At 40.7% G+C, this 288,358-nt stretch overlaps 4 protein-coding genes across 7 annotated transcripts; 2 read left to right on the top strand and 2 right to left on the bottom strand.

The window, feature by feature from the left end:
• Positions 1-24,541: 24,541 nt before the first annotated feature.
• On the bottom strand, positions 24,542-106,024 carry ATG5 (autophagy related 5). The gene is made up of 8 exons (XM_086461332.1): positions 105,987-106,024; positions 104,971-105,139; positions 99,958-100,085; positions 91,854-91,932; positions 85,771-85,933; positions 71,987-72,081; positions 50,655-50,772; positions 24,542-25,457 (listed from the first exon to the last, which is right to left on the bottom strand). The coding sequence occupies exons 2-8, from the start codon at positions 105,076-105,078 to the stop codon at positions 25,321-25,323; spliced, it is 828 nt and encodes a 275-aa protein (XP_086317458.1). The 5' UTR covers positions 105,079-105,139; positions 105,987-106,024; the 3' UTR covers positions 24,542-25,320.
• A 17,261-nt stretch (positions 106,025-123,285) lies between these two features.
• Positions 123,286-224,425, top strand: CRYBG1 (crystallin beta-gamma domain containing 1). The gene is made up of 23 exons (XM_086461330.1): positions 123,286-123,665; positions 157,058-157,187; positions 179,778-181,267; positions 186,952-188,413; positions 188,498-188,674; positions 191,234-191,281; positions 191,385-191,503; positions 192,832-192,994; positions 193,972-194,111; positions 199,426-199,552; positions 199,874-199,909; positions 200,296-200,438; positions 200,700-200,826; positions 200,917-201,062; positions 207,824-207,950; positions 208,140-208,172; positions 209,926-210,035; positions 210,291-210,420; positions 214,146-214,285; positions 216,166-216,289; positions 218,013-218,171; positions 221,299-221,461; positions 224,337-224,425. The coding sequence occupies exons 1-23, from the start codon at positions 123,286-123,288 to the stop codon at positions 224,423-224,425; spliced, it is 5,763 nt and encodes a 1,920-aa protein (XP_086317456.1).
• Positions 224,426-227,229: 2,804 nt separating this feature from the next.
• On the bottom strand, positions 227,230-254,889 carry RTN4IP1 (reticulon 4 interacting protein 1). 2 transcript variants are annotated; one of them, XM_086461328.1, is made up of 9 exons: positions 254,634-254,889; positions 252,876-253,027; positions 252,007-252,075; positions 251,640-251,764; positions 243,301-243,349; positions 241,669-241,805; positions 239,312-239,495; positions 237,836-237,928; positions 227,230-227,362 (listed from the first exon to the last, which is right to left on the bottom strand). In XM_086461328.1, exons 1-9 carry the CDS (start codon positions 254,887-254,889, stop codon positions 227,246-227,248), a joined length of 1,182 nt encoding a protein of 393 aa, XP_086317454.1. In that variant the 3' UTR covers positions 227,230-227,245. The 2 variants fall into 2 exon arrangements, with proteins under 2 accessions (XP_086317454.1, XP_086317455.1); XM_086461329.1 differs by lacking the exon at positions 237,836-237,928 and having other exon boundaries at positions 254,634-254,810.
• Positions 254,890-255,163: 274 nt separating this feature from the next.
• On the top strand, positions 255,164-269,261 carry QRSL1 (glutaminyl-tRNA amidotransferase subunit QRSL1). 3 transcript variants are annotated; one of them, XM_086482446.1, is made up of 11 exons: positions 255,164-255,202; positions 255,496-255,655; positions 256,840-256,938; positions 258,241-258,337; positions 260,127-260,303; positions 262,560-262,735; positions 262,854-262,966; positions 264,468-264,660; positions 265,055-265,172; positions 268,114-268,319; positions 268,806-269,261. In XM_086482446.1, the coding sequence occupies exons 1-11, from the start codon at positions 255,179-255,181 to the stop codon at positions 269,015-269,017; spliced, it is 1,575 nt and encodes a 524-aa protein (XP_086338572.1). In that variant the 5' UTR covers positions 255,164-255,178; the 3' UTR covers positions 269,018-269,261. The 3 variants fall into 3 exon arrangements, with proteins under 3 accessions (XP_086338572.1, XP_086338571.1, XP_086338570.1); XM_086482445.1 differs by lacking the exon at positions 260,127-260,303 and having other exon boundaries at positions 255,173-255,202; XM_086482444.1 differs by lacking the exon at positions 255,164-255,202 and having other exon boundaries at positions 255,613-256,227.
• Positions 269,262-288,358: the final 19,097 nt, after the last annotated feature.

Raw genomic sequence — 288,358 nt, 5'->3', positions numbered from 1 at the left:
TTACAAGTTAGTTGGGTGTTTAGGAGGGAACATGCACTGGTGCTCACAGTCATTCAGAGAAGACTTTTTTTTGTGCATGTGTGTGTGTTTTTAATGAGACCAGAGGGTGCAGAATGGGGCTCCTTTTCTAACCTATATCGCAGCAATTTGTGCATGTCTGTAGCTGTGGGTGTTATGTGCTTTCTACTCTGAGTGGTAAGTTTCAGTTTGATTCTGCTCTCGAGAGCTGTGGGGACAGTTTGCACTCGCCTTATCAACGCAGAATCCAAAGAGCTTCATGGTGCGCCCGGCCCCCTGACACTGCAAACTGAGAAAACACGCTTTAAGCACAGAGAAGCGAGCGAGGTGATGACCAGAAGGCTTTTTCTCACCAGAGCATCCCAATCTGCCAAAACCCTCACACCCTGATCAGCGGCGCAATAAGCCACCTCGATAGCCGCAACCTTGGCACCGCCCTGAGAGGCCCCAGCTGGGACCCCAGCGAGCAGAGCCGGGACCCCAGGGCTTCTTTGCCACATCCCCGCTGCCCTAAAACCCTGCACCACCTCCTCTGGCCCCTTGCACCGATGCCCTAGCACCAGGGACCTGGCCTGGCCGCTGCACGCTGGGCAGCTGTAGGAGGCGCTTGTCCATCCCCATTCCTCCCTGGGCTGGCCCGGAGCAAGCCTGGCCACAAGCCATGGGGCAAAACTGTGCCCATGATCAGAGACAGCAAGAAGGGAAAGGAAGGGCAGGTACTTCCATGGCCCTTGGGAAGCGGCTCTAGTTTGGCTTCAAAGACTTACGGGCGCAACAGTAATCCCTGTGCCCAGCCATGCAGCTGATTGCCAAACAAGCGTGGCTACCTGTACATCTGTTTGCTAAAAATGCCCGTCTTTTAGACTACACACCAATGTCCGTGCTGCCTGTCCCGCTCTCCTCGGATGGGCTGTGACCAAGAGGTGCCTCACGTCCTCCATCCCTGGGCCTCCCGCCTGGGGGTCCTTTGTGGCCTCCAGCCCCATGGCAGCAGCCCCAGTGTTCCACCACCCTCGAGAAAAGCCTGTTCCCTGCAGAGAGACATCCCCCACAGCAGCCTCAGCAGTTGCTGCCAAAACCTGCAGAAAAACGCCCCCTCGAATCTGGAGGCATTCGGGAGGAGTTCAGCACAGTCCCCCGGGGACGCCCGGGTTCCTCTTGCCCTCCTTGGGCACCATGCGCTGCAGTTCACTGGGAGCCTTGTGAGTAAAATAGCAGAGTGTTTCTCAAATGAAGTTACGACCTACATAGCAGCTAAGAGTGATGTGCAGATTTCCTCCCTCCCTCAGATTTGCTTGGGGTTTGTAATTCCGCCCCCCCCCCCCCCCCGCCCGCCAGATATGACATTCAGGAATGACTGTGTTGTTTGCTGCACAGTCACTTGTCTTGCTTGAGCTCAGAAAGGAGCCCAGGAGACGAGGTGGAACCGTGGCTGCAGGTACAACTCCCTCTGCCCCGCCACGCAGAAGTGGTCCGGGCTCCTCCGAGGCAGGGGCAGTGCGGCACGGGCCCTTCTGCTGCCTAGGGCAGGATTATCCTTACTCTGCCAGGGAGCACCCAGCAGCTGAGGAGCGAAGGGTGCAGACCATACTGGACACACAGTGCTCTCTGATTTCCTTCAAAATCTCAGCTACTTGTCCAAATTAAGGATTCCAGAAAACAAGGGCCCTACCTGGCTGTCAAACCAATTCTCCTGAAGCAGCACGCACCTCAGCCTTGTTAGACATGAACATCCTAAACCTCAGTCCTTTGCTGCTGGCCTCCTGCCCACCAACTCCCTCTGTATCCGTTAGCCATGAGGGAACACCTCAACACCATGTGAGTTCAACCGAAAATACATTCAGGGATGGACCCAGCCCCAAAGTTCAGCTACAGGTTCCCATTTCACCAGATTTGGGGTATTTGTGTCTGGGAATGCCTGTGGATGCCATCCCTAATGCTTTTTTTTTTTTTTTAATTAATTCTTAATATAATTGTTTAGGTTGAGCTAAACCTTTAAGGCAGTGATGCGCAGCTGCACAGGGGAATGTATCCAAGTTTAAACTTATCTAACAATGGAGATTTAAAGACGGACTTTTTTTTTTTTTTAATCTAGAAATTTCAGTACTTCAAGGCCAGAGCTAAGTTTTGCAGCAAGGACAGGGACCCGGGAGCCAAGATGGCTGGGTTCTGGTTTTGGTACCTCCACTGACTAGTAGCAAGGTCTGGAACAAGTCAGTTGACCTTCCCATACAACGCCCGACTCATTTGTAGAATAGGTACAAGACTTGTGCAAGTTGTGGTGTAAGACTAATATTTGTACCTTGTTTTGAGGTCCTCTGGTATATAACAGCATGTATTTTTGTTGTTCGTAGAGAGAACAAGTTGCTTATAGTAATATCTGCAATATCATAATATTTAGAAGTCCTCACTTACGGGCTACGACTACCCTGAACGCAACCAAAACTCTCTCTGCCCCAAGGAGCTTACAAATGAAGCACTATTAAAAACCCAGAAAACCACAGTGGCTAGGTGCAGAGCTTAAATTTCCATTTTCTCTCAGCATTTTCCCACGAGGGGATTGCATGTGAGAGCACACAACAGAGAGTCAGATCATGCCCGGTTCGGTTGCTCTGGCATGCCATTTGGCAATACAAGAATGACATAAATTAAAGTGAAACCTCTTCACCTCAGCCTAAGTGAAAATGTGAAGAGTGAGGGGGGTGAGGAGGAAGGGGGGATATTGATCCGTATCTACTCAACAGTCAGACCAGTGGTGTGGTGGCAACAAAAGACATGCCTTTGCTTTTTCAGTAACTAATAATCTATAGAGAACCATTTCCTTTTCTGCTGTTAAGATAACACATTTGCCACCTCAGCTGCATGCAAATAATTCGTGCCTCTGCTTAACTAATTTACCTCTCTGGTGCAGACAGAAGGGCAGAAACCTCCCACCACTGTCGACCGATGTGCACACTGAAAAAAGGAGCCAGCTCACCCAGAACTTTCTGAAATGTTTAGATCGTTAGAGGACAACTACACCAAACGCTCTGCAGGAGAGACATGGCTTTGTGAGATTAAATGGGTTATTTTTGCTGGTCTTTGGTCCTGCCTCTGACCCACATGTGGGTTGCAGGCTGGAACTCACATTATCCAAAGAAAAGCATTTGATATCTCTGCACATAGACCACAGCTGGTCAACAACTCATCCCAGATTTAAACACAAGATATTAGCTCTCATCTGTTGCCAGAAATATTACACACTATTAAAAGCCCGGGCCCTCAGAAGTGCGCTGAAACTGAGTGGGCCTTCTCTTCATATCGCTTGGAAACAAACAGGTATTATGTCAGATGTGTCTGTATCTGATGGAAACCTTGTTCTAATCAAAACGCTGATGCTACTTTCACTCGCTCGCATATGCACACCTCTCTCCCTGCATTAATGCAATGCAAGCGAGGTTGTGATGTCAAGCACCAAAAAGTTATGAAATGCCAGACCTAATTAAGCTTGTCCGCACATAAGCTTCAAGAGCAGCTCTGGCTTCTTCTGGACCACACACTAGATTTCCCACAGGACTTCTACCTCGCTCAGCACGCAGAGCAAGAGAAGCTCACCCTGTGTGGGATGGGGCAGGGATGCCCTTCCTCTCCTCCCATCTCCATCGCTGGCCACGTGGCTCTGGCCTTTGTGCTCCCGCCCTGCTCTCCAGCTGGGGCCAGTTGTTCCTCGGTGCTTTCAGTGGGCCCATTGGGAGGATGGCAGAAGGCTTCACCTGTGTCACTCAACGTCTGCGTGGGAGAGGAAGGTGCTATCCCTATGTGTGACAGAAAAAAAAAAAAAAATACAAGAGTTGCAAGTCATAGGTTACCCAGAGTTTCCAGGGCAGTTTATTCCAACTGAAGTGTTAGTTGACGGTAGCACAGCTTGTTCTAACTTCAGGGGTCACTGGGAATCCTCAACATCTTCAAACCAAGCACCTAAAATCAGAGAGTACTATACTTCACAGCCTGTGAAAACTCAGGTTCAGTGACTTGCTCTGTGCTATGCACAACTCCTTGGGTAACAGCTGGTGAAAAAAGTGTTTCCTCCAGGCAGCACCCAACTCCCTGGCCAAGACGGCCCCTCCATCTGCCCCATCCTTTCAACAGAGATCACCACTGAGGTGTGGGCATTACCATTTACAGCCTCTTTTGGTTCCCAGTGCCAAAGGTCATGGGGAAAGGTAACACACATCCTGTAAAGACCACGCCATTACGCACATCAGCCTGACTCAGCCTTAATTCTGGCTTTTCTCAGCCTCTGAGTGCCTGAGCTTTCCGCCTTAGTGCTGTTCTCACTGGCTGCCTGGGCAAGCTCCCAGGTTTTGGAAAGCACGTGCGCTGATGAGATTTGCCCTGCTCCATGGCTGGACTGCGGTGTGTCAGTACAACGCATCAGGATTGGCATTTTTCATGAATCAAGCTGCCATCCCTGCTGGCCATGGCGCTGCTGCCAGGAGCAGCCTGTCACCCCTTACGTAGGCTGGCACAGGCGAATGGTGAGCCCCACGCTCCTTCTCTCCGTCCCTGTTGCCTTTCTCGTCGTCCCCTTCCCTGCACCCAGCCCTGTCCTCTTGTCTCCTCAGTGAGTGTCCCTGGGGCTCCCGGCTCCCTGTTAGAGCTGCCAGCCCTGCCAGCAAGCCGGCCACAAGGGAAGGTGGCCACAGGCTTCTTCAGTCTTCCCAGAGGGATACTTCCTGGTGGAAGGGAGCAGGGAAACGCTGCCTTTTCTTTGGAAAGCCCGGTGCCTCCTAAGCAAGGAGACCCACACAACTAAAGGCAAGGGTGAGGTGAAACACTAAGAGGAAAAAAAAAAAGGAAGAACATCTTTTCACAGTCCGTAGATGCAAAGTGAAACTATTTTGATAGATTCAGCTCTCCCACGTTGAAAGGCCCAGAGTTTCTCATCTCTGACTTTACTCTGAGGCATGAAATTTCACCCATGACTTGACAAACTATAACATCCACAATGCTTTGTGGCTCCTCAGAAGCCTGCTTCCACCCTGCCAAAGCTCACCTTCAGTGTTTTGCTGGGTTGATATTGCCAAATTACTCCATTTTTTAGGGTTTTCCTTATTTGGACACATCTTACTTTGCCAATATTTCTCCCTGGAGCTGAAAATCCAGTGATGTGGAGCTCATGCTCTTATTAGCACATTGACACTTCCATGGCTGGATACAGGCAGCCAGGGAAGAAAATAACTGGGTCCACAGTAGCAAAGTGCCCCCTTTACTGGCAAGTGATTGCCACCAACTTTCCCAGGGATGCTGAGAAAATTGCTAAGCTATTAATGTATATGAGAGCCATTTGCCTTCAGCCTCCTCACAGGGACTCACCTAGCTCAGCAGAGGGCAGATCAGCTTGGCAGCTTGATTTTGGAGAGTCTTCATCTACAACCCACGTAGTGGGCATTTAAACCAAGACTGGATTATGCAGAAGCATTTTAAATGAAGAGAACTGTGTGTAAGCCTGATCTTAGGAAAGCTCAGCCATGTGCTTGGCTTACTGAAGTTAGCTTAAAGAGATAATGATTCTACATAGTGCCTTTGAAAAGACGCAGTGGTTTTGCTCTAGTCTGTTTTAGTAGAAGAAAATCTAGCCACAGAGATGAAGGAATCAGTAACTTCAGTCTGGACCGAGCACCTTTGAAAAAGAAATGATCTACTCAATGAAGTTGCACAGGGATTCAAAAGACTGGATGACACTCAGTAGTTTGTATCATACAAGGAAACAATCAAGGATTAAAAATCTATTATTCTGGGATTACCGTATGAATTTTCCTCCTAGCATTATGAAGGGTTTCTGTTTCCCTGTCAACAGATCATCTTCTATAATGTTGTCTAAATACCTCATCCACTCACTGTCACCATTGTCAGACCTTTTGATTCAGATGAGATAAGAAGATAGGTCAAAAAAGAGGTAGCAGGTGATTGTACCACCTGTGAAATATTCATGCCTAATATGATGTTTGCTAGAGTCAATGCTCAGATACTTAACGATATGCTTCCTGCTTACTTCTCCTTTTCCCTCAAGACAATTTTTCTTTATCGTTTCTGTACCGTCTTGGTCAATTTTGGCATTGACATGTGTAGGAAACCATATGTGCTCTGCCCTGCTTGAGGGATAACGAAGGTACCTCTCTAGAAGAATTTTAAAAAGCCAGGAATGGGGAAGAACAAAAATAAAAGACAAATTCAATGCTTTGGAGACCTTTTGTCCTGGTACACATGGGAATTAAATTGCGTTTGTCTCCTCACCCCGCTCTAAAAAGACAGAGGTGGCATAAACAATGCAAAACCCATCTCTCTTCAAGCTCTCTTGCAGCTTTTAAAACACAGAGAGCAAATGGCAAAGTTACCCTTCATCTTCTTGTGAAACTTAAGTAAGGCCTTATTGGTAACAAGTGAAATTAAACTGTTTGTTGCTGTGCTATTTCCTCACATGAATTAGTCATGATCAACTCTACTTGGCAGTTGTCCTTACAAAAAACAGAACTGAGAGAAGGGTTAAGCACTCCCATACAATTTACCCAACAAATTTGTCATGCCCCTTATATAGAGTTGTCCCTCCAGTTCTGCCTGTTCCCTAACATATCTGGCAGTTTGAACAATGTTGGCAATATTTGAGCAATTAGGCATTCCAAGTGGAAAGGTTAATATATCTTACCCTCAAATGCAGGGTGTGTTTTATCTTGTGCCTTCAACCATCCTTGATGAGCATCGATTGCACAACAGCCATGAAGTAGGAAGGTCTTCTTTCAATTTCAGTATGGCCTAGATTGTTTTGGTTTGGCAAAAGGCCAGTAGTCCAATGGCTAGGATGGGACAAATGCACCTTAAATTGAGTGCTACTGAGGCAGATCACAAAGAGGGAACTTCATTGCTGTCACCACTTTCCAAGTATTAAATTATTTGGTCACACCGGCACTGGTGCGAAACCAGGTAAAAGATAACCCATAAAAGAAACGCCTCTGATGGAGCTTGGAGCAGGACTGGTCAAGGAGATGTGAGATTTGTGGTGTATTTTCCCCTTTTTTGGTTGAGCAGCTTTGGGATCTTGGTTTCTTCTTTGGCCAGTTCTTGGAGGCAGCCCTTGCTTTGTGGTCCAAGCCTGGGCAGGAGTGAGCAGGGCTGGAGAAGTCCTGCAACCTTGTGCCGTGTGGGACCTGCAAGACCACAGTCCACAAAGACGGGGACGAAACCACCTCCCAAGCCAGCCAGCCCAGGAGATGACATCCTCAGCCCAAACCATTGCTGAGGTTGGAGAGCAAGTGCAAATTGCAAATGACAGCCCCGCAGTGCCCCAGGTCACCAGGAGGCCAGCAGCTGCCGGACTGGCTGCCACAGCCCTCCTCGGCCGGCAGCAGGGCACACCCAGCGGCCAGCCTGCCCGCCCTGCCTGGCAGGGATCCTTGGCTGTGTAGTCAGGACGTGGCTTAAGTAAGAAGAAACCAAACCTAAGCAGCAGAGAAGGGAGTTTTGCAGGTCGCAGCCACCACCAGTGCTGCCCATCCACACTGAGTCTCTACAGGAGGTCCAGAGCGCTGGTGGGTGAAAAAGGTCAGGTCTGAGATGACTGGCTGCCCCCTCCCACAAGATCTGAATGGGTCTGAAGGACCTAGCCTGTGCTTGGGTGCTCCTGCAAGGCCCCACACACCTCACCAGGGTCTCTCATGCAGCAGCCCTGTCCTGGTAAAAACTGCTGAGAATTGGGCACTCGGCCTCTCTGCTTGTGGCTGGTGGTATTGCCTGGCTGGGGTGATGTTGCTGTTCATAATGAAGCTTTGGCAGAGAAAGAGAGACATGTTGTAACCATTAGCAGACTTTGCATTTAGAATTTTTCTCAGAAAAGGACGAAGGATAATTCAGCTCGATGGGGTTTTTGTGCAAGTTCGGGTCTACACTTTCCATTGTAATACCAGTCCTGGTCTTCACCTTTGTCTTCCTCTGACCCAGAAAAACTTCATCATGAAAATAATGTTAGTTAGAAAATAATGGAACTGATAAGTCATTGCAGGCACATGTGTGTCTCATTATACATCAGTTCGGTTTCACTATATATTTTACACTATGTAACATAAATTTCACTATGCACCACAAGTATTTCAATATGTGATAGTCGGAAAGTGGCAGTTTACACTAAAAGTTTCAGTATGTGGTAGGATATTTCAAATACTATAAATTCTCCTTTTAAATGAAATGCATTGTGTAGATTAGTGAGAAATGTAGTTGTTGTAGTTTACCCAATGTGGTTTTCTTTCAGAGCAGTATTTAGTACTGTGCTGTTCAATTGCCATGTTTATTTTTATTGTAAGTATTAATGGATGATTAAGTGAAAATTCATTAAACATACACCACACAGGACACAGGCAACCTGAGTTCCATTTCTTAGATCTTTTATCTGAAGTCGACTTACACCATATTAACAAACACACCATATTTACGAAGATTATACTAATAAACAAAATAAGCTTCCTCTGTGAAGGTTGTTATTGGCCTGGTATTTTTTAAACGAATTCTCTTTGAGCAGGTAAAATTTGAGGGACCTGAAATCCCCTGTAAGGGTGAATTGTTAAAGCAACGAGCAGGTGTATCAAGGATCTGCACCGAATCGCCATTTATTGCAGCTGATCACCGTTTCGGTCACAACCAGCAGCAGAGGAATCCGCACTGCCAGCACTGCGCTGCTAATCATGGCTTTGGATCTGTTGATGAGCTGACCATACAGGTATTGTGTTAATCAGGGCTTTGGCTAGCAAACCCTGTCCCAGTTGCTGAAAATGGGTATTCACTGTGATACTACTACACCAAAAATCTCTGTCATATATTAGAGTCACCAGGTCATCATATTTTCATATGAGACACCCTTCAGCACCAGAGGGTACAGATTACCTTTGAAAGAGACTTGCCATGAACCAAGAGCATATCAAAACCAATCACGTGGCTAAGTAAAGCCAAGGCACATCTGCAGCAAGGACCATCTCCTGCAGCCTTGGTCAAAGCTATAGTAATGCTTCCAGACTGGTGCAGCAAAGCAATTTCCCCACATCCAGTACCTACCATCAGAAATGCAGAAAGAAGAAAAATCATTAGGCTAAATGTTGGTTATGAGTTCTTCCTCATTCTTGTCTCCTCTAAACACAAGCTACACCAAGAACAGCTCCATGCAAAGTTCTATTTTATTCAAAAAATGGGCTCAGCAGAGAGCATGGGGCAATGCTGAACTCCAGCCCAAGAAAGAAACATCAGCCAGTTACCTCTGCTTTGGCTTTTTCCCCTCAAGATACAACCACACAGATAATTTTCTAGGAATTTTCAATGGATGATTTAAAGATGCTATCTATCTGTACTGAAGTTCAGGGTTCAGAAGAAGAAGGCCCCATCTACCCTGTCTTGCACTCAGAAGACAAGGGTGACCCTGCATCAGCATGACTCTGGGCAAGCCACTTACAGAGTTACAAAGGCCCTGGATTAATTAGAAACTGGGCCTTTTAACGTAACTCCTTGCCCCATCACAGGCCTAGCAGACCTCCTTGGCTCCCTGCCAAATAGTTCAAGCACCTATTAATCAAGGAAAAGGTAAAGAGCTTGGGTTGTAATGTGCTGGATTTCAGCCCAGAGGTTTCAAATCTTCTAACCCGCAAGAGCAGCTTATCTATGTTTGGAGGTCAAAGACCTCAACAAAGCCCTGGTAACAGGTGCGCGCTAGCACCAACTCAAACGTCGGGCTCTTCAGATGACAGTGACTCCTTGGTTTCTTACAAGTGGGGCAAAAAGGGCCACAAAAGCAGCCAGTGACACACTCAGGGCTGGCCTGAGTCGGCTTATGCTAATTTATTTGTCAAAACGTGTCACCAGGAGTGCTTCCTTAACTCACAGGAGCCTGAACGGAATGCATCCAGTATACAGCTCGGCTACCCAACTCTTCCAAAATTTAAAACCAAGAGCCACAGTACTCCTTGTTCATAGTCTCTACGTACCATAAGTAACAAATTCTGCCCCAGACACACCACAAAGCAACGCTCATGAGCTGCATCAGACATTTCCCAGGGACAGGGAAGGAAACGGGAATGCTTGTGTCAGACGTGAGGACAGCACAGAGCGTGGTGATCACTGCTTTCAACCCAGACAGGGGCTGGGTGCAATAGGAGCTGCCTTCCCATGCGCAGCCTGAAACTTTGAACCATGAGTTTCACCATGTGCCTCCTCTGAGGCAGCTTAAGAGCAACCCTGCTGTCTGCCAGAGCATCCCTGCATTAGACCGGATAAAACGTGGGCTCATCTCTCCATTCAATAGGATATTTGGGCTGAAATAAAGGTAATGTTTTTAAGCACACGTCTGCTTCCCAGCCTGACCAAACCTGAGCTGTTCCTATTCCTGTTTAAGAAAAGAAGAGACAACAGTGCAACCTTTCCCATATTCACTTACTCCCGCGTTAGATCTGTGCTGAGATACATACAAAGCGATGTATTCATGCCCTAGATTCCACTGCCGATACTGCCAACAAAAGCTATATTACAGTGATTTTCCTGTAGTCAGGTTGCTAGTCCAACAAGTTTTGGAAGGAGGGAAATACATTACACACATCCTCCAAGTCTCCTCCTGAGCACTGTCAGGCTATAATTTTAGCTCACTCTTATTACTGATCATGTATAATTGATGTTGAGCCATCCTTTAGCCATCATGAAAGTTACATTATCTATCTAAGCTGTTGCAGTACTTTCACTAACTCAACTTGTCCAAAGTTTTTAGTATTTCTTGACTGAAAAGGCAGAACAGCAGCAGAAGTCCACAAAATATATACCAACTCATTTATCAAATCCAAACCTTTTCATTTGACCCAATTAAGTTTCACTCGTAGGCGAAAACACATGATTTCAGGAAAAGAAATTGCAGCGTAGCTTGCAGTACTCGCTGTTGTGATTTCAGAAGCAGTTGACATTGGCTTGAAGACTGCAGTTTCGTGTACTAATAACATTTAACAAAGGACTTTTCCATCTTTGCTGACTGAAGAAGCAGGACCATTTGTAGCGTATAATTAAGCTGTTGAGTTTCCGTTGTTTTGAATGTGACCTACGTTTTTTCCTCTTTACTCAGCTATGGCTGAAGTTTGTATCTGTTCATCAAAATCCTTCTGTTTTGAATCAACATACCTCCACCTATGCAAATCTGAGAGGGGAAATGCTCACAACGCAGTTCATATTCCTTATAGCTGAAAGATTCCCGTGGAACATCTCTGCCACATTCACGATTTACAGACATCTCTCTGTTTGAAGTCAACTTCTACAGGTTTTCACACAGAAAATTTTCATCAGCCACATTTCCTCCAGCTTTAGCAGCAAAATATTATCAATCAGCGTGCCATAGGCAAGAACCTTGCAAAGTGACACCTTAAAGGAAAAAAACTAGATAAAAAGGTTGTCTTAGCATGGTGTGAAAATTTTCCACATCAGCATTCTTTTCTGTTGATTTTCTTCAAATCAGCCTTTCTTTCTGTTCTAAAAAAGAACAAGTATTGGTGCTTCTTTTAGCTCTTATTCATAACAACTGAAGTTTTCAACAACATACCACAGCAAAGAGTATTCTGCTGATCATATGGAAAGAAAAGGACCAGTTAGACCGAACCTTTTCATTCATTGCTGCAAGTCCCTGGCTCTAACTGATGTTCTCTTCAAGACAGGGGGAGCAGCTTTGCTTTGCTGGTAAGATAGCTTGAGAGTTTTGATGGGAAAAAGGCCTTTCCTCAATGTTTGTACTGTGGCTTTTACGCTGCAAGACATAAAACAACTGCAAAATTCAGCACCTGTTGAATTCTGCCTGTGTGGACAGGAGGGATTTCCCTGTTCTGGCACCGGCATTTGCAATCTTGTTTACAAGGATGGCAAAACCCCCAGCTTTCATTTGCAAAATGTTCCACAAATACAGACAAAAGCCACGAAGGAGACTCAGTAGTCAGTTTTCTATCTTAAGCAAGATGGCCAAATGAAAAGAAACAGCTTGTTGATTTAAAGGAGTGCTGTGAGAACTCCTCTGCAGTAGCACAATGCATTTTACCTTCTGGACAACTGCAGAAAATGAACAAATCAGTTGTTTAAGGCTGGATTTCTATACCTAGGTATCTGCTGGTTCCCATCTCCGGTAGCCATAGGATAACACTGAGGATAACACCAATTTCATTCTGCCATAGTAACAGAAAACAGCAGTCAAAAAGAGGGCAGCACAGGAAGGTGTACTGTAATCAGCACTTGTCTTCTGAAGTTGGCCTATCTAATCATTTCACCATGTTTCATTTTTTAAATTTTACCATCCCATTATTTTCACAGAGCTGGCAGATCCAAGGAGTTGGAGAAGAACAGACCACATCCAAATACAACTTCTTACATGCTGAAGCATCAGAGGATGCTGCGATCCCAGACTGTGTTCAAGAAACTTAAGAGCTGAGGAAGGTTTCTGCTACATGGGGGTTGTGCCTGGGATTAGGCACAGTCTTGGGAAAGGACATTGCTCAAAAGGCACAAACCAATGCTGGTGTAAAGGAACCTCACTGGTCTGGACAAACCTCGAATCGTCGCAGCCCATGCAAAAACCAAGCATTAAGAGTACCCTGAATTCATTCTCAACAAGTGCCATCACAGATCAGATTCACACCTTCCCTGGAAGTTGACATTTGGAATTTACATTTATCCCCTAACTGATTCTGTGGAAATAATGAAAAACACCAAAACTCAGGAATCAACCCAGATCCTCTTCGTGTTCCAATTAGGCATATCCTAAACCCTACACACACACACAACCTAAAAACCTGAAAATCGTTCTGCTAGTAGAAATCTAACACACCAGTGAGTAACCAGAAGCAACCTACTGCTTTCTTTCGTGAATGGTCACAATGTTCTGGAGATGTCACAAGTGCACTTCACTGTTCTGCTATGCCTGGCAGGGTGGATGTTTAGCACTGGTCTCCAGATTGAGTGGTGTATCAAGCAGCAGGTGGCAGAGAACGGAAGTACATGAAATGCTGACCCACTGCAGAAAGTTCTCTTTCCTTTCGGTCTGCATTTGAAAAGTATTACACTAGTCAATTTTTCCCCTTCTTTTGAGGAACAGCTGTAATGACCCAAATAACTACTTGCAGAAAGATAACTGCTTTGAGATTAGGAAGTTCTTCGTGCAAACAGCCATCGTTTGTAATAAAAAGTAATTTCAGGATAGATGTGTAGGACTTCAGCAGGTACAAACATCAATTTAAATAGTGCAGTTGCTGTAGTTCAGCCCATAAAATCCCCAGATATTTAGCTGGTCACTGATACCGAGATTATGGACCGCTATCAACAAAAGCAGAGATGTCACTCCATCAGTGCACCAGCACTGTCCCCCATTCCTATACATCTGACTTTTAAGCTGCTGCATCCACATGTCTGCACCATCCACCCCTGCTTCCAACAGGAGCACAGTGCTGGGTGCGGAGGAGAAGGGAAAGGGAAACTAGCTGTAAGCATCATTTCTGTAGCCATTTAAGACCTAACTATTTGGTAAACAATGACATGCTCCATCTCTTTATGATCAACTTGTGCAAAACTCTTGGGGAAAAAAGCAAAGTGTTATTATCTGAAGGCACAGCTTACCCTTTGAACAGTGTAACAACTTTCTTCTTTTCCATAAATACAGGACTACATAGACCCATCTCTGTCTTCTGGTGAATAGCTGTGAATGTTCTTTCCTGATCAAAACGACACAGACAAATAAGCAGATCCCCAACCATTATAAACTATTGAGAAGTAAGCATGCTAAAGAGAGAAATGGATGACCTTTCTTCAAGTGACACGGATCGAATTTGGTACCTGGCTCCCTATAGCCAGGCATAGATCCTGTGGATGCACCCAATTTGTCAGTCACCCAAGCTCCATGGTGTGACCAGCCAATCCTCAGTAGTTAAGACTCAGTCCCATGCACAGAAGACAAGCTCAGATTGAGCTACCCGGCAAAGATCGAGCTGCTGGTTTAGCAGGAGTAGCAGAATTTTAAATAAAAGATGACATCACACACTTTTTTAAAGAGAAAAGTCTCAGTAGCAAATGCATAAAGCAAAGCTCTCATATTTTCTAAGATATTTTAACTGATGAAAAATCTGCAGTTACTAAACTTGGCGCAGCATTCCCCATGAATTTCCCAATAACTGAGAAGTGGACTGGCTAGAAGCAGACAGGCTAGGCAGCCACTCTCCCATTGTTAAAATAATTGGGATGTCTCAAGATTCTCAATTAAGATAACAAACTAACTCTCGTGGTTTGATCTTGTTGAAATATTTTTGATATTCTCTGTTTCTGACAGTCCAAGGAATTCTATTATTTTTTTTGACAAAAGAGGCAAAACCAGTAGATCTGCATGATGAATCCCCGCATAATCACCCTTTGAGTCAGTTCAAAGAGGAGCTCTGTCTCAAACTGCAATATTCATCCCCCACTTCTTATTTATTGGGAGCTGCATTTGCCAGACACAGTATTTTCCAGAAGGGAAAGTAAAATCCAGGATCTAAACTAGGAATGCTGCCTCCCCCTAACCATACATATTAGCCTCAGCCTTATCATAGCAGTCAAGAAAATCTGAGGGTGCTGCATCGCGTTGGTTCAAATTAAAGCAGCCAAGCAAAAGATTTTTTAGATTTTATTTATGAGATGTGAAAAAGCTGCCTTCTACTCTCCAAACCATAGTGCTAAATACCAAAGACACTGTGAAAGGGCCGCCTCTATTATTCAAAAAATATTTGTGTGCTTTTGGTAGATTAATTGCATTTAACATTTTGGTTAAACACACAAACAAGCACAGCTTTTTGTTGTTGCTTCAAATGAAGCCAGAAAGAGAACAAAAGACATTCAACTGAACCAATTTAGGTTTATAAACATATTAATTTTAAGAGCGCTATGTGTACACTTAAAATGAATTTAAAGCAGTCAACCTTTACAGTACGATGCCCAGTTTCACTGTATCCAAATAATCCATAAATCCAGATGCAAGTTGTCACAGACACTTCTTTGGAGAGCTTGTGAAGTTAAAAGTCAATGTTTCCTATTAATTAATAATTGTTTTCAGCTGTTTTGGCAAGTGATTAAAACAAAGTGTCTGCCTTTAATGTTACAATATAAAAGTTTTCTTCTTTAGAGGCCTAAGTGCCAAGCAGGAATTACTTCATTTGCAGGAAGGTGTCATATGTGATTGCTTGGAATATTTGTAAGTAAATAAGATGAACAGATATTGTACCTGCCAGTGCAATGATTTCCATACTGCATCCATTAAAATTACCCACTGAGCAGTTTCAGAGGAACATCAGCTGAGATAATTAAAACAATACTTCTCATGTTAATGGAGTACCATGCTATGAAAGGGTCATCCCATAAGGAAACTGTATGGGCTGTGCATCATTTACCAAATTGTGCCATCTTGTGAACTCAACATCACTTGCCCTTTAAACTTTGCACTGCAAAGCATGATAGCACCTGTCCCTTCTGAGCTCCAAACCATCACCGAGACATTACTGACAGGCTTGTTTGATGTATCAGTGGGTGGTTCAACATAACTGCAGTTCTGACCAGCGCCTGCTCCACAGCAGGATTAAACTCGGCTTGGAGAAGTACCTTCTGTCATAAGTAGCCTGCTAAACACCGTCTTTTATTCCCAAACTTCTACCAAATCATTCCTCCAGTAAAACTGAAATATCGGTTCTCCTGGAAACTGATTTTCCACATCCCTGCAGAGGAAGGACAGCAGATTTCACAGCACAGGCTGAGAAACTCTGCTTGCAAAGTGGAAGGTACTGGCATTAACATAAGCAGCAGTAAGATCCCTAGTTACCTTCTCTATCTGAACACTGGACAACTCGTTGAGAAACCTTTCTCTTCTGCTGTATCAAGAAGCTTGTTGAGGTAGGATTTTTTTTTTTTAGACTAAATAGCATGCTTTATCTCTGCAAGGCAATGAATCCTGATAAAGCTGCAGACTGTGCTGAGCAAGCAACAACGTGTCTGTGCTCAGGGAGTGTATCAGTGACCGAATTCGGAAGAACCAGACTGAGGTTTAGGTCAGCCCTTATTTTGGGGAAGGAGATTTTTTTGCCAGTGCAACACCTTTACTACACGATCTGGATGGCAGAGGGATACTTCAGCATTCCAGGCAAACAGTGACCCAGCAGAACATTCAGCAGAAAGACAGCATGAGCAGGAGCATTCTCTTGCTCCTGTGATCCTATTTGCCAGCGCAAAATAAACTCAAATAATTCTCAGGAAATTTTCAGCCACACCATTCACACTCAATCGTATCTCATTGCACAGTGAAATTAAATAAAAATCCTAGCCACTGATTTGCTTCAAATAATTAGCACCAACACTGGTCAACGAAATGATCTGTCCTAAGGTTACTTCAAATCCCTGAAAACCCTGTTTGATATAAATAACAAAATCACTCAGAAGAAGTCCAGCAGGTAAAGATGAACGCTCAGATTCATTACTATCGGGTCAAGATGCACGTGTGGTTACAGGGCATCCGGCAAATCCACAGAAATTATTCATGCTCATGTTCTCCCTCCCTGGCCAATGCCAGAGAAAGCACCCTGCTGCTCCCAAAGACACGAGCAACCTGTTTACCCTGGGAGAACAGGAGGTAAAAGTTCCCTATCTCGGGGCAGCTCTGAAAAGCTCACGCCCTTGTTTATTATGTGGCAACTGCAGCGCATGCCCATACGTTAAGATAGAATCATAGAATCATTTTGGTTGGAAAAGATGTTAAGGATCTTCTCCTTTATTGATGGTATCCTCACTCATTTCAGCATAGCGCCTCACAAAACACTAGGATCAAAGCAGAACACCTAAATATGTTACAGTTCGTTTCAAGCATATATTATATTAAAAATGAAGAATGCATTTTTATCCCATCCAGACAATACCTTGCAGCAAAGATCTACTTGCTGATGCTGCACACTCGATGCCTTTGATTAGTTCAGCATCTTCTAATGATGAAGAATAAACTCTCTTTAAAAAAAAAAAAAGAACAACAACAACAAAAAGAACATAATGTTTTCTTGAACTCTCAAGCCCCCTGATACCATCAAATGGCATTTTGGAATAGGAGCCACGTGTGATTTTGGAGCACTGTTAATTGCCTACAGTGACACAAGCAAGGATTGACTTGGGTGCGGGCAGGGGGAAGGGAGTTGTGCAATAGGCCTCTTCCACACCACCTCAATTAGCGCTGCTTTTTGAAAGTATACAGAACGCTGATTACACAGACACAGCAAAACAAGGGTGAACAAGGGCAGATATCAACCTTTGTGGATACTCCCATTTACTGGAGTGACAATTTTTAAAGAGAATTTAATTTAGACCTGGAAGCTTGCGCAGTTACCCAAGACCAAGTCTCTGTTAGAAGTGTGGCTCAAACACTTGAAAGACCTAAATTTCAGAGCCCCCTGAAATGATAGCTAAAGAACTAATGGTTATGCCCAGTAGCTGTAGTTTCACCTGCTTCAAAGCAGGCAACAAAAAAAGGAAGGGCTGCATTATGGAAAATAGTGGCATTTAAGTTTTGGGAAAGAGGGAGGGAAGAGTGCAAGTAGGTAGGCTTCAGAAAACTGAAGTATTTTCCCCCATGCCCCCAAAAGATACTGAACCCAACATGATTTATGGAGGCCAGAGGGGACAAAACTCCTGCTGCACCTCCTCGAGGAAGCCAATCACAGCAGAACCCTTGAATGCATGCAAGTTTCAGTAAGAGATAAAACAAAGACCAAATAGTTCCTCTTATTGGCATATTAATTAAAACCACATGATATATTTCAAGGAAATTGTAAGCTGACCCATTAGGATTGTGTCTTCTTACCACTGAAATAACTAAATGCACAACCAGAAGTAGGACATCACTAATTTCACTAAAAACTGACATTATGATTTCTTAGTGCAGGACATTCGAGCAATAAATTAAGCTGATTTTTTTAAATTGTCATTATGGCTATTGTTCCAGTGATTTTCTCAACAGCTGTCAAGTATAAATTTGTAGACAATAAAACAAAACTGGACGGTTTCCATAAGGGAGCAGATCCCCCAAACTGGCAGAGAAACTGCCTGGGTGGTTCAGCAAAAAACACGCCTCAGCAGAAAGTTAGAAGTCCTTGTGTGTCTTCCTATGAAAGGTGTCAAGGATGTAATGTGCAGGAACACTGATGATTAAAAATGACACATCCTCTTTCTACTGCCTCTACAGCCTAATTATGAATACTGACATATTTTCTGCAACTAAACCCAATATAATGGAATCTTATTCTGACTGTAAAATGAAACAGAAAAGGCTTGTGACCAAAACTGGGTTTGGTATTTATTACATGCGTGAAAATGTATTCTGCTGTTCTGTACGAAACATTCGTAACAGCACAAAGTAAAACTTCAGAACCATGAAACAGTAGTTTTCATGACACAAAGGTCCTCGAGTGACTCCATCATCCATGCCCTGAGTAAAAAAGCAATGCTGACGGTTCAGTTTTCCACAACACATCTCATTAAAACAGTAACAAGAAGTGCCTGTGCAAACCATGTCACCATCTTGTGCAGGACCTCCTGGTTCCTCCCAGTTGAAGGAGGCCCAGCCCTAGGATCTGCTGCAGAGGAAGAAGCTCTGAAATAATTTTTGTAAATAAAGGCCTTCTCGCGCAACGGGCTAAACCAACGAAGTTAAATACACCCTCTCAAGCGTAGCGCTTGCTCCCAGGACAAGGCAGCTATGGCAGATGGTGACACCAGAGACGCCAGACATTTCGCTTTGCAGGTGAAAGCCAGTATGCCACCACGTTCATGGAAAGGATGGAAAGGAAAGCACATGGTGGGAGCTGTAAGATGATGAGTGAATGAGAAACCTGGGTGAGATCAAGAATCCAGCTCTGTCATTTCACTCCCCACGAAGTATTTTTCTCTCGAGCCCCACCTTCACTGTTTTTTAGCTCTTCTCGTTTCCCTCTCCCCTCCTCCGCACCTTTCTCTTGCTGTTTTCCTACAGGGCCACCAGTTTGTGGTAACAGCCAGCAGAAACCAACTCACGCCTCAGATGTCGAAGGAGAAGCTGTGCGAGGAGGGTCACAGAGTGCTCCAGCGATCGGGGTTTTAGTCACAGTTACTGATAGCCAGCCTGCGAGGGAGGGACGGGCACTGGAGAGCAACGGGCAGGTTCAACCTCGTCCCTATTCAGCTGAGGTCAAGGATTAGCTAAAAAAAAAAAAAAGAGAAGCTGCAAATTAAAGAAGAATTTGCAAGTAAGGGACAGAACTTGTATGATAAAATTGTCGCAGTGGAAATAGTGAACAAGCCGTATAACTTCCTGGGTCACGCCGGCACTTCAGGGCTCAAGGGCCACTCCCACGGCCTGATGTCTGACTCCCGTTTGCCTTGTACAGACTCGGATAGACTTGAAAATGAAGGAGGACCAGCTTATTTCACTGATTTTGAACTGTGGAAAAAAATCCAGTGAGGGCGTGTGTACATATCGCTGATGAAAATTAAACCTCTGAAGTGCAGATTATTTTAATTATAGCTAGAAGAGCATGTGAGGTGCAAGTTTCAGCCAGACAGTTTCCATTCTGATCTTTAGTTCTGTAGTGATGAAAACACTCGTGAGTGCCTCTGTCTAGCTCAGAGTTATAAACTGTCTTTTTTATGTCAGCTGGGACACTAGACCCTAAGCAACAACATCTCAACGCACACAAGAAGAAAAGATACCCATATCTGTATGAAATAAGACATCGCTGGCTTTTGCACGTGCACTCCCTCCGCATGCCTTTCACTGCAAGGCACCCACTGAAGGGAGAGGTTTAACAAGCGCTATTTTCATTTTCCCCCCACCACAGCCTGGTTCTCCTTGAAAGAGGACCTAACTTTCTAGTAGCTTTAAGACATGCATGTGAACTTGGAAAATGCATTTGACAAAGTCTAGCAAGCGATCCTCCAAATTCTGGCAGATGCAAACTATATCACCTTTCGGCTCCACCCTTTTACACTGTACAATACCCACAATTACCGTGAACACCAAGACGAGAACATAACACGTATTCGTAACCAGATTGCGCATTTGTTCCCACAACACATTCATTTTATTGTATCTGTTGACCTGTATTGGTGAAATGATGCAAGGATTAAGGCTTTAAACATCTTCAGCGGAAAGTGCTATTTTAAAATCTGACGCATTTTGGCAGTTTCAAGTGCAGTAAAACCAAGCTCATCTAACCTTCAACCCTAACATAGTGTTTGACTGCCTCTCTTTCTATCCTGTTTTTTTTATCCATATAAATACTACGAAAACCACATGGAAAACCATACCTTTAAAATTCATATAATTGCTAGTTATTTTATACATATAGAAACCTGAACTACACAAAACTCCTCTTCATGTACCTGTTTGCAGAGCTGTATTTGTAAGAAGTTTTGTGTACTCTTTTGTGATCTTTAATCTATTGTTTAGAGAAACTGGTGTTTCATCTCACAGTTAAAAGAACTTAATTACTTGAATCACAGAGACATGAAAGGCAAGGGAAGGAAAGAAAACACGTCTCTCTTCCACAAGCTAATTTGATAGTGTAACTTGAAAGTACAGAAATCTGAAATCTACTTCTGAGCATTTGAAACCTCACATCTTTTTACCTCTCTGTCTCAAGATATTACTCAGATTTAGTGTGACATTTTGAAATGTCACCATCCCCGTCTCAAAAACAGAAGTTTTAATGCAGAATAGACACCCATCTGCTTTAATTCAGAAATCCATTCTATATGAGATGTGATATTCTAAGAACCTCTGTACACACCCTTATTATACTGATACATCCACAAATTTTGAATGAAAAATATTTTTTCAGGGTGGGGGGAGCGGGGATATCTTTTCCCCCGAAATACACTGTTGTTATGTCAAGAAAATAACAAGATTTTCTCTGTAAAGACAGAGTAGTTTTGGTTTTGCTGGAAGGCTGAAGTTGGAAAAAGTGGTAGTACTTCCCAGAGATCCAATCTCCACCTGCCATCCATTGCAGCACCATAACAACAGCACCCACGGGAGCCCTCACGATCACTAACGTTGTTCTATTTCTGGCATAATTTGATAATCATCAATATTAATATCAGAATTATACAAGTATGTAATCAGTTTTACCATCTATATATAGTAGCATATGAATAAATATATTCTGTAAGCTAGTGCTAAATTTGCAAGCAAACTAACATCTAGGTTCTCTGGAGAGTTTAAAACCGTTACATATAAAAATGTTCAATTTGGAAAGTACCTATGAAAGGCACTAATCTATCCTTTTCTTGTCCAGTCCTTTGATTTCGTAAATTATCACTAACAGGCTCTGAAATTTGCTTAAAACATTCTCTAAAGTGAATAGTCATTTTTTAACCCTAGAAGTCTTCCAAGAGCGTGCTAATACAGTTGCACAGCCAAGATGCAGATTTTCCTAAATACTGAAACTGAAAAAAAACCCAGCTATCATCAGTGCCATAGACAAGGAGTTGTCACTCAGATATCCGACATATAAGGAAGTACAAAAAAAGAGGCCATAATTATTATGCAGGATATAAATAATACTGGAAGTGATGATCAAGAGTCTTCATCAGCTGATAGGTATCTGGCTGTCAGAGCAAAACACGCAGGAACATAGAACTGAAAGGACTTTCCCAGCCACTGAGCCCAATGACTGCTATCGCAGGCAACCAGTTCTTAGCCTTTTTGTAACTCAACCTTCATATTGGCTTGCTCCACAGCTCCCACAACTCTTAGCGGAGAAGTAACTGGGTCTGAAGTAGCTCCATAGTTTTCCTTTCCGTAAGTTTACAAATGGCTAGTTCATACCACATGTTCCTGTGCCTGACCCATCCTTGAGATTCTTCACATTCCTGCAAGATTTCCTGATCACACTGACACATATACCCAGCAGTACCTGCATTCCTGTCACCAAGGCAGCACAGGCCCTATTTCAGCCCAAATCCCACCATTCTGCACAGGGATATCCAGACACCCCTCCACCCGCCCCTAAATATTCCATGTGAGAACCGCTGCCCCTGCAGGCAAACAATTCCCTCCCTTTCCCGAATTTTCTGTACTTAATGGGAACCCTGGATTACACGTGCTTTAGCAGCGTAACATACCATTGTACCAGCTCTATTCATTTCCCAGCAGAAACCCTTCTCCTTAGTCCCTGTGCCCACTCTGTATATTCAGTTCAACATCTTTTCCCATTTGCCGTTTCCCAGGGTTACCAGGCCTTCAGATGTCAAGTTCATGTTCTTCCCAGCAGTAGCAATGCCATCTGACTTTCTACCAGCACAAATTTAGTTTATTTAGGAATTTAGGATGCTCCTTTTTTTTTTTTTTTTTTTTTTTTGGCCAAAGAACTAATGGAAATTAATTTAAAACTAAAATAACCAATTTCTAGCACTTATTGAAAAGGCAGCGCCTTGTGTGCTGACAGTGGGCTGAGAGACAGCCAGTGGTATCAAAGAAATAATTGTAAAATCCACTCTTTCTTCACTGAACATTCAAAAATGGAGGTAGCCATTGTCAAACAACATGAAACACAGTGAAGACAGCAACAAGCTGTATTTTGCTCTTTTTTTGAACTACGACTTAACCTGCTCACCAGATACACTTAAATTCTAAATGTAGAGTGTGTACGCATCTATTTGGCACTTCTCCTTATTGCTGAAATTAATTTAGTGAGCACTATGTTAGATTCCGACCAACTTAGATCAAACCTGTTTTTTTCCAGAAGTTACAGCATTTCAAAGTGAAGAAAAGTATTTAATTAAGCCACAGCACAATTTCTTTTGCTGTTGTTATTCACATACTAAGTAAAAGAAACTACAAAAATGTGATTTAAATCAGGTAAAGCAAAGCCGTCACTTCGTTTTGGTGGTGATGTGCTTTTGTTTAGATACATCACCCAACCAGCTCTTTAAGAAGCTGCTGCTTATTAAGTATTAATTAAATGGCTTTGTCACTCCATGACAAAGATCCTTATTTAGCTGGAAATAAAGACAGACTCAAACTTTGCTTTATTTTTTAATAAAATTTAAATAGTTAAAATAAAAGGAGGGATTATGCTTTAAAGCCAAGCTATTTATTTGTTCCATGCTAGGCCTTAAAAGTTGGCTTTACTAGCAAATTTGGGCTATGAGAAGAGAGCTGTATACTTAAAATGCTGGTGTAGAATATATTAAAATAGCCAGTGACTTACTCCAGCTTACCTTAAAACAAAGGAAACACAGTCTTTACAGTTTTTTAAATGTACTGCCTCTTATCCCGAATAATGGAAAAATTATTCCTATAAAAGACTTTTTTTTTTAAAATACGATGACTCTACAAAATATTTGCTTTATCCATCGGCAGGACTTTGAAATTCTCCAGCATATTTAGATGTGTCTGCCTAAGAAAGTTTATAAATGCCAATCCAACACTGTAACAAAAACGCCATGCGGAACTGGAAGTTAGAGTAACTCAACCAAATCATCCCACTATAAGAATATTATATTTCAATTCTGCATAAACACAGATCAGCATGGTTTGTTTTGCTTTAAAAATTCTTCATGACCGCAGAATACAGCATAGATTTATTTCCTTATAACCATTTCCCTTCCCTTTCCTTAATGCTATTTCCTCATTTACATTTAAAACACTAACTTGTCTACTGACTTTTCCTGCCCTTAGGGCTTTTTTAAGCCTCAATTCTGTCCTCGCCCAAGGAGATCCTTCCCCTCTTGCTTCTTAAAGAGGTTTTTTGGTTGTTTGATTGATTTTCATTTTCTTCTCTTTCAGATACAGGTTAAGTATCCTACCACAAAGGCAGCCTGGAAACGAATGGGAACAGCACTGGGAGTTACCGGGACATTTGCAAGCCAAGAGTTGGAGCAGGAACTTCAACAGCTACTATTTTTGAAAGAAAAATGTCATGCTTTCTTTATATTTGATAATATTTGACGTATTTGATAATAAGTCTACTATAAACATAGTCTTATGCCACAAACAGCCACAAACTGCAGACAGAGCAATACAGCACACAGTTTGATGAATTCAGTGTAACACAAAAAAAATGGTAGAGTCCTAGTAGCAGCTGCAATGGTAACAAACATTTAGAAACCAAAGCAATCCAATAACCTAAAAATACATCTGCTAAACTAAGGAAAAATCTGTGCAATGAGATTAAGAAGCTTCCAAATATCAGACCGATTGCTCAGGGACCACAGTAGAAAACTAAACTCAGATGTAAGGAAGTATTAGCTTGGAAGAGCTTCAGCCTTCCAAAATTCAAAATTATTAAAAAGCAATACATGTGTTCATCATTCCACGATTTAACTGTTTTATAGTCTATGGGAATAAACAGCAGGATACAATCGTTTGCAACATCCGTTTACTTTTTTTTTTTTTAAACTTTTTAAACTAAATTAAGAAAATATACTTACAGAAAAAAAAAAATTTAGATGAGCACAAAGAAATGCCATGACAAATCCTGAGACAAATTATCCTACATCATTGCTAGTCTATGAAAACTGGTTTGAATAATAAACATACTGGAGTATTCAGTGACAGCATACAAATCAAAAGTATTTGTAAATTATTAAATTGTGCATGTTTTTAAATGACAAAACATGCTCACGGGTTTACTTTAAAATCTCTCACTGCTTGTTATCAAAGTTAAAAGATCATTTGCATACCAATACACATACTGTAAACATGAACTTCTCATTAAGGAAAGATGGGTTTACAGTAATTTGATCTTTTACAAAAAGCTATTGGTAACTGAATCTCTCAGTGTCTAACTTTCTAGAAAATTAAACCAATGTTTCCACTCTCAAAGTTGAAACACTACCGCTTTAGGAAACAGCCCTGTTTATTTGTTAACCAGAAAGACAATCAAGTGGCATCTTTCCATTTGCTCCTCGGCTGACAGTTTCAGCTTCATTATATTTTACAAGAAAACAGCAGACTTGCAGAGGTCCTGTAAATTCTTTCATATCGCAACTGATTTAATTACAGCGGTGAAGAAAAGCAGCGGTGATGCAAAATAAGATCAGCCCAATTGCCCTTATCTGATGATAGGATCTCTCTTCCTGTTTGGCTCACAGCAGTGAGGACTTCTTGTTTTGTTTCGGTTTTTTGTTGGGTTTTTTTTTCTGGTCAGGCTGCCTCTCTCAAGACTGACAGAAGCAAGAAGTTGACATGCCCTTAGAATTCCAGCTTGAGAATGATCCTCATACCAATACAGCTGAGTTTCAATCAGTAGGTCGGGGAATGATACTAATGTGGAGAAAATTATCTGGATAGCTCATATGTTCGCTTAGCCATTGTATGGGTGTTTCCAGCATTGGCTCAATTCCATGAATCATCACTTGAGTCTTCTGCTCTCCATCTAATTCAAAAGAAAAGAGAAACCACTAGTATACCATTCAAAGTTCACAGAAAGAGTAAACATTTACTTACACTTAATTTACGGTATATTTAATTGGTGTTACAGAGTTTAACATTTAACAGAACAAAAAGCAGGAGATACTGGTATGGAGAAAGCTGAGATTTCTATCATCTAAAACAGAAACTTTGAGTTAAAATTAATTCCAAGAAAAAAAATTGCGTTAAAATGAAACTTAACGAAAGTGCCACCCTCCTTTATTAGTTTCAAGTTTGTTTTTTTTTTCCTAAAGTGATCACAGCTTGGTGTCAACACAGTTAAGGCATATCCATCTAGCCTGGCTATAAGCCATGTGAATTTTACACCGATCATGCTTAAGATTTTGAACTTCCTAAAACGTACTAATAAAGTTGTATTCTTAATACTGTGATCTTCTGAAAGAGCTGGACTATGTCTCACACATGCAATACATGCAATATTCCTGAAGTAATTTTGTTTTGCTAAGAATAATATACTTAATTCTCCAGCAATATTTCAGAATTACTCAGAAGGCTGAGTTGGCACCAGCTTTTTCTCACTTAGTTTCATCTCTTGGAAAAGCTAAGCTAGCAAATGATTCCCAGTATGACAAGAATATTTTCTAAGAATATTTCAATTCTTTTTATTTATACTTGTCCCGGAGGATGCAAGTACTTTGATCCTTTGATTCAAATGATGGGAACCAGCTAAAGCAACCAACATAACTGTCATGAAATGAACTAAAAAAAAACAAAAAATGAAAATTTATTTCAGAGCCTTGAGATGAGAAGAGCATCTGAAATATGCTCCAAATAATACTTAGGGGAAACAAAAGTAGGCAGTGACCTTTTACTGTTTTTATACTATACTCTGGCATTCTCACATGGACCTACCACAGTGAAATCCACATTCAGTACTCAAAAATATCACTGCCTTCTCTAATTGGCATTTTATGCCTCTCTCGACTGTCTGTATTGCAGAACAAACCAGCGTGCTTCCTAAGAGTTGCAAGGAAGAGAGCAGAATCTAGAGGTGAAGGTACCATTACTGGCTTTTTCACTCAGCTACCCCAGTTGTAGCATAATTCCTACTTTATAACATAGATAAAATCTTATTTGTTTGGTAACCAAAATGATTTGACAGCTGCCTGAAGAAGTTTGTATTATAGCTGGGTATCTCTGCCAGCACAGGCTAAATTAGACTAGGAACAATCATCCTTGAATACGCTGTCGACTTTGTGCTAGTAATAATTCTTCCTGCAGAAGCAGACAGTTATGTTTGCCTACAGTAAAGCTTTATACTTAGTTACATGTTACCTACATACGGCATCATATTCTGTACAAATTCTTGATTAAATATATAAAGTCTGATTCTCTAAATGGCATAGTATACACAGTATCACATTAAATTAACCATAAACAACTGCTGGTTTCTGGTTTTATTGTACACAGGTCAGAAGAACGCAGCACATCATTTAAAAATAAAACTTCTGGTATTTCCAACCAAAGCAGGTATTTATTGGGCTGACACATTACTAGTCAGATTGTCAAGAGTATAAACTTCAAAAGAAAATATCTCAGAAACCAAGTTTTTACATTGAGAAGTTCAGGAACATCTAAATATTTTTAATACTAAAGTAACTCCCAAAAACACGTATTTAACACTTTAAAATTAAAATCTATCTGTGGTTTTCCATAAATTTGCCACAGAGTTCGTGACTTTTTTTAAAAAAAATTTCATAGTATCATTTCGTTTTCAGAAACAACTAATTTCCATACAGCTGTTTCTGCATCAGTACTGTGCTAGCCACCTATATACAGATGACTCTTCTTAGCAAAAACTTGCATGAAAAATAGATTAAAAGCTTTAGAACCTCAGTATCATTTTCTTGTCTTTGGAGGAAAGCCTTATAAGTGATAAACACTTTATTTGGCTCTTCTTTTACTGTGTGACAGAACATTTCTGGATGTGTGTGCATGCACATACTAACTTGATGCCTCTTGCTTAAAAATGAAATGCGGTTAACCTGGCTGTCCCCATTCCCTGCTCCCTACCCAACTTTGTCCCTTTCTCATACAAATCTTGTATTCTGTTCCTCAGCAAACTGAGAAAGTCTCAGAGGTCAATGAAGAATTTACAGTTTAATTAAAGTCTAAATCTCTGCATTAGCATTGTTTGTGCTTTAGTATTATCTCTGACAAAGCATCACTTCTCCTTAATTCCTTTTCCCCTCGAGGCTTGACTAAAGAGATCTTATCTACCAATTCTGTGTTTACTGTAGCCCTCTTTCACAAAATCCATTGTTTTTACTCCAGCATTCTTCCCTGCTTTTGTTACTAGGGACCATAAACTCTCACTTAAGTTTACCCAAACTTTCCTCAACTTTCATGTTTTCAGTAACTTCCCCATTTTGGATCACATAGAAAGTCTCTCTCCTATAGATGGCTCCTCCACTTTATGCAGCGAGAAGTTGTCAACAGCAAATACACTTAAAAATTACTGGAAAATAGTCTTGTTTTCTCCACAGCTGTCTAATTCATATCCACTGTTACCACTGTGATCTGGGTTCTGGATTATTTGCTAGCTATCATGAAAGCTTCATTCACCTGATTCATAGATATAATAAATTTACATCATATTTTTCCTTCCATCACTGTTCACAGTCTTAAGAGTTGTAGCCTATTTTTTATGCATCTTGACACACCAAGTGCTGTCCTCTTCTTCCCCACCCCATATCCTATGATAACAAAAAGTCTTTTTTAGACTTCACAAGAGTGTACAAGTTGCTAAACCCAACATACATTTAAATGAGTGGTGTAAGATTTAAATGACTTAATTACAAAGAAGATTAATGCCATTCTATGTCACTGGACTAGGCCTATAAAAATTAGGGCAAATAACTCCGCTCATCTGTAGTGCACAGGGTCCAGACCTGATATCATCATCACTGTCCATATCCATTTTACAACATTCAATAATGTAGTTAAAAATTCTGGATTTCCTCAAAACCAAGAAGTTCAAATTTTCCAGTTACCTCACTGACTTTTTTTTCCTTACAAAATCATGATAGAATGGAGTTACAGGTTAACTATCACATGACCTAAAGATGGTTTCTTTTACTTTGTTGCAAATTAATCTCACGAAGAAGATCAAGTGGAAATATCAGAAAAACAAAAGCATAACAATGCATGTTTTGTAAGAAGTTTTTATAATGTGTGTACATAGTAACTATTTACTTAAAATCGGAGTATTTTTATACTACCGAACTGATGCACAAACAATAAATACTGGCTTACAAAAAAAAAAAGCCTCAAAACAAATTATGTCATCTGCTATCAGAGTCATTGTCCCAGGACTAAATGATTTTTCTTTGCTTTCCCTGTGGAAATCCATGAATACAAAAGACTCTTTAGCTCCTGCAAGTCACTAATGGCAAGTGATAATATAAAGCTTTTTGGTAAAACTTAACAATATTCTGTCTCCAGAAAGCAGGTAATTATGCTTACATGTTGGGTACTAAGACATTTTTGAGACATTTCAGATCACTTAATTTAGACACTAACTCAAAGGCTGCCACACTTAAAGTAGGTACCTGACCCAGGCTAATAAACCACACCACGTCAAGTCAGAAGAGTTTTCCAACTCTGTACGGAAAATGGAGAGAAACAAGCAGCTCTGAAGGGAAGGGTTTATGAAGAGGTCTGCTTCTCTATCATCTATAATGTACCTCAGTGTTCCTGATCAGGAAACCACCTTGATCCAGCCAAAGAAAGTATTGGCAAAGGATTCTCTTGCAGATAGGCATCTGCTGGAAGGAAGCACCAGATAGTGGCTGTTGCATCTCAACAGAGTCCCTATGGCAGTGGCTCAAAGCGGCCCTCAGCCTTAGGCAGCTCGAGTCCACTGTCCCTTCTTTGAGAATGCCCTAACTACTACAATATTTGCTGCTGCTAATCCCAAGCTTCCTCTAAAACCCCTCGATATTCAAGAATCGGTGAGACACACACAAAGAACAAAGAAGAGAAAACCTGTAGTCTTCAGAGAAGGTAGGAAGATGTGCAATGTCATGGTATCACATGGTAAATTTTTCTATTTCCTTCAGCTATGTAAGTCATTGCTTGCATAACTCAATAACTCTCTCAGTATAAGGAAACAAAATAATTTAATTAGCTTATTCAGCATCAATTCAGATTGTTATACACACCCTGATGCAATCTAAATACATTTTTCTACTGAATTACCCTTTTATTGAGCAAGGAAGAATTAAAGATGGAGGGAAAAGTAAAGATCACTTTTGAGAAAGTCAAGTGCCTAAGAGCAGAATAGTGAGAAGGGACTACTTCTGGCAAAGGTACATATTTCAGCCATTTTTCCCTCAGATTTGCACCACAGTGCTCACCAATGCTGCAGCTACACACTCCCTTTCACCTACACAAGATCAGCTTCTCTAGCCAGACTACATCTGTGATGCACCACTTAAAATTCTTCAGTGGGATGAAATACCTCCCTTCTGATTTGTGGCCTCTAGCAACTACCTGTCAGGGCAATTTAGCTGGCTTGCATTCTTTTACTGATAGACAATACAAGATATTCAGGATTTAGCAAAAGTGTCCCTGAAGTACTTCAATTAGAATCCTCTGTATGCAAGTCCTCCACATGCAAGTCCTCCGCATAGCAAGTCCCGGAACCTGCCCGTAGTCATCAAAATGGACAACACAGAAACCACAGCTTCATCCTCTGGGCAGCTTCACTTATAAATTGGCGTTAAAACCCTAAAAAGGGAAACACAACCCTGTGCTCCAAACAAGGAGCAAACAACGCACTTCTTGCATGATACAAGGCCACAGGACTACATTGGACAAGGATACTAAAAAGTCTAAGGAGTAAATATAACCAAGGAAAGTGTCATGCAGTAGCAACCTTATGAACAATGCAACAGAACTAGTTTCCAGCTTTTTCAGCTGGGCCATAAACATTTGCTTGCTTATCTTCAGAATACACCATGTGTTCTGGATTAGATGATACTAAAGGTATTCCTGACAACAGGTTATACCACACTGTAGGAAAACTCACCTTGGGTCAGCGCAGTTCTCCTTTTGTGGCCGTGATGCGGCTGCTTTCCTTTCCACCTCTCCTGCTCCTCAGGTTACCAGGCAGGAGAACAGGGATTTAGGTTCATGTATCCTGAAGCAGCTAGAGCACTCCTCGACAGTGTGTGCTCAGCAGCTGGTGCCTCGGACATCTCTGAATCTGAAGCCACACACCAACATCTTCACTGGGAAGAGATTTTCATCTACCTCTTTAAGATCTCTTAGCAAATTACTTACAGATACATAGCTTTCAGTAATGTGCTTCACATGTAGATGCAACCACTGAGTTCGTTACTGACAGATATCGCTGACTCAATTTTCAAAGCCTAAAGCCAAAGCTGGGTGGGGCTAAGTCCTTGGCAAGCAAAGGTGAAAATTTCCTTCTTGAAAGCTAAACTTCTGGTCTAGCACAGAGGATCACATATGAAACTACATGCAATTACTTACAAAAGACTATATTTTAGCAAGCAAATTCGAAGACTGCTCTAACCTGTAACCACAGGCAGTAAGAAAGAACTGGGCAGTGGTTGAAGTTATCCTTCCCCTCTCTAGGCACCTCAGGTTGGATATTCTAGGACATACAGAGAAGAAAGCCCCAGACAAGCCTCACAGTCTAAAGAAGTAGTACCCCAGTGACTTCTGCACCAGTAGTAGAATACAAATAAACAAGCAGCTGACGAACATACTTCACTTTTTGCACTTTTAAGTAGGTAACATCTCTAAAAAACCCAAACCCTCAACACTGTCAGTAATGGTTCAATGTGATACGAGGGATTTTTCAACTGCTAGCGCTGAAACTGTTGAATAGCACCTAGCTCTTCAACAGCATCCTGGCCAAAACTGAAAACAGCTCCAATGTCTGATATTAAAATTGACAATGTCTGGATACCATTTACAACAAAAAGGCGTCACAAATATTTTCACTGTGTATGCTACAAAAATCACAAGCTCATAAACTATCCATAAACTCAACAAAAAATTAAGCTAAGGGGTATTTATGAACATTTTCACATCACTTTTTTAATATTTACTTCAGCCAGATACCATATCTTTTTTTAATTTATGGCAAAATATTTCTTTGCTCAGTGAGCAAGCTTAGCTACAGAATGAGTTCAATGCCATCTATAAATCAAATATTCACACTTTGCTTTTCTGAAGTGTCTTAAAAAAATATATATATTAGAAGTTAAAACATATTATTTCAGGCTTTTCCATTCATAAACTCAAATTTAACTGGAACATTCCTGCAATCAGTTTCTGGCATGTGTATGTGTAATAGCGACCAAAGTACAGAAATACGGTGAGATGTTCAGATTCCAGAGTAATGATGACCTCAATATAAAGATCTCAAATAGAAAAACAAACATGGTTTTTAAACAAATCTTACTACTCAGCTGAGTACTCAATACATACAGAGTTTTATGGGAAGTGTATACAAAAAAAGTTGAGTTTGGTCAAATGTCTTGGCCAAATGATCATTTGCTCTTTGAATGAACTCAGCACAAGTAGTTCTGACAGCGAACACAAGTTCTCTTTACTGATACAAAATATTTTACATTTAAGAAATGACAGCTTCAGAATCAAGGGTTGCTACACATTCTATTGAGCAGGGCTTTTTTTTAGTTAAAATTTTTAAAATAGGAATAAAATCTTAGTATGAGTTTTCAGAAGCTTCACACTTGCCTATTTCAGCCATCATATGCCAGGCTTTCCTTACTTTTCTGTGAATTCCACCCTATGTCAAAAAGGACCCTGCTCGTCACAGCAGAAGGCTCCATTGCTGGATGTGACGCAATGGCCACAGCAATCTCAGCATACATTTAGCTTTACTTTAATCGCGCATAAACGAGTGAAATCCTTATTCCCTTCCTTTCCCCTAATTTGGAATAATTAGCAGTTTAAACAAAACCACAGGTGATACACTGGATCACAATCAGCAAGATATGCTGTTCAGTATCCTCTGACCGAGAGCAAGAACACAGAAAAAATTCTGCAAAGCCAACGCTAAAATAGCCTAGCCACAACAAATGGTTCCTTTGACCTCAAAAATGTAGAGGCTGATGCGTGACACGAAAGCACGGGACTGACTTTTCCTTCCTGCCTACATATTCCACCAGCCCTGGGGAAAGCCACCGATGCTGATTTCAGGTGAAGAACTTGCACACAGAAATACACGGCCAATGCATCATTCAGAACAAGTCTTGCTCCTCAAAATGATTTTGTATCTGGAACAAGCATTGTTCCAAACACAAGATGTGGTTTGGAGAGTAAGAACTTCAGTTCCTGGATAAAATCCAACTGCCAATATGAACATAAACAATCAGGTAGAACTGCCTAACTGGCAGCAACACGAGATTATCTCTCATTTTAACCACTGCTAGTAATAGGAGTTCAATTGCTCAAACTAAAGGTCACAGTTTTCCTAAATATATGTTCTCAGCTCTAGATATTCTTAATATCTACACAGATATCCCAGAAAGCTTTTAACTATGGCAAGTTCCTGGCCTCAAAGACAACTAATGGCAAATAAAATCAACAACTTTGTATTTTGCTTAAAAAACTCTTTTAAAAGAAATGTTGATTTTTAATAGGTTTACTGAATGACTCCTTACAGATAACAGAACAAGAGTGCTTAACCTATCTTTTCTAATTCATTATTTTGATTTTTTAAATTCTTCTCCAAAATAAACAGTTAAAAACATCAGCCTCTCTCCATCCTGGTGTGTTTTGTCATTAAGTGTCTCAGTTTCACTCTTATAGCACCTTAACATCATCTTACCAGAGCCCCTCATAAAAACTACTGCTTCTTAGTCCAAAATGCTGTGACAGAACTAGACCTGTGTCAACCTCAGTGAACTCTGTTCTTTCAGAGTACTTGACTACAAAAGCCTAACTCCAGGTAAGATATCTCAAGTACTCCTCTACTCCTCTGTTGCGACACTGTCATGAAGTCCATACTCACTGATTTAGTGCTGTGTTTCTTCACATGGTTTTGACACAGGCCATTTGGCTGATCTCTACATGATCTTCTTGTGGCATAAACATCTCCTGCTTGAGTTTAGACATTTGTGACTTAAAGAAGAGGAAAAAAGTTTCTTTGTCACAGTTCTTAGTATAATTAGGTTCCCTGGATTATATTCCAGCACAGTCCTAGCTTTCTCTATCCTCAGAATGAAAACAGATGAATATGCAACATTATCATCTACATTAAAGATCATTAAATACTGAGATCAAATACTTGGCATCACCCTTATTCATCATTTTCTTCTCCATATAATTTTCCCTCTCTCATTATTTCCTGTCATATTCTACGTCAAGTCTATCCTCAGGTCTGATAGCCACATTTCTGAAACATAACAAAAAATGTGGATTAAACTAATCACCACAAGCAAAAGTTTATTACAATTTGGAGCAGTTTATGAGAACTTGGGTCACACTTCTAATCTCATAGCAGCCAGAATGCCTGCAAACAAACTAGAAAACTTTTTTCTATTCCATTGAACAAGTCTTTAGAGAAAGTGAAATTGGCCTCAAACACCACCAAGTCCAGGCAATCTGAGCAGGCTATTTTTATCAGTTCTCCACGCAGTCCAAAACAGTTAACACTGACAGTAATGCCATCGAAGACAACTAAGGGTACTTTTCATTCTGTAAAAGAGCTCATGCAGCTCAGTGGAAAAGCAGATAGAGGATGGAAATGAAAGCTCTACTTAACTGAACTTTGTTGGTTATTTAAAAATTTTTATTCTTGTATATTTAATAGAAGCTTTTTAATGGGGTTGGTGCAGTAAGTTCCAAACTAATTTATAACAGAATCCTAAAATACTTTTCTTAAACATCTAACATTTTAAGTGGTTAAAGGGTTTTAGACGACCTTACAATGACTGAGCCTGAGATGCTTCCCATCAAACATCTAGCTTCAGATAGAAAAAAAAAAAAAAAAAATTATAAGATGAACTCCCAGGAAGTTCTCTTACATTCCTTCTTCCTTAGCATCAGTGCCTTAGCCTCAGCCCTGAAACAGAAATAAACCTGTGCTAGTTCCTAAAAGACTGGGGTTAGCCATTGAAGCTTGTAAAACAATTTTCTGCAATATGTTTAAGTCTGGCTACCCGCACGTGAACATAGAGACAGCGCTCAATGCAAATCATGCTGCTGTGCTGTGTAACAAGCAAGCACACAACCCATTTATATATACAAGGAACAGGGAAGGTGTGCATTAAAAGATAAGCACTTGAACGCATGACAAATTGAGCCCAACTCATCCATGTTATTTTTTCCATTGTTGAGGGGGAGCTAAACCACTTTTAGTGGTGTGGCTTTTTTTAAACAGCAGGCATCTTGACTTACAGTAAGTTAACCCTTTCATGCACCGTGCCCTTAATTAGATTTGAGGTTTCCCTTCCCTCTAAACTGTGCACAACTAACCTTCTGAAATTAAGGCTATCCCTGCATACAGCTAGAGAGCTAAACGTGATCAATACGGTTCTTGAAAAAAATGAAATCTTTGATAAAGATTTTTCTCTATAAAGATTGGTATAAAGCAGATCAATTTGCTGCAAAAGACCTTTTGTTGCTAATAGTTTGTAAGAACTTTTATAATGCCATTGTTCTGAAAATACTGTTATGCCAAACAATTAAATAGCAAATTCTCTACACAATCATATTATACATTCCCTATGCATATGCACATTCATACACTTTTAAAGGTTTTTAATGGCATTCTCGAACTTTCAACCTCTATTTTACTTCATTTTCAAGTTACTGTAATTCACATCATGCCTGCAAATATCCTTCAATTCTAATGGCCGTCAATCTTTTATAATGAATTTTTCAGCTAATCAAATGATGAACTACTCCTAGCAAGGCAAAGCAAAGAAGGATTACTGTTGCTGCAAAATCATTGTCAATGCAGAAAAGACCAGCACGTTTACTTGTTTTCATCAAATCATAATGCTAATTGGTAGTTTACCATCCCAGTTTAATAAATCAAATTCAAAAGTGGACATTCGGACATAATTACAGTTTTAAAACATTTGCCTGAAAAGTGATAAGCAATATATACAGATCAAAGTGATTGCCATTTCATGTTTTGTACTTTCCTCCACTTAACTGGAGAAAAATAAACTGGTTTTACCTTTTTTAAAATGCTACTTCCAGCAATATTAATATTATATTTAACAAAGTAAACAACATCACAAGCAAACTATACATGAAAATGGAGATGACTTATTCAATTAACCCCAAAGTATGGACAGTCTTGTTCCATGTCTGACAAATTCTTCAACCTCTGCTAAGCTGATCAGTAAAAACTCAGCTAATTGAATCCATCGATGTGAAAAACCACAGGCTCAAGTCTGTACTGCATACATCAAGCTGAAGGGTTTCTGCTTCAGCCATGGCGGTAATAGTCAGTGGGGTCAGGTCAAAGAGGGTTAAAGCGAGTCAGGATATAGCCAAAGGAATACATCAAACACTGATTTTAAAAGGGCAATTAATCTTAGACAGAAATGCTTCCTGGGGAATGAGATCTCAATCTTAAGAGCACACTACATGATGTAGCAGTAAAAATGTACATATACAAGCTTAGAGAGCTTTCATCCTGTGATCACAAACAGAAGGGGAGTGCTGTTTATCAGAGAAATACAAACCCTTGCTAAAATACTTACATTAGCTTCTTCCGGGCCCTTACTCCTTGAAAAATAAATTCTTTAATGAGCAGGCAATAGAGTCTGCACACATGAAATATCTTTTTCTGTACACGTACTGTAAGTTCTTTTGAACAGCTAGTAGATTAAAGTATTTGGAGATCTCTACCACAGTAAAATTAAAGAATTTAGTCTTGAAAAATTCAGGAAAGAGTGGTTAAAGGAGTGATGGAATACCTGAAGGGCCCTTTACACTGAACAGTAACTTAAAAAAACAACACACAAAAAACCAAACTGAAACCCGAAAAACCAAAACTCAAAAGCTACCTGTTCGGAGTAAAGATTGGAAGTGAATTTTCATCAAAAGTTCATTTTAATTTTTCCATTCCAAAAGATCAAGAGAGTTAGCTTCAAAGCTGACAGATTATTATATAATCATTATTTTAAAAGACAGCTTTTTTTTTTTTTATTTTAGAGCTCAGAAAGTATTTTTCTTTACTTTACAGCAGAAAAGTAGATCCATAAAACTTACAACACATACATACAGCATTTGTAAATAGAATTTGCCAAGTCAGTATCATTAATTAGTTAGCAATACTACTAGGAATCATTAGTTACATGGACAAAACACTGCAGGTACATACCTATGAAATGAGTTACAGCTAATTTTGCTGCGTTAGTTTGCAACCACCTTTTCATCTGAGAATACTGGTCCCCAACATCACAAGTGGCAGAATGGCATCTAGTCGTGTACCTGGTCCATACTCTGGCTTCTTTGCTTAAATTCCCAGCGAGTAACAGTTTGCATTAAGACACTGGACCTAGTGAAGTTTCCCAAACTGTAGACACCCGCTGCATTTTGCCATTCTAAGTGTGGTGATGATACCATCAGGAAAAAGGGCAAGAGGCACGAGGCATTCAAACCTTCAATGACTATAAGGTGCTATGCCACACGCTGTGCACATGCCAACCCACTGCATAAGACTTCGGCTTTGACATAAGGAAAACTTTACCTCTATTTTCTTACAATATTCTCCAAATAGCTACAGGTGCCACATAAGACAGAAAGTGCAATTTATCCACTGAATGTGAAGTTATCGAAACCTCTGATTAAAATGAGGTACTCAAGAAGGGGAAAACTACTATTAACAAGTGCTGCTGAATCCTTAGAGAATAGAGTAGGACATGGTAAATAGTGTTTATTAGTGGATTGCTCTGCTTTGCATTATTGGTAAGGTTGCTATTTTCCTCCTAATTATTTTTTGTAGGTCCTTTAGTTTGCAGGTTCTCTTCTTTTTAGCCCTGTAAGTGTTTATCTCCTGGGAAAATCAGGTTATACCTACAAGCATCAAGCAGACTAGAACAAGATTGCAAGAGAGAAAAGCAAGGAAGACAGGAATGATTTTACTTAGCCTGCCCCCCTCAAGATACAGTACATATACCTAATTTGAAGGTACAGATGTAGCTCATAAAATGGACTAGAATCCACTCTCCAGACCTCAGGGCAAGTGCCAGAGAACAGCTAATGCCTATTCTGCTAAACCATCTCCCCCTCCATATTGCTTACTGAGAATAGTACCCAGGCTGCTCCATGAACAGTGCTCAAATTTTCTGGGACAGTATTAATTGGCCCAGACCAAAATTATGCCAGAGAACTGCTAATAGTCATACAGCACAAACAACACATGTTCTAGCCCTGTTTTGTTTACTGGTATAAATAAAAACACTGACACCACAATGTCTAAATCCAGTTGTGCGCTGCAGTGTCTTGGTTGAGAACTTCATGTTGCAAGTCTTCACAGAGGTTTACTGCTGTCTCCTGAAAGCTTTGGTAGACCCACTAAGGTCTCCAGTTACACTTGCACCAGTTACAGCATTAAAGGCAGCAGTGATTATACAGCATGCGAACGTTAACAGGATGATGACCCCTACTGAAAAAAAGAATTTTGGAGCATTCTCACATTTTCCATGAAACTAACCATAAAAAAAAATATCCTGTAAGTTAATATACTTTGTGTACTTTAGCTGTTGCTGGCAGGCTTGTTTCTATGAGCAAGGATATACGAGAAACCAGAAAAAAGGTTTGTTTTGTTTTTTTTCTGTGAAGTTTTCGATAGCTTAGTCATACTGAGTGACTTCTATGATCTCCTTGGGGTGAGACAGACTGATTTAGATCAGGATTCAAAAGAAAATCCAGTTCTGAACTCTGCTACTAACCTCAGTGTGACCAGGTGCAAGCCACATCACCCCTCTGTGCCTCTAATTTCTCTTTCCTTTTTGTCTCTCTTCACTCATCTTTTGTCTAAGTGATAAATTCTGTGGGAATACACTGCAATTCCTGGACAGTGCATAAAGAACCTGAGGTCTCCGCCTAAAACACAAAAAGTATTCCTTTTAAAACCGAAAATTCACCACAACTGAAAAATTTTGTCAAGATGTTTTGATTCCAACGGTTTTCCTAAAACTCATATGCATGGCAGATTACTGACAGAAAACTTGTCCAATTTCTAGTAATTTTCCACAACCTTTCCTTCACTGCCTAGATTTTCAGATCCATAGCATTCCATCAGGGATTTGGGGGTAGGATGCTGATGCTCCCAGGAAGTGCAGCTCTACTGCAGCCCACGAAGCAGGCTGCTCTAGGATGAAAAATACCACCACTCTTCAGCAGAGAATTTTTGACTATGATTGCTTGTGATTTCCAAACAGATTAAGCTAAATTTTGGAAAAGTTATTTTGCTCTGTGGAAGATTTTACTTTCTCCATTTCATGCTACTACTGTCAATAATAGACCTAAAAAACTTTGTTGTGCCTGAATAAAGTCATTGGCCTTCTGACAAATTTAAAGAGAATAGTCTGGAGTCTGATACTAATAAAACTTATTGGGTGGCCGACAGAACAAATTTAGCTGAAGCTGAACAAATTTCCAAAGGCTTGTCCGAGAAATAGGATTATTTCCCTATTTGCTGTACCTCTTCCTACATTCAGCCTTTTTGAATGTGCATGCATGTGCATGCCCAGAAACCACTTCTAAGTCACAAAGAAAAAGCACATTACTCTTGTGATATTAGGCAAGTGGCTGGATGGAAGAGGAAAGACTAGACTAGAATAGACTGTTTCAGCTGGAAGGGACCTACAATGATCATCTGCTCCAACTGCCTGAGCAATTCAGGGCTGACCAAAAGTTAAAGCATGTTGTTAGGGGCATTGTCCAAATGCCTCTTAAACACTGTTGGGCTTGAAGCATCAACCACCTCTCTAGGAAGCCTGTTCCAGTGTTTGACCACCTTCTTGGTGAAGAAATGCTTCCTAACCTCCAGTCTAAACCTCCCCTGACACAGCTTTGAGTCATTCTCAAGCGTCCTATCACTGGATACCAGGGAGAAGAGCTCAGCACCTCCCTCTCCATTCTTCCTCCTCAGGAATCTCCAGAGAGCAAGGAGGTCACCCCTCAGCCTCCTTTTCCCCAAAGCAGACAAACCCAAAGTCCTCAGCCGCTCCTCACAGGACATGCTTTCCAGCCTTCTCACCAGCTTTGTTGCCCTACTCCAGATACGTTCAAGGACCTTCACATCCTTCTTAAATTGCAGGCCCAGCACTGCACAGTGTTCAGGGTGAGGCCGCACCAACGCTGAATACAGCGGGACAATCACCTCTTTTGACCGGCTGGTTACGCTGTGTTTGATGTACCCCAGGATGCAGTTTGCCCTCTTGGCTGCCAGGGCACACTGCTGGCTCATATTGAGCCTGCTCCCAACCAGCACCCCCAGATCCCTTTCTGCAGGGCCTGCTCTCCAGCCACTCCTCACAGACTTTATACTTGTGCCCAGTGTTACTCCACCCTAGGTGCAGAATCGAGCATTTCAACCTGTTAAATTTCATCCCATTTGCCACTAGGAAAGCGGCAGAGGGCTCACAAGCTACCAAGCTGACAGAGGTAAAGTTGGAGCAATCCTTAAAACCAATTTATGCTTGCTGTCTCCTGAAAAATTCTATGCCGAAACCAGTCCCAGACCGCCACCACGGTTTTTTCTTTTCTTTTGGGAACAAGCAAGCCAGAACATTCTGCATATACAGAAGCCCTCTCTGATTATGAAAGTGTTTGTTTAGAAATGAAGGCTAACAAGAAGCCACATAAACAGCACAGCTGCCACACTACTAACTCCCAAATTATTTGCACCTTTCTGTGTAGTCATGACAAATTAATTCTATATTCATTAATTCTGTAGTCATGACTATTAATTCTACGATCTCAAGCAAACCTCTGGACCTCCACCCCTTTTGATCAAAAAGAACTACTAAATCTAAAGGCACGCAATTTTAACAGAGGAAAAAAAAAATCTTTCCACTTCAACTTAAAAAAAAAAGCAACTGGGGCAGGTAGGTGTGTGTGAGTGTTAAAAAAAAATATCAAAAAGTCAGAAGTCAGATAGATGAAAGGCAGATGCAGAAGGATAATCCAAGCAGATGGCCTGGTTAGGAAAAGATAGCAGGCACAAATAATGACTCACACCAGAAAGGAGATGTACATGCTGACCTCCTCTAACACGGAGAGCACCATTCAGTCAAGGACACAAGGAGGGTGGAACAGCTTAACTAGCAGTCCGAAGTTCAGTTCTGACCTACGAGATGACTCTCACAGTAGGAGACAGTGGACTAGAATTCATATCACTCGTGAGCTTTTAATTATCTTTTAGTATGCCTGCACACTACAAGAATTCTAACCCTTCACAATATTGTCATATCCATGTGGGATGAAAGTGTGGCTAATAAACTGCCTAAAACCAACCAGGGCTAGTTGTATTTCTATATTTAGGTGGTCTGGGAAAGTATTTCAACACTGTACCTGCACAGCACTGAAAAGCAGAGACCAGCCTGCAGAGAGCACAAGCACTCAGACTTACTAGCTAGACATTGGGAGCAAAACCTTCCAAAGTTTGCTCACCACCAGAGCAGCAAGGACTGGGATGGTGCTGTGCTGCTCCTCTCCTTGCTGTGCAGCTCCCATGGTAAACCCCAGGTCCAGCTAATTCTAACCTCAGACAGGGCAAGCCCAGTTATATTTCATGTCAATGCAAAGACATTCACACTCCATACATTTACCTCCTATTGCACTATTTGTCACTCACATCAAAACTAGGGGCCTACAAGGCAAATCTAATAGAAATTCAAATTTCTCTGACTAATTTGCTGGAAGTCAATGCTTAGAAAACTGAGGGAGAACAAAAAAATTAATATGTAGTCTCTCACACAATATACATTAAAAAAAGCTAAGAGTTAATTGAAAACAGTTGATCCCTAATTTTACAAAATCATTCAGTACAGCAAGTCTTAAGAGAAAAATCCTGGAAGTCTTTTTGATCCTTGTTTTATTTCTGAAAGAACTAATGACACTGCTGTAGAAAGAGGTCAGTTCACACAGCTTTTCTGAATGAACAACAATGCTGTGAAAACTGGGATTGATTGATAGCCTACTGTTTGCGTCATTATGTCCAAATGTTTACCATTTGAGTCTTCAAGGAAGCATGAGACAAAAATCAAAACAAGTTTTATGAAGACTTCAACAACACTGGCAAATTACAATTGTATCCAGAATTGTTTAGACATGATAGTTGTGGAAGAAAACTGTTTCCTTCTGCATTAAACAACTTTTATCTTCGCATTATGCACTATGTCTTAAATTTCTGGTGTGGAAGAGGAAAGCAGCTTTTCCCTCTCGCAGAACAACTCTGTTTTCTATAATTTTAACCCTTTGCCTCGTCAAAGCATTCCGTTGAACTCAACGCTGTTTCCTCTTGCAGTTGTTTCTCTGCAGCTATGTAAGATCATACTGTGCTCATTCCCTTCTAGTAAGATGAGTCACCATTTCTAAACTAACTGTTTACAATATTAGGATGTTCTTTTACAGGAACCTCACAAATGTCTACTAAAAAAAAAATTATTTTTTTAATTGCTGTGGATTATTCACTTTTTTCCAAATTTGATAAACTCTGAATATCAGAACTGATATCACTGCTTCTGGAAATAAAGGCTCCTTAATTGGCCACAGGAACATGCATCAAATGCATAAAACCACAGTGAAACGCAGCATGGCCCCTCCAGCAGCCACAGACAGACAACAATTTTATTTCTGTCATTAGTGACATTGTTACTGTAAGCAGGTAGCCTAATCTACCTAATTTCAGTAAGACAGAGGTTATTAGACAGTAGGGGAAAATAGCCATGGTGCTATTTCCTTCATGCACAGATAATTAACTTTGTTATTCAGCAGTTTTGGGAAAAATACGCAAAAGTAATGTGTTCCACCACACCAACTATGTGAGCTTATGCTATATTTGCACGCAACAACTTGGCCTTAACATCTTCTCTTCCTTACCTGGGTAGAAACTATAACTATGTGGTCTAAGAGACCACAGGCAATGTCAAGCTTCATCTTCACATACTCCCCCATAATACACTAAAACTTCTCACAAACAGTAGTAACTCTGAAGTTATTTAAATGACTGCTTGATTTTCAGGAACTGGAACTACTCCTGACAATTCTACTTTACCACACAAGAGCTGTCCAATTAAAAGATCAACTTTTGTCTGTGCAAGTGGCATCCACAAGCATAGGAAAAAAGATCAGGCAACAAGTTTACAAGCTGTAGCATGAATAATCAGAATAATCTGATTCAAACCCTGGAGTCTTCATGAATGGATGGTTCATATTAAAATAAAAAAGACATCTGTCATGAGCTTAGATTCAAAACTACATGACACACAGCCTATGAGAAGTAAAACTAGGACTTTGGACTCTTGGCTGGAAAGGATCTTTGTACAATTTCAGAAGCGTAGAATGGTGAACGAAAAGGGGAACATTGGACAATTTTATTCTGGACTTCCCAGAGTAACCAGGACATTAGTCATCTTGAAGGGCATCTGAAACCCGAGAGATCTAAACTGGGAAATGGAAGAATGTTGATAGACACGGTATCTAAATATCTTAATTTTCATATCCAATGGTACAAAAAATTGTTGGAAAACTCAAGGAAACTGATATAGAAGTATAGGTAATAGAACATCACAGGACAAAAGGATGGAAAGCAAGAAGAAAGAACTAAAGCGGAAGTGACAATGACTAACTGCTTCCCTGAAGATCTACTTCTATTAGGAAATCAGCCAAGGCTTGAAAAACTACAAAAATAGTTATACCTGTTATGGTGAGCTTAGTCAAAGAAGAGAGTCAATTTTAAAGGATGCAAAAGCAGATACTAAAAGAATAACAAAGGACAGCAACAGTCATGTATAAATGTATAACTAGAATAGAAGTATTAAAGGAACATGATGCAGGATAAAAAGGAAAAAGCTGTAGAGCCACTGTCAAGAAAGAAAATACGATGGGTCAACACAAGTTGAAAAAAGAACTGAAAAATAAGTGCCACTCTTCCATGATGCTGAGATCAAGATCAGAAATAATTAAACATTGCCCAAACCCTAAATCACCAGCTTGCCTCGGTTTTAAGTATGAATAACTAGGGAGAAACAAATGTAAAATCAAAACCAAGCACCACCCCCCCCCCCCCAACAGGATACGATCAGAACTGAGAACTAAACACAGTTTAATATGATCAAGCTGCAGAACTTGCAAAGTTTTACTTTAAAAGACTGAAAACCAAAATAAAATTACACAACATCTAGTAAGGATTCCCAATAACTCTAGGAGGTCAGGAAGAGTAGTCCATGAATAGCAAGCTAAGTGCTATCTATACAACCACAGAACTCCCAAGTCCAATTTCAATTGCATGCAGCCTTTAGACAAATTTAAGTAAACAGTAATTATGGATATACAGTAAATAAGAAAATGTACTAGTACACAGCATCAGTTTACCCATACTAAAATTTCAGACTGAGGTGTCTCTTTCATTTATGAAGTGCTGTGTAACTGATAAATTACAATTTATTACTGCAATAACTAAAACCCAAATAATAACATGTCCTAAAGAGAGAGATTACAGTAGGCTGGAAAACAGTAAGCGATTACTGGATTAGTTTGGTTTTGAGAATATTGATATTTATTAAACATGACAAGTAGGACTTCACTGCTTCCCAAACTTCATGTCAACACAGGAGGATCAGAACAACAAAGAAAAAATGGGAACAGATTAAATGCATCAATATTAAATACAAGTTAATGCATTTTCTGTGATGACTTGATCTTGCTATTTATTATGTTGCCACATAACCCCAACTGCTGCCTGTGAAGCAGCTGAATAGGCACCAATGAAAAAGAACAACTGCTTGGCTAGTGAGAAAATATCTGATTTAACACATTGGCTGTCTAAATACTCGTTTGAGAGAGGGTTATGTCAGATCTGTTCTAACCTAGTCTTGCGGAAGAAAGTACTATACAGTATTGCAGTAGGAGTACTGTAAGGTGAAAAAAAAGCATCTTCTCTGAAGGTTCTCTCAACACTGTATCATTCTTAAAGATGTTTGCTACTAGTAAGCGTAGCCATTCTCATTGCTCCAGAGGGACAGGGTATCCTTTACAGTCAAGATAACTAATGTAATTGCCAAAAGTTTTAAGAACTACACTGGCTTCTTAGTGCTTGTTCTAATTCAAAGTATTGCATTTCTTCACACTTTCTAATCATTATACTAGTAATGTATAAATTGCCTGATATGCGTTTTGACAAATGAGTTCTAAACTGCTACACTCTCTGTGACAACTCCACTGTGGTGATTAAGGACAAAAAAAAAAAAAAATCAAGCTAACACTCCTTGTAGTCTGAAGAGTTAAAGGATAGACTCTAAGTAGAAGTCACTCTTTCCTTTGGTCTAACAATGCCCATGACAAAAGCCTTCAACTTTTATCCATCAGTTTTCCTCTAATCAACAGTTTAAGGAGATGAAACTATTCAGCAATCCAGAAAGGAGCACTGTAGAGCATTCACTACGCAGGATAATATACACATAACTGAATAAAAGGCCAGTTTGAGGAGACAGGGAAGTATGGGTTGGGATAATAACTGCTCAAGTTTTTATTTTTTGGAGCACTTCAATAAACAATAAAGGCCTTGAATAAATAGTTTCATAAGCTAATTTAAATAGAACGCAGTATCTAAACAGTTACCCACAGACTGTGAACAGTCCAAAGTAATATTGACACAGTATTTTTACAAAGACCATTTTCACTATCGCTGTTTTAATGTCACTATTCAACCTGTTCTACTTCTGACAACCTTCTTTACAACATGTAATCAACATACATATTCAGCCTATGTATATAAAAATAAATTTTTTCATTGAAATATTTTTTCTCAGCACAGTTAAAAGAGAGACTTAATTATATCCATGTTTCCTAAAGCAAAGGCATATAGACACTGTGGGTGGTTCTCGAAACCCTTCCCTCTCTCTTCTTGTGGTGGTCCCTAAGTATCTGGCAACAGGAACAGCTCACATATATGGCTACAAATGTTGAGTCTGAAAATCATATATTCTCTGTGTTCCCACGGCACAAAGCTCAGTTGCGGATGTCACCATAGACAAGCTATCACCACAATTACCATGAAGCTTCCAGTTGAACGAAAAGTCATTGGAAAAGACTGGAAAACATAGAGGAAAAAGGAAAAAAACCACAGTTGAACAGATGGAGAAAAACAGAAAGAAAGAGAAGCTTATATTGATTGTGTTGCACTGACAAAAAGATGCAGCTAATGTCACTACTGCATTAATTCACTAATGAGGAGGGTTAAAAAAAAGTGTATTGGAAAAATATCTAAACTATTTTTTGAAAACAAGAGTGAAAAAAGTTGAAAGCAACTCGTTTCACCAATACCCATTATGTCTTTAATCACATTATGTCTTTAAGATGATTCTCCTCCTCTAGTCTGCTCTGGTGAGACCCTACCTGCAGTACTGCGTCCAGCTCTGGGGGCCCCAGAAGAAGAAAGACACAGACCTGCTCAAGTAAGTCCAGAGGAGGGCCATGAAGATGCTCAGGGGGCTGGAGCACCTCCCCCATGAGGACAGGCTGAGAAAGTTGGGCTTGTTCAGCCTGAAAAAGAGAAGGCTCCAGGGAGACCTTATAGCAGCCTTCCAGTACCTGAAGGGGGCCCACAAGAAGGCTGGGGAGGGACTTTTTACAAGGGCCTACAGTGACAGGACGAGGGGTAATGGTTGGAAGCTGGGAGAGGGCAGGTTTAGACTAGATACAAGGAAGAAAGTCTTCACCCTGAGGGTGGTGAGACACTGGAGCAGGTTGCCTAAGGGAGCTGTGGATGCTCCATCCCTGGAAGTGTTCAAGACCAGGTTGGATGGAGCCTTGAGCAACCTGGTCTAGTGGGAGGTGTCCCTGCCCATGGCAGGGGGGTTGGAACTAGGTGATCTCTGAGTTCCCTTCCAACCCAAACCATTCTATGATTCTATGATTATTTTAATGCCTTGACCAGAATAAATGTAAATTGTAGATTAAAACAAAACCATGTACGTTCACAAGAACAACAATTAGAAGATACCAAAAACAGGTTCAAAGAGGACAATTTTTAAATCACAAAATTCAAAGTCTTGACCACAAGCTAGTTTTCCTTCAGAAACTGTTTCATCAAGATTTTCCTGTGGAAAGAGACTATTGTCATCATTTTATCGATCACATACTGAAGTCAAAGAGACATTATGGCCAGAATAAAAGTAATGAGAGGCCTCGAACTTCAGAGAGTGCTTGGTGTGCGCACAGTAAAAGCCCCTGAGTTCTCACCAATTCCAAGCACAAGCAAGCAAGCTGTTCAGCAGAACACTCACATTGATCACTGGATTTTTCTGGTGCTCATCTCTATAAAATAGTGGTTTTGTGACACTCAGCTTGCCTAGTGCCACATATGAATGAACTCCCTAGGGGTTGAAGAATTGAATTCAATTCCCAAAGGCAGTATTCAGCTGCCTAACTTATAATACTTCCTGAAGTATTCATTCCCCATCCATCATTTCAACAATCAGGACAATGATTTTTCACTGCACAGCCCTGACACTAAAACATGCCCAGCCTGTGCAGGAATACAAAAGTCCCACAGAAAACAAAGGGAGATGAGAGGCGGAGAGTGATTACAAGCTGTGTAATGATCAGTGTGCACGTGTATGGAAATTAAGATTGTACAGGATGTCTACAACTCTGACACCTCCTAAACTTCAAGTATTCAACTTCAAATGGATACAACTACTTTTAGAAGAAAAACATTTATTCACAGTTTCCCAGGTTTCCAGAAAATGCTTACAAATTAAATTCTCATATGCCCATAAAATGGATAGAAACACTCAGCTCGACAACCTCCTCTGCATTTTGAGCTGATGGAGCATCTGTTGACAGAGGAAGCTCATTAAACTCTCAGTGAACCACCATCAGAGAGAAAATGAGTTGACTTGAATGGGTTTCATGGAGACTCCAGAAGCACAAACATGCTGAGGTTCTGTAGTTTCAGAAGTCTAGTCCACTTGCTGGAAAAGGAAGAAGTATGTCCTCATTATGGCTGCTACCATTTCTATAGACAAAACTCAGAAGTGGCACTATGCAGTCTGGTGAGTTAGTGGGTTTTTTTAATAGCTCAAAGCTGTATTAGAGCATAAACACTTAATATGGTGCATATTACATTTGAATAGCGAATGAGATAAGTGGATTAAGCTAAGCAAGAGAATAATCAAAGTTCACCTTTTGGCTAAGTTGAATCATCAGTGAACAGAGTATGATGATCTGAAGCATCATGTCAAGCCTAAGCCAGTGCTGCCCTTCACACCTCTTAAGTGAACTGACCTTACCTGTGCATGTTCCTCAGCAGTAAGAATCACTGCTGTTATGTGCATCCATCTTTTCAGGTAATTTTCCGTGAGTCTGATCCTTTATCTGCTTCTTCCTAATCTATCTCCTAGGTCTTTTTTTTTCTTTCCATGTTGCCGTGCTTGATTTTCCACTTTGTATTCCTTCTGGGGTGCAGTCTACTTGTACAGCAAGCCCTGAACAATTTTTCCCCAGTCCCTTATCTGACTACCTCCAGCTTAACCTGACCACCTATCCACCTGCATCTTCTTGTTCTGCCAGTGCAAACTGTCCTTCTTTTCAACTTTTGATTCAATTTGTTTCTCCAAACAGGTCTCCAGACCATCCAAATCACCTCGCCAGCAGGACTACCACTCCCAGTCTTTCACGGATGCCTTGCACAATATCAGTGTATGATCCACATGCAATACCCTTCTTCTTCTCCCTCATATTTTTATTTTCTCCTATCCCACTTACTCTGTTCAGGTGTTCACAGATACTATGTTAGTTTTTGGCTTGTGCTCCTATCTCTTTCATCCTGCCATATTGTTTATAGTCGCTCTCCCCATCAGATTTAATGATTCCCAGATCTGTCATTTTCTTCCAAATTACTTGTTCAATCAGTCTGCCTCCCCCTCCACTCATCCTATGTATCAGTCTTCCCCTGTATTTCCTCAGGAGTTCACATTATTTTCTGCATTAGCTCAGACAGCTTTCCTTCTGTTACCTACCAGAAGAGGAGGACAACATTCGGAATAAAAGAGGATCAACTGAACAATGCAATAATAGAAATCTGCGTTAACAGGAGAAATTCTGCTGAAACCTAGCTCACACCCATGTAAGGGATCAAATTTATTAAACTCTAAGTTTGCAAGTTGCTCAGTAGAATTTTAAGGATCAAAACTAGGCCAAATTTAAGCAGATTTGTACAGGAACAGACAAGTATATCCCAATACGAGAAAACCTTTCTGCCAAATTTTGTATCACTCGTCCTAAGTGTAAGGATAGCACCTATTTTAGTTTCTTTTTTTTTTCCCCAAGTAATCACCATTTTTTGCCCGCATTGAGTAAACAGTATAGGGTTTTTTTTAGCCTTTAACAAAAAATGAAGCAAACAATTAGCATAGCACATCTCTATTCTGCTATTAAAGTTTGGCGCATTTGTCAACATCTGAAAAGAAGACCTACTAATGGGAAGCATTAAGTCAGTGGTACTCAGATAAAATTACATTACATTCACACTTTTAATAAAGGCAGTAACTAGCACATTCCTCAGCTGCAGCTTTAGCAAATCCACATAAAAATTATAATCCATTATATCGTGCAATAACTTACACATAAACGCTTTTTGAGTTTCTTTCACTTAATTTGTGCTCTTGACTGCCTTCCAAGTCAAAATGCATCATCCTTCTCACTCTTTTTAAAATTCACTTTGTACTTTTTCACTAAGTGTCTGTAGGATCCTCACACTGAAGTATTTAAAGATGGTTAAACTTGCTTGTGCTAACATTCAAGCAGCTATTTGTATCTTGCTTTAGCTTTTGGACAGTTAGCTGAAAGCACTACCTGAAATTATGCCCTAAAATTTGTAGCAGCTTTAGGAAAAATGGACACATGGCTAGCAACATTCCATATTTTCCTTACCTTTTGTTATTTTTGGAAATTGTTTCCATGTGTTAAGAAGTATTAAACAGGGGTAACAAAACCACTTTGAGATTTCGGTCAGTTTCTAAGATGACCATACTTAAAGAAATCCATGACAACTGTTTGATTTTGAATTACACAACTTCTGTGTACAACAACACCATAAAGGTTTTTACAGTGATTTCAAATTTAGTGCTTTACTGTCAAAAGGTGCTGATACTACACCAGTAAATTCTGTGCCAAGATCTTCTCTAGAATATCAGACATTTCTCAAAACAAATTGACATTTCATGCTAAATAATTTTGATCTTAATTTGCAGACAACCGAACTTTTACATTCATCCCACCTAAAAAGTGTATCAGAGTTCCAATAGTCATAATACTTGAGGCTAAAATAACATCCAGAAATGCTTATTTTTCTGAATAAGTGCTGATCAACCAATGCCGTTGTATGAAATGATACAATGCTAGATGATGAATTGGTGTCTTGTCACACAATACAACTTAGTAATTATACATAAACTATTACATACTTCTAACAATCTCTTTTCTGGTACATTTTTAAAGGTTGGGCTTCAAAAGGGAAATAAAACTCTGAAAACATCTTCAATTTCTATAAATTTGAGAGTTTTACATATGGAAAGCTTAATGCAATATAAAATTAAAGGTAACATAAAATAAAGCTTCTGTTGATGTTGCTTTAATTTTTACCATGCAGAAAATAACGTGATTGTTTTTACTAAGAACAGTATGACGGCAAAGGAGTATATGAATTTTAAAATAAAACTTCCAGAGATTAATTTTTCAGGAGTGCCTAAGGACTCAATCTTACCCTTTCCAAACACTGCAGGGGATGTATAATGGGCACACTAAAGGCCCAGGAAGGAGTGAAATCTGAAACTCCGGTACTGAGACATAGTTCTACCTCCAAAATCCCCATATTAAAAAAAATCTCAAGCAATAAATCAAGAGACAAAATTATTTTATCAAACAAAAGTTATTTCTACAGTACCTTCAGGGGCAATAGCACTAGGACACACATCTTTTAGCAGATCTCCCAAAGTATGCAATTGTCCTCCTGAAGCAATTGGTCGAAATAGCTTCTGTATAAAAGGTCTCTCTGTTGTTGCCTGTTTTAATAACAAAATTAGCAAAAACAACTATTTAAGGACCATGCAAATATGCAGTATTACTACTTGAGACAGGCAGAAGATAGGACAGAACAAGAGGTTGCAGCAGAAGAAATATGTCTGGCATTTCCATTTCCTTTTTTTTTTTTTCCCCCTTACATTCCATTCATATCATGAAGTGCAGGGGAGTTTTTGTTTGTTAACAATTGAAAGTAAGTTGACACTCCAGAGAACTGTGAAGATAATTTATAAACAATGTCATGGATACAAAAGTGATAAATTCTTTTTTTTTTTTTTCTAATTTTAAAAAACCCAACCTCTTCTGTTATGGGAATAGGATCTGCTTGGACAAAACATTTCAATACATTCTTAAATTAAGTAAAATGAATATTGAGCACAAACTTAGGAGCTCAACATACACCTATACATTTTGCCAAGTCAAAGCAATACTGTAAGAAATATCCAATACCTTCTGCAATAGTCTCTTATTCCTTTTAGAAACACATTAAGCACTTTCAATGGCAAACAAGTACCCTGATAGCTCAAGCCAGGTGAATCTTTTTCCATCAGATTTTATATAGAAAAATTCAAATTATTTCAGCCACAAGAAACAGAGTACAATTTAAAAAAGAAAAAAAAAGAAAAAAGAAAAAAAGCAAAAAGAAAAAAGAAAAAAAGCGTTGTGCTTTGACAGACAATGTAGAGTCTTCTGTCTACTTAAGGAATTAGTCAGATGTAAAGAACACATATGCCCCACTTCTGCTGCAGATATGCACAGGAATTCAGAATGATTTCAACTATGGGTCCTGTTAGATCTTGCATATCATCGCATTTTCTTTTGGAGACAAAAAAAGGAAATCGACTAGCAGTAACTACTGCCAGTCACTGTCCAAAACATATGCAATAAAACTTCCAACGCTGCAGAAGAAGCAAAGTAGCTTATGGGATCTACAGATGCACTTATTTAAGAACTGTGGTTATGTTAAGATAATCCCCTTCTTTGAGCATCTGTATAGGCAACCCCAGGGTCAGCAAGCATCTGATACTGAAAGAACAGGAAAAGGTTTTTTCCTGACAACCCGACCTCTCCTCCCTAATTGGGCACCTGAGCCAGTAAACATTAGTTAAAAACCTCATATTCAACCAACCCAAAAATTTTAATCAAGCTCTAAATTGTTGCTGACAAATTTCTGTTAGCAGCTAACTCCAGAAAGCAGCTGATGTGGCCTGCATTACGGGTGACTGGGATCCAGTAAATTACACTTTCAACACATACTATCTTAATTGGAAAAAGCAATACTAGCCTCTGCTCCTTCTGAATTTAGTCTTCTACCACTCAGAAAGTGGTTCCTGTCCTACTAGGGTAATTAAAAATGAGAAATAAAACAACTCAACTCAACATCAAGAAGGATTTTATGTCCTGGTGGAGGTTTTGGGGAAAAAAAACCCACAAAAACAACCAAACAAAAAACTCCAACAAACCAAACAGAGCAAAAAATTTGAAAGTTAAAAATTAATTTTGAAAGGAAGTTATGATGTGGTCTCTGTCACCTATCTTCATGAAAAGCCACAAGCAGAAGATTAACCATGACAATTTAATTGTCATTCACCTCTGAAACAGCAGGGCAAGAAGCCTTTTTGTAAGAGGGGTACACTACCTCAAAGTAATTCCACGGCAGTACAGGGCAGAACTGTTGACACACAGCTACTTGTTACTTCTTGCCAACAGCCTCCAAAAATGGAAAAATAGTCTTTTTCTAGTTTTTCTTATGACGAGTGATCAGGAGTTGACTAGCTGCTATAGTCAATTCTCCATGTCCTCAGGGTAGCAAAATGTGGAAACAAACAGCACCAATGAAATGTCTGAACATGTGAAAAATATGGGAGGCACACAGCCAGCAGGATCCACCTCAGACAGATCCACACTTGAGAAGTGAACTCTGGCCCATTATAATGAAGAAATGTACTTCCAAAACATTAAAAAAAAGAAAGACAAAACCCCTAAAACACTGTTACAGACAAAACAATTTTTTATCGAGTTTACGTTTAAAAAACAATCAATTATTCACAGAAGTCTAATCACAGCTCCCAAGTGGTTACCATCTGAAGAAGCAGAAGTGGAAATAAACACCAGAAGAAGGATAAAGGCAAAGGTGATTATTATCAATAGACTTTTAAGATAAGAATTTCCCAAGTGCATACAACAGTTTCTCATTATTTATTAATAAATTACAATTAATTTTTTCCCTAGTTATCATAACTTAATGCCAAGAGGGAAAAGCCAAAGATGTATATTCTCAAAACTCCCACATAGTTGCTGACTGCTGCAAAGCAATATCCTCAGCTGCTATCAGGAAACCTTCTAGAAAATGAATTCAATTTTATATTTTAAGTAATGAGCAATACAGATGTGGTAATGTAAAAAAAAATCACTGGTCTCCATTAATGTTAAAATGATAAAAGTAACTGCACGTTACTTATACAAAGATTGTCATTCACAAATGAATCCTACAGGCAGAGTATTACCCCAATGTGCTTACACTTCTTCCCTCCCATGCAGCAGATCCTTTTTGCATTAAAAGAGTCAAAAGAAAAGTCCCATCCTACAATTCAGAATGTTTACAGTATAACTTTTCAAAGTATCTTAGTCATATAGGAGCATAAATCATTTTAGAAAACTCTTATCATCACCCCTTTTGAAGTGTGGTAGCTAGTAATATGAGCCCAACTTGACTAAAGCTTTCTACTCTAGTATTTACTACAACAACATATGAAGGAATAGCCAGCATAAGTAATTGCTTACATAATGTTGTGTTTTGTACAATATTTGCTTAACCAACCATGCAAAACAGTACTATCTGTAATCTAACCCACAAAGACGTCACTGCATAGCTGTTAACTGACTATGATTTTAAATAATCTACATCAGGCCTAAAGCATGTATTTGTACAGTATCCATTGTTTTTTTCCTACTAAGATTATCGTAGCTTCAATAGAATATAGAGCTTTCAAAATGATTTTATTTTACAGTCTAGCCCCGATGTAGCTGTGAGCTGTTCAAAAGATGCTGGATGCACAAGCAGGACACAACAGGTGAGAGAGTCAATCAGTAACTGCTGGTGACAGATCTACAAAGGAAATGCCTTAGAGTATAAGAGCATACGAAGACAATCACCTGGCCTAAAACGTGCACTGCATTTTACATGGATCATGTCTACAATTTAGTATCAAATCATCACATTTTTATGAAAGCAAATACTCAACTCTAAGATAATATTTTCTAGAAAGTTGGACTTATTTATTCCAACTGAAATTTCTCATTCTTCTATACTACCTACATAGCACCACGAATCTCGTGATTTGCAGAATAAATGAAGACTTTACTCCTTTCAAAGAAAGTTTAAACAATAACAGTGATAGGAAAGTAACAGTGAAAACAAAATTACACTAAAGTGAGAAAAAACAGATTAAAATTACCTATTCAGGTATACTGACACTGAGAAGAGTTATAGGTGAGGGACAGTTTTAAGAGGCCCTTTAAGGCAGCACAAAGCCTCACAGGATCAGAGACAAGCTATACAGTTATGTATTGTGCTAGCTATTACAACTCTCTCTTCCCTATGATCCTGCCAAAAAAAAAAAAAAAGAGTAGTCAGCTTGCCTGGTCCTTTTCAGAATCCACAGAACATCAAATACTGCATGAAACCCACAATTTAATTAGATATATTTTATACAGAATGCATCTTAAAATGAAAAATATAACTCATGAACTGCTGGGTTTTAATCTGGAAAAAAATCACAGAATTACCAGTGTTTCCATCTAGAGGAAGGGATTTGGATTTTCTGCCTAAACACTCTGCTGCTACTCTAACAGTATTCAAACAAATGTAAGTTACAATACACGTTGAACGCACAAAGTAAAAAAAAATTCCTTAGAATTTCCACATGTGCATAAGCTGGCAGCCTAAACTGTAAAACTTGAGACTTCCCTACATACTCCATTATATTTTCAGTAACTTGTCAAGTTCACAGTCTGTGCTGTTTTGTAATGAACCACTTTACACTAAAAAAAAAAATCTCATAATTTACATTTATAACTTTGTTTAAACTGATTTAAACTTAACCAAAAAGCTTTGAAAATAATAATAGGCTTATAAGCTTATAAGTTAAATGCTGCGAAATATTTCTGTATAAATAACTGGCCAATATCTATAGCAGTCCTTTTTTGCGCTTTCCTGCATATTTGTTGTTCATACAACCAATTTAATATTTTGAAGTATTAATTTATGTTCCACCTATCAAGACATATTAAGCTTATGCGAGGACAACAGAAGAATCTAGTATGATACTTACAGCCTAAATAACTCCATGACAGAGTAAAGGTGATCATGTAGCTAAAAATATAAATTGTGCTTAACTGATGCTTGTGATTCCTATTTCACTATTCAATTAATAAAAGCTTATAAAAAAAGAGCTAGGTGAGCATGTATTGAAGGAAATACCACTCTAGGCACAAGCTCGTGATGTTAAACTTCAAATTCTCCCTTTCACTTTCATTTGCAATCTCAAGCTAACAAACACAGGAGACATTGCATTACTTACTAAACTGATTTGTTCTCCTATGGTCCGAGCTAATTTTTAACTTGTGGTTTTAATCTTAAAATATTTCCTGTTCACAACTGCTGCTATTTCCCCAGCATACTTACAGTTTATGCTTCTAAACAAATAGATTCTGAGAGATTTGTATGTCAGCTAGAGTCTTGGTATTTTACTTCAAAAAATTATTACATTCTTACTTCTTCATTGACTATTTTATAAGGAATCGCTTTGTGCTTCAGTCAAGATAACCTTGAAAGAGTATTTTCAGTGTGCTAAGAAATAATACACTTACACACTCTAAGGCTAGAGAGTAAAGTTACAGCATAACAAAATCCATTATTTAAATGCCAAATCACAACATCAAGGTAACTTCATTTTCGCTACTGAATTGTAGTATAGCACACCTATGCACAAACACCACATCCCATTAAGTGTGCTGCAAACCTACAGATTAAAAAAAAAAATTATGTAAAATAATCCATGTTTGTTACTCGTAAATAAACTTAAATTGTGTTCACTTTCCAAAGAATTCCATCAAAGGTCATTTATTCACCACAAACGAAGGAAGCTTTTTCTTAACAAGCTGCCATCACTTAAAGAGCAGTTTGAGAAGCAAAAGGAAAAAACCAGATAGGTATCTCTGATACAAGACATATTTAAAGCAAAAAACTGTTTGATTCTTACATCTTCATTAGATGTTTGGGAAAAAAAATAAACAAGGAAGTGATATGTTTCTTTTCACTTCACAACTTGTATGATAGCAAACAAGATTCAAAAACGGATATTATGTCAGACAGAACTATAATACTTATGTAAAGGCAACACTTTTTGACTTTGGCTTTTCAAAATCTCAATGTAAGATACAGAAATCTTACACCCCAAAATACATCTATTAAAGCAACTCAAAGCAAGTTACTTGCTAGAAGCAAAACGCAAGATCATGTAAATGAAAATTCTGATACAAATGGATCACTAAAACAGAGGGAGACTTCCCATGGACTCTGAAATTGTTATCACAAAGTTTTCCAAAGGATGAAAATCGTTTTTGTCACCATGTATCTTTGTTAAATTATGCAGTTTAACATTGTATCTTACCAAGATGAATGTGATAGACAAACATGAAACAAATTCCTTACTGTGTCCTCAGACAACTGGAATTACAATGCAAGAGAGAAAATACAATATTAATATAAGGACCAATTGAAAAAAAAAAAAAGATAAATCTAATGTGAGGATGCTAGTTTAATAAATGCCTCTAAAATATCCCTGGATAACTTTTTTTTATTAGTCCAGTATTTTTTTCTGTGCTGCAAGGAATTTTGATCACTGTCCTTAAAATCACTGTATTATTCATCACTGACTTGCTCCAAGCTGGAGTTATAAAATTCAATTTATAGGTGTTGTGGTAACAGCAAAGCTGTCTTCTGGAAAAACAGAAATTTAAGTAAGTTGCTCAGAATATTCATATTGCTTCATTAACTCTTAAGTAGTTATCTAAATTTCTACATTAAAAAGTATTAATTACCCGCCTCTATTTCCTTAAGTGAAAACAAACTACATTAAAGTAACAAACAAATGAAAGTTACAACTCTCTTCCTCTGCATTGCAAGCATCCCGACCCCAAATCAAATCCCATAACAAGCAGTCAGTAACTATATTAAGGAAAACTGGCTAAAGTTAAACTCAATAATACATATACACACTGAAAGAAGCTTCAAAGAACTCATTGCTCCTCAATCATCTTTTAAAAACCTATAAGCTTCATCTCTTTCATAAGGCAGCAAGTTCAGCGTTGATTTCCACCTCAACAAGCTAAAATACACACATACACACAAACAAAAAAGGAAGTGATCTCGTTTTACCCACCCAAAATTTCATCCTGCCGGGGGATTTCAATCACCCCAACATCTATTGGAAAAGTGGCACAGCAAGCTGTAGGCAATCCAGGAGACTCCTGGAATGCCTAGATGACAATTTCTTAAGGCAAGAGATAGACAGCTCTACCCAAGGGAATGTGATATTGGACCAGGTGGACACAAATGCAAGTGAACTCATTGGTGATGTCAAGACTGGAGGCAGTCTGGGCTGCAGTGATCATGCACTGGTGCATTTCACTGTCCTTAAGGGGTACAAGGCAGATGAAAAGCGTAGTCAGGACCTTAAATTTTAGGAAAGCAAACTCGCAGCTCTTCAAGGAGTTAGTCAATAGGACCCCCTGGGAAATGGCCCTCAGGGACAAGGGAGCAGAGCAGAGCTGGCACATATTTAGTGATGCTTCCCATAGAGAGCAAGAGCTCTCAATCACCAGGTGTAAGAAATCAGGCAAGGAGGACAAGAGACCAGCACAGCTGAGTTGAGACCTGCTGGTCAAACTAAAAGGCATGATGGAACAGCACAGGCAGCGGAGGCAGGTACAGGTATCCTGGGAAGGGTACAGGGACTTTGCCTGGTTGTGTAGGGACAAGGTCAGGAAGGCCAAGGCGCAGCTGGAGCTGAACTTGGCAAGGGATGTAAAGAAAAACAAGAAGGGCTTCTACAAGTATGTAAACCAGAAAAGGTCAAAGAAAGTGTACCATCCCCCTGATGGGCAACAATGGTGAACTAGTAACAACAGACAAGGAGAAGGCTGAGGTTCTCAACAACTTTTTTACCTCAGTTTTCACTGGCAACCTCTCTTCTCACAGCTCTCAAGTTAATGAGCCACAAGACGGGGACCAGACAAAGTCCCTCCCACTGTAAGTGAAGACAAGGTTTGTGACCATCTGAGGAACCTGAACATACACAAGTCCATGGGACCTAATGAGATGCATCCCCAAGTCCTGAGGGAATTAGCTGATGCATTGCCAAGCCACTCTCCATGATATTTGAAAAGTCACGGCAGTCAGGTGAAGTCCCTGGTGACTGGAAGAAAGGAAACATTATGCCCATTTTTAGCAAGGAGGACCCTGGGAACTACCTACTTGTCAACATCACCTCTGTGCCTGGGAAGATCATGGAACAGATCCTCCCAGAAGATATGTTAAGGCACATGGAGGACAGAGAGGTGATTCAAGACAGTCAGCATGGCTTTGCTAGGGGCAAGTCCTGCCTGACCAACCTAGTGGCTTTCTACGGTGCAGTGACTGCATCAGTGGACAAGGGAAGAGCTATGGATGTCATCTATCTGGACTTCTGCAAGGCCTTTGACACGGTCCCCCACAACATCCTTCTAAGTTGCAGATGGGTTCGATGGGTGGGCTGTTCAGTGGATAAGGAATTGGCTGGATGGTTGCATCCAGAGGGTAGTGGTCAATGGCTCGATGTCCAGATGGAAAACGGTAACAAGTGGTGTCCCTCAGGGGTCCGTACTGGGACCAGTGTTATTTAATATCTTCATTAATGATACTGACAGTGGCATTGAGTGCCCCCTCAGCAAGTTTGCTGAGGACACCAAGCTGGGTGGTGCAGTCGATATGTCAGAGGGATGGGATGCCATCCAGAGGGACCTGGACAGGCTGGAGAGGTGGGCCCAGGTGAGCATCATGAAGTTCAACAAGGCCAAGTGCAGGGTCCTGCACCTAGGCCAGGGCAACTGCCAGTATCAATGCAGGCTGGGAGAAGACATGCTAGAGAGCAGACCTGGGGAGAAGGACTTGGGCGTACATGTGGATGAGAAGCTGGACATGAACCACCAATGAACAATTGCAGCCTAGAAGGCCAATCACACCCTGGGCTGCATCAAAAGAAGTGGGGCCAGCAGGTTGAGAGAAACGATTCTGCCCCTTTACTCTACTCTGGTGAGGCCTCACCTACAGTACTGCATCCAGCTCTGGAGCCCCCAACACATTAAGGACATGGACTGGTTGGAGAGTGTCCAGAGGAGGGCCACAAAAATGATCAGAGGGCTGGAGCACCTCTCCTGCGAAGACAGGCTGAGAGAGTTGGGGTTGTTCAGCCTGGAGAAGAGAAGGCTTCAAGGGGACCTTTTAGCAACCTTCCAATACCTGAAGGGGGGCCTGTAAGAAGGCAGGGGAAGAATTGTTCACAAGGGTGTGTAGCAATAGGACAAGGGGTAAAGGTTTAAAGCTAGAAAAGGGTAGATTTAGGTTGGACATTAGGAAAAAGGTCTTTAATATGAGGGTGGAGGATCACTGGAGCAGGTTGCCCAGAGAGGTAGCGGAAGCCCCAATCCCTGGAGACATTCAAGGTCAGGCTTGATGGGGCTCTGAGCAACTTGACCTAGTTAGAGATGTCCCTGCTTATTGCAGGGGGGTTGGACTAGATGACCTTCAGAGGTCCCTTCCAACCCAATACATTCTATGATTCTACAATCTGCCTTTATCCTGTAATCACTGCTCCTCTCCCCTCCTTCAAATCGTCCAAGCTATAGAGGGCTTCTCCCAAACACGCCATTGCTTTACCATTCACCTTTGATGATTTTTCTATTTCACTTACTCTCCAAGTTGTTAGGACTGGAACAATACTCCAAGAAAATGAAAAGATTATTTCTAGTATTTCTTTAATTACCTCTGCAAACTCCATCTAATAGATGCTCTAGTTATGATTTTATGTGCTTTGAAAAAAGCTGGCACTGCTTTTGTTAGTATTCAGAATTTTGAACTGCTTACCTGCAATGTCACATCACTGTTCAGAGGATAAGGCATGTCACATTACAAAATCAAACTAATTAAAATGTTTTTAATAAAAGAAGTAAAGGTTTTGTATGTCCAATATGTAACTAAAATCCATAAGACAAAAAGAAGGAGTATAAACATGCTCAACACACCTATCTAGAATTACTAGAAAAATTGACTCACTGACAGGATGTGATATGGGTTACAGGACTAGCTGTAAAGTCAACATATAGAATAAATCAAATTACTTGTTTTTCCAACAATACACTTTAAACTGCACTAATAAATTACATATAATTTCACCATAATTACAACCTATAGAAAAAAAATGCATCCTTTCACTTTTTATTGAGCTTGTATTAGGGTTTCTGCAGTTATGGGGTGAGAAGGAAGCTTTTGTTTCCTCATGAAGTCAAAAGTCTTTATGGTGACGAAAAGGAATAGTCTCTAATATTTTTTAAGAGGCGTGCAACAACAACAACAAAAGATAAAACAAACAGGCTACATTTTATACGTTTAATTCACAGTAACCACAGTCACATAAATTAGTAGTGCAGAAGTATATCATGAGATTGAAGCTTAAGATAATTCTATGAATATCTGTACATACACTTTAATATGGTCAAGAAAAATGTGTATTTGGATACATCTTTAAAACTTCTTACTCCTAAGATTTGAAGTAATATGAAAGATAGAAAAATAACATGTACTGCTAAAAGAATATTACATAATATGAAGAACACACAAACTTTCTTGTGGATCATTTTTCTCCTACAGAAGTGTGTATCCAAATTACCTTAAACTTGATCTTCTTATATTTGCATACTTTACATGATCAAGAAAATATAAACGTGCAGTGAAAATTATAACCTGTACACATATCAAGTAAAATGAAAACATTGTTATCTAGAAAACACTCTTGATGGTATTACACAAACTGGAAATCCTTTAGTTTTTGAACGTTAACGATCACTGACGTTCTTTAGAAGCAAGAACAATTATGTGATGTGCTCCCCTGGTGGAAGCTTTAACTTGTTATGGTCTGTTATGTGGCAAATGTTATGTCAAGAATTGATGCAAGTAATACCTAATGCCAGAATTAACTAGTATCTTAGTCGAGACTATAGTAAAATTAAAGCCTCAACTAGAATTATAAACACATCTGGAATAACGTTAAAATTTTATGTAGTAGGGCTTATTATAGTTATGTCTGGACAATAATATTGAACAATTTTTGGTCATGAATGGTTAAGGATTATTCTCCTGATGTGTGGGACAACTCACATCTTCCTGGAAGCCTTTCATTGAACAGAGCACACTGTACGAAGCAACTGTGGTTCTATCCTAACTTCCTACAAAATTAACAATTATTTAGCATTATTAGAAACCTACAGAGAAATACGGCAACTATTTCAGTTAATTCTCCCACACATGTTGAGGGCCATTACTTGCTCATCTTCAAAAAGATTAAAGGTTTTAAATGCCACCCTTTTCCATACTATTTAAACTGGCAATGTACTTTCCTACAATCTTTTAGAAAAAGCTTTATGTAATAGCAATAAAACGAGTTACTACAACCATGTAAAACATTTGAAAGTTACAAGTCCTAGCACATGTTCTACTAATCTGAAAAAGATATACCTAGGTAGGACACATCCTTTACCAAACTCAAGTGATTAAAAATTTAATGGGTTGGCTTAATTGTAACACTTCAGAATAGAAGACATTGCTTCAGTTTCTATAACTGTTTTTAAAGATGCATCATGCTGTCCACATTGATTTTGCGTCCATGTCAAACATACTCATATCACATTGCATAAGGGCATGAAGGAGAAAAAATGCACAAATTTCTCTCGGATCCTTGTAGGAATCCTAGATTTTAGCTTTGTAGCATCAACTACGAGTCTGTCACGGAATTCCTAAGAACAATGGTTCCTAAGGAACAACTTAAGCTTCTGTGGCTTGAGAGAACATCTTTGCGGTTTTCCAAATGGCTTTTAAGCATGCTAGCATGTTGATTCTGAATCACAGAATCCCATAATGGTTGAGGCTGGAAGGAACCTCTGGAGGACATCTGGTCCAAATCCCATACTCAAGCAGGGCCACCTATAGACAGATACTCATGTCCAAGCAGCCTTTGACTATCCCCAAGGATGGGGACTCCACAACATTTCTGGACAACCTGCACCAGTGCTTGGTGAACCTCACAGGAACAAAGTGTTTCCTGATGTCCAGCTGGAGCCTTCTGTGTTTCAACTTGTACCCACTGCCTCTCGTCCTGTCACTGAGCACCACTGGAAAGTGCCTGGCTCCTCCTTCTGTGCACTCTTCCTTCAGATATTTATACACATTGATGAGATTGCCCCTCACTGAGCGTTTTCTTCTCTAGGCTGAACAGTCCCAGCTCTCTCAGCCTTTTTTCCCCTCCTATTAGATGCACCAGCCCCTTAATCATCCTAGCAGCCCTTTGCTGGACTCTCTCCAGTAGCTTCATGTCTCTTCTGTACAAGGGAGCCCAGAACTGGACACAGTAGTCCAGGTGTGGCCTTACCAGTGCCAAGCAGTGGGGACAATCACCTCCTTTGACCTGCTGGCAACACTCCTCCTAAAGTAGCCCAGGACACCATTTAGCAAGTCTGCAACTAGTTGATGAATTCAACTGCTGTTGGGAAATATGGATTATTTAATAGTAACTCCTCTTCTTTGAAATGTGTTTTCTGTCCACAGAAAATCTTCTGCAAGCTGCCAAATCATCTATAGAAGGGCTGAGTTTACTTTTTCTTCAGTTCTCAACCAAGAATTTAATATTTCTTCAAGGTTTCTGTGAGAAAACAGTTGGACAAATGATGGGTTGAGAACGTACATCTGTTCTTCAAGATAGGTTAAAGACCAACCTTAAAACGCTCATTATGCTGCCAGTGACTCCAAGCAGTATTCGTTACAGAGCATATTCACTTGGAGAACGGTCCTAAGCTCACTTGTTAAATGAAGGCTGAAGCACCCCCAAAGCCACGTTATTTTGGTTTCCATAACATGACAAAAATTAACAAATGTGTGAAGAATCTCCTTAAGTCTGCAAGATGGCCAAAGGAGACTCAGCCCTAATAGATACTTGCTTGTATCCTGACCAACTTGGACAAGATTCTTAACTGAGTATGCGGTTAAAAAAGCTGTGCTGAAGTGGCTAGTGCTTTGGGGTTTTGCCTAACAGATGAAGAACTCTCCTAAATGACTCTCCCCAGTCAATGTCAGTCTGGGGTGCATGCAGCTATGGACAAGACTCTGGCAACAGAGCATCTTGAATATTGACCTGGGGAAACCTCAAGTATTTAGGATTGTCCAAAACACAGTATTCTTATAAGTAGTAACATAAGAAGGACCATCTACAAGAGCTTTTATAGTCCGGCCAGTTTGGTTTAAAAAAAATCGCTTGGAGCTTTAATAGATAATAGTAACATAAGACATTAAGAACAGACTAATTCATTCAACAGATTCCCATAGAGGAAAAAGATCTCTCACAAAAGAGGAAGGAGAGAGAAATTAAGGTCTCTAAGCAGCATATCAGTAACTAAGTAAACTAAAAACCCTGAAAAACTCTTCATCTCCAGACACAGAGCAGGTACATCCAACTAAGTGACCTTTGCCAGAAAGCACTAAAACCCTCTAGAAGTAAAGGGGTACATGCCATAACCCAAAACACAGTGCAGATACCTTACCTAGAGGCAGCAATTTTGCTTCAGAACAATCTAAAAACCTCAAACTGCTTCTCTAAACAGGCATTTTATAGGGTGCCATCTCCACTACAACATTTTTGACAGGGAAAGAGTACATCTGTAGTACTATGAAAGCTACCTAGTGTCTGTGCTGCAAGAAAAAGGGAGCAAAGTTTTGAAAGGTGGTGATGATCCAGCTGCTTTACAAGAAAGGTTTGAGAAAAACAGAGTTCTGGACATTGAAATCAAGAGGCAGAATGTACCAAAAATCAAAGGTTTTTAGGACAACCTGGAACAAATGTTATCCAATGCAAATGTCCTGTTACACCCTGTGGGTCATTTTTATTGTATATATTTGCTAGAAGTTCCGCACCAAAAGTTGCAGAAGTACCACTCACAACCACTTTCATGTCAAAATGCCTAACAAGCACGGCTGAACCATCTTCTGACTGTAGCCTGATCTTTCAAATGATCTGTTAAATTTGCTTGTGCAGGGTAAGTATCCCTATATTCTCTGAACAACTGAATTTGCATTATTTAACCTCAGGTGAATTGTACAGATCCTAGAAGCAGAAGGAAGTCAACACTCAAGAGAGTGATAACACACAGAACAGACTGCAAGCAACAGTCATAAGGCCAGAAATAACAGACTAAATAGAAGAAATACTATCAAGACACAGTTTTGTTGAGCACTGAGAAGACAAAGACATCTTCAATATAAGAAAGGCCTTGAAGTATTAAATTTCCTTCCCAGAAAAGGATTCGTATTTCCAAATGGTAAAATATCAAGGTACCCGAAGAGTCAGTGAGAACAAATCAATAGTGCTTTTCACAGCTGCAGTGTCATATGGGCATATGCAGACCTAAGCCTCACATAAAAAGTAAGCAATTGAGTACAGACTACCTATTACATCCACAAAAGCAAACATTACAATGTTTGCTTAAGAGCAATGACTAGTATAATACTTCATGCAACACTTTCAATCTACTTAAAAGCATTAAAACCAACAATTCTCCTTGTTTTTTTTACAATAATGATTAACTAGAAGCAACTCCTATGGTCAAGGATAGCAAAATTTCAGAAATTTATCTTTGTTAATTCATAATGTATTCTTAGAGTATGGTGTCACATCTCATTTCCTCATAGGTTTGTTCCATTCCACACTTACCTGTGTACAATTTGCTTTCAGTCTTCTGGGAAGTGCAAATAGAAGTCTTGGTACTTTCAAAAATACTGAATACTTCCTGTATTTTCTAATCCTCATTTTTGTGCAAAAGTTAACCTGCTTTATTTACCTATTTTACTTAAAAATAAGTAAAGGACAAATAAGATGACATACAGATATTGACAAATCAAAACAGGTACTGCTGTGACTTTCATCTATGCAAAGCTAACTTTTTGCATCATCATCATAGGCTAGGCTTTGTTCTAGTTTAATTCCTAAACAATAGGCACTGCATATGCTGCACAGCCACAGAAATAACCCTTGAAGATGACATTCTTCATCCTTCTGAAGAAAAAATTCCAAATCTGCTTTTCCCCCTTTTTCTGAATGCAAAGCAGTTCACCAAGTGGGGATTTTTTTTGCTACTACAGAGTCCGAGAGCTAGTCTCGGAGGAATAAAGCTCTGGATTGCAAGTTTCGAGTAACAAAAATCCCTCTTGCTACAAAATAAGAACCTGACCACATAAACAAGTATGTGGTGAAAGTGGCAAATCAGTTTGCATTGACTAAACCAAGTGAAACAGAGAAGTAAAATGATCAGCTTTAATGATCAAAAGGCAGGCACCACTATACTAAAGAGCACTGCATTTAAATTACAAGATCTAACAGCAACTCTACATAGACCTAATTCAACTGAATTACTGCTTCATTGCAGCCTCTCAACATATTCATATTCTCAAGAATTAACACTCAAGGTTGAAGTGAAAAGTGCAATTATTTTTTAATTGCATGTATATATTAACTTTCATAGCATTCAGGATGATATATAAATACACAAGAGTATTATCTTAATGAAACAGTTCAGGGAAACAGAGCCACAAGAATTCAAGCCTCATGGCTTAAATTCAAATTTGTAGCATGAACATTTACATAAACTTATTCATATCCAAGTTCATTATCATAAGACAATTCAGAGAAAAGATGACAGAATTTTATATAAAAATAACTCGCTAAAAAAAGTAACAACCAATTTGTGGATAGGGAGCGCATAAAACATTTGGTAAGATTAACCCACTTTCAAATTAGGAATAGACAAAATTCTTTTCCACCAAAAGTGTTCATTATTTCACTGTAACTCAAAATGTATTTTGACTTATCTTTTGCTAACAACCCCCCCCAACTATGTAACTGTTTACACAAAGTTAATTTATTAACTACAGTTTTTTGATACACCTAGATTCTTCTAGGAATTATTCTAGAATTCATCTAGCAGTATCTTATAAAAAAGGATTTAAAACAAAATACTACTCAGTTTTCCCCACTATGCAGAACCCGGTATATCCCTAAATTGTTTTAAACTAGTTAAAATGTAATTCAGAATGTCAACAAACTATTTTTCATACAAGCAAAACCACTTTATTCTTTGAATACACCACATCTACATTCAACTCAGGACTACTGCAGCTCCTATTGACAAGCCTGAGCTAACTTAAAACTATCCAGTCTGGTAACAGTCCAACCATGGCTCAGAGAAGCTACCCAAATTGAGGCTTTATAGCCCCATCTCTTTTGCGTCTCTTCCCTGAGTGCTATACAACTTTTACAATAGCTTTGAACTAGGCAGATTGACAGTTTTACAGATAATTTGGGCATATTTATGTAAACTTTAGTAACACCTGACAACAAATACAGTTTATAATCTCAGAATTTTTCTTTTAAACACTGATTGAAAGCCCCCATTGTCCACTGAAATTCTTTAAGGCACAAGGCTAATCTTGCACGTGGGTTCCTTCAGTCTTTTAAAAGAACTGCATGGACACCCTTAATACAAAACATGTAAAAAATAAATCTTTGACAGTGTTGGTTTGAGCTAGCCCATTTCACTTAGCACTTAGACAGACCAGAAAAGCTTACGCAATTATGGAACCTCGACTGTGGCGACAGTGACCTTCAGCTCAAGGTGACAACTTGTCAAATAGTTCTGTGCTGAAAGTAATAGCAAAGTAATCAAGTATTCATAGCAATTTACAGATCATGCAGCCCATATGCAATACTTGATAGAAGGGTTTGGGTTTTGTTGCGGTTTTGTTTGTTTGTTTTTGGTGGGTTTTTTCCCCCTCCAGTAATGAGGCACTGGGAAAAATACTCGCCTACCAAAGCTTTTAAACTTTCTCATTCATAGAGCTTTGATTTTTAAGTAATTTTTTAAAACTGGTGAAAGTGTGCTTGTGTTTCTTCAGTTCTGAACCATCAGTTATTAGAATAAGTCATTGTGTGCTCAACTAATAATGAATCAGAGTCCACTTTTTTTTCTTTTCAGCACAGAATTCAGCTGAGCATAGCTCTGTTACACAAATCAACCATCATTTCACATTCTTTTCCTATTCACTCAAACTTCCTCTTTGTAAAAGGAAGTTTTTAAGAAATAAATTGATCTATTTTCAGCAGGTCCTTTATGAAGATGGCATTTTTAATAAATAAGAAAAAACTTAAATAAGGTATTACACACAGGTCTATTCAAGAGCATTTTGCACCAGCCTACAAGATGCTGAAACTCACTGTGTTGTGTTGCCCTCTTCAGGTCGACAGCACTTATATTTTCTAGTTCTTTTGCTTGACAAGTCATTGCATTTCAACTTCTTTCAGAAAAATTTTCAGATTTGCAGTTTCAAGTAGCAGCTAACTTTACCTCTATCCCACCAGTACTTGAAGTATTTTTTTAAATCTAAAATCCTACAGAAATAAACTTCACTTTTGGCCTCTACATCTCACTTTAATACTAATCTTGGGGATTATCAAAATACCAGCTAGTGTTTGAAAAGACTAAAAAAAAAAAACCAACTTCAGCACTGGTGAGCAAGCCTCATGACGATCGGCTTAAAGAGCTCAATTGTTTTAGCTTACTAAAGAAAACTGAAGCTGCTGAAATCACACCATAAGCGAACTTGGAGGCGAGAAAGTCAGATGACTTTAAAGTGGTGTAAGGCAAAACAAAATCTAGAGACCGAAGTCAGACAAATTCAGCCTTGAAATGCAATGGAGGCTTTTCACCCAAAATAAGAAAAGATTTTAATAACCTACCAGCTTTTATGCTGGGTGGATTCATTATTACTTGAAAACTTTACATCTGGACCCAGTATCTTTCCAAACAAACTGTTTTGATCAGGTTTTGAGTAGCTGTCATAACATGGGCCAAGTTGTGAGGCTGATATGCATACTTGTAATGGGCTTTGCAATTGATTATCTGAGCTCTGCCAATTCATGGGGAAATACAAATAAAACAGTCTTCCATCACTTGGGAAAGGGCCATGCTTGGACTTCTAAGACATTATTAATATCTCACTCAGTAAATGAATCAGAATATTTCATTTCCCCCTCCCACCCTGCTATTTTTAGAGGACAGGTCATGGTAGACATTAAATCTGTTTAGACATCTCAGTACTGCAACTTTGACAGAAAGCAAAATGTTAGATTTAACCGATGTATTATGAAGTACGGAGAATTTCACTCACGTTACTAAGGCAGATAAACATCATAATTTGTGACTGTACAATTTAATCACAGTATCTTAAGGGACTTACGATAGGAAGCTAAGGCCTACTGTGTCATTAGGCAATAAAATTAATAACTAATCAAAACCCTTAGAAAATACAGGCAACGGAAATGCTCATTCCAGTACCACAGCATGTCCCAGTAGCAAAGGAGTAAGCAAACAAACAATCCCACATCATCCCCTTTTGGGCTGGCAAACACACAACAGCCAGCCTGTCTCAAAGCAAGTGCAGCTCTAGAAGAGCTCAGAAAAACTTGTCATGAATAGTTTCAGTTCATTTTCTTTCACATACTTTTGTAATTTTATTCTCAGGAATGAAACGCTATTCACAACTTTAAATCCTACATACTCACAGGGCAGACTCCAGAGCAAAGGAGGAAGATTGACAGGGAGAAAGCAAGCAAGAGCAAGTGGGTGAGCACGACACAGGGGGAGAGCAAGATACTAAAACTCACGGATGAGTACAAACAACAACTGAGGCTTAGAGTGCTCCCGTCTGCAGCGTAAGACAGCAGACAGCAGTTCATCAGGGTAGTCTCTATCAGCATGTAGAGACCCCTCTCTGGTGCCTGATTAATACGCCCTGTCACAGTGCCTGGAGCCAAAGACTGATTTAAAACTTCCTGCGACCTATCAGCTGTACAGTTTGTTCAGTTAGAAAGTGCAAAGCCAGCTGGTCTTATGGGGAAAAAGTCCTGAAGCCAAACTAGCTCTAGTACCGTACAACAAAAGCAACACTCTTAAATGCATAATATACTCAGAACATTACTATTATTTTCTCTCCTGCTATTAAAGAACAAGTGAAAAAAGCACTCAATAGTACTATCAGACAAAAAGGCAAAAAAGTTTTTGTGCAACTGTCAACTGACACAGCAGCTTAAACCTCTGAACTGATGGAGTGGAGTATTTATTTTTTTTTTGAGTCATGTAAGTAAAAGTGTCACATAAAATATAATCTACTATTATTATAGACTATTTTTAAACCATCTCTGGTAGAAAAAGTTTCCACCTATGTCAAAGGCTCATCTGGTGCAAGTTCCACATGACACAGTTTAGACTACGACAGCTGGTAATAAAATCTCCAAGATCTCTTAGCCAACGTTTACAATTGCAAATGAAGAAAAAGACTGAGTGTCACTAAGGATCAACTCATCTTCTACCGCAGACGCCAGGATTCTGGTCCAATCTTAGCTGCTGCACTGAAAAGAAGAGGTGCTGGACAAGCGCTTTTAAAACTACCTGTGGTTGGTTTAGTTCTGACTTACCAAGTACAATGTTCATATTTTTGCCATCTCTTTCTCCCACACATACCATCAGATTTGGATACCACATGAGATATGATTCATACTATTCTTTAGAAATGTATTTTAATAGACAAGCTTCACATTTGAAAGAGTCTTTTGAGTTTTGAAAATTTCAGGCCTTCAGTGAAAAGCATGTCACATCACTTTATTGCATACACTTTTTTCCGCAGCAACTTTTCCCAGTCATATTTAATCATTGTTAAGATTGATTTTTCTTAGTTGATATCATAATCTAGTACATTTCTTTGAAGGAAAACAAATTCATCCACCTCACACTGCCAAAACACAATCTAGGCAGTTCCCTTCACAGAATTACCTTCTAATAATTTTGAGGTAATGGAAGGTATGGAGATCAAGAGGAGGAACCCTCTGCACTAAAGGCAATGCCTAGTAATTTCCTGCCATCCACCTGTATATCCTTAAGTATCTACAAAAACACTATGTGAAAACACATAGGGAATAAACGTGCACTGTAATACAAACGCAGGCTAAATTGGCTTTCAGGTGTTTATGCAGGGATATGCAAGCAACCAATTAGAATGCAAAGCTGACTTCTACCAGCACTAACAGAAATTAAATGCAATCTAACTGGGAGTCAAACACATCTGAAGAATACTTTTAAGTCAGTTACTTCAGAATATCCAAGTCTGTCACCAAATACTGTAAAATTACGTTAAAACTACAGGAATTAACTCCGTGCTTGGAATCAAATTATAATCTCATCCTAACACTTTCTGAAAATTCTTTAAATACATAGACTTTTATGATGAACAGTAATCAGTACAAATGAACAAACCAAAGTTAGACACATCTGCACCCACTTTTTTAAAAAGAGTAACATTACTGAAAATATCTAGAAATATTAAAAGCAGCATTACTGAAAATAATATACATCAACCTTCTCAAAGCCTATCTCGGCATCATCTTTATTTGCGTTTGGTCTTTTATTCTTAGATATTTTGGGTTTAAGATACAGCAAGTAAGGGTTTCCAACTGAAAAGATAATGAGAATCAAGATAAGTACTACTGGCTAAAGGGATAGATATTACTGAATTAGATTTTTTTTTTTTAGAAGCTTTACTAGCATGAAATCATGTGATATCATAGAAAATTTCCCTCATGGCTTAAAGGTCTGTACCTTATTCAGACAGCAAAAGCTCCTTTTCGCAAACCCATTTACATAATTGCTGTGAAGAGACTTAAAAACACCCCCAAACTCAACACCTATCAGAGAACAAACAACTTAACAACCAAACAAAATGCTGTGAGTGAACTACTTTTCCTGATACATACTTTTTGATACTTATACAAACCTTACCATCTGCTATGATCTCTTACAAAATAACCGACTTCCGTTCTCAAGCAAAGGTTTCACTATGACAGTAAATGTCTTATATCTAACATTAAAAGTTACTTCAGTCTCATTGCAAGACTGTATGTTTGTACAGCCATTAAAATCTGTTATAAAGTAGTATCAGACTATTCAGTACTACGAATAAAGGACTTTGACAGTTACAGGTACAAAACTTAAACATAAACAGATGAAAATGTTTCAAAGACGAAGTAGAACAGAACTGTGTGATTTATGGAGAGGCTACATGCACTCTGCATAAGCTTTTAACCACACTTAATTCCAAACTTCATTGTGACCTTAATGCTATAAAAACTAAGGGGACATCAAAAAATTGTAAGGATTACAAGGAATATATCTCTAAATAAACTGCTGAGAAAAACACAGCACTGGTGTATTGAAACAGGAAAAAAAATATTCAAAGGTAGTTTTGGATTGCAAAGTATACAATCAGAAGAAAAAGGTAAGAACAAGATGCAAGACCTATGCCATTACTTTCACCTTATAATGCCAACAAGAAAAGAAGCCTACGCAGTGGTCAAAGGAAAAGTGCTGCTCCTGAAATGTTTGACTTAGACCTTTCAGAGGGCACTTTGCATTCAAAGCAGTTTTCACAGTTAGTTATTTTTATTGACAGAATCAGCTTTTCTTTAAAAAAACCCCACACAAACATAATCTATACCAGCCTTTGCAGTCTCAAGTATTACACACTTACAACATAATGAATGGTAATTACCTATTAGCATAAACACAGTCTATTTTGTCTTTGATAATTCATACAACTAAAGGGTCCAGCAAAGATGAGCATACAGTTTTACCATAATGTTAGAAAAGGGAACATATAATTCTGAAAACAGATTATGACACCTCAGTGTAAGAGTTTGGTAGAAGTGGCTTTATTTCATTGTCTCCTACCTGATAAATTCTAAATGGGATGTATCGAAATCCACTATCTTCTGGAGGATACTCCATGAGTTTTCGATTTATTGCCCAAAATTGCTCAAATTTATCTGTGAAAGTAAAATTAGATTTCGTTAATAACATATATTCTTTTTCAGCTAAAAGAGGTAAATGAGACAATTGCAAAAACATGCAAACTTTTCTTACATAAATTTGACCTGTATGAATTTATTTTCCCCGTATTTCTCTTCCCTGTTTAGCCTGAAGCCAAAGGTAAGTCATCTGCATTCTCCTATGAAAACAGTGATGTGGCAATTTACCAAACTGAAAGAGAAAGCAACCTGAATTCATATTTTATCTCCCACTGTCAGGGAAATATTGGGCCAACAAATTATGGGTTTCATTACCTCAATTAACAGTGCCTGTTTCTCCACTCCCTGCTCCTATTGGTCCATACTGTCTCACAGTTTGTTAAAAACATCTAATTGTCCTTAACTATAGCTGAACAACAGGTGTAAAGTATACAGAAACTAAAGCAGTAGAAAAACACCTTGAGGAGTTTACATTTGGATATGTAAATCTTAAAATAACCTGCAACAGTGTATGATATAATCAGAATATACACTGCCTGTTTAATGACACAATCTGAAAATAAAAGTTTATGTTTGAAACACATTTTTCTTACTATTATTCAAGTAACTAGGTTTAGTAAAGTAGCCTGAGGCAGCACACCATTTCATCCTGTACAGACATTACAAGAACTGAATAGTTTATTGCGCTTAAAATGTATTAAGGACAGCATAGGTCTAGAGCAGTAAAGGCTTTCATACATGCAAATCAATTATTCAAAACAAGGAAACAGCCAATAGCAAAAGTGACAGAAAAGAACACGAAGAGCTAAGATGAATAAAGCTGCTGCTAGCCTTACTGGAGAAAGCAGCTTTAGAAGGGGAAGAGCAAGGGATAAACTTCCTTACAGGCCCTAACTCTCCCAGACACCAAACACAGCGCATGTTTCTTCATAAGAAACAGAGTCTCCAATTTTTTCTCCTCGGCACAACGTTCAGCTGAGTCTCAAGAAGCCTGGCAGTATAACTGTTACAGAATTCAGCCCTCCTGAAACAAGGTAAAACTCAGATGAAATCTATTCACGGAACAAACGTTCTTCCCGCTTCCAAAACTGCTGATAACAATTAAAGCAATTGCAGAAAATTAAGATTTGCTTCACTCCAGTGTACAGTACAGACGCCTGTCAGTGCGCTAGAAGACATAGTTCATACACATTGCAGGATTTATAACATGTTGCTTTTCCTCACTAAATGCAACACAAGGCAGGAACTTCCAGGAAACCGTAAACAAACTCCCACCAGGTATTCTGTAGCAGCACTTCCCAGTACTTATCTCATAGTACTTCCACACCCTGATTAGCAACAAGTGCCTCTTGACAAGCACTTACCTGGGCTTCAGTCAGCACCACCATGCAGGCACCTGTCCGAGATAGGGAGCTGCCTGGACACAGGGTGTTACCCCATAGCTCACTGGCTGGGAAGCTCAGTGACGACCCTGGAGCCGACTGTACCCAAGCAAGCCTGCACTATTGAACTGCAGCCTAGAGAATCAGATTTACTCTTAGAATGTCTGACACAAAGAATGAATGCATCCTCCTCATGAGCTCTATCAATGGAAAGGTGAAGATTTAGCGTACTTCCCTCATCCTTGGAGATAACATTGAGAATGGCTTACAGCTTTCACTCAGATCGTGTGGACAGGCATCCTACAGTAGGCATTGATCGATTTATACTTCAATTACCACTTCTGACTATAAACTCAGTTGCAAAAGCTATGGTGATACACAAAACAAAACCAAACCATCAAGACCTACTGAAGCTAGTGAGCTTCAGCAGACTCTTAAATAAGGGATCTACATGTTTGGAGACATCCTACCTGAACAAAAACAAAGCAAACATTAGCTTCAATTAGTTGTTTAATGCTCATATTACAGTAACTAGGAAAGCTGGGTGAATAGCTTGCTGTCCTCAAAATCCAATAGAGATGAGCAACACATCTTACAGGTCAGAAGAACAAGAAATTCTGAACAAGTAACACACTTACAATAGGAGCTTAAGTATATTGTCCCTTGAGGCATATATGGCAAACAAGTGAATTGAAGGACAAAAAAAAAAAAAAAAAAAAGTTAAACAGTGGTAATGTACAATTAACTCACTTTGTTCTTCATGCCAGCTTCCTCACCTCCCAGAAATCATGCAGGTAATCTTATTTAAAGCAGATAAATTAAAAAATTTACACTTCTCCGATTATTCTCTGAATACTCAAAACAATGCTCAAGACAATCTATTGTTTTATTAAGGTGTTTAAATTTCTGACAGTTTCTGTAGATTCTATATATAACAGCAATAAATCTGCAAGAGTTGAATGACAAACTTATTGCATTTTGTAATCGAGTATATTCTGTCAACCCACCTGACATCCAGGGGAATGAAAAACTTTCTAGTAAATCAGTTAGACACAATGGAGTCAGCCATCTTAAGACATATCTCCACTATGTGTACAGCACTGTCTGAAGACATCTAAGCTAATTCATCCTCATAACCTTATATTGCTGTCCTCCAAATATCTTTCCACGGATACAATATTTTTACTACAGGAAACTGAGTTGGGTGTAAGAAAATCAACACAAATTTTTAAAGCAAGCAGCAGGAAAGGCCATCCAGTTCGCATACTGACATAGATGACCTGGCAAGAGCTTTTATTAGCATTAGGAGTGTCGGCTGAATGCCAGAATTCCAAAGCTCCAAAACAAAATCCAAAAATAACTGCTTTCACAGAAATCTTAATACTCAAAGCTTAAAACAAACAAAAAACCAAGCACCACCCAACACACATCCACACCCCAATCCCCTTGAAAATGTAAGGGAAAGTATTCATCATTCTCCCATATTTATGTGTCAGTACCTCCTGTTCATGCAAAACAGAGTTAAGGAAGCTATTAATACTACAACGAGCTATAAGAACTAATTAGTGCTTTGGCTAGACAGGACTTAAAGGCAGAAGGTGCTGGCCAGAAGTCTGGCAATCAAAACAAAACTGAGTTTTCATTAAGCCAGTAAACACAGAAGTAAGCCAGTAAACCTACCAGCAAAAGCACTTTACACTCATCTCCTTCCCTTGTGAAAAGCTTATGCAGTCTACATTACAGCTGAACCCCCATAATAGTCAAATCTGATTACTTTTGTTTTCCACAATCCATCTGTTTTTAAGAAAGTGCTTGACCGATGTGTTAAAGAGTTTCTGTATTAGCAAAAAACAGTACTTGCAAAAGGCAGATGTTCATATCTGAACAACAATATTTAAAGCAATGGCAATAAGATTCAAACAGAAGTGAGATTAGTGACAGTGTAAAAGTTTCAGATGACTCTATTAAATCATATTTCTTAAACAAGAGAGGATGGTTGCCATATAACTTCGCCTAAAGTGAAATATAAAAACTTTTATCTCTATGTTTTATCTCAAAATCAGAAAGTTAATAACCAAATAACAGAGGAGAGGTCCAGTTGGAAAAAAAAAAAATCTATCAGCCAAGTCACTTATATTTATAAATATTCATTTATAGAAATGCATCACTGAGTGCCCAAACACCAGACAGACATTAGCCTTTAGAACTACAGAGATGCACAGAATCTAAGCAGAGCTTTGAAAACATCTATTTACATATATAGAAACAGTACGAGTTGGCAAAACTACAAGGACTTAATGTTATCCATAACAATAATCTCAGTACACAAATTCATTACGCAAGAAATTAAACCTTGAACGTAAATTTACAAACACAGCGTGCCACGTTATGCATCTAGGGTTGAGAAATCTGCCACTGAAATTGTTCATGCCTTTAAAGCGATGTTTAAAACCGTTTAAGAAAACTACCATTACAGGAAAAGACTTTTGAGAGTTGTTGTTTCCTCCATTAAGCAAGACTGGAGATCCTTTAGCAGTCATGAAAATCAATCCAAATTTATAACTGTTATATTAAAAAATTGTTGGTAACTCCAGTCATAGTTTGTTGTTAACAGACAGTCACTGCTGAACCTTTTACTATTAAGCAGTGTTAACTAAGGATTAGTCCAGGCTGAAATTCTGAAGGCTGGGCCTCTCTCTCAGGCTGGGGGCAATGTTCTTCATACAACCAGAAAAAAATAGTTTAATTCGTGCTAGCGTCTTACAGTCATTCTCTGAAACTCAAGTGCTGTCACGGTTCAAGTAACTTGAAATTTCACATGGATCTTGATGTTAGATGTGTCTCTTCCACCCACCTGACTATGAAAATGGTACCAGGATGGATCACTGAGTAAAGGGCACTGCTTGAGTGCTTGCAATCAACATATGCATTTCAACGCAGCACAGCTTTAAATCAGCATACACAAACAATATGGGCAATTATCTCAAAATAAGAAATTGTATCTACAAGTAACTTGCAATAAGACACAGTGGTCACAGCATATGGCCAGTAAAATGGAGTTCCCACTGTACAACAGTGGGCAAAAGTACTAAAAAACCCCACCCTAATCTTTAAGCTTTTCAACAGAAATATCTTACTAATAAGGAATTGTTTTATTTCTATATTTGACATGGATTCAACTGCTATCAGAGTACTGACTCCAGAACTGGATATATTTCAAGAATGCTGTCAAGAGGCTTTAAATAACAAAACGCAAAATAAATACAAAAAAAGAGGGAAATATTGTTTAAATTCAAAAAGAAAATGGTAATTCACAACTTTTATCCTCCAGTATCTTTTTAGAAAGTCAAAAAAGTGAACAGGTGTAGCCCTCAGGGTAGCATATATGCATGATTTTTTTGCTGGACTATTCATGTTTTTTTTCTTCTTAAAGCCAACTAGTTATGTAAATTTAAAAAAAAAAATGCTTGGAATGGAATTGTATCTCTAGATCTACACAAGCAATACCAATTTGCAGCTTGTATAAAAATCTGTCCAAACCTTGAATTTAAAAAACACAGAACTTTTGTCTATTCTCAGTGGTTCACCACTGTTTAATAACCATATGAACCACAGAAATGATGCACAGCTAGGAGTACTTGGCAGAAACAACCACAGCATTAACAAAGTGACTAAAGACTCCAACTGATATATCAGAAACACAGAAAGGCTTTAGCTTGGAAGTGCCTTTGGAGGTCAAGCTTTGGAATAAAAGCTCCTACACAAAAAGAGAGCTGTCTACAGAAAGTTAAACGAATTTGCTCAAAGCCTTGCCCAGCCAAGTTCTGACTGTCTCCACAGGTTTCCACTCAACCACTTTCACTCCCCTCACCCTAACATCCCAGACTTCCTCCTGCTGCAACTCACAACCGTTTTCTTTTGTAATTGCCAAACTCCCCTGTCAATAGAGGCATGCTTGAGAAGAGTTTGACTCCATCTGCTCTACAAGCCTTCCTTTTAGGTAGTGGAAAGCAGCTATTAGATCCATCTTCAGCCTCCTCGTCTTCAGGCTAAACAAGGCAGTTCCCTCACTTTCTTCTAATACAGCATATGCTCCAGCCCCTAATCATCCAAGCAGTACTCTGCAGGACTCTCTTCTGTTTGCCCACATTACTTTTGTCCTGGGGTCTCAAAGCATTCCCAGCACAGCTTTACAAGTGCTGAGCCGAGGGGAAGAATTACTCACCATCTGGCTATATTCTAGAGGGCACAAGGGCTAACGCAGCTCCCTGGTTAATCTCCATTTCTGCAATGCCACACAAGAGACTTTTCATTTAGCTTGTTGTTCAACATCACCTACTACAAAGCTGCTTCCCAGCCAGTCCCCAGCCTGCCTCGATGTATGTGTTTTTTCCCGTCCCTGGTGCAGGACTTTGCACTTGCGTCTGTCAGCTCCAGGAGGCTCCTGCTTGCCTACTGCTCCAGCTCGTCACGGTCCCCCCGAATGGCAGAACTGCCCTCCAGTCTATCAGCTGCTCCCACCAACTTTTTCTTTTAGTCATAAACAAGCTCACTAAGGGTTTAATCTGTCACATACATGTAATCAAATAAACTGTACTGTACAGAGAGATATAGCTGCAAGTCAAGGATACAAAGTGTATTTTCTTAACATTAAAGCAAGTATATTTTCTACTGACTCATGCTCTAAGAAGCATTGCATTTAACTGCTACAGCCAGAAAGGAGTCCTCTCAAAATTTAGTATCAATTCTACTTCCACATTGTTTCCAGTAAGACTGAGACTCTACATGCACACATAGTTCCACTGACTGGTGAGCGATTTTAACCAGTTTTATAAAAAGCTAAATTCTGTGCAGTATGCCTCAAGCATGAAGTAGCTTTGTTGAAGAAAGAAGTGTTAAACACTTCAAAACTAATGGTACCATGCTATTCAGAAACAGCATTTACAGCTGGTTACTCTCATTTCTCAGCTATTTAAAGACCTGTCTCTAAATGACTTTAGGCCACCTAAACTCATTGTTCTTATTCTTGTACAATAAAACCATAGATAATAATGATTATCAAGGACTTCAGGAAGACTCCAATACTCTATACTACAGTTCAATGCCCGGCTTTTTTGAGAACACAGTTTGAAATACTGGTATGGCAACATTAAAACGTAACATTTTTTTTTCTTTTCTATTTTGCACATTGCGACCATGCACAGTTAAAACATTCTTGCTATTAAAAGGTTAGGTTACTTATGTATTTTGACAGATCATGGTATATAATACAAATCCACAACTGAAGAGGGCACATGAGTTTATTAGCTTTTTCAGACTATCTTCAGGCATGAGTAACTATCGGATATGGAGAGAGGACCTTAGAATTGTTTTGACTTAATGTGACAGAAGCTAGCCAGAGAAATACGTGGAAATATTCTTCACATCACAGATAGCAAAGTAACAACATTCAGCATGAATGTACACGTCTGAAGTAGAATTTTGCCTTGTAATTAAATAACAGTCATTACCTGAAATATCTCCACCACGTGATGTAATCTTACACACTCTCAAAATTCACATGCAGCTGGCATGTTACTACGTAATACCACAGGAAAGCAGTAGAGAGTAAAATTTGAAAGTAAAAAATAAATAGGCTCACTTGGCCTGTCCATGCTAAGACAGACATGGAATCACCACAAAAGTAAACATCATGATAACTAGCTCAAGTACTAATAATAGTTAAGTACAACAGTATGAGCCTCACGGTTGACTACCTAGGTCTGTCACTCCCTTTTTAGCACTATTATCATGTACATTAATTAAACCAATTCAACTGTGCTTGCCTACATGCACTATAACAAACTTCCAACGGCAGTGTTTACAACCAGAGAACAATTAAGAGAAACTTCCTTATGTACAGCAAGCTGTAAATTCTAGTTATAAAAACCCAAACAAACCAACCCCTAATTCATAAGCCACACTATAAATTGAGCTATGGATGCAACCCAAGAAAAAAGGGGGGATCCCTCCCCCAATACAGTACAGTTAGGTTTGAGATCAGCGTGTAACACATTTACTTTTATGCGGTAATTTATCCATTCGTTTTTATAGCAAAGTAGCCTTCTGCAGATAAAGAAATAAAAGCATATTGCTTAAGTTTTGCAGGTTAACAGGCCATTTTGAAAACTGTGTGACAAAGCAGCATTTCACTCTTCAGATTATCCATCAGATCCAAAAAGGCCTTTCCCCCTTTTTCTTTCAATATACACATGGGAGCCATTCCTCAGCAACATTCTTTTCACTTATTGAGTACTTACTGTACTCATGAAAAAGAAGTTTCATTTTAAGTACACTGTTTCCTTACCACCACCTCCCTTCATTTCTAGGTCATCAACTTATCTGGAAAAGGTTCAGGGGAAGAAAATAATCGAGATGGACTACTTTCTTTTCTTTATTCAAGTATGAAAATACGTACATCCTACAAATTTAAGCTTTCTGTGTAGCCTAAAAGCAGGTGATTGCAGTAGGTACTGTCACGCTAAAAAGAAAGCTTTGATGATTATTAAACAAAAAATGTGTAATCCATTTTTGAAACACATAACCCACAGGTCGTGTAGGAAGACAGCAGCAGGGCTTATTACAGACTTCCCTAAGTAAGTCAAAGGGAAAAGGTATCCTGACAATTTTACCCATCCTCCAGTTCTCTGCTCCAAGTCTAGATAGCCTGGATATTTTAATACCTTCTCTGCCTCTGATTATGCTCCGTTTATATACATGAAAACAGAGCAGCATATCTCCATACAACTCGCTAACCTATTTTGCTTTCCCCATACTATGCTTTTTCTAAAATACAGCTTTTTCTTAAAAGTTGAGGAACCTTCACATTAATGCATTTGTCAAATTCAGGCGTTTACTAGTAGAAAGTAACTTAGAAGCATTTCAAATTGCAAAGAAAAAAGCCCTCAACAACTAAAGAAAGTTAATTTTAAAGAGTAAGTCTGATTTTAGAGATAGTTTACTTTGAAATTTAGTTAGGCCTTACACATCTCTCAGGAAATGATGTATTTTGAAGGGGAGGAAGGAAAGCAGGAGGCAGTAAAAAAATAAAGGCTCTACATCACTTACACCTAAGTAAAATAGTGGTAGAGAATCTTAATCCCAGTCTACCAAATATCTGAAATCGCTACGAAAGATGGGAACAGCGAAGGTAGAGAACCAGCTTATTTGTGATTCGACTTGAAGATGAAAGGCACACCTGCTTCACTAGGAAGTCTGGAAGGTGGCTATATTTCTGAAGAAATGATAACATTTCAGAAGGAAGACAGTCAAAATGAGGACAAGAATACAAAGCCCCTTGAAACTGCAACAGGTACATAAATTCAAACTCTTCAATATATATGAATAGATTATACGGTTGGCAGACTACCTGTGCCAAAGATGCAGGGACCTCCATGCTTGCTCCCTCAGAGTTTAACCATTTTCATTAGACACATGGATGTCTAACACAAGATGGTGAAAACACTAGAAAGCATCTCTCTCTGTCTATCTATCTCTAGGCAACCCCCTCTCACGGTGGAGATGTCAGTACAAAGTAGCATTGTGAGTGCTGGCTTGCCTTTTGCCTTCCTCCCTTTTCTGCCTTCATGCAGTTCATGCCCTCCATTGAAACCCACCCATTCTCACTGGCCTCACAACACAGCAGCTCTGCTCTGCTCCCTTGTTGAGAGTGGAGCAGAGAAAGCCAAGGTGGGAATTCAGGCTGCCATCAATGCCCTCCCCCACCTTTGCACTGCGACAAAGGGCAGCTATGCAAGTAGGCACCAGGCCAGCACAGAAAAGTAACAAGGAAAAAGCCAGTTTTGTGAGGATGACAGTTTAAAACCATGATATTGCACCCTTATGGGTGGAGCATTAGTTTAGTCATTTGTGCAGAAAGGGTAACGAGCCAGCAGACACTGCAGAACTAACACTGAAGTCTAGGCCACAATCCATTACCAGAAAAAACCCCCACAACCTATCAAACCCCAAACAAAAACCACTACCACCAAAACAAAAAATGCCTGGGAAGGCCTGTTCTGATGCATCCGATTCACTCTGCAGATGCAGCCTGTCTGAGCCTAGCCCCAGCTCAGCACCACAACAGCACTGGGCTGATTTTGTGCAGAGCTATTTGAATCTGTCTACACTGCACCCCGAGAAGTTCCATATCAGCAACTCCAATGTTAGGCGTATGCCATCTATCTTAACTCCAGAATAAGCAGGTATTGACATTGATTATAAGAAAACTTGGTGCATTTCCAGAAATTTTTAGCCACCAGCCCAGGAAGGTAATGACTTTTTTTTTTTTTTTTTTAAACCAACACACCCATTTTCAAAGCTCAAAAGAATTGTTTAGTCTTTTATCGCAGTTAACCAAATCTCTACACATAGAACATAGATATCACCATTTTGGGAGCAATATAGGGAGGAAGAAAAAAAGATGGCTTTGTGATTTAAAAACTAACGGCTTGTTCACTCATTCTCCTGTAGATTTTCTACTGCCTAATTTAATTGAGATTACAAAGGTTTGTTCGGCTATCAAAGCATGCTCATCACTTCAGTCTGAGGTAAAGAACAGCACTGCTCCCACTAGTTCTCTAGGAAGAGGAGAAACACACATATCAAACCTGAGTGGGCCATGCGTACACATCACAAAAGAGATGCTGACAATGTATGATATTATTTCTTTGGGGCAGTTCAAACATTTCTAAACAAGAATGTGAACACCCAGAAAAAACACAGACTTCTGCCCCTCAAAAACCCAGGACTGGTTTAGATAAAATTTAGAAATAAATGCAAGACAACACAGGCCTGATTCTGTCAGTAAAACACGAAATATCACATGCATTAAAAGACAAAATATTGCATATGCTGAATGTTTGCAGGTTTTTTCTCCTTGAACAAGAACAATTCAATATGGCCACCTAACTCTTGGTAAGCCCTACAGTATGAATGAGAATTACATTCTTGCTCCATGATATTTTCAGTAAAATAATGACTTCATTATATTTTATAATATATAAAGAAGCCTTAAAAATGCTTCATGTCTCCCACTCGTGTATCAGAAATACCAAGTCTAGTCTTCACAAGTTATAAAGAATGCCTGCGAAAATTTCAGGGTATGGTTGTTTATGTCTATCCACAACTGATGAAAAGCAGCTGTGTTGAATCTAAAAACCCTGCTTTATCAGAACCATTATATACTGAAGTTACAAAAATTAATTCTTTGAACCATGCAAAAAAATACAGCTCTCCCCCTAGAAATAGTTGAGATTTCATTTGTTTGATCCCGAGTCATCACTAAGCCCAGAGCCTTACATGTTTCAAAGCAGAACGCCTTTATTTTTCCACACAAAAGGCAAGAAGAAAAAAAGCCACCCACTTGAAAACCCTCTTCATCCATGATAAAAACGGCCATAACACTATTAAAGCAAGAATAGTAATAACACTTTCCATCAATTCTGACCAAAGAATTTTAACAATTCTTACAAAGGAACAGAGAACAGAGGTCAGTATAACTTTACAGCCTGCCTTCATCACTTCCCTACCACAGTCAGACATCCACGATGCTGGTCAAAATTAGGGCAACACAGATGTACCCATTCCCAAAGAAGTGTTCTAGCTAAAAAATACCTGGTTTATGGACAAAAAATGGCTAACTGAAGTCTGAAGAACAAGTGAAACCACAGCACAAGCAATAGACAGAAAAGTATGTTTACCTTCCTGATTTGGTAGCAGATTAACACAAAACGAGAAGTGGTGGGAGGAGGGATGTAAAGGTTGTTATGAATACCTACCAGCTGTTACCAGCACAAGATTTTGCCACAAATTCACTATTACAGCTCTTCCCCTAAAAGCCGTCTACAGGCAACTGAAACGTTTCTCATGCTACCTGTTCAAGTACTTCTCAGCAGAAACATTTATACCAAATTACCCTTGTAACTGGTAGTTACATTTCTCCAAACAAACAAAATTGGATTTTTTTTTCCAAAAACTTAAGTTTAATACATATCCTGTAAGTATTGCTACCACTCCTTAAACAAATAACGCTTCCTATATTTAAGAACTGAAGAAAATTGTTTAAAGTTTCACAGAAAAAAAAAGCCTGCAGATGTATCATTACTTACAAGGCAGTTATCACAAATGCTACTTTCTTTTCTTTTTTGTGGTCGTTCACTCTGTTTCACAAAGAGGTTTAAAATTATTACATCTCAAACGAAAGCCTATAAAAACATATTGAAAGATACAACATGCTTAAAATGAGTTTTCTTGGTTTCACAAGCTTTTCTTGTTTCTCTTTTATGAAGAGATGAGAAATTAAAATTAGCATTTGAAAGTATTCAAAAGATTGTTCAAACTTCTCATTCAGGTGTCAGATTCCACAGGTGTGATTTCTCATTAAGTACAGTGAAACCTTCTTGAAATCAACCTTGCTAGGCAACCTCTGTTTTTAACGTTATAAAGCAAAACAGTAAAATTCTGGTTTCCCTACAACTGAAGATACTCTTAGACAAATAACCAACTCAAATGGTAGAGCCTAAGATGAGCACAGAAAGAACACAACGCGTATCTGTTCTCTTACCTCACACATTGAGGGTATCAAGGTTCTATAACTTCTGGTTAAGAAAAGAATCTTAACTCATACCATTTCATTGTTTAGTCAACTCTTCTGCCATTATTATACCCGTAACTCATGTTAGAGGTCTTTTAGTTTTAATTTTTAAAAGTATTAATAAAAAGAGTATAGAAAGTGCACTGCTGGGAACACTTGAGCACCAGGATGAAGTGATAGGATTTCTTTTTGCAATAAAGCTAATAATTCTTGAAATGGAAACCAAAATCATGCTGGCACAGCATTTTGCTTCTCTCAAAACTAAACTGCTTGCAAGACAAATACTATTACAGCAGAATACTTTTTTTCACCGAATCATTAGAATTGCAGTTTAAACTGACTTGTAAACAATGTAAGCTTTAGGGAAACATCTATTTTTGTACAGATTCTGGCTTCCAACAGACTGAAACTCTTTATTTATTGCTAATTCACGAAAGTTAATATATTATCTATACAAAACAGAATCTCTCAAGGAATACTTTGAATTGAACCAGATAAAGTGCAATTTTTTACTCGATAAATTTTGCAGGTATGTACGGCATCCCTCAAGATCTTACCACTCAAATGGCAAATTAAGATAATCCCTCAATTTCTAACTCCCCCCCAGTTAAATAAAAAAATAGAAACCAGAGTTTCTAATAAGCACTCAATCTTCAAAATTATGACAGGAGTAATATGAAAGGCAGTACCACCAAACAACAACAAAGTAGAAAATTCACACACTCACCAAATACATGCATTAAACCCAAACTAGTTTGGAACCTGACTGCCTAAAGCAAACACATGCCTCAAGTCTTCTTGCATTCAAAGCTTCTCCTGTTTGTTTTCCTTATAAACATATGGGAAGATGTCAATTCTAAGTGTTTAGTATTTTGTATCTCAACATAGAATAGCCATCTTCATGGTTACAGCTTCCTTAAAATAAATTTACTAGTAATGATATAAATGACAGCTTCAGGAGATGAGGAAAACGCATTGAAAGCGTGAAACTCCAGATAGCAGTTTCTGAAATACTTACAAAACTTTGACTTACACGCCTCCAAGAAACATAAGAAAGAGAAGACACTAAAACCAAAAGAAGTAATATTTTGCATAGGTTCATGCCATCTGTGCAAGGCAAGAGCACCAATTATTTCAGACTATCCTGTTCTAAATTATTTTGCTGACTTTTTCAAGTCAATACTTATCTATGCAGAAATCTTTGTGAAAGCCACCGTAACAGCAGCAATAAAAAAAAATAAATCTGGCAGAGTGAAAAGTAAAATCATTAATCTACTGGGAAACCTTTTTGAAAGTTAACTTGTGTCATTTACCAGTGACAGTCCTTAAGCATTAGCTAGAGACAACAACCTTTTTTTACTTTACAGTCCAAGATCATTAATACTGAACAATACTGACAGGTGTCTCCCAGATAAAGACCACCAGTTGCACTAGTACACTAGACAACATCTATTTTGTTTTGTTGCTAGTTTAAGTTTGTTAATACAGTGTGAATAACCCAAGTCACATTTAGATTATCACACAAATGGTGACCTAAAAAAAATTTTTTTAAAAAATAAATCTTTTCCATGACATTAGACTAAAATTTTGCAGAATGACATTTTATATCCTGTACCATGACTAAAATTTGAAGAAATTATTTATTAGCACGCTAGACCTAAATATAATTAATACTTGATGCACTATATTTACCATTCTGTAATCCCATCCACAGTTGCTTATGATCCTTTTTCTGCATCTCATTGATGACTTGACTTTTGTGCTTTAAAGCATCTGCTTCTTTTATACAAGCCATAAAATGAGCTTCAATCACATCCTTAGAATGGCAGTGTAGAAGATCCTTTTCTGGAAAATTCTACAAAGAGAAAAGACAGATCAAGAGAAATAAATGCATCTTAGAAGATCAAGAATAAACGATAATTTTAATCGGGTTTGTAGGTATACAAAAGCAGCACACTGTAATATTCTACTACTCATGGAAGAAGGTAACAACCATTCTCCCACTCTGCTGACAAGAAAGGTTTTGCAGTGAAAAACTTTTCAGGAAAAAAAAAAAAAAAGTTGAACAACTTTCTGTAAACCTCAAAATTACTCTAAATCACCCAGCTTCAACTTGATAAATACATTTAAATGTATCAGCGGATGTATTTAGACCCTTACCTCCAAAATTCAGGAAATTAAGAGTTTTAACGTTCTCAGGCAGATGTTCTCCTGTTCAATGCCAGAAAACTGAAAAGGGGGAGAAGTGACATGCACCCAATTCCTATTCACTTGCAATGGCAGTTTAGCACCCCTTTCTATGCAGGCCTTTGAAAAATGTTTCCTCCAAGCATTATCATCCACATATAGGAACTACAGCATATATACCACTTATAAACATTTTTCCTTAGAGATACTGGGGATCCTTGTCAGCTCCAACTTTACCTAATACATGTGTCTATTGCTAGCCCACGTGACTTGATTCTACACTCCTTTTATTTGGTTAGAGTTTACACACTGCGTTCGGCCTTGCAGATGCTCAGTCACTGCTCCTCAGGTAGCTTTCGTCCTCTCAGTATGTAACAACTATCTTTCCTAATTTGTGTATGAAGGAATTACAGTAGTAAAACTCGTTCAGGTATAAAAAAGATTTCTTTGGAAATTTACTAATCAGAAGTTCAGCATTGTATAGGCATAGAGTTAAGGTTGTTCTTCCTCTAATTTTTCTTTTATCAACACTTAGTATCACTTGCCATTTTACAATAATACAAGTGTTCATTATCATAATTTCATTGTCTTCAGTTTTCAAAGGTTTAAACACCCAACATGTTTTATCCCCTCCTTATTCATCTTCTTTTCACAGTTGCTTAAGACCACGCTGAACAGTGCAAAGCCCAGAACCAAACCAGAGTGGCACCATCGGCACTCCCTTTCATAACAAGGGCTTGCCACATATTTTTGTACTTTAATTCTCATCTGTTATTCCACAAGAGAACCGTTCCTTTTAACTCATTACAAATTGGCTATTTAAAAAAGCTTTTGTAAGGGACTGTCAAAATCATTTTGGAAATACAAGTAGACATAATGGGACATTTTTCAAAGGCTTTTACAACATAGTTAACATGTCACAGTAGGAGCAATATAATGCTGGAAAAATCCATACCTTCCCTTCTCCACATAAAACCAGGAAAAATAGTGAAGACTACACTGTTCAAACCACAGGAACTCAAAATATCCAAGGACCACTTGTTAGTGGTTGGTAATATGAAATGGACCTGGGGATGCCTTACCTAAAGGAAATTCTGAGGACAAAATGATAGTTCCCTCCTCATTAAGTTATTGAAAGGAGTTGGAAATTAAATAATGGCATTTCATACAGCGATTCTTCCTTATGACAGCAAATCCAGACTCTGGAAACTGTGGATCATAAGAACAAGTATCTTCCAAAAACAAGTATAAAGTGAAGACTGCCAGTATCTTTCCCACTGAAGCATATACGGTTTTGTGTTGAACTCACAAAGGGAGTACTGTTACTTAGGCCTGATGTATGTGGAGCTGACTAGAAATCTAAGGACAGAGATAAAGCTTGTTTCTCATATGAGGATGGCCAAGTATAAAGACATTAACGAGGACAGAACTGAAAGGAAAGTTCTCCTTCTAGGGCAGACCTCACTCTGTTTCTCCCCTACAAAGCTGAGTGTCTCAGCAAAACTGGGCCCAAGATGAATGGAAAACATTACTGGGATTGTTACTTGCCAGCTGACATCTGTATAGGCCTGTAAAATACTTTTAGAAGTTTAACTTACTTGCTCAAATAAAAAAAAAAGTAAAGTCTGGTAACCAATCTGGAAGAAAACACCAGTCAGAAATAGCATACTTCAAGATCAAAAAGTTCTTTACATGCAAGAATTCAAAGAGAGACACTGGCATCCCTCAAAAAAAGATGAAACAGTGGAATGTACCTAATGTCAAGTAATATAGGAACCTAGAAACTGACTTTCACAAGTAAAAGCTGAAGTTTTAGCTTACAACAACTGTTTTGTTACACATATGTCTAAATATTGAACCACGGGGTCTTTTTATGGACATTCCTGCCTTCCTACAGGTAGGTATCTCCTGCTGACTTTCTTCCAAGGAATTCCAAATTACAGGGAATGTCACTCCCCGTGGATGTGTTGCAGAGAACACATACAGTGTGACCTGCAGAATACGAAGGAGGTATTTAAAACTGGTCAAAGCTAGCTAAGCTAGTGGAAAGAATCTAGCCACAGTAGTACAAAAGTGTGGTATGATTAATTTTCCCATCTTCTAAGGGATAACACTGTGGAAGACTGGAAAACACTCCTACAACCTCCTACTCTTTTCTCTAGAAGAAAAACACCAACATATTTCTATGCAGTACTGCAAGTAGAAGCTGGAAAACCTAAACATGAAAGTGATAACTTAGAAAACAACACTGCTGCACCTACAAAGAAGTATATGAAAGTTTCACCCACCTGAGACTACCAACAGAAAATATGGCATCCCCACTGATTTACAAACAAGGGTACAGAACAGTAAGTTTTATACTTAAATATAGAACATGTATACTTGTAGTTTTATTTTTTTTAAATTCTACTTGCCTTCTTTCTACTTGAGCAAATAGTGATCAAATGTAAATAACTTTATTCAGCCCCCTGAAGAAAGAGACAGTTGCAAACAACCTGGTAGCCACCCCAGGCTATACAACTGAGATCTGCAGAAAGTTTTAACAGATCCCATAAGCAGCTTTAATTCAAGTACTCTTATTGGTGAGGTCTTACTCCCTCTATGTTCTGTATCTTTGAAAAGTTATTAAGGGTTGACGCTGATTTTCTTGGAAAGCTCAGGTAGTTCTGGTTTTGTTTCACATATCAGTAGACACTTACAGCACAAATTCGGTCACAATGAAGTAGATACCATCTGTACAGAGAGGAGCACTAAATGACCTCTCACACAAAACTGTTTCAAAAACAGCACAGGTAATTTCAACAGTCTGGTTTCCTAGCTCCATTTCACCCACATTTATCTGTCAGTTCTAATTCACAAAACATCTGTTTATACTGTGACAGTCTAGTTGCATTAGGCTACATTTACAGAACATTACACCAATAACAGGGCATTAAAAACCATAAGGAACATATCGAGTGGCAAGCGGAATAGCCATATATTTATGTTTAGTTACCATCAGTGGTCTTTTTTTAAAAAACGATTAATTTTAAAAAACCCCTTATTTAAACTTCAGGCTTCCACTATGTCTCCTAGCAGTTCCACAACTTATCCACATGCTATGTGGAAAAATTCTTCCTTGTCACTCCACCTGACCCAATTTTTAGCTAAGAAAACCAAAAAGACAGCTGTTGTTCTGCAGTCTCTCCTCCTCTACATCAGGTCATGGGTAGAGAGGCAGGCACCAGCAGATAAGGGCTTCAGCAGAGGGAGAATGTTAGCCTTTCCCCTGGCATACCCGATTTCCTCTTCTACAGTAGTGCTACCGTCTCCAGAGCAGTTCGCCACCTCCTATCTACTGCCCAAAATCTGGAGAGCTGGTTAACACCCTGAGAACATGAATAGTGCTAAGCATGCCGCAGAGTAGCATGAGATGAGTTTAACAGGGAGGGATAGGATTTCCTTCCTCCCCATAAAGCCACACCTGGGTAACAAAAGCACCTTCCCAGACTACGGCTTCTCACGATTCTCAGACCTTAGTACTCTGTTCAAGCTCATCCTTCTGCAACTATTTAAGGCAACTGTATCTCAACTTTACTAGAGATATAAACGCATGTTATTTTATTGCATACAAGAAGTACAAATGAATAAACTGCTTCTTCAACGCAAACAATAGGTGTGTTTATTATTTGGTCTGCATACATAACACAGGAGGACAATTACAAGTATCTCAACTTTCAAACTTCTGCTGAACAGAAATAATTCTTTTTTCATATTTTTAATTTTAAACAGAGAAAACAGGGGTGGGTGTGTTAAAAAACATTTTTTACAGATGTTCGAGAGATCTGTTGTTGACTGCATGTTTTGGTAAAAGAAAGGAGAAAGCCGTGAGAGCAAAAGTTAAACCCCAGAAAAATCTAATACGGTTCAAGTAAGCCAAATAAAAGTATGGTTCTTTGAAGAATAACTACACACAAATGAAAAGAATTATCCAGGTACGAATCCCACACCTAAACTATTCAGCTGTAAGAAACTAATACATGAAAATATCTTCAATATTTTGACATACTTTGATATATTTTAGTTATGTTTTGACTTTAAAGATTAAGAGGTGTTTATTTAAATAAACTTTCAGATTACATCAAAAACAGGAAGAGAAATTAAGCAGGCGCTTAATCCAAGGTGTTATATTTTTAAAAACTAATTTACATCAGCTTTTAATATAATACTGCCTTAGCAGTAAATTATTTCCACTGATCTTTAATGTACACCTTTGAGACAAACTTAAATTAGCTGATCTTTTGGCAAGCAGCAATATAAAGACATTGAAGTCAGTTTACATTACTACATGATATTGAAAAGCACTGTGGTGCTGCAACTTATTTCTTAAGATGGCTCTGCTTTGGGACGGCAACATCGACACACTGCCACTGTTAAGCTCCCAGAGCTCTCAGAAGGCATATCGATTAAATCATGATTTATGAAACTAGACACGCTACAGTTTCTTCAAAACACTCTGGAAGTTTCTTCACCCCAGCGCTCTCTGACATACATTAGACAGAAGTGTGGCAATTACAGTGGTTTCAAGAACATCCCCAACTTCGGATTCAGTCAGTCATTTAAAAAGTTTCAACATGTGGAAATACGTATCATAAGAATGCACAATTTCAGTGCACATTTCCAAAAAGAATTAGACTACTCCTGTTAGCAAGACCTGTTCTAAAACACTTTCAAGAGAAGAACTGTTCGAATGAAAACGTTCAACACAACTGCTTCCCAGTATGCTTTTAATTTAATCTCAAATCTCACACACTGAAGTCATGTCTATTAACCCAGCATTTTCTTTTCTGATCAGTTTTCCTATTGCATCGGTTATTTTACAACACAGAAATTAAAGTTTCAAAGTTAAATACCATAATTTCTAGTTGTGATTTTGACTTCAAAACATACCTGGGATTACAGTCACAATGCATTTCAGAGTATGAAAGAATCCTGCACCAAAGCTAACCCTGCACAAGTACTCTTCCGAGCAAAGATCAGTAGTGCTATGAAGTCATACCTAATGGTTTTACAATGTGTAATCAAACTAATGTCTCTTCTGTGACTAAGCTGTCACAAGATCAAACTCATTTCACTCAGTTCTCTAAAGCAGACTAGCATGAAGTACAGCAGCCTTCCCCGACTTCAAGGATTTTCTACAGTATCTCATATCCATGTTCTTGTGCCTAAAAGCATAAGCAGTTCTCAATCTTCTCAATCTTCAGTCAACAAAAGCTGGCTGAATTAGAAACATTATAGAAAGTTCTTCCCTTATATTCACTCAATTGCACTGACAGTCTCATAACTTGTCTTGAAAGAAAACTTTGGATTTTCAGATTATAATAGAATAATTTCCAAAGGAAAGTAATCTGAAAGCACATGCAATCTCCTGGAAAACAGCTGTAGATTTACAGAGAATTTTAGATGATTCCTGAAGAATTAATGTTCTCCCCTTCAAGTCATACTTTTAAAACTTACTTATAAAACAACATGAAACCTCTTCCTAGCTTCCAAATTTCATGTAATCCCACACTCACTTGTTCTTAACTAAAGGTGTATTTCAATTTTACCTTGAAATGCACTGTGATGCTCCAAGGAAGGGCTGTATTTGATGCATGGAGATCAAACAGCAAACCAATTGGATAATGCCTAAAAATTAAGAGATATTAAATTAACATAAAAGCTATGTATTTAATTCTACTTTTAACAGTTAACACACCTGCATTTACATGAAAAAAGAGAGCTGTTTGACACCCACAATTAACATTCATTATTGCTTATTCAGAAGAGCTACACAGGCAAGTATAAACAACTGACAGTTTTCTGGCAGAATCAAGACTGGAATTTAGACATTCAATGTCTAAACCAGTAGTCTCCACGCTGTGCCTACAAAACACTGCTGGTTTTGCAACAGCATGAGTGGCCTACAGCTGCTCTATGTAATCCTTCAAAACAGTATTTTTAGTTAAAAAGCTTCATAATGGTAGGAATAGCTGGTCTGACAGAAAAATATACATGCTTTCGGATATTTAAACACCATGTGTTTATGTCACACTGACAACATCTCTTCCCTCTGCCACCTGCCTGATGCCATTGTGGAGAACAAGCAGTAAAGTGAAAAAATGACATATCTGAGAAAGGGCTGAAAGATGACAGATCAAGATGAACTCTGTATCTTTGCTATCAAATTAAGAAGAAGGGAAGGGGAGAAAAGATTAATCGGAGTTTTGTATTTCAGTGGTGTTCTGGATTAAAGGAGTTACACAAAGAAGCTGCTTCCTCCAAATATTTACTTATGCCTTATAGCTTTGTCTCCTTCAAATTAATTAGAAGATACAGCCTCCAGCAACATAAGGAATGTATATCACATCCACAAAACTTCCACCTCTAAAAAGGTCTTTCTGCAACATTCGCACAAGCAGACACCATCAAGATTTTTGATAAAACATCTTTTTTTTTTTATTGCATTCAGCATATTAAGCTCAATTCTTTTATCTTTCAAAAATCTTAACTAAGAGATCCTTACTAGTTTTTCATCCTACAAAGAGATAAACACACAGTTAACTGTAAACTCAGTGTCTTCACTGAATTAAATGGAACTGATCACAGGATGCAGAGTCAAACACGCACATAAGTCTCGAAACTCCAGAGAGCAATAACCGCGAGCATTGCTCTAAAAGCACCTGTGCCAAGTCCATTTCCTGACCTGCTAAACTCTCACACGACGGTGCTTTAGCACCCTCTACGGGTGAGCTAACCCCAAAGCTAAGACAAAGTCAACACAACAGCAAAATAAAAACCAAAACAAAACAGAACTACAATTTTTGAACTTACCTATCACATCAGTAACATCTTAAAAGAAAGAATAGGGGGAAATATCAAGAAAGTACTTAGAACTGTGTTTTCCTGACAAAGGGAATAAAGAATATAGTAATGCGTATCTGGATTTATCCAAATTCATTGCTAATGCTTAAGTTTTTACCACTAGGACTTTTTACTACTAACTGCCTATCATGTCCTGAGTACTTCAACAGGGATTCAGAAAGAATTCCATGAAAGAGTGGGTTTCCAGATAAGCTAAATAACAAAAAACAGATTTCCTTTGAGAATTACATGAACACAAACACTGACTTTCATTTACTTTCAATTTATACAACAAAACAGTTAGCTACAAGAAAAAAAAAAAGCCCCCCAAAAGCATCAGTCCTTGGTCCACCTCTGTATTTTCTACCCAGTTGAGATTACAAAATCCATCTGCTCAAGCTTTCTTCAGTAAAATCCTTGTGCTTTGCACAGCTGATAAATGTTTTTTATTTTGAAAGAGGCCAGCTGTAAATCCATTTTGTTCCATAGCAGAACACATGAGATTATTGAAGACAGCAGACCATGACAGAAACAGTTTTCTATTCAGAAGCGCAGCCTTCCATTAAGAGTAAAGGTCACAACAGGCGTGAAGCAAACACATAAGACATGTCCTGCTTCAAATTCCACCTGGCATTTAATCTGAAGCCAATGGAAGTCTTAAGTAATGTCTGTACATAATGCTGTGTTTCGCTTATTTTTGAGACAGTTACACACATGCTTTAAGAGTCTGGAAACAACAGCACTCCATATAACGATACTAAAGCCACTCTTTATACTTCCCTCATAATAAAACCTGGATTCTTAACCAGGATGGAGAATTAAGGGAGGCACAAAGAGAGAAGTTAAGAAAGGAGGACTTGTCAATCTGTACATGGAATTAAAAAACCTAACATCCCCTTACTCCATTCTTAAGTGTGCATCTACCTTGTGTTATGAGCCCATATTCCTTCATTAAAGATCTTGCTTCCAGTGGTACTGCTGCAGTGCTGTTTCTGAACTCCTTGAAAAATATGCATTGCAATTAAAGAAATACACACATGCTCTCTAGAACCACAGTAACCACGAGAATTTTAAAAAAGCCCAAGAAGTTAAAAACCTAAGAGAACCTTTAAAGATTTGCCCCTGCCAAAAAGAAAAGAAAAAAACCCAAACAGAACGACAGCTGAGGGAAACATCCAACCCACAAAGGTATCATTTTGAAAAAACACTAATGGATTGTTGAAATCAAACTGGTCTTAACTAGAGTGGGAGCCGAGGACATGTGCAGAACTTTCTCAAAGGAAATAACAGGAAAAATATCAAGAAGAAAATGTCTTAAGAGACCACAAATCTCTTTTTTTGTAAATTGCTAGAATAATGGTTGATTCTGGAAAGTCTTCAATCTATGGAAGTGTAACAGCACCTTGACTTCCAGCCTCTGTCAATTTATTACTGCTTTTATTATTACACAAAAGGTGGTTTCAGAGCACGAGAGTAGTTCTGGAAAACACCATGTTAAGTACTTAAAATCCTTTTGAAAGTGATAGATGGACAGTAATTAATTTCTAACCATCTCTTTCTGAACCCAGGACAGAAAGTGACAGCATGAGTTGGTAGGTTACTTTCACACCAGAATAATTTACTATAATTCAGAAAGACGTGTCGCATGAACTGATAAATCCAGGATAAAAAAGTCCTATGTTCCAGAACTCTCTGTGGTACTAAGTGTATCAAGTAGCCAAAATCTGGTGTTTAGGTATTTCAATAAACAAATGTCTCATTGAGAGCAATTTTGGCTGTAATGGAAAATAGTCTCACCTTTTCCTTCAGTACTCAGTAAGAAAAATTTTTCTTAGATCTTTTGAACAAATGCTAGCATTTTCAAATAATATGTCAGCCTGATGAAATGCTGCTTTGACCTTTTGTCTTCCACTGATTCCTGATTAGGAAGAGTCAATCATCCATCCAGTTGGCACTAGAGAGATAGCTATCTATCTACCAGGGCTAGAGCACAACCCACAGAATGGGGACAGAAACTGCTGAAGGCCATGTGCAAGTGCTCAAACAGGATGGTGACAAGCTATAGAGTATTGCTCCCCTAGCATCTGCTGAAGAAACCACCCCTGGCACATCAAAGGCCTCCACTCACGCAGAGCTCATGAGAGAGGATGCAGCTTTCCAGGTCTCCAGCTGCCAGGAGAGCTTGGGACCTCCCCGGAGGCCTGGGGCAAGCAGAGGAAATGTCTTTGCCTAGAGAAGGTGTGTGTTAGTGGAGGAGTTCTGTCACCAAGTTAAGGAGCTGCAGGTCAGTGGGCTGCACAGCATCAGGGAAGATAAGAGATTGACGGCATCTACACGGAGACCTTGAAGAGATTAGAGCCTGAACTCCCAGCTGCACAGAAAGAGGGTCTGCAGTCATTGGAGTGGCAAATGGAAACTCACAAGATGGGGAAGACTGGAGCCTTGTGGCCTCTGGCAAGAGAAGGCAGGCTCCTTCTCCACCTGCAGTCATTGCCTCAATGGCAGAAAAGGGGCTGGAAGTTCTAAGGAAGCATCAGAGCAACCTGAGCAGCACCTCCACACCAAGAAACAGCAGTCATAGCAGTAGGAGACTTCATCCTACAGGGGACAGAGCCCTCCCCCACCCGCCAGTCTCACTTGCTACCTGCGGAGGTTTGCTGCTTGTTAAGAAGCTGCAGACAGACTGGCAAGTTTTGTCTTGTGCTTGGGTTATTAGCCCTTGCAACCACATGGGCACAAATCATAAGCGCTGCAAGGGAACACTTGAGTATATCAAGAGCGACTATACAGCTCCAGGGGCAAGATGGCACCTCCACCTTCACAAGGACTTGGCTTTTTCATCCACAGGACACTCGCTGGGGATAAAGGACTGCTAAGGAGAGATGAAATCCACTTAAGTGAGACAAAAGTATCTTTGCCTTCAGGTTGGCCAGCCTGGTGAGGACAGCTTTAGACCATAAACAACAGCGGTGTGAGTAACAACCCGCAGACAAGTAGAAATTAATGGACATGGGTGGAAAGCAAATGGTGAAAGGTGAACAGCTACAAGGGAGATCTCAATGGTAAGAGAGGGTAGAAGAGAGTCTACCACAAGCATAAGTACATAAATGCACACAGCTTGGTAAACAAGCAGCAGAAACTACAGCTCCACATGCAGTAACATAACTGTGACAGTGCTGGGCTACCAGATATACGGTGAGACAGCTCGCACAGCTGGAATGCTGTTGTGGATGGATAGATGCGAGCTGCTCAGGAAAGACAGGCAGGGCAGATGAGGGAAGAGGGTTGTCTTCCATGTGAGGGAGCAGCTTAGATATAAAACTTAATGGGATAGACCACAGGTTGGTTGAGATCTTGTGGTTCAGGACTAGAGGAGAGGCTAGTAAGGGCAACATCGCAGTCAGTTTGTCACAGATCATGCAGTCTTTAAACAACTCAAGAAGTTTCTGCATCACAGATTCTGGTTCTTGTTAATCTCTGACATCTGCTGGAAAAACAACATGGTGGGATACAAGTAGTCAAGATTTCTTGATACAGGCATTGGATGGACCAGAGCTGACCCGCAGCTGAATCTGTTACTTACTAACAAGACAAAAGTAGTTCTGGATGTGATAATGAGTGGCAGCTTTGGCCGTAGTTAGTGACCATGAAATGGCAGAGTTCTAGATCCTGGAGAGACTGATAAAGGAGAGTGAGTGGAATACAGACCTTCGACTTCACTTGCCACTTCCTCCTGGTGCCTCTGCACAGTACAAGCTCAGACACCTCAGATGCATCACTGGACAGAGCTTTCAGTCCCTCACGTGCAGGCAGAGCACTGAACTTATCCTGTAGGTACAGAAGTGCAGGTGGAGAAGCAGCCTTCCTACTGTTGCCAGAAGTCACAGGCTTCCAGCCCTTCTATATCTTAGGAAACTATTTTCCAATCCAATAATCACAGACTCTGCCTGCATCTCCTTCAATGCAGTTGTACGTTAAGGCTCCTGGACCTGCCACATCTCTGAGAAGATTTGATCCGTTTCCTTTTGTAGTCTCTGATGCTGCACAGTCTGATGACCTCTTTCTGCAGCACCTTAATTGGTGACACACACACCTCCCCAGTACACGCCTCCTGTAGGCAAGAAGACCATCTTCCCCTGCCCCAACAACCTCAGTGGGAGGCCCCAGGCCTCTGTAACTCCAAACCTAGAGAGCTTCATTCTCCTTCAGGAGCCTGGCCCGAGTGCTGTACACCATGAAGTTGAAACCACGTTTCAGAATTCCTCCAAAACCTCACCGGAAAACAGAAGAGCTGCAGCTGAAAAGGGATATACATCCCAACCAGGTATGAAACCGCACAGACTGTAAGCAACATGACCTCACAGTGCAAAGTAAATACTTAGAATAAGCAACATTTTTAGCAATTATTCTATTTGATTCTGAATGCAGAAATTATACTTCAAAAGATTAGGCATTAATGCTCACTGTTCTTTCTCTACAAACTACTAGCTCAATCTAATCCTCAGTTCCAATATTGGGTCTTCCCCAGAACAAGCTTCAGCTATTTAGGGGATTACCATTCTCCTAAAATAATGGTCTGCAGATAGCATTTTCCTTAGAAAAGCAATTCCACTGAAATCACTGGAGCTGTTCCTGGTAGAATATGCTTAGATTTTCTGAAAGATCAGAACTTAATTAGCAGATCATAATTACACTGATCATTTTAATTTCAATGTTCAGTAAGATTACTAACTCTTCACCTAATTTTAGAATTATAATTTATATTTTTACTCTATACATATGTTCTGCAATTTTAATTTTTTTTATAATTCTTGTTTAAGCATCACAATATCTAAAAACTTACAGAAAACACAGATCTATTTTTTGTTGAAGTAAAAAGCCTCTCTTGCCTTTCTTGATACAACTTCAAGGAAAACTTAGAAAGGTTCCTCCCATGGAAAGCTGCCAGTCAGGAAAGGACCTGGGGGTGCTGGTCGACAGCTGGCTGAACATTAGCCAGCAGTGTGCCCAGGTGGCCAAGAAGGCCAACAGCATCCTGGCCTGTATCAGAAATAGTGTTGTCAGCAGGAGTAGGGAGGTGATCGTGCCTCTGTACTTGGCACTAGTGAGGCAGCACCTCAAATCCTGCGTGCAGTTTTGGGCCCCTCACTACAAGAAGGACATTGAGGTGCTGGAGCGTGTCCAGAGAAGGGCAACAAAGCTGGTGAAGGGTCTGGAGAAAAGGTCTTGTGAGGAGCAGCTGAGGGAACTGGGGTTGTTTAGCCTGGAGAAGAGGAGGCTGCAGCGAGACTTAATGCTCTCTACAACTACCTGAAAGGTGGCTACATTGAGGTGGGGGTCGGTCTCCCAAGTAACAAGTGATAGGACGAGAGGAAATGGTCTCAGGTTTCACCAGGGAAAGTTTAGATTGGACATTAGGAAAAATTTCTTTACTGAAAGAGTGGTCAGACATTGGAACAGGCTGCCCAGGGAAGTGGTGGAGTCACCATCCCTGGAGGTGTTCAAAAAAACGTGTTGATATAGCGCTTCAGGACATGGTTTAGGGGACACGGTGGTGTTAGGTCAACGGTTGGACTTGATGATCTTGGAGATCTTTTCCAACCTAATGATTCTATGATTATCTACCTAAGATCATGAACACACTGGGACAAACTTGGTACCTTGCTGTTTAATTAGGCAGTATCTATGACTCAAGGTCACTGTGGCACACCAAGAAACCAATTATTGTTAAATTCCAGAAAATTTAAACAGATGCCTAATGCTGGTTTTGCCAGCCAGTTTCAAAAAAGTGAAAAAAAGCTAGGTTTTATGCTTTTCTAGTTAACGTATTTTCAAGGTTTACACTAGGCTGGTCTCAAAGAAATAAAAGAACTACTGCATCACCAAGTCTAAAGGGACTCCATGATGTGATGCTTGCTAACTACAAGACAATCCAGGTTCAAGAAACTAAACCAGTCACTGGTTGTTTTCTTTCCTTTTACGAGAGAGGAAATAAAAAGATATAAAATTACTTCAGTATTGAAAATACTTTCTGGAGAGCTGATGCTATATATACACAGAGCTAGCAAAAACTGCAGCGCTCAAAACATTTTCTTTAAAATTCTTTATGGCATAAATAGAAAAAAACGAAGTCTGATGAACAGTATTTATGAAAACTAAGTAAACTAAACAATGTTAGTCTGATTCCTCAACCTCTCAGAAAATAGAAAAGATACTTTTAATAGACCATATGGCAGAACAAAAATAGAATCAACAACAATTAGTTCAATAAAGTTGAACTAATTGAATTCAACAAGAGCCTGTGCATGAGTATTAGATTATCCATTTTACAGTGCAAGCACGTATCAAACCAGTGAAAAGTGAAGGTTACGCACAAGTTTTATTTTCTTTAGGCATATATCCTATTTGTATTCAGACTCCAGAAATAATACCTCCTGTCTGTGTTATTAGGCATCCTTTAAGAAGGTAGAATAAGCTAAACAAATATTTATTTGGTGATGCTACTGCAAGAAACAGTAAAGCAAAAAACACTGGCATTTTGTATTACAGTAACAACTAGAAAAAAACACAATAGGTGCAGCACAACCTCTGCCTTATATACATAGTAAGTACAAGCAGAATAATCAAAAACATGTTGAACATTAAATCTTCTTCTGTTTTTCCCAAACAACGCGCTTTTCTTACCCACCTCCTCTTTTGCCACCTTTGAAACTAAATGGAGTGATTAGTTCAGAAGTACTGACACTGCACTGAACTCAATAACTCTTTACATGATAAGCTGAGTAAAGGCACAAAGTTAAATAAACTCACCATTTCAGTGGTGTACCTTCGTATTCAAACCATATTTCACTAACTTCCTCTTGTCTCATAACTTTCTGAAAGTGCTTCTTCACTTTGTCTGTTACCAGTGTCAAATAGCTTATCCTTGGCAAAAGCAACTGAAAGAAAAAAATTATAGAAGCTTTGAGTGCACATAAAATTTACTAAATTAATTAAAATCTATAAGAAGTATGCATTTTCATAACCAAAATTCAGTCAGCATTTTTTTTTCCTCCTTTAAGGTAAGATGTCATTTACTTGCTAATGGTCAATGAAAGGCTATAACATTATCTACTCAGAAGATGCAGAACAGCAGTATCCAATACACTAACACACAAAAGAATTAGTATAATGACAAATTCTCGATTCTTTTGATGGGATGGGAGGGAGGAAAGTGGAATTCAACTTCTGCTTTTCTTTATTTAAGCAGGCCAAAGAATGCAGGTTTTAACCTTTATCATCTGAACAGATAGGAACATGTTCTAACTTCTTATTGAATATAATAAGGAACTGTGTAACAGCTATTGTTTCAAAATGGAAATGCCTACAAAATAAAAAAAAAAAGAATGAAATCTAGCTGCTTAAGGGTTTCCAAGTGCATTTTGTATTTCGAATAGCCGGCAATTTCCATTTCCTATGCACTGGTTTTGCAAATTCCACATGTTAGTCAAGGCTACTATGATTCTTCCACTATTTAACCTTTGCCCAGCTACTAAAGTCAGAAAATTGTCAATATTTTATCAGTTGAAATAAGACACCTTCCTACAGCTTTCTTTTTTTCCTCAAGCATAATGTTATGCACTAACCAAAACAGAATGCAGTGTTATTCCTATTTGCAACCCCTACCCCTACCCCCTTCTTTTTTTTAAAAAAAAAAAAAGTCCTATGCCTAGTAAGAGTGGTTAAGCAGACTGCATCTCTCTGTGTACTGACTGATGGCTGTATAGCACATTTATTTAAGATGAATCAGTCCATAAACTTTAATAAACTATGCCTTTCTGTATCCCAATAAGAAAAGATTAACCTCCCTGTGAAATAACACTTAAGCTTTGGAGCAGACATTTTAAATTAATCTTAAGGCATCCCATAAAGTTATTTTCACTTTCTAATTAATTATTAATAAAATACATTAAAGGAATAAATAGAAATAAAATCTATTTTGCATATCTAGAGAAAAAGAAACATTTGTTTTCTAGTGCTCCTCATAACCAGTGATGTTTCTTAAAATATTTTCTTTAGAGTGTATGGATAACACTAGGCCTTAAGTGAATTTCTACAGTACAGATATCCTAAACTATGTAAGGACATATTTAGCCTGACAGAAACCTTGATCTCTGCTGCAACATTCTTCCAGAATCTCTCCAACAATTAGACCACACTTTTAAATTAGATAATATTTTGGCCCTGATACTAGAATTTATTTATAAATGCAAGATTCACAAAGAAGTATGGAGAATAAATCAAGAGTAAATTCTTATGAAAGAGAATGGATTTGTCTTTTAGATAATGCTGCATTAGATTACTAATCTCCATACATCTGTGAAACAACTAAATTTTAGGATTATATATTATATATAACTACAAGGAATTGAGACTCACCACTATCACAGTCATCAAGTCAGTTAACACTCGATCTTTCATGTACCATATGGTTTTCTTTTTCCACCTGTTGCTCTTAGTACCATCATCGTATTGTTTCTACTTTCTTTCATAGGAGTCTAATTCAGCAAGGTAACTAAACAACCTCCAGTTTTTAAAAGGTAAACAATTGCAATAAATTCAATGAAGTCATGCACACACCCAAGAGAGAATTGTTGATACCTCAATGACTTGAATGACGACACAGTCTTACCCTTTATTAACCTAATTCTGCATATCTACACTGACTATTCTTGAAACAATATAGTCCAGGCTATTCCGATCAAACACAGATATTTTTGGTAATAATTACATATTATTTCTGTGTGATATTTACAGTTAAAATAATGCTGGTATATTCTGATATGAGACCCACTTGGACAGCTACAAAAGCCATTTTTCAGCATGCTGCATGTGGCACAGCCATGCAGGAATTGGTAAATATATTAAAGCATTATTGATTGCAACAGTGTTTGACATAACCCTTTAAATTGCATAACTAACTTCCTCTGTAAAATATTTTACTTCAGTTTGTAGTGTGGAAGAACAACACAGTTTCTATTTCAACACAATTAAAGATCACAGACAATAACCAAACAGCATTTAAACCCAATTTAACAGAATGTGGCCTGCACTCCCAATGGGCCTCTTTGGTGCACAGAACCCAACAGCTAATCAGGTTAACATGGGCTGCCTGTTCTTCAGAGATGCTGAGCGTTTAGAGCATCTACTGAACTCTTTTTTCAGTCTTCCTACCTCTTCTACCTTGCTACAGTGGGAGACATGAAAGGATTAAATTCTGTCACTTTTCTAGCTTTAATTATCCTAGACGTTTACAAGAATACTAAGTCTGTTAAGTGAGATCTTTAAAAGCATAGTTTAAAGACATTTTCATTTTGTTATCCTTTTTAATATCCCTTCTCTACCAGTCGTCTACACTCAGTGAAAGACAACAGTTGATACAAACCATTTCTACTCCAAGAGTCCTGTCTTTTTTAAATGCTATTACTGAGCATTTCCAGAGGAAAGCTACTAAAAAATATTTGGAAAAAAACTCAAACCTTAATGCAGTTAACTATATGCTGGGCTTTAGTCAATCTCTCTGACAGCAGAATCACGTCAATTGTTTTACAGAGGCCTCTATATGAAAACTGCAATTCTACACAGCAGTTCACCTTCTAGACTATTAGACAGTCACAAGCTTCTCCAACACCTTAGCCACGTGGCAAGAAGCCTTCCTTTTAGGCAAAGCAGTGTTCACCAGAATGACACCTCTCCCACACTTTTGCTACTCACTCTTAAACCAGTCCACGAAAACCAATGAGGCTACTCTTTCAGCCATTGGTTACTCTACAGCAATACTTCTAGATGCTGGGAATAAATGGCCATGACTCTGGGTTGTTTTTTTTAAACACCTCACCCTCCAGGTCTGTGTCTTCCTCCATGTTCATAAAGCAAGTTCCTCAGAGGAGAAGCTTTTTCCCCCCCTCTTAACATAACGATGCCAGTATTCCCTTCCCATGCAGCCCTGTATTAACGAGTACCGAGATGCAGTAAGAGGAGACATGAAAAGCTGAATGGCTAATGTCGAGGACTGGGAATGTTCACTACATAAACTATTTTACTTCAGTTTCAGGGGTTTTGATGTTTTTTACTTCAATTTAGCCTCCAGATTGATCCTAGACACTAAATACCCACTAGCAGCTTAAGCACATCTTCTGCTTCAGCTTCACGTGAAAGTGATTCAGCTTGTGGGCTCTAAGACTGCTGTGTGATGTAAACCCGGGGAGCAGCAAGTGGAAAGGATGAAGACTTGCTTCAAAAATGCACTCCAGATCTGAACAAAAACATTAATGTAGATGCACTCTGAAACCATAAGAACTAAACCATGATTTAAAAACTTCTGCTCTTCTGCCTTTTACTATTATAATCCTTGGTCCCTTCAAGAAGCAAAGCTGTATTATCAGCTCCAACACGACTTGAAAAAGGAAGAAGCTAAAATTTTAGAGTTGTGATCTCTGAATAACCAGATTTTGCAGAAATAGAGAATGAAGCCTTGAGATTTTTTTGAGCACACTTTAAGCAGAGTAAATAAAAGAATCCCTATCAGATTAAAACTATTTCCTTGACTTAGAAAGTCGGCCACACCATGAAGACAACATGGTTTCAGGGTTTCCATGCTGATGCTAAACTGATCAAGACTGCATGTCTCTACACTTAAACTCATACCTTTCACGTAGTTTTGATTCAATATATACTCATCTATATATGTCTCTAATTTAAAGTCTGAGACTTCTAGATAGCTCAGATGCATTTGGCAATAGGTCAACCACATGAAGTAAGTGCTCCTTTACCAGTAGTGAAACTAAAACATAGAAAGAGGAGCACTATCAGCACTGAACGAAAAGCATGAATGCTTCGTTATGTTTCAAAAACCCACTGGATACACATGTAAATCAGAAACTTATGACGTAAAGATGCTATTAAACACAGGAAAAAAATAATTCTATCCAGTAATATTTTCAAAGAGTAGAATGGGATATGCCAAGACTTAGGGATTTCAGAATCACATAAAAACTCATAGTACAAGAATTTCCTCCCATGTACTTGTTACATTTCAAATTTACGCTTCACTCAATCAGCTAACATTCTCTATCAATCAAAGGTCTAATAGGTGCTGGAAGAATGAAAACTGCTGAGTATGCTGTAAATAAATACTACATGATTACAGAAGGCACTTTCAGTTTACAACTCAAATACATCCATCACCCTCATTTTATCATCAGCTAGCAATCCAGTTGAGGCACTGTACTGTTAAGGCATTACAATATTATAGCTGCTTTTCCTACATCTGAACTAGATCTCTCATGGTTGCTAGTGTTTATAAAGAAAACGAACAGAAGTCGTCCATGAGCAGAAATACTGGAGCTAGTGCTCCTTACGAGTTTGTGTTACATGGGTGACTGATCTTTAGTGTTTAAGACCGCATACAGCTCTGACTGAAGTCATCTCTGTAGTAAGGTAACGCAAAAGTTCTCTCCCATCTTCTGGTCATTATCCAAGAACATACAAACACCCATAGTGCCTCCTCCCCTTACTGAATTACTTGTTAACTTTTTCATTATATTTTTAAGATCTTAATTATCTGTGGTAAGTTTCTCTCACAGGCGAAACAAGCTTAAAGTTTCAAACCTGCTGTGAAGAGAGACAAACCACACAGCATGGTCACATGGTTTACTTTTAGAAGGTACCATAAGAAGAAGATTGTGTTTTTTTCACAACATGTAATAGCACACATGGTAAGAATGAAAGAAACACGCATAACTATGCCATTGGACTATCTGCAACTACGTTCCTTATACTCACATAGTAAGGTTCAGCTTCCCTTTCAGTTATCTCATCCTGATACAGAGTGAAACAGGTTGGTATTCGTCCAAACCACACATCTCGAAGTACATCTTTGTCATCTGTCATTCTTCCACTGGATCGTGAAGCACATGTAGATCAGTTTGTTTCCTCAGGTAGAACTGTAACCCTGTTCCCCCCAAAAGAAAGAAGTCAGCATGACTGCAAGTAAAATACACCTTGTTAAAGGTTCTCCCATAACTATGCTCGTTCAAGCACAATCAATGCTGTCACCGAGACATTAAGTGCATCAGTTTGTACAAAGAACAGGATGAGTTCACACACTTTTCCCAACTACAAACACGCGGTGGGTGACAAGTGAGCATTTTTTAGGCCTGCCTCACACCCCAGCCGCAGAGCCAAAGGGACCCTTCCCGTTACAGCCCTGCAGACACCCCGCAGCTCCCACACGCCCTGAGGCCCCGGCTTTACCGCGGGCGAACGGCCCCGGACCCACGGGCAGCCAGCAGAGACGGTGTCCGCAGAAGAGCGGGACGGGCAGCGGCAGGGACGACGAAGCGAGCAGGTCTCGGGCCGGCCCCGGGGCGTCAGCGAGGCCCCAGGACGGGCCCCAGCATCGCCCACCCCCGCGCTGAGACCCGGGGGCGCCCCGCCAGCAGGCTCGAGGCGGCGGCCGCCCTCCGCGCCCGCAGCAGCGGCTCGGACAGGCCCCGCGGGGTCGCTCGGTCGCTCTGTCTGTGCCTCTCCGGCGGCCGCCCGAAGTGAATCAGCAGCGCACGGCGCGGCAGCGCTCCGGCCTCACGGGACCGGACCGAGAAGCGGTACGGCGGCAGCCCCCGGCGTGCTCTCCCCGGGCAACTGCAAGGCCGGGGGACGGGCCGCAGCGGCCCCGCCCCAGCCTGCCGGGGACGAGAGGCACCCCGCGGGGGCCGGGGCCGAGTCCGGGCCCGGGCCCGCCCCAGGCAGCCCGGCCGAGGGGGGCGGGGGCGAGCGGGGGGAGAGGGGACAGCCGTTACCTCAGTTACGGCGTGCGGCGCGCCAGGCAGGAACTGAACTACGGCCCCGCCCCCGCCCCGCCCCCAGGCGCAGGCGCTATCCGCCGCGCCGCTTCCGCCCGGCTCTTAGGCGGGCAGGCTCCGGTACGGCCCCGCCCCCAGCCGGCGCCGGAAGCCGGGAACGGGGCGGAGGGTGGTGACGGAGCAGGGCCGGCGGCGGGAGTGGCGGCCAGCGGGAGGGTTGTGGCGGGTTGCGGGACTCTGGGCGGGAAGGAGGCGGAGGCGAGGTCCCAGCTGCCGCCGCGGCGGCTGCAGCGGTTACCGATATGGGCGGCGGGAAGGAGCCGGTGCTGCAGCCGCCCCCCCTGCGAGGAGGCGGCTTGGCCGCGCTCCCCGGGTGCGCTGTTGGCGCTGCAGCGGCAGGGCCGGAGGCGGGGGGTCGCTGGGGTGGAGCTGTAACCGGGCCCGGGCCTGGCCCCACTCCTGAGGCGCCGGCGGAGTCGCTGAGCCGTCAGGCCGCGCTCCTGGCAGCGCGCCGGGGCCAGCGGCGGCTGATGCCGAGGGCTTGGCGCCCTTTCGGGTTTAGATGCGGCTCTGAGGATTTGGAGCACAACTGGACCACTTAAGGCCTCTGTTCTGCCTTACCCGACTGCTCTCTTTTCCTGCTCCTTATGTGGTAGGCTTTGCACACGCTGATTTTATACCATGGTCGCAGGAGGGTAAGGAGTGCCCGCCGCCACCAGGGACGTCCCTTACAGACCGAAGCGTCATCCTGGATCAGTTTTTATCGGCCCAACGGCTGCACGTCACAGTAAATTCCATCTCTGCGTTTTAAAGAACATCTCCTGCAATTCTGTCACTCTGCAAATCCCCATCCCGATGTCCTCCAGCCGTAGAAGTGAACAGGAAGGACAGCACTTTTCAGGTGGGAGGGAACACCGTCGTTCCAAGGAAGGTCTGTGTCACAGCTTTCTTGCTGGTATGTGTCACACACCAGCAGTTGTCAAAGCTGGGTTCTTCCTGTGGCAAGACGTAGAACTGAGGCAAATGTAGTACGACATTTTGGCAGTTAACACTTGGGCGGAAACTGAAAAAATGTGTTTTTACCTGATGTGGATGGCACAGACTGCAATTTCAGTAGTGCGATGTTCTTGCTATGCTGGCTTGTAGCCACCAGATGTCATGCAGTGGCCACTACTGCTGAAGGTGACTTAAGGAATTCAAGAACTACAGTTATTACTGACTTTTTGTGGATTTCACCCAAAGACTGGCATTTTAAGAACTTGTATGTTACTGATTCAACCGTATGATTTGGGGAATTTTAGTATTTTTTCAGTCATCTGAAAGATTAGAGAAGTCTGAAGAGCTTATTTTATTTTTTCCAGTTTAAATAAGCTTGTCATGATCACCTCTTTTTGATAAAACATAGTATGCTGAACACAGGCCGTATTATAAACTATTAGGAAAAAAAACACCACCTTTTTTTGTTAATGCTCCATAAGCAAGAAGTTTAGCTGTGGCACGTCTGTGATTTGGGATGTACACAGTGAAACTTTCCCTATCTTCTCTCCAAGGGTTTTTGCAACACATTGATTCGAAAAACAGGTAAACTGGTGTGGGTGAACTTCATATTTGTTACGGTCTACCCCAAAGCACAGGGAAAGATGGTACACAGCACATGCTCTATTGCAAGAGCATCAGGCTCTCAAGGGACCAGTCCCCTTACGCTCCTAAATATAGGCAGCTTACACTTGCCTTGGGTGGATGTATTGGGCAGCATCTCTATAAGGCATGCTAACGCTGAGGTGATGGAAGGGGAGGGGTTCCTCCAGGAGTATTCCCTGTGCACTCACCACAGTTTAACTAGTGTGGATGTTGTGGAAGTGACTGTCTTGTAGACCTGGAATGGCAGAAACTTCTGGATGCAGAAGGATGCTTCCATGGAGACCTGTGCAGAACTGATCCCACAATTACAAAGGCATCCAACCCACAAGCACTGGTCATTGCTACAAGCTTCTCTATCAATTTCTGCAAAGAAACCCCTTAATGCTGTTACAGGTCTATTGAAACCTGCCTGATGAGGATGTGTTGACTAGTGGAGCTGCTGTGAGGTGCCAGCACCACTGGGGGAACAAAAAAAAAAAAAAAGTCATTGTTTGCCCTGGTTACAAGATTTAGAACCTTTCAGGAAGCTTTGCACATCTGGATTTCCCTACAGGAAATCAAGGAGAACCACATTTTTATGCTTTGCCCTTTCCTCCTGTGAGTTCCTTACAGTTCTTCTATAGGAAAAGGTTGTTTCAGTAGCACTGAAGGGTTTGACTGATCATTGAAGGAGCATCAGTAAAGATAATGCCAGGTTGTATTGAAAAGAAAATGGCCCAGAAACATCCACTGGCACAACTGCTCCCACTCATTTTTTCTCATGAGCAGGAAGAAGTCTGCCAGCACTGCTATTAGCAGTAATACTAACAGAGCGTATATACTGAGGATGTGACCTATTCTTGACGCTGCCTGTGCTTACTTCCTGATGTCTTACTTAACCTCTACTACTTGAGCTCTTGAAGCACACCATTGGCCAGCTAGACTGTGTAATCAGCATTCTGTTGATTACTAATGACAACTACCAAACAGATTAAACATTTACTTTTGCATTAGTCCCTCCTGTATAGTATAAGGAACACAGGGACCTGACTCAGGCATATGGATTCCAGTCCGTAGGCTGAAAATTGAACACCATTGAGTGCCCAAGTCTTTTGCTGGATTTAGATACAAGACGCTAAGTAGAGAATAAAACACAGTGAGTTATAAAGTGAGATAACTTGCTATTTAGAGTATCTTCCTATTAAACATCCTAGCAAACTGCTGATGTAGTTACCAGGCACAGGTACAGCAAGACACATTGTAAAATCTGTGTGAGATTATAGAGACAATCGTTCTGTAGACAAATGAGGCTCTGCTACTCAGATTAACTTGGTTGTAGATAAATACATGAGATACATCTACTGAACAAGTAAAGTAAACCTGAAGCGAATGTCAACTTTGCTGTTAGTATGGCTATAAATAGTGAATCCAAATCCAAACATTAAAAACCATCGCTAGGATGGAATGTCAAAACAGATACAATAAAAAAAGAATTACGTCCTTTAGCATATTGTTCTCCATATTTTTATCTAATGCCCCAAGTTGCATCATCACTCGGCAGAATGAGCCAGTCTAAATTGGAAGGGCAAGAGCTCAACGAACATATCCCCAATTCCAAAGATGCTTAAGCAGTAGTCCCCCATTTTAAACGTCATCATCAGACAACACACAGTGAGTCATTGCCTAATGGCACCCGAAACAAAACACCTGGTAGTGAGTACCTATGGAATGTGAAGGTGCTTGTAAAGAACAAGATTATAATTAAAGATGCATTAATTCTAACAGAAATAAGAGAAATGGTTTACATATTTGTGGGCAGTTATGTTTTTGTGTAATGATAGTGAAGACGAAGATTTGTGAACAGAATCACTGTATAATTTAGGTTGGAAGGGACCTTCAGAGTCCTTTCCTGACCTCTAGGCCAACACCCCTTCTCAAAGCAGGAGTAGCTGCAAAGTTAGATCGTGTTGGTGAAGGCAAATAATGCCAACATTTGGTTGCTGAAATGTTACCTGAAATAAAATGTGAAATAGTGTTTCCCAGTATATTTTGCTATAACTGCGATAACTGATACTCATTGCTGTGATCACATGGAATGAATTTAATGCTGCTTTCACAGAACTGGTATTTGATGGCACCTACATATGCATGAAGTAAGGATCATTCATATGTATAACTAAGAACCCTGGCAGGTGGACAAAAAATTCCTTTTATTCAGGCCTGTCTCCCCTTTGTGTAAAATCCTGACTCCATTAAATCAAGGGCAAAACACATGAAGATATGTGAAACCTAACTTGTTCCAGTGTTGCTTTATCAGGAACTGATCAGCAATCACTATTGATGTTTTCCCTTCATTTCCCTAACAGTTTTCAATAGAAAGCAAACCATAATTTTTTTACTTTCTTAGCTAATGTCTTTTGAGTATGTAAACAAAATCAGATTGTGAGAATCATTAATGTACACCTTTTAACATGCAGCAGTGAGTAAGAGTCAAATGAAACCCATAATGCTGCTATTTATATCTAGCTAAATAGTTCATTGTTGTCTACTCCCAGTGAAGAATTAATTTGATTAATTACATAAGAAGCTGATTCATTCATCCGAGACCTGTCTGGAAATATTACAAAATACAAGTACCGCGTCTGATGGCACTTAATGTTTTCCAGATACAATTTTAATGTACATGTTTTTGGAAGCAAAAAATTGCTCTTACCTGGATGTACTTCTCCTTTCATGCCCTCTTCACCTACTGATATTTGTCCTCTATAAGAGGCGAATAGGTTTGGAAATATTCTAGACTGTTTTTAAACTCTTTCTTGGATAAATAATTAAAGTGTGCTGACAGCTGTCCTAGATTTCTCTCACTGTAGTTAACTCTGGTTTATGTTGTTAATTTCCTATTTTAATTCTTACTTAAAATTCCTAAGTCATATTTCAGACTATCAAAATAATCTTTTATTGCTAAAACAAGTGACTGGACATTAGGAACTCCTCAGTCTGCTGCTTATTATTTACCTTGAACAAAATTTCTTGTGTTTGCTACTTTGTCATAGCCCCATTAAGACATCTTGGTCTTAGTGAGGAGGGAGAGAAATACCATTTTTAAAAATGTCACAGTATGTATGTATGTAGATTCTTTATGGACACAGATCATAAGCTTTCTTTTTAAATATATTAACAGTGCAACAGCAGTTGTTCTCACAGCTAGAGTTTCACCCCTCTGCATGTTAACTAAATAATACTTAATCTGTCAAGTATTGTCACTTATCAAAGAGGAGTGCCTGGTATTCAAAAGGCAGTAGGATGATGTTTCCCTTTTTTTTCTGTTGGGAATAGTGAAATAAATGTTAATGGCTTTGTCAGTACTGTCTCGATATGTGACAGGATTGGCTTCATCTATGTTTGATGCATAAATTTAGCCATTTATGACTAAGGATCACCGCTAACTTTGTGCTTAATCATAGCACAACCAGGAAGTAAAACAAAAATATAAGGAGGATAATATAATAATGCTGTGCTGCTTGGCTATTGGAACAGCCTTTAAGTTGTTTATTTTTAGGCAAGAAGCCATTTCACCCTTAATCTGAACAGAAACCTGCTGTTGATGCTGCTGGGATGTCAGCTTCCGAGACAAGGGCAGTCCAGTCCTCAGTTCAAGAAGGCACTAAGCACCAGTGTGTCACCTGGTACTCAGGAACTCCCAGAACTGAACCTAGCATTCACTGCCATTTATTGACAAGTAATCTTTTATAACTTTGTAAGAGACTTATTGCTGTACAGCTTTATATTACAATCCTTTCAAAAAGGATTTAATTCCTTTTCTATGTTACATTGCATAATTTCAAGCATCTGAGTTAGTCATGGTCGTCCACAGATACTCATTACAACGGAGTCTGCTGGCTGACAGATGAAACCTGACATCCTATTGCAATAAAGCATCAAACAGCACAGGGGTTCATGGATAACACAGTGCTAAGTGTGGCGTAGGTACAGCAGGACAGATTCCCTGCCCATACAAGTCACCATGGCTTCAGAAAGCAATTTTCTATTCTCAGTAAACCTGTTACACCTGACCTAGACCACAGCTTCTTTCTTAGCTTTCTGAAAGGAAATACTTCTGATTGGTAATAGCATGGGATTTCTCTATTCCAGGCAAAATTGGTTTTGTGATATGACTGGATGATCTTCAGCATTTTTACTCAAGGAAAGAATTTTTCTCAGTGATTCCAAATTCACTTTGATCATTTTGTAGCAATAAAGTCTTGATAACTCCGGTTCTGAATCTCTCATATATCTTTGTTTCTGCATTAATGAAGTGTGTTAAGGAGGTTTAAATTTACAAAGACTTTTTAGTGAATTTAAAATCAATATTGGATATGAGTTCTGTTTTTTCTCTTTGTTGTATTTGTACATTTGTTATATAAGCTAGTTGTTAAATCACTGCTTTCTCAGGAAAAGAAGTAACCATATGATGCATATAAAATAATAGGAGGATGGATGTTAGTGTTGATGGGGAAAAAAGTAAAAATCCTAAAGTCTATCAGATTCCATAAGAAACATCATTACCAGTGCTGAACTTGGCGGGAGGAAACAATCCTTTCCCTTGACTTACTGGCCACACTGTGTCTAGCGTAGCCCAGCTTGGCCTTCACTGCTGCATGGGAGTTTGCATTTGCCCCTGTTGAACTCCATGATTTTTCTACTGGCTCATTCCTCTCGTTTGCTGGGATCTGTGTGAATGGCAGCTCAGCACTCGAGCATATCGACACCCACCCCCTGACACACACACCCTGTTTGTATCACGTATCATCCAAAAACCCAAGAAGTGTGTGTTCCAGCTCATTGTCCAGGTCGATGATAAAAATGTTAAATGGCACTGGCCCTAGTATTGATGCTGGAGGAACACCACTAGTAACCAGCTTCCAGTTAGACCTTTGTGGTGGGTTGACCCTGGCTGGATGCCGGGTGTCCCATCAAAGCCGCTCTATCACTCCCCTCCTCAGCAAGAGACGGGAGAGAAAATGTAACGAAAGACTCGTGGGTTGAAATAAGGGCAAGGAGAGATCATTCAGCAATTACTGTCACAGGCAAAACAGACGTGACTTGGGGAAAATTAATTTAATTCATTGCAAATCGAAATCAGAGTAGGATAATGAGAAATAAAAACTAAATCTTAAAACACCTTCCCCCCACCCCTCCCTTCTTTCCAGGCTCAACTTTACTCCTGAATTCTCTACTTCCTCCCCCTGAGAGGCACAGGGGGATGGGGAACGGGAGTTGCGGTCAGTTCATCACACACTGTCTCCACCGCTCATTCCTCCTCAGGGGGAGGACTCCTCACACTTCCCTTGTTCCAGCATGAGGTCACTCCCACAGGAGACAGTCCTTCATAAACTGCTCCAACATAAGTCCTTCCCACAGGCTACAGTTCTTCACAAACTTCTCCAGCATGGGTCCCTTCCATGGGGTGCAGTCCTTCAGAACAGACTGCTCCAGTGTGGGTCCATCACGGGCGCGTAAGTCCTGCCAACAAACCTTCTCCAGCGTGGGCTCTCCACAGGGTCACAGCATCCTTCAGGTGCATCCACCTGCTCTGGCATGGGGTCCTGCATGGGCTGCAGGCGGATACCTGCTCCACCGTTAACCTCCATGGGCTGCAAGGGGACAGCCTGCCTCACCATGGTCTTTACCACGGGCTGCAGGGGAATTGCTGCTCCAGCACCTGGAGCACCTCCTCCCCCTTCTTTCTTCACTGACCTTGGTGTCTGCAGAGTTATTTCTCTCACATATTCTCACTCTTCTCTCTGTCTGCAATTGCTGTTGTGCAGGTTTTTCCCCCCCTTCTTAAATATGTTACCACAGTGGTGCTTCCACCTTCACTGATAGTCTCGGCCTTGGCCAGCAGCAGGTCCATCTTGGAAACAGCTGACATTGGCTGTATTGGACATAGGGGAAGCTTCTAGCAGCTTCTCTCAGAAGCCACCCCTGTAGCTGCCCCCTGCTACCAAAACGCTGACATGCAAGTCCAATACAACCTTGAACCATTAACCGCTACTCTCTGAGCCCAGCAGTCCAGCCAGTTTTTCACCCACCTTGCAATCTACTCATCCAGTCCACATGTCCTCAGTTTAGCTACTAGTATACTGTGAAAGACTGTGTTGAAAGTCTTGCTTCAGATAAGCTACATCTGTAACACTCCTTTTATCCACAGAACCAGCCATTTCATCATAGAAGGCAATCAGGTTGGTCAAGGATGATTTAACCTTGATAAATCTCTGCTGGCTGATTCCAGTCATCCTTCTGTCCTTCATGTGCCTAAAAGGAGGAGGACTTGTTCCTTAATTTTCCCAGGAGCTGAGCAGGTTGAAGGTCTTCCTTCTTTGCTTTTTAAAATATTGATGTAACATTTGCCTTTTACGTGCAACTGGGGAGTTCCTCCAGTTGCCACAGCCTTACAAAGATGATAAAGAGCAGCCTCACAAAGACATCAGCCACCTCAACTTCTGTGGATGCATCTCATCTAGTCCCATGTCCAGAATTACTTAAATTCTCCCTAACTTGATCCTCCTGTATGGTGGGTAGTACATCATGCCCCCCAGTTTGCTACTAGGCACAGAGACCTGACCTTGCCAGTAAAAAACAAGGCAAAGAAGGCATTAAGTAGTTCAGCCTTTTCTATGTACTTCATCACTCGGTCCTTTCTAGCTTGCCTGCACTATTTAGCTTACATTTTTCTTCACTTTTCTTTCAATGATGCTTACATGTAAAAGCCCTTCATGTTGCCCTCTACATTCCTTGGTGGTTTCAACCCCAGCCATGTGTGGCTTTCCTAATTCAACTCTTGCATGCCTGGGTGATACTGCTAGATTTCCTGGTAGCCTGTCCCTGCTTCCACTTTCTGCATACTTCCTTTCTGTGTCCGAGCTCAGCTAGAAATTCCCTTTTCAGCCAACCTGGCCTCCTGCCTTGTGTGGTCACGATGGGCCATTCCTGTGCTTCAAGGAGATTTTATTTGAAGATCAGCTTTGATGGGATCATTTTCCTTCTTGGCTCCCCAGGGATTCCAGCCTACTCGTTCCCTGACCAAGCTGAAGTCCTGTCTCCTGAAGTCCAGGCCTTTACTCTGCTAAGTACCTTCCTCACTTCCCTTAGTATCTTAAATTCAACCTGTTTCTCCACTTCTTTTTAGGCTTTGATCTCCATACCCTGATGAACCTGCTTAAAAGCCTTTCTCAATAGGTTAGCAAGACTGTTGGGAAAGATGTTTTTGCCTTTTTTTCTCATGCTGGTGCCATCACTCCCCACTGGTCCTTACTGCCAGAAGATGGTCCACGGGCATAGAAGCCAGAGGCCCTGCTTGTGACACCAGCCACACGGCTTTGATCTGCAAGATACATCCTCTCCTACTGAGCCCATTTGCTTGACTGTTAGGATTGAAAAGGAACATCACCTTGGCCCCTTTACTACAGCTTAGAGCACAACAGCCATCTTTGATCTGCTCTAGGTCTCTTTTGGCAACCAGACTTGTGGCCAGATGGGTAAGCAGAAATAGATAGCAACAGGGCAAAGACCCCATCAGTCCTTCTATGGTGTCCCACACTGGGGCCCAGGACAAGGAATCAGCTTTCTGACAGCAAGTCCAACCTGCAGGTGGGTGCTCTGGCCCCTAGCAAAGGGAGACTTGGCCACTGTTACCCATTACTTCATCCTTATGGTGCAGGTTCCAGACAGTTTGTGATTTTTGTTGGATACCCCTGAAATTCCCCATGAACTTCTCTAATTTTAGTTATCCCTGAAAACTTTCTATACCATGTAAATTTTACTGTCTTGCTACATATCATATCTCATCAATAAATATTTTTTATAAGACCAATCTTATTAGAGATGTTTAAGGAAGTCCATTGCTTGTTTCATCTCATATTGATTATTCTTACTTTTTCTGTTGGTCCATGACAGGTTTTTTTTCTCAACCCATAAGTATATAGTTTCCTTGATAACCTATTGGGAAGGGCATGGTTATAAAGACTGAATAAATTTCAGCTTACTCATTCTTGCTCTTCTACTTTTTTGTAGACCAGCTAGCAGATAACTCCCTAATTATTGTTTATTGATGGTAGAAATTCACTGACCTGCATTCTCACAGTCACTCTCTGTGCTTGTTTTAAATATTACATCCTTATTCTCTGTGATCGCAACTGATTATCATGGGAAAAGCAAATGCTGATGAACAGCTCTGCCACTTCATGCTTCTACTCCCCGGGACTCCCAATAACTGGTTTGCTTCATCAGGCTGTTTCAACACCTCCTCTTTTGGACAACTTTTCATGGGACGGTGCAAGATTTAGATTCGTCAGAGAAGAGGACAGAGCTGATGGCTGGACAGACTGGTGCCAGCTGATGGATTTCACAGGGTCTTCATACAGGCAAAAGGGCTTTGTAATGCACAGAAGACAGGAGGAAGAAGTGACTGGTAAACATAACTATGAACCAACAGTTTCCATTTCCTAGTAATGCTCCTGTATTATCTGCAGATACATAGGAACAGTTATGCTTTTAATTACATCTGGTCAGCTTAATATTTAATTGCAGATTCTTTAGCTCCTAACTAGGTTACAGAAGACTGGATAGCTCTTGGATTTGTCACAGGACACTCATATCCCACAGCAATATAATCACCTGTGCTTACGCTCCAGTCTAGCGTTTTGGTTTCAGACTATAAACTGCTGAATATAGAGACCTGCCTTCCTGCATGCTTGTACGCTTCCCAGCTCATCAGTTAGTCAGTATAAATAATAATAAATAATTGATAACTATGTATTTAATTTCCAGGGCTACGGATTAAGTAATATACTTGGAATCTCTATAAAATAATTAATTTTAAATTTTGTGGTAGTTTCTGCCTTCCCTCTAAAAAACTAAAAGAGAAAGATGCTGTCCTAACTTAAGCCACACTGGCTGATAGATTTCCATGAGAAAATGATGAAAATACAATAGAACAGCATTGTAGGTTTAGTCAAACTTAAATTAAAAATTATTCTCTAAGGTGACAGGTTTCCAAATTAATTTCAACCTAGAAATAATTAATAATTAAAAATCAGATCAGGATGCAAAATAAGAGATATATAGCTTAGCTTTTGGATGACAATGAAAGTGTAGCAGTACTATGCACACTAACTAGTGGAAAACTGGAAAGCAAGAGAAACAAAGCCATAAAATATTAACCTGCAAGTATATACACTTCAGCAAAGTTATACCTATGCAGGAAAACATAAACACATCTTGATATTAAGCAGTAAATTAACAATTTGCCAGTATTATACCCCTAGAGCCTCATTATTATGTTAATTTTGGTATTTTTTAATTGAATTGATTTATGGTCTTATTAGTATACCTTTAAACTGTGACTGCAGGAGAACAGAGTGCTAGACTTAACTTTTTTTTTTTTTTTAAATCAGACTCCAGAGAAGCCTGGAGCGCCCAGTGCACAGAGCAGCACGATGCTGCCAATCAATGGCATCCTGCCCTCGTTAGAAGCGCATCTCCCATCTCACACTCAGTTCCTATCAGTCTACAGAACCACCAAGATGGGAAAGAAAAAGATTTGCCACAATGTGGAATGTTCTCTCCTCTGAGTAGCATCCACAGCATTTGTTTCAGTCTAGTTATAGAGTCTGTTCTCTCATAGCTATTTTTTCTTCCCCTGCTACAGTTTCAGGAAGGAAAAAACTACTTATTGAAAAACCTCAGGTACCAAACAAATGCCTTAGTGAACCAACGTTGACATTAAGGGAGCTGGTATGGAAAACATAGCATACACATAGTGTTTTACAGATTTTAGAGCCCAGCTTGAGACCAGGCGTGGAATCTTTATGTCAATTCTTTATGCAAACTGGCAAAAAGTCCAAAAATTGAAAGCTTTGAAGAAACGATGAGATGAAAAATGTACAGAGGAAATGTTTATCTTTTACAGGGGGGCAGAAGAACACTGCAAGACTGAAGTGGGTTATATGTGTTGCCTTGGCTTTGTACTGACACTGCACTTCAATGAAAGGTAGTTATGATTAAGAGAAATGTAATATTGGATAGTCATTAACAGAACGGGAAAAGTGCTTAGCAGATAACAGAGAAGGAAACCCATGAAATAAAATTTTTCTGTGAGACAGGGTTTTTTTTTTCTGTGAACTGATTGGAGAAGGAATGAAAACTACTACCACGGTTGTATTAGCAAGAGTAAAAGTGATGTCCTATACTGGGAACTCCTGAACATTTCATAACTGAAATCTATTTGGCTATCTGCCTGGAGCCATGGGCTGCACCTAGTTGGCATTAAAATCAGAGCACTCTCACTGTTATCATCATGATGCGAGTATTATGTGGAGGTAGTAACTAAGGCAGAAGTTGTTCACTTAATAAAAAAAAAAATAAAAAAGCGCTAGTGATAAAAAAAATAGGATGGCTGTGGATAGCACTGTAAAAGTCCATGTTATGGTTGAAGATCACATGCTACACCTTGGCCATGTTGTGGGACACTTCTAATGGGTAAGCACTGAAGTTATACAACCCCATGAACTACATACATGACTTATTTTGTTTCATTCCCTTGAGCTGTAGTGCAAAAGCCTCGTTAAAAGCCCAAAGATTGGTTTCAGGACTCTTCTTTGAGTAGCTGACAGGAGGTGTGCGGGTAGCAGGGGGGTCTATATGACACCTTGCATCTATGTGAATATATATGCGACTCAAAGGCTCAGGTAAATTGTTTGCATTTTACAGTAACAATAAGAAACCATGCTAATATTGAATTGAATAATTGAACAGGCTAATTTCCCATTACAAATTCTATCCACTCCTATCTGCTGTGGACTACTCAGTTTACAGAATAAAAATCTTACTTAGTGTATCAATGGGTTCAGCAGAACTATCCATGAATAACCGGGTTACAAATTAAGCCAAAGCTATCAGAAGAATGAAGGTGAAATATTGACCCTGACAAGGGTCACATGCATTTTTGACTTGATCTGATCAATAACTAGGGCCTCAGAGATGGGCATTGCATTCTTTCAACACGGGTACCAGCTCACAGATGGAACTAAATGCCAAATATCCCAAATTGGACCATGATGGGGATGAGACACCTCAATATAAGACCAAAAGCATCCAACATGCAAAGCTAAAGTACTGCCTGAAGTAATCATGCAGTGTGCACAAGTAAGAAGAAATTCAGAGCACTAGGTTATGTAAATTCATCCCCACTCCAAAATGTCCCTCAGAGCCTGAGGTGCCTCCATGTACTTCAGCTCCAGCGCCTGCGTGCTCACCTGTGTGTCTCCCCAAGCAATCCAGCCATACAGCCGCCATATAGACCACGGTAAGTCATGGCAACTGGCACGCCAATAACGTTGACTAAGTGAAGGTTGCCCTTTAAGCCTGATTGATGTTTTGCCCCACCTACCAGGTACGTAAGGCAATCCCACAAATTCTTCTTGGCTTCCAAATTTAATTCTTGGTTGAAGCTGAAATCCCTGGCTCTTGCTTCCACATTCCTTAGTCCTAGTCTCATTCAAACTCTGCTTGCTACTTTTCCAAAGTCTTTCCCTGTGACATGGACTTGGCGACATTTATGGGGTTTGCCCTGCTATTTGTTTTAAGGGCCTCTTGGCTTCTCTGGCTTCCTACCTTATTGCTGTGGCTGCAATTCTGGCTGGCATGTTCCTAAGCTAATTTAGTTCCTAGCCTTGGCTTTCCCTGGTCATAATATTCAGTTGCATTTTCCATTTTTGATTCCAGGCTGTCTTTAATGACCAAGAATGATCACCCAATCCCACCATGTCTGATAATTTACTGAGGACATGTATTTATGCCTTTTTTTTTCAAGGCATGGAGTGAGACTCACTCCTTCTCTTTTCAGGGGTAGCCAGGGAACCTCTCTAGTCTTGTTGGGCCAGAAAGAAAACATGAGTAATGATATGACTGTGACGTAGAATGTCCCTTTGTAGGTAGGATATTCCTGAATTAAGGCTACCATTTCCATCACTATTTCTACTTCATACCTTGAACTCTTGGAAAAAAATGGAAGCCAGTACAGCATTTTGTACAGAGCCTGCTATTACCATGTGTGTTAAACAAGACCCAAATATGCCAACCACAGGGAGTCCCCGCAGAGATGTAGGCCAAGCAATACCTAGTTTTTAGCTCCTTGTCAGACTTAGGCAAGAAGCAGCCACCCAACACTCAGTCCTGTGAAGACAGAGGCAGTTCTGTGCATGTGGAAAGGTGAATCCCTAAGTACCTGGGGCACTTTCAAGACAAACAGGGAGGCACTCCTGGAATTTAGGTGCCTGTAGGGTTAGGTGTCAAATGAATGTGGGATTTCAGGACCATAGTTTGGATCTTACGTTTTATGTGGGACATGGGCAGGATTTTGGACCCTGCGTACTTTATTGCTCCTTTATCACCAGCTCCAAAGTGTGGGAATCCAAACCACTCTTCATATATTCTGACAGTGAATTACCTGAGTCTCAAATGTTCGCTTGCCTGTACTGTTTCTGGAGGAAATTTCACACCTTCATTGTATTGGAAAAGAAGATAAACTATTTGGTGACAAAACTGATGATAGTCCTTATCTATTTTTCTATAATTTGCTTACGGGCTTTAGATTGTTTTTTTGGGGGGTTGTTTGGTTTTTTTTTCCCCCGCATATATTGGAACAGTTTTATATTAGAAGAGCATCCCTGTTGTGAAACAATGAAAAGGAAGGATCAACGATTTGAATAAATAGTATTATCTCAACTTGTGTGTTATTTAGTTTCTGTAACAGCTTCACAGATTTTGAGTCAATATTTGTCTGATTTGCATTGTAATTCCAAAACCAGCATGTTTCTGGGTTTTTTTTGTAAATCTCACTTACAGTGTGCAGTCAAACTAGATGGGTATTGAATATGATAGTCTAATCTAGATACCAAATCATCTTCTTTTTCACCGTGTTGGAATGAAACCAAACAGGAGAAGGATAATTTATTGCATAATATCTTTCTGTGATATGAATTACTATGAACTGTTGCAAAACGGTGTTGGTTCAGATAAAAGCTAGACTGACTTGTTCTGTTGCATGTGTCAGGACTGCTGACATAAACATGACCATCTTTTAAAGCTTCCTAAACAACTGGCTAATTCTAATGAATTTCTATCTTAGCTAATGGTCTTTAAAATGCCTTTCCTGAAAGAAGAGGTCCAAATCTTCTAAATAAGCCTAAGAACAAGTGCTGCTACAAGTACTGAGCCTCCACAAATCTGTTTGGATTGAGATCATATGTTGTTTTGATACTGCCATATTTAACACCCAGACTTTAATTTTGGCCAAAATTTAAACGAGTATTATCAACCAAATCCCCTTCACCTACTTTTGGGTATCAGCATATTGTGGTATATGTTAGCACTGAAGTACAAATGCTGGATACCTCAAAGTTGGTGTTGCATGCTCATTTCTTCTATGTGCCACTCCAGAGAGATACTTAACTCTGCACATTTTCTAGGTACCCCATGATGCTAATGCTGACCCAGACCCTCACAAGATAATCTAAAAGAATTGAAAAGATGCATGTGTTGCATTTCTTTTTTCTGTTCTGTGATTTAAACACTGTATTTTCAGGCCATACATGTCTTTTTTTGATGTGTAATGAAGTAGCACGGGCCTGCTGAACATACCCTTGTCCGCCTGGCCTGCCAAGAACCGCAGGTACCTAGTGGGTACAGTGGCAGAGAGGGGACACTGGGACTGCAGTGGCCCGGAATGTCCTCCCCAGCGCTGTTTAGCTGAAGTGGCTCACCAACACCAATTTATTCACCTTTTCTCCAGCTTAACAGAATCACGGTTATAACTGACATCTAAATGGAAATGTAGTACACATATTTAGTAATATATTTATCTGCTCTCTTCAGTGGTGAATGTCATAAAATGCCATGGTTATGCCACTTGTGGATCTTAGTCAAGGAAATAGAAAGGAATAATGTTAGGCTAAAATAAGAGAAGAGGTATAACTGTTTGGATATTTACAGCATATAGCCAGTGTCCAAAAACCCTGTCCGGATATAGGAAACAGGACCTTCTGCTTTGTTTCTAGCCATCTGTCAAGGACAGCATGCTTCCTACCTGTTATTAGGTCTCCTGTCTCTGTCCTTGGAGATACTTGAAACGCAACTGGACATGGTCCTGAGTAACCTGCTCTTGTTGACCCTTCTTGAGCATGGGGGCTGCACAAGACAACCCTCAGAGGTCCCTTCCCACCTCAACTATTCTGTGATTCTATGATTTCCATGCTTATATAAAATGCTTTTCTGAAACGGACATTTTTTCCTTGATCCTTTATGCATTTCCTGAGGGTACAACTGTCTACCTTTCCAGTTCTGCCCAGTTTTGCCATGACACATTTAATTTTGGGGAAAATCTCGTTCTTCATAGGTTAATCTGTTTAATTAATCACTAGCCAAGTAAATTACACACAACTCAGGAAAATAAGTTCCCAAACATGTGTACATACTGCTTTGGGTAGAACAGTACTATACATAGGGCTGAGCTGCTCAGCCAACCCCTTCTGTATTTCTTCCCCTGCCTTGCTCACACTCTTGTCCTACCGCCGTAAAAATCCCAGCATTAATTTATGCCCATCTCAGTTTATGTAGTGTTTGTCAATTATCAACTGATTATGACCGTTTCATAACAGTGAATTTAAAGTTCTTACGGCATACAGAGTTATAACACCTTTATTATCTCATGTTAGCATTTTTAGCAGACTATTATAACCTCCATGCCCCACCGCTAGCAAGCAAAATCAGAACAAAACACCCTAAAAGCTCCTTACACCAGACAAATGCATTCTTGTCAGCTACAATTTAGGACAGCCGTCAGCGCAGAACAGTTAAGTCTCCGAAGGAAAGCTGGAGGAGACCTCAGGGTCATTTCAGAGAAGACTGCTAAAAGCACGGAGGGACACACGAGACCACCAAGTCCTGGCAGGGGCTGGTCCCGATACGTCCTGATGCGATCGTCGCCGTCGCAAGCGGGCAAAGGTGCCTGATCCTTCCCGCGGGAACGGGTCTGCCCACCCCCCCCGCCCGGAATCACTTGTTCGTCCTCCTCGGCGGAACGACGAGCCGGCAGGACGCTCGGAGCCAATTTATTCCCTGGGAGAGGGATAAGCAGCTCATTAATTAATGTCGCGGGCACGGGGACAAAAAGCAGCGCTGCAGGGTTTGGGCTGTGCTGGCTCCTGAGGAGCCCCCTCGGCTCCCCGGGAGGGTGGCGGTGGGTCGAGCCGGGGGCTGGCAGGGCCGGGACCGGGGCCGGAGGTGCGGGGGGGGGGGTGTGCGGAGGCCCCGGCGCTGCGCGATGCGGGCGGGCTCGCAGCCTTTCCCCGCGACTTGCCCAAGTGTCCGGGGCGCGGGGCACACCTGAAGGTTAGAACAACAACAAGATAATGGCCCCTAATGCGCACCCTGGGCACGGATCACACGCGGGCCGCTCCCTTCCTGTGCGACCGGCGGGCACCCTGCCGCGGCGCGGCTCCCTCCGCGGGGAGGGACCGACGCGGCCGGTGGTGGGCAGGGAGGGAGGGAGGGAGGGAGGGAATCGCCTTATTAAACGCATACACCGAGGCGGGTGGCTGCCGCTCCTGCCCCGTCCATGCCCGCGGAGAGCGCGAAACCGCCGGGAACACCGCGCTCCCCCCGCTGCCGCTCCTGCCCCGTCTGCCGGCGGGAGGGCACCGCCGCCGCCGCTGCCGCGCACAGTCCCGCCGCCCGCCGCGGAGGCGCGGAGCCCGGCATGGCGCGGCACGGCCGCTTCCAGCGCTTCTTCGGCCGCAGCGAGTCGGAGGACTCGGAACCCGAGGGGGCGGCCACCCCCTCCCGCCGCCGCCCCTCCGCCGCCGCGCCCAAGCGGCGCCCCGCGTTCCCCCACTGGCGTCCCAAAAGGAAGGAGCAGCACTCCCGAGGGGGCGGCGGTGGTGCCGCTCCCGCCTGGACCCCTCCGGCCGCCTCACCCCTCGGCTCCCCGGCCCCGCGGTAAGCGCCACCGCCGCGCCCCCTCCCCGCGGGCGGCTGCGAGGGGCGGGAGGAGAACGGGCGGCGGGAGGGGGGCGGGGGGGGGGGGGGCGGCGGGCAGGGCACGGCCGGAGGCCAGGGGTTATTTAGTGCCGCGGAGGGAAGCGGGTGTCCCGCAGCCGCCTTCCCGCCCGGCGTTTGCCCCAGCCTTCTGGCAGAGCGGCGCCTGAGCGGTGTGGACAAACAGCAGCGCCTGCGTGAATAAGTAACAGTCACCCTGTGCCCGAAGCAGAAGGAGGCTTCCTGGCCCAAAACAACCTCCTGAAGGATGGCTGGCGTGCGGGAATAGCTTTTACTCTTCTGTAGCTGCTCTGTGCCCGCCTTTCCTGGCCGTAGTAAAGGAGGGAGAGGAGAGAGAAGGGGTTGACACCGCCTGTCTACAGTAGTCCCCCTAGCTGTTGCTCCCCAGCGTGGTTCGAGGTCGCCCGTGCGTAATAACCACCTAGCGCACGCTGGCTCGTAAGTTCTTGAGGAGACAGGCATTCCCCGGGGGCTGTTCGGAGCCTGTGGCCGCAGCGTGGGGAAGCTCAGTGGGGCTGCCGAGCAGTGGAGCCTTTCGACGTGAAGGAAGTTCACAGCAGGGTATGGTGAGCTTGGGGTTATGACAGGAATCAGTTCGGTTAATACTGCTCGTTTTGAACAGCAAGGCCCGGGCATTGAGAAGATGTCAGTGCTACCTGGGTTTTTTAGAAAAAGTTGTGAGTTACTGGTCTCTTAGGTGTTTGGTTCAGACTGAGAAATCTGGAAGTTACAGAAGGGAGTTCTCTGTGTTTACATATGTATATGTTAGTTACACAGAAAATGCTAGTATTTGCCTAAAAATAAACATTATGTGTGGACTTGACTGAGGTATGGTCTGATGATGTTTGTATTTGGTTTTGAAATGTATTATTGAAAACTTTAAGCACCAACGTCTTTTATAAAAGAAAAAAAGAGCTTATGTTTACATATTCATAGGAAAAAGAAAATTAAATTTGCTTTTCAGAACTATTAAACCAGGAAACGATGTGTTTCACAATGCTTTTGAGTGGCCAAGCTCAGAGTGATGCTGCCAGTGATGTCAACAAGGAACAGGCCCCTCTTCTGCCTTCCAAAAGCCAGATAAAACAGAAGGTGATCATAGTGTAGCTCAGATTGGAAGGGAGCCCCAAGCATGGTTGGCTCTGAATTCAGACCCTGGTTGCTCAGGACTGTCTCCAGTGTCCGGTTGAGTTTTGAAATCTTCCAAGAACAGAAAGTGCACAGCAACTCTGGGCAGGCGGTGTCGCTGCCTACATGTGAGAAAGTTTCTCCTGGTGCATGGTTGGAACATCTCTTCTTTGAATTTATGGCCTCTGCTGCTCCTGCCACATGCTACTGAAGAGCCTCTTGGCTCTTTTTAGTGAACCTCGCCTGCATACTGGCAGGCAGATGATGGGTCCTCTTCAAGTTCACCTCTTCCCCTAGCTCAACAAGCCCTGCTCCCCCAGCTTCTCCTCCCAGGGCAAGAGCACCAGCCCCTGAGCATCTTGGGGCCCTATGCTCATGTTGCCCCAGTTTATCAACATCTGTTTTGTGTTGAGTGGCCCCAAAACTGAACAGAGTATGTAGATGTGGCAAAATGAATGGCAAGAAAAGTGAGATAAGTCTTTAATCTAGGTGTGAGTTCCTTTTTCTTCCAGATACCTTGTTAGGTCTACACTATCAAACCAAAACTGAAATGCTGTATGGGATTTGGGATTCAGTTCTTACACCTGAAAGAACTGGAGGATGTTTTTACTGCATAAATTTGTTACCAAGTTGTGTGTCTAAAATACAAGTGAGGTCTAATAATTGCAAGGCTTCTGAAATGATAGGGTTGTAACTTCTGTTACAAAATACTGTTTTGTGCTTTTTGGTCTGGGAACCAATCCTTCTGCTATTGATAACAGGTTGGGCTTCTGCTTCAGCACATGGAAATACACATGTATGTCACTGTCATTAACAGCAGTCAAGTCATCTTCAGAGAGCACAAACTTCTCTTGTTTGTGTAGCTTTCCACCATCCTTGTTTTTTAAAAGATGGAAAAAACAAAGCCAAAAACACTCAATATGTTTTTTAATATGTTGAAGATTATGGTAGCATTTATCAAAAGACATTGTTTGAAGTATTTTATTTTTATTACATGAACAGTAGGCTGTAATGCATGGTTGCAAGAATGCTGTATAGGCCAAATAAAAGTATACTTTTAACAGTGATGATTTTGAAAATTTGAGATGCTTAATAAATGGCCATGGCTTTTGCTGTGAGAGAGACATGGTTTAACACACAACTAGCATGACAGCTGGCAGGTTGAAGACACCTCTTTATATGTGAAGACACCTCTTTATATGACACTCCAGTTTAAAAACTATCTGATGAGCTGGTTTGCTATTCTTGCTTTTTTTTTTTTTTTTGGGTAGCCAATACTTTTTGTTTCTGTTAGTTACTTATCTTGAAGAGCAGTAGCAAATACGGCATAAAAAAATCTTAATATGGCATAAAAAAAATCTTAATATGGCATAAAAAAACCAAAACAAGCAGCCCGGCTCTGTTAGACTTGAGGCTCCAAGTCTGCATTCTCCTGCCTCGATAAAGTTTGTGTTGTACTGCCTCTATTCATGGGTCTCTGGCGTTAAAACAGAGAAGCCAGATGACATCTTCTGGTCTCTTTTTCCAGCAAAGCTTGTAGAATGTCTTTCCCAGAGATAATAGCTACAAATTGGATCCTCTACACATAAGAAGGTGCAGTGAAAGAAAAGAATGAAAAAGAATGATAGTTGTCACTATACTGTAGAATGCTGCACCATATTAAGAAATTGATTTTTACTTGATCCCTTGGAAGTCCTGTCCCTATGAAGTTGTCATGTCTTGGACATTGAATGATCTCCATCGAAGGGGAACTTTAAAAATGAAGATGATGACTTGGATTTGAACTTTGAAGCAGGAAGTTGACTATAGGAGGGCAAAGAAAACTGTGTATCTTTGGGGTGTGATTGTTTAGCAGTCTTTCTCACAATGTGCGCTACTCTATGAATCTGGAGCTTTTGATCTTTGATGGTCAAGACCAGACAAGTTACTTCAGTCCAGTTATGAGCTGGCTGATACATAATGTCAGTAGCTAGATTCTTGCCCAAAAATGTGTCAATGTAATCACCATGAAAAAAGAGGACATTTTTACTGCTTATTACTTACTCAGTTTCAAGAAACACTGATAACTTGATGTTGGCCTTGGTATTGAGCATGCTACCATCAGCAACACTCCCTTTTTTTTAGTACTTTCCTTTGCCTTGATAAAATTCAACACAGCTCGTCTTCAACATACTAAATACATGAAGGCAAAGAAACCTGTGTTACTGTTATTCTGCAATGATTTGGCAGGGAAACAAAAATGAATTAGAGTTCAGTAAGAACACAAAAATAAGCAAAGGGAAACAGCATTAGGCTGCATCCAAGGAAAGTTAGACTGTGGAATAATTATACCTTCTCTTGGAAAGGAACACACGCATCCAGGAGATATGTTGAATGTGAAGAAATGTTGTGTTGCGAGTGCAGAAAATGGCAGTGAGACCAAGATCTGATCTCTCTTCCCTACTTTCATATTCTTTGAGTTACTCTTCTTTGACTCCTGTATTAGAAGAGGTGAAGGAACCGTGCTTCAGAGCCTGCATGTAACATTGCATTTTGTAGAAAGATGAAGAACAAATGTTTCACCCTGTGAGAAACGGAGCTTAAAATAACACAGAACATTAGTAGCTTGATTGATTGACAAGAACAAAATGTAGAAAACTGTCATACAGTCAGCTGTGTTAAACAGTAAAATATGAACTGTCCATTCAATGTACTTTGTGTGTAACGTTACATTTGTGCATCATCTGGTTGAAAGAAAAAATGGAATCGTTCACCTGTGTTCTTTGCAAGATTGAATGTGGATGTCTGCGAGTGTTCCTGGTTGCACATACTTCATGGGAGATGGAAATGGAAAAGGGTGGTTACGTTTGAAGTATAATTCTTGTACTCTGTAATGTAAGCGTAATGCCTTAGGAATATTTATTAGTTTAGTTTTGTTTTATAGAGGAAAGAAGTTCTCTTAAATTACCATGATCAAATAATTAAATGCAGAATGGTTTTTGCTCAAATTTTATCTGTACAGTGACCTATTGAGGAAATCAGTGCTTATTGAAAAAATATGTTTCTAGAAAGATACTAAGATAAGGGGGATGACAAGCTAAAACGTTCACTTGCTTTGTTTGCATTCTTAAGAGGTAAAAAATATTATCCTGTGAAAACCTACATAATGACATCTGTGCGGTGAAAGTAGTAGTCTGTCTGTCCTGCATGAGTTTAACATCAGCTGCTGTTTCTCTGCTGCTGATTTTGCAGGTTTGGTGGCTGTGAAAACATCAGTGTGAAAAGCACTCTCCTTTTCATTTCATCCTTTTAAAAATCAAATGACAGTCTAAAAAATCTGAACCAGTAATTCTGCTGTTGCCTTCCTGATCAGCCTGCTCGTATGTCAGTGGAAGGGTAGATCCTGGGTAGAGTGGGATCTCATTCCTGACTTCTGTGGTACAGAAGAATTGCTGGTTTCCTTTATTCATGTTTTTTTTCCTTAAATTAGAAAAAAATATCTTAAAAAGTAAAGTAAATCAATGGACTCATGCCATTCACAGTCAAGGAATTTGTCCTTGCGTTTTTGGGGCGCTTATACCTCTGCTGGAGAGATGGTGTACCCTACTGTATTCAGGTGAATCTGATCCATAGTAGTGCTGAGTACCATTGAGGTGATAGTAATTCTGCACTGAATAGTTAAATGTCTATTAAAACAAGGACTGTTGTGAAAAAGCAAGTTCTAGCCTACTCAGACTAGGTGCCAGTCTTGACACCTTTGGTTTTATGGTGTCAGATCCACTCTTTGAAATGGTGACAAATAAAAATATAAAGGTGTTCTGAGAAATTACTGTTATAAAACACTGTTGTGGAAGCCACCCAGGAAAGTGCACAAACAAAAGTTCATGTTGAATGCAGGTACATACAGTTGGCACTTAATAATGCTAAAAACAATATTAAATATTACATGCATACCAGTTCAGTGAGTACCATTTGTCCAAAAGTGGAAACGACCGTTTTCACTCTGCTCTTTCTTAACACTGCTATCTCTTATCTCTTCCTTTTCTCCTTGTCACGTTCCCTTGTTCCTGCAACCCTCTGTCCCATCTTTCCCTCCCTTTTCATAGTCTAGAGATTTGCATCAAGCAGTTCAGCCTTCCTGCTCTAGTGGGTTCCTGTTTGCCTGGAGCAAACAGAAGAGTGATGCTTTATTGTAGCTGTGATGGCCTCAGGGCATAGGCAGGACAACATTTGTAAATAGAAATGAATACCTGTTACTGAAACAGTGAATATGATTAGTTTGACATACTTCATATGCAAATACAAGGTGGGATCCATATCCTCTAATTTCAGATATCTACATCTAAACTAGTTATTCTCTTTATAATCAAGGAGAGCAAATAGGCATGTCTGGTGTGCAATTCATCTCACCCTAAGGTGAGTGTCTAAAACAGGGTAAATTAATTGCATCTTAGAAGTGCCAGTTTTTCCTCATTGACTTTAAAAGCTGCCTGAAGGTGATGCCTCAAACGTCTGAATTTGGGCAGCTGAATTCCATCCGTGTTACCTGATAAAGGGGAGTCCACAGGCTGATACTTCCATGCACGAGATGCTACAATACAAAGTCAAACGGTCATGAGCTTCAAAAACTATGTTATGATTTTTCGTGTGCAACTTCAAGGCACCTTCTTTGTTTACAAGCAGTTTGCTTTTAAAGACTCATTTTCTACAGAGTTTCTGTTGATTGTGGTTAAGAGTTTTCAAGTTTCTTTAGGGAACTGGGATTGATCCCTACTTCTGCTGTGTTTCCTAGGGAAAGCCAAGCAAGTCATGGGAAAGTTGTAGAAAACAAACCTTTCACAGATGCTTACAGAGAGAGAACAGGGGAAGCAGGAGAAAGGGGAGAGGACGCTTGACCTAGGGTCTGTTTTGCAGAATTTTAGCCAAAACGGCAATGCTTTGGAAAGTTAAAGGCTGCTGGAAATGGAATCTTGTAATAGGAAAGATGGGGAACTGTTAACACTAAGGAATTCTTCCTTTAGCAGCTTGCATTTGAAAATAGAATAAAAACATGAGAACCTGTTCTATAATCAGAGGTTCCTGTGCAAGAGAAAAAAATCCCTTCTTCAGCTTTCAAAAGGGACAGGAAAAAAGTCATCAATGGTTTGCATGCATGTATTGTGTCTGGTAATAGTGTGTCTTTGTATGTGCTATTCTTGTATTAGTTGCTTCTCGAACCTAGCAAACTTTCTGCTGTACAGTTTACGTTCTCACACGTATTTGTTCATGCGGCTGCATACTGTGAGCTAATACTATCCATCATCAAGTGTTTCATCATTCAGTGCTCCCTGAGACAAGAAGGGAAAGATAGGCAAAGGCTGATCAATATAAGGGATTAATTATCTCCTTTGGTGCCCTCTGCAAAAAAAGCGTGGTATTCATTTAAAGAAAATAAAATAATATCTTCCATATTATCATCCATATCCTTCATTCCCAAGTGTGCAAAAGTAGTGCCATTTTTCATTAGCCTCATTGTGGAACTGTACTTGGAAATTCTGAAATGAAAATTAAATAATATTAGTTGGATAAAGAGGTACTTTTGCTACGTGAATCCTTTATTCATCTAGATTTTACAGTTATAAAGTCAACCAAACCAATTTTTAAAAGAATGTTCTGAGCTATGAAAATTATAAACCAGGCATGTTTGATGAATTCCCCAAATCCTGTATTTCAGGTAGAGCCTGACGACAGAAGCAGAACTGCTTTTGACAAAAAAAAAGTCTGGTTTTCCTCAGTGGGGTTGCATTATGTTGATTAAAGTGCTCCTTCTACTGTTATAGTCACTCTGTAAGTTCTTCAAGAACTGTCGGCATACAGAGGAGCCCCAGTGCATCCTTTAACCAATTGTTTTATAGTTGCTGTTTCATCTTTGTAAGCTACTCTTATATTGTCTCTGGAGTGTTTTGAACTGTCACTGGTGCCACAGCTGTGGTGCTGCTGTTGAGGCAAGGCTGTGGGTCAGGAATGCTGTCTGATGCCATTCAAAGTAGTGAGGGTCAGTGCCCAAGCTCACAGAGCTTGATCAGGCTATAAACAGCCAAGCAGAAAACATTGAAGTTGTGCGGCCTGGTGGAAACCATCATTTTCCATTTGTCCCTTCTTCTGTGGCCAGGAGCAGGTGCTACAACACAGTGTCTCAGGGCCCATGTAGAGTCACAGATGACTTTTAATTAATGCTGAGAAAACAGGAGAGAACCTCTACTATCAGTGGACTTGTGAGGAGAGGCTGCTTTTTAGGAAGTGAAGAGGTTCTGTTTTTTCCTGACAGGAAAGTAGCGGAATGCTCTCCTCATTATACCATAGATACAAAATAGGTTGATTTACGTTGAAAGAAACCTCTGGAGCTCATTTTGGCCAACTCCGCACTAAAAGCAGAGCCTGCTGTGACGTTAGATCCCACCCCGAAGTTAGATTGGGTTGCTCAGGTTTTTATCTACTCAAGTGTTGAACGTCTGTATGGACAGAGACTCCACAACTTCTCTGTGAAGACTATGAAAATTTGTCCTCAGGTCTAATCAGAATTTCTCACGCTGCAACTTGTATGACTCTCCTCTTGGTCTGTCCCTGTGCACCTCTGAGGAGAGGTTGGCTCCAGTTAGGTAGCCATTTTCTACTCTTCCAGGTGCTCTGTGTACCTCATACCCCAGTGTATAAGTATTTTGGTGGCCCTTCTCTGTACTCACACCATTTTGTACACTTTTCTTGTACCGGAGATGTGCAGGTAGCCTTCATTGTCACAAGGGCTCACTGCTGACAATGTCCGATAGTAATGTGAAAACTAAGGACCTGCAGAGACTAGGCACTGAGAAGTAGGGGTAATTCATTGTGAACCTGTGGATTTTGGGAGTTAATGTCTATAGTTTCTTATTCTTCGACTTCCAGAAGGTTTTACTGATCTGTTTGTTTTGTTTTCCATAATTTTAATTCCTTGAAACCACCAGTTGGGATTTCACGGTGGACATTCCACAACAGCCAGGGAGGTACTCTGTGATTAGCAGTGCTGACACGTTTTCCTACGCTTGGCTGGGAATCCTGTGCCATTTATGAATCATTTAGTAAGTAACCAGTAATTCTTGCGACAGAACGTATATTTAGATTTTTGGGACAGTATAAGCACGTTTGGCATAAAACCAAACCATATGATTACTAGTAAGAGTCTGTAACATTATAATGCCATCTCTGTCTTCAAGGAGAGTGTTTTGATCATTCACCTGTGATTATCAATTTGTAGATAAAGTACACATAATTCACACTCGATGATGTAGGGAGGACATCTGTAGATACATGCTGACACTTACCTGTTGTCCCCTGTTGAAGCATCTTTGTGACCTCCCTTAGCTATGTGCAAAAGCTGAAGCAGTAGGGGAGAAAATAGGAATGGATATGAAAGGATACCTACCTGCCTACCTTACCCTCTTTCTGTTTGAAGAATATTTGTGTACTTGGCAAAGAGAAAGAAATTGTTGAGTTTGTTTTTTTCTAAATATGTTTCACAGTAAGAGTGTAGATAATTTAGTGGAACTGCTGGAGTGGCAACACTCTTGTTATCTTTGGTGTAAGCTCTGTGCAGACTAGCTTGCAAGAAGAGATATAGATTTATGCATGTTCTGTCTTCCCAGGTTAGAAGCTGTCTAGGAGCAAGTTGCCTTCTGTCTGGAAGCAACATAGGTGGGCTTGTATAGCTAGCATAGACACAGGTAGCTTACACTATCACATCCTGTAGAGAGGCAGGTGGGTTGATTGGTCTGATTGATTGGTTTTTTACAGCACTGAGAATAAGCTCACATACTCATCCTGAAAGGACAAATGTGCAGACACAGCAACTAACTAACATAGTGACATGGCTTGCAAACTAGAACTGCTTTTTACCTGGCTGATTTAAACTTGGATACATTGGACACACACGTCCACCTCACCCCACCATGTAGACTTATTCAGAGTTGACCTTGTGGGATTCTTCTGAGTTGAGGCTGGATTCCTTAATTTATTCAATGGGAGGCAACCTTCTCTGTCTTCAGTTTAGGCAACAGAAAATCTTTTTCTCGCACCTTTTGTCTATGTTGTTAGTTTACTGAGTAATCTCTCCCAGGCTGTAGTGGCTTGGGTTGTGTGTTTATCAAATGTCTAGAATAATGGAGTCTGATTTTGACTATGGCTTCTGTATGCAAATAGTAAATAACAGCACAAAAGACCAAAAAAAGTTGGCACCTTTCAAAAGCTCTGAATGAATACGTATCATTTGCAATTTCAGCGTGGAACTCATCAGGCTTTATGGTCCTTGTGTAATTTAAAGGGTGTGTATGAGATGAAGAATTAAAAAAGGCTGAGAGGCCTATAAACACTCCACAGGGGTGTGTTTTAAATACAATATACGTGACGGTCCTGCAGGTAATAAGTCTGTTCACGTGAAATTGGCTGCCTGGTTCCCGATGAACAGCTCAATACCTGTTTCTGTCACATTCGTTGTAAATTAAGCATAGCCGGGTTTTCAGGGAGGCTGTTCTGAATTTGGGGTGAAACCTGCTGATGTCTTCAGCAAAATGCTCATCTTTCACATTCTAACAAATCTGAATGATGGAAGTTTCTGTCCTCTCTGTTGGTAGAATAGAAACCCAAAGGCAGCCAGGGTTGTACGATTATTCATGTGAGTCTGCTTCACTGTGAGCACTATCTTAGGCCACGTATCTGTGGCTTGGAGCGACTGGTAATTGAACTAACCAGTTCTTTAATAAGATCTAGATGATACCTTCCTTGCTTTGGACAAATAGAAATCTTTACTATATACAGCCTTTGAGGTAAGGTAGAGCTAATAGTTTTAACACAGGATTTTTAGTGTTTGATATGAGATAAATTTATGAGTAAGCTCAGTTCTGTGGGGGAGATTTAATGTTATTGCTATAATTCACTATGAAAGGAAAAATAATGGTTAGGGATACAACAGTACTTTCTACTGGCGTGTTACAGTTAATAAAAAGAACCAAAAAAAATCTGGAGCCTAAATGGAGCTTTTTCTGTCAAGATACCTGACTGCTCATCTTGACCGTCAAGAAGTATTTGTTAGCCCAAGCGTACTGTGTTTGGATCAAAACATAGTTTAGAAAATGTTTAACTTTCGTAAACTTAAGTTCAAAACAAGTAAGAGTCTTATCCTGAACAACTTTTACATGTGCACCAGTGTGCTAAGAATGTCTTATAAATAAAAAGTAGAAAATCAGCACTTGCTTCATAATACAACGTTTTAGCAGAAGTAGATCTAGACAGGTGACAAACTAGTCTTTTTTGTGATGCAAGAAGTCCCTTTTTTCTGTAAATAGTAAATACAGTGTGTTAGTAAGACTTCTAGTTTGGAAACAGGAATAAAAAGTGACCTCAATTATAAATGTTTACTAGCATGTGAAACTGTGTAGTAATTTAGACCTGAGTATTTTTACGAATGCTCTGCATCCTGAATGAACCTAGTTTTAATGGGCTATATCTCATTTCTTCCTCAGACGCAGTGCATGAACCTGTCAGGAGCCAGCAGGCTGCTGGCACTGAAGAATGTCCCACTAGCTGCTAAACCAGTGGGGCAGCATTGGAGGGAATAATACTAGTTCAGGGCTTACACGGAGGTACTGAAGTGATGATGACAGGGGTGCTCGCTGTGACTGCCGAGGAGGAACTGAACAGCAAAAAACTTGCCAACTTTAAATTCTCAAATTCTGCATCTAAATGAGCTCTAACAAGTTCAAATATTGAGCAAAACAGTGGTTGTGATGACGTTGTAGTGTAGCCTGATGTAATCAGATTTTTGTGATGGGTATTTATGTTTTAATATTCTGGCAAATTTCTTTTAAAACTACAAAATACCTGAGGGGTGTTTTATTACTGTTAGAAAGGTATCTGAATCACTTCTCACTGCTTGCTGCCTGATTTCTTTGTCTAGTTTGTCTTTCTAGGTTTATTTAACAGTTGTTTTCTTTGGAATGGTTTTCATTATTTTTTTTTGATTTTACTAAATATGATCAAGGTGATTTCTTAATATCACTACAGTTCTGCCTAACTTGCCGTACTCTACAGTTTAGTTTTACTTGGTTTGGTTTGGTTTTAAAAGAAAAAGAAACCTCTGTATGCCTGTTTGGACACGTCTAATCTCTTCTAAGTTAGATCAGAGTTATTTGCCAACCTTTAGCGTATTTCCTTGGTGTAATGCTGTTAAACAGTGTTTTTTCCCCCTATGCTGTTTTCTGCAGAAGTAGTGCTTTTCCTGCCTCCACTTTAAAGCAAGCCTTTATGCTCTGAAGACTCCATATTTTGATAATTAATTTCTTTGTGGTTCATAAGATTTACCAAAGTCCAGAAATTCTTTGTTCCCACTGTTCTTTATTACGGTCCGTGGAATTCCTTCTCTTCCAGTGATGGATTAGATATGCTTTTCCAGTTGAAGTTGAGCCCTCCAGTCATTACCCTGGGACAGCTGCCAAAACAATGAGCTATTATCATGTATTCGTCCCACAGTGAGAGGTATCAGTTCTGACTTTGTTCCACAGAACATAAGAGTTGATAGAATTTAACATTTATTTCCCAGTTGTGCCTCTCTGTAACTAAGACAGACGGATTTCTGTCTCATCAGTAATACTGCTTATTTTTTACTAACGTGCAATTCGTTTAGTTCTTCTTCTGGACATAATATTCTCCAGGCTGTCCGCTATCTGATCTATTTCTCTCATAATTCTGAAATGTATTTTTATCTACTTCAGGGGACTCACTGATTTACAGCCTATGTTGCAGCATAGGTGTGTGGAGTAGATTTATTGGATATAAATGAATAATATATAAATTAATTTAATATACAATACGTAATACTTGTTTTCATTCTAACATATACAGTTTGGTTTACCAACTGCGTTGTCTTACTAGCAGGATGTCCATTACACTTGAAGATGATTATAAATAAATTTTGCTGATGATGACAAATTAGGTGTTCATGTCATCTAATGAAACACGTGTGACTAGCCACGTGTTGGCAGTAGCAGGTCATGGTGTGTGAGATACATGTATTTAAGTTTTTTACTTTTGAAAGCAATTGGGGTGCTTCTCTAAGGGTAGATTTTGTTATTTAGTACTTTTTGGTGCCTTTTTTTTTTTTTTTTTGTGTGTGCATGTGTGTGTGTGTAATATTCCATCTAGTGGTTGAGTAATTTCTACCTTTGAAAAGGTTTTTGAACCCTCTTCCAAGTAGCATCTTGCTCAGTTTGCAGGAAGAACAAATGCAGTTGCCTTTAGCTCTCCAGTCATATTTTCTGTATTTCTGAGGTAGCACAACATCCAGCCCTCCTTTTGAACTCTCTGTGGCCATATTAATCTCTCTCAGTAAACTGTAGTATTGTTGATTGTGTTAATGTATCACTTTGCTTTAAAAACCCCCTTACTTCATATGAGGGTCTGGATGTCACTCATAAAACTAAGAAATTCCCACACTGAATTACTTCTCAATACTAAACTTTATAATGTAAAGAGTGTGAGGGGAGACAGCTGTGAAATAAAGGATATTGACTGTCAGGAAATTAAATACCTTCTAAGTGGATACTGAAATATGGACAGACTCATTTGATGTAGCATTTGTTGTATCTTCCCTGGGTTGCCCTTGCTTGCCTCTCCTTTCCTTGTAATTTTAGCCTGTGAACATTGAAACTTTGGAGAGTCTTTTGATTATGCTGTTTTCTGAACTTCAGGGTCAGATTTTTACAGGAGATTTTAGAATTAGGTCAAAAAAGAGAGAAACAATCACTGTGACCAACTCCTCAGGAATAGACTGTTTTGCTTTTGAGCATTAGTCCTCATTTGCGTTCAGATGTGGATGTGTGTGTGGTTACTGTGCTCAAACGTAACGACTTTCTAATCTAGCAATATTGACAGGTATCCATAGATCTGCTGCTGCCACTTGTGCTTTGTATCAGAGGAACAAAGGACAAAATGTCTTCATGTGTTTCAGTCACTCCTCAGCTGTAGTGCAAGTGTTTTGTTCATAGGTAGCTTTTAACTTCAGTTTTCAGTAGTTTTTATAAGCCTGGGTCCATTGATTTAGGTCCTTTGTCCCATATTGCGCAGAGCTGAAGAAGGACACATTAACAAACAAGGCAGGGATCAGGGGCATCTGGAGGAGTAGTGAGCACCTCCCAAAACTGGAAGCATGAATATTTTCCAGTGGTGCTCATGAAGCTTCTGATGTGGGTGACCTGCTTCCAAAGTGCCTGGGTGAGGAACAGGTGCTGTGGTACTGCCGGTGCCTTCTGCTTCTCTCCCAGGGCTGAATCACAAGGAAATGACAATAAAGAAATAGTTGGGGCACTGATCCTTCCTATCTTGTTATCTGATCCTTGTTACCACTGTGGCATTCAGTACCAGTGCTGGCAAAACCCAGGGTGCCAGGCTATATTTGACAGAGAACCCAGGATATGTCAGGGCATCTGAGCAGCCGGTAACACTGACTAATGCTCCAGGACTTGAAACTGCGTTGCTGACGGCATTCAGTTCCCGTGATGGCCCTGCTGCCTTTGGCACCAAGGTTACCACTGTGGAGGAAGGGTGTTACCTTTCTCTATGACTCCTCAGCTTTTACGGGAATCTAGGAGGATGTGATAGATGTCAATATTCTCTGTCTTTGAGAATATGAGTCCTGGAAAGAAAAGATGGTTTCTGAGACAGTATAGGGATGCAGGGCATTTGTGGTGGACAGGGTGGCCCAATGAGAGACCCTTCAGCCCTGAATACACACTGGAGCAGTCCCCAGGGCAAGAAAATGTTTGGAAGACAGTGATTGAGTTCACAGGTGTTGGAGATCCTGTTCCCACCTCATCCTCTCAAGATGAAGTGATTGTCTGTAGATGAGCACCCTACAAGTGAGAAGATTTCAGAGAGTTAAGGTCTAAGACGTGATGGTGTGGCAACATATCACCACATCAAAGAGTCAGCCAGTGGTGTTGGAAGTTTGGCAAACAGCCTTGGGAACAGTGTCTGTGCCTGTAAACAAGTGATGTCTGATGTATTTTCCAAACTGACTAAGGCTGCCAGGGCTCTGGAAGCAGCGCCTCCAGCATGGTCAGAAACTGTATTTATCTTATTTAAGAGTTCTGAAGGCCAGTTTTACAGTTTCACATTCATGAAATACTACACGATTTCTGAGGGCATCCTAATTTGATGGTATATTCAGCAAAACAGTCCTTGAAGTCTCCTTTCTACTTCCCACTTCTGAGTTGACAGATTATTCCTTTGTAATTATTCACATGTGTGCCTGTGGACAACCACAAATAGAAGAAAGGAAATTTTTTGACATGTGTTTTTTAGCTTTCCTGAAGATAGGTTGTCCATAGGCACCTTCTGCAACCACTCTCTCTACGGATAAGGCAACCTGGGATCACACACTTATGAGGAAACTGAAATTTTGGACATGCTTTGCCCTTTATGACATTAGTGTGAAGAACGTTAAGCTATGTACAAAGAACATCAAATGCATAGGTACTGCTGCAAAAAGCTTATCCAGTCTGAGTATGTATGGCGTGTACACTTCTATCGGAGCATATATATGGCCAGTACTGATTTAACCCTGGTATGTTCTTTTTTTTTTCTGTTTAGAAGAGTCACACAGGATTGAATTAAAACAATCTTTTTGCTTTAGGTGAAAGAAATGGTGCAACGTGATGGCATAGTAAAGTAAAAATAGATCAATGCACATTTATTCATGATAACCAAAATCCAGTATACATTTCACAAACAGGCCTCTGAACATATGTAGTCTCCTGAGGACAGGTTATTGTGAAGAAATCCTAATCCCAGCCCCATGAAAAAGATTTCACTCTGTGATGGGTTGACTCTGGCCAGCAATTAAGTGCCCACCAGCCCCTTGCTTACTGCACCCCCACCAGTGGGATGAGGGAGAGAACTGGAAGAGCAAAAGCAAGAAAAAACTCACGGGTCAAGATAAGGATAATTTAATAAGCAAAGGAAAAGAAAAAAAAATCCCAAGTGATGCACAGTCAATCACTCGGCAAATCCCACCAGCAGACCGATGCCCAGCCAGTCTCTGAGCAGCAGCTACTTTGGAAAGACACCCCCTATCAGCAAACCAGAGTTTGTATTGCAGAGCTTGGTGTTACATGGTATGGAACATCCCTTTGATCAGTTTGGATCAGGTGTTCCCTCCCAGCCAACTTGCTGGGGGGGGCAACATGAGAAATGGATAAAGCCTTGGAGCTGTGCTAGCACTGCTCAGCAATAGCTGGAACATCGATGTGTTACCTGGTTTGGTCACAAATCTAAAACAGAGCACCATATGGGATACTGTGAAGAAAAGTAACTCCATTCCAGCCAGAACCAGTACACACTCTTAGGTGCTTTTGTTGTCCACTGAAATATTTAGTATATTTATTTGTGAAATATTTATTATATCTGTTTGTGGATTGTCTTACTAAAGGCATGACTGGACTGAAAGATCACTGGAACAACCATGACAGTTTGATGTGTGATGAGTTTTACATGCATACATACTCTGGAAGACTGAAAAAAATAAAATAGCTGTGACTTGAAGATCAGAAAGGTCACTATGAAATAACCCAAGTTACAAAAAAACCCCATGAAAACATATTAATCTCTTCTTTGTAACTATGATAAACAATATTACTTTATATATGTTTAAAACCCACCCAGACTCTTTAATGAAAGAATCACCAAATTATTAAAGGAAATTTAAGACTGTTTTTTTTTTTTTAAGGAAATAAAAATGACATTGTATTTTGAAAGCTCTTGAAATGAACTGCCTGGGGTGCACATGAGGTCAAATGCTGCAGCTTAGTTTTAGAAAAGTCCTGGATAATTTTTACGGATTAGAACACTTGTAGTTAGTCAGCTTACAGTAAGAAAAAATGAGTTATAGAATTCAGAGCTTAATAAGATTGCTTAAGGAAGACAGGAAAGACTATTTTTGCCCAGTGTTTATTCTGTTGCATTATTTGAGAAAGTATTTTCCCCACTTTATTCACAAAATAAATTAAATATGGTCTTTTTAATGCTTTTTAATGCAGGTTTGCAAAGCTAACATTATTTAACTTTCTTTAACTTTTTATTGTGTAATTTTTCTTTCTTCCTTGTAGACTCTGTAGACTCTTTCTTTTTTTTGAAGACTTGTTGAACTTACCTGTACATGTTTATTAATCCATGTAAGGATGAATTTGAACATAAATCCATGTCCAAGCAAAGAACTGAACGTATCTGACCATAATGTGACATTCTCTGCTGCCTTGCATCATTATTTAGCTAGTAATGAAGTGCTATCATTGGTACATCTGTGATGCTGGAGGTTACTAGAAATACCATCAATTTCCATTGTCCCGTGATCTTGATTCGAAAGACCATTGAGGTACATATGTTGTATGTATCTTGGATGATGGCCAGAAGCTTGCTCACATCCTATCAGTTGGCTTTGATGCTCATGCCTGGTGTTACCTGGTGCTGATGCCTCCTGCCACAAGTCTTCCCTGTCAGATGTTGGGTCTTGGTGGTGATAAATCAGATGAAGCAGCTGCTGTTCTGAAACTGTTATGATAATTGCAGGTGTCTCAGCATAATTTTGTCTCCTCCCTTCGCACTTACTTGACATACCCACTTTTTGGGACAGGCCCTACCACAGTGAGACTCAAGATTCTCAGCATAATTGCAGTGCAAATAATACTAGATTGATTTCACCTCTTACACCCTCTTTTTTGTCTTTAATACCATTTACCTGTTGATTACATTGTATTGCTTAATATTTGGGTCTGAGTTTTTACATGGTGCCTACATAGCATGTATGCAACAGAAAATAACAAATTGCAGAAGCTTGAATCGGTACAGACAATTTTTTAATGTTTATACAAATTCATTTTTCCTAAAACTATTTTCCATTTCCTCCAAGAGTAAGAAATATATTGTTAAAAAAATGGCTTGAGGAGACCTTATTCTATTAATTGTTAAAGTCCTCACCCTCCTTTCTTTTTCCTTTCTTAAAGTGCCTTTCTCATCTCTCATACTTTCAGAAGTGTTTTACTTCTTCCACTGATTTCTCTATGTCTCATACACCTGGAGCAGTCTCATTATTTTCATCTGCTCAATAGTCTCATCTCCCTTAGTCCCTTTACAAATGTGCTTATTTTGGTTAGCTTTCCACCCCTCCTTTTATGCCACTCCACTGTCCTTTAATCTAGCCCAAATTACAATTTAATAATGAAGGTGAGGGTTGAGGAGGGGAGGCGGTTCTAGTTTCAAAAGTTAGCTGTGAAACAAAACCCTTCAGTCATCTTGCATCTTCTGTTATTGCGGTCTGGGGTTCAGACTGCTCAGGCTTTTCAGGGCGCTTGTTTTTTTCTTGTACTTGTGTACAGAGTGAGGTGCAGAAATACCGCTGCATACAGCTTACAAAACCAAAGGGGAGCTTTTCTTTACGAAAACTGTGTGCCTTTTTACTAGGGAGAAGCAGAGCCTTTTAACAGAAATAGTTTTCTAAGTGCCTGCCAAGGTTTCTATAGCAAAACTACTTTTTGAGCCAACTCCTGAATATTTGCCTAGTAGAGCATTAAAAAAGAATGACTAAGGACATAGAATTAATCTAAAACCAGCACAGAGTGTAACGTAATCAGTTTGTTTTGCCCCTTCCTGTATTTATCTGCTAGCTGAGGGCTTCTATGTTTTCTTCTGTATCACTGACACTAACTGCTTTTGTTAATTTGTATTGTGGCAATTTACATGGACAGGTGTTTGGCTACGCTGGCTATACCTTGGATGCACCTTTTGGTTTTGGAGACTGACATTGCATTTTAATGTATTTTGTGACTTCTGATCAAACATCAGTACTGGGAGGATAAAAGGGGATTTGGGGTAATGCTTAAATTGAACAGACTTACATGGTAAGAAAATAAACTTTTAATGAACGAGCTGACTTGATAGTGAGATGGGTGTGTAAAATGGAAGTTGTTAATTCTAGATTTTTGTGCTGAAATTTGTAAAACTTGATTAGGGTTTATTGCCTCCATTTTCTTTAGTATTGTAACACATTCTTAAGGGAGGAGAATATTAGGCATGCTTGTGTAAGTTACTTTGTACAACTGGACTTACCCCAGAGATCCTTGCCTGGGAGTGATAGGGCCTTGCTTACAGGTCCAGCCACTGTTGTTCTAAAGTTCCAAAAGATGTTATTGGACATGTTAATCAATGTAACGGGTCTGCGTGGCAAGGTTTTGGTAGCGGGGGGGGTTACAGGGGTGGCTTCTGTATGAAGCTGCTAGAAGTTTCCCCTATGTCAGATGCAGCCAATGCCAGCCGGCTTTAAGACGGACCTGCCGCTGGCCAAGGCCGAGCCCATCAGTGACAGTGTTTTTCGCCTCTGCGATAATGTGTTTAAGAGAGTGAAAAAGTTGTTGGGCAGCAGTAATTGCAGTGAGTGAGAGGAGTGAGAATATGTGAGAGAAATGTCCTGCAGACACCAAAGTCAGTGAAGAAGGAGGAGGAGGAGATGCTCCATGCGCTGGAGCAGCGATTCCCCTGCGGCCTGTGGTGAAGACCATGGTGAGGCAGGCTGTCCCCCTGCAGCCCATGGGCGGTGGAGCAGATGACTGCCTACATCTCGTGGAGGGCCCACACACCGGAGTAGGTGGATGCCTGAAGGAAGCTGTGACCCTATGGGAAGCCTGCACCGGAGCAGGCTCCTGCCAGGACCTGTGGCCCATGGGGAGAGAGAAGCCCACGCTGGAGCAGGTTTGCTGCCAGAGACCCTGTGAGGTGGGCTCACGCTGGAGCAGTCGGTCCCTGAAGGACTGCACCCCATGGAGGAGACCCACACTGGAGCAGTTCATGAAGAACTGAACCCGTGGGAAGACTCACGCTGGAGAAGTCATGGAGGACTTTCTCCCGTGAGGGGGACTCCACGTTGGAGCAGGGGAAACGTATGATGAGTCCTCCCCCTGAGGAGGAGGGAGCGGCAGAAAACAACAGTGTGATGAACTGACCTCAACCCCCATCCCCTGTTTCCCGCCTTGTGCCGCTGGGGGGGAGGAGGGAGAGAAAATCGGGATCAAAGTTAAGCCTGGGAAGAAGGGAGGGGTGGGGGGAAGGTGTTTTAAGATTTGGTTTTATTTCTCATTACTCCTCTCTGAGTTAATTGGTAATAATTTACATTTTCCTGTAGTGGAGTCTGTTTTGCCCGTGACGGTAAATGCTGAGTGATCTCCCTGTCGTTATCTCAACCCCACAAGCCTGTTGTTTTGTTTGTTTTTTTTTCTCCTCTCTCCTGTTCAGTTAAGGAGGGGGAGTGATAGAGTGGCTTTGGTGGGCACCTGGCATTTTGGCCAGGGTCAACCCACCACAATCAGTGAGACCTGAGCTACTAAAATGATGTTGAACTAGTTTTAATTAGGGAAACCAAGATCTCAGTGTCCTCTTGTTTCTGCACCTCCTGGGTTTTTCCCATTAATTAATGGAAACATTAACAGAAAATTATATGTTCCATTTATTTTTTATGTGAAAGATTTGTAATTAACAGACTTGCAGACCAGGCTACAATGCTGCCTTCTGATGGAATCATAGTTCAGATCGAGTCTTTTAGTAAGGTAATTTCTTTATGATGCTCCAGCAGAATCATGCAGTTTTATGTTTACATCTATAATTTAGCAATTTAGAAAATAATCTATCTTGAAAATAAACTTCAAATATTTAGGAATTATTTGTCATCCTTAGTTGCCTCTTCCTGATCCTTGGCTTCTTTAAAGTGCATATCATCTCTTATGAAGACAGAAAAGAAATACAGTTCTGTGTTATGGATAATATCTCTTGACAAAGATTTCAGAGTCTGTATCTTTGCAAGAAGAAACTTTTCAGCCCTAAAGGTCTGCTGACAGGTTAACTGTATTTTCAAATGTGCACTTACTGCACACAGCAGCCTAGAGGAGGCTTTTAGAATGCTTGAAGGTCTGGGTTTGGAGACTGAGTCCAAAGATTTTGAAATTGTTGCTTGTTTCACTGTGTGTGTAATAATACAACAAAAACATGACAGCTTTCTTTCTTTTCCCTTGCATAACTGATTCTAGTAACAGAGCTTTGGTTGTTTACTCTTGCTTTTTTTTTTTTTGAGATTACTTGGAGTTTTGAAAAGGAAACTGTGGCTCCTTTTGCTGGGAGAAGATTTTTTAAGAAAGGAGGGGTTTATGTTACACTTTGAAAAACAATCAAGAAAAAATACTCTGCTGTCTAAAACCGAGTACCAAAACTGTTTTGCCTCCAAATCCTGACAATTTATCTGTGGGAGATTGTGATTTCTTTGTCTCTTATGAAGGAGTTGCCCCATCTGGGTCACAAATGACAAGATAAATGTCTGGTTAAACTGGTTCTAGGCCTTAGAGGGTTGAAAGTAGGCAAAAGCAGAGATTAAAATAGAAGGTTTTAGCAGGTAACTAAAGAGTTGCTGGCAGATGACTTTGTAGTAAGCTGTTGTAAGTAGGACATCCTAGGTGACTTAAGACTAGTCTTTGAACTGGCTCCAGAATGACTTGCATTACATGTGTGAAGTCCAAGACTCATAATACATTTGTACCAAATGATGCTTTAGGATAAAGTTTAATGTGTGAACTATTTTAAAATTAAAATGTGATTGAAATTGTAGTAGGGTTATTTTGTGTGAGTCGAGATATTTACTTAATTACTCTTTGTACTCAACTGTCAATTAGATGTCTTGCGTAAGACCCAGATCCGAACTGAGCTGCCTAACGTACTGGGGTAGTAGGATGGTGTAAACTCCTTTGGTTCCAAAGGAACACCAGAAAACATGGTATATGGCACTTTTGTTTCTTTGTTTTAAGTGGTCTTGTGATCTTTTTAATACTAGGAGCTTTCAGGAGCTTACATACTGAAAGTACATAAAGCGTCAGAATCACTGAGCTAGTGTGCGTGCACACTTGAGCAGTATAGTTTGTCACTTAGTGGTGTACCAAAATAATTCATTTCTTGATGACAGAGAACTGAAGCATGACACTTACTGAGACACAAAAACGACTTCCTTCAGCAAACGCCATGGAGGTTACTCCTGCTAGGCACAGACCAGGTCAGGTAGACGTGGTAAGACTAGGTGATGCTGTAGCTACAGGCTAATAAGAGCAAGTTCACTCCCTTAAGTTTTTCTTATTAATTCAGCTTCAAACACAACCGTAGTAATCTTATAATTTTATAGATGACATCTTTAATCAAAGATAAGGAGGACTATATCTAAATTTGCTTGTCACGTAGAGAGAGAGCTTTCACTAATAATAGATTTGATCCAATCAGAACAGTAGGTGTGGCTGAAAGTTGATGCTTATGGTGGACAAATTTTCACTCAGAAGAGCATGTGCATTGAGATTAGCCACCTCTGCTCTGCCTGTTTGTTAAATCTAAGAGGCAAGATGCATGTATTTCTTCTACAGAGGCGTGGCCACAGATCAGTGGAAGAGAGAGGAATAAAGCTTTGTCTTAACCAGCTTCCTCAAAGTTAAAAACTTAGTTTTTTTCTTAGGATTTTTCTTTTGATATAATGATCTCATTATAGGAGCACATTGTTTTTCCTTATTACAAAGAGTCTCTGCCTGCTTTCCTGTGTTCAGAACCACTTGGCAAGCTCCATCTCAGACATTTAATATAATTAACTTGAAGGTGTTTCCTGCTCAGGAGGTATTTAAGCATCCTAGGATGAACAAGCATTGAAGCTGGAAGATGAGCTGTTTATAACCAATAGTTGAAGGCCTTGTAGTTTAGTAATCCAGAAGAGAGCTGTTAATGAGGAAAGTGGAAGCAGCATTAACTAAGTGTACTGAATTTTAACGAAATGCTCATAATTTTAAATTATAAAGCCTTACACAGAATTAACTGGGCTGTCAGTGTCCCAGTTAAAAAAATATTCTTTCTAGTTTGTCTGCACCTCCTTTCCCAGAAGCCTCTCATTCTCATTTTTCATTTCCCTTTCTCTTCTGTATTTGACATCTTTTCATTTATCTTCTGTCACTACCTGGAAGATTACTTTTGATAACTGTGGAAAAGAGGAGGAAGTGAAAGATGGGAGTGATAAATGGGTTTGACAAGAGGCAAAAATACTGTCAGGACTCAATGTCTCATTCTTCGAAAGGTGAAGCAAAACAAACTCTGTAAGTGAAGCCCGTGATCTGCTGGCTCTGTAGAGTTAAGATGCAGAGGTGCAGATAGGCTGCCTTGCAGTGAGCTTGTATCCAGGAGGAATCCTGAAGTCTGCTGCTACTTGCTCTGTGAGCTAGTCTTTCCTAAGAAGCCAGTATGACTTCAAAGAAGCACTTCATAGCATAAATCGATGTTATGATGTCTGTCTGAGCTGGCAGAAAGCTTCACCTCTGTGGAGGTATGAAGAAAGCCCATCCACATCCATATATTTATTTTGATGTGTAACTTTCGACAATTTAAATATCTATATTAATTGCTCTTTGAAGAATGTGAGAATGAAGAGCGCTGATGATAATCTGTAGGGCTACAGGATGTACTGTAAAATGATATTTCATGTTGGTGCTGTGCTAGAGTTTGCGACAAAACCACTCTTTATGTCGCATCTGTGACGGCAGTTGATATATATTGTTTCTGAGTTGCCTTTTCACCTTCTCCATAGTTTCCACAATTTCCCCAAACTACTTTTTCTGCTGGACTTGTGACTTGAAAAGCCACAGGAAATATGTAGATTTAAAAAAAGTATGTCTGTGTTAAAGTATTTTTAAATTCTTTTCATAAATATAACTGTAAATACACATATATGCTGAAGACTGTTTGCTGTAAGACATGAGAGTCATGGACCTGGCCTGTTGAACACATTCATAAATGGTGATTGAGTATTGTCATCCTTTAAGACGTGGTTCAAACTTCACTCAGATGTTCCATATAGAAATAAGCAGAGAATTTGAATGAGATCAATTAGTGGTTTCTTAAATCAAAATAGTAAAATGGTAGGATTTATATTAAAATCTCTGCAGGTGCATGTTTTTAAGCAAATGAGAAAATCCATATTAATATATTCTGCAATAAATCATTTTTTGAAACCTGAAATGATACAGTCCATTAATAAGTCTGGAAGCAACGAAACACCTCCCATTACATGAGCTGACTTATCTAAGTAGAACTTCATGTTTTCATATTACTTCTTACTGAATATTTAATTTTAATTCAATTTTCCATTCCTGGCATCAGAAAACAGTTGCTCAATCACAGTAATAAATTGTTCTTCCTTTCTACTTCAAGTTTGGTAAACTTTTAATGGTCACTTTTCAAAGCTAAATTTCCAAGTCTACATTCTTAACTGGTGCCTCTATAGTGCCACTTTTTAAAAAATGTATTTGATTTTTCCTACAGCATGTTTGTAACTGTTTTATAAGTTTCCTTGGTATTTGGATTGTTGATATTCACAAATGAGATAATAAACTAACTTTAATGAAATTTGTAATCACAAATCTCCATTGAATATAAGCCGCTGTGTTCTTTTCCAAGCAAAAGGTGGCTCAGTGCTTTGTTGCCAAAAGCCTGAGTTTCAATTAGGCTCGGCCTAATTGATGCGAATGTAAAATGGCTGGTACCGCACTAGTTGGTTGTCTTTGTTCCAGACAGTGGGCTAATTTAGCTCATGAAATCAGCTCATTTTAGGTGAGTTCCTTTGCTGTAATTGCAGGGTGTGGTTTATGAAGATTTTGATGAACAGATAAATTGATGAGTTTATGCAGCACCAGCCAAACCTCACAATGCATCTCATTCATTTGGCCCTTTCCTCAATCTCTCGGGCTGCGCTGCTGGGTGTTCACCCCCCTGCATGCTGCTTGGCTCACGGGACCTGCACGGGGAGGGGAAGTCTCTCCTTGCCAGCCAGATGGGTACAGGAGAGGCTGGAGCAGGGGAGGGCCGGAGCATGAGGCTGCTGAAAGGCTGTGTAATCTTTCGGGATCTCATGCTGAAAGGGACCTTCCTGTAAGCTGTGGTCCCCAGCTGCAGTTTGACACTGTGGTAATTTATTTCTGTATGACAAGGTGTGGCCCCATGGCAAGACCTAGTGTTTGGTGTATTTAGCTAGTGCAGCCCTCCCTGCTGCCTCTGTACCCATCCTGCATGGGCTTTCCCGCATTTGGCCAGTGAGAACTTGAGGCCTGTTTTGGTGTATGCAAACCTGTTTCATACCTTCTTTTGGGCAGAAACTTTTTTCCTAAGAATTAAAGACTTTCCTACTCACTGCTGGAATTGCACTGTATTTAGAGATGCCTGGATGAATTGGACTTTTTCAAAGTGAAACTTTAGTCTCAGGCAGATTACTAGATGCTTACAACCAACTTTAAAGAGCAAAGAGCTCAAACTTTGCTGAATTTTTTCCAACTGTCACTTTGAACCAAATGCTAATATATAAAAGAGCAGAGGGAAAAATGTTGCAAGTGTGAATCTGTATGTTCAGAAGTGTTTTCGTGTCCCTGTATTTGTAAACACCTTTCTGTATCTCTCGGTGTAGCTACAGAAAGTAGCAAATTTATGCAGTAACATGGTATTTCTGTTCATCAAGTCATGGTGAGTCAATGTGAACAAAGGAAGAAAAGCATCATATGTTTAAAGAAATGAGTGATGCTGGCTTTCTGTCTCCTTGGTCAAACAGCTCCATCTGGTTCTTTGACCTTCTTACTATATAAAATGAGATATTACCTTTGTTAGGTAAGTCAATGTGATGATTATAGTTTATACAATGCTTTAAAGCTAGGCCAGAATATAAATATCAAGATTAACTTTACACTCAGTGAGATAGCTTAGTGCAGCATAGTAACAAATGGTCTTTGGGAGCGGGGATGTTACTAGTGTGTTCTTGTTCATTGCCCACCAAAACTGGTGGGCCTTTGCTTGGGCTCGCTGGATGCTACTGCAATGTCAGATAGGATTTATTTAATATTACTACAAAGCAACTAAGTTTGTTACGCATCATCTCCTCTGTCATATCTGTCAGTTAAATGTCAGGTGCTCTCAAAAGTTGCCAATACTTACAATGTTCAAAAAATAAGGTTTCAGTGACAGGTTTCTTTATACAGCTTCACTTTTCCCAAAAATTGGGAGTAGAAAAATTACGATGGAGAATTACACGAATATTTTGCAAAGTCAATTTTTAGTAATAAACTTCAGCTGTCTCCCAAACATGGCTGCATACGTGGAGCTGATGTAATGACAACATTGGGCTGTGGGAGGAATGGAGTGGTTATCACAGGCATCATGGGTTTGTTGGGGCACATCTGGCATCTATGTAGAGGTGCCACCCAGTGGCCAGATGGTAATAATGAATTTTTCCGACTAATTAAAAAAAAGAAAAAAAAAAAAAAAAAAAGAAAAAAAAAAAAGGCACGCTCAAAGAAGGGCATCTTAGATAATATTTTAATAAATTTTTTCCTAGACTTCATGATCAGCACATGGGGTTCATTTTATCGAAAAGGAGTAACTGACAAAGTTTGTTAATGGTCTTCAAATTACAGAATAAAAAAGAGCTTCAGTTAATTCAAATAGTCTCCAAGTAATCAAATGACAAAATGTGTTCCTCCTTTGAAACCAGATTTTAGAAAGTGTATTACTAGATGTTCAACTGGTTTTGTGCCAAACTGAGGTACTATTTTTGTTGGTTTTTTTAGATTGTGTTTTTTTCCTGTGCAGACAAAGAGCTAGAAGTACAACTAAAGAGAACTGGTTGTCTGTGGTAGGTGTTAACTGAAATTTATGGTGCATCTCCTCATAGCAACATTAATGCAGAATTACAATCATCTGGTTCGCAGATATAAAATGGGAAAAAGTGGAGTTGCTGCAAAGGTATTTATGATGCCAGTAAGATACAAAATTAAATCTATTACAGTGATTAAATTCCTTAGTTGAGATTATCAGGAGGCAAGAGTGAAATGGTGGTGCGCGTCTGGTTGAAGGCCTGTTGAAGATTTTAACTAGCTATATAATGGCTGGGTTCTGGTGCAGCTAAAGCCATTATTCACTAAGTTTCCAGATTACCTAGGTGATAACCTTGTAATTCAAATGCAGCAATTCTCAGTCTGAAGTGTCTGTATTTGGTTTATTTCCCAATTAGCAGAAGTGCTAAAGAAGTTAACTTTAAAAATACTGAATAACTGCAATAATTTCAGTGACAGCAGGGCTTTTTGATTTTGTAAAACGGAAAAGGATCACTTGGAATAAGAAACCAGAAGCTGCTTGGCTTCACTGTATTAAAGGTGTGGCTACAGAGCAACACTGTGTATCTGTGTTAGTACTCGGGAAAACATGTTTTGAAGGACTAATGACTGTAGTATTTCCAATTGCATGCTGTTTGAAGCACAAGAAAGCCAGAAGCTTCCAACCATTCCACCTCCTGAGCAGTTGTTCAGAGCTTCAACAAACTACCAAATGCAAACAAATACATTTAATAACCTGAAATTAATATATTGTACTGGGAAGGCAGTAGGGCTGAAAAAACAAATACATGCAGGTATAGCAGTGGACAACAAGTATGACAAGTTTGTGGTGTTACAGTGGCTCAGAAAAGGCTCTGTGCAGTCTTTGAGTGTGGAGATGTATCGTGGAACAAAACAATGAGGCAGTAGAACTGCTCTTCGTGATTTTTGGTGTGACCAGAATGGGAACATTGTGTCCAGCTCTGGACACCTCTTTGCCAGAGAGGTGTTGTCAGAAGGAAACAGAGAGAACATGGGAATTCATTTACAAAAGGGAAGATTATGCTAAATAATGGCTAAGAGATACAGCTGAAGCCTGGAAGTATTTAAATGGTGTGAATTTGCCAAACAAAGAAAGGAATTGTTTAGGCTGACATAGTAAGACAGAGTGGAGTAACTATAACAAAGGGTACTTTTAGGTGAAGTATTAACCCTGTTATTAAGAAGTATGACAAAACACATCGAAGTAAGCCAGTAGGAATACATCTACCCTGACAAGATGTGACCTAAGGTAGTTTAAATAGACTTTTCTATCTCTAGGATCTAGAAAGGTGGAGGCAGAAAGGTAAAACTTGATTCACCTGTGAATCTGAAGCCTGGCCATTAGATGGCAGGGTGCTGGCACAAGAGGATGCATGCCTCCCCGTCACTTCTTAACGCCATGCTCTAGGAGTTGCTCAGAGCCACTTATCAGTCCCCGGGCCTGGAAGAAGATTGAGATGCTCAGTTTTCCTATAAAAATCACACAGACGCACCCTGTCACTCCCGCGGCAGAAAGCTGTGTCCCAAGCACATGTCCCTTCAAGGATGTGTGTGCCTGCTCCAGCTTTTCACTCCTTGAAACCCTGTGTGGGTAAGTAAGTAGGTACAAGAGGTGTTTAGTTACCCCAGCACAACAAACCGCTTTGTATAGGAGCTGAAGTTGGTTTGGGTCTGAATGATGCTCTAATCAAGGGAAGAGAAGAAGCTCTTCTCCTCTATAACTGGGGATGCAGTAATGGGACTGCTGAGGCAGTGGGAAGAAGTGATGTAAATGTGGTACGTAGCTTGCTGCAAACTGTTCAAGAAGTCCACTTACTGGTTTTGTGGAATCACAGAATCATAGAATGGTTTGGGTTGGAAGGGAACTCAAAGATCATCTAGTTCCAACCCCCCTGCCATGGCAGGGACACCTCCCACTAGACCAGGTTGCTCAAGGCTCCATCCAACCTGGCCTTGAACACTTCCAGGGATGGAGCATCCACAGCTTCCTTAGGCAACCTGTTCAGTGTCTCACCACCCTCAGGGTGAAGAATTTCTTCCCTCTATCTAGTCTAATCCTGCCCTTTCCCAGGTTCCAACCATTACCCCTTGTACTATCATTGCAGGCCCTTGTAAAAAGTCCCTCCCCAGCCTTCTTGTGGCCCTCCTTCAGGTACTGGAAGGCCGCTATAAGGTCTCCCCAGAACCTTCTCTTTTCCGGGCTGATCAAGCCTAAGTCTCTTAGCCTGTCCTCGTAGGAGAGGTGTTCCAACCCTCTGACCATCTTGGTAGCCCTCCTCTGGACTCGCTGCAACAGCTCCATGTCTTTCCTGTGCTGAGGGCTCCAGAGCTGGACACAGTATTCCAGGTGGGGTCTCATGAGGGCAGAGCAGAGGGGCAGAATCACCTTCCTCGACCTGGAAGAGATAACAGAAGGAATAACAAGCAGTAGCTTTGTATGGAAAACTTCAGCCCGGAGCAGGCTGTTTGAAACGCTCAAAATACATTAAGATTGTAACTACAGCAACTCAAATAATGCGCAATAAAAAAAAATTTGTTTATTTTAAAAATAGAGTCTACACTGCTAAAGGATCTGCCCCAGGGAATGATCCTTATATATGCGTCCGCACCTCTCAAGATTACACGCCTCTAGAGTGAACTGGCTGTGATTGTGCTGCCTAACACTTGACCTGGGTCCGATGCCCCCGTGGCTCTAAGACCACAATTACATTTTTGTGGCTTGAGTTCAAAGTGTCTGAGGTAATGTGAAGGCTGCTTTGCTGCCTGCAAGACTGGTGTTTTTATAGCATGATGCGAAAGGTATGCTGCATGCTGTGGGGTGGGGTGTGGGGCATACAGGGGGTGTCTGAGGGCAGGAGGCTAGCTGGGATAGTGTAGGGCAGGAGGAGCCAAAGCTAGTGTAGTCCCATCCTTGCTCTGCCATCTGTAGGGCAGTCTGTCCACAGAGCTGAGCCTCGGCTTTTCCTCGGTGGGAAGTAGTTGGCTTCCACCAGAGGAGAGTCCAAGCCCAAAGTGATGCGTGTGCAGTATGGAAGACGAGGGAACCAGGACCAGGGAATGAACCAGGGAGGTAAATTATTTGATAGCATAGGTGCACCCTTCATAGTCATGAGCACCGAGGTGGTGGGCAAGCCAGGGAAAAACCCTTTACTGCTCTTAATGTTGTTCTGTTTTTTGCAGTAAATCTTTAGCACAGACACTTTGCTGATTAAATTGGTACTTGCTGGTCCCAGGGTAAAATTTAAGTGCTGATATGGTGTGGGAGGGGGGGAGACTGGGCAGAGGATGTGCATAAACAAACAAAATGTCTTTCCATTTTAATCAAGTTGCTCTTGCTCATACATGCTGTCTCTTTTTTAAAACATGATCTCATCCTGGGTAAAAGTGTTGATTGAAAATGGGAATTAATATGCAAGAACCATCTACTAGGTGCAGACTGAAGACTGTTCTAAAAAATATCAGACTGTAGATGGATATCAGGGCTGAATATGATGGATTATGAGGAAGGCCATGGCTGTAAAATTGTAAGGATGACAGTTTAGTAAGCATTATTAGTTTAAAATGTACAGCAATCTTCTCTTTTCTTCTTTTTCTTTGTGCATTGTTTGCTTATTGGTCCTATTTTAGTGTTTTCATATATTTTTGTCTTCAGTTTTAATTCCCTTCAAAATTATTTGTAATTGTCTTGGTATTTTGAGACAATTAATATCTAAAGACAGCTAATAGGATAGTGTTGTGTTGCTACTAAGGACTTAGGCACGGACAGGTACGAGCAATGGGGCCAAGTTGTGTGGTCTGCAGCATAAAGAGAGTACTCCCCAGTTTAATTCCTACCTGATGGTTTCCTTTTCCAGTCAGTAGTTTTGCTATGAACCAATATCCCTGTACTGGTTAAAGAGAAGATGTATGTACCTACAAAGCTTCTCCTTCCTCCTTTTAGTGCCTCATGCTCTCTTCAAAAGCTTGGTAATTTCCAGGGCCTCCTACCTGCTCTTCCTTTGCTTCACTGTAAAATTAGTTATTATTTTCATTAGCTGTATGAAAACATGCCAGACACACATTGCTGTAGACCAGGTAAACATACTCTGAGTGTTTTTGACATAATTAGTTGTATTATTTAGTAGCCAAACATACAGCAAACAGTAAGTTACTCAGTCTATCATAAGTATTCACCCCACCATTTTTCCTGATTTAAAAATTCTTACCTCCAAAGACAAAGCTCTTCTCCAAGTGCCTCTGACAATTGATGGGCCTTGCAAAATGTCTAGGAGAGTTTCATAACATGCCTAGCGTGTTGCAAGCACCCTCTTCCCCCCAGGCCCTCCAGGCTTTGAGTGAGTGGGTATGGTTATACAAACAAGCCCGGGTGAGGAAAGCAAGGGTGTGGGTTGACAGTGCGTCAGCTCCTCTACAGTAACTGTCCACCCGCCTGCCCTTGCCCCACGGTGAGTTTCTTTGCAGTGAGTTGGGGCTTGCTGCTTGCATTTGGGCTGGAAGGAGGGAATTTGGCTGTGCAGTTAGTGCAGAGGAGGTGCAGCGCTCTGCCTTCACACCCCGGCTTGCCCCCGTGAGCTTGTGTGCGTGCCCGTGCCTTCAGGTGGGAAGTGTACTGCAGCGTTTCCCTGGAAAACTGCCCAGTACCATAAAGTAAAGCTTTTGGGAGGCTCTGGTGAGCTTAGCTCATCAGCAGATTGTTGGGAGGATAGACCTTAAACCATGAAGAAATTCAAAGAGTGCCTCTTCTCTCCTGTTTGGAAATCTGGAGTTGGCTGTTTTCCAGTGTGCTGTCTTGGGGTTGAAACTTTCCATGCCGCTTCTGTCAGCTCCAGCTTTTGGTGTGAAATTGTGTCCTTTAAAAAAAGGTTGTCTGAAAGAAACAGTGTTGCTTCACCATACTTGGAAGGCAACAGCATCCTGGCTACCGCACCCTGGACCTGCCAGCGCCCTGAGCTCTAACGGTGCCTCAGGGACTGACGGCCCATCAGGAGTGGGCGTGTGGGGGCAGGGTGTGAGGGTGCGCCCTGGATGGGCCCTGGCTCTCTTGCTGGAGGGGAGCCACCAGCTGCCTCCCGGTTGGATGTTGCTGGCACAGCCTCCTTCTGCAGCAGGACATGGGGGATCCTGGGGAAACGTCATGACTTCCTACCTATGAAGTGTTTGCTCCCAGAGCTTCCTCCTTTTGGCATTTTGGCTTCCGGGATTGGTGGCACGTTGTTTTCTGATATACATTCATTATGTAGCACTTGGGGTACAGATGCTTGGCAGTGGCCCAGCAGCGCCGTTGCAAATGGTGGCCTCTCGCAGAGTGTTGGTGTCACCTCAACACTTGACAGCTCTTCCATCTGCTTCCCGTGGTGTGCTGTTATTTTCCTCCTCCTTACCTGAACTTCTTACCCGGACTTCAACTAAGTGCCTTCCTGGTCTCCTGCCCATGCTATGTCATTTGTTCCACTGCTCTGAGTCACTGAGTTGATAGTCCATAGTCCTCAGTCTACTGGTGCTCCCTTGAGCAGTCTTACAGAGGTCTCCAGTATATACATTAGGCAGGGTAGGGTGCACCAGGATCTTTGAGCGCTAGGTGAGCAGCTGGTAAACGTGACTTTTGAATTCTCTCGTATACAATGTGTGTGAAACCACCCCAAAAGCAACCTCCATTGGTGGAGGCAGAAAATCAGACTCAAGATGGACAGCTCAAAGTCAGCTATAGCTTGGAGAAGGTAACCAGCTGTTGAGAGCAATGCATTTTCTTCCTTAGAAATAGGTAAATAAACAAGATAGTTAGACACGTTTATTGGGATAATGTCAAAATATTTTCACCATTATGCAGTTATGCAGTAAACTGAACACCTCTATAAATATGCCTGAGGCTTTTATGCTCTCTTATTTACTCTTTGAAAACTGTATGGCAGTCAGTTATAAAACTACATTTGCAACTAAAGCTGTACAAACAGGGCTGAATTTGGGACTTTGTGATGTGTCTGGAAAAGAAGCCTATGGGAAAGGGAGTTTTGATCCAACTGAAATGGAAAATACACATATTATAAGGAGAAAACAAATCATTTTGAGGCTTGCTTTTTTTTTTTTTTTTTTTTTTCCTGAGAGCAAAATATTTGGTGAGGGTGTTTTCTGCCTAAACACCTCTGAGTGTTTAAAACAGGGCTGAATTCATCGGATGGTCACCAGTACAGTCAGGCATTGCCCGTGAGACTGCAGTTGCCCTGTGAGGAGAGGATGGAGGATTTGGGCTTTTTCAGTCTGGGAGAAGAAACAGCTTTGGTGGGTGATGAGGGGCCTGGAGGCCTCCCAGTACGTGTGAGGAGGTCACGAAGAAGACAGACCCAGACTCTGCACAGTGATGCATGGTCAGAGGACAAGAGACAACAGACAAAAATTGAGAAAGGAGAGATTCAGACTGGATGTAAAGGAAAACTTTTTCACCATTGCCCAGAGAGGTTGTGATGTCTCTGTCCTTGCATGTTTTCAAGAGCTGACTGGTTGAAGACCTGAGCATCCAGGTTTTATCCCATAGCTGACCCTGCTTTGGGCAGAACGTTGGACCAGAGACCTCCTGCGATTCCTTCCAACCTGAATTGTCTTATGATCCTATGAAAAATGGAGTCCAATTTTGAAATAAAAATATCAAAATACATAAAAAAGCACTGGATTTTAATCAAACCTAATTTTTATCAACCTTTTTAATGAAACATATCTTGAGAGAATTCTGTATTCTTGCTACTTCGATTTTTCGACAGAAGAATGAAAGAGATAAGTTGTCAGTTTTTACTATTTTATTTCTCTCTTAGGAGGAGATTAAGTGAACTTTTCCATGTTCTTTGCATTCAGAATTTCAAAATTGACACTGCAGAATAAATATAAGCAAAATTAAGTCCATTAAGCTTTAGGACTGACTTGCTAAAACTTAATGTATTGTTTTAAAGATTGTATACGTTTTCATTGTGACATCTTCCCAATAAACAACCTTCTGTTTTGAGAATTCAACTGATTCTTTACTGAGACAGATTCCAGAAGGAAGGTGAACAGAACATGTGATGTAATGTGGAACTATAAACCCCAAATGTTGTAACCTGCTGTGTCTGTAGAGGTAGAGTGACGTAAACCAACTAATTTTTCTGCCTTGTGGCTCTGATGTGGTTATCCTGATGAATATTGTATTTGTTTTTTGGTTGTTTTGTTATTAGGGAAAAGCTCACAAGTTAGAGTTTCAGATCGCTAAAGCAGGTGGGATGAATTAATGTCTAAGAAGAGAGCAAATAGTTTGGCTAAAATAAAGCCATAAACTTCTGAAGTACCGGAGGCCTGGAACCACTACAAGAGGAGAAAACAGCTAGTGTATTTTGTCAAGAAATAGAGCAGATATTAGCTCAGACTTTATTTCACTAGGATGTGTTAATTGAACAATGTTTACTCTCCTTTCAGGTACTATGATATATCAGGCAGACACTATACTGTTCAAGAAAACCAAATACCGTCAGTAATCTGTCCACACTCTTATGTTCTTCCAGCAATATCAATGTCTACCACCTCATTACCAGCAGCACTTGGAAAGGTAAGAGAAAACCAGATATGTGTGTTTACCTAAAATCATAGAATCATAGAATCATAAAATGGTTTGGGTTGGAAGGGACCTTTAAAGGTCATTTAGTCCAACCCCCCTGCAGTGAGCAGGGACATGTTTAGCTGGATCGGGTTGCTCAGAGCCCCGTCCAACCTGACCTTGAACATTTCCAGGGATGGGGCGTCTACCATCTCTCTGGGCAACCTGTTCCAGTGTTTCACCACCCTCACTGTAAAAAATGTCTTCCTTATATCTAGTCTAAATCTGCCCTGTTTTAGTTTAAAGCCATTACTCCTTGTCCTATCGCAACAGGCCCTGCTAAAAAGATTGCCCCCATCTTACTTGTAGGCCACCTTTAAGTATTGAAAGGCTTAAGTCTTCCTGAAGCCTTCTCTTCTCCAAGCCGAACAACCCCAACTCTCTCAGCCTCTCCTCACAGGGGAGGTGCTTCAGCGCCCTGATCATCTCTGTGGCCTCCTCTGGACTCGCTCCAACAGCTCCATGCCTTTCTTGTGCTGAGGGGTCCAGAGCTGGACACAGTACTCCGGGCGGGGTCTCACCAGAAAAAATAAATATACATACGTATATACACAGACGTACAGTTATCGTAAGAAGATGACTATTCTGAAAACAGAATTTAACACTAGGTATAATTGCAATCTTCCTTTAAAAGACCTGTGTTTGAAGTACTGGATAATTTTCAGATGAATATCATATACGGAAATAAGGAGGGTACATAATGACTATAGCTGGCATGAAGAGCCAACAAAGGAAATGGCTTGAGGAGATCTTCCACATGCTCTCAGACACCATATGGCTTTTTCCTTTTGTTCATAATTTATATATAAGCCAAAATAATAAAGGAACAGCACCTGCACTTTTACAGTTTCTCACTTAACTTGTACTGTTTTCTGTATTTTATTCCAGAGAAGGAGAAAGGGCTATGCATTTGTTTTCTAGTGTTCATTTAGCTCATGTAGTGTTACTCATTTGCTTGGCAGCAGTATTACTGCTTGGAAGCAAGCTAGGGAAAATGCTAATTACTTCTGTTCTAATGTGAGAACTTAATTTCATATTGCAGACAAGGTTGTGCAATGCCATTCTTGTCCTTATCGTAATCTTTCCATGGAGAGAGAAATATTTTTTTTCCACATTAACAAAAGTACATAGCAGGCCAGTAATTGAAAAAGTTGCTTTTTTTCTTGATTGTGGAACTAATATTCGTCTGAATATATTTGATGAGGGCTTAAAATATACTGTCTTTAAAACAAATAAATTTATTGTCAGGTCTTCCCAAGCCAGCAAATCTCGTCTACTAATTTCTATATAAAGCCTTTGGAAAAGACTCATTGGTCTTTAGTTGAATACATAAATAATATAAACCCCAAAACATCCCGTGTGGTCTCATTCAGCATCTTAGTTCTATTGATACTGTAGAAACATACCTACAAAAAGAGCTCAGTTCTTCACAGTTATGAAGCAGCAAAATGGCACAGTACTGTGATGGGGTGACATTTCTATTGCAATAGAGCTAGCTGGGGAATTAACTTTGCAACAGAAAAAATTGCTGTTCACCCTACTGTTGTCTTGGATGGATTTGTATATTAACTCCTTGCAAGGACTTCTAGAAAAGCAAGTAGATGTTTGGGTTTTTTTAAGTGGAAATTTAAGAATGGCAGAATTCACCTGTTATTAGTGAGCTCTGAGTTGGCATTTTGTTCTTCTGGAATAAACTGTTCATACTTACAGCTTAGTTAAACTGCTGGTGTTCCTCTAACCTGGAACCAATCTGTTTGTACTAAGAACATTTAAAAGCCTCTAAATGAAGCAGCTAGAAGAGTATCAGATCAGGCCATGTCATTTTATACTTTGAGGCATAACACAAAGGTCTGATTGTTAGATAAATCATAAAAATCAAGGAAATTGTGTGCAGTGTGTTGGGAGCGTGTGTGTGTGAATTCACCAGTTTCTTCTGTCTTGGGATAATCTGCTAATGTTTCTAATAATATAGATGGTTTATGGGGACTGGGATTTAATGAAGCCCTGCCTTCCCTCAGCATTTCTTGTGGGACAGCAGTAGAAAATGGTGCATGACACAGAATATAAGCTGTTTGCACCACGTTCCTCTCTGTTGCTGTTCTCTCTATGGAAATCTGTTCATAAACCTTTCAAAGGTGAATGTACTAAGTAGAGTCTTGCAGACTAATTTACACAGCCTAATTTGTATTATCCTCTGTTTTTGCCTAATTTAGGTTATTCCCTTCACCTCGGATAATTAAGAGCTGACTCCAGCAATGACTAAAACAGACAAGCTCTCCTGCATTCTTTTATTAATTAAACAGTCTTCCTAAGAAATCTTGATTATCAGCCTCTGGAGCTTGTTAACATTTGGGTTTGTTTTCTGGGGTGGAAAAAAAAAAGTTATCTTATTTTGCTACTTTCCTTTTCCTTTTTGTAGTAGTGATGGTTAAATGATGGAGTTCACTTTCACCTAAATTCCCTTCCACTCTCAGACAGTTCATGCCTACTAGTCAGCAGAAGATCTAAAATAGCCACTCCCTTAATGGCTTTCTTCACCTTCTGAAGAAAAAGCTGTCCCCAGCATATTCCAAGAACTTGTTGGACTGTCTCTGTCTTGTATTTCTTTTCCAACAGAAAAAAAAAAATTAATTCCAAGAAGTAATTAAAGCCGTCAGGTTCTGCACTTTTGGATGCTTCCCTTGCTTGATCAAAAACCAGTCTTCTCTCCACCCCATTAACTAGTGTGTAATAAACCTCTATCATAATATACCCCGTTTTTACCCTTTCATCTTTTTCCAGGATTGTTAACAAATCTTCATCTTACCTATTCCTGTACTTCACAGCAACTGTTCTTGATATACAGTGCAACTTTTGTTTGTCTTTCTTTTTGTTTGATTTTCAAAAATAGTGGTGGTAAACCAGCAGGAAATTAAAAAAATATTTAAAATCACTTGTTTGATGGTCAGTGAGTAAATGTTGTGTTGCCCAAATTATAAGGCAAAAATATTTCCTCTCACTACATCATTTTTTTAGGAAAAAGGTGACATCCTTCTATATCTGTATCGCTTTCTCATCAAATACTTCTGGTGCTGATTCAGATGTACTTCTAGTTCTGTACAATATTTCCACTTTTTTCCCCTTTTGCAAGCATGTCTGGAATTTTTCACTTTTTGTTTTATTGTAAGCTTCTGGTTTGAACAACTGAAATTGTCAGCTATATAACAATGAAAGAGGGATTTTAAAGTGCTCTTATCAAATATATAAATAGGATATGTTTGTTAAATCATAGAGGTAAATAGATTTATGAGAAATTAATGTCATAATAATTTAAATATACGTTTCATTTTCTTGACTCTTCTAGTCCTGTGCCATTTAATGTGCAAAACATTTGTTTAACAAAAATGAAGGTTAGCAGTTTCTCTTTTGGTATTTTGGCAAACAGAAGTTGGGTAGCACACTATTAAATACTAAAAAAAAAACCCCAGAAATGATTTCTAGATGTCAGTTCTGCAAAATACTGCTATTTCCGTATTTCTGAAATTCAGCTTATTGCTTTTCCCAAATAATGCATTTCGTCCCTGGTTACATTTGCAGAATCCAGTTTTGCCCAGTGGAGCTAAATAGGAGTATTTGGTGTCTTTTTTGCAAATGAAAGCAAAATAGCTTGATTTGATTCCTGTTGTTTATATTTAGAATGTCTGTGCAGATCCGCACTGAACATTATTTGAGCTGTCGTATAACCTATACTACATGAAGTAGATAGCTGTGGCTGTAATTTTATGACTTTTTTTTTTTAATGTCTGTAAAATATAAACAATTAATAAAACAATGTGGCCAGTGTGTTCTCACTATGAATGAAGAAACAACTTTGTGACTATTTGATTCATTCCATTCTCTTCAAATAAATAACAATCCCATTTGAGGACCAAATCACAAATTAAATGTATATTTTGCAGTCGTACAGCTTCAGTAGTGACAAAACTCTAATACCAGTTGAGAAGGAGTCCTACCCGTGATAGGGCAAACTCAAATGACCTTGAATTATGTAAAGACAAATAGACTTTAAGCTGAAAGACATTATTCCTGTAAAGAACAATTTCAAATTTAGATTGGTTCTGCTGATCATAAAATGAGTGAATGACAAGAGAGTTCTTAATCCTTCATTATTCCTGCACTGGGAATAATGATCACAAAAAAATCTAGACTTTAAAATTCCATTTCCCCCAGAAAACACGAAATAGGTGTTTTTCTAAGTCATATCTATATGCTCTGATGCTGTCTCTCCTCTTATATTGAGGTGTTGATTAGTCATATTTTCAGACCTATAACCAGGTAGCTGTCCAAAGGTTTCTCAGGATTTTCCATCTAGATAAGAGTTCTCACACCTACTTGCTACCTGAACACAGCCACTGCCTTTCACACAAAGATTCAGTCCTATGACATGAATATTTAACGAAGGAAACTGGGTGGAGTACTTCTTACACCCAGGTGTGGCTGTGGAAGCCCATTTTGATTCTGTGTCAAATTACTGGATTAAATGAGTTTATTCTATCACTGCCTTTGCCATATTCCTGAGACAGCAGATATGCAGATCCCTAATTCCTCTTGCTCTTTTAACTCATCTTTGAAGATGATAGCTCGTCAAGGTCTAGGATATTTTCAGCCTAGGATTCCTCATCTGCTTCTTCAATTTCATTTCTACCTTGCTTAGAGAAATGTTAGCAAGACATCCAGCCCAGGTCCTCTTACTGCTTCTCCTTACAGTGCTTTATTTTCTCAAGAAATAACAAAATGTAAAGTCTATTTGGACTCCCACAGGGTTACAAAATCACCTCCCAGAGTGATGTTTAAACAGTAGAGACAAAGTAGATTATACTGCCATTTGATAAACTTCCAATACTAAGTAAATGAGAAAGCAGGTGAGCCACTTTCCAAAGTAACAGACAACAAAATTACCAGTTTGTGGATAAGTGAGAGGAGCCTGCCCTGAGGAGAACAAGTCTTTGCCTTAAGTTTCATCACAATTTTTTTAGATAAGGCCTTTCAGTGGTTAACCGATCTCCTCCCAAAACTTGAGAAGAGAAGGCATCCTTCTCCAGCTTGGAATCAGAAAGCTAAACAAAACCTTGTAGCCAAAGTCCTATGAAGTGAGTCATGCAGGTACCTAGAATATTTTGCTGGTGTAGGTTTTCTCAATGGAGAAAAAAAAACCCCGACAATTTCAGAGCACTAACCCGCCTTGTGCAAAGACTGAAGGGGAAAAAGGAAGGGGAAATTGTATGACGCTATAGGATTTTTTTCTTTTGAGGTGAAGGGCAGGTATAGCAAGACAGTCACGTAAGAGGGACCTAGGTGGGGCAGAGAGGTGGGCTTATATAGGTCCTCAACTGTTTGGAATAGGTTATAGCTTTCCAGCTAATTAAATGCTGCAGCAGGATGAAGTTTTATTGTATTACCCAGAAAAAAAACCCAGGGTAAAAAGCCTGCTCAGTGCTGTGCTGGACATCTGATTCTTGCCAGAGGTTCTGTCTGCTTAACTAAGTTTATGTTCAACTTTTGTATAAAATAATGTACTTTGAACTCTGAATTTTTTTTTCTCTTCTTCAATGTAACTACTCTGTTCTTTACCAGGTAAAATTACTGTCATTCTTTGTGTGGGAAATATAGCAGGGGTCCCTCAAGTTGGGTTCTAGGCCTCACTGATAGCATGTTTGGTGCAGACAGTTCATTGCTACTGTACGATGCTTCCAGTCATCGCCTTTCCCCAAGCATAACTTTTTTCCCTGAAATAATGGTCGCACTTTCTACCTCGCTCCTGGGCCTAACAAGTTGAATCATTTTCCTTTCATTTTTTCTTTCTTTTCTTTCTTTTTTTTTCTACCAGGAATTCCCCCTTGTTACTAGACAGATAGATTCAAAATCCCTTGATAATCCCCTCAAAAGCCGGCATTCACTCACTCCCTTCCTTTTTGATTAGTCATGCTTGTGCTCACTCCGGTAGGGCTACTTTTTAATCACCTTGCTCCTCAATTGTCATTCCTGCAGAGGAGAGAGTAGCCTCCCATGTTTTAATTTTTAAAGCATAACTTTTAACCTCTTTAAATAGCCAGATCTGCCTATGAGAACCATGTACATGTTATGGCCTCTAGTGCACTAATTTTTGGGAAATCTGGAAAAATATATTTCTTCAGTTTAGATCAATCAAAAAATACAGCAATAGAGATTTTATAGGCTAAAATATATATAGGAATTTTATTTACATGTATATGTATACATGTATACAGATATATATGTATGGATATATATTTAAATGTGTGTATGAATTGAAGAACGTTTGGGGAGTGCTATCCATAAGCCATGGATTTGCGATTGCTGTCCTGATTTATTTGTATGAATTAAAAAGAATAGTATAAAAAGAGAGTGGAAAAATATAAATGTGATGAAGTATGGATCACAGGAGAGCTCTCTGACAACATTCAGAGTAGCTACATTATTCATTGTCTGTATGGCTTCTAATACAGATTTTAATAGGCTGTTATTGTGCTGGCCAGCACAGTAATTCCCTACTGTGGTTTAAAATGTCTAGGAAAACATGAGAATGTTGTAATAGTTTATCTGTTTTATTCTTTTATCCTACCTATGCAATTTGTTCCTATTCTTGGGCTGCAACCATGCTGGGTTTGGGCTAGAAAGTGGTATTAATAGCAGAAGAATACTGAAGTCTTTACTTTGAAATTCAAGAGGGAAGAAAAGAAGAGTGATCAAATTTTCAAACAAACCAGTTGAGTAGGGTGGAGAGATGTGGGAAGGGAAAAAAGAATGCCTCATTTTGTCCTGGCCTGACAAGAGATTTATACACTTAGCAAATATTTAATTTGCTTTGTCCTTTAACCTTTTAAAGTCTTTATAGGATGTTTAGCTATGAATCACGCTATGTTTTGCAATAGTTTGAGATGATTAATACTGAAATTTTCTTTCAGAATTATTTAGTTGATAAATATGCAATTCATAATTAAAAACGCAACGACATCACAACCAGTAAGAAGCAAACACAATTTAAATAGTACTGAAATCATCTTGAAAGCCAGAAAGTACAGAACTGGGACAGAATTTAAATGATGACCATTTAAGTCACAGTGCTGTCTCCCACAAACACTTGTGCTCTGAGAAGCCACTGTATCTTAAATTACTTGTCCACAGTGTTTGTAGAGTAGTGTCATAAACCAGTAACCTGAAATGATATGGTAAAATATTAAAACTGCCAAAGTACAGGGGGAATTAACTTGAAGATAGCTTCTATCGAAGCGCTTTCCATTGAGAGAATATTTAAGAGCATGGTCTACAGAGACACAATGGCGGCGTGGACTGTCATAAGTATATTTGACGGGAAGGGATGCTCAGAATCATGGAAACAAAGCAAAACTGGCCCCAGCACGTACAGATGGTCTTTGTGTAATACCACCTGCTAGCAAGGACCCACACGTAGGTCAGCTCTTCCTAAAGAACAGTATTAAATAACAGCAGAGGTCTGAACTACATTTTTGTTAATTCTTTCAGTTTTAATAACTTACGGTGCTGTCTTTTAATATAAATATATCTCAACATTGATACTAAAAACTATAAAAGTAGCAGAGCCCCTGTACAAGCAGTTTACTTTTAATAGCACATGGGTACTGTTGTACCTGTAGGAATCCTGAATCAGGGCACTGGGACAGCCATCCGTAGTTCTAAGTCACCATTGGTGATGCTTCTTGAGTGGACAGATCTTAAATACCATGTCTGCTTTAAAGAAAAAAAAACAAACCCAAAAATAATCGTGAGATGAACTTGTGTACATCAAGCACTTTTGCTTTTGGGCTGCAACTATTGTATGTCCATTCCTTTATCTGTAACTGTTCTTTGTCAAGGCCTTGACAGGAGGAGGGAGCAGGGACAAGAGGGATACCAGAGAGGAGAGACTGAAAAGATTGCAGCAAAGCAAGCCAGAACACCAAAGCAAGAACAATTAATCATTTATAGATTAAATTCACAGCAGATAGGAAAGAAAGGAAACAAAAAAAATGTAAGTAGGAGTGTTCAGAAGATAGAATAAGCTGGTTTTGCCATTTAAGTGCTTTCAGTTACCTAGCATCTGGTTTATGCTTTTCTAGGACTCTACTGTAAGTCTGGTTTGTTTTATGTCTCTGGTTAAAGAACTACAATTCTGGTAATAGCATCCCCAGAAGAGTAACCCATTCATACTAGAATTTTCTTTCTAACATGATTTATCTGAGGCACACAAAAAAATTAAGAATTCCTGAGTTACGAGTATCCATCATGATACATTCCTTTGGTTAAGCATCATTCTGCCCAGATTTCCCAGCAAGCACCCATAGCATTGCAGCAGAGATGCTCTGGATACAAAACTAGGATTCTTTCATAGAAGAAGATGCCAGGTGCCCTCAATTCAACCACATTTGTTAATAATGTAGACAGAAGAATCCAGAAGCTAGTTATACATACACAGTCATACTTACTGCGCAAGCAGAGACCAAAATTCTGAGAAGTCCCAATGTCAAAAAGCTTGGACATCAGGTCCGCTATGAAACTAACTGATTAATATGATTTGGCTTTGTAACACAGCTCACTAAAGACCTGCTCATACTTTTATCTTCCAAAAAGTCTGGAAATTTATGGCTAATTACAGCACAAGAGAGGTTCTCAGCTAACCATGACAGAACCTCTCTGGGTATTGCTCAACAAAATTACTTCTCTGCTTAATAAAATACCATTCTGCTGACTAGACTGATGGCATCATTGCAATTTCCTTGTTGGTCCACTTTTTTCCATATTCACAGCTCATTATTCCTCTTATCCCCATTTGAACCACAAATTCATTTCAGTATTAACTTAAACAGGTTTTCATTTTGCTATTTCCAACCTGGCTGAAGACGCAACTCTCTTACTTCCTAAAAATAATGTCTGGGTTATGTCCAGTTCTTATGGCTGGTTCAGAAAGACCTTGAAAACATTTTTCTTGTATTTCTGCTGCTTCTTGGTGAGGAGTTTAGCAGAAGAGCATTTAAGTTGTGGTTGAATGCAGGTGTACAGGACTACAGCTGAAAGATAACATGGGCCTTAGAGAACTGCAAAAGACAGGAGGAAAGATGGCATGGAGTTACTTAGCATTTTCATAGAAGAAACATAGCTCCTGGAATATTTGTGCAAGAGGCATCTGTCTAACACCTTGACATTCAAGATCGCAATGGATGTACTGAGGCAAGAAGGTTCCCTCCACCCCTTTAGAATATAAATAAATTTAAAGGCGGTGTAGGAATACCAATAAATTCTTACTCTGATAGACATCTTTCAAGTACTCACAAAGTTTATTGAGGAGATTGTTGGGGTATTTTATGTGCAGTTTAAAAAAAACCCCAAACTGTAGCATGTATCAGACAGCTTACATTTATTCACTCTTGGCTGGCAACTTAAGACAAATGTTGTTTGGAGAACTCTCCTTCCAAGCAGTTCAACACATCCGCCTTGATGCAGGAGAATTCTAAAAAGGCAATATCCAACTTTACATTGGACTTGCATCCTGCATAATCTTCATGTTGAGCTATGTTTGGAATTGAGTTTCATCTTAGTTATTGCATGCTCCATGTAATACTGTGAACAAATTTAGAGGATGCAATGGTTGAAACTGTTTCTGTTTGAAAGGGTTAGTGACAGCTTAAAATCCAGTCACGTGAACAGTGATCCAAGGTGTGTGATAGTGCTGAGGTCTTCAGGGCTGGATTGCTGAATACTCTACAGTCCCCCAAGCAGTGACAAAATAAAAGGTCTATGAAACTGGCACAGTACTGTGCCATGCAGGAGTGAGATAATGTGGATGGCCACATACTCAGCGTGGCATTGCCCAGGGAAGGCAACGAGTCGTTTGTGCATTGCAAAGCATTAAGGAGGTCTGTTGTCAATGATCAAGCATGGACAGTATGTAATGAGTGACATGGGAGCGTACACCAGGCAGTCCAGTGTTATCAGTGGCCATCCTGTATCTGCCCCACCTTTATGTATCACCATGCCAAACAGCTAGCTACATAGCATTTCAACATTTCACTGGTGTTGCTCATGCTTACTGTGTAACCCTTTCCCAGGATGACACCAGGCACTTCACTGCACCTTCCCAAAGGGCATACCCCTCCCTTCTCTTTCCCTTGGTGAGTACAGTCCTGGGAAGTTGCTCTTTGAATCACCAGGGGTTTGTTTCTGGCCTCCGCGCTGGGCTGCTGTTCAGTGATCTGTGTGGAGAGCTGTAGACTCTTTTGCATCATGCTTTTCTTGTACCACTTCCACACTTGTGCAACGCGTTGGAATGGTTTTCAGGACCTTGGCAGCTAGCTGTGCTCTCTCCTTGGGTGTGACCCTATTTCCATTTTGCCATGCTACGTGACCAGGTGGCTCAGCATATGCACAGTACACCTGTGCACCCTCAGATCTGAGAAGGTTGCGACACAAAGCTTAAAGCTTTCAGTAATAGTTCATTCCTCCTGACCAGGCTTTTGACACTTTATATGCTATATAATGCATATGACAATCAGGAATGTGTGTGTATATATACATGTATGTTTAATTTATTGCTCTGCAGTTCCAGCTGCAGTATAATAATGGGTTTGCAAAGGGTAGTCATGAAAAACTTCATTTTTCTGGTTTTACTCTCTTGAGAACTAAATTATAGTGAATAGGCTGGAATGCTCCTTCACTTATCCCCTTAAAACAAGCACTCAAACTGCCATGGCTCAAGATCTGCAAAAGCAAAGGGTGATCCACTGTAATAAAGAATTGCCTGAACTGCTGTTTGAGTTAAGATTTAGAGATTCTAAAAGAAAACTAGCATTCCTACAAACTAGCGTTCTTCATATAATTTTCAGAATCACAGTGGGTAACATTTCAGCAGATAAGTTTTGAGTTTGTTGTGGTTGCAAACAGTATCTAAAGATTTAAATAGAATATAATGTTTTGTTCTACAAACGTTGCTTTTTTTATAATGAAACTTGGCATCATAATTTCCTCTAAATTATACCTTATGACATGCAAATAAAAAATACAGCCTCTTTTCCTCTCCCATCTTTACAATTCCCCTCACCCACTTTTTTTAATTTCATTTTACCAATTTGGTTTCTAGGGTGTATTTGCTGAGAAAGAGAATAATTGTCTAGGAGGTACAGACAGTTTGTGAGGGTTTTTTTCTAAGCGGCCGCCCAGCGAAACAGAAGCTCACCCTGCTTGTGCTGGCTGCTGTTCAGAGCCCTGTGCACAGCTGGGAAACTGAAGAGACTTGTCAGGCTCATCATGTGGCTGGCTGGGAAAGCCTGAGTTGCAGCAGAGACAAAAGGTGGAGTCACTTGCAGACAAAAAGGGTGGGTAGCTAGAGGGAAACCATACAGAGTAGCAGAGATTTGTCTTCCCACCCCCTTCCTGCCAGGTGCCAAGAAGGTGTGGGAGGGAAGCGGTAGAGTAGGAACAGGAGAGAAGACACACACCTGCCTTCTATGTACAGGAAGCACTTGTTGTCTACCAGCTTTTAATGGTAGACAACCAGCTCTCTCCTGTATTCTCAAGCACTGACAAATAATGGGAGTAATTAGCTTATGCAAAGTGGTCCCCAAGAGTTGCTAATGGAGTATTTTTGCCATATTGTATTTCCAATGGATCTAAAATAGTTTGAGCCCACTAGAACTGTTGTAGTTAAAGCTGTGTTTGGGTAATCATGATGCTTTTAAGGGTTAGCTTTAAAAGTACCTTTGCAATGTCTCTTGTTCTAAGCCACAGACACCAAAGCCAATCCTAGAGTATGTTGGATTGGCCTATGCCCAAACTAACGTCTTATTCAGAAATTCAAGTGCAGAATCAATAATCCTGGTATTACTGAACAGTATAGCTTCATCCAGCTTGATCCAGTTCCCAGTTGCATTGTTGTTAATCAACAAAAAATATTTTTAGAGGTAAGACCTGAATTTTTTTTTTTTAAGAATACCAGGTCAGAATTTGAACTTTCATCCAATTACCCACTAGTAATACTAATGAGATTTAAATACTGTTGTAGTTATACCTCTTAGCAGCTAACATTTAGTAGTTTGGGTGCACAGTAGCATAATGCAACATGTCTGTAATAATGTATCTGTAATAGCAGGAAAATACACATCTCCGTTTTTCTTCTGAAGTAATAATGTATCTGTTTTCTGGACAGACACACAGTGTTTGTTTTATTGTTTTATATACTAATTAGTTCTGTTTGGAACCTAAAATAAACACACCTAAGTATATAAATGCACTTCATTAAAACATTTTCTTTTAGAAGTTTCTCTTGGTTAATGGTGAATATTAGGCGATACTGATGTAACCGTGAGATTAAGAGCAACGAGTTTGCAGGACTATTCCACTTGATTTAATTTTTGCTCACTGCACTGCAGGGAACCAGTGGATCTTGAGTCATCCCTATCTTCTCTGTACTGGTTTTATAAAGTTTATTCTAATTAATAATAAGGCAATTCTCTGTAATAATTATTATAACAATTAGTTTGAGGGAAATCTGGGAACACTTATTTAGAATAAATGCTAAATTGTAACATTGTAATTCAAATGTAAAATGAGATGTCCAGCCATTTTTATAAAGTCAGGATAAGGTCTTTTAGTAATAATAGTTCCTTGTACTTAATACTCTTTATCTGTACATGGGGAAAAATCTGTACATCAAAGTTATCAAGGGATATAAACACTTCATACATCTTACAAAAGGGCTCTTTGAAGCACATAGACTATCAAGCCCAAATTTTCCAAAGCAGCTGCTACGTTGGGTGCCTTCATATTGGGGGGTTGACTTGAGACACATTTCAGTTGAAAGGTTCTGTTTGTTTAAAGATACCAAACGGTACCCTGGCCTAATGTGTAACAGAAGTTACATTGCACCATTTTTATCTATTTAATGAGAACTTCCATGGAGAAGAGAGATTCTATTAATTTCATATTTAAATACACTTTGATTAAATATTGTCATTTTTCATCCTAGTAAATGGTTTTCAGAGTCATAAACATACAGTAATTTTTTCCTGTTTCAGGACCATCACATCAGCTTCCCAAAGCAAGCATGGCAAACATGCAGTTCACTTTGTTGTTTATGAAGTTTGGCTTTGGTCAGATTAGCAGTCCAATTTGCAGCTTGTCTGCCGGCTTCATTCTTTTGCAGTTTTACAGCCTCACATTAACAACACGGTGCTCAGAAGGGTGGCTTTCTGCCTCTTGCCCTGTAAGCCTGTGACAGCCTGTCTTCTACTGTGCCTGACCTGGGGAAAGTCCTTGTGTTGATAACAAAAGGCTTTTAGTTTTCCATTTATAGTTTCAGACTATCATCTGCTTTACCCAATGAAAAGAACCCCAGTTTTCTAAATTTCAAATGACATAACAAGTTACTTTTGGGTATCTAGAGCTAGAGCCAATGAAGGACTAAAACACTTAGGTGCTTTAGTTAGTTAAACTAACCCATAGGCATTTTTTCCCTAGACTGAATTAAAACCGCAGGTAAGGACCTAGGTTTCCTACCTGGTGCAAACAGAGACTGAGACAATTTATATCCTTCATCTGCTGAGCGCTGAGAGCTAGCTAACAAGAAAGACTGGGCGCAGGAGCCTTTTAGAAATCCTGCCTTGCTCTTGAGCTATGTGCAGAACCATGTGGAGATGCCCAAGCTAGCCCAGGAGGAGCCAGCTCAGTTAGCCAGCACAGAGTAGCCACATCAGTGCTGTGTTTGGCAATGGCTAGTAATGTGTGTAGCTCCTTAGGATTATTTCCTCTTTGTCCCATAATCATTTAGTATAAAAATGTATAAACAGTCTTGAGGAGACAGATTACAGTATCTGGAATGAGATCGAAGGATTACAATGAGTCTGGCAGTTTTAATACAATTTCCACATTTTGATTTCAAAGGTGTTTTCAGTGTGCATAATTTCTCTTCTGGGAATATATATCGGTTTTACTGTATCTAAGCGCTTGCCGAAGGAATACATTCAGATTGCTACTTAAAATGCTTTTTCTTAGATGAGAACAATGCAGAATGGAAAACATACAGTCTTTGTCATAGTACCTGATTTTGGATTGCTCTGGGAATTTAGTGATGCTTTTATGAAATTCTTGCATGTGCTCTGAAATGCTGCAAGACTTTTTCAAATGTCGTGTACTTTAAAGACTGTGGAGGTCCTGTTGACAACAGTTTTGTGTGAAAGCAGGAAGAGGAGATCAAGACTGATGGTGCCTAAGAAAGAGCTGATTTCCAGAGATTTATAGCTTACGTCTTACTTAGATCTGCAGCAAAAGAATCCTATTTCCTATCTGCAGAAATGATACATAAATACTCAATATAAAAGGAATTGGGAAGTGTGATCGTGAGCTACAGATCTAAATTAGACAACTTAGGTTAAATCTGTACTTATCAATATACACCATTTAGGGTTAGTGACAGGACACTGTACGGTCTCACAAAACAGAAGAGACACTGACAAACCTAGAAGAAAGTAGTAAATGCAAAACCACTTATGTAACAGATTCGTTATTATTCTGAATTGCATTCAGAATTGAAAAAAAGGAAAGGGGCTAGATTTATGAGTTGTAGCTTCTGGTTAGGGAGACCTAAAAGACTTCCAAGCTCCTCTCTTCCCCTCCCTTTTGTCATTTATCCTCTGTTGCTCAACAGAAACAGTACTTTCAAGTTCCTGTCTGTTGGAACAAAACACAGATAATACATGTTTATTTTCAGTCTTTACTTCAAAAGAGGTGATGTCTCGCTGAATCTTTACACTGAGTAGATTATCTAATGATACAGCTCTGACCCAGCATCAAGACTCGGATTCCTGAGAGCAAAGATGTAAGGCTAGCTCATATGAAACTTTCTCACTTTCTCTTACACTGAAACACAAAGAGTTACAAGTACAATAATTTATGTTAATGCTATTTTTTGCATACAATTTTATTTCTGGAAGTCTCCCAAGTTCAGGAGAGTTTAAATATTCTCTCAGTTCTTCGGTGTTGAATGATCCCTGCTCCTACTTTTGGTGCTGCTTGTCTTCTGCTTTTTCAAATCCCTTTTTAGTATCATTTTTCCACAAGTCGCTAGAAAAATACAGCTTTAATGTACCAACTCAGGAAACCGAAGAACCAAGGGTGCCTGCTTAAATCAATCTCTTGCTGAATAAAGGCATGAGTGATTTTCTTTCTTTAGTCATCTTAAATGTGGATCAGAAAACAGTAATTGAGTTTGTGAGAACCAACGTGTGTGGTATATTTTTTCCTACTGTTGCATATCTATGTTCCAGTATTGCATCTTAATTAATGCACGTAAGGCATTTGCCCAACACTAACTTCACAGTTCTTTGCAACAGGTTCTCTACTTCTGTAGAGGTGCTTACTGAAGGACTTGCTTGCCACCCTTCCGCAGCTCTTTCTCCTATCCTCTAATTGAGTCCCTTTCATAGTTATAATTTGTCTGCCAAATGACTTATCAGTTGGAAAGGCTCAAGTCAGATACTACTTCCTTTTTTGCTTGTTTTTAACTGAGTGCTGCCAGAAGAAAGAAGGGGTTAAAGCGTGGGAGGATTGCTAAGAAAAAGGGTTTGGTTAGTGACACACAGGACTGCATCTCACACACCATAGTTTGTTTATTCTTCTGTAAACAGCAAAAAGAATTATCATCATCATGGTAAGGCAAACAGCACTCTTTTTTTTCCCCCTCTTTAAACCCCACTAGAAATCTTTGAGTTAATACATGATTGATTTTTTAAAATCATAAACTCAGCTGGTCTCCATTAGTTTTATAGAGTGTCTCTTTAACTGACAGATGCTGTTGACAGAAGGGGAGGGGGTAAAGATTTTAGTATATGGAAATACCTAGCTCTGGGGAAGAGGAGATGGGAGCAGGCATGCCTTTCTGACATGCCTGTTCTTTTTTATCAACCTCCTTTCCTAAATAGTTGTGTAAGGATCTGTTCAATTTTATTTATGCTTCTTTGTCTTTCCTGTGCTTTTTCGAAACATTTCTATTTATTTGACTTTCCACGATTTGCTTCTTTCAGTTTTGCTGGGGGTTTTGGATGCATCTAGTATCTAAATCTCTGCGTTTGGCACCTAAGAAGTAATACGGGATTTATACTTATATCCATGCTTCTTGAAGTGATTATGTCCTTTCAAAAAATCAGTTAAACATGCAGGCTTAGTATTCTCATTAGTCTATATGCTGCTGCAAAATGGTCAATTTTCAGTCTACCTTTGAACTAAAAATTTAGTTTTACAATGAAAAAATAAACTGAAAGCCAATTGGTCCTGTTCTCTTGCAGACATGAACTGCTTTGCTAAAATATCCTGATGTAGTAGAAAATAGAAATAGTTTGTGGAAAAATAGGACTATTAAGAAAACTTATGTTTGTTTCACTTCACTCTGCTCAACAGTCTCACATTCATAGCTCCTTGGTTTTTCAGGTAAGTTCCCCAATCTAGATCACTACATTCCCTGTATACAGAGAGCAGGTAGAGCTGAAATTGTTTAAAATCCAGCTATTGCTGTTTATACCCTCTTTAACTGTAGCAGGCAAAGAGCTGGAAGAGGCAGGGAGTAAATTCCATGCTAGAGTAGACTTGTTAAATGTAAAGCGTATTTCTTTCTCTGCCTCTGAAGAGGACACTGTTAACCTGGAATCCGATATATTTAAAATAAATGCTGAAAGAATTTAATATATATATGCCAAACTCTTGGTATTTGGAAGAAGGCAGTGTGTGGGTTAAAATAACATAAGTTGTACTTTTCGTAACAGTAACCCCTCTTTTTTGGCTTTGTGAAGGGTCAGCATAAACAAGGAAAAATAATTATAGTGAACTGAAGTAATTCAAATCTAGTTGACTGACAGCAAGGTAACTGATTAAGTTTAGAAATCGTTTGGGTTAACTTGAAATATAATTGATTTTTTTCCCTCAGTTAATCACAAAAAAAAATTGTTTCAGGTCAAAAGTTTTGTTAAGTATAATTTTCCCCCCATGCCTTTAAGATGAGAACTCCAGCAATCGCAGCACACCTTTATTTCCATCTACAACTCCCTCTCTCTCTCTGCCAGTAGTTAGGGCACTCACCTGTAGGAGAGCGGTATGAAATCTCTCTGTAGGACTTGGAACAGGGACTCAAGCGGGTCTTGTGCTTCTCAGACTTTTCTCTCTTAGCTTTGGTTTGAACATCCTTCCTTCTAGTTTTCCTGCTACTTACAGCACATTGTGCCAGCAATACTCCAGGTGAATTTTCAGCCTAACAAAGCCTGGCACTGCTAGTGTTGAAAATTTGAGTCTCGGTCGCTGCAGAATGCTAGAGCCTCAAGAGTGGTAGTTTATTTATTTAAATGTTTTTGGCTAATGCACTTTTTTGGGATATCACGTGACTGCTAGAACTCTGAGGCTTTCTGTTTCTCATGGTTCTGAGAATTACAATACTGTGATTTAAAGGTATCCAAACTTACTGATGTTCCAGTAATGTAGAAGGGTTCTACATTATTAGAATTGTTGAAGATAGAAGGGTCTCAGAGGTTTTCATGATACTTGAAATCCAGTTATTTATGACTTTCTAGTGAATGATAAAGCTCAAACTTACTCTTCACTAAATATTGTTTGTTGCTTTTTTTCCCCTCTGAAGGTGAATATAGCTAGCAAATAAATGTTTAAATTACAGAACTGTCCACAAGTTAGTTACAAGTTAGTTACTAGTTACTACAAAGTTGCTAATGACTAGTAAAAATACTACTTTTTTGTATAATGTGTGCTCTAAGAAGTGTTTTTAGTCATGTTCAGCTGACTCAGATGAACTGATCTAAGAAAATAACATCCAATTGATCCCTTGAGACACAGCCTGAAGTTCTGATTCAACAAATCACAGTAGCTTATGCTTTCTCTCCACTGGAGACCAGCAAAGCACATGTTTAATTACACTGTGAAATTAGGGGTTTGGCTGTGGCAACTTACATTAGCTAATGAGAAAAAAACCCAGCCAGAAACAGAGGAAATATTTTAATGCTAACATAAACAAGTATGAATATAAATACAAACAAGATTTACATTTCTTTGTTAAGAAGGAGGCATTTTGCTTTCAGATTAGAGCACTGCTTTAAAGATGCATGCAGTGCACTTGAAACGGCTTCCTCCGTGCTGTCCGAGGAATGGATAGGCAAGTCCTCTGGTTTTTTTATAGTTGCCAATGCCTTTGATCAAAGATTTCTGAAACGGCTGATGTCTCAAGGGTAAGAATGCTTGAGCAGAAACACATTGAAGAAGCCCGATCTGCAGAACAAGGATACTTCTTGCCTTCTGAAAAATCAAACACTTCAGTGCTGTGCTCTGGAAATCAAGCATTCCTCTGCTGTGCTCTGTCAGGTTGGGCCCCTCTTTGGAGCCTCTGAGAAGCTCGCTCTCTGTGCCCTCTTGCACTGGCAATACTGGCTCACCTACATTTATCTGAGTTAAAATACAAGCTCTTCAGGGCAAGTACCTGGCCTTTTATGTGTTTTGAAAGAGCTGGATATAATTAAGATACTTTGTATGAAGAAATTACTTCAAAACAGTTTACATAGGGCAGCTATTTCAAGATCAAGAAAAAATCTTTAGCCTCGTTCCCTGAGGAAACAAGGCTTATGTGACTGGACTGGCTGGCTGTCCCTCCTCCCTTCCATCCAATACCTTTTGAACTTGTTGGACAGTTTAAACTGCGTTTGAAAGGGGGAGACGTCTCAAAGATAATTAAGTTCCCATGGCCTTTATGAAAATCAGCTGCTGGGAAGAGAGAAATCCAGATCCACAGTTCAAATAAATAACTAATTTTTTCCAAGCATAATCTTGCAAACCCAAAGCTTGACTGCAAGTCTAGTAGTGACTGTTAGGTTGATAATGTAATCCCAACTAATTTAGAGGACTGACAGCTATTATGCATCCAAATATTAATATGCAGATTGACACCATAATGAAATTAAATTTCCCCTGTTTTGGTGTTTCACTGGTTTTTAATAGGAACAACATAAGCATCCTCCTTGAACTTGTAGTTATTATGAATTTTCAGAGAAATTAGTGTAACTCGTTGCTTATTGGCTTGCTTTAAGTGTTCCTGAAAATGTTGTATTTTTACTTTTTTTTAGCTAGCAATATTCATTAGTCTCCTTATCCCTTCCCTATTTAATAAGTTAGTACTGGCAATACATACATAGAATCAAGAAATTAGATAGTAATTGGGCTGCATTACTCATGATAGTTGCATCTGATAGGGAAATTTATAGTTGTTTTTGTTATCAGTAAAGCACTTTGACTGTCTGAGCTGTATGAACTAGACACAGCCCTCAGTGTTGCTTTTTATGTAATTGTTTTGGTTCTACTGGTTGAAAGACATTGGCGAAGGGAGGGGAAAAACAGACATCAAATGTTCTCATTTGCAGATTATTTCACTATTTCTAAAAAAAAAACAACCCAACAACCCAAACACTTAAGCTCAAGGTCATGATCATAGACTTGCCTATTTGAAAGCTGCTGGGGGAAGATCACTATGTGTGCAGACACAGGACTTCATTGGTGGTACAGGTGCTTATCAGCTGTAGAAGCAACACTCGTTAAGAAAGGCAGGCAAAGGCAAGGGTTCCCGTGGATTTCTGCTTGGTTGCAGCACGATAAGCTATCTCTACATATTCCCCAGTTCAGGTTTTCTGTATTTTTCGTGTGTTTGGGCAAGCCTTGCTGCTGCACACTGTTTTGCTGGCAGTAAGCAGGCTCCGTGGGGCTCTCGTGGAGCTGTGACGTTTCACAACTCATGTTTGGAGGAGGTTTAGAACAGAGGCCAAATGCCAGTCTGTTGATGAAGCAAAAATCACTGACTTAACACTTTTTCACCCGGAGGAGGAAGCGACCGTGTAAAAAAGGCCCTTATTTTCTTCAACAGCCAGAGGGCCAGACACGCCGCGGGCTGGGCCACCCGGCCGGCCGCAGGCAGGTTGACCTGGTGTCTCTCCCGCCTCCGCGCAGGGCCCTCAGAAGCGCCGAAGTGAGACTTGCGTGGTCCTTCCTGTTGAAGCTGTTCCACTTCGTATAACTAATTAAGCGTTAATTAGAAGAGGCTAGTTTAGCATTCATTAAACATTAAAAACTAATTGAGCGCCCGGGGAGAGCGCCGGCACCATTCGTCCGCGGAGTCATTCTCACGCCGCCCCGGCCGGGGACGGGGGCAGGCGGGGGGAAACCGCCTCGGCGTGGGGCACCGGCCGCCCCGGCCCCCTGCAGCCGGGGCCCCGGCCCGCGGGCGGCGCGCCAGGGGCGGGCAGAGGCCAGGGCGGCAGGCGCAGACGGCAGGCAGCCGCGCCCGCCGGCCCCGCCGCCCCGCAGTTGCGAGGTGGAAAATGCGGGTTCATCGCCCCGCAGGGCTTTGAACGCAGATCTCCCACAAGGGCCTCAGCCGCCGGGCGGCGCCGGCCCCAGCATGCCTACCCGGGCACGTCCTGCCGCGGGGCTGGCGAGAGCGACGCCTACGCCCGTGCCCTCGCTGAGCCTCGGCACCTCCGCGCAGCCGGGGCCGGGGGAGACCGGGCCGCCGTTCCCCCGCGCCCCGCTCCGCAGCCGTCCCGGGGCGGCGACAAGACTGCGCCCGCTGGCAGCCGGTGCGCCCGCAGCTCTCGGGGCGGCTGGAGACGAACCGGTACCCCTGGGCTGCGCCGGCCCTTCCCGTCGCCCTGGCAGAGGGGAGAGCGCTGGCCCGGGCGCTGCTTCACGCCGGGCAGCCCTCACTGCAGCCAGCCGCCGCGGAGGCGTGAGCTGCCCGCGTTCAACCCTTGGCGCTTTTCCCTCAACATCAAACGTTTGTCGGTTTCGCCCGGGGCGGCGTTTTGCCCTGAATAACGAGGAAGCCGCCACAGCGCGGGCTGCCGGGGCACGTACGGGATGCAGCGCCCGCTCACGCTCCGCCGCCCCTTCGAAGGCCTCGCCCGTGGCCGAGGGCGCCTGCTTTCCCGCGCTTCCCGCTGCCCCTCGGCCTTGGCCGTCGGTGGGGGCCGGCACGCCGCCGCTGCCCCTCCCTCGGCGGCCGAGGGAGGCGGCCCGGCCAGGTAGAGCTGCTGCCCACGGCCGGGGCGGTGGCTCGGGGTGGGCCGAAGTGCGCTGCGGGGGCGGGCCGAGGCGGAGCGCCCAGACAGCTGGCGCCGGGGCAGCTGCGCGAGTAGCGGCGCGGTGCGTGTGGGGCAGCTCCGCGCAGGGACCACCGAGCCGCGCCGGGCCGGGCGGTGAGTCTCGGGGCCGTTGGCAGGGCCCCTCGCTCGGCGGGGCGGGGAGGCGAGGCGCCCGCACCTGCGGAGTCGGGCGGAGATGCGGCGCGGCCGGCGGCGGGTAAAGTCCGCCGCGGCTCCTTCCTCTCCCGCTCGTCCCGTTCTGGGACGGGGGGAGGTTGGCGGCAGCCTCGGGGGCTTCTTCTCCTTGTAGCGGGGGGGCGGGGCTGGGCGCGCAGCGGTGGCGGCGGGCGGTGAGGTGGTCCCGGAGCCGGCCCCGTGCGAAAGGAAGGGAGGGGAGGGGGGACCCCGCCGGTGCCGGCTCCGCGGGTGCTGCAGCGGCGGCCGGCCGGCGCTCGGGGGTGGAAGGGCCGCCCGGACGCGGGCAGGCGGGCGGCGTCTGCCGGAAAAAACCCCTAAGTTTAAATCGCGTCGAAGCGGCCTCGGTGCTGCCGAGAGGGACCCGCTGTCCTCGGGAGGTCTGGTCCGCCGAAATAGGAAGTACTCGCGGTGTTTTGAAATAGACGTCTCAAAACAAGTGTTCATCGTGCCGGCATGTGAAAAGTGCTAATATATTAAAATGCAAATATGCATGTATACTCGGCAATGCTGTTGCGTGTTTCCTGTTTACCATGTTAATTAGAAGTTGTAAGGGAAAACTTCGCCAAGAGTAATCCAGGGCGGTATTTGACCTAGTAATGCTCATTGAATGATGCAGTGGCTTTTATAGTTCTGGAGGTTTTAGCCCAAAACACAAGCCAAGTATTTATTTGACTTCATTAATGAGAAATGTATGAATTGTAATGCAATTTATGCCTTTGAAACTGTCCTCTACCAGCATAAGTGTCAAAACTAACTCAGCCGGTATGGAAAGTTAAACTCCTCACTTCTATTTTTTGTAAGGAAAATTTTGACCGCACAGTTTGTCCCCAGTCTTGCAGACACCAGGATGCTTTCCTGTGTTGTTTTGGGTGATGTTAAGTAATTGTGCGAAAGTTTGGTATCTGAGATGCACAATGCTGGTATTGTAAGGCGAGATGAGTGTACTTGTAAACAAACATAGACAAAACCGTACCGAAGGATCTTGGGATTTTAATTGGTTTTTTGAGGGGTTTGTTTTTCTTGTTCTTTTTTGAGAGCTAGTATTGTTCAATAAGCTGTTTTGTTCCCATTCACTGTCCTTTTAATTTATAAGTGGTGCTGATACAAACACATCTATTATAGAAACAATTTTGACATTAACCAAATATTTGTTTGTTTGTTTTTATAGTCCACCTCACAATTTCCAGATTCTTCCAGAGAAGAGAATAAAAAGAAACCGGTTTTGGAAAGACTCGGAAATTTGTTTGGTACAGGGAAAAGGAAAAATGTCAAAAGTTCACTAGAACACACTTCACATCGGAAAGGGGAGAGGTCAGTTTCTCCTCACAGAGCACAGCCAGTATACTGTAGGCACATAAAGGAAGGACACGAAGCTCCTCAAGTACAGAAGCAAGTGGGAAATGTAAGTGCGGTTTCTGAGACACAGGAATATAATTTCAGTGGGGAAGTAGGACCGCTGTATCGCGATACCATTTCAGAATGGAGTAGTAGGGGAGTCTCTTCTGACAGTGAGTGGTCAGCAGATTGGAGCAGCAGCAGTGAAACCATTAAAAACTCCTTCTTTGAGAGTAGCCTGAATGTGGAAACCCTGGAACTGGAGAAAGAATCCATCACAGATCTAAACAATTCCACAACCCCAGATTTCATAAAAAGCTTGAGAAATTTGTCTAGTGAAGATTCAGAAAAGAGTATCTTAAGCCACAAGCAGCTCGTGAACACGTGGGTGCCTGAGGAGCCTGGGCATGCAAAACCAAAGGATTTGCCATACGAGTTGGAATCTGCAGCGAGTGAACACACACATTCTGCTAGAGTGCTAACAGTTGATATCTATCTAAGAAAAACAGACGAACTCCTTAATGAACCTGTGACTGCTACATCAGAAGAAAATTGTAGTGACTCGGACACAATGGATAAAAAATCTGCTAATAAAAGATCTGGAAAAAGGAGAAAATCTCAGTCCTCTAGTGACATTCCAAATGGAGAGAGAAACCAGACTGAGACTACTGCAAGAGAAGAATCTGTTTTTGATGATGATGTGCCTTCTGAGGTGTTTTCAGACAAGTTAATAAACTCAGAAAGAAAAGCGAAGTCTCCTCAACAGACTCCTGAAAGAAATTCCTCTTCCTCAGGTAATAATCAGGACCTAAAAGTTGGATCTGCTCACAAAGGGGCATCTAAAACTGAAGCTGACAAAGGCAAACAGCAGATCTCAAACACAACCCCTGCAAGGAGAAGATCGTATAAAAAGAGTCCGTCGGATGCTGTCCCCATTTCCCCTACTGGTTTGAAGGGTCAGGTAAAAGATTATTCCTCAAAAAGGCAACCTTTAGCATCACCAGAGAGTAACCCAATGACAAAAAGAACTTCGGTGGAAAAGGGAACTATACCTGTGGCTTTTGGGGAAGACAGCTTGGAGTCTCCCAAAGCTTCTTTGGCTGGTAAGACAGAAGACACTGCCTTGGTGTTTGCTGAAGGCAGAAATGAGGTCAAGGCAGTAAAGCATGGTAGTGGTTCGGATGGAAGAGCTTTCTTGCGTACTGATGGGATTAAAAATGGAGACCTCTGTGTGTCGGCTGAGAGACAGACAAATTCTGATTCAGACAGCTCGAAGCTGAAGAGTTTGGATGCTTCCAGAACAGTCACAACAAAGATTAGCCTGTAAGTAACATAAACTAGCTTGCCTTATCCCTGTAGCTGTAATTTTGCATGTGTCTGTGTTTAGGTTTCTGTATGAACACTAGTTATGTATCTGTTATCTGTCTAGATTATTTTCAATTAAGAACAGCTTTTTTTTTTTTTAATTTATCAGAATTACAGTTACCACTTAACAAGTGCTGTAGTTCATATGTGTTAGAAAAATAATTCTTTTTTCCATTTTTGTTATGGATAGGGGATTTATTTGTATGTCAATACCATTATATGGAATAATTTAACATGCATAAAAGCTGTTCTGTCGTCATCATCAGTGCCCCTGGTGTTGCTCAGGTTAGCTCAGCTGTCATTGACCTTAATGTAGTTTTACTGTCTGTAACCAACTGAGGATGTGGTTAAAGATATTGTATGTGAAAATCTTCAAATAAGCAATGTGTTCGAGTTCTTGTTTGAAACGTAAGTTCTGCTAGTATTTTATGAGGAAACACAGGATGCAATGTAGAACTTGATCCTTCAAATGATATGATAAATCGTACTAGAAATTTGAATGCACGTAGTTGCTTTCGTAAGTATGTGCAGGTTGAATTGTGTAAATCTTTATGCATGTGAGTAACATCAGGCATTTCCAGAATTATGCGTATATTAGTTTGCAGGATTTGGTTTTACACTCAAAGAGATTGTCAGCTGTTAAAGAGAGGTGATCAGTGCTTTCCTTAGGGTTATAGAAAACTGGATGTATTTATAACTTTCACTGTAGTCCCTAGTATAAGTCCAGAGATTGATTTCCTGGATTCTATTATGTTCTATCTACAGTGAATTATTTTATTACATTTGTTATTTCTGTTATTTGATTGTCACGGCTGTGTACTCTGTGCTCTTGCTTTCCTTATTGTGGTACATTAATTTATAGATGTCAGGGTACATGGAATGCTGTAGGTCTGCCCGAGGTACATCGAGTGTTTGGAATTGTCATTCAGTTATGTTAGAGGGCTGTGAAGGTTCAACATTATGGCTTAAGAAACACGTACATTTCCAATTGTGCTTCCCGCATCTGAGAAGCATAGGAGCATTAGGAACAATTTCCTTTGCACACTTTCTAATACTCTACATCGGATTTGTTCGTTCGTAACTGAATAAAAAACACCTAGTATTGGAAGTTAAATTGTGGTATTTTTGTACGTGGTGATGCTTTTCCATCTGGCAGTACAGATCACAGGTCTTAAACTCTGAAGTTTTGTATCTTCACAGCTTCAACAGAAAGGTAGCTTTCATGATTTTCTCTTTGTGTCACTGTCATTAGTGATGATGAAGTTATAAATGCTTGTGTAGCTGGATTTTGTTTTTCTGGATATCTCTTTGGCTTGCTATACAGTGACTTATCTTCTGCTCTACTCATAAAGTAATAGACAAATATCCTTTCTGACAGATTTAATTTTAATGAATAAACAACCTGTTCTATTTCACCCGATTTTGTGGGGTGTGTGGCACTCTGTGTTTTGGCCTTACCTGCTGCTGTAGGAACTTTAGCCCTGGGTGGGGACCGCTGTGTTGTGTGCAGGGTTCCTGATGCATCTGATAGCTGTCATTGCACAGTACCACGCAGTTTCTTTAGCCAGACAAATTGATACGGTCAGATTACCTGGTATAATTTGTAGTCATTTGTCAGAACACATGAACTGTAAACCTGGATGTCAATTAAACTGCTGTAAAATGGAAAAGGAAAAGAAGGTGCCATTACTGGAAGAAGGTGTGTTTTTGTTCTCCTGTTACTGCTTTGAACTCAAGTGCAGGTAACTTCTCCATTTTCAAAGGTTAAAAAGTTGCTGTTAGATAATTCACATGAATCCCTTTTGGGTTGAAAAATACTGATTTACTCACAGACTCATTTGCCACCTCTAAGATGGATTTTGTATAATCAAAGTAGATTGCACTTAAAAATGCATAATGTCTCTTACTGATGACATTGTGCCAATGCGTGGAATCAAGTTTCTTTAGAAATAATTTCAAAAAAAGTCGGTTTTGCTGGTTCTCTGCAAGTAATGGTAGCATTTTCTATCATTTCTCCTTTTATGTCTATGTACTGGGCAACTTCGAAGTCACAGGATAATTTGCCTCTAGCTTTTGAAAGAGAAACCTATCAGGTTTGAGACTAACCTGAGGTTGATGGTACATCTTAATCAGCAAATAAAACCTCAGGCAGTAGTTACTTTGATGGGCTTAGCGGAAAACTTGGCTTCAGTTGTCATATTTGGTGTTCAGACATGGTTTTGTAGTTGCCTTTGCATTGTAGAATTATTCTGCTCTATTAGTATGCCATTTTTGTTTGCCCAGCTCAATCTGATGTTTTGGCATCAATGTTTTTTGGCATCAGTTACGTGCTTGACATGGTTGTTTGGACAGTATGCTTCAACTGTGTGACTCACCTTCCGTTTATGACTATATTGGGAGAGGTTTAACTGCTTGCTTCCACAGATTAGCTGCAAGGTGTAGCTGAAGAGAAGGACATCAGTCTTGTGCCTGCTTGTTCCTGGCATTGCAGATCAGCAATGGGTAGCAGGAATCAGCCACACTGGGCTGTTCGTAGGAAAGTGTTTGCACTGTTCAGTGAATCCATCTTTCAGTGCTTTTCCCCGATACTGGAGGGGAGGCTTAAAGGATACTCAAACAACATCTCCTTTTAAACAAGCTTAGAAACTCAGTTCTTGCAATAAGGCACATCTTTTGTCTGTGTTTAAAATCGGTATTTCTTAGTGTGGAAAAAGGTGTAAAGAAAAGGTTGGTTAGAGGAGGCCAGCTGTAGTGGATGGAGCTCCAGGGCTGAGCTTTCTATTGCTCTTTGCTCTCACAGCTTTTGCTGCTGCTGCTGCTGTGCAGAAATACTGCAGAACGTAAAATACAAAGTGATGAAGTGGTTGTTTCTGCGTAAATTTGCAAAGCTTGGAACTATACCTTTGAGGTGTTAGCTGCTCATTTAAAACAGGTTTTAGGCGTGGCTGATAACTGTCAGTGTTAACCATTAAACTTGCTTCTGTCAAGGCACGCAGGGAGAGATGGATTGTATTAGGAAGATACATGTTGTTATGTTGAAATGCATGTACTAGTGCAAGTGACACGCTGATAAAAGGGTGGTGTGGAAGTGAGTCTGTTAAGATAACTAGGCTGTTAGGGATACCTCTTGAAAATACAGGTAGAAGGAGAGGATAAGTACATTTTCTGATCAGAAAAGGACATGAAGGGTCCTGGTGAACAGCAACTTCGGTATGTGTCAGTAGTGCGTCCTTGTAGCGGCTAAAGGCTAAGCCTATACTGGGCTGCATTGGCAGAAGCATAGCCAACAGGTCGAAGGAGAAGATATTTGGTGCTCATGAGGATGCATCTGGGGCATTATATTGAGTTGTACTCCTCCCTTCTCTTCCAACTCTCTTCTTCTGGTATGAGAGAGAAGTTCACAAATTGGAATAAGTCCACTGGTGAGCCATTAAGAAGGTGATGGCACTGGAGCATACTGTGTATGAAGAGAAGCTGAAACAGCTTGATTTCTTGAACTGAGAGAAGAGAAGGGTATGGGTATACCTCAATTTTCTCTTGCTCCATATAGAGGTATTATATAGAAGGGAGAGCCAGATTCATCCCAGAGGTGTGCAGTGAAGGGACAGTGGCTGTGGTTGCAAGTTGCAACAGTGAAGTTTCAATGGAATGTAAGGCAAAAATAATTCACAGTGACAGTGGCTGACCTGCTGCAATGCTTCCCTAGTAAGGCTAGGGTGAAATCTTGACCCTTGGAGATACTCAGAACTTGGTCAGATAAAGCCTTCAGCAACTTGGTCTGACTTTGAACTGTCCCTGTTTTGAGCAGGAAGTTGGACTAGCTGACTTTTGGAGGTCTCTTGCAACTTATGTTTATTTTCCAAAATGAAAAATCATAGCATAATTTAATGTTGAAAAGTTTAGGAAAAAAACTGTCATAGTGCAAATTAAAGATGATGTCTAAATATATTTAGTGTTATGCTGTGTGATAGTTCCCTCCCTGCCCTTCTGCTTTCAGGAATACTTTTTTCCTGTTTCCAGACTTAAAGTTTCCAAGTGTGTTTTATTAGCGCTTACCTGAAGTATGGCCAGTCATTTTTAAGTTTACAGTTTCCTTTTTTATTGATCACATGTTCTTCATAAGAGCCTTCCAGTTGTGAACCAATGCGAGCAGGCTGGTAGTTACAGTGAGCCTTATAGGGAAGTCTTGTCCGAAAAGACATGGTGATTTTTGGCAGTTGCTTTCTGTATTGATTCTTAGGCAGCTGATTTTGTCTTCCTTCTGCTACTTCAGAAAGTTTGTTCCTCATGGTTTTCCCAAGAAAAGAAGCTCTACAATGGAGAGTCTTGCTTTAGTAGGGTTTACTTTCTTACTTGGGATGGATCTCTTGAGGAAGAGGAGAAAGGAGTGATCTCAGGTTTTGGGTTGTTCATGTTAACTCAGTTGTACCTCACACTTCTTTCTTGGGCTAAAGAGATGTCTGAGAGCTCAGCGAACACAGTTTGTGTAGGTAAGAAAGAAGAAAACACTGAAATATCAGAGTGATCCATTGATTGATAGAGCATTTGAGTCCTTGGAGATTGTTGCTGCAAGCCGGTTTCTTTGATCTCCCACCATCTTCAGTTTTTATGTAGTGCAATTTCTACCTGTTTTCCCACTGCTGAGTGTCTCCAGATCCCTCTTCGGAGAACAAGTCTGCCTTTGAGGTGATGGTGGGCTCCTTGACACTCCTTATATCTGACTGATAAATTTTGAAGACACGTGCCCTGCATCTTCACAGCTGTTCATACTCTTCCTGCAGTAGCAAATGACATGGACAAATGATTTTTCCTGGATGTAGGTATCCAGAGGAAGGAGGCTTAAAACCCTCAGGTGCATGTATGTCATCAGCCTTCTGCCGTAGCACATTAGTGCTACGTGTGATGTACTTGTACACGCTTCTCTGTCCACTCTGATGGAGAAGTTTCTGTAAGCGTTTCCCAATTCAGTTATTGTAAAATTAGCAGGGTTAGTTTACACAACTTAAATTGTTAGCTGACTTTACCTGAAGGAAATGGGAGAGTCCTCACATGTGGTGTTAGCTTAGCCAAGTGGTGATGCAGTGATTGGGGACAGTTACCTTTTTCAACAGCGCTAGTGAGGCCAGAAGAGGTCTTTCACTCGATTTAAGGTTGCTTCTGCAGTGTAAGGGCTGCAAAGGATCCGGGCAGATGTCTTCAAAACTTGTTGGAGGGGTATATTCAAATGTTAACCAACTCATTATTGACTTAATGAATTGGGATTTGTTTCCTAAACTCTGTAAGGAATTTCATGCATATAATTTATTCTGCCTATTCACTATTAAATTTTAATATCTGTCAGTCGTAAGTAGTTAAGTTCGCTGCCTCAATTGCAGATGCTGTAGGCAGCTGTGTTTTTGGTTTTACTGAGTATTAAAGAACTACATACATGTTTGAAATGTATTCTCCTTATTTAATATCTATTTTTTTTTGTTGTTTGTATAGTTACTCTTTTTTTAGTTAATTCCTTTTGAGATACCAAAATTTAAACTGAATATGACTAAGGAAAATTTCGTTATAATGCTACCTTTTATTGTTTTGAAAATTATTATCTTTTCAAGATTAATCAAAGACTTAACTCTCTATTACTTTGCCTCCTGTAGTCCAGCCAAACCGAAGAATGTAGAGCTGAATTTTAAAGCACCTACGAATCAAGACAGTTTAGAAAGTGAGCAGGATACTCTTGAAAAACCAGTTAATAAAACTAACAGCAACATTGCCAACAAAATTTCCTTGTTTGAGAATAAATGTGCTAACCAGAGCCAGAGGCCTGTTGACATCCCTGCTTCAAAAAATAATACTGTACCAAGCACATTTGTTGGCAGAGCAAAGCTGAAATTTGGAAAACAACCTAAGGAAAGTGAACAGCCTGATAAAACGTTAAATAAGCAAAGCAGTCGCCAGAAGTTGTTTGAGAATGGCACACTAGAGAAAGAAAGCACTGCAGAATTAAAAGGCAAAAATGAAGAAGGCTTTGCTGCTTACGAGGATGTTGGGAAGACAACAGAACTTAAAGTAAAAGCTGCAATATCACTTTTTAACCAAAGCAGCAAAATTGATGCTAGTAGTGTCTCTCTGAAGCAACCTGATCCAGAATTAACCACAGCTAAAAAAGAAAGTTCGCCTGTTAAACTGTCTTTGCACTCGCCCACTAAAAGTGAAAATGCTCAAGATACTTCCTACCAGAGAAATCACACAAGCTCAGAATTCCACAGAAGTGAAGAAAAGATGCTGCCAAACACAGAGGTTTTATCACCTTGCAATGATGATAAATATCCTCTACCATCTCATCAGGCTTCTAGATCAGAATTTAAGATGGAAAATGGAGATAAAAAGGCAAAGCCGGGAGATTTGAGCTTTGCAGTGCTGCAGTATGGTGACAGCAGTCAAGATAGTGTATTGACATCCGAGCACAGCATCGATACACCAAAGAGCCCAGACAAAACCTGTAATGGATCTGCTGAAGATGACAGCATTTTTGATTCGCCATCTGACATGAAGAAATTTGCTGAAACAATAAAAAACCTGGACAGCTCGGTTTGTTTACCTCAGAAAAAGAAGAGGTCAAAGCTTCCCAAGTCCCCAGCACCACACTTCGCAATGCCTCCCATTCATGAAGACAACTTAGAGAAAGTATTTGATCCTAGTATATTTACTTTTGGGTTGGGACTGAGGAGAGAAAAATCACAGGAGCTGTTACCGGCCCAACAAATTAAAATGCAAAGCCTGGAAACAATAGCCAGAGTCAGGCCCAAGCGTGCATCAACAGAGCAAAGTATCATATTCAAAGCCTTGCAGTCATGTAATAGAGAGGAACCTGCCTTTAGTCAAGAAATAAATGGAAAAGAGAACATTGATGGTACAGATGGTGAAATTAAGAGATCCCGGCTTGAAAAAAGCTCCCTCTTCTCAAGCTTGCTGTCTTCTACATCTAAAGAAAAGTTTTTTAATCCCTCTGTCACCTCAGTAAATAACACTGGAGCGGCTTTTACAACTGACTCCTCAGGGATGCCTCCTTCACAACAGGATGCTTCTGGGCCATTCGGCATGCCTCAAAAATCTGAGGTAATAAAGATCATTCATGAAATGCAACCATGTAAAATTTTGTCTACCTGCTGAATGACTGTTAATTTTGATTTTGCAATTCAGTCTCTTTCAGATATGAAGTTTCCAAGTTTTGTGGAGAAGTACATGCAAGCAGATAATGCAAAAAAAGAACTAAGTTTACAAATGCCCAACTATGGGAACGCTGAGAAAAGTTTTTCCAGCTGGTTAGGGACAAGCAGATACGAACCAAATGTCCCCACTAGTTTATTAGATGTGGATGTAAGTATTGTTTAAAATCTGCCTGCGAAGTTATCCAGCTGTTATGTTTTCTATAGACGCTGTGCATACATTGCTTCATTTTGTTTCCCCTCTTAGGGAAGTATGGAGATTACAAATACACGTAGGTATCGTACCAATTTCATCTGATGTTGGCTACACATGAAAATGAGATGGCATCTATTACTAACATGATTATGTTTCTTCCACCATTTGCCCTTATTTTGAGGCAAATTATTATTATCATTGACAAATACGAATTGAAAGTGCATGTTTGAGTAGGTCTTCATACTTGGTTTTGTAACAAATTTTTTGGTTTTTGAAACAAATCTCATGCTAACTTTTTTTTTTTTATTATGAATTAGTAGAATGCTTTCTGTGAACTTCAGAAAACTTGTGCATATTTCTTCTGTTGACAGTAATCTCTCTTATCATCCAGAAAGACATTCAGCCATTGCACTGTTAAATGAGTAACAGGGCAAACTTGTTTTAGCCCTCTTGGTTTTGTTCCCGGTATTCCCATGCATTTGATAGAAAATATATATTCTTTAAGAATACTTTGAGAACTGGATAGTAGTGATTATCGGCAGTGCTGCTACAGTGGAGGGCTGTCCCTTTGTTTGGTTATGAGCATCTATTCATCGTGAGTGAAGGCAGACCTACATTCATCCTTCAAGGCAACTTTACTGTAATGTGGGAGAACTTTGTAATTTCTGTTTTCAAAATGGTGAACCAATGTCCTATAATATCTGCTATTTCTGTTGCTGTGAGCCCTTGCTGTTACCCCAGAGGAAAACTATTAATCGGGAGATCCAAGAATTGTGTGAAGAAATGTGTTCTCCAAAGTTTAATGGGCAGATTAATGTGACCTGTAGAACTGAAGCAGCATATAAGGAGTTTCGAGAAATACTTTTCCAAAGCTAATGGTTACCTGCTGTTGCAGTTCTACTAAAAGCAGTTGGGGAGCAGTGGAAATAACTCTTTTCTTCTTCACCTGGTAGAAGGAAATCATCCATGGTACCTTGCAATTTGAGGATATAGATTTTTATCTCGTGGGAAGTTTTTTAATTAGTGTGGGGTTGAAAATTAGGGGGATTATTTGCAGTGGTGTAGACTTATGCTGTCAGATGAAAAGGCTTTCTTACTCTGAATGATCCTGCTTGGATTTCAAAACCTGACTAGTACTGGTTTTGGTTTTTTTTTGCTACTTGAACTGTTGTTCCTGAGTGAGTTTCAACTTTACTGAAAAGTGTGGAAGCCTCATGTGGCAGGGGGGTATGTACACACATAAGACTGCTCTTGAGAGAAGCCCATTGGCCTCCGAAGGGTGCCAGGACTTCTGCAGCACTGATGCTGACTCTGAATCGTCTTGCTCAAGTTAGACAGGAACCAAAAATCTTTCTACGATGTGTATCTACTGTGCATCTTCCACTGACTAAGAAAATGATGATGCAATGGATAATGGGTAATGTGAAGGAAAAGACTTAAGAGCATCCCCAAACAATGACTTTGGCATTCCTTAAAACACAGAGCAAGTTCTAACTGGAATTGAAGCACAGGCTAAAAAACCGGTCATGCTTCAACATGTCTCGATGATGCCTACAAAAACCTGATGGTGGTTAGGAACTCTGTCCAGAGACCACTGCCTGCTCTGTGTGCTGAGTAATACGTTCTCATTAGTTCCTTCCACATGTTGCTGGTTATCTTAGGCTGCAGCCTGTTTGGGGGCAGGATCTGTTTGGGTTTTTTTTGTTTGTATGAATAGTTCCTAGAAGAGCAGGACCTTGTCCCAGAATGTCACTCCTGTCCTTGCCAGGAAACCAAACGCATAATTGCAAAGCTTTCTTAAGATTACGTGATGCAACCACAATTTTCCCATATATTCTATATCATATAATTTACCACTGACTTCAGCATTGTTTTAGGTTTTGTATACTTCAATGTGTTTTATTTGTTCTCGGCATTTTTAGTTTATCACTTATTGTACAGTCTCATGCTTTTTGATGAAACCTGTCTTGTTACAAGGTGTTCAGCATAAAATTGATTATGCTAGTTAGCTCACACATGTATATGCCATCATGCCTCCTCAGTCTTTTCATATATACCTTCAGAATTATTTCATGCTTTATGGTTACCAGACACCTAAACTTTCATTAATATCTTCATCATTGTAGAGCATGTACTTTTTTAACGTCAGTTTTGTTAGTCTTTTGGTATGAAACTCCTGGAGTATATAGGAAGCTGATCAGAAGGATTTTAAAGCACTTCAAGTCTGAGGTTAGTTGGCTTCAGTGAGATGATAATTCAGAGTTTAAAAAAAAAAGAAAAAAAGGTGTGTAAATTTGTACATTTATGACAAGATATTGTTCTTCAGGAGGAAGAAGGAATTGAAGCAGTAAGTAGGTGTACTTGAAGGTGTTACCAGCTTTTTGTTATTCAGACTAATTTTTATTTTGTTTCACTAGCCCCTTTTTTTTTTACAGCTGAGCATCTTTATTGACTACATTTTTAGTTTGGGTGGGTGGCCTTTTTTGTGACTTTTCTCTCCCCACTGTCTATTAGGCACTTTCAAGGAATGGACAAAGTAAAATCAATCCCAGACCTGGCAAGGTAAGATCAATTTTACTATCTTTACTGTTTCTCTCTATATTTAGAGCATAGCAAGATAGAATTATATGTTGTTGGTGTTTGTTTTGTTTTGTTTTTAACACAGCTGGTGATATACTGTGAATCAGACTATCAAAAAAATGGTATTGAAGTTTTCCATGATGTTCTGGATTGCAGTTCTTGGGTTCTGTCACCAACAATTTTAGTTAAAGTCATCAGAGGATGGTAAGAGATTAATTTTTACTCTCTATCATTGGTCTATCTAAAAATCTTTCGAAACAGAACCAGTGTGTAATTCACAGTAAATCTGCCTTGCAAATGGCAATGTAACGTAGACACTTATGAGCAAGAAATGTGGCATTTTACCTGTGCAGTAGGAGGTTCTGGGCTGGGAAACCTATTTTGTTGACAAATTGAGTGGACATTACCATTTGGAGGGGTGCATCATTTCACCAGGCATAGATGTGGGATGAAATGACAGATTCTGTTCTGCACTTTGACTTGTCTCCCCTTTATGGGTGTATTTGTTTTGGACTAAAAGGCTAGCAAAGGATTTTAAAGCCAGGTCCGACATGGGTTTGTGTGCAAAAGATCAATTCCATGTCCAAAGGTATAAGGTGGTGCTGTAGAGATAATTCACTGTTTCTCTGATATTCCAGAGGGAATTCTGCTCTAAAAGCTAGATTGCCTAAGGGTAATTAAACCCAACTTAATCTCCTACATTCTTTGTAGCATTAACAGAACAGCCATTATTAGTGTGGATAGCATGACAAGTTAAGTTGTGGCCAGGCTATAATACAGTTAAATAGCAGGTTCTCAAAAGTAGCGATCTGATAGTAAGCTGCAGAAACAAGGGCTAGCTGCAGCAGGAGGTACTGAGAAGCACACTGATTGCTATTTAGCTTCAGAAAACTGGAATGAAAATATTTTTATCTGTGTGAACCAGGTCCTCTTTTCTGGCATGGAATAGGAGACTGTTCCCCGCCCCCCTTCAGCTGAGAGCTCCAGAGGAGGGTTTTGTGTTTGCAGATAAATGGAGTTTTTATCTAGCTAGATATTCAAACCTGCCGTTAAAAATAAAGTTGTGCTTGTTTTCTGACCAATCTTATCATCCTTTGGCACATCTATACCAGCCTCTATGGAACTCCAGGCTGCTGTTCACAGGATACAAGTAACTTGTCTGTTTATACATGATGCAGGAGTCTGCGGTGTCAGCACTTTCTGACCTACAAATTCATTCTGATTAGTATCTCATGCAAAAGACTGTAGTGTTGCTGCCCCAAATCATCAATTTAAAAAGGTGGAGAAGTTTTTGATGAAATTACAAAGTCAACAGTAGGCACTTTGTTTTTATTATTGCTTTTAAAAGTATCACAGAGACCAGAAATGGCTTGCATCACCAGTGTTTGGCAAAAAAGCTGTATTGGGGTGGCAGGAAGGGTCTGGAAATAATACTTCTTATGAAAGGATTTGTTGAATGGGAGCATGATCATGGGTTTTGCAAATCATACTTGATAAACCACCATTAAAAATGGGATTTTTTTAATTTTAAGCTGGATACTCTATGAGAAACCAAATTTTGAAGGCCCCTCTATTCCCCTGGAAGAAGGAGAGCTGGAACTCCCAGATATTTGGGGTGCAGGTACTTCTGAAGAGCAAAATGAATGCAAATCTCTAAAGCCTGCAGTGATTGGTTCAATAAAACATGTTGTTAAGGCAAGTAATATAAGTAAAGAAAATTTTGTAGAGATCTTAATGTTTGGTGATGTTTTACAATGAGACAAAGTGTGGTTGGTGTATTAGGACATGAGTGTAACATGAGTTGTAAATGCATGAAACAGTCTTCCATGTTGAATTTCTTGTTTAATCACAAAATAAATGTGGGGGCTTTTGCACAATGGGGATTATGGTAATATCCACTGAAAGGATAGGGCAGGAGGAAAACTTAGTGGTTTTTATCAGAATAGCCTCCAAAATGCTATGTACGGCATATCCTTTTTAGCCTGGCCAATCTCTCAGGAAAAACATCCCAGAAAACCATCAGTAATTCCACAGAGTCATATTTTCAAAAGATGTGTGTGGCTTTTTTTTTTTTTTTCTTTTGTTTTTTTTTTTTTAATAAAAACCAAACTCACACTCAACATGAACTTTAGTGTTGAACACCAAACCTTGTTTGATAGCCAAAAAACAGCCTTGTATGCACAGGCTTACCAGGGGGTTTCACACATAGTGGAACAGACTTTCCTACATGCACTTTTAACTACCATTAAGTAGTTACCTTTGCAGGTTGTCAAAACAAGCATGAGCTGTAAAGTTGCTTGACTAGGAAAGGAAAAAGGTGGAATATATATTGCTTGTAACTACAATTCTTGTTTAAATCACAATTCTCTTGGTGTTATTTTAGGATTTAGTTTGCTAGAAGAGATGTTAACTGATGAAAGAAGGTGCGTTCCTGCCTAGATGGCAGAAAGTAAACAATGTAAACGGTGATTAGAGATTGACTGACTGTCTTGGTCCAGAGACAGGCAAGCTGGCCTAGTTATACCTTTATTATAGGCATTTGATAGCAGTACTAATTGACAAGAGGGGAACAATTTAAAATAAACAGGTGTTTCAAAACTGATTTAGTTATCCACATTAATTACAGAACTCGCAGCGCTGATTAAGTGATTATGGCAATCTTAATTTTTCAGGATTACAGGGTTTGCCGAATTGATTTGTATACAGAACCGGAAGGGTTAGGAATCGTGACTTCCTTTTTTGACGACACTGAAGAAACAGGGGTGTTTGGCACCACTCAGAAGACCTGTTCTATCAAAGTACACTGGGGCATGTAAGTGCATAGTTCTGTATGAATGTGTACTGCTATGAAAGGAATTTGTTTTAAACTGTTGGTTACACCTGTCAGACATGCAAGCAGGCTATATTTATTCTAGTCCTATATTTTGGTAGTATTTGTTGACGGTAGTGTTAGTACATCATTGTAATGCTTCACCCGTAGAGAGGCTGACCTCTTAAAATGTTTTGTTAGAGCCAGTTTTTCTTCTGTTTACATGTAGTAAAGACAGAGTACCCCTTGTGTATTTGTAGTGAAGGAATGAGTTTGCTGCTTCTCTCTTTCTCATTCGGGTGAACTTACCATAAGTGAGAGTGGGGAGATGAACTGTTACTATAAGACCATATTTCCTACTTGCTTTCCTCTAAACTTGAAAAGAAGAAAATTTTCAAGCCCTGCTGTTTCAAAATAAGACTTAGTGTCATGTGTGGACTCTGGAAAGCATTCTTCACAGGGCATTTTAATTGGTGTTTTTATGGTGATGTTTAGGACATGTATGTTATGTCACCTGAAAAAATCTAGCCATCTGAGTTAGGAGTGTAAAGTATGTTATGAACTAAGCAAGCTTTTATGAGAAAGGAGACTCTAAGGAACAATCCAAACACTGTACCAATGGTAGTTTTGATAACTTAATAAACAAACTTGTAAATCGATACTGAAAATATGCCTCAAAGTGGTACTGGGAAAAGTATGCAGAAGAGGGAGGCTTCTTTCCGTAAAAGTGAGAGAGTGGAACCGCTTTCAGTGATGTTGAGTCCTGCAGAACAGTTTACAGGGTGTACACACCTTGGTTGTTACCTGTTGGCCGTATTGTGTTTGAGCACTGATAGCATTTGCCTTGCTGCAAATAGTCTATTTAACTATCAACAACTGCCCAACTAAAGACAAGTGCTTCTCTTGGTGCAGCCCAGGATGTGATGGGCTTTCTGGGCTGTGAGTGCACACTTCTGGCTCATATTCAGCTTTTCATCCACCAGCACCCCAAGTCCTTCTCCACAGGGCTGCTCTCAATCTACTCATCGCCCAGACTGTCCCTGTGCTTGGGATTGCCCTGACCCCTATGCAGGACCTTGCACTTGGCCTTGTTGAACTTCATGAGGTTTCCACGGGCCCACCTCTCCAACCTGGCCAGGTCCCTCTGGATGGCATCCCTTCCCTCCAGCGTGTCGACTGCACCACACAGCTTGGTGACGTCAGCAAACTTGCTGAGGGTGCACTCAATCCCACTGTCTATGTCGCCAGCAAAGATGTTAAACAGCACTGGTCCCAGTACCGACCCCTGCAGAACGCCACTCACCACTGGTCTCCATTTGGACATTGAGCCGTTGACCATCCAGCCAATTCCTAATCCACTGACTGGTCCGCACATCAAATCCATATCTCTCCGGTTTAGAGACAAGGAGGTTGCACAGAACAGTGTCAGATGCTTTGCACAAGTCCAGGTAGATGACATCAGTTGCTCTTCCCCTGTCCACCAACGCTGTAATCCCATCATAGAAAGCTACCACATTTGGCAGGCACAATTTGTGATTTGCCCTTACTGAAGCCATGTTGACTGTCACCAATTATCTCCTTATTTTCCATGTGTCCTAGCATAGTTTCCAGGAGGATCCACTCCATCATCTTGCCAGGCACAGAGGTCAGACTGACTGGCCTGTAGTTCCCCAGTCTTCCTTTTTTCCCTTTTTAAAAATGGAGGTTATATTTCCCCTTTTCCAGTCAGCAAGAACTTCACCAGACTGCCACGGCTTCTCAAATATGATGGGTAATGGCTTAGCAACTTCATCTACGGTTCCCTGGGGACCTGGGGATGCATCTCATCAGGTCCCATGGACTTGTGCACCTTCAGGTTCCTTAGATGGTCTTGAACCTGATCTTTTCCTCCGGTTTGTGGTTCTTCATATTCCCAGTCCCTGTCTTTGCCTTCTGTGACTTGGGCGGTGTGGTTGGAGCACTTGCCAGTGAAGACGGAGGCAAAAAAGTTGTGAGTACCTCAGCCTTCTCCATACCCTGGGTAACCAGATTTCCTGTTTCCTTCTGGAGAGGGCCCACATTATCTCTAGTCTTCCTTTTATCACCAATGTATCTATGGAAGCTTTTCTTGTTGGCCTTGATGTCCCCGGTCAGATTTAATTCTATGAGGGGTTTGGTTTTCCTAACCTGATCCCTGCCGGCTCAGGCTATTCTTCCCAGGCTACCTGCCCTTGCTTCTGATCTCTGTGGGCTTTGTTTTTGTGTTTGAGTTTGTCCAGGAGCTCCTTGTTCATCCATGGAGACCTCCTGGCGTTTTTACCTGACTTCCTCTTTGTTGGGATGCATCACTCCTGAGCTTGGAGGAGTTGATCCTCGAATATCAACCAGCTTTCTTGGGCCTCTCTTCCCTCCAGGGCTGTGTCCCATGGTACTCTACCAAACAGGTCCTTAAAAAGGCCCAAGTCTGCTCTCCTGAAGTCCAGGGTAGTGAGCTTGCTGTGCACCCTCCTCACTGCCCTAAGGCTCTTGGAACTCCACCACTTCATGGTCATTGAAGCAAAGGCTGCCCTTGAGCTTCACATTCCCCACCAGCCCCTCCTTGTGGGTGAGAACAAGGTCCAGCTTAGCATCTGTCCTTGTTGGCTCCTCTGTCACTTGGAGAAGGAAGTAGCTAATTCTGTGACGGGAGGTTATTTCTGTTGAAACACAAACTTAATCCAAATTACATGTCTGCCACGAGTAGTGAAATCAGATATGTTCTTTGTAGACTGATTATTAATTGACTACATCTACCTCTCTACTTTTTTGCTGTCCCTCACTTAAAAGCATTCTGTCAATAGTGACATTACAAAATTTTTGGAAAGGAAGCAGAGGTTGTCCACATCTCTCAGACTTCAGACTGGTCCTTATTTTGTACCAGTATGATAGTGGTTTTTGCACTAAATTGGTGTAAAGTCTTGCAGTGTTAACTTCTTGCTGTTGCATTTGGATCCCTTGAGGGAAGGCACCTTACTGTTTGCACCAGGAAGCAAAATAGGCACTTGATGTCAGTTCGTTATTACACACATGTAGAAAGAAGTCACTTCTGCAGATTGCTTGGAGGAGAAACTAAGTGAATTGTTGCTGCTTTTTTTTTGCACGTTGCAGGATTTTTTCTTTCCTTTAGTTTACAGGCATGGCATATCCACTGTATTGGCAGTTGCGGGAGGCTCTGATTCTGAGTCACCTTGCCATGTGGGTGTGGTTGTATCTTCTTAAAGTTTCCCAGCATTCATGCTTAATTGTTGTTTACTAAAAGCTGCCAACAAAAATGAGTCAGTGCACCTCCATTTTCTGATTGTACTTGCTCCTTGGTCTTCCATGTGTTTGAATTCTTGCAGTGAAGTTAGAGTAATAGAATTATGGAATTGTTTAGGTTGGAAAAGACCTTTAAGATCATTGAGTCCAGCCATTAACCTAGCACTGCCAAGTCCACCACTAAACCATGTCCCTAAGCACCACAGCTACATATCTTTTAAAGACCTCCAGGGGTGGTTACTCAACCACTTCCCTGGGCAGCCTGTTTCAATGCTTGACAACCCTTTTGGTGAAGAAATTTTTACTTCCCTGGCACAACTTGAGGCCATTTCCTTTCGTCCTATCACTTGTTACTTGGGAGAAGAGACCAACCCCCACCTCACTACAACATCTTTTCAGGTAGTTGTAGAGAGCGGTAAGGTCTCCCCTCAGCCTTCTCTTCTCTAGACTGAATAACCCTAGTTCCCTCAGCTGCTTCTCACAAGACCTGTTCTCCAGACCCTTCACCAGCTTCGTTGCCCTTCTCTGGACACACTCCAGCACCTCAATGTCCTTCTTGCAGTGAGGGGCCCAAAACTGCATGCAGGATTCGAGGTGCAGCCTCACCAGTGCTGAGCACAGGGGCACAATCACGTCCCTACTCCTGCTGGCCACGCTATTTCTGATACAGGCCAGGATGCTGTTGGCCTTCTTGGCCACCTGGGCACACTGCTGGCTCATGTGCAGCCGGCCATCGACCAGCACCCCCAGGTCCTTTTCTGCTGGGCAGCTCTCCAGCCACTCATCCCCAAGCCTGTAGCGCTGCATGGGGTTGTGGTGACCCAAGTGCAGGACCCGGCACTTGGCCTTGTTGAACCTCATACGGTTGGCCTCGGCCCATCATCCAGCCTGTCCAGATCCCTTTGCAGAGCCTCCCTACCCTCAAGCAGATCAACACTCCTGCCCAGCTTGGTGTCATCTGCAAACTTACTGAGGGAGCACTCAATCCCTTCATCCAGATGACTGATAAAGATATTAAACAGAACTGCTCCCAATATTGAGTCCTGGGGAAAACCACTTCAGTGTGTGACTACAAGACACACAATATATCAATCATTGACTATAGACAGCAATAAAACTAAAGCTCCTTGTTTGTTTCTTGGAACTGTATGTCTGCCATGAAACTATACAAACTTGTGCCAGTTTACATCGGCTTGGAATCTGCCTTTTAAGCATGATAGAGTGATGGATTATTGTAACATCTTGTTGATGTCACCAGATGTACATATTTTGATCCTTACGTGATTAAAGGGTTGGCTGCGTAAAGTGGTCCTGTTCAGTATGTGTTTTCTACTGCTCCATGCCTTTGAGAGATCAGTAAATCTTAACTGCAAGAAGTATATGCCATCCTTATGCAGAGATCAGCAGTATGTTTCTTTGTTTCCAGTAAGCGATTACTGGCTAAGATTGTCTTCAAAAAGCTTTGGAAAACTACTGTTGCTGTCCCTATCAGGAATTTTGAAAGTTATGTCTTTCAAAGCAGATTTATTGGAAGTTACAAACCATGAGGAAGTAGATTTCAAAGGAGTTGTCAGGTTTTTCTACATATTAGTAAATAATACAAGTTTAGAATTTGCTATTGAACAGATTTTGCAGCATATCCAAGTTTAGATTAGTAGAGATCTTGCAACTTCTTAAAAATTGGTTCTCATATTTAAAAGTATTCTAAAAGTAATACAGAATAACCTTCAGTCTTGAAACTTTGGTTTAAAACTTAGGTTGTCTTCAGATAAGACAGAGTCAAATTCTTAACTGTTCATTGTACTGATTTATTTTTTTTTCCCCCAAACAAAACACATGCATTATTGTGGTTCCTGCACAGGCACAGAAGTTTGCTGGTATGCCAGCTTGTGGTTGGTAATTTTGATTGTAAAGAAACAAAGTTTTATTAAGGGTGAGATAGTGTCTTTTCTAAAGTAAGCATATTGTCTTGTTCTTTACTGTTCAGAAATGTTTTGGGGTTTTTATCTTCTGCTTTCCTCCCCCTGCCCCCCACCTTTAGATGGCTAATTTATGAAGAACCTGGTTTCCAGGGAGTCCCTTTAATGTTGGAGCCTGGTGAATATCCTAATTTAGCATTCTGGGAGAAGAAGGAAGCCTACATTAGGTCCATGAGGCCCTTGAAAATGGTAAAATACTGTTATTACTTGCAAGTTACATGATTTGTGTTTATGTGTTGGAAATAATGCGTTAAGGAGACTAGATTTTTCATGAGTCACAAAAATGTAACTCTTTAAAAACCAGCATTTTTAGTCTATAAAATTCTTGAACTTTCAACATTTGGTTGCATCCATATCTGCCTTCTTATTTTCACTTGTGTTCTTCAAGGAAGGTTTCATCTTAATTCTGTCATTTTGTGAAAAGTTGGTGACTCTTACAGTTGCATGTAAGTTATCTAACTAAGTATAGACAACTTATTTTTTTCTTTCTTTTTTTTTTTTTTTTAACAGGGTGGTCGCAAAGTTGAATTCAGTGGAGAGCCAAAGGTAAAAGTCACTGTTTATTTGATTGTCCAAAGGTGTTTTTTAGCACATGGACTACACCTGGGTAGATAAATGTATCTTGATCGTGTACCAACTACAGATGGATTTAGTGGCTGGGCCTACTGTATGTGAGCACACCATGCAATTTCTGTCATGTTTTTGCAACCATCACGTAAATGTATGACAGTATTAACAGATAATGCAGCTGGATAATGAACATTTAAGCCATCATGTTGCATCTCTAAGGGAAAGACCTCTTGAAGAGAGCAGAGAGATCCCACTAATTAGTTTCATAATCTTGTCTTGTCCCTCAGTGTGCCCGTGCAAAACCTGTCGTCAGAATTTATCGTGCTTTCTGCAACTTTTCTTTTACTTCATTTCTGCTACAGGTAATCATTTATGAGAAGCCTTTCTTTGAAGGGAGACATGTGGAAATAGAATCAGAGATCTTTATGTTTGATGACAAGGAATCAGAAGAAAAGACGAGACTTCCACTTACATCAGTGGGATCCATGAAAGTACTGGGAGGACTGTAAGTGTAGGAAAACACCAGCAATATTATCCCTTCAGCTGAAGTAGTAACTCCATAGGCTGAAAATTGCATCGGATAGATTCAGTACCTGTTTATTTTCTGTTTTCTTGCTTTTGGAGTTTAGATATATGCCTTGGTTAAATATGCGAACATTCACAGTAAAACGACAGATTTCACACATCTGTATCTGCTCCATAATGACACGGGAGTGGCAGTTGTCCATTTTCACACGCAGTCTCTGTTATTGTTGTTGCTGTTTAGTTGGGTCGCTTATGAGAAGCCTGGGTTTGAAGGCCACCAGTACTTGCTGGAAGAAGGAGCGTATCGGGATTGGAAAGACTGGGGTGGCTATGATGAAGAGTTGCAGTCACTGCGACCGATTGTTGGTGTAAGTTCCAAGAACGTGTAGTAGGCATCTCCTAGTGCACCAAGACATCATGTTGCATTTTCCTTATGATGCTTCTCTTTGTTTTAACAGGACTTCACAAGTTCCCATATGATAATGTACAGTGAAAAAGACTTTGGATCAAAGGGTTCCAATATTAATGTGTTAGGAATTATTTCCAATTTGAAAGACACTGGATATGGGCTGAGGACACAGTCTATAAATGTGCTAAGTGGCGTGTAAGTGATGTTTTTAATTGCTGTTTAATTTTAAATGTGCTATTCTTTTAAGAATTTGATAGTATTTGCGGATGTTTTTCGGCACTGACTTCCAATGTTTGTGTGGAGTCTTCAGATAAATTTTCTGCCTTTGACTGCAGAATGTGAAAAGTAAAGTTTTTGTCAATATGTACAGTAAACCAGGTTTTTTTTCCTCGCAATAAGATCAGATGGTCCCAGGAAATGTTGACTTACTGAGAAATTATGAGATGACATTTCATCAGAGAGGTAGAAATAGCTTGTTCTTGTGGCTGTGTTTTTTAAAGCGTTTCCACAGCAAAATTGTTACGGAACTAATTTCCAGTTTTGAAACTAATTTGCAGGCTTCTTGTGTCTGACCAGAGGCAAATTCCTTGATCTTTCTCTCAGTTGTGTTTAAAATGGAGATAACTCTTACCATGCTCACTAATACGTTCTGATATTAAGGAGACTTTAACTATTATGGAAAGTGGCACTGCTTTTGCAGTGGGTACTACAGGTTAATAGTGGTTTAGTACCGTGGGTTTTTTTAACGCAGTGGTTCCCAAAACTTTACATTGGCATGGCCCTTGACAACTGCTACTCTTTGTGCCACGTGTGTTGTCACACGCAGTTGATAAGTTGATAGACTTTGCTGTTCAGTACATCAATTGCAGATTGAGTTTCACAGCCTTGCAGACTGCATCAAAATATTTTGGAAATACAGACGGGTATTAGCAGTCATGTCTCCAAATATACCAAATTACTTAAAGCAGTAGAACCAAAAGAGTATGAGATGTACAGTCACTCTCCCTGCATGGTATGCAGGTGACTTGCTGAAAGCTTTTCCTTACCCCGCCAAATCTTTCTGTGTGTTATCTGTGCGATATCTCTGCAAGTTTTGTCTTGATAAAGACTGCGGAATCAAGCTCAGTGCATTCCAGAGGAATGCTTTTAATTTCTATATGAATATGGTGCAGCAGCAGGGTTTTTTTCTGCCTAGTGACCTTTGAAGCCACTGTGCCCTTTTGTTTTCTGTAATACGCAAGGGACATTCACGGGAAAGAGTCACCTCTGAAGGTTGGGAAACAAATTGTGGGTCGCTCTTTGTGTAGTTGTTCTAGTAAATGTGTCTGTTGCATCTGAGATAGGAATCATACTTGAGTTTGAGTATTCTAGTAATTGAGAGTGACTCTAATACTCTGATGATAAAGGTTGCTAGAAGTCATTGTAAACAAAGCTCTTGTCCCACAGACCCTGCTACTGCTCTTGTAATCTCACCTTGTAGTCTCTTAAGGAAGTAATTTATAGCAATAAACTTTTAAAACATTTAGGTGCATTGTTCATAACAGGTGACTAGCACTTAACTCTTTAACAGTCTTGTATGACCCTTGTGTGGCCAGCAGGAGTAGGGAGGTGGTCATGCCCCTGTCCTTGGCACTGGTGAGGCTGCACCTCGAATCCTGCGTGCAGTTTTGGGCCCCTCACTACAAGAAGGACATTGAGGTGCTGAAGCGTGTCCAGAGAAGGGCAACGAAGCTGGTGAAGGGTCTGGAGAACAGGTCTTGTGAGGAGCAGCTGAGGGAACTGGGGTTGTTTAGCCTGGAGAAGAGGAGGCTGAGGGGAGACCTTACCGCTCTCTACAACTACCTGAAAGGAGGTCGTAGTGAGGTGGGGGTTGGTCTCTTCTCCCAAGTAACAAGTGATAGGGCAAGAGGAAATGGCCTCAGGTTGCCCTGAGGTGGGGTGGGGGTGGGGGGGGTGGTAGATTGGATAGTAGGACAAATTTCTTCACCAAAAGTGTTGTCAGGCATTGGAACAAGCTGCCCAGGGAGATGGTGGAGTCACCATCCCTGGAGGTGTTAAAAAAATGGGTAGATGTGGCACTTCAGGGTATGGTGGTGTTGGTTTGATGGTTGAACTTGATGATCTTAGAGGTCTTTTCCAACCTTAATGATTCTATGATTTTTGTTTCCAAAGATACTGTGACGTTTGGGGTTTTTTGTACTGGTGTTCTTACTAAATGCTACTGTGTCAGAAAGGTTGAATTATTTCTGTGAAGTCATGCTTGGTAATAAAATGCTTTATTTTAAGTGTTAAGTAACTGTTCAGGTAGAAAATTTTTATGTCTTTCCTTCCAAGAAATAATTCGTAGAGCAGTGAATAATCCATTGAACAATTTCCTTAGCTGTTGACTGTAATGTAAATGATGTCATGATGAACTGTGACAGATTCCGTAAAAGCTTGTCACAATATTTCAAAGTAACCTTCCTAGTATCATATTGAAAATACTTCATTAAAAAAAAAAAAAAAGTAAGAAGCCCAGAACCTTTCATAGTGATTTTTTTAACTACAGGTATCCAGAGTAAGCAGTTGTAGTAGTAACAGATAGCAGATGGTCTGTATTTCCCACATAATTAATTTGATTGCTCTGTAATTTAAAGGATATCTCAAAGAAAAGAAAACCTGACACTGCAGTGCACAGGTACTGCTGAACAAGTTCTAAGCTAAAATGCATCTCTAAACTGTATGCTGAAGTGAGCCTAGCTCTACATTTGGGGAGTGAATATTCCATTTTGAGGTAACTGAGCTCTAAATTTTTCAGCTATTGTGTTTCTGAAGAAGGTTTACAAGCAGTATTTTAACGTCTTTGCTAAATCCATCGTAAAGGCATCCTGAAAAAAATATCCTAAGATGATGAGGATTGACTTCTTTTAAAAACAAAAATGTTTTGCTCTTGAGTGTTCTTCAGAGACTGGCCAGGCATAAAATCCAGGTTATTTTATTATTCTGCCATTAGGGTGGGAGAAAGCAATCCAAACTGCCTGAAAATAGGAGAGGCCTTTCTTCTTTTAAGTAGGGTTTGATTTTGTTTCCAAATTGGCAGAATTTTAAGTGGCAGAAAATGGAAGTATTTATTAGCAACAGTTAACACCCTTTACAAGTTTAAGCAAGTACTAAAATCAACTGATGTACAATTTTGATTTCCTCTCAGCTTAAATCTCCTCAAGCTTATATTTAATAGTGATCAAAATCACAAGAGTTGCGTGTTTGAAATGCACTGTTTCTTTATCCATAAACGCACCAAACTTTTGCCAAAAATACTGAAAAAACACCCTGTCTTTTAGTTGATCGTTTTTGAACTTGATGGAAGAACTTTTCCAGATTTGTTTTTTACGTAGGCGTTTGTTTTACTTGTGATCCTGTAATCATCTGGTTTTCCCCTAATTTTCAAGTAATTAGTCCACAGTGCAGATTTGGCTGCTTCTAGTGTACATATGGATAGTGATAGTAAGGAAATCAGTAGGTGATGAGTAGTTCATACACAGGAGCCACAACATAGTAAATTTAATCTAGATGCACTTGGGAAGGTGACATGGGTGAAAATAGAGAGACACAAGGTACAAGAACAAACCTCCACCGGGAGCTGAAAAGGGCAAAAGCCCTTGGGTACCCCGTGGGAGAACATTTCAAACAAAGCTTCCACTTCCTCCGTCTCTGAACTGAGCTGAACTGACGTTCAAAGAAACCTTTCAAGGAGTCACAAAATAAGTTTGCAGGCCGCTGGGATGCTAGGAATCAAAAGCACGAAGGGCTATGATAGAGAGCCTGTTTTCTTTCTTTCTTATAAACAGGATTTTATTACCTTATCCTCTCCGTTAATCACGCTACACATCTGCAAGTGACAGTTAACTTTCTGGCCCCTCATGGTCTGGTTAGCACGTATAGGCCAGTGTAAACCCATTGTCTCTAGGTAGTATTTAAGCTTTAAAGATTGTGGATTCTATTTCAGACCTGAAGGAGGGCTTCTGTGCCTGAAAGCTTTCTTTTTACAGCTATGGCATTTCGTTTAATGAAGGTATTGCTATTTCTTCTGTAGCTGAGAGAGAAGGTCCTTCCAGGACTTAAATAATCTTTCCTATTCTAAAATAGCGTGAGCAATGCAAAAAGGGAGATTACACCTCTCCGCTAACGTTAGAAAGAGCATATGTAATGAGAAATGGCCAATGTTTTAAAAGTTAAAGTTAGGTAAGATGAATCCTGGGCTAACCATAGGCAAAGCTGGGTTTTGGCAAGTTATCTGTGTCTGGGTTCTTTTCTTGGCTGTCCTTCCAGATCCTGTTTGGAGCTGGTGCTTCCTAGACATCATGTATAGGAGGCTTTGGGGAAAGATACAGTGTGTGTAATAGTACCAACAATATGTAAATGATACTTTTCTCTACATCTCTGGTTCCAGGGGCGTGGATGGTGCAGGGGAGTGAAGGTCTCCAGCACCATCCTGCCAGCAACCTGGGATGAGGCTATTTGTAGAGCTGGGGGTTACAAAAACTGTTAGGAGAACTCACTCCCTGTGGGGCAGGGTTGTTGTTGCCATGCTGCAAAGCAGTGCTTCAGTTCTTGTGGTGCCTGGCAGCTGGGATATGACTCTCTTGCTCAGATATGGAAGCGATGTCTTGCTCTCCAGGCCTTTCTGTTAAGTCAGAAGTTGGATTAAGGCAGTGCTCCTTCCTTGGGAGAGTCTTGAGGTCTGACAGGTTTAGCTGGTACTGAATTCAGCTGCCTGTCCTTGATGATGTTATTACTACTCTCAGCAGCTTGTATGGGCTTCTGAATGAAGTGGAAAAGCACAAGTGTTTCACCAGTAAACTCTGGCTAACTGCATGGGCTGACTTACATGGGAGAGTGGTATTTACTTAAATCCCATTGATTCCAGCATAAACATGTGAGTGAGATACGTTGATTACTTCTGTATTCAGGCTTCTTTTTAGATGAGGGAAAGGAAATTACTGCTATCGAGAGATTCTTAGGAATTCTTAGGCATGTTTTATCATTCACTTAATATCAGAAACTCTTGTTTACATAGATGTCAATCAAGTTGAACTGTCAAGTTAAACCGTGGCATTTGTGCATTGAAAAATCAAATGAACATCTGCTGAAGAAACTGGTTAAGGAAACCTCATTTTCACAGCTTTCAGTATATGTGGCATACAGGTATAGACACACCTGAGACATTTGAACTGTCTGCTCAATTTATTGTACATACCAATGTCTCTTTGATGAATTACTATGAGGTGATTTTGAAATATGCCTTGAAATATGCCTTAAGTAATTAGTGCATAACAAGTTAGATTAATTGATTATACATGAGGCAAACCAAGAGATGTGAATAGTGATAAATGTGAATCACTGTGTGAGCGTTTGCCATGGACAAGTAATATGAAGCTCATACTCTCAGCGCATACGTGTTGATGCAGCTTTGTTTCAGTTAGAAGCTACCCCACTTCTTATACCTGCAGAAACTGTGGCATTTGTTCTTGGAATAAGACCGTAGCTTAACAGAATCCAGTTGCTCGACACACATAGATCGTTTTATGGTGAATTCAGATGGTGAGAGTTAGCACCCACTGCAAATTATGAGTTCCTTATCATTTTACTGCTTTATGGTGTGAAGTTTTTTGTTAGTGTTGAAACTCTGTATGCAGACTGCACTGAAAGTGGGTTTTGGCATCACCTAGCATACACTCATTATGTTAGCATTGGCTAAAATTAAAAGCTGGTTGACTACGTGTAGAAGATTATCTTGTAGAACCAGGAACCAGCAAGATGTCCTGATCCCTGCATAAATATAATGAATGAAACTCAGTTGTTACTGGGGCAAGTTTTAATAACAAAGTTCATAAACAAACAAAAAGAGGATGAGTTTAAAAAGGAGCCAGAATGTAATTATGGCAAAGTCTGGGAAGTCTAGCAGTGAAGGGCAACAAAAGTTATGCAGGTTATCACAAAACCAAAGGGTAGTGGCAATGCAGGAATGCTTTATCTGGGCTTTCAGTATGGAGCCAGGGTTAGAAGAATATCATAATAAAAGGTTTATTGAATGTGGTAGACTATGCATAGCAAGGCTAGCTGATAGCAGATACTTCAGACTAGAAGTGAAGGGCTGCAGGCGTAATTGAACATTGCAGAGATACATGTAGTGGTTTAGTTGCTTTTCTAGTACTTCAAGTGTGTATCTCGGGAGTTCAGTGTCTTTCAGAAAGGCATATTCTAACTGAGAGAGAATTTATGGGCTTGATGCAGAAATCTGAGTTTGTGGCCTGTGTCAAGGATGAGATGTGACTGAGTAGTTATAATAATGACTTTGAATTTAAATACATGAATCTTGTCAAATTTGTGTTGGTTTTAATGCATATCTTTCAAGGATGTTCTTCCTGCTGATGTCTATGATTCCTAACAGGAGACAGCCTGCTCTCACTAGCATATATGTCTGTTGTTGCACCTCAGCTTTCTGTTGGGGTGTGTATTCGCTTAAACACAACTAAACTGTAGGTAGAGGCAACATTAAAAATCAGTATTCCTATCTTTACTGCCCAGATGACTCTGAAAGTTAGTTTTATCCAAAAAAAATTGTATTCTGATATCTGTTTTTCTAGAGAAGAACTTGATCAAGATACATTAATAGAGTTGTGAAACGTCTCAAAATATTCTTATTGGAGACAGCTTTTAGGATATCTGCGGATGATTTATTTGAACTTGTGGTCTGCTTTGGCTAATTAACTGATTCATATCAACATGGTAGGGTGAGTGGAAGTCAAATTTGCGTGGGTTTTGGAGTATCAGATAGACGGATTTGGTTAGGGTTTTAATAGCCTGACAGTTCGGCACTTGCAGGGAGAGATTTTTTTTTTATTTGTTCTTATATACGTCTGTGTTTTGGAAAATTAGTGTGACTTCTACCCATCACCCTCTTCTGTCTCTCTTAGGTGGGTGGCTTATGAGAATCCTGAGTTTACGGGGGAGCAGTATGTGCTGGCTAAAGGGCTATATCCCAGCATTGAGGCCTGGGGGGGAAAGAATTGCAAAATATCTTCAGTTCAACCCATCGTTATGGTAAGGAGTTCATTTTATACTTGTTTTGCAAGTTTCTCTGAAGTATTTGGAACTAGACTTTTTTCTGTCAAATTCAGTTTATTTACATTATTTAAACAGTAATTATTTGTAAACTTTTGTATTTTTGTTATTTTATCACTGTTTGAAATATGTTTTTCCTTTTTTTTTCCCCCCTCCAAACTTTTGCAGGATATTGTTGGAAGTGAAAGGGGTAAAATCAAGGTAAGATACTTCTCTAAGTGCATGAAACATACTGTGCGGTGTCTGTAACGTGTAAATAAAGAAATGGCTTTTTGTCTGGTGTAACACCCAGGTATTTGCATAGTTGGTTGACTAGTCAGACAAAAGAGTGAGAACTGCAGGTGAAGGAAGGCTGCTTTGCAAACCTCTTAAGTAAGGCACATTAAGGTGCAAGGAAGGTCTGATTTAAAACACAGCTGCCATCAGAACTTTCTCAGGGCACAGGCAATGTTTCGGTTCAGCAAGTGAGCTGTTTTGGGGTATCAGTGATTGTTTTGAGGAGCTGGAGCCCGCAGCCCTCTATGCAATCTGGATTCTGCTGCTGAGGCGAGGGCTCTACAAACTAGATGATGTTGTTCATGGTACAGTTGTGACTTAATTGCTTTTGAACCTAGTTCTTTGGCTAACAGTTCTGCTAATGGTGATTGCACTTTAAGGGAATCTCATCCACTTACTGCTCAGTTGTGCTTAAAAGTTAATGTCATCTTTGTCAATAACTGAGAGAAGGAAATGGCAGGGAGAACTCAGCTGTTCCGTCAGTTAACATATTTCTACGTTGGACTGTCTCCTATGTGCAAGTACTAATCTGTAGTTTTGACATCGAGACTAATAGGTGGCTTTTTTCATCCTTTCATAATTCTGAGCCTTTTCATGTTTGTCCCTGTACAAAGTTACTTTTATTTTCATTTCGGTCAAAATGGTGAGTATGTCCTGGAACAAAAAACTAGGGAGAAAAGTCTTATTAGCTGTCTCATTTTGCATTCTTGATTAGTGGCATGCCTCACTGAAATCTCCTGCATAGGGATAATGTATAAACTGTGGGGAATAAAAATCTCAAGGCTGCGTATTTTCAGCCATGTGCATGAAAAATTATTTGCCTCTGTATATTATGTGCCTATTAAGACCTTAGGATAAGGAAACAAAGAAGTAATGGCTTATAGTCAACAGACTGCATCCCTCGTCAGCGTGTTCCTCTTTGGAGAACGCTGTACATGCCCACACTCGTATCTCTGTTAAGAGTGAATAAAGCTGGTAGGCATGTGATAATGTGAATGACTTCTGTGTGATCAGGGTTAATTATCCTCTAACCAAATTAGCAGGTTTGCTGCTTAGAAATTCTTCTCTTTTTAACAAGAACAAAAGACTCTGGGTGACGTATCCTCTCTTACCCTCCTGAGCAGGGAAAGAAGAACTGACATGACTGTGACTATAGCTGTAACAGGCACGTAAAGCCCATCTGCCCTGGGAATATATACCATGCCTGTCGGCATGCTGTCTGAGTAGTTTGCCAAGATTATGCCCCATTTATGTTCTGAGAGACAGATAGTTTACATTTAGTTTGAAGAGTATGTATTTTGGAGATTAAATGGGTTAATAATCTAAACCAAAACTTTTTATGACCCTTCACTAAAGAAAGATCTGCCTGCTCTGGCCATTCTGTGGGAATTTAAAAAATCTTCTCCAGCAGATAGTCCAAGGAGCTATCTTTGTTGGTGTTGTTTTAATTATTTTGTATGTTACTGAGTGATTTACAGCCAGAAGTAATTTTTGGTATTGTTACCTTACTGTCTTGAACAAGGATTGCAACACTGAAGAGGTAATGAAAATTATATGTAACTGAGGACGTCTGGGTGGTTTAAGTATGTTTTAATCTAATTATAGAAGTAATGGTAGGCACATGTTACTGGAGGTTGAAGAATGAATTGTTTTAAAATATGTTTATAACTTTTTAAAGGTCCAGTTATTTTCAGAGCCTGAATTCAAGGGTAACTGCCAAATATTTGAAAAAAACACAAGATGTATTGATTCATTTGCTGTGAAGTCTTCAAAAATTTTAGATGGCAGGTAAGTTTTACTGAATGAATATTGCAAAATCACTGAAACAGTGAAAGCTTTAAAAAAGCAACCAGCTTTCTAACATACGAAGAGTTACAGAGAACAGAAATGCTTTGCAGTTTACACAATAATCTTTAGCTTGTCAAGACAAAATATTGTAAATAATGTTTTTGTCAGTAGCTCTTGCTAAAGACTGAGAAACACTGGCATCGTTTTACTTGCACAGAATTCTTGAGAGGCAGTTTCTTCTCCTTCTTCCTACAGCTGCATAGTGTATGACCAAGAAGAATTCTCCGGTAACCAGTATGTATTAGAAGAAGGAATCTATCCTGATCTGACGGCGATGGGTTGTTCACCCCAAGCGGTTCTAAAATCTTTACGGATTATAAATATTGTAAGTAAAAGCTATTTGAAATATTATAAAGTAAAGCAAAGTACACTGATGACTCTGACCTCCCCATTTTTTGCAACAGTAAAAATGTTAGGGATGCACAGACAACAGAGGGCTGTTTTGTTACTGTTTTTTCTATGCAGTAGCAGTTAAATGTCCTAGAAGCAGTCAGGTTATTTCGACCTCTGTGCTGGTTTTGGAAAGCGGGCAACGTCGCAGAAGTGGTTGTCTGGGATCACTGTTCTTAACGACAGCTTATAAAAGGACTTCTGTAAAAAGAGTCAAGGATGTGTCAGACAGATGCTTTATTTCCCAGTAGAAGAGACCACTTAGACTGTGTTGAGTTGTTGTCAGTAGGACAGTGTGAGGAGATATCTGCACTGTGGACCTTGTTTTTTATGCATATTAAAAAGGCAGACTTAACTGAGCAACTTTGCATGAAGTACATGTAATTATAAAACTCTGTTGCTATCATCAGGGAAATGCAATTTAAGTTAATCACAAAATAATGCACCCATCTAGATAAAGTAAAGCAACACCCAATGCCACTTGGCAAAATCAGACAGTGGTGGTGTTACCGTGTGGTTGGATACAAACTAAACAGCATTTACATATTTTGTAACTCCTCAGTGATGAGGAACAAGTTTGCTCAAGCCTATAACCAATCATTATGATGGATCACTTATGGAATCTGCAAGTATCTTTTAAGATCAAAGTAATTACTAGCAAAACGTGGTCAAGAATCCAGGAACTTACGGCAATATGAAGAGATGGTATTCATTTTAAAAAAGGAGTACCACCCCATTGACTCTCTTTGAATTTGGTAACTGTTGCACTCACTGTAATTTTGGTAACCTGTCAGTGATGTAGCAGTTGACGAAGGAGAACTAGAATGTGTCATCCTCTTTCATGTCTCTGGAGCATTTTGATGTACCATGTAAACAAACATCTGCAGCAAGTATGTCTGCCTTCTGAACTCTTTGGCCGTCCAGTCGACAGATCCTGTTAAAAACAGTAGAAGTGTTTCTAGCCATGAATTAAAATAGGCTCTTTTGTGCATGTCAGTGTTGAGTTGTTGGATTTCAAATGCTTGTTTCAGCTGGAAGGATCAGGTTACTTTTGGAAGATTCATTATTTGTGACAGAGACCATCGTGTTAAGACAGCCAAATGCTAGTTCTGTGCCTCTTTAAGTTCTTATAACTTCTGAAGCTTGTTCTGGCCCTACAATTTATCACACTTCAGTCAGTAGCACAGAACTGCATCTGTCTGGTGATGACAGGTCACGTGCTGCTGTTTCCTTCTTCAGAGGCTTCCTACCTGTGGAGAAGAGGAAAATGGGTTGCTTTGTCAGTGGTTTATTAGCAGACCAGAATACAGAGAATAAGTAGTTACGTGGAAATGATCATATTATACTGCTCATTTTTCATAATTTTACAAAAGTTTGAACTTTACTATTCTAGATACTGGTTTCACCTGTCAGATTTGTTTTGGGACTGTTTTTTTGGCAGTGCCAATCTTAATTCCTCCCCACCATCTGCTGTTCCAGTAAGTTTACTCATGTTTTTTCTGTGACATTTCTATACAAGAAGCACCTTTGCTATTTTAATATATCATGTTACTATACTTATCTAGTTTAACTCCCCTTTGCAGGGATCCATTTCTAAGGGACCATAAAGAAAGGAAGTGAAAGGGATATTTGATAAACTTGGAAGGGAAAGTTAAAAGGGTTTTTGTTCATAAGGTGAAGGTTTTTTGGGTTTTTTTGTACCACTGTATCTTTGCTTGATTGTGCTTGCTTTGCATGCTCCACGTGGTTGTGCTGCAGATAGAAAATAGCATTTTTCCTTCTTGAATTTGCTACATGTTCTCTTTCCTGAACATACTATAAAACCAACTGTGAATGTGGTTTATGCTTCAACAGTTTTGCTGAAAATACTTCTTTATAATGAGCAACTGTGAAATAACTAAATGTAGATATACAGGAGCACGAGCTTCGTACACTGCAGTGCATGGGAAGTACTGAAAGAAGACTCCTGAGCTGCCCTTGCACTTCTGTCTGTGGGGAATGTTTTATATAACAGTGTTGCTGCTGAATCTAAAAAAATGCCCAGAGTGGAAGGTGTGGTAGAAAATTGGAGGATTTCCTTTTCTGTCTGTGTTCTTTGTAAGTAGGTTGTTTCTGAAGCATTGCATATGGCTTAAGGGCTGCTGCCTGACCAGTTGCATGTCTCAGAGTGCAGGTCTGTAAAATGGCTTCAGGGGTCAGAGACACCAGTACATCATCATGGTGAGACTGTTCCTGTTGGGCGCTTTACCCATGATGACACCTGACAGTCTAACTTGTGTTAACCTGTTGTAGTGGGGATAAGCATACTCTGATTTTGGAGTAAGCTGAGAGGCCTCTTCTGGCATTCTCCGCAGCCTAGCAGCATGCATGTGATTGGGAGCTCACTGCTCAGCTGCTGTGCGATAACCTGGACTGCTGTGCAGATAATGGTGACGTTCGTGCAACATTATCATCCAGGCCCTTAAATATCTAAAGGAAGATTAAAGAGGAATTTAAGCAGTGTCTAGATTGGTAGACACAAGGTCTTGCCTAACAAAGTCACATGGAAGCACAGATAGCTGCTGCCATGCATGTACGGAGCCACCTCTGCCTTGGAGGGCCTGTTTCCGTGCCTGAGGCCAGATGGGAGTCTGCTGAGACTTCGCGTCATGTCGGGCGTTCCCGATCCAGTTGATGTGTTTCGAGCATGCCGAACACACGCCAGCAGGAAGGAGCTCTTCTGACTATGGCATTGATTTTATGCAGTTGTGGCTGGAAGACTTGCAAGGAAGGGAGTGGCAGGGTCGTTTCTGTCTATGAGCGTAAACTCTTAACACCAGGACACTTGGGCTTAATTGACTTTATCCTGAGGGATTTCAAACCCTTACCTGCCAGCTTCCAGGGGAAGGCCTTAATTGACAGATACTGTTTCCAGTCCACTACAGATACCTTGCCACACAGAAAAGAGTCCAAGGTTCATTACCCAGAAGACATTTAAAATGGATTCACTGATGCAGGGAGCTTCATATGGGCAGAATCCCTTTGACACCAGAAGCGTTTTGGCAGAGAGGGGGAAGAATCATCTCCCCACAGCAGTCTGCAGGATTCAGATGTTAACAGTTTTTGTTTGAGTCATGAATTTCACGTCAGAAGTATGAATCTTGAAGCTTTTGTCTAATCAGAGACTGATGTTGCCATAACCTACTGTAGGAGTTAAAAATGAGAGCAGTAAGTGATAAGCAGTGCTGACAAGGCTGTCATCATTTTTAGCTGTAGAAATCAATACTATCTTTCTGTGTGTTCAGGCCTGAAGATGAAAGTTCCCACAGTGAGTGGGGTTCAGTGCAACAGAAGAGGGATAGCATTAATTAAAATGTATTTTAAAACATACTTAAGATATTATGCAAGAATCAGCCACAGAGACATTTGTGTGTCTTAAGATAAGGAAGTTTTATGTTCCATGCAAGAAGATCCTTTGTGTGTGTTTTTTATAAGGGCACTTTATTTTGTGTTTATTTCTTTTAAGTAACTTGCTGCAGAGCGAAAACATTATTCAGGGTCTTCTATCAGAAACAGTCAAGAAGAAACCTCTGAAATAAAAGGGCCGTGTGTCGCAATGATGTTCACAGTCACCATCTAAAGTTCTAACGTCCTATAAAATTGCTCATCTTCCCTTTGCAGGAGTTGTCTGAGCCATGCATAGCTCTTTTTGAAAAGGTGGGTTTCCAAGGAAAGAAAATCGAATTCAGTACAGAAATCTTAAATCTCCAGTTCTTGGGATACAATCCTCGAATAGCTTCAGTTCAAGTCCTTGGTGGCGTGTAAGTTTAAAATCACTTTTTGATTCTTTAGAATGATGTACTTATTCAACAGGAAGATTACAGGTGTTAGAAACCAAGGAGTATAAAATCAGACTGTCATAATGTGTGCAGTGCATTAATGCAGTTTCTTCTTACCAAGCCTTTTCACATTCTGTTTCAACAGCACGTTATCACTGACTGGTGCCCTGTGCTAGAAGTTGAAATTAATTTGACTGAAGCTCACAAGGAAACTGGTGTCTTCTCTCATGCCATATTGTAAAAGCCAGCTTGCATAGCATCCATAAAACCAACTTCTGTGCTCTTGGTTTAGGTCTCAGTCATAAAAAAAAAAATTTAAAAAATTAGTTTGTGATCTGTGTCATAAGTTCAAAATGTTTTAATAAGTCTTCACATCCTTTTACCTAGATGTTAAGCACACAGTGCTACAATCAGATCTGGCCCCTTTTGGCATTAGTAATAATCTCTTTTACTTCAGGAACTGGGTCAGGCTCTTAGTTGTAAGTGTAGCAGTTAAATTCATTAGGTATTTTTAAGCAGCTGTGTTCTCTAGATTTACTTTTGAAGATCATGTAAAAAAAATAGCCTGTGATGAAGTTTAAAAACTGTCTGAAAGCATTTTGAAAACCACTGTGCTGTCTTCTTCCAGTGCTCCAGCAGATCTGTTAAATTTCTCATTTTGTGTTTTTCCTGTTGTTAACACCTACCTCCAAGATACTTGCCCCAAGTATATGTTCAGATTTTTTCTAACTTGGAAGAATGTGACTTACTTTTTTACCGATAAATCCATGTTACTGTTGCTTTGCATTTAAACGTGTTCTTTTGAAGAGGTAAATTTCCAAGGTGTGTGCTAGAGGGATGCTGTTGGATAGCTTAAGACTGCCCTCAAGTGGATAGCAGATCTGCACAGATCTAGCAGATCTGTAGAGCAAACCATTTTCCCCATCTGGATAAGCTGGTCTGGTCAAAGGGTTCCTTAGCACACCTCACTGAAATTTGAAACATAAAGGTCATAAGAAAAGGTACATACACCATATTCTTAAGTCTCCTGAGATGTCAGTATCTTTCACCATAACCACAATATAGTTGATTGTCTCTTTCCATAACATGAAAGTGTTATGGAAACACCTCCGTCTCCCTCTCCCCTCTCCCCTCTCCCCTCTCCCCTCTCCCCTCTCCCCTCTCCCCTCTCCCCTCTCCCCTCTCCCCTCTCCCCTCTCCCCTCTCCCCTCTCCCCTCTCCCCTCTCCCCTCTCCCCTCTCCCCTCTCCCCTCTCCCCTCTCCCCTCTCCCCTCTCCCCTCTCCCCTCTCCCCTCTCCCCTCTCCCCTCTCCCCTCTCCCCTCTCCCCTCTCCCCTCTCCCCTCTCCCCTCTCCCCTCTCCCCTCTCCCTCTCCCACACACTTCCAGTATTTGCTTGTTGCAGTCTGCGTCCCTAGTAGTTCTTTCCCATGTGGGTCAGGCCTGACCCAATTAAGATACACACAACTGCTGGTTCTGCACATGGAGCAATCTGGCATATACAGCATATGTGGCACATACATATACGCTCCTTGAGGAGTCACAGTACCTCCTGAAAACAGATGATATTTAGAAGTTGGGTTCTCCTTTTAAGGCAAGATAATGCTTTGTTTCATTCAGCTTGTAATTTTTAAATAACAGACTTTAAAATGTGAACTGCAGTGTACTTACCTTAATGAAGTTGATCTAAATCAGGATGTGATTTTATTATTTTTGAAGACCTGTTAGAAAGAAGGCCATTGGCTTTCCAAAGGTAAACACTGCTACTTTGTGGGACAGATTTCTATTAAACCCATTTACTGATTCCAAAGCAGGATTTGGCAGTAAAGTATTCTGTCTTTTTGTCTTTTCTTTTTTCTCACAGATGGATAATTTATGAGCATAGTAATTACAGGGGGCGTCAGATGTTGTTATCACCGAAGGAAATTCCAGATTGGTATGAAGTGAGTGGCTATTGTCAGATAGGCTCTCTGAGACCTTTACTGCAGGTGAGTAGGCTCTGACATGAGATTGTCAAGTACTAATTTGTATTTTGTAATGGGGCTGTGGGGGGGAGTATTATACAGTTGAAAGCAATGTTACAGTCTTGATGCATGTCACAAGCTTCAGCCATGGCAATTGTGTAAAGAAATCACTCTACAGTTTCGCTTGTAATAAAAGCTATTTGATTATGCTACATGGCTTTGCAGTGTTACTGCTTAAATTGTTCATTAAGCAAACTTGAAACCAACCCAAAGTATAGAGTATGGCATATAAGGGTTGGCTAAGTTATTTTAACAAATAATGGCTGCTGTTGGAGCTGTTGGAGAGAGTCCTGGAGCTGTTGGAGCAAGTCCAGAGGAGGGCTACCAAGATGGTCAGAGGGTTGGAACATCTTTCTTACGAGGACAGGCTGAGAGAGTTGGGCTTGTTCAACCTGGAAAAAGAGAAGGCTCTGGAGACACCTTATAGCAGCCTTCCAGTACCTGAAGGGGGCCCACAAGAAGGCTGGGGAGGGACTTTTTACAAGGGCCTGCAGTGAAAGGACAAGGGGTAATGGTTGGAACCTGGGAAAGGACAGGTTTAGACTAGATACAAGGAAGAAGTTCTTCACCCTGAGGGTGGTGAGACACTGAACAGGTTGCCTAAGGAAGCTGTGGATGCTCCATCCCTGGAAGTGTTCAAGGCCAGGTTGGATGGAGCCTTGAGAAACCTGGTCTAGTGGGAGGTGTCCCTGCCCATGGCAGGGGGGTGGGAACTAGGTGATCTTTAAGGTCCCTTCCAACCCAAACCATTCTATGATTTTATAACTACTATATATAAATTATTTTAAGTTGTTTTATAATTAGCGCTCAAACTGATCACTGATATACTGTCTGTACTATCTGCATTATGTTTGGAACAACAAGAAAATTGGTCAACAAAATTGCATACTTCAATTAGTAGTGATTTTGATTTAGGTGATTTTGAATTAGTGTTGATTTAGGGGTGAAAGGTCCTTCCCTGCTTATTACTTGACAGAATAATTTGCAAATTTAATGCAAAACTTACTCTCATGATCCTTTTTGTTTTGTTCTCTAAATAAGGGCCATGTGATTTGGTCCAATGCTACAGCAATCCTGTGAGCTTTAACATTTGAGGTTCTTGCTGAGCCATATTTTATGAGGAAACAACTTTTTCCAATTCACAGATTACTTGTAGCTGTGACCAAATGCACTTGCTTGCTGTCATGGTGTTGTCTTTGTATAGCCTTAAGTAGGGTTAGGAATAATGCATTTTGACAGCCCTGGATGAGACCTTGTCTAAACAGAAATGTTAACGTGTAACAAGCCACAGCATGAATGTACAGTGTATTACTTGCTGCCAGTGAAAGAAGCAGCACTGCACAGGTGCACCCTGAATGAAAGCTGAGAGCTCTATACTATACAAGAAGTTAGCAGAGAGAAGTTAGTGCTGCTGTGAATTAAAAATTCTTAGCTTTCCACTGTGTGCTGATCTCAGTGCACAGGAAAGCCTAAAATTCTCCATGCAGAATGGTGAGTTCTCAAGGCTTGGATTTTTCTATACATTTATGGGCTTTGGAATTAAATTCTAAAATAGGAAAGGTAAGCTTTCTGGAAGAAAAAGGGAGGCGTGGGGTTCAGCACTGAGCAGTAATTGCTCTGAAGTTAACCAGAGCGGGATGCATTCTGCACTGAGACTGTGGTTAAAGAGTTCTGTTGTTTTCTGCAGAAACGTGTGTACTTCAGGCTTCGAAACAAGGAAACGGGAAAATTCATGTCAGCTGATGGAAACTTAGACAACTTGAATCTTCTCAGGATACAGGTTGCAGAAGATACAGACTCAGATGATCAAATCTGGGTTTATCAGGATGGATTCATAAGGTGCCGGGTGAGGGTCAAGTTCAACATGAATTTTCTCTTTTCCTCTCCAATAGTAGGGCTTTCTGAACTCAGTTCCTACTGTGTCATCTTAATTTATTTTATAGGCTTATTCAGTTTCAGCTGTAATATAATCTTTTTGTAGGGTTTTTTTTGTTTGGGTTGGTTTTTTTTTTATTGGACTCTGGCTTTTTCAGGTGATTTAAACTAGCTGTGTGATGCCTTTTTTGATGTAATTGAAATTTTGAGGGATTTTAGTTACAATTTACTTTTCCCCTAAAGAATAGTAGCCTCATAAGTACTATCAACACCAGAACATCATTGTCTTGCTTTTTGTGAGCTCCTTCCACATTCATGCCCTCTTTCTCCACAGCGAAAATATCACAAAAATGTCAAAGCAGGGGAGACCTTTTAAAATGCAGACTCTTCCTGATGACATTTTGAACTATGCATACCTTGTGGTAGGTCAGTTAGTGTAATGTAGGTTAGATCTTCTTCTGCATTCAGGCAAGCTTAAAGATAAAACCCTACGTTCTTGGGTTTTTTGCATTTTGTGTTTGGTTGGGTTTTTTTCTGGTTATCCCTGTATTTGTCAAATTCATCCCTTTTCCATTCCTCTGTACAAGTTGCCAAATGAAGTCCTACTTTTCTCACAGTCCATAAAACTAATCATGTGCGAATTGCCATTGAGGTGAGCAGAGGTATGCACAGTTCATAATGTTTAAGCGTGAACAGTCTTAGGTAGGGATGCCAGCCAAAGAAAATTAAGTTACTTTAATACTGTTAAACAGCTTGACTGCAAAGAATCATGTGAACTTTTTCTATAGGATTGTATAACTTCAAAGGAGCCATTTATAACTATGTCATCTATGCTGGAGGGAAGAATCTTACTGTTAATAAGCTAAGGCATTGTTTGGACATGTTTACAGGACCCATGCAGTAGTAAAAGGGATTTATGCAGACAGCAAAATGATGCAAAGTAAGCTAAAAGCTTTAATGTCGCGTACAAAAGACTTCTCTCTTGACAGTGGCTCTCCAGCGTTTCACTGGAAGTATTCATATTGAGACAGCGTGGTATTGTATGGCTTTGGGTGAAAGCGCTTGGGTTTTGTCCCCATCTCTGTGTCTTAGAAAGCAGTTTTTCTGCGCACAGAAAATACACAGCTCGTGCTGTAGAGCAGTCAGGTAGCTCAGCGCAAAGTGCAAGCTGGCAACATTGATCTTAAGTGTCTGAACTCTTACAGAGCTCTGCCATCTTTCTGTTGAACAGCAGTAAATGAGTTTTGCACCAAAAAAAAAAAGTTTTCCACCACATTTTTTAAAGAAAATTAAGCTTGTGGGTGGGTAGGTACGTGCACGTAGGCAGACATAGGTCATTGGGAGAACTTGTGCCTTTCTTCCTGTAAGCTTAGGTCATCTCACGGGCTGAGTCATGGTGCCTTGAGGTGTGCCTGAGGTTTTCAAGGAAAGGCTGGTTTAGGTAAGTGGGATAACCGGTAGGCAGCATGTGAAAGTCATTCTGCTCATTTTGTCAGAAACAGATAGGAATAGCAGGTACGAATTCAGGTCCCCTTGCTCTTTATGACTTTCTTGGAGATGGGTGAGCTGGTGGCCTGGTAGGCCTAATGTGTAAGGTTTGAGTCTTCCAAGTCCCACTGGAGAACCCTTTTAGATACAGATGAGAACTGCAGAACTAAATCAACTTACTTCAATTCTAGGTTATGATAGTAAGAAATGCTACTTTTTCAAAACTGTAATAATTTAGGGCCATATCAACAATGGCAGATGAGTGTTTATTTAACCTGCCACTGAAGTCCATTCAGAAGTCATAAGGCAGCTTATGGTGATCTACTGAAAATCACTGTTCACACTGAATAATTAATTGTAATGTGCTACTAATACGGCCTTAATATTCTCTTCAAGTAAGCTTGATTTTTGCCAGTTCTTTTTTTAACCATAAAGACATTTGTAGAGTTTTCAAATCAAGTGATACAAATGACTAGGAACTAAAGAATATAGAACAAAGAAGAAAAAACTATTATGATACACTGTGAAAGAGACAAAATAGCTAGGTCGGGACAATCCCCGGTATCAATACAGGCTGGATGACGGGATTGAGAGCAGCCCTGCAGAGAAGGGCTTGGGGATACTGGTGGATGAAAAGCTGGACATGAGCCGATAATATGCACTTGCAGCCTAGAAGACCCAGAGGGTGGATTTAGACTAGATACAAGGAAGGATTTCTTTTTACAGTGAGGCTGGTGAAACACTGGAACAGGGTGGTAGAAGCCCCATCCCTGGAAACATTCAAGGTGAGGTTGGACAGGGCTCTGAGCAACCTGATCCAGCTAAAGATGTCCCTGCCCACTGCAGGGAGGTTGGACTAGGTGACCTTTAAAGGTCCCTTCCAGCCCAAACTGTTCTATGATTCTATGACTTTTTAGCCTGCAAAGGGAGAGGTTTGAGAGATGCTATGATTGAAGTCTCTGCAAGCATAGCATGGACAAGACATCCCTTAAAATAAGGGAGGGGAAGGGGGGGTGAGGAGAGCATCAAATAAAACTAGTAGTTGCCTATCAAATTTTTTTTAATTTTTTTTTTTTTTTAATAGTAGTGTTACTTAAGACTTAGAACTGTGTGCCACAGAAGGGTTATGATACAGAACGGTGTTCATGTAAAAGAGTTACATTGATCTCAGTGGGCAGTGATTAACAAATCCACATATGGGACAGAAACTGTCCGAGTATTAGAGGTACCAGCTCTGCAGGGAAAAGTCTCGGGGCTGGAAATTGCTGTAGACCGGGAGAGATTACTAGGAACATAGCGCATGCAAGAGCAGAGTGAACGTAATCTTCCATGGCATCTGTTACTGGCCACTGCTAGAGACAGGTGCTGATTGTACCTTTGGATCTAATACAGCGTGGTTATTTTAATGTTCTGATGTAGAGGAGAGTGTCAGCAGAAACAAGAACACAAATAAATAGGCTTGAGTTTGGGGCAAAAATGCATTCCTTTAGGGAAAATAGTTCATAGATACTGTTCTCCCCTGCTGACATTTCTCCTATCTGATTAAAAAACAGTGGATGCTAGAAGTAAGGCCGTTTTGAATAACACCTGTTGCCTCTCTGATGATACAGATGGCGGAGGATTGCTGCTTGGCAATTGTTGGAAATCTTATAACTCCTGGCTCTAAACTTGGTCTGTCATTTGAGCGGAATGAAGACAAACAATATTGGCATATTAGTCCTGATGGCAGGATTTACAGCAAGATGAAACCCAAGCTGGTTTTAGATATCAAAGGTAAGCAAATATGTTATCTCATTACATTGTGTCTTAATTACATGGTATAATACATGTATATATAAAGTGGGATGGGTACTAAACGTGCCTATAAATTAAGGATGGTGTTATAGTTACTTTAATCTAGAATCAAAAAAGACCCGATTAGCTAGTCTGACCTCAAGAATTATACAGGTCCTAGGACTTCATTCATGTTTCCTACGTAGAGTTTAGTAACTCACAGTACTTGCTTATCTTGTATTCCCAGTGTCCACTCACTGTAGATATCCTCAGTTAATTTTAGAGGCACTGGGTGATGTGAATATAATTATTTAAAATGGTGAAGCAATAAAAACCTAGCTTCTTATTAACTTTAATTTGTATAGAGCAAATTTTCTTATATAGTAGTTGTAGATGCAATAGCCAAAGGATATTAGGAAAGCAAAGGCAGGCTTGTACACTGATGTGATGAGATGCAAAAAGTTTTTTCATTTATTAATGGCTATACCTTTATTGTGAACATGAGATTCTGCCATAGCAGCCTGAGGTCTGTGCACGTTTGATGCGTGTTTTACAGTTGCTTTTGTCAGAGCAATTTGATTCATGTAAATACTGTTCCTGAACTTTGTTTTCATAGTTTCATAGGTCTGAAAAGGCAACAAATTGAATGATTAGCAGAATTAGCATAATCAGATGTTTTTACATAACTCTGCATTTTTGGGTGGGGGGAAGTAATTTCCTATAGCTGTTAACTTTTTTTAGCCGTTTTAAAATTCATTTTGCATTGATGCTGTGACATTAATTACAGCAATTACCAAAAAAAAAAAAAAAAAAAAAAGGAAAGAAAAATACCGGGGTCAACAGTCAGCACTCTGGAACTGCAAAGGACAGGACTATCAGAACTGTGAGAAAAAGGTTATCTAATGTCTGACCATAATACAACACTGGCACAAGTAGTCACAAATTCTCTTTACTGCCATAAAAAGCTAGTGATGATTAATTCTAAACTTACCAAAAAGACTCCAGTTCAAGGGTGACTCTCTAGTCACAATGACTGCATACCTTTTGTAAAGTTAGTTCCAAGTTGCACCAAACAAGCAGACGTACTATTAGGCTGCCTGGTTAATCATGTTAAAAGGAATTATTTCCTGCATTTATAATTTAAGAACTTCACAATAGATAAGTCTGGTGATGAAAGAATGAGGGGAAAAAAAAGACGTCTGTATGGTAAGTATGAGAGAGTCAGTACCTTTAGCTTTTATTTGGGGCCTAGTAGGAACATTCCCTGTTTCTGCCAGTTCTGCTCGTCCATTCTTGACCACAAGTTGAGCATTAAGGAATTCTTCAGTAAATGCATGCAGTGGTTCAGCTGTGCAGTTACCCATGCCACCTTGTGGATGTAGTGGCATAGCACAAAGATTTTGTCCAGAGCACCGCTCTATCAAAGTAAATAGTCTCTTGTTCCACTGAGAAAAATCCCATCTTTTCCCATTTTAACATGTTTACATTCTCTCAGACACAGCTTACAAAATATTTTTTGTGCTCGCAGTGATAACCGAGCTATGGAGCTAATGTTAGTTTTTGTAGCTGCTGGCTAGGGTTGTTTTTTTTCCCGTGGGAGTATTTGGTCTGGTGTTCCCTTCTTTTCTCTCTTTCTGAAGAACTTTGCAAGTATTTCTGCTGTGTATCTCTACTGCTTTTTAGTAATTGCCTGGTGATGGCAAGGAGAGAAAATCACGTTGGTGTTCACCTTCTCAGAGACCTTTCTGATTTGGGACAGTGGCACCCTCCCCCAAACTGCTGAAGCTGAGAACAGCTAAGGTGCTTGAGATGGCATTTCCTTAGTATGAAAGAGCTGCTCTTAAATGTGGCTGCCCGTGCAGGACTCCAGGTGCCTAGAGTGTTTCTGTCTGAGATCTGCTAGAATACCTCTTTGTTAAGCTCATCACAAGCTTTCAGCTGCTGGGCTTGTCTTTTGCTCATTTGGGGAGGGTGAGGCTATAGGGGGTGGGGAAGGGGGAGGCTATAGGGGTGCAGAATGAATGACAGTGTCCATGGGAGCGTCCTGGTGCTCTGTGTAAACGGTTGGCTGAGGTGGCTGCTTCCAGTGGGACTGCTACTTGCTGTTGCAGATGTGTTGTACGACATGAGATGCACGTGTCTGCACTTCTGCAGTATGCACTACATCCGCGGAGGAAAAAAGTCAGTTCTAACTTTCAGCCCTAGTCAAACATTTCTTTGCTTCCGAGTTTCTTAAGTCAGAATACTAATGGCGCTCTTCTGTGGGAACCTGTTTGGCATTGCATCACGCGGGTAAATTAAGCCCCTCTAAGAAAGGGTTATATTTTGCATTCAGGTGTGTTCAGCTGCCAGTGGAAACAGATGAAGACTGGGTAATACTCTGTGTATGGCGACTGGTGATACCAGTGGTCAAAATACAGGATTATAAAGGCGAAGAGTTAAATGAGTACCAGTCCTTGTCCTTGGTGTCATGCTGTATTGTCTGTTCGCAGCAGGACTCATTTCATCATGTAAACATCATCTTTAGAGCAAAGCGACAACTGTTGAGGGGAAACTGAACAGCCAAGTGTGACTTTCGGGAAGTGACAGTCTTAAAGGAGCTACGCCTGAGTGTATTGCAGTGGTTCCTTCCTTTCCCATCCAGGCTGAAAAAGCTGAGGTACTGGGTTAGTGAAGGGGTGGAGAGGAGCAGGCAGGCTCCCTCGTTTCAGTGTTAATTCCAACAGCAGGCAGTGATGAAAATGAGTTTGTCTTTTCAGTGCCTTGGGGAGAAGAGAAACGGTCTGCACCAGCCCTTACTAAGTTGCCCTGAAACCTGAAGTACATGTGTCTTATTGCAAAGATAATCTACGCTCTTGGAAATTTTTCTTTACAGGGGGCACACAATATGATCGCGACCACGTTGTTGTCAACACAGTCAACGAAGAAAAGTTAACGCAGTGTTGGGAACCACTAGTTGTATAAACGCAAACAAGCAAAGATGACGTTTGAATTGGGCGCTATTCCAGACGCTAGAATCGGCACAGCCATCTCGGAAGGATACAGGATCGACAATGAGAGCTTTGTCTTTTCTTTGCAAATTTAAAAAGAACAAGCAACAGAATGATTTCGCCTCTGTATCTAAGATTATTATCCCTATAAAAGCTTGAGTATCTCTCAACCTTCTTATTTTATTTTTTTTTTTAATCATCACAACTCAGTGTGAGGTAGAGAGTGGTAGTATGCCTCGGGCTAGAGTGGAAGAACTAGAGGTGGGAGAGACCCTATGGAGTTACAGTTGTGTCAGTGAGTAGTTAATCCAGAATAGTCAGTAAGTGTAATTTTAAATTATTTTTAAAAATTGTTGTTTTTAACTGAGAGAAGGGCTAAAAAATACTTAAAGCTTATTTTATAAAGGAGAGGAGTGCAGTGTGTATGTGGGTACAGCAATTTGGACCTATGGGCTGTAGTATAAAGAAATACTCACTACTGGAAATTAATGTATTTTTTTCACTGGAACAAACTTAAGCTTACTGGAAGTTTAAAGGCTGCTAGCACACAGCACATCCAAAGAATTTTTAACATGTGGCTTCAAATATAGTTAGTATGCTAATATAGTAAGTCCTAAATTAAGAAAAAATTCAAGATTTTTCTCATGTAGAGATGATGTAAATTAGTAGATGTTTGTTAGAAAAAGAGAGGGCTGGCAAAAGGATGCATCAGAATGTGAAGAACTTGACCGTTTTCTAGGCTGCCTAACTTTTTGAGTTAAGGGTATTTTACTTCTTTGCCAAGTCAAATTTTTACCTTATAGAACAGTTCCAGTAAGTACAGTCTTCCTCAACTCCAAAATCATACCGAAAATAAGAATTATTAGGGAGTCACTACAGCTGACTGCAGCAGCACCGAAGCGCTGTGGTTACGAAGTTTTTCAGCCACTGCCTGTTGGGCTTAGCGTGGACAATGCCAGACGCCCACCAGAGGTATTTGTGGTGACGCTGGAGAGCAGCGTCTGAGGTGGGCTGCTGGCTCCCGGTGGCTGCTGGGCAGAAACGTCCGGCTGCTCTAGTAAGGGGCACAGCCAAGACTGGATACCTGCCCAGTCACAAGGGCTGTGCCTGTTCAAAGTAAGTGTTACTGGTTTAGTAAAGAGCTTGTGACAAGTAAGACACACGAATGACTTCAAGAAGTTCTTCTGTTGCCCTGCTCTTAACCTGGTTTTGTTAGTTTTCCTTAATAATGTTGGCAAAAAGGTAAAATACAAACAAAGTCTTGTACGATGCTGCTGTGTTTTGTTCTGGCTTAGACCAGTGTTATTACAAGCTGCTCCTAGGAGCATCCAGGCCTTTGTCTTGCATAGTAAGTCTGTTTAAAATTAACATTTTCATTACTATTGTATTGCCTCAAAGGATACTGGTGCTTTTACTGTTCCACCCTCAAGGAAGTGCCTTACTAATTTTCCTCCTTTTGTACAGACATACTGAAGTTTTGTTGCTCTGAAATGTGCTGCTTTTAGTTCTTCATAGAAAATGTGGTTGTTATTGGTTCCAAACAGTGGTACTTTGTCATACTGATGTGCTCTTGCTATATATAATATAGCATTTTACAAATAAATTTAAGTTAGGTAACTTTTTATTGAAATTATTTTTAAAGGTAGAAAGCTGATGTTTTATGGTTGGTTTTGCTTCTGTCTTGTGCCCTTCTCTGTCCATAATTCCCCTGTGACAGCTAGCTAGTGAGGAGCGAATACGTGGTGTTGGGGTAGCTGCAGGCTCTGCGGAACAGATGCTTCTCCTGTACAAGCACGTGTTTGGCACATTTGTACATGGGGCCACAGTTCACGTGGCTGCTGTTTCTGTCCCCTGGTGGAAGCACTGCATGAGATGGCTTTTGCCATCACCGTTGTTGCACCACAGTAAATGTGCAGTTCTCAATTAAGAGGTTACCACTTTTCCTTCGATCTACCTCCGTAATTGCAGGGGAAGTCACTCCGTAGCCCATCTCTGGCAAAACGGTAAGTTTAAAACAGGACCGGCAGACACGTACCCCCTCAGGCACTTCACCCCCACCAGCAGTGACAGGCGGCATGGCGGGAACACGGTCTCCTGATTACTGACAAAATCATGTCTAGCCTGCCTGCCTAAACACTGTAGTCGGCTGAATCTGCGCCAGGAGTTAGGCAATTAGAGTAATTATCAGTTACAGATTGATTTTGTTCTGTGCTTCTACTCAGATTAGTTATGCCATGAGAGATTGCCATATCGGGATTAAAGTACAGGTCTTGAGACGGCGATGTGACCACTTAATACAGGAAAAGTTTACAGGTTCTGAGAATGAACTAATTAGTAATAATATATATTAATAGAGGTGAACAGATCTAGAAAAGGACAGGGAAAAAAAGGACAGCACAAGTTTCACATGGTCAGTTAGGTAAAGGCATGCCGCACCAGTCCAGAGCTTAGCTAAAACATCTGGAAAATAAAAGCTCCAAGATCTACAAACTGAAAATGCTGCCGGCTGCTCCTCTTATCCCAAGCGTGAGGGGTGTTCTGCAAAAGTCACAACTACATTGTCAACATGGCTTTCATGTAGAAATACCCAAGGGACGTTCATATCTCTTGTCTGCACATTAACGGTTATTAACAGGCAGAGTATGAGGGAATCAGAGACTTTGCTAAGACTTTTCTGTAAAATTCTGCATCCTGTGTGAGCTTTTAAAGAAAGAGTTGCTACGTACTAATTCACGTTCAAGTGTCATTTACCAGTAAAGGACTGACTGCAGGCAGAAGAATGATTGGAGATACTTTATTTATTACCGATTACATCGATCACTGTTTTTCCACGTGCATGTCCTCCTTCCAATTTCAGAAAGGCCTTTGGAACTTCAGAGAAAGAGAAGACTTGATCAATAACTGGTTGAATCTAAAAAATAAAGAAAAAGCGTCACTATATTGGGAATAAAACAACGTATCACCTTCGTACTTCAAAACTGCATGAGGAAAGGGGGAGGTTTCTTTGTACTATTTAGGGCAGAGGTTGCCAAATGATGTAGTCACTAGCTTTTAACTTTTTTGGGGGACCCCTCTGCATGCAGTAAGTGGCTTTCTGTTGCTCTTTGCCCAAGTTTTGGAACATCTCTACTAGCAGAGTTTGGAGCCCTCACCCGGGACTCTGAACAATAAAGTCACTATGCAAGGCTGTAACTGCTCAGTGCCTTTAAAAGCTGACACTGGTTCCACTTTTTGTTGTCCGCAATGATACACTGAGGAAAAGGACAAACATTTTTTTTTTTTTTCATCTCTCTCTACTGGTTTTCTTGTTAAGCCCAAGACTTTTCAAAAGGTCAGATGTTTTAAAGATACCTATGAATCTCGTGCCTATCTGCATCGTTACATGCCTCAGTACCCTTAAAAGACTTGGACAGAAATTAAGTATAAAAAAAAAGTCCATACACATTTGTTGCTGAATCATTTAGATACTCTTGAGAGCTCATCCACTGTGTATTCCAATAGGTGTACATCATTAAGCCCAGCTTGCATCGACTGCTATTTTGGCATTAATTTTGTGGAGTAGCCTTCTGGACTGTTTCACACTCATAATGAAGGTGAAACCACCCTATTCGCTGTCCCCATTATTAACTACAGAGCCTGAAAACCCTACGAGCATTTTCTTTAGACATCGTAGTGTACCGCCTGAGGCAGAAGAAATCCCCGATGCTTCTGAAAAACAGTTGTCACTGCTGCTCCAAGGGAAGAGACTTTTTCTATCAACAAGTTCCGAGTCAGCCATCCAAAGGCCAAAATGAGATCTGTGTCCCAAAGCACCTCCCACACCGCCTCCCAAAGCTGCTGCCTACCCTGAGGTTGGTCTCTTGCCTCGGATCCCCTAACACCAGCCCAATGCATGTTCTTGCATTGACCAACTGATCCTAATCCTCTTGCCAGAGGAAAACATTAACAGCAGCTGAGTCTGCAGGTAGCTCTTGCAGTGATGAAGATCTGAAGTAACAAAGATCCAAACACTCTGTCTATCTACTGTGCTAGAAAAAGATCCTTGTTACTTGTGTCAGTTAAAAAAAAAAAAATCCTTCAGGCTTTTTCCTCGCAGCTACCGGCATGCACGCTATCTTGTTGAATACTCCAGAGCTGGTAACTGCCCTCTCCCGGTCCGACATGCATCTCGCGATATACCAAAGGAAGACAACAGCAATAAGGACACAAACAATTTGCCAGCATCAGAACAGTGCTGTCTTTAAAAGGCTTGCTTGCTTTTACCAGAAGGCGAGGGGTGCGTATGCAGACGTGCTGCTTGGCAGGTGAACGTGCAGCGCTACCAAGGAGAGGTTTTTGTACACAGATATTTTCCCAGCAGCAGCACTGACCACCCAGCACCCTCCCCAGCGGCACAACAAAGGCAATCTGGTAGTTGTCTGGGCTCGTGTAGGTCTTTTTCTCAACTCTCTTAATTTTCTCTTTATTCATACAGTGCCTTACCTTGAAGTCCATTCATTGCAGTAAAATGACTGGTTTTGCTTATATGATAACAGTAATCCAAGACATCAATAATCTATCACTCTGCAGTATCACCTAACCTGGGCACTAGATTTTCCTTTTTATTTTGTCAAGGCAAGCTTAGAAGTAGTGTGAAACCACATGGCAGAGAAGTAGGAATGAGCGAACCCCCTCCAAATAAAAAGTCAGAATTAGCAGCCAAATCACTATGAGAGCAAGTGTGCAAATAAATATAGTCACTAAGTGCCTCGGAGTTGCCATGCTGCAGGGCACAAGGCTGGGTAACTTCTTCCCCTTGGTCTGCCAGGACAATCTCTGTCAACACACCTCTGGCAAAGTGAGCAGTAACACACAGCAGAGGAGCCACGAAGGTACCGGATAACACTTTCTGATGCTCAACTGGGGAAGAAACATGGGGCGTGAATGGTCACGTTCCAGACAAAATCGTGTTGGCTCAGCACCCAGCACAGAATGGAAATGCCGTCTCGGGCATCAGCAGAGTCAGAGACGGGGACCGAGGGCAGCAAAACCACTGAATGAGACAATGGCTTTGGGTAAACTGAGCATCTGAGCACACTGCAGCTGCTGTGACTATCGGCAGGAGGAACGTGCTGCTGATCAGCAGTGACTGTTTTTGAGGAAGACCAACCCTTGCTTTCATAGCCAGTGCTTCGAAAAAAAAAAAAAACAATTCAGTAACCCTGTTGAGCCCAGCACAAGTGCAGCACTTGTACAAGTACTTGTTGTTAATGGCAGCGACATACACAGCTGTGCTTCAGTTCAGAAAAAAAAAAAAATACAGAAACTCGGCCTGCCGGCGCATGGACACAGATGACCCTAGCAGGGCAAGGGGCTGGGAGGAGGGGAAAGGTATCTGGGGAAAAAAGCAGTGCAGCAGCACAAGGGATGTGAAGCCAAAGGGATTCCAGGGAAAGGCAGAAGTTAATTTCAGCCCCATGCAGCAAGTGAGAAAAAATGAGCAAGACTCTTCAATGTTCCACTACCTGCGGTCATTTATTGTAGGCTGGAGCTTATAAGCCTGACAGACCCGAGGCATGTTACGTCCTCAGCCTGTGAGGTGAAGTTCAAAGCATCACATTTGAAAAGTGGTGACACAGGGATTCAGAGGAACCCTGAACTCAGCCTCGCAGTTGAAAACACCGTGTGTATTCCAGCCACCACACACTCAAAGCCCATCTGCTACACTGATGTAGCCTCTAGCTCCATTTAAACGCCGGCTTTAGGCAGTGCTATAGAGAGACATGAATACTAAATTGATGATCCCGACAATCTAGAGCATTAAACATTTTATCTGGCTGGCTGGTCAGTCCCATTGTTTGAATAACCCTGAAAGGGCTGACCGTGTTGCAGCACAGTGATTCACTCAGCCTTTACCATAATCCACTGACTAAGATAAAATTTCTTCCTGTGAACAGACAAACAAGTAGGGGAGAGTCTGCTGTTTGTTGAATGTGTGATAATAAATGGAGATTAACTGGATAATAAAAACACTGCCTATTTACAGCCACGCATCAGTTCCTTGCCAGAGGACACCTATTTGTTCAGGGAAAAGGGATTAAACTAAAGTCTGGGAGAGAAAGGATTACACACACCCGCATTGAAATGTTTATCTGAAAACAGATTGGGCCTGAAAGGTATTTTCTTCCTCTTCATTCTCTCCGATGCAGGACATACTATAGAAATGAATCTCAGGTCTCTTGAAATGAACTCACGTGTTTGGAAAAATAAAAAGCGTTAACTGCTGATGCTGATTGAGGCTATCCTACAGAGAGCACAGAAGTGGCATCCCAGCCAACCCAGCTCTGAACGCAACACACAGGCACTGCCAGGAGTTGAGTGGTCAGCAGGAACATGCTCCTGCTAATGGCACATCCAAGCCCACTCTTGGAGGTCCCCATTTCTGTGGTAGCAAGGACACGGTCTGAATTTATCAGGAGGGGACAAGCGAGAAAACGTGCAGGGAATGAAGACACCTCTGACCCTCGAATTAGCAACAAGTCGCTGCAGTGAGTGTGGAGCTGGTTGCTGCCGCGGGAGGGAGAGCTAGAGCTTTGAAATTCTCAGAGAGCTGAACCGAAGCGCATAGGCCCTCAGAGCAAGCCTAGTTCAAAGCGGAACAGGGAAAAAAGTCCCCTCACTCCAAGGGCAATGACGGTGCATTGGCTCTCCCCCAGGTTAGTAAAGGATGGCCATGTCAAAACCGCAGGGCAGCCTCGCTTTGCAGAGAGAGTGCCTCCCTCCCACTGCCACCTCCCGCTGTCCACACCCTGCCTACTCCTCGGTGAGCAGCCACCAGCCTGCTCACGGCTCGGGTACGCACTGGAAAAGATCCTTGTACACTCACAGACCAAGAGCTGTGACGGGCTCCACCACACATCAAAATCCTCTTGAGGGCTTGCCGTAATGGAAAAGACCTGCTGGCCATTTTGACTAGCTCAGGAGATAAAGGCTGCCTTCCTCCAGAAATTACCACCGTGCCCAAATGTGATGTATGAGCCCAAATGGACAAATGCAGAACTTGGTACTCTCCTTTGCCCTTCAGTGAGTCTCCCTTCAATGTCAACAAGAGACTTGAACAGAAGTCATTACAAAGAACAGTCCCTGTCCTGCAAATAAATATCTAGTTATCCATTCAGTGCTTTATTGTCAACTCATGGAAAAAACGCTGGTTTGGGGCTGGTTCTGTCATTTCTTTCCTTTAGCTGAGCATCTCCTTCTCTGCTGTACTCAAGTTCCATGTTGTTTGGGTCTTGATCCCACCCCTTTCTTCATCCTTCCTTCCCCTTCAAATAGCATGCAACAATGTATGCTGAGCTTCACCTTGCTTGCCAACATTAGGTTCTAAGGTCAACTCTCACTGAAGATAAAGACTAAAGTTCTTAACCTTCTGGGACAACTGGCTCTGGTCACATGTTGTACTGGCAGCCTTGCAACTATACAGTGCTATGGTTTTGATTAACTTGTGTTTCAGAGAATACGCACTTTCATCCAAGAGCACATTAAAGGACATCGGGTACATAATATTTCTGTCCCAAATACCTAACAGAAGTAAAAATGGTCCAAGGAGCCACTCTCACACACCCATAAGAAGAATGGTGGTGCAGTGGTTAAGACGCGGGAATGGAAGGCATGTGTCCTGGGGTCTGCTCCCACAGTCACCTTACCAACAACTGCATTACCACGTTTTGTTAGTTTTTTCAAGCCAAGGTACATTCTTTGATATCAAGCCTCTAAGAGCAGCCCACAGGAAGTCAGGGATATCATCTAGAATTATTAAAATGCGAGAAGATAAATCCCAGCTAAGCAGGCTATCAGGGTATGCTTTGGAGTGTGGAAGAGGTTTAAAACAATCTCTAGCTCATTAATCGGCCCTGACAGAAGAGCTTCTACAGAACGCAATGAAGAGCAGTAAGAAACTGCAACAAGCCCAGAAATGTAGCGTGTGCCAGCCTAGCCGAGGCTTAGTTCAGTAGAAATGCGGAAGATCCTGGGCTTAGTCACCTACTGAACCATGCTGAAAAATGAATAACTAAAGGAAAGAGCAACTCTCTCTTCTCCCCTAGCAGTCATGTTCACGGTAGTTGTCCTGATATTTATGCTGGCAATTAAAGCAATCTGGGGCAATGCCACCATATAACTAAGACAGAACAAACTTTAGTACAGTGGTGGGTTTTTAATATATATATATATATATATATAAAAAATATATATATTTATATATGAGAGCATCTTGCATCTTATATATTAATTTTATATATATTAGAAGAATAGTCCTGCATGATCAGCCTCTCCCCAGGTCTCAGCAAATTAAGCTCACAACAGACAAGAGCTGTCTTGTTGATGTCACATTTCACTGCTGTGCTGGACATAATTCCCTCCTGCACTGGGGTACTAGAGCTCAGAACACCAGGGCTGACTTTCTACAGAATATGCAATTACATCAGGCTGAGGCAACACATTTGATTAAATACGTGGTATATGATGAAGTTTTTCCAGACCTCATTGTGGTTCACGTGAATTCACATATTCAAACCCTATCTCTCCAGAGTATGCAAAATTTCCATTAGTCTTCTTCACAGACACTTCATGATGTAATCACACAGCACTTTGATAAAGAGCATAAGCAAGCTACCATGTCCTGGAGGAAGAGGAGCAGATGTGTTTTAATAAAATTCACAGTGGTTTTTTTGGTGGCTGTGACAAAATGCAGATAAAGGTTTCTTTTGGAAGAGAAAGGACTGAACAGAGCTTTTGGCAACCTCTTCTTGATCAACATCTCTGGGCTTTAGCCAACCAACCTGGCAAGCAAAAGCACTCCAACAAGAAAACACAAAATGAAAATTTTAAAGAAAGTGCAAGCTTTGCAATTTAGCATGGAGAAAGATGGTCATCGTATTGAGCGTGAGTGACTAAAGAGCGTGGGGAGAAGGACTGGTCTCTAGTCAATTTAGACATTTAAGTACAGAATCACTACCCTAGTGTCCTTTTTCAGCTATGGAGAGTAAAGCAAGCACCACCCAAGGGCGAGTCACCTCGGGTACCTTAAGATACCTTAGCACAGCCATAAAGACTGGAATTACTGCAGAGAAGGCCACATCTAGAGATGCCAGATTTGGAGAACGTTCAAGGACTCAATATGTAACATTAGCTGTTTGATATTCATACAGATGAGAGAAATGTGCAACAATTGTGCCACGAGGGCCAGGGAAAAAGTTACCTGCAGAGCTGTAACAGGATGAATTGGAAGCAAGTCAATACACACAGGTTAGGATACAGAGTGAAGAAGCTGTGATAACCTATGCTAGCAGGAGGAATGTAAGCCATCTTAAATCATGGCCATCCAAACAACCCAAAACCCAAGTAATGTCAAAGTGGTCGAGCATATCCATTTGTGTTGTTTGCTTCCTGAATAGCAAAGACTAGCAATAGAAAACAACTGAATTCCACATTTTAACAGGGTATCTCAGAGCACATCACCAAAGGTGGATAAAAGGCGTTAGCCCTCATTAGTAGACGGAGAAATTATGGTAGCAAGAGGTTAAGTACAGCAGTGCACAGGAAAACAGCAGCAGGGCCAAAGAACAGTCAGCATCCTGTCCTCCAAACCACAACAGCAGGTGCTAAGTCCAAAGCATCTAGTGCCTTCAGCAAAATGTATAATCAACACTACACACCAATTACATTAATATAGGCATGCAATTGCTTTTTGTGTGTGTGCCTGTGCTGTAACATTTATCTAGAAAGCAAACAACACAGAGAATGATCTATTCATGATCGGAGACTACTTGTCCTTTAGCCTTCCTTCTGCAAAATCAACTCTCACCCATCAGCTGATGCAACTCTGCTCTGAAGGGAAGAGTATTAAGCCACCAGAAACACTGCACACACACATCCCTGCACTGCATTTAAATGGCATGGAATTAAAATTAAAACCTCAAATTTCTGCAAGGCTGCATGTTAACCCACATCCTATCGTGGTCCAGCGGGAACATAAAACATACTTAGTGCTCCCCCTTATGACACGAAGGAGTCTTCTGAGCCTGCCTTTATAAACGGCGAAGTAAGTGCTCAATTGTAAGTTAGAGGCTTTCTACAAACCTATGCAGTTATATGAGTTTGGTAGATTTTCACCAAGGACTAAATGGCACATCCTTAGAAAGGAGGAAAAAGTTAAGCAAGCAGCAAAATCCAAGACTGTCAATGTTAAATCCACAACACTGACCACAAATACATCAAACTAATTCCTAAGAAGACTTTCAGCGATGATGCTGGCAGCAGAGACCAGTGACGATGCTTCAGCAGACAGTGTGCCAGCAGATCTGTGTCCTGAACTAAAGACTCTATTGATTTCACTTGTCTTTAGATGAGAACCTTGTAATTCACCAGGAACGTTCTGCCATGGAAAGAGATCCCCATCTTCTGACATGCGCTTCATCAACCGATTTGGTGGAGCCCACATTAAGCCAGTCCTTGCTAGCTCAAAATTAACTGGTGGAGTTCAGCCCACAACAGGCACTTCCCAGCAGTTTAGAAAGTAGCCAGTATCTTTAAAATTTGGCAAGGAAATACTTTGTTTTCTCTGTGCCCACTACTGCTGCAGCACCTCCCAGTCCCTCAGTCTCACAATAGTCTCTTTGGAAGACGTCCAGCTGCAAGGCAGAGAAAACAGCTCATAAACTGAAAATGGTTTTATAAACCCCAGAACTGAGCTGATGTGCAGATAAATTACAAAAGGAAAATTATTCTCCTTCCTTGCACTACCAGCTCATCAAATCCTCTCTTTCTCCTTCCCGTTAAAGAAGGCTGTTAAAAGAACTCCTCCTCGTAGCTGACATTTTGCAATCTCTATTCCTTTCTGCAAAGATCATCTGTGTGAAAACCAAGTATCTTTAAACAAAATTCCCTTTTTGCTTATTCTTCATCCACTGAAGGATTGAGAATCTTTTTGCTTTCTCAAAGGAAGAGGATGAACTCATCAGAACTAAAAATCTGTGTTGGTGCAAAGGGACTAAAAGAAAAAACACTGACAAATCAATAGGATCTGTAACTGCTTCAGAGGTACGCTCTTCAAAGCTTCACTTAGTGTAACATCATCTCTTTAAACCAGCAGCTCTTTTTAATTTCCTTCATTGAAATCTCCCCTCATGATTTATACTTTCCTGAAAAAAGCCTCTCATTTTCAGGAGCTCTACAATGGCTCTCCTGTTCACACTTCCTACAATCTCAAAATTAAGATGTCTGTAACAGAAAAGACAATTTACTGAAATTTCAAAATAACTAAACCTGCATTACTCAAAACTGTATTCACTCAAAACTAAGAAGTTCAACTACATGAGCTCACTTTGCTGGCTTCCCCAAGTCTTCTTGCTTTTATTGCTTCGTGGTGAGTTTTTTTTAATTCTCATTTATTCTCTCCTGAATAGACATAAACATTTGTTTTCACTGAGTTATGGGAAATTATAGTACACTTCCTCCAGCAATTCTCTTCTGCCTTTTTTTTCCAAACACCTACTCTTCTGAACAGATAAATTGTCCATTTAAGAGAACTCTTGTGTCTAGACAATAAAGGTCACAGTCTATTAACATCTGTCTAAATGGAACACATCTGGGTCTTATAAAATACTGATGATAAGAGTGTTTACAACATTTTACAAAATAGAGTAAAATGCTGCTAGAGTAATGACTATGCAGTCTGACATGATGACCTGTTTTTGCACAGAGAATAAAAGTCGAAGCAAACATCCTCATGATCACCTTACAACAAAAAGTACATCAGGACATTCATATATGTATGGCGTACATTTCAAACGGCGTTACAAATCACCTGTCCAGATTACTAGGCAGAGAACACCAATTAAGCCCTAACTCTATTGCATAAACAGGTGTTTCCCAAGACGCTTTCATGGGCATATTCTGCATTTGTTTTGCATACAAGGCAGGAGCAGAACACAAAACAAGTCGTGACTGGCTAAGAATCAGGACAAATGGTAAGTGGAAGACAAGGGCATTTCTGTTTCTTAGACAACTATAATTTAGTGATGTGACTGGATGAGGGGCAGCTTCCAGGGTTTCTTTCCTGACCACGGGATAATGCCTACAGCACTGGACACAATGCAAAGCAGAATGGTGCAAAGCTGTAGCCAGGAACACACTTCATCACAGCTTATTTGCTGCTGCAGCCTCTGTTTATGAGTAGGTAATTTTTTAGGAAACACAGACTTTCCACTGCCCATGACAGCAGCACACTGGTCACGACAGAGGAATCAGAGTGGCTGAATTCAGGAAGATTTTTATTCTGATGAGCAACACTGAGGTGGCAACTAGAAGCAGTCAGGCCTTAAGAACGACAGCAATTTATTTATTCTTCTCCAAACTCTACAACATAGCGCATAGCAGAAAAGGAGATCAACACTCAAACTTTGAGATACCTAAATTTTATTAGTATGCATAAATTTTGAGCACAAGATGGCCTACCAGTTCACATAGTGGAATTACCAGCAGTCATGGCAGACTCTGCTTCCTCTTTTGCTGAGAAAGATTAACAGCAGTTGTCTGTGTTCTCTACTCTACTCTGGGAATTTTGGCAACATGAAATTATCCAAAAGAGGACATGGCCAGGACCTACAGCACCACACAGTCCAATAAACATGCAAGCAACTGCTCATCCTCACACACGTTTTGTAGCAAACTCATAAACCTGGAAAGATCAGAAAAGCCGTAATCCATCTTCCATTTCATGCCTTTCCCCCAAGCCCACTAAGAGATTCCCCAAACGCTTATGAATGCTCAGAACCTTCCAAGTCACTGTGCTGAACTAGCACAAACATTACACTCTGAAGCACTGAAATAATGAAACACAAGATTCTTGTCACCGCTCTGCCAATTCAGATTGTCTATGACAATGCAATAACCTGAATTATTCTAGTACTGTGCACATTATGGGCAGGACTCCTGATCATCCAGGCTAAACAGTTTTGCATATGCAGATAACACACAGCCATGTTCATTCCAACAAAATGAGGCCTCTTAAAACATAATCATTTTCAACACCAGAGTTCATGCTAAATGATTCCCACTGGCAAAAATAAACAATCACTGGACATTCCTTCCTCATAACTTAGAAAGCTTTGTGTTTTCAAAAACAGGTAGGGTGGAGAGGGAGAAGGCAGAACAGTCTCGAGGATTACAAACCCCTAAATTCCATGCAAAAGGCAGGTTAGAAACTGCAGCAAGTCAATTCTTAATTAGTTTTCCTCACTGTGATTCTCGTAACATTTTATTCCCTAATTGTGAACTACACCATTTTTGAGTCAAAGCAGCACCTCTTTCAGCACAAATACCCAAATAACCATTACTGACATACCTTTCCAGAATCAACTAGTACTGCTATTTCATCCAAACTTGGGCCACTTGGCATAAAAAATGCCCACCGATAATGGACTCCTTTAAAGAGATGCTGCAAGAAAGATGACAAATATATTAAAATATCGTGAAAGGAAGCTGAAATGGGAACTAAAATTAATGACAGAAGCACTAGAGAAGCAACTTAAGGAAAAGACATGGAAATTATATGCTAGCATTTGAAAAAAAAGTCACCTAAGCATCATGTGGATTAAATGCACAGACAGGGATGTTGTATTATTGCAACAGGATCAGGGGTGAATTTTGTGTCCAATTGCACAAGTCAGCTAGTCGAGAAAAACAACCACCTAGTCTCTGCAGCTAGAAACAGCATCATTTGCTACATAAGAGAGAAATGGTGCTGTATGTTTACACGCATTCACAAAGGGGGTGAAATAAAGACAGCAATGTGACATTTAGAACCTTCCACCTCAGTGTTAGTGACTAAATTTTCCACCATCGCATCTGCCAAAGTCACCACTGCCCAATGACAGATGGCAGCTCACATGAAAAGCACTTTGGGAAGATCTCACAAGCACATGTCAAGAGCACCTCCTCTGAGTAAGTCATTACAGGAATTAGAATCATCATCTGCCAAAGAGACATGATTTTTAATACATGGCATACAATGCTCCTCATCACGGAAACACGCACACTAAGAAATAATATTATTTCTAAGAAATAATATTATTTCTTCCCAGCCTTTTCATTTTTTGAGCTTTCCTTTGAAAGTAGTGGTGCAGGACTTAGAATCTCATTCAACCATGCCGTCACAGGAATACCATAGCAACTGCTTGAAAAGCATTCATTTGGAGAGCAAGCACACACGTTGAGAGAAGAAAGAGGTAAGTTCTAAAAAGCCTCACTGATCTGGCCACTGGCAGATCGTTTTAAGATCCACTTATGAAAACTAGAAAAAAATCAGTATCACCATCCAGACACATGAACATGAAAGAGATGAAAGACTTTCTAGCCACCCTCAACCACTTTTATTACTCTCCAGTGCTGGAATAGGATGAAGAGAATCAGTCATGGAACAATGTTTTGAGAGAAAGCCTGACCAGCCTAAAGCAAGTAGCAAAATTACCCTCACTTCAATGAGGCAGGGATTTGCTCTGTTTACTGTGAAACACGAGCTGTCAGCAGGACTCACTAGGGAGACCGTATGGAAAAGGCCACAATGAAAAGCACAATAAGGAATCAAAACTTCAAAGCACCCCAAACAACCACATCCACCAATCAGCACCACCCCAACACATTTTTCTTTCTCCGTGCAAGAAACAAGGAAAGAATAAAAATGCATCTGAAGTATACTTAATGATATATGAGGAAAATACAACAGATGCCTCTGGATGAGCCACGTGACTAGCAACCGAGCCACAAAGGAAGCCACCAGAGTAATACATAATATTAAAGAATACAGGATTTTGTCAAATACCTTTACAGTTTTGGAACCAACAGTGACTCCTGTTTGTAACATGCCATCAGCCACTCCAAGTTTGTCCATATTGATCAGGAAAGGTGTCACTAAGGTAACATATGTTGCTCCTGACCATTTCTTCAGAAGATCTAGAGCCCACTTCTCAGTGGATCCACCAACATTATCTAGGATGAAATCAAATCTGCAGACATGTAAAAAGCAGGTTTAAAATCACAATATGGGAAAAATAATTTCATCGTGATTAAGCTAATTCATATCAGAAATTTGGTATAGTTTACATTTTTACATGTCACTGCAATGCAATAAAATAATCTGCCTGCAAGACAGCGGCAAGAAAGTCCCAAGAACTCAGCTAAACCCCAGCTTTTCTGCACAATGGGAGTTAAATTTACAGTTACTGCCCATTCACTGCACAGCAGACACAGGCTATTTAGGTAACTTAAACTGCACTTAAAACTCCAAAATCAGACTCGTAGATGCACAACTACATTCCCCAATCGCTTAAAGCCTTCTAGAGCTCTATCTTTTCAGGCCTCCCACTAAGACTACTGGAACAGTTTTGAGGTCTGGTCCTAGCACTGAACAACATGGTATGTGCATGTAAAAACTAGTTTGGACTCACACCCTGACCAGGAACATCTGTACATGCTGTACTCACCTGAAAGTCTGCTCCAGTGGCCAAAGTTACATACACAAATTACTCTACTGAACCTTATCTCCTCACATCTTTCTGTGACCAAATTTTTGGCTTCACTTCCAAAAGTCTTTTCTGACCTCCTCATTTGTTTTGGGGCCATTTTACCTCTACTGACAGTGCTTTTCTTTGCATCTACCTATTTGATGTAGAATCTAACAATGCAAAGAATCTAAAACCTGCCCCCCACGGAATGCTGCATAGCAGCCTCTGGCAACACGCCACAGTTTCAGCTATCCTTCTCATCCCAGCATGGGAGACTGTAAAGGCTGAATAGGGCAACAGGGAGCTATGCACCTATTCTATTAGAGGCACAGCTCATTCTCATTTTCATCTGTCAATTTCCAGCTTTGCAATGGATATGTACATACACATAGATCTCATCTAAATAACCCTCAAACAGGAGGGAATTTATGCAAATTAAATAGAAAAGTTCTTATCTCTGGAAAGACAGTTTTCCTGCCTGCCTTCCAAGGATGTAATTTCATGTTAGAGTTCAGTCAACCTAACAGTTAGCTGCCAAAAGAAGAAAATAAAATCATGAAAACTAATGCTCCAAGAAAAACTAGCTCACTATGGGGTCTGAAAAGTCAGTACAACTGAAAAGGGGAGGGAAGTAGGAACATCCCTCTCTGTATACCTGACTGATCAGCTTAGCTGTGTCATAAAACTGTACCCTAGGACAGTGCTGTTGGTATCTCCTAAAAAGGGTCACTTGCTAGAATGGGTATTTGGCATTTAAGATGCTGAATTGCACAAAGGCAAATTTGCGAGCACTGCTTGCAAACTGCCAAGTTTATTGCTGCACATCCTGCCCGTACAGGCAGTGCCGGTACCCTCGCAGTTGACCTCAAGCCTGCTGACAATCACACCATAGTTAAAGGGCAGATGCCTTCTTAGCACAGTTAGCAGTAAGATTCTTTCATAGATTGAACAGCTTCTATTTCCCCTCACAGAAATTTAATTCAATCTAGCTAAAAAGAGCAGTGTAAATACCATATTAAATACAAGTCACAGTAGACTAGGTTTAACCAGATGGAAAGATTACAAAAGCAAAAAAGACTTCACTTCTAGAGAAAATCCCCAAGCTAGTTTAAACATAACTGCTGTGACAAGATAAGTGTGATTGTTTATCAGAAGCAGCCGTACTCAATGTTACAGAAGAGAAATTTACTTCCAGTTGAGCTACACAGTGGCTAAAGACCTTCAGGCAAGTTACTTAACTTCTTTATGACATAGATCTTCCCTCTAGAAGATCAATTTTACTATTTACTAACCTCACACAGAATTTCTGAGACTTATTTTAATTTATTCATGCTTTGTAAATGCTCCAAGATCCTTGGATGGAAGCTGACAAAACTGTTCAAATCACAGTCATTGAGGAGAAGCATGTGAAAGGGAGCTTGCCTCCACAAGCCCAATTAACTGGCTTAGTCTTAGAATGAAACTTGTGCTTGGGATACTCACTTGGCAAACTCAATTCAAAAAGGGCTGGGATGAACTTGCTTCACAAAGTAACTTTAGAAATGCTTTAGAAATGGGGAGGAAAAGAAAAAAAAAAAAAAGAGGGAGTTCTGATAGACTGGAGTCAAGCAATCAAAAGGCAGAAGGTCTGACTGCCAACTCCTTCACTGCAGTATTAAGCAATACAAATACGTACAAGGGTAACGTTTTAAGTTGCTCTTCCAGATTTCCAGATTTGTAATCAATCACATCATCTGCTCCAAGCTTTTTCATCAGTGTGCTGGCATCATGAGAACAAACTGCTGTCACGTGAGCACCCCAGGCCTTCACCAGCTAAAAAACAAGTATTAAAAAAAAAGTGCAAAGTTTAAAATTTAGTGAAACATTGAGAGCAACTTAAAAAGCCAAAGGCTCACTATATTTATGTAATAAATGAGCACCTTTAGTAGGGAGTGGGGAGACTGTTCCAAGAGAGGATAACTCGTCACACATCCCACAGACAAAAGGTTAGAATTTATCAATATTTAAGGAGTTTTTTTGGGGAGGAGGAGTTGGTATGGAAGAAGGAGGGTGTTTTTTTAATGTCACGTACACATATCAGGTCTCAGAATGAATGAGGATTCAGATAAAATACTGTTTGCCATCTGAATCTGCCAGCTAAATGTACCAAGAAGTATTGTCCAAGTTACCAATCGACAAAACTGTCACCAGATCAACCATTAAATATTTTTAAATATTTAAAATTAAAATATTTTATATTCCTACCTGCTTATTAAGTATTTCATATATCAATCTCACTGTAGATAGCTTAAATATTAGTAACGAGAAAAAGAAGGAAGTCATCTTTAATTTACCACAGTGAAGATGTCAGATTATCTTCTACGCCAAAAGCTATAGCAAAGTAAAGGATTTTTGCTAGTTATTTAGCTTTTTTGTAATCTTTTTTATTCACAGTAGTATTTTTTACATTTATTCCAGATTAATTAATGTAGTTTACTCAGGATTAATCAGGTAGAAATCACAGCTAGTCAGTGGCTGGTCAGCCTTTTGCACTGATCTAATTTAGCCACCTGCTTTGCCATGGATCAGGCAAATAGCATACCACTAAAAATTCTCCTGTAAGCCTCTCTAAAACCACTATGTTTATGGTCTAGTAACATGGAACACAGTGATGCAATCGCCCAACTTCTCTAATTCTTTTCATATTCTCAAGAAAAATATTTTCGGCATGAGATGACACCGATCAGAATCAAAATCCCCAAATTAAATGAGAGCATGAAAAGAGGATGTTCCACAATTAATGGATCAATAAAAGAGCATGTTGATTCTCCAAGGTTTAGAGCTACTGGAATGAAGACAGTCAAAAGGGCAGCAGGGCAAAGACAGTGAGGGAAAGTTAATCTAAGCCACTGTGCTTTACATACACTGCACATAAAAGCCTGGTGCTTCTCATATCATTTGACCACCCACAACAGTTATGGTAGATGATACTCCATCAGTTTTTTTACTCATACACCAAGTTCTTTTCATATTTACGGAGCAGAGCTGACTGAAAGATAATGGAAACACGCTATGTATTTCAAGTTACACCAACGAGAGATGGGATTCCTGCACCCAGACTTTCACAGCCTGCACTCACAAATCCTTTCTCTGCTTCCTACTTTAAACTAATACAACGTAATAAATGGAAAGCAATAAATCTGAAAATATTTCACTTTTGGATATACCGGTCACATCGATCGGACAGATCCATCAGTAGCTTGCTATTTCACTACTCCTTCTCTCAATTCCCTTCCGTTAAATTTTTTTTCATGCTGGTTTATATTACCTGTACAGCAAATGTACCAACTCCTCCTGAAGCTCCTAATATTAATACTCTGTAAAAGAAAATTAAAATACATTAAATAGTTCTTTAAATAAACTCTATAGTAACCGTGTTTCTAATGCCTCTTACACATCTCTGACACCAAATTATTTTAAGCAAAAGATCGTCTTTGTCATTCAATGGTACTTAGTGGTTAACTCTTCAGATAGCAAATAATGTGACTTAACATTGCTGATAATGCTTCCTGTGCCAACAGCATTATCTCAGCACAGCCAAAGAGACTTCCTCTTATGTGCTTTCCACTAAATCCAGGCAGTGGAGCTGTCAGGCAGTAACATTTATCACCTAAAACCCTCTCCCTGTCCTCGCCTTCCTAAACATAATTGCTTAGTTTGGGACAAAATCAGTTAAGAGTCTTTCTGTCTCCCAGACTCCACTGTGGTATCTCCTAAAGAAAGAAATCTGATTCACCAACGTTTTACACAAATTGGTGTTATCTAAGAGAAAAAGTAGTTCAGTAGCATATTATTTAGCGAGACTGGGAACTTCAGAATATATGGAACATAGCTTTCCCATATTGCATCATATTTCTCTAAAAGAGAGACAAGAATACGATTAAGTAGCCTCACCATAAACAAGTAAGTTCTATCAAATTATCTGCCTTTTTCTTTAGAAAAAAAGGCAGTAGAATTTTTCTGGTTCAGTACATCTCAACAAGACCCTGTAAATCCCAGGCTGTGGAAACTGGCACACAAGCAAGAAAAAGAACGAGTACATTACCAAACTATTAGCACATGAGAGTTCATTTTAACTGAACACACTTCCCTAAATTTCATAAAAATGAATGCAAGTTTAGTTGCATGAGAACCTTACTGCTGGCAGCCTAATCACTGTTCAAAAAATCCATCTGGACATTTTATTAAATAACTAAACTTCAGAAAGTGAATTAGTAATAAAGCCTTGCTGCTGAAGATACAAACGTTGCTTGGACTTTGGAGCCATTTGCTAAATTCTCAGACAAAAGGATGATCCAAGATGAAGTCTTGGCATACGATGGGAGAACATCATGTTTCTCAGAACTTTTGCTTGCCAGAAAAATTTCAGTATCTTCAGAAGCCGGTGATGTCCCTGTTTAAAATCTCACTGTGCTGGAGGTTGAAGGAATTGCTTTTTACAGTGCAAAATTGTACTATACAATCTGGAGTCTCAGTTTACAAAAATTCTTTGAAGTAACCTAGGAGACTTGGCTTTGGTCACAGTACCCATTCTAAAATGCTTCCTCTTTTGTAACTGATCAGATCCCATTCCTCACTATTTCACTGATCCAAGCTGCAAAATTCAGATTAAGCATTTGAAACCACAATGCCTGCAGCTTTTAAATCTGCCAAAAAGTACTTATCCTCAGAACCATGCTTCTAACGACAGATGCCTGAAGCAACATTCATATTTAGATTTTACTATACTCGAAAAGGCTCAGGAACGCTACACTCAAGATACTGGGTTAAGCCCATCTTTATCCTTACAAAGGACAGTCACAATTAAATCCTTTCAAAACAACCCTGTCAAACTGCCTTTCCAGTTTTCCTCCTTGCTTAAAGGGCATTTCTTCCACTACAAATTTTGGAGAAAGCTGTCATTTTAAGATGTACATTTTAAGAGGTAACATTTTCAGTTTTGGGGAGCTGCTTGGCTAGGGCTTTTTTTTATTTTTCCCTTCAATAAAAGCCCTTGAGACTCTTCAGGTAGAAAGGCTTTCCAGATTTGGTTTGTTCCTATGTTACATGGGGTATTTTCTACCAAACCTTCTAATTATTAAAACTCTTTCCATACATTGTGACTTCAAGAAAGCTCTTTGCTTCAGAGAGAAACTATGCCTGCACCAGAGATCCGTGTGCCACAGCTCAACAGATCAGCATTTTTACAGCACTGAGGACAGCAAGACGCGTTGTTTGGCACACAACACAAGGAAGTGGGGAAGTGTTTGAAGGTGCAGGACCTGTTAAGATGGTACTGAAGGACCACAGATAGCAGAAAGTGCAAAAGCAGGCACGGTTTTGTTTGCACTGCCTCAGGAAAACTCAACCAGGAGAAAACATACCAGAGAAACTACCTGCTGCACTGCAGGAGTAAACTAACATGTAAGCATGTGCACGAGGGAACACACTAACAGATTATTTGACCCGGACAGAGATCCAAGAGAACCAATTCTCTCAGAAGAACAAAACAATTGTTTATACCCCAGGCTTTTCTCCCTTCTGACAGAAGTACATAATTCAAGCCAGCATTCACCAAACCCCACACAAGGCTCTAGCGGTTCAAATGATCAGGGTCAGCAGATTTCGCCAGATGAGCATACCATGGGATTTCAGAGTCTAGCCCTTCTCCCTGGGCCCTGCTTGGAACTATGGTGTAGTCAGAAACTAGCATCAGAGAGCCAGGACCTGTTTCAGCTGTGTCGTCCCTCCCACAAAAAGAGACGGGGGTGGGGAGTGGGTGTACAGATCAAGGACTAATAATTTCTCCAGATCATAAACAACTAACAATTTTCAGTGACTCAGCTACATGCCAAATAATAAATATGATACTTATTGAATAAATATAACACTTTATATATATATATATATATATACACACACACAAAAATAAATTCCATTTGATTATGGCAACAAAATGTCCCTAAGAGATTTATTCCTGTATCAAGAAGCATTTACCCTATCAAGAAGTTTTACAATCTACACTCACTTTGTATTTCTCATCAGATAAAATGATGAAATAACACACAAACTTTGAAAAAAATATTTTCTTGGGGTATTGTATCATTCAAATTTTCACTGTAACAATATAAACCAGGAGTGTATATTTAATAGCTTACAGTAACAGAATCCAGCATCTCTCCCCAGCATACTTAAACATACAAAATATTGATTCTATATTTATATAAAAGACCTTTAGTCAACATTAGCGTAAATGTTTTCAAGAACTCAAATTGTTAAGTTTGTTTTTATCATGCTTTTTGTGAATACAGCAAGCAAGAGATTTAATAGCTATTGTTGAACAAGCATATCCCCTTTCTACTGAAACAGGACACTGGCACATATGAGCTCTCCAGGTTATTATCCACAGAGAGCTTCAAAACAACAGAGTCACTCTGAACATTTTAGATAAAAAGAATATCCACTTTGAGCTTGTGCAAGAATAGTGACATAAATTACAGTGGTGTAGGATAAGCGTTATGGAGAAACGGCTGGAGTTACAGTGAAGCAGGAGGCATCACGAACAATGTGAGCACACTTCAAGTAACTTGTAAAAACAAAATTTGTGCAAGTGTGTGCAGATGCAGCAGAAACTCCTGTCAGATCAACAGTCAGGTGCTGGACTATTAGCAAGTATTTCTGGTTAGCCCACCCTTCCACCTCAAAGAGGCAAAGAAAATATATACGAACAGAAAAATCTCACTGTTTCTAAGACGTCCTAACACTGCAATAAAGTATCAGTGAAGTAGCTTTCATCAAGGAATACACACTCTTGTGTGTATATATACCCTTCTACATAGCTATTTACATACACCTACAGGAGACAAAAAGACCAACATAAAATCACATATGTAGGTAACTTCTTACCAAACAAATTATTTCAAGAAATTAAGAAACATTATGTAAATAATTGTCTTTTGAAATTATTGCCTTGAGAGAGTAATGTAAAGTTCATGGAATGTATTTCTACACAGCCCCTTCAATGCATTTTATGTATTTTCCTACAAGCAATTTTTCAGGTGAAAAAAGCTACCATCACGTAAGTCATTCTCTGCTGGTTTTACCATTCATAACTTCTAGATGGGAAACATCATAATTTTACAAGTACATTAAAATGTTTTTTGCTGACAAATTAAATATTTATTTGGAACATAAAAGTAAATGTTAAATGCAAAGACATGATATAAATGCAGTTTAAATTTAACTTTTAACAATCTAAATACTTACCTGAAGATTGGAAATACACTTCAAACACGGCTAGCCTATCAACGTATCTTTGGGTTAATTCTATTTACATGTGAAAGTTAAGATAATAAAAAAAGTCTAAATACTGAAAAATAAACAGGAAGGCAATGTACCTAGAATTTTATCACTGGCTGGAAGTTAATTTCAATGACATCTCTTTGAAATGGCTTTAAATATTCCACTTCATTTTCTCAAAACATTGTTTATCTTTAGAACAAACAATTACTTGATATTTTCATGATTAAATTTACCGTGACATATGAACAATCACTCACTCAATTATCTTCTAAAGATGGGGCTGAAGAATTTCAATAAATCTAGTGTCCTTTGCAATGTGTTGCTTTGGAACAGTAACACCCAAGATAAGAGGAGGTCAGGCATCTAGGCTCCTACTGCCCAATAGTTACTTTATGACCTAAATTTTTGATGCAGCACAGTAATTTTAATGATTATTTTTCAATTCCAGTATTTTTACTTTTGCCCTTCTTTCCATTCTGAACATTTTGCTGTCTATTTACACAAACATCCAAAGGCAAAAATAACTGCAAATTTCAATTATCAGGAGAAAAACAGTATCTGCTCCAATCTTTCAATGCATTTTTCCTCTTCTGTCCTCCATCTGCCATTGTCAGATTAACAGGCTGATAAACAAAGCCAATTTTTCTATTTGATTTGGCTGCTCATCCTGCACGTTCTCCTCTTCTCTTCTGTGTTCCTGACCTCATCAAAGTTCTGGCCTACAGGTCAAATGAGACCCAGTCACCTGTTCATTTTTTTCTAAAAAGCTGGAAAACCAGCCTGTTCCAAATGGCCCACACATGCAGGGACTGAAGGAACCAAACCTCTGTGGCTCAGAGGGCTTTTTCTGAGTTGCAGGCAGGAAGGCACAGTCCCTATAAATTCCTAGAGATACATAGAATCACAGGCTGGTTTTGGAAGGGACCTTAAAGACCATCTAGTTCCAAGTCCCCTGCCCGGGACAGGGACACCTCCCGCTAGACCAGGTTGCTCAAAGCCCCATCCAGCCTGGCCTTGAACACTTCCAGGGAGGGGGCAGCCACAGCTTCTCTGGGTAACCTCTGGGCACACTCACAGTAAAGAATTTCTTCCTAATATCTAACCTAAATCTACCCTCCTTTAGTTTAAAACCATTACCCCTTGTCCTACCACTACACTCCCTACTAAACAGTCCCTCCCCACCTTTCCTGTAGGCCCCTTTTAAGCACTGGAAGGCTGCTATAAGGTCTTCCCTCTCCAGGCTGAACCACCCCAACTCTCTCAACCTGTCCTCACAGGGGAGGTGCTCCAGCCCCCTGATCATCTTTCTGGCCCTCCTCTGGACCCAATCAAGCAGGTCCATATCATTCTTATGCTGCGGTCCCCACAGCTGGACACAGTACTCCATGTGGGGTCCCACCAGAGCAGAGTAGAGGGGGAGAATCACCTCCCTCAACCTGCTGGCCACACTTCTCTTGGTGCAGCCCAGGATGCGATTGGCTTTCTGGGCTGCAAGTGCACACTGTTGGCTCATATTCAGCTTTTCATCCACCAGCACCCCAAGTCCTTCTCCCCAGGGCTGCTCTCGATCCACTGATTGCCCAGCCTGTATCTGTGCTGGGGATTGCCCTGACCCCTATGCAGGACCTTGCACTTGGCCTTGTTGAACTTCATGAGGTTTGCATGGGCCCACCTCTCCAACCTGTCCAGGTCCCTCTGGATGGCATCCCTTCCCTCCAGCGTGTCAACCGCACCACACAGCTTGGTGTCATCAGCAAACTTGCTGAGGGTGCACTCAATCCCACTGTCTATTTCGCCAACAAAGATGTTAAACAGCACTGGTCCCAGTACCGACCCCTGCAGAACACCACTTGCCACTAGTCTCCATTTGGACATTGAGCCGTTGACCATCCAGCCAATTCCTAATCCACTGACTGGTCCGCACATCAAATCCATATCTCTCCGGTTTAGAGACAAGGAGGTTGCACAGGACAGTGTCAGATGCTTTGCACAAGTCCAGGTAGATGACATCAGTTGCTCTTCCCCTGTCCACCAACGCTGTAATCCCATCATAGAAAGCTACCACATTTGGCAGGCACAATTTGTGATTTGCCCTTACTGAAGCCATGTTGACTGTCACCAATTATCTCCTTATTTTCCATGTGCCCTAGCAGTTTCCAGGAGGATCCACTCCATCATCTTGCCAGGCACAGAGGTCAGACTGACTGGTCTGTAGTTCCCCAGTCTTCCTTTTTTCACTTTTTAAAAACGGAGGTTATATTTCCCCTTTTCCAGTCAGCAAGAACTTCACCAGACTGCCACGGCTTCTCAAATATGATGGGTAATGGCTTAGCAACTTCATCTACGGTTCCCTGGGGATCTGGGGATGCATCTCATCAGGTCCCATGGACTTGTGCACCTTCAGGTTCCTTAGATGGTCTTGAACCTGATCTTTTCCTCCGGTTTGTGGTTCTTCATATTCCCAGTCCCTGTCTTTGCCTTCTGTGACTTGGGCGGTGTGGTTGGAGCACTTGCCAGTGAAGACGGAGGCAAAAAAATTGTGAGTACCTCAGCCTTCTCCATACCCTGGGTAACCAGATCTCCTGTTTCCTTCTGGAGAGGGCCCACATTATCCCTAGTCTTCCTTTTATCACCAATGTATCTATGGAAGCTTTTCTTGTTGGCCTTGATGTCCCTGGCCAGATTTAATTCTATGAGGGCTTTGGTTTTCCTAATATGATCTCTGCCAGCTCAGGCACTTTCTCTGTATTCTTCCCAGGCTACCTGCCCTTGCTTCCGATCTCTGTGGGCTTTGTTTTTGTGTTTGAGTTTGTTCAGGAGCTCCTTGTTCATCCATGGAGACCTCCTGGCGTTTTTACCTGACTTCCTCTTTGTTGGGATGCATCACTCCTGAGCTTGGAGGAGTTGATCCTTGAATATCAACCAGCTTTCTTGGGCCTCTCTTCCCTCCAGGGCTGTGTCCCATGGTACTCTACCAAACAGGTCCTTAAAAAGGCCCAAGTCTGCTCTCCTGAAGTCCAGGGTAGTGAGCTTGCTGTGCGCCCTCCTCACTGCCCTAAGGCTCTTGGAACTCCACCACTTCATGGTCACTGCAGCAAAGGCTGCCCTTGAGCTTCACATTCCCCACCAGCCCCTCCTTGTTGGTGAGAACAAGGTCCAGCATAGCACCTCTCCTCATTGGCTCCTCTATCGCTTGGAGAAGGAAGTTATCATCAACACATTCCAGGAACCTCCTGGATTGTGTATGCCCTGCTGTGTTGTCCCTCCAACATATATTGGGGTGGCTGAATTCCCCCATGAGGACCACGGCTTGTGAATGTGAGCCTGCTCCGATCTGCTATAGAGGGCCTCATCCACTCAGTCTTCCTGGTTGAGCGGCCTGCAGCAGATCCCCACTATGATGTCTCCTGTCCCTGCCATCCCTTTAGTCCTGACCCATAAGCTCTCAGTCAGCTCCTCATCCATCCCCAGGCAGAGCTCCATGCACTCCAGCTGGTCATTCACATAGAGGCTGACACCCTCTCCTCATCTCCCCTGCCTGTCCTTCCTGAAGAGTCTGTATCCTTCCATTACAACACTCCATTCACAGCAGCCATCCCACCACATCTCGTCTGATGCCAGTAAGATCACATCCCTGTAGGTATGTGCACATCTCTAACTCCTCTTGTTTATTCCCCATGCTACATGCATTTGCATAGAGGCATTTAAGCTGCACCCCAATGAAGCTGACTTACTGGCTGGAGTGTCTGGAATTCCTTTGTGCCGCTCTTCCTGTGCTCTCCTGCTGACCTGTGATCCCTCTCCAGGCTCTGGGCATCTATTGCTGGCACTGGCATCAGACTGGTAGGAGTGGGATGGATTGAGGTTCCCCTTCCCCAGCAACTTTAGTTTAAAACCCTCTTCACCAGCTTGGCAGGCCATGACCAAAGATGCTCTTCACCTTCTCTCACAGATGGACCCCATCAGCCCCAAAAGACCAGGTTTCTCAAAGCAAGTCCCATGGTCTAAATAGCCAAACCCCTGGCTGTGGCTACACAGACCGCATAAATTCTCTACTATACATTGGACTACCTTTATACAGTCACCATATAGAGGAAGTGAGCAGCAAGTAACTAGGTACACTTCATTTAGGGTCCTCAACTAAGTCTCCCTTTAAAGAAGCCTCTCTCTCAGCAGTTGTGCAGGTTGAACCTAGCATCTTCAGGCCAGCTAGTCTTTGTGAATGTCATGGTATAACAGTCTTCATCACTGTTGGACATGTCTTAGAAGCAGCTAATCAGTACAAAAATGAAACACTAAGTTTTACCACCTGAACTATTTACTTACCTTTTCCCACTGCAATTACTTTGGTTGAGTCCTCCAACTTGGTTAACTGCAGACCACGCTGTGAGACCTACATATGGTAAGGAGGCAGCTTCTGTGTGACTGAGACACTTTGGCTTAAAAGACACCTGAAATAAAATCAATCATATCTAAGTCACACAGCTGATCCTACAGACGCTGAAATATTTAAACAAACTTTACCGAATTGCAGATTGTGTATTCCACATTTTCAACCACCTCCATAACCACCTGGAGTCTAAATCAATCCAAGCACTAAGAAATAAACAGTTACTTAGCCACTGAAGAAAAAAATGCCAGTTTTTACAATTTTGGGGTTTTTTGTGTGTCAGCCACATTTTTGAAGGTTTACCTCGTTTCCACTAGCTACCACAAACTCTGACAGAGTGCCCTGTTTCCACGGAGGAATTGCTGCCCACACCTAAAACCAAACAGAAAACAATTATCAATTTTTGTGATTTTGCACATGATTGTACCTACACAGGAAAGTTTTCTTCATTAAAGAAATCTTTTTTCCAATTTGCAGAATATCTTCACTATTGCTTATCAGAAACCAGCTTTAGCTTACTCTTTACAGAAAAAACATGACAAGACTGACTAAATGAAAGACTGCAGAGCTATGTAAATAAATTGTACCATGCTGTGTATATGACATGATCTTTAATTTTTCAAAAACCCCAAACTACTTCCATGCCAAGAAAGCCCAGATTGGAGAGGATGGGGGAGGGGTGCAGATCAGAATTTCCTATACTAAAACTGATGAAATGTGAAAGCAACTGGTGAAGGTGAAAGTAAACAATATCAGTATTTATGTGGGGACTCAAAGTGGTTCTTGGGTTATGCCAGAGTCTCTATCCTAAGTTACTCAAGAAAAAAAAAAAAAAAAAAACCACAACTAATCCCTTCCTGTTAGAATCCTATCTTCAGTCAAAAATGAAGCAGCATCTTGAATGTGCACTTATAAATAAATAAATTCCTCTCTTGCTACTACTAAAAAACAGAAGGGACATTAATTTGCAGAAGCAAGTCTGGAAAAGACCATGTTTTTCAGAGAAAAAACGTAGGGAAGAAAGCATTCTAGAAAATTTGCTGCCAGAGAGTCCTCATTCAGAGTGCAACAACATAAAAAAAAAGAATCTTCTTAAGAGAAAAACGACAGCTGAACATCTCATGGTGTATTTTAACTATACATTTCAGAAAAAACGAGATCAATGGGATCACCTCATCTCCGGGTTTGAAATAAGACACACTCAGTCCACATTCCATAATAACACCAGAGACATCTCGACCAAGTGTTAGTGGAAATTCAGTGTCTTCGCTTTTGAGTTTCAGGGGATCCCGCTTCATATTTAATGCAGTTGCACCATATCCACCTGCAAAACATGAAATTAACCATGACATACAGTACTGAGTTTTCATTAACTGGACAATTCCAATTAGAAAGCATTGTCTGTACCTAATGTGCCTCATTTCTGTTATAACAACCATGCAAAAAATCTGCAATATTTCATACTTTTACAGATTTTATAAAAAAAGATTAAATCTCATTCTGGCTTATTTTCCCATGAAATGGCTCTCTAAAATACTAAAAAATATTTAGCATGTGATAACACTCAGAAACTCTTAAGAAGTCCGCTGGAAGGGCTCCATTTTCCAACAGCATCATGTAGCTACAAATACAAAAGGACTCTAAGCTTTCCATTTGTCTTTTCAAGTAAAGTACTGTAAAAAGCAACATGAACATCATTGTAAAACATATCAAGGCACATCTGAGTAACCTGAACTTCTATTCAGTAAGCAACAGCTAAATGCTGCAAACTCTCAGAATTACCCATCTAATAACTCTACTCAGCCTAAAAAAGTCTGCATTTAGGCATATATGCCCTTTCAAGTGTTTCGAAGTCTGCATAGGTGCCCTGTTATGCTAGAAAGTGCTTCAATACTGAAAAGAAAGAGACACAAAAGCAGGCACCTCAAAAGCAGGATGAAAATGTAGTTTCTTCCAAATACAGATTCAAAATATTAGTTGCAGCCCAGCAGTTCAAGTGGGTTGTTCAACAGAAATCCTCAGATAGAAAATGTCCCATAATCAAACCCACAATTTTAAAAATCTATTTATTAGAGAATACAAATTACAGCTGTGTCAGTATGCTTCCTGCAGATATCTCTGCATCTGCTACTGAATCTGAATTGATATGCAAGATCACTTCTCAACATGAAACTTAAGGTCTTCTACTACTACAGCTTCCTTCTTGTGTTTCGAATCTTGAAACTTGGGGAAAAAAAGTCTGATCAAATGTGTCAAATACGAAGAGTTGGTTAGTGAAAGAGAAAGATTTCCTGGGCAAGATGACAGCAAGTACCCAGATTTCAATTCAAGAAGAAAGGGCATGACAACAAACAACATGGTCTGGATTAGGTTGCACGTGGGGACTTTGAGGTAACTTTGACCTTCAGCCCCATTCACCTCAAAGAGACAGGAAAATCCAGCACTCCTCAGGGGGAACGCTGCTCCCTGAAAGGGCTAGTCTCTTCGTCAAGCGAGCACCACCACCCAGATGGTGGGGACAGGGGAGAAGGCTGGGAAATAAACCCCACCATGGTTATGCTACTAACAAAAGGACGCTGACTTGTGAGCTGCGAGCCTGCAGAGGACAGCAATTAGTCCCTCAGATTAAAAGTTTACCCCTGCAACACACACACACACGCGCTTGTCGTCAGAAAGGTGACGGCTGTTTGGACTGCTCTTCCCGAGAACTCGAAAAAAGCAAGTTTCAAACTGGCAGTTTTCCACAGGGCTCAGGGCAACACGGCCTTCGAGGCAGCCCTCTTGACACTGACCAACAGGTGCCTACCACGGCAGGCCGGTGACCGTGCCTGTACGATTTTGGACGCCGGGCGCCACAGGGAAGCCGCAATCCAAGCACACCCCCTGTCATCACGCCAGCCTGGCCCCGGCCGCTCGGGCCCGGCACTTACTTCTCATGCTAAGGTCGATGGGGTTCAGGCTCGCAGCGTGAACCTTAATGATGACCTCGTTCGGGAAGTGTATGATGGGGAACACCATGTCCCTGGTGAAGCGCAGCACATCGTTGCGGCCGTACCGGTCTATGACCCAGGAGGGCATGGCGGTCCGCGCCCGCGGAGAGGCGCGGAGGCCGCGGACCGCCGGCTGCCCGCCCGCCCGCGCCGCCCCGCACAGGGCCCGCCCGCTCGCCGCCCCCCACGACAGCATGGCCGGGGGAGCCGGGCCGGACCGGGACGCGCAGCCGGCGACCCGCGGGATCGGGCAGGGATGCGACGCTCCCCACTCGTCTCCGCGTTCAGCCCCGGAGGCCCGGCCCGGCCCGGCCCCCCCTCCACCCTCGCCCCGGCAGCACCCGCGGCCAATGGGCGGCCCTCTTCTTGGCGGTCCTGCCAATAGTACCGCTCGGTGTTGCGGCAAGATGGCGGTGCCCAGCCGCCGCGCCGGGAGAAGGGTGGCGGCGGGCCGGCGGGCGTGAGGCGGCGGTGAGCGGGCTGCCATGCTGCGCGCCTCTCTCCGCCAGGTGAGTGGAGACAGCCCGCCCTGCCAGCCGCCGCGGCGCGGGGCCGGGAGGGCGCGTCAAGGAGCGGGGCGGCGGCAGCGGCGGCGGGGGACCCGCGAGGTGACCGGGGCGAGCGGGTCCGCCGCGGTGTCCCCTCGCGTCTGCCCTCCCCGGGGCGGTGGGGGACCAGCCGCGGCGGGGCCCTTCCCGCGGGCTTCTTCCCGAAGTGGCAGTGGGGACGGCGCTCTATCCCCTCGAGGCCCCGAGGCGGGCTCTGTCACCTGGCTGCCGTGAAAGGGGGGTTGCGCTTTCAGGTGTCGGCAGCGCTGAAGGAAGGACGTGTCACTCCGACGGAGCTCTGCCAGAGGTGCCTTTCCCTCATCAAAAGCACCAAGTTTCTCAATGCTTACATTACTGTGGCGGGAGAAACTGCTTTGAAGCAGGCTGAAGAATCAGAGAAAAGATACAGAAATGGTATGTTTGTTTGCAATTAATATTAGTCCTTGAAAAGCTGTTGTGGAGGAGCACTTTGGGTTAGATGAAGCACGTTTGCTTTTTAAAACAGGTGTATGTGCTCTTTGTTTGACTATTAGAGGATGAGGCTTGCAGTTGGGGCTCCTGCGGGTGCACGCTCGTGGGTGCACGCTGGGCACCCAGTTGTGTGTCCAGCTCCAAAATCGGAGGCGAAACCTGGATCGAACAACCAGGCGCTGCAGATTAAACAGGCTCTGTGCTTCTGAGCAGCACTGCTACTGGTCGCTTCGTCTTTTTCCTTGGCAGTTTGGTTGGAGTTGGTGGCCGGCAGGTACCACGACCAGGAAGGTGCAGCGGTCTTTCGTGGGCCTGTTGGCTGGGGTAGGCAAACACCTGGCTCAGCCTATCAGGTTTTAAATTCAGAAAGCAAATGAAAATCAAGCAACTTTGTTAATTGCCTTTATTAGCTGGTGAACAGGACATGCAGTCCTGTTATCTGCAGCATTTAGAGGCTGACCATCCTAATTTTTATTTGCATTTTCCAGAAGACAGAAGAGGGACATTTTTACCTAGTAAGTTACTCTTTTTTTTTTTGTTCCTGGGTGACATTTGCTGTCCTCTGGCAGCTTAAGAAAATTGCCAGCCAGAGTGTTTTGCTTCCTGACATAGGTCTTTAATTTTTTTTTTTTTTTCTTTTTTGTCTGGATAGTGGATAATTGATCACTTAGGGAAGATTTTCTCTGCTTCAGTAATTTTTTTAGATCATCTTTATTGTATATGTCAGGTAGGCAGAATTTATGGCTCCCAGCCTGGGGATGGAGTAGATTTAGACAGCACCTGTGGCTGAAATAAGCGTTACATGGTCGTGTTTGAAGAGGTAAGCACTCCTTTGGGATAGCTAACTTATACGAAAGCAGCTGCCTGTCTTGTGGGGTTAGACACGTTTGCAGAGCTCTGCTCTGCAGTGCCAGGTCGGGTTTGGGTAGAATGCGCAATGCTGGAGTTAGAATGGAAGATGGTTCTTGAAAATGTGACAGACAACCATCAAATGCTAAGTGGATAGTGTTCTTGCTTCCAAAAAACACCCAAAGAGACGTGTAAAATGAACTGTGATTGATAGGAAGACTATCCATATAGCACTACTTGGCTTTAATCTGTTGTCTTTGCAATAATTCCTAATGCAGGTCGGCCACTGGGTGTTTTAGATGGAATTCCTATTGCAGTAAAAGACAACTTTAATACAGCTGGCATTGAGACAACATGTGCATCAAACATGCTAAAAGGTACAGTAGAGCTTTTAAAGTAAAATCAGATCTAACTTTAGAGCTCTTGCTCTTCTCTTTAGAGGCTTTATGGAGTGGAGTCTTCCAGAAATCTGCATATTTTCAGAAAATGAGCTGAACTCATTTGAGAAAATGCATTTGTCTAATTTCTAACAAGCTCATCTGATATTACAGATGCATCTTTCTCTTGTGTAAGCACATTAGCTTCTTTATTCATATAGTTACATGTTTTTAATGAAGCAAAGTTTATTACAGTCTATATACTAAAATAGAATTGTCCTATAGTTTGCATTTTGCTTTGCTTTACTCTTAGGTCTACAGGAAAGCAGTTGGTACTGTTCTGTCTAGCAAGATGTGAAGACGGTCTTTTGACTGTTAACATGCCGTGAACATTTTATTTTCAAGGCATTAGAATGTTTTCATAGTAAAAGCAAAAGTAGAAAACATTTCTTATGTCTGTTTTATTCTGCATAAAGTGAAACTGAAAAGTTTTGTGGAAGATACCTCAATTAAATTAGCAGAACCCTAATCTGATTGTGGTTTTTTTAATAGCAGAAGAAACAAAATATGACTTTGCCATTTTAAAAACTGTTATATTACTTGAGGTGCTTTTCCTTAAAGCATGTTCTCAAATCCATTGTGATCGATTGCAATGTCATGGCTGAGAGTATTAGGAGTGATGTTGTCCTTGTTGTTCCCATTGAGGGCTGGGGTGGAGAAACCCCTGCCAATATTCACGAAAGGATTTGGTTGCTACCTGGGATCTCATGTAGGTGTCATGGTTCTCATTGTAGCTTATATAAGATCTAAGTGGTCAAGGATGCACGTGTTTGATCAGAAGACAGGCAGTTAGTGTTTCAGCTTGTGGTTAACCATATGCTCGTTTATAGCCCGGTAATGGGAGATAATTCCAGATAACTTAGCACTTTTCTGTAAAGAGGTGTTTCTCGTTTCTTCTGATTTTAGACAGTTCCTGCAAATTGGCTGAATGCAGTAATTTGCTACCCTTGTGGTAGTTCATGTGAAGTCTTAGCTCCACAGTGTCGAAATGTATAATCTAGAATTACTGGGTTGTAAGTTGTGGAGGAAAAAAAAAAAAAAAGACATTGCAAACAAACCAGCATTTGGTTTACTTTTGCTGTATTTTGGAAATTACTCATGTTATCTTGAAGCGAAGTTTTGGCACTGTGAACTGACAATTCTTATGCACAAATAATGACTACTTTGAAGTGTTCAGAGTAGTTACTTGTAAAAATCAGCTGTATCACACCAATCACTCTTAATTGTTCTGATTGTTTTCAGGTTATATTTCTCCTTACAGTGCTACAGTGGTTCAGAAATTACTGGATCAGGGAGCTGTGCTTTTAGGAAAAACAAACCTGGATGAATTTGCAATGGGGTGAGTGATGTTTATTATTTTTAATGTGTGATTGTACATTAAATAGAATACACACCATCTGTTCCAGTCTACCTGTAATCCTTAATTCCTCTTTCTGTGAGGTTAGAAAATAATGAATAGTGACCTGTGAAGAGTATAGAGAATTGCATGAATTTCTCCCTGAGCATTTATGCTGTTGTGTAAATGATACAGATGCTGAGTTTTATGAACATAGTGTTCGACTATAGCTGTGTTTGAGAAGGAGGAAGTGGTAAACCCTTTGCTGAAGGCCAAGGACAAGCAGACTTCTTCCAGATCCGGTAGTAGAGTTGGTTACAACAGCAGTTAATTGCTGCCTTTTTCTCTTTCCCTACTGGATGGGCTTTGCCCGTAGCTAATTATTATCGTGCCTCTGATGGCAGCCACTGCCTCTGCCAGTCATCCGCTGGAATACTTCGTACAGTTACTCCCTGATTTTCTGCACGCAGGCTAATCTAGAGCAACATTTTAAATCGCCTAAGCTAATGTTGGTGACTTTTTGTCAGGAGCATGTTGGAAAATGGTCTCACAAATTGATTCTCCAGCAAATCAGTGAAGGCAACCAAGCTATAGCAGGGAACAGCATTGGGCCAATAGGGGTGGGGGTCTCTGTCACCACAACTGCTGGGTCTGGAAAGCTACGCCTGGGACTTTAGTTACCTGTGAGAAACAATAAGTGTTGTGTTTTGGGTTCCGTTTTATTTTACCTAAACAGAAATCAGAGGTTTGGTTGGGAATTTACATGAATGAGGCGGAAACACTTGGAATGTGTTGCTTTGGATGAAGTAATTTCTGTGTCAAAGAGACTCTTCAGAGGAAAAGCAGGGAAAAAGCACAGAAAAAAATTATTATGCAGTATTACAACTGATCTAAGCTCATTAAAGAACAAGATTCTCCTCAAAAGGCTTATCCCATTGCTGGCCTCTTGTCTCTGGTCCGTGTGTTTGCATGGTCTCTTATGCTAGCACCGACACTGTTGGCTGCACCATGAGCTTGATCAGGGAGCAGGTCCGGCTCTTAACGTAATGTTGTCTCAATAAGGTTAGTTTTCAACTGCTATGTCAACTGCCACCTCTGTCTAATGATATGACTAATAGCACTGGCACCCTGGAGTCAGGAGGAACATGGAGTGGAGGCTGTGAGGAAGGAGGAAAGTACCAACACCCTCACCCTCTGCTTCTGGTGGTAGCTCACACTTAGGTGACCACAGGCTGACTGAAAACGGTTTCTGAGAAGGCAGTCTAGCACTCTGAACCAGCAAACTGTGGCCTCAGGAGAGGGCTACAGAGTGAGTAATAATAGTGTGTTACTTACAGAGAAGTGCTTGTTCCTGATATTGCGGGGCTTTTTCCACCCCTTTAGCAGCATGGTTTTCCACAAGACTGTGGTCGTCATCTTTTACCTTTTCCAAATGCGGGGTTAGGAAACCAGAAGGCCTTTGTCTTGAAGCAGGTGTGCAGCTTTACTGTTACCTGGCTTAAATCAGTTTTGTGTTTCTGTGATTACATTCTTTTCGGTGGCACTAGCAGAAGTTAGAAAGAGGTGCGAGTTCAACTTCTGTGTCAGATGGGGATGAAGACCTATAAACTTTACAATTCTGTGTAACATTGTTGAAGTTGACTGCCCAAGGATTTACGTACACCGCTCTTTCTGTGTTGAGATTGAATTTGCTAGGATGAAGGATGAGTAATTGAATAAAGGAAAAAAATTTGGTCAATGCAGAGTGTCATCTGTCACTTCTGTCTGTATTTGTTCTGTCTGACTGTCTTAGATCTGGGAGTACGGATGGGGTATTTGGACCAGTCAGAAATCCCTGGAGTTATTCAAGACAATACAAGGAAAAATCTGTCCCAAAATCCCATTCTGAGGACAAAGAATCTAACTGGGTAATAGCGGGAGGGAGCTCAGGAGGCAGTGCAGCTGCTGTGTCATCTTTCACGTGTTTTGCGTAAGAGATTTTTTAAAATTGTTTTGTATTAAATGTCTCAAAATATGTTGCAAGGTTTTAATTTTATAATTTTCTCACGGTGTAGTTGGAAATTGGAGGGTTATTTACGCTGGCATGTAAGAGTTTATTTCAGCATCCCTAATTTGTGGCATATCATGAAGACAGAATGAATCCATGTAGGAAAATTTAGGCTTATTCATTTTGAGTGTTATTCAACGTAGTGATATGCCCACTTTGCATGAAATAAATGATAATGGCAGTAAAGGAACGACAGTTTTATTGTTATTCCCACCTGCTGTCTTAAAATTAACATAGGGTTTGAGATGCATCCTCTTCCTCAGTAAATGCATTACACAAACACGCGCTGAAAACGTAATTCAGCAGATGAGGTGATCCCTTAATTTGTAGTAGTATAGTAATTTTTCCTCCCCTGCTTTGTTTTTATAGCAGGGTTATGTAATAATCTGTGAGATTTGTGATCTCAAAGCTTCCAGTTCCCTGACTCCAAGAAAAGGATACACAGATACTTATAATCTTGTCTGGTTTTAAAAAGTTAGAAGACAGTTTTATGGTTTTGGGTTTGGTTTTTTGGGTTTTTTTAGAAAGGAATTTAAACAAGCCAGATTTTTTTTTTTTTACAATTATTATTTGCATGGAATAGCAACACACTGTTTAACAAATCAGTTGTCTATACTGTCTTCCTCATCCAGCTGTTAAATCTGATCCTTAAAAGTTTACACCTTTCATTTTATGCAGCTTTCAAAGATGCATAGTGGAGGATATTTTATAGAAGACTTTTTCAGTTGTGCTCTTAACTGGAAGGTGTTTAAGAATGCTCTTTAGTTACTGTGTCCTTGTTTACCCATAGACTATATTATAAACGTCTATTTTATTGCTAAAATATTTTTTGCTACTGTTGATTACAGCTTTTTAAAACAAATACAATGTTTTTTTATATACAGAGCCCAATTTATTTTATGATTTTTCAGATGATACCTGTCCATCTCATTGCCCTTTGCTAGGATGTGGTATACTCAACATTTTAATACTGTTGAAACTGTGCAGTCATTCCCAAAGACTGCTGGTCCTTGTCCTGAGCCAGAATGGCCTGATTCCGTTATGGTCTGGCACCATCTCCTACGTTGCTGGGCATGCTGAACTCCTGTTTTGCACTGCTCAGCACTTTGTCAGGTCAGGGAGATTTTTCATCCAGCTATTTTATTGCCTATAACCTACTGTATATCTGCTCTTATTAGTTTCTTTCAAGCATCAGAAATGCTGCTAGTCTTTGTCTTTTCAATTTGAGTTTTGATGAAATGCTACAAATTTGAGAATGTTTTATATCAACACAAAAGCTTTGAAAAAATTCCACTTCAGCAGAGTCAATTGGATTGGTTCAGCCATCTCAGAAACAGATGCCTATGGGAAAAGTCACATACCCACTTCAATAAAAATTATACCTGCTTCTGAAGTTTAATCTGGTTTTGGCAAAGATTTGGGTGAAAGCTGTCTATTTTTTTTAATGATGTTTGAGTTAAAATTATTAAAAACAAGAGAAGAACAGGTTTAATTTGAGTATGAATTTCCAGTTCCATTACAATTTTGAAAAAAAAAAAATCAGTTTAGCAAGAACAAGGTTTCACATGTGAACAAAAAGAAGTAAAATAAATAAATAAATAATGCTGTGTTTTAAAAATGAACCTAAGCTGCTCTAGGCGGAGAGTTCTGATGCTGTGCTTTGTAGGTTTGGAAACAGGAAAAAGATCCTTAACTTTGAAAAGTATGCCGTGTTGTCAGGGGTGAAAAGTGTACTGTGTTGCTATTTATTTGAATACTGGAAAATGCTGCTTCATAGTGTATTTGCTACTGAATAAATAAGGTGGCAGTGTCTGAAAATTGTACTCTAAATCATGTGAGGCATATTTTTCAGAGTCCACAGAATTGGAACAGACTGACAGAGAAGGTAGAAGTAGATATTCAGGGCTGTATTTGGAGGGCCTGAATTCTTCCTATCTACCTCTGCTTTGTGGAGAGAACTGGGCTCTCCTGATGGGTAATTCAGAGGCCCTAAGAAAAATAAGAGAATACAAGTTAGCAGCCTTAAGGAGCAGACTGAAATTTAGGCCATAGGATTATGATTTCTAATCTGAAAGAATTCACATATTTTTAAATCCATGCATCTTGAAACCATAGCTTTTTTATTGTTTGGAAATGTTCTGAATTGTTTTACTAATGATAATTCTTTTGAAACCATAGAGCTTTAGGGTCAGACACAGGAGGATCTACCCGAAACCCTGCTGCTCACTGTGGTGTAGTAGGTTTAAAGCCAACATATGGACGGATCTCTCGCCATGGTCTCATTCCTCTAGTGAACTCCATGGATGTGCCAGGAATCCTAACCAGATGTGTGGATGACGCAGCAGTTGTGTTAGGTATTACTACTTCATATGTCTCTGTATGCAATACATCGTCGTTTACAACGTTGTCTCAAAACAAATTGAATTCTGGCTATCCAGTGTACGCTTTCCTGTTCTTCATGTCGTATTTCAGGTTCACTTGCTGGACATGATCCTAAAGACTCTACCACAATTCAGGACAACTTTAAGCCATTTGAACTACCCAATTTGGCTGACGTCAGCAAGCTCTCAATAGGAATTCCGAAGGTAACATTTAAATCCTGCCAACAATTGTGGACAGGCACAGCAAACAGGGCACCTAACAAAAAAATATTTGTCTTGCCTACCACTCCCCAGTCTCTCATGGTGTAAACCAGCAAAGATAGTACAAGCAGCTCCTGGAAAAGAGCAGTATGTGCTCTGTTGCCTGTGCAGGCAATTCAGAGTGAGCATATGCTAATGCTCCGTCTAAAACATTTTGTTGTCATTGTGGCAAGTACAGTCAGGAAGTTCCAGGGGAAACAGGGAACTTAAATTCTTGGTTCTCTCTGTTGCTCTTTCATCAGTCACCTGTATAGCCTGAAACAAGTTGCTCTTAGCGCCTTCTCATACAGTGAGGTTAGTACTGGTTTGTGCAGTGCTTTGAGATACTTATCTAAATGGCACTGTGTTAATTCGAAGCAGAATTTTATAGGCAATTGAGTGGCGCAAGGCACTGTGATGCGTAGAGCTCTGATAAGGGTTGAAAGACAACTGTAATCTGGCTTCCCATGTATGCAATTCAATCATGTTTGTAAGTATGAGGATACTTGCAATTTAGGCACAACATTTGGAACTTCAGCCTATTTTTAATTTAGTAAAGGCTCTGCCTTCAAAGAGACAACGTGAATAACATTTATTGGTTTGATTCTCGGTGTTTGAACCTGTGCTAGAACAGGTATGCCAAAAGATTTAATTTGGTAAGCAGAGATGTCCACTGACCAATTATTCAGGATCTGTGAAATGCAAAAATTGTATGCCTAGAAAAAATAATTAGCTGCATGCTTTGATTTTTGATAAATCTAAAATAGTGGTATTGGTTGATTATTCACATCCTTTGGACAGTTGTTTTCTGCTGCTACAGGTTATCCGAAACAGAGACATATATATATTAAACACGGGCCATAGCTACTCAGAAATCAGACAGTCTTATGACCCTGATATTATGGGTTAGAACTAAAGCAAGTATCTTCAAAAACAGAGTATCTTTAGCTTAGCTCTTGAACAGGAGCATGGCTTTTCTAAGTCTTCTCCCAACCCCTTGATTGCAAATCTTCTTTGGTGGGTTGTTTTGTTTGTTTCATGCCAGTTGCTGCTGATATGCTGTGGCCATAATTTCTTTTTATCTTTCCTACTCACAGTAGCCCTAGTATTAGGATTTAAACCTGAAGAATTTCCGCCCACGAACTGCAGAGCAGTGCAGTGTAGTCTCCATGAATAGACAAATAAGTGGATAACTAGGCAATTTCTCCTTCAGAAGAAACTGCTGATATTCCATGGTCTGTGGTATGTGGGTTGATCCTACTGAGATGAACATAATATTCTTAAGACAACTGAATCCTGTTAATTTAATACTGCTTAGTTGTATAATATTTAGTAGATGCAAGAAGCTTTAAGTACTTTAAGTCATGTAGTTTTAATCTGTTTTTACCAAGGAGTATTTGCATTTTGGTTGCCATTAGAAGTAAACCAGTATGTAAAATCACTCCCCTTCTTGTTTTTCTCTAAGGAATATCATGCACCAGGGCTTTCTAGTGAGATTCTGGCACTCTGGTCAAAGGCTGCTGACCTCTTTAAGAATGCAGGTGCTAAAGTAATTGAAGTGAGTCTACCACACACTCGTTACTCAATTGTCTGCTATCATGTGCTGTGCGCAGCAGAAGTGGCGTCAAATATGGCCAGGTTTGATGGACTGGAATATGGTAAGGCCTTTGAAAAAACTTTTTTCTCAGACAATAGAAACATTGCTGGATGCCATTGCAAATTATTAGTTTTAATAGATATGCTTTTCATGGTTGAATGTTTGGTGTTATTTCTCCAAGATTGAATACAGTAAAAACCCTGTACAAATAAGAATAAGTAAATAACTACATATTTTAATATATTTCACCCCTAGATATGTAAGTGTCTGGGCTTACAATCTGTTTAATATTTCAGTAATAAAACAGGAACATGCTTTGTGGTTTTTCCAGAATAGTAGCATGTTAGACTGCAGCAAACAGTGGCCTGTTGTATACTATGTATAACATCACCTTATGTTGTTTGATCTTAAAGATTAAACAAAGTGTTAATTTCCAAATTGCTTTTTCTTTCCAGGGCACCGTTCTGACATTAACAAGTCCACAGAAAGTATGTATGCTGCAACACGACGAGAAGGCTTTAATGATGTTGTAAGAGGAAGAATTCTATCAGGAAACTATTTCTTGTTGAAACAGTAAGCGTAACATCTTGAAACTCAGATTTGCCAAGTTAACAATTTTTTTAAGCAAGGGGTGATTAATTGTTCATCGTGACATGAAAAAAAATTGTCCTTATACTAGTAGCTATTTATATTGTTATTATTGCTTTAGCTATGTAATACCTAGTGAACTGTTAATAATGAATGAATCTGTTTTCCCTTAGTCTTACCAGTAAGCCTCCTGAATTAAATAAGTAAAACAACTTAGTGACCTTTCCCCACCCCCAAGTATTATTGGCAATCATTAGATAAATTAAGCAAAAATTTATCCTATGATATCACATTGAAATCATACTGAAGCCATTACTGTCATAGTGTTAAGAGTTCTGTAGCTGTTAATCTCATTAAAACTGCACAGAAGAACTGCTGGTACATTCTAGCGAGGTCTTCTAGAGAAAGTCAGAAGACACGGCAATTAAATTAATGATAGCTCTTTGCTTCAATATACAGGGAAAGGAAGGCACTGGCAAAGGTACTGAATTTTACAGAAGACGAGTTTTTATCCAGCTCCTGTAGAGAAGCTGGTACATAGATCAATTTGACTTCTTTTTCCTTAGTTTTCACTCCTTATCCAACAGTCCTGATTTATGTTAGTAAAGCTGCTGTTTTCCTCTTGTCTTGATTTGTTCAGATGAAAGGGAAATTACTTGTGTAATCAGTCTCAAAGCAAGTGCACTACAGAAGGAGCTCTGTCAGCGAGAATATTCATCAGATGTGACTTCTAGTTACTCTCTGAGACAGGAATGTTGTCAGTCAGTGTGTAACAACCAGCTTTTATGGAATGCTGATATTCTTGCCAAGTGTGTTCCCTCTCATTACAACTGTCCAGATCAGCTTTCCTAAGGCTGCTTTAAAATTCATGTAGTTCACCCTTCTGTGAAGGGATATACAATTGGCTTCCATCAAGACTGGAGAGTCCTGTTCCTGTCCACAGTAAATTACTTTTGAAGAACTGAACCCAGGGATCAGAAAGCATTCTCAGAATAAATAGTAGAGAAAACACATCTGTGTCTCCTGCAGGTGTTGCATTTTACAAATTATTTCTATTTTGCTTTTGAAATCTGTAAAATAACTAGGTGATTGTTCAGGAAGTTCTGTTTAACATCTTTATCAATGATCTGGATGAGGGGGTTGGGTGCTCCCTCAGTAAGTTTGCAGATGACACCAAGCTGGGCAGGAGTGTTGGTCTGCTTGAGGGTAGGGAGGCTCTGCAGAGGGATCTGGACAGGCTGGATCGATGGGCCAAGGCCGATCATATGAAGTTCAACAAGGCCAAGTGCCGGGTCCTGCGTTTGGGTCACCACAACCCCATGCAGCGCTACAGGCTTGGGGATGAGTGGCTGGAAAGCTGCCCGGCAGAAAAGGACCTGGGGGTGCTGGTCGATGGCCGGCTGCACATGAGCCAGGAGTGTGCCCAGGTGGCCAAGAAGGCCAACAGCATCCTGGCCTGTATCAGAAATAGTGTGGCCAGCAGGAGTGGGGAGGTGATCGTGCCCCTGTACTCGGCACTGGTGAGGCTGCACCTCGAATCCTGTGTGCAGTTTTGGGCCCCTCACTACAAGCAGGACCTTGAGGTGCTGGAGCGTGTCCAGAGAAGGGCAGTGAGGCTGGTGAAGGGTCTGGAGAACGGGTCTTGTGAGGAGCAGCTGAGGGAACTGGGATGGTTTAGTCTGGAGAAGAGAAGGCTGAGGGGAGACCTTATCACTCTCTACAGCTACCTGAAAGGAGGTTGTAGTGAGGTGGGGGTCGGTCTTTTCTCCCCAGTAACAAGCGATAGGGCGAGAGGAAGTGGCCTCAAATTGTGCCAGGGGAGGTTTAGATTAGATAGTAGGAAAAGTTTCTTCACAAAAAGGATTGTCAAGCATTGGAACAGGCTGCCCAGGGAAGTGGTGGAGGCACCATCCCTGGAGGTATTTAAGACGTAGATGTGGTACTTACAGACTTTCTGAAGTTGACAGCTAGGATGATTTCAGAAATGATTGTAGAAAAAGGGCTAATTCCCAAGTTATAAATTCTTAACTTGAATCCGCTGTCTATTATTGATTGTAACTATTTCCATTGCAGTTTCTGAAAAACTTAAATCTTTAGATTACTCTAACAAAGTGGCTTTTGGCCAGTTTTAGTTGTTTTACCTGCAGAAGATCTGGCATGTAGCAGTTGTTAATACCCCCATTCCCCCCCCCCCTTTTTTTTTTTTAATAGCTGTGGTTTTAGTTGGCAATTACTTTTGAAAAGGAACTTCTCTGAATTTAAGGATTCCACATTTACCAGTTCTGCATATGAAGTTAAAAGGAACAGTAGACATAAAGCTGACTAATTTGTTTCTGGTTCAGGATTGTGTAAAGACAGTTTAGAAATCCATAGACCACACGTTTACATGAGAAAAAAGGGTTAGGGAAAGATACGGTATTTATGATACCCTACAGAGAAGTATACTGCAAACACATAGATAGTTTTAAGTCCATTTGGAGTCCTCTGGAGATGGTGGGACTTTTTTCACATGCTGTCAGAATCTTGCTGGATTGAATCCTAGATGATTAATGCCTGTTTTCCAGGCCTGCTTAGTTCTGTGCTGTTTCTAGGCTTTGCTGTGCTGCCCTGCAGTGAAACTCAATACACGGTTTAGTTTCAGAATGATCATAAAACCAATTTTTAGTTAATTATTGTAAATTAGGCTTGTCCCTTCACCCTTCTTCAGCAGTATGCCCTCATCTCTTCCTTCTCTGACATCTTCATTGCTATGAGACCATAATCACCATGTTCAATGACTAAGCTTCTGGTATATCAAAAACTGAAGTACCAGTGTGAGTCTTCTAACCAAAAGGAACACTGGGCTTTTTTCTACAGTAACTAAGAAATTAAGTCCTGTATTATTGGAATTAAAGTGTCAGGCCCTCATGTCCACATTTCTTTTTAGGAACTATGAAAATTACTTTATCAAGGCACAGAAAGTCAGACGTCTCATTGCCGATGACTTTGTGAAGGTTTTCAGGAGTGGTGTTGATATTTTACTCACTCCTACCACTCTGAGTGATGCAGTACCGTATATGGAATTCATCAAAGAAGACAACAGAACCCGCAGTGCGCAAGATGACATCCTAACACAGGCTGCAAACATGGCTGGTGAGTAGGGACAGGAATTCAAGTGTGTTTTTCCCGGCCAAGTCATTTATACTGTCCATAGCCTTCAGCTATTTAACCACTTCTTCAAAGATATTTCACCCCTGCATTGTAAGTCTCACAATGATAACTATGTATAAAGATAGTTTGTTTATTTATTAAATGCTTTAAAATGTAAGACTAGATTTTAAAGTGGGGCACCTTGGACCTTAGTGCAGGCTGCAGGTAAGATAAATCCATCCAAGTTCCAGAGAATGAAATCTCTTTTTAAAGGAGAGTTGATTATTGTTTCAGAGGATGCTGACTCCTTGAATCACTGTAATTCATTTCTTGTGATCACCTACCAGTATCCTTACTTCACTGACTCAAATTATTTTAACTAATCTTTTTCCTCTATGTAATTTTTTTCAGTTTCTCATAGAGTTGTTACAAAAATGACTCCAACTGGATTTGTTTAATAATAAATCTTCGCATGTGTATCTCTTTCAGGACTGCCAGCCATAAATGTTCCTACAGCCCTTTCAGAGAGAGGCTTGCCAGTTGGGCTTCAGTTCATTGGACGTTCATTCCAGGAGAAGCAGCTTCTCACTGTAGCCAAATGGTTTGAAAAACAAGTAAAATTCCCAATGATCCAGCTAGAAGAAGTGAAGACACATGACCATGGTGGCCTTCAGCATCAGAAATCTGCTTCCATCTCGTAACATGGGACTTGCTACTCAGCTAAAGCAAGAAAGCTCTGGGGATGGTCTAAAAATGTATTCCTGCAGTTAAATCTCTGTTGTGGGAAAAGATCATCCTTTTTAAGAAGACTATATGCAGTAATGCAGGATGGAATCACAACAGCTTGTTACCGTGTAATTAAGGCAAAGTGAATCATTAAGTAAACGTGTCTGTGTTTATTAAAAACCATTTCTAACTGATATTAAAAACACCAAGTTGAAATTATGTATCTTGTGGAGCTGCTTTTTTCCATCCCCAGAGGGTGTGCAAGATATCTAGCCCATTAATGAACTAAACTGAACTTTCATGTGAAAATTGTATGATTGCCAAAGGGCTTGGTTTCCTTCTGGCAACAACCAGACAAGCTGTTTTGGAACAAAGGTATCAACGATCTATTCACCAACAGGTAAATACAAAAGGAAACAAGGGAATAACATATAGATAGTTCATTAAAAGAACAAACAAAAACCTACTTCTAGCGAACTCCTGCAGGAGGTGAAATAACCTCCAGGTTTATAAATCATGCAGATTACTCTGGTTACATCCGTTGTAAGAATGATTCGTTCCAGATTTCTTTTGGAGAAAGATGGCTAGTAGTCCTTGAGTGGTTATTTTCTTCTCCCTTCATCACTATTCTTTATAATCAGCACTTAAAATGAATACTTACTAAGAAAAAAATTATCATCTTCAGTGTAACTCTCCATAAGAGTCATACCACCTGTTCCTTCGTGGACAGTCATTCAATACAATAGTAATTTGAAACAAATTTCAAACTGTAATGTTGGTAGACTGGAAGACCAACGAAACAACTAATAACCTGTTTTGAATGTTGTAGCTTCTGTTTTTGGAAAGTCGAAAAGGTACGAAGGATTAAGTTTGTGAATTTGTTTTTGCATCAGATTGGATTTCAGTCATAGGCTACAGCCTGCACAGATGTAAAAAGTGTGCAGTAGGGGAAGTGATTGAGGTGTAGTCTGATACGGTAACATACAGAATCTTACTGAATTACATCCTGTCTTAAACTATGTTGTCACATATAAAATAAAAATCACCTTATTTCTAAAAATTGCAAATGAATTGGTGAATTTTCCACACCCCAAAGTGAGCTATTCCAATACCTTTCACAGACAATTAAAGTGGTAGACAATTAAAAATCCCACATGACTCAAATTTAAAAAGTAAAATTGAATTTTTAAATATTAAAAATCAAGGTATACCTTGTTTCTAGTCTGATGCTATCTGGCTTTTTTTCCTAGAACAGTTTTCAGGGAACTTGCTTTGTCTGTCCGTGGGTGACAATGGAGCGGGGATCCCAACGGACTGTTTTCACCATTGTCTTGTTCAATAACTTAGGTGTGCTCTAATCATACTGTCGCTGTGGGATTCTTGTCTTACAGCAGCTTGCTGACCAGTCTCTCAGTGAGGTTATCCGTTATCCTAGTTGGAGTACCTGGATATGTACTTGGAATACCCGCTCCTTGATTTGCAGTCACGTCCCAAACCCAGATCTACCACTCGCTGGTTTTAAAAGGAAAGGTCAGTGTCTTTTGCCCAGAGTTTGAGATAAAATCCTGACTGTGGAAAGCATTCCTGGAGGGACATGAAGAGTCTGGGAATGTTACTCCCAGAAGAGAACAAGCAGAGAATTGCGCTTTCCTTGGAAATTAATTCTGGACTGACTTCTGGCCCAGAGGAAAATGCCTGCTTATGCTGGGCAATCTTTCTTTTTAAACTTCTCCGATGTTAAGAGAAATCTGATGGAAAAATTGGATCAAGGCAAAGATCCCAACTCCACATTTGCCAAGCAGCCAGAGGATGGGTAGGTGAAGGGGAACTGTGCTCGCACCTGCGCTACATTTTTTTTAAAGCAGGGCTCTGATTCCAGGCTTCAGCATCCTCTAAAAGAACATTCAGATGATCAGAGCAATTGGCTGTTCTGATACATGTTCTTCAGAGTTTCTTCCGTTGGTAGATTTCTGAGTGTAGAATAACCATGCAGTGAATTACACAGTAAAGAAGGTACCAGCCAGAGAAGTGGATATCCATTCTGCCACTCTGAATAGCAATGCATTTATAGCTTTATGTTAGTGGTAGAGACCCATCTTTGAAAGGTCGTAAAGAGTTGAAAACAGAACTCCTGGGTAGTTACTTAAATTTCTGGGCTTTTAGATTGAAGGTAGCCCCAAACAAGGCTTCTGCCCTGCTCCCGCTCCCAGCCGTTTTGCGTTTTGGGGGACCGTATACTGATGCACTTTCTGTCCTCTCTTACCTAAAGCTGGAATTTCTTCAAGCCGGAGGTGAGAGTTTGGGAACCAGCATGTTCGAGCAGCTTCAGAATGTAAGCAAGAGTTCCTCAAATTGTGCAAGAGGATATCTAAGAGACTTTTACTGTCTTCGTATTAGAAAACCATTTTGAAGTAGTTGACTCTGGGCCCTTCAGCAGTTCCCAAAGTAGTCTAACACCCCAGCTTACCTGTAGATAGAGCTGTTGTGAGGGGTATGTCTGAGTGGAGCTTTGTGCAGCTGCTACTGGTGCCAAGTTGTGGCTCCGGAGTTATAAATGGTAAAGTTTCTATGATGGATAACTAGACTCTTATAACCCCTTGTTACAGAAGTAGAGGAATTCCAGGGAGCAGGAAGGTCTGTGGGTGAAAAAAAAAAAAGGCAAAAAAATGACTGCCTATACAAACAATTTGTACAGCTGCCTTGAAACACTATTCACTGAAATAATGGAATTGAAAGTTTTATGGCATTACAGCGTAGCCACAGCAGGGGGTAGGTGTAACCTTAGCACAGTGAGCCCAGGTAATTCCAGTGTTTCCTGAAGGAAACAAAAGCTAGAGATTTACCAAACAAGCAATCTGCTTAAATGTTTGGGGGTGCAAAATTTTTTCTTCAGGTAATGAGAAACTCTAAGGACATGTGTAGTGGAAAAGTTATTTTTGAGAAGAATATTAAGAGCTTTTTCTTAAGATGTTTTTAAGTACAACTGTAATCCAATGTTGAAGTTTGTCCAGTTTCCACGTACATTTTTTTCCTTCACTCTCCTTAACAGACTTACAGTAAGAAGAAAATCAAAGCAAAATTTAACCTCACTGCTGCAACTTCTCTGTTTCTGCATTTCTCAGTTTTCAGGCACTGGGCACTTAATAGTTACTGTAACTTCATTGTAGCTTCCCCTTACATGGTGCTAGTCACTTCTCCATTGCTTTTATAATTCACCTCGGAACTAATCTCTCTGGGGAATGGTCTTTCTAGCTCACCTGGGGTGGCCCGGGGGCCCCACCTTCAACTCTGCCCCCAGAATACTGAGAGCAATGCCACTGGACTCACATACAGGAGATGGGCAACTGAGAAAGGATGAAGAGGTGTGCACAGCATGTCTAAAAATCACAGCTAGGGTTATACAGCAGTCATACTTCATGTTAAACTGGTGCCCGCAATGACACCAGAGAGGGCAGGGAAATAAGCAAAAAAAAGTCAGAGGAGCAGAAAAGGTTTATCTAAGTTTGTTATTTTTCAGTATGTCCCTCAAACAAAGAAGAAGGTATTCAGTTACAGGAATGTTAGAAAGAGCCAGGAAATTAAAAACAGTCACAACCATCTTAATTAGCTTACCACACCTTTGCTTGACTAATGTCCAGATGCAATTAAGAGACTCCAAGCTAACATATTTTTTTTGTGAACAAAAGAAAGGTTTTTTTCCCACCCAGCATGGGCATCCTCCCATGCTCACTGTTGAGCAGTGATAAAAGGTATCTTTAGCTCAGCAGTGCGGGGCATTCAGAGAAAGCAGCAGGAACCCAGCCAGGCGGCTTTGCCTCGTCCTGCGTGCAGCTTTATACCCTGGGTTTTGGTCCAATACCCATACAGTGAGGGTGTAAGTGCTGTCAAGGGTCACAAGCAAATGCTGCGGCACAACATGCAGAGAAATAGACTTCAAAGTGCTGGGAACTGATTTTTTTTTTTTTTTTTTCAGCTAGAGGGGCTGTTTTTGTACGTCACGGTGTTGGTTGGTGGATGGATTTGTGTGGCCTTGCTGTACTGATCGTGACATGTGGTGGACAGGTTGCTGTCATGTGTGCCAGCTCAGACACCCGAGGCAGCAACGGAAACTCCTGGGTTGGATGCCTTTCTTCAGGGGAAGGTCCATGGCAGTGAGTATAAAATATGCAGTGATAAGGGAGCAGGGGGGGAGATGGAAAGTGGTCAGTACTGGCTAGCAGCAACTGGGCACCTGCCTACACTGTAGCTGAACTGGGACAGCTGCTGAGTTGCAAGTGCTGTTTGCCAACACTAACCCCACAAGCTCCTGCACTGCAGTATGTGGAGTAAAAGGACTAGGCTCTTCATTGTGCCACCCGAGAGGGGACATTGCAGCTTGGGAAGAGACACAGCAAGGCACAGAAAGGTTGTCTAGGCAGGCAGTGAAACACCAGGAGGTAGAAAACACATGGAAGGTGGGAAGGATTAAGTGTCATAGAAGCTGGTAACTCGTTTGAGAAGCCAGAGACTTAGGAGAGGAAGATTAAAGAGATAAAGGTCAGGGGGATGAGGAAGCAGGAACATTCTGGTGAAGGAGGGGCCCCAACTTCATGTTTCTTAAGTTGAAATCTTTGAAGGTGGGTACCTTTATGAATTGTACCTCTCTGAACTAGAGAGTCTGCCTGCTTGATTTAGTCCAAGACCAGAGTGTTTAAAACTTGCATTTGCAATCTTTTAGTCCCAAAGTGAGTGCTATTCAGGTACACATGATGCTTGGCACAGACACATAATATGCTTGACAAAGATCAAAAGGAAAACATTTTATTAACAATACACTTCAGGAAGCCTAGGAACATACTGCAAAAGGGACCTCATGAGCTCAATTTCTCTTCGTAGGGAACTCTTTCATACAGTCATCTCCATAAATTTATTAACATCTGTCTAAAGAGTATTTTGGTTTCTTTCTCCTGTTAGTATTCCAGAACCTCTGTTAGAAACTTTAATCACAGCTGTGGAGCACACACCTATTTGCTCAAGGCAATATTGTTCTTTTGTTTGAATATACCTTCTCCTTGTGTTTAATTCACTCTTGTATTTATAGAGCACAGCACAGTTGCATTCTTCCTTAGCCTTTATTCTGCTAGGACGAATAAGTCAAGCTCTGCCAGTTTACTCCTGTATATTAGAGTGCCTTGTGCTAATCCCTGTAGCCGTTCACTGCACCTGCTCCAGCTGAATCCATCTGTCTTTCAACATGGGTGACAAGTATTGTAAAGACAATTCCAGGTGCAGTTTTACAAATGCAACAGCGTTAATATTTCCCCACCACTCCTGAAAAATTTGTTCCCAGAACACTGCAATCACACTTTTCTTTTACTCAGCCACATTACACCACACTGGTAGCTCCAAGCCAATTTATGATTAACCGGTGCACTCAGGGCTTTCTCTGTCTCCGTTGCTTTCAACGGATAAGCATTTCTGGTATGAGCTGAGAGCTCATTATTAAGCCTCTAGGGTCATGACCTCACACTCCTCATTACTGTTATTCAAATTATCGGTGGTTTACAGTTTTTCCTGTACAGTCCCACTCTCCACTGTTTTGACAGTAACTCCCAGCTTCGTGTCGTCAGAAACAAAGAATGTGTCCTTCAAATAACTTTACTTATTGCCATAACTCTACCCTCATTGCAACAATTTTCCAAGCTGTTGTTGCCAATGGACTTAGAGGACAATAAAATCCAGCTTCTCCTGTGTGGCCTCTGTAAGTCTCACTTCTGCCCTGGTGAATGCATCGCCTATTGACAACAGCTAGATACATGCTGAGGAGCTGCAGCCACCCGTAACAAAAACTTGGGGTTTCGGTCCTCACTCTTTTCCGTAACTGGCTTGCTTTGAAGGCTGCGAGCAAACAGAGCCCCGTTTTGATAAATACTGTGCAAGGATATCAAGAAAAGAACCTGTCCCTCAAAAGATCTTGCATCTATTGTGCATCTTTCCAAACCCCCTCATAAAAACAACAACTCACCCCAGGATAATAAGCTATTATGAACAAGAGCTGCCTTTTTGCTTTGTATCCACGGCACTGGAAACATAAGAGCCTGAATGATCTACTTTGAATTGCTAACAATGGAAACGTGCTGAATCACTAAAACCAAATCTTCAATAGGCAAAATGCAGCCTTGTCACTAAGACAAACTGCTAATAGCAACAATGAGGCTTGGAACAGCTTGTATGGAGCCAAACTGGCTCTCGTACTTTAGCTGAAGTTCATCCAAAGTTGAACAGGGAAGTCTCCAGATGGTCAGGGCAACTGGGGCTAAAAGGAGGGGCCATTATGTTACTTCCTTGTTCGTACACAAAGTGCAGAATTTTGTTTAATGCTTAAAATTAAGACTTGCCCCCAGAGGAGTGGACGGGATAAACCATGAAGGACAATGGCATCACTTAAACAGGGAAGATGTAAATACTTTAAAAAGATGTTGTAGTCATAGCACTTTGGCAGTTACTAACTTGAAAAGCGGAGGGGGAAGCACAATTGTGCTGTGCTTTTTTCGTACGGCATCTAAAACAATGCCATTCCTTTTATAGAAGAGAACATCAAACAGGCAAGCGACAGCCCTGGTCAGGAACTCAACAGGCAGGGGGGGTGCCCATGTTGTAGTGTAAGCTGTAAGCTACACTTCATTCTGGGTCTTCCACTTTGGGCCTCATTTGTGCCTGTGTCCTGCACTACACGATCATGCTGACGATGCAGACTGTGCCGATACAGCCTGACTCAGGGAGAGCACGAAATACCTCAAAAAGACTTTCAGAGAGAGGCATCGGCTCTGAGTCGATCTGCCCTCTCCAGGGACACCAGCTTGCCTGCTGAGCGGAGCAGCAGTGGTGGGAAGGTGCTGGGCTGCATCAGCTTGGTCACACAAGTCAGAGAATGTATTTAGGAGGAAAAGCCACCTCTGAGTGGGCTGCCCACTACAGCAGGGCAAAGGCTGGGGGGACATGAGGACAGACCTGGTGCCTCTCCAGAAGTGCTGGCCCATAAGAAAGCTAATACTAAGGTTAGGAGAGGGGCATTTCTCAGTACTGTGTTTTAGTAGATCTATACTTAACAGTTTTCAGGCATAGTGATAATAATGATTAGGCTTCTTAGCGTCCAAGGACTCAATTATAACTTTGTGTTTCTTCATTTCCCATCCCAGTCTTGAATCTTGAATCAATCACAAGGTTCAAAGCACCCATATTAGCACGCACACGGTGAGTGTGAGTAACATGTAAAGCCACAAGGGCTATGTGAAACACCAACTATGCAGTTGAGGTGATAATACATCCCAAGGCATGCGGTCTGCCCTGGGGAATGTGCCTAAACATCCTTAGGGAGGAACAAGGACCCAGCTCTGCTCATGCCTGTTTGATTTGGGACTTAAAGCACACAGTTGACAGAATCCCCCCCAAAGCCAAAAAACATCCTCTCTGTGTTGTAGCCAACACTGTTGCACACCTTTGCCATGAGACCTTCTCATTTGAGGGCAGCCCAGCAGGACTGCAGCACATCCTGGCAGGACTGACTCCCTCACACAGCACGTAAAGAGACCGTACTGACCTTCAGCCAAAGGGGGAGGAGATTACACCTCTTAGTATCTCTCCTGAGGGAGGAACTCAGTGAAACACACGTTATTCTTAGACAAAAATGCTCTTTGTTTTGTCCCCAAAATATATACTGAGACATTGCAGGTGCCAAGTGTATTTCTCCCACCTGGCATGTTTTTCTTGAAAATCAAATTCCTTTTCTAATACATGCTACAAGAGGAAAGGATGATGGTGGGGATCTTGTAGCATGCCTTAAAAAAATGAGGGGAGATGAAATGGAGTACGAAAGGAGAAAATTATTTTTGCAAGCAAGTCAGCAAAATATTCTAATGCATTTGCTCTTCAAGCACAGTTGCTTTTGCCAACGGCCTGGTGAAAGGGAGGTGCGTTGCTCCAGTTCCATCACCTCAGCGAGACTAAATTGGAGTGCTGAAGGGTTAGGACTTGATCTAACATGCTTGAATCTGGTGAAAAACAGCTTTAGCTGAACCTGTGCTGAACTAGCACCCTAACTGAAAATAAACAAGATAATTATTTCCCTTTCTTCTTTAACAGTGAGACCCTAAACCAAATTATGGCATAGATAAACTTTAAGGAACTACTGTTCTTGTGGTTTTCACGTAGAGTAGCTCTGACTCCTGCTTTTCCAGTCTGACACTTCATTGCCACTAAATTTATTCCATTTAAGAACAAGATTTCCTAATGAATTTGACCAATAAACATGGAATTCATTGGTAGACTGGAGGTGGTGGAGGAAACCTTTCAAAAGTGAGAAGAAAACTGGTTCTACTTGCTGTAAATGGAGTGGATGTGCTGTTGTCAAGAAGAGACATCAGTAAACATAGTAACGTGCATGCTTTCCTAACAAAGGTGTCCAAAACTTCCTTCTCCTGCTATTCTTCACTCTGAAAGCACAGACATTCCCTAAACTGTTTGCCTGTGGCTTTCATAAGCAAAATCACTTAACAAACATCACATTTCTATGCAGTCTAATATTACCAGAGTGAATGTGCTATTGAATTAACAACATTATGAAGCCATATTAGAGCATATTTCAATCTTGTTTAAGATATGAGAATTTAACTCATCTCAAACTCCAGTTTTTACAGTCAGAAATTGCTGTCATTGCCTTAAGTGTCAGTTAACACAGTGGATGGGTGGGAGACAGTGAGACTAAATACTGCTTAATTATTCTGTTGATCTATTCCATTTTTAAATCTTTTTTTTTTTTATCTAGGACCTGCTGCAAGCACTAAGCTTTATCTCTAATTACTGTTAAAGAACATTGGCAAGAAACAGTCCTGAAAAATTATGAACTCTCTGAACATGAAGATGAAATCTGAAAATGAGTTTCATTATTCACAAATAGCCTTTGGAGATATCTAACTGTTTCTACAAAGCTGACATAACCATATGCCACTTTTGTAACATCTGTTATATTTTTCTGTTTTTCAATATATTAATCTTTACCAATAGGTAGGAGGCATGGTTTTCTCTGCTTTACTGTGGAAGAGTAGCTGCATAAAGAAAGTGAAGATACCATTTTCAAACTGATCTTTTTTGGAAATGACCTAGGTGTATACTCGTGGCACTGTTTCAGAAAGCTTGACCAGCCATCAGGCTTGAGGTTGCCTTCCAGGAGCCTGATGAAATGTTACAAGGGCAAGGCCAATACTCAGAGACCGTGCTTGCACCGCTTTGCAATAAATAATTTTTCTTACTATTCTGCTGAAGCAGGCCATATTTACTTTGGTGTGCTATGTTGATTGTGTACCACTCCCGCTTTCTACACAAGTGTCAAGTACCATCCAAGAAAAAAAAAAAAATCACTCTACAGCTCTAAATGTATGATAGCAACATTATTTTTATCAGCCACCTCTTATAACGGCATTACAAAGCTCTCAGGTTAGTTTGATGGGAAGCATTTTTCTGTCAGTCTGCTGACACTCATTATGTTGATTTCAAAGCATTATCTGTCCAGTCACCAACCACGGTTTCTATTGTTCTTCCTGTGACTAAGACCAAACAGACTTAATGATTGGCTGTGTCCACTGAAACAGGTCTAACACAGTAGCTTCCTCCTCTCCTTCTCTGGGGCTTCCCCCATGGCCACCCCAATGCTGAACACTCACGACAGCCTCTCAGCCCCCTCAGTGTCCTGGAGGGAAGTTACACATTTTCAAATGTTTAGCTGCAATTTAGCATTCTTCCAAATTATTACTGGAGATGAAGATACCATACAGTCATATGACATGGCTATAGCATCCCTGTTTTGTATCTGTAAATATCTCTAAGTCCTTTCTCTGCTGTTAGTGACAAAGCTTTTGTTTTGCCAGTGGTACCAGCAGGAGACCAGGAGCACAGCTGGGCTGAGAAGGGAAGGCTGATTTCTATTCTTAAGAAAGCTTAGGGCTCAAGTGCTTAATATCTTACCTTATCTGAAGTGTTTAGTATCTTATCCTGTGGAAAGAGCTGTATCAGCTTTTCCAGTTAGAAGTTTCTGTCTTGTGTTTGTCACCCTCAGCTTCCCCATTCTTCTACTTATTATATATTCATGGAGAGGAAGATTATTGTTTTAACAGCTCCCTCTCGGCCACGATGTTGTTGTTTTTCTTGAAACTAATGTACCCTTATTTTTTCCCAATTATGGCTTATTAGGCAACATGTAAAATATCCTTAGACGTTTTCCGATTATCGTCTATATTTTTCCCTTCAACTGACTTAGTTCAGAATTGGTTTTCACTTTGTGAAAATGTATCAGCTAAAGCTACTGATTTGCATTTTGTTTGCCTTCAACAGATGTAATCAAGTTATGAACATTGTTATTTATTTATTGTACCACTAATTTTCAGTACTGTGGTTCCTCCTTTGGGCTGAGGCAAAAATCTAGTCTAGAGTTTCTCTGGTAGCTGGTTCAATTCTTTTTAAGCCTGAAAATTACGAGTGTTATTTAGTGATTCTGAAGGTACTTCAGTGCTGGCAGCATGAGACTGCCAGCATATGTCATTTGGATTAATGTCTCCCACAAAAATGCAACTTTCTTTTTCTTCCTGTACATTATAGGTGGTAACTGAAGGAGCCAGTTGTCTGTTCCTCCATAAAAACGGCTGCTCTCTCACAGACAGCAACTCATACTCCATTTTGCACTTTTCATGGTGGGAAATCAATCCATGAGATCATTTCTTTGTCATTTATCACTAGTAAATAAATCATGCCCTTTTCTTTTTTGGTTATAGTGTGCCATTTCTCATCCTCCTTTGTCCACTAAACCTTTCTTAAGAGATTATAACCAGTAATTTAAAGATTTCAGTCACCAGAAATTTCCCATCAAGTTCCAGCAATGCCATCTCTATTGAATTTATGCTCATAAATGAGCAATTCCAGTTCTTAGGACCCTCACATTGGTTTAAGCAGCTAATTAATTTCTCCTTATCATATCCTTGGGCATTTGGGGTGAGTTTATTCACCACACCATGGCTTGAGGTTGAACAGGTGCTCATTTGTTTCCCTTCTTCACTTCTGCCTAATGCCAGGGCTGCTGGAGGTCCCATGCTCTCTGCTCTTGGTCCCTTTCTCACAAAGGGCAGAAGAAGTGGAGTTCCCCCCAGCCGGCTCAGAGGCTGCTTGCTCACCAGAAACCCTCCAAGAAGAGGAGCCTCCTTTCTCCCCCACAGCCAAAGGCAAGAGACATTAAACAGATTTATGCCTGCAGCCTTTCTTGGTCATGTACAAGTTGTTTCAGTCATTACTCTGGTTAATACTTGACCATGTTTTTTCCTCTCCTCCTTCCTTAAAAAAACCCCAAAACATTACCCCATGAGTAGTTTGGCACCTCAGAGGAGGGTAGACAGGAATGAACCTTTAAACAAAAAATCATTCTTTGTGTGTATTCATATCCTTGCTCTTAGCTTTCATTGTTTTCTAGGAAACTTGGTGTTAAAAATATCAGAGGTCAGTTAAATGTTGAAGTTGTTTTATTACGCATAAATTCAGGCATTAATGATGCAGTCTTGTCCTTTGTTTTCTAGTAAGATGCAAAATTTAATCAGGATGGTTGTCCTACACAAATGATCAAAACTGCAGAAATGCATTCTTGAAATTAGTGCTGCATCTTATAGGAGATGTATTGGATGCTGAGTGAGAACGGCTTTAGCAACCTTCTGTCAACGCCTTGTAAAATGGTCCTTTTACAGGAGGTGCTTTGAAACAGGACCAATTATCCTTACAGATTGTCATACGAATTGTAGTGTAATTAGTACTTAACAGCAATTATGAAAGAAAGAAAGAAAAATAGTGAAAGAAAAAGAGAGAAAAAGCAATTTATTCAAAGTAATTGCACTTCTACCTATTTTTTTTTAATGTTTGCCACTTTCAAATCCTGTCATCTTGCCAATACAGTAGCATAATGTTCTGCTGCTAGCCCTTTATATGTCTTTGTAGAATAAAAATGTCAGCTGCAGTATTCCCTTACTCTCAGAACAGAAATGATTCCTTCCTAATCCAAATATCCTAATGGCTCAACATTTTGTGTTGAGAGATCTTACATCTTCTTGGGAGACCAAATAAGCAACTTTTCAGTTGAGTGTCCTAAAGGAACTATTGTCTGTACAGCCACTTTAAAAGCCGGGACGTTTTTTCCTCCTACATCTGAAGCATTTTCTTACTTAGGAGATGTTTATTGCATTCTCTGTAACCACTTCTTACTCAGTTTGCTTAGCCCAATACAAAACTCACATTTAATGACCTCATTATTTCAAATACCTAGAGAAACTTGATTCAATTCAAAGCCAATACCACTGCAAGGCCATTGTAGGTCTAAAAGATTTCCTTGCGAGTCTGTTGGAAGAAAGAAAAAGAAATAAATTTTTAAAACAGTCTAGAAAATAGCTAGCACAAAGGTACAGGCTGTGTTAACAAGCATGGCTGAATGATATCCAGGAATTTACACTTTCATCAATACTCCGTGGACCTCAGGATCCCCCAGTTCTCCAAAATTTAAGGGCTTGTTTTTGTTTTTGGATCTGTGTCTCCAGATCTATGGCTATGAAAACACAAAATGAGTGCAAATCGCTACAGCGTTAATTCCCAAAGTTGGCAGCCAGACTAAATCAATGGTGTTTGGAAAGCATTAATTGCCTCACGCATTTCAATGGGTTGCTTGGTCACGATGCTGCAGACAACCATTTGGATAATGAGGTTTTTAGCTGTTTCATCACTGATTGTGCTACCAAAACCGCCGAGAAAACATATTCCTCTCTGTAGGCCAGTCGCTTTCTAGCCTGGTCAAAACCCACCAGGTTCATCCTTTGCAATTCCTATGGCATATCTATGAACTGGCAATATGGACCTTTTAGACAGCACGAAACCTGGATGGATGCTGCATAAAACACTGAATATACAAAACTGGACAGAAAATGTACAAACATACCATTCACAACTGTGCAGAAACTCATCAATTTTCAGAGTGGCTGCTTGGACTTGTGTCACGGCACCCGGGAGCCTTGACGCTACAACCTTCAGAGCCTGCTTGTCACCAAGCATCCAGGTGTACTTGCCTTGTGTAAATTGATCTGTCAGCAAAATAAATTATCAACTTCACATTTCGATGAAAAAGCTTGTGCTCTTGTCTGCCATGCAGGAGTGGAGATGGAGAACCTGGACTTGTTTGCCAAGTCACATGTTAGTAATACATGGCAGGATAAACAAAAGTTTTAAAGCCAGATTTAAAGTCAAACTGAGTTGGAAAGGGTTCAATTGCTTTAGTTAATGTGATTTATTTTGGTTTGTTTTTTTTTTCAAATACAGCAACCCACTGCAGGGCTTGTTACCTGTTGTATGTAAGTTTGTATGTATTTCCTTTTCCACATGGGAGCAGCTATGTATTACAGAATACCTATACAGTGTTGTAGTAACCATGTCAGTATCTATGGTTATGTAAGGACCAGATAATCTGGAAAAAGACCCAAGTACCTGAAATCTTCTCGATTTTTTCCAGTGTACTTGTTGCCCTAACAAGCGCTATTACTTTCCTTTGCAAACCTTGCTTGATTTATACTGTACCCACATTGGTGAGCTTGTACCATTTTATCTACCCTGACAGGCCATAGTGGAATAAGCTGTGCTCTGTAGACATGTCCTAAGGAGCATGAAAGGTGAAACTAAAACAGGTTTCTGCATTTTGGAGCTGCATTTTAAGCAATGGTTACTCCCTGCCTCCTCCATGGCTAGCTCACAGATAGGGCAATTTCTTTCCTAAAACTATACTGGTTTCCAAAGAGCTGCTCTGATAAGCCTGCCTTGCCCGCATCCTTTACCAAAGTTCCCAGGGTCCACTCATGTGAGGAAACCTGCTGGCACAAGTGATGAGGATGCAGCCAGTTCCCATTCCTGAACTGGGATCATGGTTACTCGGAACAAATTACTCTGCTTGGCAGGCGAAGATCTCATCTCTTAGCCAGTACCATGCGTACTGTAAGGAAGTTTTTTCCACCAAATCCTCCAGGTCCACTCAGTTCCATGTTGAGAGATCAGGCCTGGCCAATGGCTGCAGCTCTGTGCTCCTCTTCCTGTGCCACCAGTACACCCAGCATCAGCGCCATGCCACAGCCTCTCTTTGCCCACTGCAGCATCACTAATCACTGAGCCCCAGGTCCTTCCCCGAGGGCGCAGGGGTGCAGACGTACCAGCCCATGCACACTTGTGCCCAGGCAGCCCTCATTGCCTTTTCCCACATGTGATCGGTTGTGCAAGCATTTTGCCCTTCCGGATCAAATAACCTGACCTAAGGTGTCTCACATGATGGGATGCAGGGGAATTGAGAAGTCTGAATTGCTGTGGTTTCACGTTTCTAAAGTGAAGCACCTGAACCAACGACATTTTTATGCTTCTGAAGCCTGGGGACTTGCATTTTTTGATCATCCCTCCAAAAAAATGCAGTAGAACTGTTCTTCACAGGAACAAACGGAGAACAAAAAAGACTTGATGCCAAAACAGAGATATTATTGAGAGTATTGAGAGCATACACATGTGATTTGGCTGAAGGAGCAGAAGGAGAAGGTCCAAATGAAAATACCATACAGATATCCTCTGATTATATCCAGACTGAAGTCCGAAAGCCACACTGCCATGCAAAACATCCCATCCCACGGGCGAATGGAAAAGCATCACTAGGCGCCCACTGCATGCTGCAAGCTAAGCAAAACTGAGCTGCTGACTTTGTGAACGTGCACTTGATGTAATGTAATTACCATATCATTTTGCAGTGCACCATCAAGAATTTGAGCAGGAAGAGCTTCATATTCTCTGCTGTGCAATGGAACAGCCAACAAAATATATCGTTCACCTTCTCCGAGTAGCACTGCCACTGTGAGTTTTAAAGTGACAACGACTAAAGCGATTAATGCTTATTTATTCTTAAATCAATGTTTCACATTTACTTGGATTCAGGGAAGAAATAAACCCTAATTTTCCAGCAGTTCACACAACTAAAAAATATAAATATACTGGAAATATTTTTGAGAGTGTAAAACTGAAATATGCTTCTTTGCCAACTCTGATTCTGTTTTCAGCTATAAACTGAAGAATCAGAATATTATGACTATGATTATGGTGTTCCTATCCAGAGCAGGAGGTAAAGTCCCTTCCTCCCGTCACCCTACTGTATTGCTGACATTCTTGATACCTGAGCAGCTGTGATATGTTGCCAATTTTAAAACAGCAGCTGGCCATTTATATCTCACGGACATATATTGTTTTCTATCTGAAAATACATCTTCTGAAAGTCCAGGATGGCCAATAAAGTCAATGCTGGGCCGGCAATGGTTTTCAAAGAAGATACTCTGCAGCTCCCAGTACTGCCTTCCCATTGCAGTCTGAAGGATAAGAATGTAATGAGAACTGGCTGCTTTTTGGCAACAGCAGCAGCTATTTTAAGCTGACAGCATAGATAGTGAGAAATATGTAATTAAATAAATTCATTAGGAACTCCTAGCTACTCAATGTCACCTATAAATTCAGTCAGGTCCCTTTTCATGTGCTAAAGCTTGGATTTAGGACTTCAGGTTTAGGCTACTGAGTTTAAAAGTTTTGACATTTGTTTTGGGCAAGAGATGCTGTCTTGAAACTCTGTTGCTGCACTGTAAGACTTTCCTCTCACATCCCAAGACCTGTCCAGGTTTGGATTTCACTGCAAGACCCAGCATGCTTCTGACAGCTCTTCCTGCAGGTGCTGAAACAGCTTTGACTCTCCATGAAGTGGATAGCAACTTCACCAAGCAACTACACCAAGTGTATCTTAATTTCATTTGAATTAGCACTTTGTTGGTAATTATTAGCTGCTGCAGCAAGTTCAACAGTGACCACCTGCTGCATTCTTGCAGTCCTCCACACACACCCGTTGCACACCTGCTACTGTACCACCATTTTCATGGGAGCACTGCCTCTGCCTGTGCCCAGCATGAGGGCTGCTGTTTCTGTCACCAGCCTCTACTGTTTCAGCCTTCAGAATCTTTGTCTGCCCATCTCATGCCTCGAGTCCAGGCCAGCGTGTGCACATGTGCTCTTTGTGGGAAGCCATACCTCCATAGCGAACAACGGGGCCTCTTTGAGAGGCAAGATATGCCAAAGCTCACATAGCAAAGGCTGGAAATATGCAGAGGTACCTACCACCGAAAGCAGCTTGTGCAGCCCCCTTTCTTCCTCACTGCTGTTACTGTCATTTCGTACGAAGGCAAAAAAAGGCCAGGACTCAGCCCTCTTTGGGCTGGAGCTTCCTCCTGGGGGGCTCCTGGATGAGCCCTGAACTCAGAGCCCTGCTTCCTTGCAACATGATGCCCACACACACCCACAGACGCATACACAAGTGATGGGTCCCAAACATGTGTGTATTCATCAGGAGACATAAGCACCATTAGCTGTTGCTGTCCCTGCCATCAGATCCCGGTATGCTTAGAGGGATGAAAACATTTGGACTTTCATTTAAACTGATTGCTGTGGTAAAAAGGGTATTTGTGACCCACGGGAAAGGAGGAGCGTATATAGACCTGTGGTGTGACCACTACCACTGAATGGGCTGACAGGCCAGGCTCTGTCGAACGTGTGCAGTGCTGCCAATGAGACAAAACCTTGCTGGTTGGAGTGTTTTCAGTCCCTGCTCAGGCAGCAGCGATGGTGTCTTAATAGCCTTTGTCTTCTGTAAGCATGCAATGCAGACTTACGAGAGCTGCTAATAGAGCCCTGCGGTTTTACCAACCCATTACTGCAACGAGACGTGTTTCTGGAAGAAAAGTTCAGACACAACTAATACAAAGGCGTCAACTCTGGTTTGGGGCCACCTGGGGCAATGCTGACCTCTCAGTGTGGCTGCTCTTGCAGGCTTACAGTTGCAACACACATAGTTCAAGTTCCTTTGCATCTCTCCTCACATTTGCCATGTCCCGAACTTTGTTCCCGATTTGCTACCCACTCGTAGAGATCCCTTTGCCATCTTCTCTGGCTGCAACCCCTTCTGGCCAGGGTGCCCAGCCTGTGTCCTGCCAGCCAGGTTGCACAAGCACCCCACCACCTGCTGTCCCAACCAAGCTGCCAGGGCACTGTGGGGCCAGCCCAGACTCTGGATTATGTGGCCCTGGGGAGAGACATGCTTTCCCTGCACATCCACTGTGTGGCACGACTGGCCACCAACATCCAGACAGGGCTTGAGCACCCACAGAGAGCCCGTCTCCCCTGGGAGCTGCAGTCTGCCAATGTCACCTTACCCCTTGTTTCTTTTTCCAGATCATTAACTGTTAAACAGGGAGAGAAAGCAGGAGTGCGTCCCGCTGCCTTGAGAACAGCATAACGTCAAAAAGGGTTTGCCACATATCATCAATCCTCTGCTAAAGCGAGTGTAGGGGATATCTTTGCCAAAAATAAGCAAGAAGAAGGGCGAGAGTACTTCTACAGACAAAATCCCTCTCTAGGCCTTTTCGGCTTTCTTCTGCCAGCGTGTGCCTGTGTAAATTGGTCTTCGGCAGCAAGTCACCGCCACCAGCACCACCCTGCTCTGACCATCCCCTGCGTGCCGGCGGCAGCCTGGAGGCAGCCGGGCAGCAGGCACAGCCGGTGAGACTGGGGTGCCCAAATGGGAGAGCAGCTGCTGCTGGAGGGAGCCTGGAGGCAGGCACGGGTGGTGCGGCAGAGCGGCACGGTCAATAGCTGGCTCTAACTCAAGGTTTTCAGTGGACTGCATTGAAGTTTCAAGGCACCTTTGCTGCTTCACCTTCATCCCGAAATCTGATTTTCTGCCTTCTTGAAACCCTCTCGAGAACATTGGAGTTTCCCTGCTGTAGTAGATGGCTTTCACTCCCAATGCCCCTGCTGTTTTCAGTGCAAAACTGTCTCAAATTTAATGTCCCGAGTGGGAATTTCCAGACATAACTTGGCTGCACTTTTAGTGCAGCAAGCAAGCAGGATGACTTGCAGCCACCTGATTTGCTTTTGACATTGAACTGTTTGTTCTTTTCACATCCTGGCCACTTCTACTGTGCCTAAGCATCGCTCATAAAACATGAGGGCTTGAAAACATAGCCTCCAGAAAGCTGCAGAGCTGTTTGGCTTGTACTTCTCGACAATTATATCCTTTTCAACAGTGTTAGTCTTTGTTTCTAAGGGTTTGTGTATCCCAAACACACCATGCTGTTGTATTCTGGTCACACAGCTCATTTAGATGCGTGAGTGTCCGCTGTACTGCACCCAGCTCCCTACCTCCGGGCATCAGCAGCCTCTGATGCAATTGTATTGATCAAAAAATGATGAAACCAGGGGCATATCCAGCTATCAGTCTTACCTGATCTGCAAGGACTGCTGATGAGGTTTTTAGAAAGACCTATGCAGACTTTTCAGCAGCTCCCTTTGATTTTATGGTTATCAAAGGATGCAGGTACACCTACAGGAGGTGTAGAGGAGTGAAGCAGAAGCTGGGCTTTGCCATCTGCTTCAGTAAAGCCTTATTCCCTCCCTTGAAGTCCAGCCAACACCCTGGGTTAATGCTGAGGGAGGCAGTGCCACCTCAGCTCCACCTTTGGGATGGTGTGCCCTCCTGGAGGCACCAGGAGGAAGCAGGGTCCATACTCTCCAGTGCAAGGGCTGCAGTCCCAAGGAACTATCCAGTCATTGCAAACAAATATTTTTGGAAGTTTTTCTTTTGCACTGGGCAATAGTCAGACATTGCCTCCTGAAATGACCAAGGTACAATTCTTCTGGCACAATTCCAGGCTCAAATAAAGATGAGTTACAACATCAAGCTTTGTGAAAAGCATTGAGAAAAATGCTGATCAGGAAGTTTTGTGTAACTTCTTGGCAAGACTGGAGAAGGGAAGGATGGTTTAATCTTTATAGATTTATGGTTGCCTATAAGAAAGGCTTGATGTGGCTGTGGTTCAAATAACTAATTTTCAGTGAATTATTACTGTATCCTATATTTTATCTGATTGATCCCTATATGCATCTTGAGTCCTTCAGACAGAGTCTGTCCTCTCAGATGCAGTGCCAGATTCCAGACTGAATGTTCAGGAGGGAGAGAAAACACAAAATAAATGCAAACAGAATTGAATTTAAGCTTCAGTGTAGCCTTCCGTTAAGACCGCACCAGCAGCAATTGCCAAAGTCCTTGTGTTACCCACACTACAGCCTGCAGCCAGTCTGAAGGCAAAAGCAACTCTTTCCCTCATCTCTTTAAGCACTACCCTGCCAGCATTGAAAGTCCTACAGCT

Source organism: Leptosomus discolor, chromosome 2 (assembly GCF_034619465.1).
Source record: "Leptosomus discolor isolate bLepDis1 chromosome 2, bLepDis1.hap2, whole genome shotgun sequence".
Classification (NCBI taxonomy): domain Eukaryota; kingdom Metazoa; phylum Chordata; class Aves; order Leptosomiformes; family Leptosomidae; genus Leptosomus; species Leptosomus discolor.
This window is presented reverse-complemented; position numbering and strand designations above follow the sequence as displayed.

Coding starts and splice junctions, on each gene's coding strand:
- ATG5 (XM_086461332.1), bottom strand. CDS start 105,078: ATGACAGATGACAAAGATGTACTTCGAGATGTGTGGTTTGGACGAATA. Junction 100,086..104,970: donor GGGAAGCTGAACCTTACTAT/GTGAGTATAAGG, acceptor TTTTTCTTTCAG/TTGCTTTTGCCAAGGATAAG. Junction 85,934..91,853: donor GCATCACAGTGCATTTCAAG/GTAAAATTGAAA, acceptor TTCTCTTTGTAG/AATTTTCCAGAAAAGGATCT.
- CRYBG1 (XM_086461330.1), top strand. CDS start 123,286: ATGCCCGCGGAGAGCGCGAAACCGCCGGGAACACCGCGCTCCCCCCGC. Junction 207,951..208,139: donor CAGTTCAACCCATCGTTATG/GTAAGGAGTTCA, acceptor AAACTTTTGCAG/GATATTGTTGGAAGTGAAAG. Junction 210,421..214,145: donor CTTTACGGATTATAAATATT/GTAAGTAAAAGC, acceptor TTCCCTTTGCAG/GAGTTGTCTGAGCCATGCAT.
- RTN4IP1 (XM_086461328.1), bottom strand. CDS start 254,889: ATGCTGTCGTGGGGGGCGGCGAGCGGGCGGGCCCTGTGCGGGGCGGCG. Junction 241,806..243,300: donor TTGGTACATTTGCTGTACAG/GTAATATAAACC, acceptor CTTGTTTTTTAG/CTGGTGAAGGCCTGGGGTGC. Junction 239,496..241,668: donor CAACTTAAAACGTTACCCTT/GTACGTATTTGT, acceptor ACATGTCTGCAG/ATTTGATTTCATCCTAGATA.
- QRSL1 (XM_086482446.1), top strand. CDS start 255,179: ATGCTGCGCGCCTCTCTCCGCCAG. Junction 258,338..260,126: donor CTGGATGAATTTGCAATGGG/GTGAGTGATGTT, acceptor TGACTGTCTTAG/ATCTGGGAGTACGGATGGGG. Junction 268,320..268,805: donor ACAGGCTGCAAACATGGCTG/GTGAGTAGGGAC, acceptor TATCTCTTTCAG/GACTGCCAGCCATAAATGTT.